Genomic DNA, 267299 nt, shown 5'->3' with positions numbered 1-267299 from the left:
AAAATCTTTGCATATTTGATCTCATCTCAGAGGACACAGGACCGACATACGTAGAAAAAAGTCCCTTGGGAAACACTGCCCTAATGATAAAATTAGCACTGTGGAACCCATCCACTAAACTTGATTTTCTGGAAAGTTCTAGTTGTTACAGTTAGACTAGGCTTAGTGGCAACATAATGTGAAAATAGGTTTTAAAGTCGACTGTTTCGGGCTCCCCCTACCGGGAGCCTGCTTCTCCCTCTGCCTGTGTCTGCCCCTCTCTCTGTGTCTCTCATGAATAAATAAATAAAATATTTTAAAAATAAAGTCGGGGATCCCTGGGTGGCTCAGCGATTTGGCGTCTGCCTTTGGCCCAGGGCGCGATCCTGGAGTCCCGGAATCGAGTCCCACGACGGGCTCCCGGCATTGGGCCTGCTTCTCCCTCTGCCTGTGTCTCTGCCCCCCTCTCTCTCTATGTCTATCATAAATAATTTTTTAAAAGAATCTAAAAATAAATAAATAAAGTCAACTGTTTACAAATGCCAGCTTTAACGTTTACTGCCTGAGTGTCCTTGGGTAAGGTATTTAACCTTTCTAAGCTCTAGTTTCCCCCCTTCCCACTTAGGCTTGTTTTGAGGATTAACTCAGAATGTAAAAGCAGTCAGTACAGTACATGACAATGGTGCTTAATCAGGAATTGTAGTGATTACTAGCTTAGAGACTTCATTCATGTATTTATTCATTTATTTGGCAAACATTGGAGTCCTTGATGTGGGTCAGGCAGAGTGTTTCCTGCTGGCATTGCATCAATGAATGTGACAGTCCCTGCTCTTAAAGCTTATGGACTGATACAGGGAAAGCAGACATGTGAGCAGAAAAATTATATATAGTGTGATAGAGGAAGCTCTGGGCATTGCAGTTATTGAGAACTGTGTAAACGGGGATAAAGAATCATCAATTTCCAGAGTAAAGAGATGTTATGGTCCCTTGTTTCCAACGGTGCCAAACACTGGGCAAGGTGCCGTGGGATGAACACATCAAACAAGACAGGCCTTGTGCTCCCGAAGCTTTCTGTCAGGGGACACACTGCATAGCAATCAGGAAAAGGCTGCTTGCAGAGACAGGGAAATGATATTACACTAATGCCCTAGGGGTTTTTTGGTTTTTGTTTTTTAAAGATTTTATTTTATTTATTTATTCATGAGAGACACACACAGAGAGAGAGAGAGAGAGGCAGAGACACAGGCAGAGAGAGAAGCAGGCTCCATGCAGGGAGCCTGATGTGGGACTCGATCCTGGGTCTCCAGGATCAGACCCTGGGCCAAGGCGGCGCTAAACCACTGGGTCACCTGGGCTGCCCGGTTTTTTGTTTTTTAAGTAGGCTCCACACCCAACATGGCGCTTGAAGTCATAACCCTGAGATCAAGAGTTGCATGCGCTCTACTGAGTGAGCCAATTGGGCGCCCCCTAATGCCCTAGTTTGTTGTATTTGCCACTTCTCAAATTGTGGTTTCCAAATACCATTTCACCGTGTTGTTTATAGCAAATTTGACACCTGACTCAAAGTCTTGCTCTTTAGTTTTGATTTCTGCCATTATCCTGGGTCATTTCAGCGTATAGAACCTATCCCTTTGCTCTCGCCTCACAGTATTTTGACCTCTAGTCAATAGACCTTCACCCCCACTGATTCCAGTAACTCACAAGGCCTTGCCTTAGGTCCTTTCATCGCCCAGAATTACTCTTCCTATGAAACCTTAACCTCTAAAATCTTTCTGTCTTTTGCCACAGCCTTCCTTTCCTTCCTCTCTCATTCCATGACTTTACTTGTGAACTTATCCAGCCCTCCAATCTTCTAGCATCTCTTCATGCAGGTCCCCAGGTTGCCTACTCTCCCTTCCTAGGCTACACTCCGTAGTTACAATGTTGCTCCAACCACTCTCACCAACACTCAAAATCTGCTCACCCTTCTGATCTCCCATCCCACTTTCTCTCCTCTGCCCACATGGGAATCAGCCCAATTATTGGCCTTCTCTGCTCCTACTGATACTGACTACTGATAAAGAAAATCAACTAGCTACAAACTGATACCTCTAAAATGTTGTGATCTCCAACCTCACTGGGGCAAGATACTCTTGGCAAACCTTCAGAGAACCTACCCTCTCTCTTTTTTCCTTTATGACAACTTGTTCCTCACTCTCCTGGAGTACTCTACTGTCTTCTCTTATGTTCTTAGCAGTTGATCTTGCCTTTTCCTTTGAAGACTTAAAGATATGAAGTAGACTCCCAGCATCTTGCCCTCCCCTACTTATTTCTCATCCTCTCTCCTTCATGATTTAGGTATCTGTCCTCCATCTAAACTCTGAATCCTTCTTGTCTAGCGTTTTCAGGATGTCCCTCTACCTCTCTCTCTGATTTTCAACCTCTTTATGAGTACTTTCCCATAGCATTTATACATACTCCAGCTTGTCTCATCTTTAAAATCCTTTCTGCAGCTCTAAGTTCCCTTCTAACTCCACTTTATTTCTTTTTTTTTAAGTCTCTCCTGGGGTACCTGGATGACTCAGTTAGTTAAGCTTCTTGATTTCGATTCAGGTCATGATCTCATGAGTCGTGAGATCAAACCCTGCAGCAGGCTCTGAGCTCAGCATGGAGTCTGCTTGAAAATTCTCTCCCTCTGTCCCTCCCCCAACTTGTGCACATGCTCTCTCTCTCTCTCTCTCAAATAAATAAATCTTTTTAAAAAATCTCTCCTTGGGTGATAATATTCAGGAGGGCACTAGTCATGTTGAGCACTGGGTGTTAACATGTAAGTGATGAATCATTAAATTCTACTCCTGAAAACAGTATTATACTATATGTTAACTAACTCGAATTTATTTTTTTTTAATTTTTTATTTATTTATTTATGATAGTCACACACAGAGAGAGAGAGAGAGGCAGAGACACAGGCAGAGGGAGAAGCAGGCTCCATGCACCGGGAGCCCGATGTGGGATTCGATCCGGGGTCTCCAGGATCGCGCCCTGGGCCAAAGGCAGGCGCCAAACCGCTGCGCCACCCAGGGATCCCCAACTAACTCGAATTTAAATAAAATTTTGAAAATAAAATAAAATAAAACTACTATGCCAAATAAAAATTAAAATAATTTAAAAATAAATAATGATAAATTAAAAATCTCTCCTTTTGGGGTGCCTGATTGGCTCAGTTGGTGGAGCATGGGACTCTTGATCTCATAGTGTGAGTTCGAGTCCCACATTGGGCATAGAGATTACTAAAAAATAATAATAATAATAATGAAATCTCTCTTTTGCCTCTCACTTCTTACTACACTGCAATCTGATGCATACATATCATGACAGAACTCACACTTGCTAAGAGTGCCAATTATATCTTTGTTGCTAAATCAGAAGCCCTTGTTTTATTTAACTCCCTATAAATTTGATGTTCTTAATTACATTTTCTCTATCTTGGCTGTAGTCATACTTTTCCTTTGCTCTTTCATGTTCTCTTCTTCTACCTCTGTCCTAAATCCCCAGTAAGGAGGCTTTCTTCTTACCTTGCAGATAATTATCCTGGGTAATTTATCCACTTCTTTCTTTTTTTCTTTATTTAAATTGAATTTGCCAACATAGAGTATAACACCCAGTGCTCATCATATCACATGCCCTCCTTAATGCCCATCATCCAGTTACCCACCTCCTCCCCCACCTTCTTCAGCAACGCTCAGTTTGTTTCCCAGAGTTAAGAGTCTCTCATGGTTGGTCTTCCTCTCTAATTTTTTCCCACTTAGTTTCCCCTCCTTTCTCTTATGGACCCTTTCACTATTTCTTATATTTCACATATGAGTGAAACCATATGATAATTGTCCTTCTCTGATTGACTTACTTCACTCAGCATAATCCTCTAGTTCCATTCATGTTAATGTAAATGATAGCTATTCATCCTTTCTGATGGCTGAGTACATTCCATTCTATATATACACCACATCTTTATCCATTCATCTGTCAAAGGACATCTCAGCTCCTTCTACAGTTTGATTGTGGACATTGCTGCTATGAACACTGGGGTGCAGGTGTCCCAGCATTTCACTACATCTGTATCTTCGGGGTAAATACCCAGTAGTCCAATTGCTGGGTCATAGGGTAGCTCTACTTTTAACTTTTTTTTTTTTTTTTTTTTTTTTTAGATTTTATTTATTCACGAGAGACACACAGAGACAGAGAGGCAGAGATACAGGCAGAGGGAGAAGCAGGGTCCATGCAGGGAGCCCGACATGGGTCTCCATCCTGGGTCTCCAGGATCAGGCCCTGGGCTGAAGGCGGCACTAAACCGTTTAGTCACCCGGACTGCCCCTACTTTTAACTTCTTGAGGAACCTCTACACTGTTTTCCAGAGTGACTGCACCAGCCTGCTTTCCCACCAACAGTGTAAGGGGTTCCCCTTTCTCCACATCCAGGCTAACATTTGTTGTTTCTGATCTTACTCATTTTAGCCATTCTCACCAGTGTAAAGTGGTATCTCACTTCTATGGCTCCAGTTATAACTGTATTTTATGACTTTTAAATATAAATATTCAGTCAATATACTTGTATCCAAATGTTTTTTTTTAATTTAATATTATTTTAAGTAAGCTCTATGCCCAATATGGGGCTTGAATTCACTACCCCCAAGATCAAGAGTTGCATGCTCCACCAACTGTGCCAAAAAGACACCCCACTTGTATCCAAATGTCTTTTAGAGATTTCTGCCCAAGTGTTTAATATGGGATTACTAGCACCTTAAACTCTAGAATCTCCTTCTCCAAAAATATTCACTTATCTTGCATTCTCTCTTCTGCAGCAAATAGCAACAAAATTGCTTATCAAAGCCAGAAATCTAGGAGTAATTTTTTTTCTATTATTCAATCATGCATTCAAATATTTATTGAGTACCTACCTTGTGCCACGAACTCTTCCACTTTGATATCTAAATATGTCTACCTATCTTTCTCTCCATCCATCCATCTATGTTTCTTTTTTTTTTTTAAGATTTATTTATTTATTTATGATAGACACACAGAGAGAGAGAGAGGCAGAGACACAGGAGGAGGAAGAAGCAGGCTCCATGCCGGGAGCCCGACGCGGGACTCAATTCCGGGACTCCAAGATCGCACCCTGGGCCAAAGGCAGGCGCCAAACCTCCGAGCCACCCAGGGATCCCCTCCATCTATGTTTCTATCCCTCCTCTCAATGTCTTAGTTCAGGCCTTCATCTGACCTCTTGTGGAAGAGACTCCCAAATGGTTTGACTTTAAGATCAAAGTTGGCATATGACTGAAACGAACTATATCTGAATAAGGAATTTGTTGGAAGGCAGCCAAGGGTCAGAGAATTGATGAGGGAGCCAAATATCAGAACTGGAAAACAGACAGAAACTGGGACAGCTCAAAAGAGCCATGAAGCAGGACGTGAAACAGTGATCTTTAAGCAGAAATAATCTGGAGAGAACATGTCTGCCCATCCACCATAACAGCTAACAAATTTATCTTTACCTCACTTACTCCTTGATTGAAATCCCTGTTGGAAACAATCTATTGATTGACACTAGTTCATATAACTAGCTGGCTGCTAAGGCCCAGGGAGAGAGATCTGAATTCTTGTTTGTTTGTTTTTTTTAATTTTTATTTATTTATGATAGTCACAGAGAGAGAGAGAGGCAGAGACACAGGCAGAGGGATAAGCAGGCTCCATGCACCGGGAGCCCGATGTGGGATTCGATCCCGGGTCTCCAGGATCGCGCCCTGGGCCAAAGGCAGGCGCCAAACCGCTGCGCCACCCAGGGATCCCGAGAGATCTGAATTCTTTAGGAAGAGGTAGGCTTTGCTTCTCAACAAAATAAATACAATATGAAATTCCCCAAATCTTGGGTGGCAGTGGGGGTCAGGGGAAGGAGGAGTTTTCATGGGTTTACTCCTCTGTGCCTTGGCTTTCTTCTCCAGGAATTCCTAACCTCCAGCTATCTTTCCCATTCTCTGAAAGAGCTTAGAATTCATTTCCTCAGGGGAACTCCCATGACCACTCTCAGTCTGAGTTAGATGAACTCTTCTGTATCCCCAATACCCCTTTTATATACCTCTGTCATGGTACTTTACTGTTTATTTGACTCTTTACCTCCTTCCCCCAGGTTATGGACTCTTTAAAATCAGGAACCATTTCTTAATTGGTAAGATCCAAGGACTATCTGGAAAGGACCATTTCTTATTTGGTGAGATCCAAGGACTAGCTGGAATAAGATGACTTAGTGGATAGTTTTGGAAAGCCCCAGGTCACTGAAAAGTGAAAAGAGAGAAAAGAGAAGATAGAGTGCTAGGGACAAATGAGCTATTTTGAATTTGCCTAGAACTGAAAAATCTCATCAATATATGTTGTTACATTCCTAATGATTTCCCAGCATCTTACATAACAGTGACTTCCCCTGACCTTATCATTAGGTTTTGGGTTTCTGTCTAAATTTAGGTTTGGAGCAACCCTTTTCTTGCTTCTGAGTCCAACTCCAATGCTGCTTCTTCTATAAAACCTTTCCTGATTTTCCAAATGGATTTCTTCTTTACTCCTTGAGGGCAAGGACCAAGTCTGTCTTGTTAACCTAACTCCATTCCTAGGACCTGACAAAGTGCCTGGCACAGAGTAGGTAATGAATACTTACTTGACTGTGAATCACTATGGGAAGAATAAGGGTTACATTGAAAAACAAAGGAATAGGGAAGTTATAAAACCTCTAAAGTTCTTTAGCAGTCCTTGCTTTGGTTCGCAGCTACTACCTCTCTCTTGTTTGGTTTGGTTTTGGTTGGCTTTTTTTTTTTTTTTTTTGAGACTTTATTTATCTATTTAACAGAGAGAGATAGAGAGCACAAGCAGGGAGAAAGGAGAAGCAGGCTGCCCAATGAGCAGGGAGCCTGAAATGGGGCTCAATCCCAGGATCCTGGGATCATGACCTGAGCTGAAGGCAGATGCTTAATAGACTGAGCTGCCCAGGTGCCCCTGCCCCTCTCTTGTTATGCTACCTGAAAGTGTTAATTGATCGCTACCCAATCTTCTACTCCTGACTTATTCTATTACTGCTAGCCCTACCCACCATGTATAACCATACCTCCACAGCTGCAATAATCCTGTTTTTATCAAAACGTTATAAATTACTCCTAGAAGGGTGATGTGAAGAGTTTTGTGGACCCACACCCCAGCAAAACAAATGTAACTGGTGAAAACGATTTTTTTTTTTTTTTAAAAAGAGCTCCCTTCATGGAGCCTGCTTCTCCCTCTGCCTGTGTCTCTGCCCCTCTCTCTCTCTGTCTCTCATGAATAAATAAAATCTTTTTTAAAAAATATATAATAAATAAATAAATAAATAATTTTAAAAAGGGATGCCTGGTGGCTCAGCAGTTGAACATCTGCCTTCAGCTCAGGGCATGATCCGGGTCTAGGACTGAGTCCCTCATCGGGCTCCCTGCGAGGAGCCAGCTTCTCCCTCAGCCTGTGTCTCTGCCTCTCTCTCTCTCTGTGTCTCTCATGAATAAATAAATAAAATCTTAAAAAAATAAAAAAATTGTGGGGAAGTTCAAACCTAAGAGAAGTCTTGAAAATAATGGTGGCTAAAAACCACGTTTAAAGGCTCTAGAAATTGCCCTAAGGGCATATAGTAAATGAAGAAACACTCATTCAAGAAAATCTACTAAAATTTAGTAAGAACAGAGTCTGTAGCATGTTAAGCCCCTACACATTCTCAACCCCACCTCCCACCTAACTCAGTGTGACAGAAGCTACACTCCTAGCTAGTGTGGTCAAGAAGGTGGGGCTCATGCCAGCTATCAGTCAAGGATATCTTCTTGAGAAGGGCAGGCCACTAGTATTCCTCATCCCCTCATCCCCTCATCTCTGTGTGTCCTAGGCTAACTTCCAGGTGAATATCACTGAGAGGCTAAGGCATCCTTCCTCCAGCCACCCCACTCTTGAATGTTAGAGGTTCCACCCCCAAAGAGCAGACCAGAGGCTACACCCCCCAAGCACTCTGCTTGTAAAGCTGACTTTATTTTAAACAATTGTGGGATAAGTAAATAAAATCTTAAAAAAAAAAAAAAAAAATGACGTGTGGATGACTCAGCAGTTGAGCATCTGCCTTTGGCCCAGGGCATGATCCTAGGATCCGGGGATTGAGTCCCACATTGGGCTCCTTGCAGGGAGCTTCTCCCTCAGCCTGTGTCTCTCCCTCTCTCTCTGTTCTCTCATGAATAAATAAATAAAATATTTTTTTTAAAAATTGTGGGAAAGTTCAAACCTAAGAGAGGTCTTGAAAATAATGGTGGTAAACAGTTAAGGGGAGCCTGGTAGCTCCAAGAGATCAGAGAACATCATAAGCAAGCTAGTTTATCATTGAGAACTAAGGAAAGAAAACAGCGAAGAAGACCCTTCCTAGGATCAGAACAAACCTCAAAGACTGGCCTCAAAAATTAACCCTGCAGGGCCATCTAGCTGGCTAAGTCAGAAGAGCATGTGACTCTTGATTTTGGGGTTGAGTTTGAGCCCCACGTGGGATGTAGAGACTATTAAATAAAACTTTTAAAAAAATTAAATTGAACTTCGTGAAAATTAAAAACTCCTGTGTTCTAAAGGATACCATCAAGAAACAGAAAAGATAATCCACAGAATTGGAGAATATATTTTCAAATCATGTTATCTGATAAGGGACTCATATCTAGAAGATATACTGTACTAGTTTCCTGAGGCTACCATAACAAAGTTCTATGGACTGAGTGGCTTCCACAACAAAAATGTATCATGTCCCAGTTCTGGAGGCTAGAATTCTGAGATCAAATTTTCAAAAGGGTTGTTTCTTCTGAGTGCTGTGAAGGAGAATATGTTCTGTACCTCTCATATAGCTTCTGATGTTTTCTGGCAATTTCTTGTGTTTCTTAGCTTCTGCTATATCACCTTGATCTCTGCCTTTATCTTCATATGATGATTCAACTGTGTGCATGTGTCCAGGTTTTTCCCTTTTCATAAGAATACCAGTCATAGGGCAGCCCAGGTGGCTCAGTGGTTTAGCGCCGCCTTCAACCCAGGGCCTGACCCTGGAGACCCAGGATCGAGTCCCCCAGGCTCCCTGCATGGAGCCTGCTTCTCCCTCTGCCTGTGTCTCTGCCTCTGTGTGTGTGTGTGTGTGTGTCTCATGAATAAATAAATAAAATCTTAAAAAAAAAAAAAAAGAATACCAGTCATATTGGATTAGGGCCCACTCTAAGACCTCATTTTAACTTGGTTATAGCTGTAAAGGCTGTATAAAGTCTTAATTCTGAGGTATTGGGGATTAGGACTTCACATCTTTGGAGGGAAGGTAGAAGGACACAATTCAACTCATAACTTATAGAGAACACTTAGAACTAAAACTAAAGTAGGGGAGGGGCATCTGGCTGGCTCTGTCAGTACAGTGTGTGACTTTGATCTCAGGGCTGTGAATTCAAGCCTCACTTTGGGGTAGAGTTTACTTCTTAAAAATGAAATAAAATTAGGGAGCACTTGGCTGGTTCAGTCAGTCGAGCATGCAACTTTTGATCTTAGGGTCATGAGTTTGAACTCCACATTAGGCATGGAGCCTTCTTATTAAAAAAATTTAAATGAATTTAAGTTCAAAATAAAATAACCTAGTTCAAAAATAGGCAAAAGATCTGAGTAGACATTTCCCCAAGGAAGATTTACAAATAACCAACAAGCACATGAAAAGATGTTCAATATCATTCATTATTAGGGAAACGCACATCAAAACCACAATAGCTTCATACTAGAATAACTGTAATAAAAAGATAAGTTGGGGATCCCTGGGTGGCGCAGCGGTTTGGCGCCTGCCTTTGGCCCGGGGCGCGATCCTGGAGACCCGGGATCGAATCCCACGTCGGGCTCCCGGTGCATGGAGCCTGCTTCTCCCTCCGCCTGTGTCTCTGCCTCTCTCTCTCTCTGTGACTATCATAAATAAATAAAAAATTAAAAAAAAAAAAAAAAGATAAGTTATTGTTAGTTTAAATAAATTGAATTTTTTAAAAAGGCAAATAATGACAAATGTTGGCAAGGATATGGAAAAAATGGAATCCTGCTGCTGAATATTTAAAATAATGTAGCTCCTGTAGAAAACAGTCTGTCAAGTCCTTCCTTAAAAACTTAAACACACGGTAGCCCGGGTGGCTCAATGGTTTAGGGCCACCTTCAGCCCACGGCATGATCCTGCAGACCCAGGATCGAGTCCCACATCAGGCTCCCTGCATGGAGCCTGCTTCTCCCTCTGCCTGTGTCTCTGCCTCTCTCCTCTCTGTGTTTCTCATGAATAAATAAATAAAATCTTAAAAAAAAAAAACTTAAACACAGAATTATGACCCAGCAATTCCACTCCTAGGTATATAAACAGAGAAATGAAAATGTATGTCCACACAAGAACGTATACATCAATGTTGATAACAGTGCTATTTATAGCAGCCAAAAGGTGGAAGCAACTCAAGTGTCTATCAACTGATGAGTGGACAAATAAGTGGTGTATCGGGACGCCTGGGTGGCTCAGCGGTTAAGCATCTGCCTTTGGCTCAGGACCTGATCCCAGGATCCGGATCGAGTCCCACGTCGGGATCCTTGCATGGAGCCTGCTTCTCCCTCTGCCTCTCTCTCTGTCTCTCGTGAATAATAATTAAAAAAATTAAAAAAAAAAAAAAAAGGTGGTGTATCCATATAATGGAATTTTACTCAGCAGTAAAGAGAAAGGAAACACTGATACATGCTACAGCATGGCTGAATTTTTAAAACATCACACTAAATGAAAGAAGCCAGTCACAAAAGGCTACCTATTGTACAATTCCATTTATGTGAAACATATAGAATAAACAAAGCTACAGAGACAGGGGTAGGTTGATGGTTGCCTGGAGTTGGGGTGCTGGGGGAAATCGGAGTCATTGCTGATGGGTATACAGTTTGTTTGGGGGCTGATGAAGTTTTAAAATTGATGGTGGTGATGATTGCACAGTTCTGTAAATATATTTAAAACCACCGAATTGTATACTTTAAATGGGTTAATTATGTGGTGTTTGAATTATATCTCAATAAAGCTGTTTTAAAAAACAGCTTTAAAATTCATGTAAACTCTTTTTAAAATTCATGTAAACTCTTTCCTTCAAGAAGCCCATCCTACCCAAAGTTGCTATCAGAACTGGAGTTGACAATGAGAAAGAACAATGGTTCTTCCTTGTTTTTATCCTTGAAATCTAGAGATGGACAGAGAGCCAGATGTATGGATAGATAATTAACAATACTTTGTGTAAAGACCTGTTAAAAGGAGACAATAGGTATAGTACAGTAAGCATAGGTTTTTTTTTTGTTATTTTTTAAAGATTTTATTTATTTATTCATGACAGACACAGAGAGAGAGAGACAGAGACACAGGCAGAGGGAGGAACAGGCTCCATGCAGGGAGCCTGACGTAGGATTCAGTCCGGGAACTCCAGGATCACACTCTGGGCCGAAGGCAGGTGCTAAACCACTGGGCCACTGGGGCTGCCCATGAGTAAGGTTTTTTTTGTTTTGTTTTTGGGGTTTTTTTTTAATATATATTTTTAAATTTTTATTTATTTGCTCAATGCACCGGGAGCCCGACATGGGATTTGATCACGGGTCTCCAGGATTGCGCCCTGGGCCAAAGGCAGGCGCTAAACCACTGCACCACCCAGGAATCCCAAGAGTAAGTTTTTAAGCCAGATGGTCCTAGGTTTGAAACCCAGCTCTGCTACTACCAACCTCTACTTCCTCTATAAATTGTGGGCAAATAATAAGCCATAAGACTTCTGAAGGAATCAAAGAAAATATTGTCATCAAACCATCTATCACAATGCCTAGCATGAAGCTGTGCCCAGCAGTGCCTCTCACACTTTTTTTTGCAAAGGAATCACCTGGGGATCCTGTTAAATTGCAGATTCTGATTCAGTAGGTCTGGGGTAAGGCCTAAGAGTCTGCATTTCTAACTAGCTTCTAGGTGATGTCCCTAGTGTTAGTTGAGGACCATGGTTTAAGTAGCAAGACTATAAAATAACCTATGTATGAAGTGCCAAGGAGTATAGAGGAGGAAACAGTAAATTAATTCTTTAAGAGAATGGAAGATTGGAGCTGGACTTTCCTTGAATAATTGGTAAAGGAGTTTGCCAGGAATGAGAAGGATGACATGCATTCCAGGCAGGGGGAAGAGAATGAGTCAAGACCTTGAGTTTCCATAGAAGTGAAAGGTAACTTTGAAAATAACTTCGGGGGATCCCTGGGTGGCGCAGCGGTTTGGCGCCTGCCTTTGGCCCAGGGCGCGATCCTGGAGACCCGGGATCGAATCCCACATCGGGCTCCCGGTGCATGGAGCCTGCTTATCCCTCTGCCTGTGTCTCTGCCTCTCTCTCTCTCTCTCTCTGTGACTATCATGAATAAATAAAAATTTAAAAAAAGAAGAAGAAAGAAAATAACTTCGGGAATATGGGGAGCAACAGCCAGAAACTGGGAAGGTAGGTTGTAAATGATCTTAAACCTTGTGTTAATAAGCTTTAATTTTAGCCTAGGCCAGAGGTTCTCAAAGTGTGGTTCCTGATCAGCATCATCCCTAAATTTGTTACAATGCACATTTTAGGGGGCACCTGGCTCAGTTGGTAGAGCATGTGACTCTTGACCTCCAGGTCATGCGTTCAAGGCCTATGTTGGGTGTGGAGCCTACTTTAAAAAATAATAATAATAAATGCACATTTTAGGACTTCAGACCTACTGAATCAAAAACACGGGAGGAGGGCCCAGAAATCTGTGTTTGAACAATTCCTTTAGGTAATGAAAAAATTTGAGAACCACTATCCCTAGGCAATGGGGGTGGAGCACTGGGAGGCATCTTAAATGAGGTGGTCAGATTCGTGTTGTAGGAAGTTGGCTGGGCAGCTGAGATACGTTAGACTGGAAGAACAGGAAGTCAACACAACCATCTGGGAGATGCATGAATCCAGATGTGAGAGTGGGCACCTGGCCCACAGCAATGGCTGAGGGAGGAAAGGAAGGAAGGATGACCTAAGAATTAAGAAGATGGACACAGTAGCATCTGGAGACCAATTAGATGAGAACTGTGAGGGCAAATGAAGATTAGAAGATTCCAAAGTTTCTATCTTAGGTGAAACTGCTAACCAAAATAGGTGAGGAAGGAGGAAAAGTAAGCTCTGGATGGGAAAAAATGAGTTTAACTATGGATAGGCTGAATTTGCTTCATGGCCATGCAAGGGGAAATGTCTTAAAGGTACTTAAAAATAACGGTCCAGGTTCAACATAGAGACCTAAATTCATGGTCTAGATTGGAAACTCATTAGTATGTAAGGGGCAGTTCAAGCTGTATACATGGAGAAAATTATTCAAGAAATGAGAGCAGACCAATGACAGAAGACATAGAAACCTTAGTATTTAGGTACTGGCAGAGAAAGAGGAGGCTGGGAGAGAGAACTATCAGAGAAGTTGAGGAGAATCAGGAAAGAAACACATTGAAGAAATCTCATGTGTCATATAGGAATATCCTTGGCCAGAAACAATAGAAAAACTGACTACAAGTTGTTTAAACAAAGGATATTTTTCTTACATAGCAAATTGGCAGTTTAGACCTGGTACAGAGGCTCAATATCATCATTAAAGACCCGGATTCCTGCTTTCTTTCTGCACCACTATTTTTAAGGTGTTGGTTTATAATCTTATGGTTGAAGGATGGCTGCTGGACATTTAGGAGTCCTATCCAAATTCAAGGGGACAGAGGGACAAAGTCAGGACTAGCTACAACGCTCTTTCTTCTTTGGGAATTCTTTTCATTCATTGAACCAATGGTTTGATCTTCTTAGATACTGAGTCATGTGGTCACTCCTGGCCTCAGGGGAGGGCAGGAAATTGAGCGTTCAACTGTCCAGCTTCTATAGAAGGAGGCAAGGGAGAACAGGTTGGGAATAGATGTGAAGTCTGCCAAGTTGCTGTGTATGCCGCATGTAAAAGGAAAGAGTTCATGAAGGAGAGAGACAAGGTGACCCAAGGGGAAGAGGAGAGGCATAGCTTCTTACACCTTTGTTGTTGTGTAAATAAGTCTTTTTATGCAAAATATAAATGTCAACATGGGGATGTCTGGGTGGCTTGGCTGGTTAAATGTCTGACTCTTGATCTCAGCTTAGGTCTTGATCTCAGGGTTGTGAGTTCAAGCTCCACATTGTGAGTTCAAGCTCCACTGGGTATGGGGCCTACTTAAAATAAAAAAAAAGGGGGAGGGGGCAGCCCCAGTGGCGCAGCGGTTTGGCGCCGCCTGAAGCCTGGGGTGTGATCCTGGAGACCCTGGATCAAGTCCCACATCAGGTTCCCTGCATGGAGCCTGCTTCTCCCTCTGCCTGTGACTCTGCCTCTCTGTGTGTGTCAATAAATAAATAAAATCTAAAAGAAAAAAAATTTTTTTAATATTTTTTTCTTTATTTATTTATGATAGTCACACAGAGAGAGAGAGAGAGAGAGGCAGAGACACAGGCAGAGGGAGAAGCAGGCTCCATGCACCGGGAGCCTGACGTGGGACTCGATCCCGAGTCTCCAGGATCATGCCCTGGGCCAAAGGCAGGCGCCAAACCACTGCACCACCCAGGGATCCCCCCCAAAAATTCTTTTTTAAATGTCAACATTGTACAAACTATATATAGTTAAGGGTCACGGAAAAGTTTTCCCAGCTATTATACCCAATACTACGGGGTTTGGTTTTGAGGCTTTGTTTTTTATTTTAAAACAGACTATCCACATTTGGGGCCCTGAAGACCCAAATTCAATCTGTACACAAACTCTGATGCTCAGGTTTTCCACTTGGTCTTATCTCCAAGAAATACAACACAAAACAGTAGGAGAAAATTCCCTGATGATTTCTCCTCCTTTTGTTTCTTTGATACTGTGAACAATTCTTGAAGCACATTTATGGCTGTTCTGACATTATCTGCTGCTCAGTTAGGGAATAGCAAATCTGGATGACTTTACATATGAACATATGAATGAGGCATTTTATAAGCATAGAAGGAGAAACATAGTGGTCATACAAATAAAAGTTTGGAAAATAAATAAAATAAAAGTTACTGGGCAGCCCCGGTGGCTCAGCAGTTTAGAGCCGCCTGCAGCCCAGGGTGTGATCCTGGAGACCCTGGATTGAGTCCCACGTCAGGCTCCCTGCATGAAGCCTGCTTCTCTCTCTGCCTCTCTCTCTCTCCTCTCTGTGTATTCTCATGAATAAATAAATAAAATATTTTTAAAAAAGTTACTGCCCATGTGTTCATATCAGTGCCAAGGTCAATTTGTAGAAGGTTGCTCTTACCAACTAAAATTCCCTGTTCACTTGTTGGAGGAACTGAGATCTGATTACAGGGGCAACATCTCCAAATCTGCCATTGTGAAGGCAGGTTAAGACTTCCAACATCAGGGATGCTTGAGTGGGTCAGTGGTTGAGCATCTGCCTTTGGCTCAGGTTGTGATCCCAGAGTCCTGGGATCAAGTCCTGCATCGGGCTCCTTATGGGGAGCCTGCTTCTCCCTCTGCTGCTGTCTCTGCCTCTCTCTGTGTGTCTCTCGTGAATAAATAAAATCTTAAAAAATATATATTTCTAACATTAGGGTCAACAGTACAGCATTCTTGGCAGCAATTGACTTTTGAAACCTGATATGTGCAACATTCTTTGTTTTGGCTCAGTTGAGGCCACCAGAGACCTCTTATTATATTTGGGAATGAGGGCTATTTACTGTCAGGATTATACCTCTTGACTAAGGGCATTTGGGGGGTATTTCTAGAACAGATGGATCATAAAATAGGAAGCCATGGAAAACATCATGATAAAAACTAGCAGAGGATCATACAAGTCAATACTATCAAGGAAATTAAAGGATATTAAAAATTCTGTCAACATAAACAAACAAATAATAAATATAAAAATAAAAAAAAAATTCTGTCAACAAATAAGCTTAGCACTTATTTATCTTTGGAAGTTCATTCAAAAACAGTAAGTAAATGAAAAAGCTAATTAAAGATGTAAGGAAATATAACCAGATTAAGACCAGAAGTCTTTAGGCTTTAAAGTTTAAGTAGAACTACTTTGTATGTTCCCCTTTTTACATTGTCTGGGTTCCACCACAACCAACTCATATAGGTGGGTTGGAAATTTTATATTTATTTTACCTTACCTTCCACACTAATTGTCGGACATGTTTAGCCTGTGCTCAGAGATTTCTTTTTTAAAGAAACTTTATTGAGGGGTACCTGGCTGGCTCAGCGAGAAGAGCATGCGACTCTTGAGCTCGGGATTGTGCGTTCGAGCCTTCCATTCAGTGTAGATTATTAGAAAAAAAAATGACAAAAAAAACCCCACAACAACTTAAGATACACATTTTTTGCAATGAACATTCATATACAAATTTTGTGTGGACACATGCTTTCATTTCGTTTTGGGATTCACCTAGGAGTGTGACTGCTGGGTCATTCGGTAACTCTGTTTTTTTTTTTTTTTTTTTAAATTATTTATTTATTTATTTATTTATGATAGTCACAGAGAGAGAGAGAGGGGGGCAGAGACACAGGCAGAGGGAGAAGCAGGCTCCATGCACCGGGAGCCCGACGTGGGATTCGATCCCGGGCCTCCAGGATCGCGCCCTGGGCCAAAGGCAGGCGCCAAACCACTGCGCCACCCAGGGATCCCAAGTAACTCTGTGTTTTACAAATTTTGAGGAACTGCCAAGCTGTTTGCCAAAGTGGCCACACCCTTTTATATTCCTATCAGCAATGTATGAGAATTCCAATTTCTCCACAACTAGAGGCTTTATTTTTCTATGAAGTAAACACAGAGAACCCAACCAGTTCCAGTCAAAGAAAGTTTCCTTTCAGGCCAAACTTCTTCTCCTCCTTCTCCACCGCTCCTCCTCCTCTTCTTCTTCGTGAATGAAAACAGGTATTATATCATCTTCCCCATTCTTAAGGTTTGTATTGTGTAGTGGGTGCCGGCACAATCCACAGTTAGAAGCACAAGTAGAGGGGAGCCTGGATGGTTTAGTGGGTTGAGAGTCTGCTTGGATCATGATCCTGGGGTCCTGGGATTGAGCTCTGCCTCAGGCTTCCTGCTCAGCAGGGAGTCTGCTTCTCCCTCTCCCTTTGAGCCCGCACCCCCCATTCACACTCTGTCTCTCAAATAAATAAATAAAATCTTAAAAACAAAAAAAAGCACAAGTAGGGGTGCCTTGCTAGCTAGCTCACTCAGTGGAACAAGTGACTCTCGATCCCAGGGTTGTGCATTTGAGCTTCACATTGGGTGTAGATATTACTTAAAAATAAAATCCTAAAAAAAAAAAAAAAAAACATTATAACTGACTTCTTTCAGGTAATGATGGAATCCAGTAAAATCTACAACGGTGAGGTATAGTTTTGCCAAAATTCAAATATGCCAGTCAGACATTTTGTTTCTTGTTTGGACCTGGTTGAGAATAATACTTTATTTTTTTTTTTAAAGGTTTTTAAATTCTTTTATTCAAAAGATTTTTTTAAAGATGTTATTTATTTATTCATGAAAGACAATGAGAGAGAGAGAGAAAGAAAGAGAGAGAGGCAGAGACACAGGCAGGGGGAGAAGCAGGCTCCATGCAGGGAGCCTGATGTGGGACCTGATCCCAGGACTCCAGGATCACGCCCTGAGCTGAAGGCAGACGCCCAACTGCTGAGCCACCCAGGTGTCCCTTTTCAAAAGATTTTAAAAATTTACATATTTGAGATAGAACAAGTGTGAGAGGGCACTAGCAGGGGGAAGGGCAGAGGGAGAAGCAGACTCCCCACTAAGCAGGGAGCCAGATGTGGTGCTCCCAGGCCCTGGGATCATGACCTAAGCTGGAGGCAGATACTTAACTGACTGAGCCACCCAAGTGCTCCAAAGGTTTTGTGTTCTTTAAGTAACCTGTATACCCAACATGGGGCTTGAACTCACAGCCTTGAGATCAAGAGTCGCTCACTCCACCAATGGAGCCAGCCAGGTAACGCCAATAATTATTTATTTGTGACTGTCTGAGTGTAACTCCAAGGCACTAATTACAGTTTGCTTGGGGCTGTACATAAGTGAGATTCTCATTTAAGAAGTCTAATTAGTATCTGCAACCTAATAAGGGAACGTCATTACCTTAAGGGCTCTGGGGTCCGACTCATGTACATCTTAGAAGGGTGGATAGTCTTCCCAGGAAATAGGCCAGGACACCTGAATCTCTGGGTCAGAGATTAGCAACAATGTTCCACCTGAGCCAGCTTCTGCCTCAGGTGGTACTTGGAGTTCACCATCCTTCTCAGGCTTTCCTGGTTTCCCTGATGACTGCCTTCAGTTTGCTCTCAGGGGTCTCTCGCCTCTGGAGCTATCTCCCATAGCTAGGCCCCTCCAACTACAGGTTCCTTTTCCTGGGTCAGTGTCACCATTCCGGGAACCTTCTTGACTAACGTTAATAACAGTTGTTTTTTTTTTCCCCACTAATGTTGTACATTTAAATCCATATCCTCTTCTTTCCTCCCACACTTTTACTAAGGAAGACACTGGTAAGCAATGTAAACCACCCATCCTGGGGTGCCTGGGTGACTCAGTCAGCTAAGCGTCCAACTCTTGATTTCGGCTCAGGTCTTGATCTCAGGGTCATGGGATGCAGCCCTGCATTGGGCTCTGTGCTCAGTGGGGAGTCTGCTTGAGATTCTATCTCCCTCTGCCCCTCCCCCTGCTCTCTCTCAAATAAATAAATAAATCTTTAAATCACCCATCCCCCTTCCCACTAGAGAGGCTGTAAGTGACTGAGTTAACTATACTTTTTTCCCAAGACTTGAAACTAAGGTGACACATATTTTCAAAATCTCCCTGATCTCAGTCTAAGGACATCAACCTTATTTAAATAAAACTGTTCCAAATTTAAAGGTTATCTAACATTTTAGTTGCCTTGGTTTTATTTTAATTTTATATACTTGGGAATAAGAGATCACCTCAGAAGCGTGATTGTATCAAAAGCATGGAAACATAGTGAAGAGTTTCTCATACATATTTAATCTGAATATTAATTTTTTAAAGATCTAACTCATTTATTCATAATGCAGAGAGAGGCAGGCTCCCTGCAGGGAGCCCGATGTGGGATTCGATCCCAGGACCCCGGGATCATGCCCTGAGCCAAAGGCAGACACTCAACTACTGAGCCACCCAGGTGTTCTTCTGAATATTAAACTGTTTTTACTGGTTTTGTCTGATAAGAAAATGTACAAACAAATTTCCCAAATAATTTTTAAATTATTATCCATAGAAGTTAGACGTGTCAATTTAATTTTAATTCTTTTTCCTTTGCGGGAGACAGCGAGCACAAGCAGAGTAAGGGTGGGCCCAGAGAAAGAATCTTGAGAATCTTAAGCAGGCTACTATATAGGCCCAGCGTGGATCCCCACACGGGGCTCAATCTCACACCCTGAGATCATGATCTGAGCCGAAATCAAAAGTCAGACCCTTAACCAACTGAGCCACCCAGGTGCCCCTCAATTTAGTATTTATAACTTTAGGGACACCTGGGTGGCATCAGCAGTTGAGCGTCTACCTTTGACCCAGGGCGTGATCCTGGAGTCCCAGGATCCAGTCCCACAATGGGCTCTCTGCCCTGCTTCTCCCTCTGCCTGTCTCTGCCTCTCATGAATAAATAATCTTTTTAAAAAAATGATATCTTTAACTTTCTACTTGGTATAGAGAAATAATTCTCTAACATCAGAAAACAGCAGCACGAGTTAAACAATATTTGGCAACCCAGGGTCCCTATGGAATGGGGGGCTGTGGGGAGACAGCAGGGAGGGGGCCGGGCCATCTGCTGCAGGCAATAGAGCTTCTCTGAACGGGTGCTGCCTTTCAGCAGCCTCCAGGGTGTGGGAGCGAAGACCCTGGCGCCAGACTGCCTGGGTGAGCAACCAGCTCCCCCACTTAGCTGTCTGACAAGTTACTCAACCTTTCTCTGCTTTAGTTTTTGCTTCCTTAAAGTATAAAGAAGATGAAAAAAAGCTGTTAGATTAAATTTGTGAAGTGCTTGGATCACCGCCTGATACATACACAGTGTTAGCCAGTATCTAAGGCAGGTCCAGGTTCCCACAGCTTCTGATTTTTCATAGAAGGAGAAATCCAGGTGATTCTGTGAAATTTCTCAATGTTTGGAGTGTTGGCTTTTTATTTTTTTTTAAGATTTTATTTAATTGAAAGAGAGAGATCATGGGGAGGGGGAGAGGGAGAAGAGAGAGTATATTAAGCAGACTCCTTGCTGAGCCTGGAGCCCAATGCGGGGCTCAGTTTCAGGACTCTGACCTGAGCCGAGCAGAAACCACGAGTTGGACCCTCTGCTGACTTCACCACCCAGGGGCCCCTGGAGTATTGGGTTGTTTAAAGCAAAATGTGCCATTGAGGGCTGTAGCTGTGAACCCCCCTGAACTGTGCTTTTTTTTTTTTTTTTATAATTTTTATTTATTTATGATAGTCACACAGAGAGAGAGAGGCAGAGACACAGGCAGAGGGAGAAGCAGGCTCCATGCACCGGAAGCCCGATGTGGGATTCGATCCCGGGTCTCCAGGATCGTCCCCTGGGCCAAAGGCAGGCGCCAAACCGCTGCGCCACCCAGGGATCCCATCCCCTGAACTGTGCTTTTCACTGCAATCTTGCCAGCTCTCACCAACTGCCTGGGAAAGGCATGTTGGCAGTGCCACCCACCAGTTCCCCCCTGAGCCCCAGGGTCATATGACCCTGTTTGCTCTTCAGTCCTTCTACTTACATGTCCCGAAGGGAATTCTTTTTTTTTTCTCTTTAAGATTTTAGTCTCGAGAGGCAGAGACACAGGCAGAGGAAGAAGCAGGTTCCCAATAGGGAGCCTGATGCAGGACTCGATCCCAGGCCTCTGGCTCAACTACTGAGCCACCAAGTGCCCCTCAAAGGGAATTCTTGTTTCACCCAACCTCCAACATACAAAATCTGCTCTTCCTTTAGACTCCCTCTGCTCAGGAAATGGCACTGCTAAACCCCATTTGCCAATGCCAGAAACCTTGAGGTCAATCTCAATTCTTCTCCCTCCTAATCTCCTCCAGGCCTCCCTCTTTGAGGAGGCCTAACTAAGAGGCCCCTGAAATCCCACCTCCAGCTGTGCAGGACTGTGTCTGCTTGAAGGTTGGGGTGGATTTGTCTACACGCATTTGACTTAGCAGGGTCAGTCTCCATTACCAAATGTATTTTCTCGACAATTCTTGAATCTCTCTACTTCTTCTGACTCCACCGTTCAGTGGAGGCCATCCTCACTTTCCAACCGTTGAGCTGCTTCTTGCTCACACCCCCTTCCAGTCATTCCCCACCCATTCGCAAGGTAAACAATCCTTTTACAAGGGCAAATAAAATACATTACTCCCCTGCTTAAACCCCTTCAATGACTTCCTGTTATTCTTACAGCAAAGATCAAAATCTTAACACCACCTCCTGTGTGATCTTGCTCCCAGCCCCAGCCACTCTGCTCTTATATAAGTTCCCTTTTGCTTCCTTCTTACCTTGCAGTAGGCATGATCATGCCCCAAAGGCTTCTACTGACTTCAGCTTTCTGACTTCAGCTTCTACTGACATTCAGCTTCACTGAATGTTTTTTCAGGGAGGTCTTTTCCACCTCCTAATATTAAATGTACTTCCCCTGTGCTGTGCTATCTTTCTTTACTCTGCCCAATTCAGCTTATCTCTGTTATGGAAATATGCACACTGTAAAAATCTATAGCTATGTTACATCTCATTAAATGAGGCAAACTTCTTCCGAGGCTCTCACTGCTATCAGGGCTGGGCTAAACTGAAATTTGCTAATTAAAGTTATCTAGTCTTAAAGAGTCTCATTAGGGTAAACATTTGGTCAGTTTAAAGTTGCAGTCCTGCCAGAACTTTCCCTCCCCCCACCTTGACTTCCCAAGATGGCCTGTGGGATCAAAGGGAACCTTAGAGGCAGTGGCCAGAGGGTCTCAGATCTGTGTGCACAGCTGTGAGCTGTAGTCTGGGTTCTCACTGGCTTCTCCCTAGTCATATCTGGTCATCACAGCTCTGCTGTCATCAGCTGCTGAGGTTGTTGGCTGGCAAGCTTATGATTTGTTGCTTCCACACCTTGAGATTCAGATACCTGAATGTCTCTCATCCCATCCCCCATCCCTGCTCCTCTCACCAGGTGACTTGGAATCACTTTAGCTCTTCCTGGGGCTTTCAGCTCTGTACATCCTTTGGCTCTTGGTCATATTCTTCAGCCATTCCCTGCCAATTAGTCCACTACTGCCCCTGGTTTAGGCTCATCTTGTCCCTGGCATAATACCCATTGTCCCATCCATGGTTCTCAACCATGTTATTTTGCCTGGCAGGGAGCATACAGAGAAATCTGGGTTTCTGGCACACCATTTGTAAGTTGAGGACAATGAGCAGCAGCATCCCCTCTCTCTCCCATGCTACTCTCTGCTTCTGAGCCCTGCTCAATGTGAGACATCTGCCAGAATTGGGCAGCCAACCAAGCTGGGTTGGGAGAAGTGGACTAGCCCCACCTCTATGCTCAGTTAGCTGGACACTTCTTTTTTTTTTTTTTTTTTTTTAAGATTTTATTTATTTATTCATGAGACACACACACACACAGAGGCAGAGACACAGGCAAAGGGAGAAGCAGGCTCCATGCAGGGAGCCTGATGTGGGACTTGATCCCAGGACTCTAGGATCACGCCCTGGGCTGAAGACAGGCGCTAAACTGCTGAGCCAACCAGGGATCCCCTAGCTGGACACTTCTAAGCAGTGTCTACATGTGGTGTCTGTCCAACTGGATGGGGGCCCCCAATATGGGGTGATGATATGGTGGGATGGGCTGTAAAATGATTTACCTGAGGCAAAACAAAGACATAGAAGTTTATTGAATACACCACAAGGGAGCAGTAGGTGGGACAGCAAAAAGGCTGTTTGCCAGGAAACAGTGGGTAGGGGCTGTTTTTATTTTTATTTATTTATTTATTTATTTATTTATTTATTTATTTATTTATTTATGAGAGACACAGGGAGAGAGAGAGAGGCAGAGACACTGGCAGAGGGAGAAGCAGGCTCCATGCAAGGAGCCCAACGTGGGACTTGATCCCAGGTCTCCAGGACCATGCACTTGGCCAAAGGCAGCCCTAGACTGCTGAGCCACCTGGGCTGCCCTGGTAGGGGCTGTTTTTAAAGAGGGATGGTGAGGAGGTATGGGTCACATACAGAATTTTCCCTTTTTGGTGCTGTGCCTGGTTATAAGTAGCCCATTGGTTAGTTAGGGCCTTTGGATATTTTGAGATGGGTTGCCTGATGGGCCCGTCTATATTCAGCCAGGTGGTTGCTGTGGGCCCTTTCTCCATTTCATTGCTCAAGCCTGTTTGCCCCAAGGCAGTATCTACCTCAGAGTTAGACCTCAAAGGCAGGGGAACACTGACACACTCATGCTGACCTCTTCCCCTACCTCTTTCTCCATGAAATATATTTTTTACCTCCCCAATTCCTATTCTCAATTTGGGTCTTAGCTTCAGGATCAGGGAGGACTTTCCCTGCCTTTCAGATCACATTGTCTACATTTCACAAGGGCAGGTACTGTTTTGTTTCTTCTTGATCCTAGTGCCTAACACAGTGCTTGGCCACACAGTGCCAGAAGATCAAAACACAATAAAAATTTGCTGAACAAATATTATTAATCTGTCTTTACCCTTAATAGACCCTAAGGTCAGGAGGACAGGGGTGATTATATATATATATATATATATATATATATATATATATATATATATAAAGGATTTTATTATTTATTCTTGAGAGACACAGAGAGAGAGGCAGAAATACAGGCAGAGGGAAAAGCAGGCTTCATGCAGGGAGCCTGATTTGGGACTCAATCCTGGGACCCCAGGGTCACTCCCTGGGCTGAAGGTAGGTACTCAACTGTTGAGCCACCCAGGCATCTGGGTTGTGTGTGATATATTAATAACCCTTCAATTCCCTTATTATGCAGAGCTTTGGAGTCAGTTCTTGGCCTTACTAATCATTTATTCAACAAATGTGTATTTTTTAAATATTTATTTATTTGAGAGGGAGCATGCACTGCACACATGTGCTTGTCTGAGGGGGAGGGGCAGAGGAAGATGAGGGTGGAGTGGGGGTGGGGGGGGAAGGAGAGAGAGAGAGAGAATCTCAAGCTGACTCTCTGATGAGCAGAGCCTAAGGGTCTCTATCCCACCACCCTGAGATCAGGACCTTAGTAGAAACCAAATTTGGAGGCTCAACCGGCTGTGCTAGGCAGGTGCCCCTAACAAATACTTTTTCTTTTTCTTTTCTTTTTTTTTTTTTTTAAGATTTTATTTGACAGAGAGAGAGCATAAGCACAGGGAGTGGCAGGCAGAAGGAGGCAGAGGGAGAAGCAGGTTTCCTGCTGAGCAGGGAGTGGACTCCATCCTAGGACTCTGGGATCATGACCTGAGCCTAGGGCAGACGCTCAATCCACTGAGCCACCTAGGCACCCTTCAACAAATACTTTTTGCGTGCATGCTAAATTCTTTAGAACAATTTATTACATTTAAGTACATCCAAAAAATTGATCACATAAATAGTATAAAAAATTATAAGTGAACTCTCTCTAAACCTACTACTCAGCTCCAGGGGTAAATTTTTACACAGTGAGTTGAACAGATTGAAGGAAGACAGAGACAGATCCCTGGAGAGCTGCAGCAGTCTTGGGCAGAGAGATGATGAGGCCTCAGGCAGGATGTTATAGGAAGAAAGAAAGGGAAAGGTGGGCTCAAAAGATACTTAGGATTTGATGGATTGTCACTCACTAGTTGTATAAACTAGTGAAGTCCCAACCTTTCTGAGCCTCAATTTCTGCATCTGCATAATAGGTTAGTGATAACTATTGTTATCCGTATCCCTAGCACCTAACACAAAGCTTGGCACAAGATGATAAACACACACAAATCATTACTACTGTTTTAGACCTGTGGGAGGTTCATCTACGCTGGGAGAATGAATAGTCGGTCTGTCAAACTGGAGGCTGGAACTCGCCATCTTCTAGGGAGGAATATGATAAATGACGGTGCCTCTGCCAGAACGGGCATCCAGACTCCCCAGGCAGTGCGGCAGCAGCACCAGCCCGCATCAGAGTCTGGCCGCCGCCAACCCCAGCTCCAGCCCTGCGCGGGCCCCAGCACCAGCTGGAGCCCCGGCCCCGCCCACATCCCTGCAAGCCCCGCCCCCCGGGCCGCGCGCGCGCCGCCGCCGCCGCCGCCGCCGCCGCCGCGCACGCGCGCCTCGCCCCGCCCCTGCTGCTGACGTGCGAGGCCGAGAGGGACGGGCGGGCTCCGCCGAGCCGCGTGCTTCCGCGGGCTCCGGGGTCGCTGGGGCCTCGTGGCGGGGCGGCTCCGCGGGGCTTCGCCCGCCCCCGCACCTCCCTCGTGCCCTCTCGCGGCGCCCGGCGGGCCCTGCGCTTCGGCCGGAGACCCGGGAGAGGGTGAGTGTTGGCGGGAGCGGGAGCGGGAGCGGGACCGGACCGGCCGGGCGCGCGCTCCGCTCTCCGGGGCATTGTCTGGGCGGGGGCGGCGCGGGCACGTGCGCTCCCCTCCCCCACCCTGCGCGCCGCGCGGCCCCGGCGGCGCGGGGGCAGGGAGCCGGCGACTGCGGGGAGCGGAGCACCGCGAGGAGCAGGCCGGGTGAGTGTGCGGGTCGGGGGAGTCTCGGGAGCGGGAGCCTGCAGCTGGGTGTGGGGTCCTTCCTCGGGGCTCAGCGCTCTCGGAGGGCGGCGGGGTCCCTGGAAGCCCCGGGGCTGGAGCTCTCGGCATGGTGGGCTTGGTGGCCTGTGAGGGGCTTGGAGACGAGATTGGGCTCCGGCTCCGGCTCCGGCAAGTTGTGGGTTTACCGACAGGCACCGCGGAATCTGCTTCCAACCTGTCGCCATCCTTACGGTCCTCCCTCGCGAAGGATGAGTGGGATTTGGAAAGGTTGGAGGATTTTCCGGGCATATGCTCCAGTTAAAAGCACCAGAGGCGTGACACAGTGCGGGGTGACAGCGGAAAGCTTGGGAAAGTGGGACTTGGAAGAAAGGCTGGTTTGGTGGGTTGTGGCCAGATTGCAAAAGACAATGAATGAGGTTTATATCATAACCTTGTATTCTGTCGTGAGTGTAATCAGGGTAAAGAATAGAAAGTAGAGGAGGAAAATATCACCAGTAATCCCACGGCCCTGACACCTCTTTCGTAGTGTTCTGTGTGTGTTTGCTGGTATTTTCATCTAAGCTTGTAACAGTTGCAATTAGGGTTTACTTACAATTTTCCATTCTCTTTTCTCCTTATGGTGTTAAAACGAGATGTAATATACAGTATTCGGCAGCATCCTTTATTCCTAATAAGCAAATAGCAAGTATTCATCATAGAAAAATTAAGAAATATAGACAAGCAAAATGAGGAAGAGTTTTCATAGTTCTGCTGCCTCGAGATATTGTGTATTTTTGGTTCTGTATATTCTTTCAAAGATAGTGGAGCAGATAATGCCCTGGTTAGGAATTTAGTTTTCATACGGATCCTTTGAAGGTTTTAAGAAGGCGGGTAGCATAATCTGACTGCTCTGTAGAGGAAGAGGGTGAAAATGGGAGCGGGGGAGATCAGTTAGGATGCTGTTTGCAGTACCTTGAACTAGGGCCATGGCAGCGAGATGAAGAGTACAGAGATTTTTTTTTTAATATATTTTTTAAGTTTATTTATGATAGTCACACACAGAGAGAGAGAGAGAGAGAGAGAGAGAGGCAGAGACACAGGCAGAGGGAGAAGCAGGCTCCATGCACCGGGAGCCCGACGTGGGATTCGATTCCGGGTCTCCAGGATCGTGCCCTGGGCCAAAGGCAGGCGCCAAACCGCTGCGCCACCCAGGGATCCCGAGTACAGAGATTTAAACGTTATTTTGGTTGTAGAATGAACAAGACTTGTGAGTGGGTTAGTGAGGAAATAGGAGACTTCTTTACTTTTTTTTTTTTTAATTTTTTTTATTTATTTATGATAGTCACAGAGAGAGAGAGAGAGAGAGAGAGAGAGAGGCAGAGACATAGGCAGAGGGAGAAGCAGGCTCCATGCACCGGGAGCCTGATGTGGGATTCGATCCCGGGTCTCTAGGATCGCACCCTGGGCCAAAGGCAAGCGCCAAACCACTGCGCCACCCAGGGATCCCTACTTTTTTTTTTTTTAATGTATTTTTAAGGATTTATTTATTTGAGAGAGAAGGATTGCTTGAGTCCTAGAGAGCAGGAGGAGGGGGAGGGGTGGAGAGGAGAGAGAGAGAGAGAATCTCCAGTAGACACTCTGCTGAGCACGGAGCTGAAGTGGGGCTCTATCTTTTGGCCCTGAGATCATGACTTGAACTGAAATCAAGAGTCGAATGTTTAACCTACTCGGTCACCCAAGCACCCTTTTATATATTTTTTAAAATTAAGTTAAACTCTCTTCCCATCCTGGGGCTTGAACTCAGGTCTCTGAGATCAGGAGTTGCATCCTCTACTGACTTAGCTAATCAGATGCCCCGAGAATTCTCTCTTTTTTTTTTTGGTAGTTGTTTTGAGCAGCTATGGGTAGATAGAGACATTTACTGAGAGGGAGAAGAATGGAAGAGAAACTTGAAGGGGGAAAAATCATGAGTTCTGTTTTGGGTATATTAAATGTGAGATGTATATCAGTTATGAAGTTGGTATATTGAGGAAATTGGATGTGCAGGTTTAGAGCTCATGGAAGAGAGAGCTAGGAGCTGTTAGATAAAACTTTGGAATTCATTACATAGATGATATTGAAAGGTATGGGACTGCATGAGATCACCAAGGGAAAGAATATAGATAGAGAAGTGAAAATTGGCACTTGATCGCTAATACTTTGAGCTGCAGTATGGGAAGAAGATTGAACATAGTATGGAAGAAACAGCCAGTGAGGTAGGGAAAAAAGGCAGAAGACCAAAAGGTGTCATGGAAGCCAGGAAAAATAAGTTCAGAGAGGATAGAGGATGTCCATCCCTGACTTTGAGATGTTTAGTGAGATGCTCAATTGGATTTGGAGGTTGTTGGTTTTGTCATTGGTATTTTTTTAAATTTTTTTTTTATATTTTATTTTTTTATTCATTTATGATAGAGAGAGAGAGAGAGAGAGAGGCAGAGACACAGGCAGAGGGAGAAGCAGGCTCCATGCACCGGGAGCCCGATGTGGGATTTGATCCTGGGTCTCCAGGATCATGCCCTGGGCCAAAGGCAGGCGCCAAACCACTGCGCCACCCAGGGATCCCGTGTCATTGGTATTATTATATTTAAGATTAAAAAATTTTTAGTGATCTCTACACCCATCGTGGGGCTTGAACTTAAAACCTGGAGATCAAGAGTCTCATGTGCCACCAGCTGAACCAGCCAGGCACCTCTGGTCATTGTTGTTATTATCCAGAGTTCTAGAAGTGGGAGATGGAAACGGGATTGGAATAATTAATTGATTGGGGCTTGAGGAAGGGAAGATAATGAGTGTGGATTAGAAAAACCTGGGCCTTTTTCGAGATGCCTCATTTCCATCTGCTCCCAAACTAAATTTGGTAGGTGAAAAATGGTGTCTTGTTTAATTTTTCATTCATTGTTTACTAGAGTGTTTGAACATTTTTTTTTTGTTTGAACATTTATTTTATTTTTATTTTATTTTATTTTATTTATTTTTTTGTTTGAACATTTTTTAACATATATTTGCCATTGGTGATTTTCTGCATCTGTCCTGTATATATTTTTTGTGTTTATCACTTTTGGGAATTGATTATCAAGAGTCCTTTTAGATCTTGAAAACATGTAGTTTGACATAGAGCTTGCAGAACTTCTGCTCTTAAGTATTTTTCCCTTCTGGGAGTAAATGAGTTTATAACATATGCTCCATCAGGAAGGACATGGTTAATGGAAAAGCCATACTTAACATTTAACTCCTACATATGCTTCTTTTTTTTTTTTTTCCAATTATAGTGGAATACACATAAAATTTAGCACCTTAATGATTTTTAAGTGTGCAGTTCAGTGGTATTAGTTACATTTGTAGCATTGTATTTGTAGCATTTGTAGCATACATTTGTACATTTTGCAACCATGACCACCATCCATTTTGGTCACTCTTTTCATCTTATAAAACTGAAAATCTATGCCCATTAAACAACTCCCTACTCCCCCTTTCTCCTAGTCCCCAGCAACCACCGTTCTTTCTGTCTCTGTGATTGATTTTGACTACATTAAGTACCTCATATAAGTAGAATCATACAGTATTTGTCATTTTTTTTTTTTAAGATTTTATTTATTTATTCACGAGAGACACACAGAGAGGCAGAGACACAGGAAGAGGGAGAAGCAGGCTCCATGCAGGGATCCCGACGCGGGACTGGATCCTGGGACCCTGCCTTCTGAGTGGAAGGCAGATGCTCAACCACTGAGCCATCCAGGCATCCCAGTATTTGTCATTTTCTGACGAGTTTATTTCACTTGGTATAAGATCTTCAAAGATCATATCCATGTTGTAGCATGTGTCGGGATTTCCTTTTTAAAATTTTTTTTTAAGTTTTAATTTTATTTCCAGTTAACATACATATTAGTTTCAGGGGTACAATATAGTGATTCAACATTTTCATACATTACCCTGTGCTGATCACAAGTGCACTTACCTATTTCACCCATCCTCCCACCTCTCTTCTGGTACCAGTTTGTTCTCTGTAATTAAGAGTCTGTTTCTTGGTTTGTGTCTCTTCTCCCCTTTGCTCATTTGTTTCCTAAATTCCACATATCAGTGAAATCATACAGTATTTGTCTTTCTCTGACTGACTTCACTTGGTATTATACTCTCTAGCTCCATCCATGTGGTTGCAGATGGCAAGATTTCATTCTTTTAAATGGCTACATAAATTCCATTGTGTATATATGCCACATCTTTATCCATTCATTGATCAGTGAACACTTGGGCTGCTCTGTATTTTGGCTATTATAAATAATGCTGCCCTAAACACAAGGGCACATGTATCCCTTTGAATTAGTGTTTTTGTATTCTTTGAGTAAAGAACTTTCCTTCCTTTTTAAGGCTTAATAATATTCCAGTGTATGTATATATCACATTTTGTTTACCCATTCATCTGTTGATGAATACTTGGGTTGTTCCCATCTTCTGGCTCTTGTATATAATGCTAAGAACGTGGGTGTACAGATACCTCTTCAAGTTCCTGCTTTTAGTTTTTTCAGTATATATGGATTTAGAAGTAGAATTGTTAGATCGTACAGTAAATCTGTTTTTAGTTTTTTGAGGAACTGCCACTGTTTGCCATAGGGGCTTGCACATGTATTCCCTCCAACATTGTACAAAGGTTCCAGTTTCTTCACATCCTCACCAACACTTGTTTTCTGATTCTTTCTTTTTTTGATAGCCATCCTAAAGGGTGTGAGGTTATAATCTCCCTGTGTGGGTTTTTTTTTTTTTTTTGAAAGATTTTATTTATTTGAGAGGGAGAGAGAGAGCACGCATGAGCAGAGGTGGGGGCAGTGGGAGAAGGAGAAGCAGACTCCCTGCTAAGCCGGGAGCTGGACATGGGGCTCATCCTGAGGGTCATGACCTGAGGCAGATGCTTAACCGACTGAGCCACCCAGGCGCCCCTTACTGTGGTTTTGATTTGTACTTCCCTAATATTAGTGATGTTGAGCATCTTTTCAAGTGCTTATTTGGTCATTTATATATCATTGGAGAAATGTTTATTTAAATATTTTGCCTACTTTGAGTCAGATTTTTTGGTTGCTTTGAGTTTTAGGAGTTCTCTATGTTCTGGGTATGAATCCCTTATTGAATATGATTTGCAAATATTTTCTCTTGTGAGTTGCATTTTTACTGTTGATAGTATCTTTTGATGCACAAAATTTTAAAATTGTCATGATGTCCAATTTATTTTTATTACCTATGCATTTGGTGTCATATCTAAGAAATCTTTGTAAATCCAATGTTGTCAAGCTTTTAGGAGTTTTATTATTTTCAGTCTTACATTTAAGTCTTTGGTACATTTTGAGTTAATTTTTGTAAATGTTGTTACGTAAGAATCCAGCTTCATTCTTTTGCATGTAGATATTCAATTTTTCCAACATCATTTGTTGAAAAAACTGTCTTTTTTTTTTTTTTTAAAGATTTTATTTATTTATTCATGAGAGACATAGGCAGAGAAAGAAGCAGGCTCCACGCAGGGAACCTGATTTGAGACTGGATCCCGGGACTCCAGGATCACGCCCGGGGCCGAAGGCAGGAGTTAACTGCTAGGCCACCCAGGCCTCCCCAAAACTGTCCTTTTCTTTTCTTTTCTTTTCTTTTCTTTTCTTTTCTTTTCTTTTCTTTTCTTTTCTTTTCTTTTCTTTTCTTTTCTTTTCTTTTAAGATTTTATTTATTTATTCATGAGAGAGAGAGGAAGGCAGAAACATAGACAGAGGGAGGAGCAGGCTCCATGCAGGAAGCCCGATGTGGGACTTGATCCTGGGACTCCGGGATCACATCCTGAGCCAAAGGCAGATGCTCAACCGCTGAGCCACCCAGGCATCCCTGTCCTTTCTTTTTTTTTTTTTTTAAATTTAATTTTATTTATTTATGATAGGCACACAGTGAGGGAGAGAGAGAGGCAGAGACATAGGCAGAGGGAGAAGCAGGCTCCGTGCACTGGGAGCCTGATGTGGGATTCGATCCCGAGTCTCCAGGATCACGCCCTGGGCCAAAGGCAGGCGCCAAACTGCTGCGCCACCCAGGGATCCCGTTGTCCTTTCTTTTTTTTTTTTTTTTTTTTTTCCGTTGTCCTTTCTTAATTGAATAGTTTTGACACCCTTGTCAAAAATAACTTGGCCATCTGTGCAAAGCTTTATTTCTGGGCTCTGTTCTGTTCCACTGGTCTGTATATTTCTGTTCATGGCAGCAGTACCACGCTGTTTTGATTACTGTAGCGTCTAGTACCTTTTGGAATCAGGGAGTATGAGTCCTTCAGTTTTGTTCTTTTTCAAGATTGTTTTGGTTAGGGTCCTTTGAAATTCTATAAGAATTTTAGGATGAGTTTTTCTATTTCTATGAAAAAATGTCATTGGAATTGTGGTGGGGATTGCATCAAATCTATAGATGGCTTTGGGTAGTACTGACTTTTAAACAGTATTTTCCACTCTGTTAATATGAGATGTGTTTCCATTTAGTTATACTGTTTTTAATTTCTTTCAACAGTGTTTTGTAGTTTTCATTGTATAGGTCTTTGACCTCTTTGGTTAAGTTAATTCCCAAATGCAGTTGACCCTTGAACCACACAGGTTTGAATTGTGTGGAAACATTTAATATGCAGAATTTTTTTTTTAAGATTTTATTTATTTATTCATGAGAGACTGAAAGAGGCAGAGACACAGGCAAAGGCAGAAGCAGGCTCCATGCAGGGTGCCCGATGTGGGACTTGATCCCGGGACCCCAGGATTATGCCTTGGGCCGAAGGCAGGCGCTAAACCACTGAGCCACCCAGGGATCCCAATATGCAGAATTTTTTTTTTTTTTTTTTGTGCAGAATTTTTTGATGCAGTACTGTAAATGTATTTACTCTTCATGATTTTCTTAATATTTTCTCTACCTTATTTTATTGTAAGAATACAATATATAATACATATAATCTACAGAATATTTGTTAATTGTTTCTATTATTGGTAAAGCCTCAACAGAGGCTATTAGTAGTTAAGTTTTGGGGGAGTCAAAAGTTATACATAGATGTTTGACTCTGGGTAGTTGGTGCCCCCAATTCCTGCATTGTTGAAAGGTTAACTGTGGGCAGCCCCAGTGCCTCTGCCTCGCTGTTGGTGCCGCTTTGGCCCAGGGCGTGATCCTGGAGACCTAGGATCGAGTCCTGTGTCGGGTCCGGCTCCCTGCGTGGAGCCTGCTTCTCCTTCTGCCTGTGTCTCTGCCTCTCTCTCTGCGCCTCTCATGAGTGAATAAATAAAATCTTAAAAAAAAAGAAAAGAAAAGAAAGGTCAACTGTATTTTATTCATTGATGCTATTATAAATGGAACTGTTTTTGAATTTTCTTTTCAGATTTTTCACTGTGTATAGAAATGCAACTGATTTTTGTGTGTTGACTATCTTGCTACTTTGCTGAATTCATTTATTTCTACAGATATTTTTTTGTGGGATCTTTAGAGTTTTCCACATATAAAATCATATCCCTCCGTATTAAAATTCATTCATTGGATACACTATAATTTGCTATAGACTGCTTCCAGTCATGTATAAAATATATAGGAAGAGGAAAGCTAATTGTAGATCTGTAAGTGCAGCCCACATATGACAAGTTGAGAGCAATTTCTTAGGATAGATTCTGATAAAGAGGATTTTCTTCTTATTTAACCAGAGATTTGTATTTGAATTTTCACTGCCAATCCTTGAATTCACCCCCATCTCCCTACCTTTAATCCTGCCCCTCTTACCCTATTTTTCACACTGCTACCGAATAGAGGGGGAGAGTGCATTTTTCCCTCATAGAAGACTTATGAATTGTCTCTATAACATCTGTTCTGTCAGTTGGAAAAAGTTTTGAAGAATGGAGAGCACTTCGTGGATGAGTTGGAATTTGATTTGGTTTTTGAAAGATGAATGAATAGCATTTCAGTAAGCAAGAGAGAAGGTAGAGGTGAAATACGAATCTGTTGAAAGGTAATTGTGTTCAGGCATGCGAACTTTGATGACTGTAGACAGAGAGGTAGAAGAACTAGTTCTCCAGCCAGGGATTGTTTATTCTGTTTATCTGAATAATGAGCTATGTGTGTGTGTGTGTGTGGGAGGAGACCTGTTATGTGTTGATAGTGAAGGAGGTGAGGAGAATGCCAAGGGGTGCTTCAGCTTGATTTGTATGTTTATTCATTTAGTTATGTGGCTACATTGGTGATTGTTACCTATTTTGTTTCTTAAAAATTAGTTTGAGGGGCATCTGGGTGGCTCAGAGGGTTAAGCGTCTGACCTTTGGTTTCTGCTCAGGTCATGATCTCAGGGTCGTAGAATCAAGCCCTGGGTCCAGCTCTACATTCATTTAGCATGGAGATTGAGATTCTCTCTCTCCCTCTTCCCCTGCCCCTGTTACTCATGCTGTCTGACTCGCTCTCTCTAAAATAAAGAAATAAAATCTTAAAAAAAAAAAATAGTTTGAGAGTGTGTGTACTATTTTTTTAAGATTTGTGTATTTATATGAGAGAGAATGCGTATGCATGCATAAGCAGTGAGAGGGAGAGGGAGAGAGACAGAAACCCAAGCACACTGACACAGGACCCCATCCCAAGACCCAGAGATCATGGCTCCAGCAGAAACCAAGAGTCAGATGCCCAACTGACTGTGCTTCCCAGGTTCCCCTAGAGTGTGTATGCTTTTTGTTTGTTTGTTTGTTTTTTTAAGATTTATTTATTTAGAGAGAGAGTACGTGAGCACCAGGGCCAGGGGTGAGAGGCAGAGGGAGAGGGAGTCTTTTTTTTTTTTTTTTTTAAGATTTATTTTTATTTATTTATGATAGACATAGAGAGAGAGAGGCAGAGACACAGGCAGAGGGAGAAGCAGGCTCCATGCCAGGAGCCCTATGTGGGACTTGATCCCGGGATTCCAGGATCGCGCCCTGGGCCAAAGGCAGGCACGAAACCGCTGAGCCACCCAGGGATCCCCGAGAGTGAGTCTTAAACAGACTCTCCGTTGATCGCTGACCCACGGTGGGGCTCAGTCTCATGACCCTGAGATCACCACTCCAACCGAAACCGAGAGTCCGACGCTCAACCAGCTATGGCACCTAGGCACTCCAAGAGTGTGTTTACTTTTTAAAATTGAGATTAATTTGCATAATGTAAAATTCATCATTCTAAAGTGTATAATTCTGTGGGTTTTAGTATATTTACAAGGTTATGTAACCATTTCTACCATCTAATTCCAAAATATTTCCATCACCCCAGAAAAAGAAACCAATACCTGTTAACAGTCAGTTCTGGTTCCCCCTGTCCCTCGGCAGCCACTTTTTGTGTCTGTGGATTTGCAAGTACATTTCATATAATTGTGAATCAAATAACATGTGGCCTTTAGTATCTGGTTTCTTTCAGTTAGCATGCTGTGTTCAGTCCACCTGTGGTGTAGCATGTGTCAGTACCTAGTTTTTTTTTTCTTTTTTTAAAATTTATTATTATTTTTAAAGATTTTATTTATTTATTCATGAGAGAAACAGAGAGAGAGAGAGAGAGAGGCAGAGACACAGGCAGAGGGAGAAGCAGGCTCCATGCAGGGAGCCCCACATGGAACTCGATCCTGGGTCTCCAGGATCACACCCCGGGCCGCAGGCGGCGCGAAACCACTGTGCCACTGGGGCTGCCCAGTACCTAGTTTTTATCACTTAATAATAATCTCTTGTATGAATATGTCACATTTTGTCTAGTCATCAGTTGGTAATTGTTTATACTTTTCCGCTATGGTGACTAATACTGTTAAATGAACATTTACATGTAAGTTTTTATGTTGACATATCATTTTAGTTCTCTTGGATATATACCTAGGAGTAGAATGGCTAGGTCATATAGTAAATTGGTTTAACTTTTTTTTTTTTTTTTTTTTTTAAGTTTAGTCTGGGTTTTTTGTTTTGTTTTGTTTGTAATCTCTACACCCAACTCAGGGTTTAGTAAACTCAGAATCCTGATATCAAGAATTTCAAGCTCTTCCCTCAGAGCCAGTCAGGCACCCTGATTCTGTTTAACTTTTTAAGGAATTGCCAAGCTTTTCCGCAGCAGCTGCGCCATTTTACATTTCCACCAACAAGTATGAGAGTTCCTATTGTGTATTCTTTATATGTTTTTTGTGCAGACTATTCAATGGGGGTGTGTGTGTTATTTTTAAAGATTTTTTTTTTTTTTTTTTTTTTTTTTTTTTTTTTTTTTTTTTTTTAAAGATTTTATTTATTAGAGAGGGAGAGAGAGAGAGAGAGAGAGCGAGCCCGAGCATGCAGGGATCAGGGGAGAATGGTAAAGGGGGAGGGAGAATTGCCAGCTGACTCCGTGCTGAGTGCAGAGCCAGTGCGGGACTCGATCTCAGGACCCTTAGATTACAACCTGAACCGAAACCAAGAGTCAAATGCTCAACCAACTGAGCCACCCAGGTGCCCCAGTTGTGTGTGTGTGTGTGTGTGTGTGTGTGTGTGTTATTTATTCTTGAGAGACAGAGCGAAGCAGAGACATAGGCAGAGGGAGAAGCAGGCTCCATGCGGGAAGCCTGACGTGGGACTCCATCCCGAGTCTCCAGGATCACGCCCTGGGCCAAAGGCAGGTGCTAAACTGTTGAGCCACCCGGACTGCCCTTGTGTGTGTTTTTAAACAGTGTCATTGAGGTACAGTTGGCATCTACAAACTGCACAAAGTAGGCAATTTCAGAAGTTTCAACAGATTTATACACCTATGAAACCATCACCACAATCAAAATAGTAAACATCCCACAAATTTTTCTTATGCTCCTTTTACTCCTTCTCCCTCTTCCTGTCATTGTCCTTCCTCTGGCAACCTGTGATGAGCTTTCTGTCAATGTAAACTAGTTCGCATTTTATTATTTTTTTTTTTTTATTTTTTTATTTTTTGGGTAGTTCGCATTTTATATAAATGGAATGATTATAGTATATACGTAAACTGGCTTCTTTCACTCAGCATTGTTTTGAGATTAACTCATGTTGCTCCATGTATCAGTTCATTCCTTTTTATTGATGAATATTGTATGTATGGATATATTACAATTTGTTTATCCATTCACCTGTTAATGGACATTTAGATTATTTCTGGTTTTTGACTACTGCAGATAAAGTTGCTGTGAACATGTGCTTACAAGTTTTTGTAAGGACATATGCTTTTATTTCTTTTGGGTAGATATATAGGAATGGAATGGCTGGGTCATGTTGTAGGGTATCTTTAACTTTTTAAGACACTGCCAAACTGTTTTCCAAAGTAGTACCCAAAGTGGTTGTACCTCTTTATATTCCCAACAGCAATGTATGAGAGTTTGTTGTTCCACACTATGTAGTTGTGTTCTTGTGAACATTTAGTGAAGAAGAAAACAGAGACATAAAGACCCCTATATAGGTATCCCCCGCTTTCTGAAAGTTCATATTATGCCACTTTGGTTTTATAAAGAAAGATGCTCATGGCTTTTGCATAAGAGCAAAAATCCTCTTCTGATTTTGAATTAAGGAAAACAGGTACTGATATAGGTCTTTTGAAAAAGTGAGGTAGTGTAATGTGAAATTTCAGAAAGTAGGGGATACACCATTTCAAGTTAGGAAAGTTTTTGTAGGAATGCTGCACTTTAAGATAGCAGGGTAAAACTATATTCCATCTCACAGATTAGTCCTTTTGACATTTTCCTCCCTAAAGTAATGCATGAACATGTTTTAGAAAGTTCAAATGTTGTAGTCAGGAATAACATAAAAGGCAAAATCACTACCCAGGAGCAACGATTGTTAATCATTTTTTAATCTTTTCTTCCAGGCCTACACGAGCGTATACCAGAATTTTTAATCTTTTTTCCATCTCTAGTTTACACAGAAGGAATCAAAATATACATATTATTCTGCACCTTGCTTTTTTTCATTTCACAGTTTAATTTGGAGGTACTTTCATATCAGCACATTCTTTTTTTTTTTTTTTTAATTTTATTTATTCATGAGAGACAGAGAGAGGCAGAGACACAGGCAGAGGGAGAAGCAGGCTCTATTGCAGGGAACCTGTTGTGCGACTCGATCCCGGGACCCCAGGATCACACCCTGGGCCAAGGGCAGGTGCTAGGGCAGCCCCGGTGGCGCAGTGGTTTAGTGCCGCCTGCAGCCTGGGGTGTGATCCTGAAGACCTGGGATCGAGTCCCATGTCGGGCTCCCTGCATGGAGCCTGCCTCTCTCTCTGCCTGTGTCTCTGCCTCTCTTTTGCTCTCTCTGAATAAATAAATAAATCTTTAAAAAAACAAAACAAACAAAAAAAAAAACAAAGGCAGGTGCTAAACTGCTGAGCCACCTAGGCGTCCCATTTTTTTTTTTTAAGGATTTTATTTATCATATCAGCACATTCCTTATCATGGCTGCATTACAGATTACAGTAGTACAGTCAGTATTGCTTTAAGAAACCATGAATTTGTTCTAGTGCAGTTAATCTATTAGGGAACTATTTGAGTATAATGTGAATTCCACATGTGCTCTTAAGATTTTGTCTGCAAGAAATGTTAGGTGAATGCAGAAAACTGCACTTTGCTGAACTGAGCCACAGAAAGGATTACACAGCTGCACACGCCTGGCAGCTATCATTCTGCTACCTACCTCAGCTTACTTACTTCTCTCTTATGAGCCACATCTGGTGCTACAACTTTTTTTAATAATTTTTAAAAAAGATTTTATTTATTCATGAGAGAGAGAGAGAGAGGCAGAGACATAGGCAGAGGGAGAAGCAGGCGCCATGCAGGGAGCCCGATGTGGGACTCGATCCCAGGACTCCAGGATCACACCCTGGGCTGAAGGCGGCGCTAAACCTCCGAGCCACCCACTAAACCGCTGAGCCACCCAGACTGCCCTGGCACTACAATTTTGATTTCAGATTACCTCCTTTTGTCACTTCATGGTAACATACAAGCTGTAACCTTTTAGTGTCCACATTGCCAGGCAAACTTGAGGTCTTTTTCAAGGTGAACTGCCATATTTATTGTAGCATTTATGTATTTCATTACCATTTAATGTGTAAAATTGTGCTACTATTTTTATTAGGTTACCTTTTTTTTATGTCACATTTTTGAATGTTGTGTCCTTAACCCGATTTTCCTGATGCTTTGTGGTTTTTATTATGCAGTCTTATACAGCATGGTGATTTTTAGGAATGTATATGTTACATTGTAGTGGAACTGATGTATCCATTCCATGAATGTACATAATTTTTTAAAAAAGATTTTATTTATTTATTCATGAGACACACACACAGATAGAGGCAGAGACATAGGAAGGGAGAGAAGCAGGCTCCATGCAGTGAGCCTGATGTGGGACTTGATCCCGGGACTCTGGGATCATGCCCTGAGCCAAAGGCAGACAGATGCCCGACCACTGAGCCACCCAGGTGTCCCCCATAATTTCTTTATTTACATTTTAGTTTTAAAACATCCTATATACTGGGCACCTGGGTGGCTCAGTCAGTTAAGTGTATGCTTTCAGCTCAGGTCATGATCCTGGCCTTGAGCTCCGTGTTGGGCTCCCTGCTTACCAGAGAGTCTGCATCTCTCTCTACCCCATGCTCATGCTGTCTTGTGCTGTATCTTGCTCTCGCTTGCGCTCTCTTAAATAAAAATAATCTTAACATATTTCCTAGTGCATATAAGGAAGTATATATTTTTTTAAAAGATTTTGTTCATTTGAGAGAGAGAGAGTGAGCACACATGGGAGAGAGAGCTTGAGGTGGGGAGAAGCAGAGAGAGAGGGGGGAGAAGCAGACTCCCCACACGATGTGGGGCTCGATCCCAGGACTCTGGAATCATGACCTGAGCCAAAGGCAGATACTTTTAAAAATGTCTTTTAATCCCCTAACTGATCCTTTTTTACTTTTTGAATATCTGAAATATTTTAGGATAAACTAAAATTTAAAAGTATTACTAATCTGTGCCCTCCCCACCCCAAATTAACCTTCCTAATGTTGATTACCCAGTTGACTTCCTGCCACCTTGTAAATGTACATATAGCATGTACTCACATACTTTGGAAGGGATAATCTGTAAATAGACTTAAGGTTAATATATATTGGGTTTATCATTTTTTTAAAGATTTATTTTTTTTAATTTTTATTTATTTATGTATGATAGTCACAGAGGGAGAGAGAGGCAAAGACACAGGCAGAGGGAGAAGCAGGCTCCATGCACCGGGAGCCCGATGTGGGATTCGATCCCGGGTCTCCAGGATTGTGCCCTGGGCCAAAGGCAGGCGCCAAACCGCTGCGCCACCCAGGGATCCCTTAAAGATTTAATCTTAAATAATTTCTATACCCAGTGTGGGACTTGAACCTACACAATGCTGAGATCAAGAGTTGTACCTTCCTCTGACTCTTGGTTTCAGCTCAGGTTGTGATCTCAGGGTTGTGAGGTTGAACCCTGTGTTGAGCTCAATGCTCAGCATGGAGTCTGCTTAAGGGTCTGTCTTCTGTCGCTCTCCCTTTCCCCCTGCATGCTCTTGCTCTCACTGAATAAATACATCTTTAAAAAAAAAAAAGGATTTGCACACTCCATCCACTGAACCAGCCAGGTACCCCGTCACTGTTATTTTATATGATTTAAAAAAAAATTGGGGATCCCTGGGTGGCTCAGTGGTTTAGCGTCTGCCTTTGGCCCAGGGCATGATCCTGGAGACCTAGGATCAAATCCCATGTTGGGCTCCCTGTGTGGAGCCTGCTTCTCTCTCTGCCTGTATCTCTGCCTCTCTGTTTCTCTCTGTGTCTCTCATGAATGAATAAATAAATAAATCTTTAAAAAAGAAAAAAAATTACTGGATGGAAGGGTAGGGTATTATGCAAATAAGTCATTATGCAAATAACTCAATCAGAGAAAGACAGTTATATGATTTCACTCATGTGGAATTTAAGAAACAGCATAGGGGAAGGGAGGGAAAAATAAAACAAAATGTTATCAGAAAGTGAGACAAACCATAAGAGACAATAAATTAAGGATTGCTTGGGGGGGAATAGGGGGATGGGGTAACTGGATAATAGATATTAAGGAGGGCACATGATGTAGTGAGCTCTGGGTGTTAGACTGATGACGTTGACTTCCACCTCTGAAACTAATAATACACTAATGTTAATTAATTGAATTTAAATTAAGAAAAGAAAAGGTTATTATTTTAAAAGATTTTATTTATCTATTCATGAGAGACACACAGAGATAGAGACATAGGAAGAGGGAGAAGGGACACCTGGGAGGCTCAGCGGTTAAGCGCATCTGCCTTCAGCTCAGGGCGTGGTTCTAGAGTACTGGGATTGAGTCCCACATCGGGTTCCCTGCATGGAGCATGCTTCTCCCTCTGCCTGTCTCTCTGCCTCTCTCTTTCTGTGTCTCTCATGAATAAAGAAGTAAAATCTTTAATAAAAAAAAAAAAAAGAAAAGAAAAGAAAAAGGCAAAGGGAGGAAAAGCAGACTCCATGCAGAGAGCCTGGTGAAGGACTTGATCCCAAGACTCAGGGATCATGCCCTGAGCCAAAGGCAGACACTCAACAGCTGAGCCACCCAGGCATCCCATCCGGATCCTGGGATCACACCCTGAACGAAAGGCAGGCGCTAAACCACTGAGCCACGCAGGCATCCCTCTTTTTTTCTGTCTGAAAAGTTTAAAAGTTTATTTATTTGAGCAGTCTATACCCAACATGGGGCTTGAACTCAAGACTCTGAAATCAAGAGTTGCATGCTCCTCTAGCTGAGCTAGGCAGGTGCCTCTTTATTTCCTTTCTTCTGTCAATTTAAGAATTTACCTTAAATGTCTCAAAACCCTTAAACATTTCATATATATAGCTCTCTCTGTCCAGAGAAGGTGTGTTGAAGTGGTGGAGTAAGGGAAGGGTAAAACAACGTAAGGCCATCTCTCCAGTTCTAACACTAACAGCTAGAAGCAGTGGCATGGATGATTTAGAATAGCTGTTTTATTCTGAACTCTTTAACGTGTTACTTTGTAGATAGGAGACAAAGTATTGGCCTGAATGGATCCTAGGGCTGACCTTATATGGCAACTCGTATGGTCTTTAGCAATTTTGTTTATAATAGGAAAGTATGTATTTTTGACCTGGAAATCTATAATACTTAAATAATAATAATTTTTTTTAAGAGAGAGTTTGGGGGGAGGGAGAGAATCTTCAAGCATACTCCGACTGAGTGCAGAGCCTGATATGGGACTCGATCCCACAACCCATGAGATCATGGTCTGAGCCAAAACCAAGAGTTAGATACTAACTGACTAGGCCCCCAGGTACCCAAGTAGCACAATTTTTTTGAGCTCAGATATTTAGCTTTTCTGTTTTGCTCAGCTCTTACATGTTGTACTGTGACTAGCCCATGTCAGATGCTAACTACTGACCTCTGGCCTGCTCCCCACCATTCTGGTCCAGTGTGAAATTCTGACTATTTTTACTTAAAAGACCTATTTTTTTCCCATACCAGATGAGTTGAAGAAACATTGATTATGTTGACCAAAAATGAGAGTATATGCAAATGGTTTTATATATAAAATCTGGCTTAGAATAATTAGGATACAGAGTTTTTGTTAGTACCAGCTTAAAATTAGAACAGAATCTTCTCCTTTTTAGATTTCCTTTGATCTGAATCTTTCATATAATACAATACTTCAGATTGCTTGTATTGTGGAGTCAGACGTGCTACCATTGTGCCACGAGGTCACTAATTTGCTTGTATTGTGATAAAAAGCAAGATTTGGGTGAGAAAATTAGCAGTGTATATTTTCAGTTACCTGTGTCAAGGAGATGACAGTTTAATGACTAATCTTTAAATAGAAGGAAAAATTTAAATCGACATTGAAATATATTTTGATTTTTTAAAAAAGTTTATTTTTTAGTAATCTCTGCACCCAGTGTGGGGCTTGAACTCACAACCCTGAGATCAAGATCATGATTCTTCTCAGCCAGCTGGGGTCTCTTATATTTTGATTTTTTTGATAGGACTTCATGCCAAATGAATTTTCTCAAAATATCTAAATAAAAAAAAAAGAAAAAATGGATATCAAAATGGATATTTTTTTTCTTATAATACACATTGGGCAGTCTTCGGGAAGCCTTGGATGATGTTGGGGTAAAAGCTGCTATTTTAATTTCCAATATGTAATTTATTAAATGGATTCCTAAAGATTCAACATTAGACAAATTTAGTGCAAGTCACCTTGCTTCTAGATCTCTAGTTACTTATTGCTGATAAGAAAAGCTTCTAGTTATTTTTCTGTTTTTCTAATACTCTGCTGTACTGGGGTCCTCTGGGTGGCTTGAACGTCTGACTTCAGCTCAGGTCATGATCTCAGTGTCTTGGGATCTAGCTCTGCACTCAGCAGGGTGTCTGCTTCTCCCTTTCCCTCTCTGCCCCTCCTCCTGCTCCTGCATGCGTGCTAGCTCTCTCACCCAAATAAAGAAAGAAAATCTTATAAATCCCATCCAGCAGGGTATATTTTTTATCTGTATTCACAAAAGAAAACTGGTCTGTTATTTTTCTCTACTGATGATTTTGACCACATCTTCATAGGTTTAGATACAGTGCTCTTTTTGTTGATAATTTTAAAAGTCTTATTTTAAATTTCTCTTTGAGTCATGAGTTATTTAGAAAAGTATTTTGTTTTCCATTTCATAGAACGTTCTTGTTAATGATTTCATATTTAGTTTTATTAGGATCAGAGAATGTTTTGTAATAATTATGACTTTATATTCCATCTCATGACTTAATTTTTTTTAAAGATTTTACCAAATTATATGACAGAGAGTGAGAGAACACAAGCAGGGGGAACAGGAGAGGGAGAAGCAGGCTCCTCATTGAGCAGGGAGCCGGATGCCAGGCTCTGTCCCACGATCGTGACCTGAGCCAAAGCCAGATGCTTAATTGAGCCACCCAGACACCCTGATTTAATTTTAATGACTTTTTATAGATAATCTTAAACAGTATTCTCTGTTGTGTTCAGAATGATGTGTAGCTATAATTTTTAAAAAAATTTTGTTACTTTTTAAAAACAGGCTCCACACCCAGTGTGGGACTTGAAGTCACAATCCTGAGTTCAAGAGACACGCCCTGTACCGACTGAGCCAGCTAGGCCCTTGTATGTAGCTGTTAAATCTGGCTTGTAAATTGCATTATCTATACTACTGGTATTTTTGTCTGTTGTTTTCTTTATCTTTTAAATTTCTGAGACACATGTTCAAATTCCCCTGTAATGATTGTGATTTTCTTAAAATTTTCTTGTATTTCTGATTTATTGTGTACATTTTAACATGTTCGATGTTTATGGCATATCTTTGTGATTGTGTCCTTTATTTATTTATTTATTTTTAAATATTTTATTTATTTATTCATGAGAGACACAGACAGAGAGAGGCAGAGGGAGAAGCAGGCTCCACGCGGGGAGCCGGATGTGGGACTCGATCTCAGGACTCCAGGATCACACCCTGGACTGAAGGCAGGCACCAAACTGCTGAGCCACCCAGGGATCCCCTGATTGTGTCCTTTAATAGTAACATAATCATTATTAAAGTTTATTGGTGTTCAATTATCCTGTTGGTTACTAATCATGCCATGCCAGTTATCTTTTCATTTGCATGTATCTGTGTATAATAACTTTGCACATCCCAGAGCACCTGGGTGGCTCAGTCCGTTAAGCATCCAACTCTTGATTTCAACTCAGGTCTTAGTCTCAGGGTTGTGAGTTCAAACCCCACGTTGGACTCCACTGTGGAACTTACTTTAAAAAAAATTTTTTTTTAACACAAACTTTGGGAGATCCCTGGGTGGCTCAGCGGTTTAGCGCCTGCCTTTGGCCCAGGGCGCGATCCTGGAGTCCCGGGATTGAGTCCCACATAAGGCTTCCTGCATGGAGCCTGCTTCTCCCTCTGCCTGTGTCTCTGCCTTTCTCTCTCTCTCTCTCTCTCTATCATGAACAAATAAATCTTTAAAAAATAAAAAAAATAAACACAAACTTTGCCCATCCCTTTATTTTAAACATTTAGCTATAATACCTTTCAAAATGTAGAAATATCAAATAGATTTGTAAGTATCAGGAGTGATAAAAGTTACCATAAGCTAGTGGTTATGTTCCCTGTGGGTATTTGTATTTTGACATGTATCTGTTATCCCTTCATTTACTTATTCAGCAAATAATGTATTGAGAGTGTCCAGGAACTTTGGAAGGGAAGTTAGGGAAAGCTGTCTTGGATAGTATGATTAAGGAAGGCCTTCTTTGACAACGTAGACATTTGAGCTGGGGTCTAGAAAAGCTAATTTGAGGAAAGTGCATTCCAGGTAGAGGGAACCTTAAGTCCAGAAATCCTAAGGAGAGGCACCTGGCTGGCTCAGTTGATAGAATGTGTGATTCTTGATCTTGGAGTTGTGAGTTCAAGCCCCGTGTTGGGGATATAGCTTACTTAAACAAAACTAAAATCCTAAGGAAAGATTGAGGTGTATTTGAAGAATAGAAAGGACCAATGTGTCTGGATCTTAATGATTAAGGATGATGAGGCAGGCAGGGCTCAATTCACGTAAGATCTCGTGGGTCATGTTAAGGAGTGTGATTTTATTCTTAAGTGTTATGGAAAGTCATTGGCAGATTTTGAACAGGGGATGACATGATTAGATAAATATCTTTATAGTCCTAATGTAAATTGAAGTGTAGTTTACATTCAGTGAAATGCACAGATTTTTGTACAAACATGGATAAGTTTTCACAGTTGCATATGCCCATGCGATCCACACCCTTAAGATAAATTTTCTCATCCCAAAAAGTTCCTTTGTTCTTCCCAGTCTGTCCTCACCATCAGCACCTTTTCTTTCACTATAGATTGTCTGTTCTAAAACTTCATATAAATGGAATCATTTTTAAAAAATGGAATCATTTATGTATGTGCTTATGTGTCTGGCTTCTTTCACTTTCCAAGATGAGTTTTTTTTTTTTTTTTTTTTTTTTTTAAGGTTTATTTGGGAGAGAAAATGTGCATGTCTGTGTGGAGGAGGTGAGGAGCAGAGTCTGTTTTTTGTTTTTGTTTTTTTTAAAGTTTGTTTATTTGTTTATTTATTTATTTGACAGCATGCCCATGTGCCTACTTTCTGGGGGAGAAGCACAGGGAGAGAAGGACAAGCAGGCTCCATGCTGAGTATGGAGCCGGTTGGTCATGGGGGTCAATCTCAGGACCCCAAGATCATGACCTGAGCCAAAATCCAGAGTGGGACTCTTAACTGACTGAGCCACCCAGGTGCCCCTATAATTGTATTTTTAATTATACAATTTCCTTTTAAAATTATTTTTTTCTTGAGGTTTATTCCAAAGTATAGAACACTACAAAGTATAGATAGAACAAGGTTTTGTTTTGCTTTTGATCTTTAACTTTTTTCAAAAACTCTGACTTGTTAATTTGAATGGATATGATTGGGTACTTTTGCTTTCTTACTTGTAGGGGAAAATTTACTTTTTAGGTTTAAATTGACAGTATTTACTTTTTTTTTTTTTTTTTAAATGTGAGTTCTAGGCCCAGTATGGGGCTGAACTCACAACCCCAGTACCATGAGTCACATGCTCTACTGACTGAGCCAGCCAGGTGCTCTGACGTTTCCTCTTTTTTTTTTTAAATCCAAATCTGTTCATTGGGATAGTTTCCCACCCATCTTGATTCAGGATGCTTTAGGTGCTGCTTCTATCTGAAGGAGCATCCTTCGGTAAGCCTTGTTTTCTCCTGTAGACTGGCAAAGGACAGTGGAGCAGCTAACACACAAAACTACCTTTTGTGCATGGCTGAACAGGATGGTGATTTTGTAGCCTCCTGGGCACTTCACACATGTGTGAAGTAAGAGTTGGAGCTCCGCTATAGGCGCTTCTGCCTGTGCTTCCTCTTCTCTCCTGGGGACAGGTGGAAGAGGTCTTCACTAGGAGATGATGTTCCTCATGCAGAGGTCATCGCTGCCAGGAAGTTGTTTACTTTTTATTTTATTTATACATGTATATATATTTTAAATAGGCTCCACACCCAGTATGAGGCTTGAACTCACAGCCCCAAGATCAAGAGTCACACACTGCACTGACTGAGCCAGCCAGGAGCCCCAAGCTGTTTACTTATTATAATGAGTCTGTTTCAGTGACAAAAATTTTAAATTAGAGGAATCAGCATTATACATGTTTCTGAATATGGATTTGGTCCCACAATATGGAAAAAATCGTTTCTCACAGACTAATTATAAACAGTAATGGACTTTTTTTTTTTGGTAGCAGTTCACATTTACCATCTTCATATTAGTTTTATCTGATTCAAAATCTAAAGAGGATTAATAGGACATTTTGTTTCAAAGTTGAATGTAACAATATCTAACAACTGTTCTTATTTCCTTTTCATAAATCTGAAAGTCAGACAAGAATCTGAATCTTAAGATGACCATGGATCATTTGTTACACATTCCATTCACTTATTCATTACATTATGATGAGAGCATGCCCCAGCAGTTGTTCCCAGCTTTCCTAGCATATACTTGAATGTGGCATGTGTATACTTTAGTGTTTTTGCTAGACCGAAGCAGACCTGAGTTATTAAAAAGTCGCAGTATGGACCTAAATCTTCCTACACCTGTTTATCAGAAGCTCAAATCTATGCCCAAAGTTGATATCAAAGCTTTATTACAAGGCTGCATGAATTATGAATGACCTTGACAGCACAAGTTAACTCATTGGTTTCTTCTTTTTCTATCCCAACCCCTCTACACCCAAATTCTTCTTTTTTTCTCTTCTGTTTCCCTAGTTTTAGAGCAAAAGAGAGTTTTATTTTATCTTTTAAATGAGGGTGAAATAAAATACTCTTTTCTTCAAGGATCCCCAGCCTTCTTGTGGAGGAGCTACTGTTACTCTTGGGAGGTAGGAGGAAAATATTCAGATTATGAGGTCCATGGAATGGATGAGTGAAGGTGATGCTGGATTCACTCATCTTTGCAAATAATCCCATAAGACTCTGGCAAACTGTAGAAGACAGGTGATCACTGAGGAAGTGGTGTAGTGCAGAAACAGATTTGGAGATCTGCTAGAATGTGTCTACTTCTGATTCTAGGTTTTTTTTTTTTTTTTTTTTTTATGATAGTCACAGAGAGAGAGAGAGAGAGAGAGAGAGAGAGAGGCAGAGACACAGGCAGAGGGAGAAGCAGGCTCCATGCACCGGGAGCCTGACGTGGGATTCGATCCTGGGTCTCAGGCAGGCGCCAAACCGCTGCGCCACCCAGGGATCCCTGATTCTAGGTTTTATTGGAGAATAGGACGTATGTTTTTTCCCTTCTGCATTAAAGAAGAAGGAATGAGGTTTATTGATTTTTTTTTTTTTTTTTGGAATGTATTCTTTATGTAATGGCCCAAGATTTTTTCAGATTGTCTAAAACTCGTTGCAGACCAATTGGGGAAGGCAAGACCTTACTCCCCATTTTTTTTTTTTTAATATTTTATAAAACATTTTATCCACTTATTTATTTGAGTGAGCATGAGAAAGCACAAGCAGGGGGCGCAACAGAGGGAGAAAGAGAAGCAGTGTCTTTCCAGAGCAGGGAGCCCAAAATAGGGCTTGATCCCAGTACTGCAGGATCAGTCTGAAGCAAAGGCAGACATTTAACCAACTGAGCCACCTGGGCACCCCTTGAAAACTTATTTTATTTTTTATTTTATTAGTATTTTTAGTAAGGTCTATACCAGAGGTGGGACTTGAACTCAAGACCCCGAGATTAAGAGTGACATGTTCTACCAACTGAGCCAGCCAGGTATCCCATTACTCTCATTTTTTATAAGCTTTCTTTAGAAACATAAAATAACAGTTGGATTCAGGGCCTCTACAAAAATGAAGACTCATTTATATTCTAAATTAGAGCAGGTACATAGTGATGGTGAGGATACATTAAATGGCTTGGTTCTGGATGTTTATAAATGCTGGAGTTTTTAGAACATTTGAGCTTATTACACAGCAGTTATAGGAAAAAATGATCTCTGACATCTAGGATTTAAATATGTATCATTATATAATGGGTCTCTCTGCCAGCTGAATCAAGTGAGCCTATCTCAGGGATGGGTAATAGAACTGGACTAAACCAAGAAACTTTTAAATTGTTATTTCTATTTTAATGTTAAATAAAAACGTTTTTGAGTTAACATTTTTATTAATTTTATTTTAGAACTTCTAATTACCTAAGCAAATACATATTGTGTATTTTTGCCTTTGGTTAGGTAAATAACCTTTAGTGGTAGATGGTAGAACAAAGGTTTGGAAATCAAGGAGCTCTTCTTGTCTATTCTGTGTCATAGATTAATGTTCTAAGGAACAACATATAAACTACCCTGAGCCTGTCTTATTATCTGTATATTGTATCAGTAGGCCCTCGCTTCTCGTAAGGGAGTCACTAGCCACAGATGGTTACTGAGCCTTTGAAGTGTGGCTGTTCCAAATTGAGATGTGCTCTAAGCGTAAACTATACACTGGATTTTAAAGACTTAGTACAGAGATAAGAATGTAAAATACCTTTTTTTTGGTAAAATATCTTATTGCTAATTTCATATTGATTACATTGTTGGAATGATAATATTTTGAGTACATTGGTTAAGTAAAAGTGTTATTAAAATTAATTTCACCCATTTCTTTTGCCCCCCCCCTTTTTTTAAAGTAATCTCTACACCCAACGTGGAGTGGAGCTCAAACTCATGATGCTGAGATCAAGAGTCAAAAGCTCTATTGACTGAGCCAGCCAGCTGCCCCCTTTTTTCCTTTTTGAATGTGGCCGCTAGAGAATTTTATTTTATTTTTTAAAAGATTTTATTTAGGGGCACCTGCGCTCAGTCCAGGCTCAGTGGTTGAGCGTCTGCCTTTGGCTCAGGTTGTGATCCCAGGGTCCTGGGACAGAGTCCCACATCAGACTCCCTGCATGGAGCCTGCTTCTACCTCTGCCTAGGTCTCTGCCTCTCTCTCTCTCTCTCTCTCTCTCTCTCTCTCTCTGTCTCTCATGAGTAAATAAATAAAATCTTTAAAAATAAAAAATGTTTTTAAATTAAAATTTTTAATTTAAATTTAGTTAACATAAATGTAATATTGGTTTCAGTGGTAGAGGTCAGTGATTCATCAGTCCTGTATAATACCCAGTGTTCATTACATCGCATGCCCTCCTTAATGTTCATCACCCAGTTACCCCCCATCTCCCTGCCCTCCTCTTTTTCCCCTCCAGTGACCCTCAGTTTGTTTCCTATGATTAGGAGTCTCTTATGGTTTTGTCACCCTCTCTGATTTCATCTTGCTTTATATTTTCCTCTCTTCCCCTATGATCCTGTGTTGTTTCTTAAATTCCACATATGAGTGAGTTCATTTGGTAATTGTCTTTCTCTCATTCTTTCATTTAGCATATCCCCTAGTTCCATCCATATTGTTTCAAATAGCAAGATTTCTTTTTCTTTTTTGATGGCTGAGTAGTAGTCCATTGTATGTATTGTATGCTGATAGTCCACCATATCTTCTTATCCATGCATCTATTGATGGACATCTGGGATCTTTCCATAGTTTGGCTATTGTGGAAATTGCTGCTATGAACATTGGGGTGCAGGTACCCCTTCGGATCACTACATTTGTATCTTGAGGCAAATACCCAGTAGTGCAGTTACTGGGTCGTAGGGTAACTCTATTTTCAACTTTCTGAGGAATTTCCAGATGTTTAGAGTGGCTGCACCAGTTTGCATTCCCATCAACAGTGTAAGAGGGTTCCCCTTTCTCCACATCCTCGCCAACATCTGTTGTTTCCTGACTCGTTCATTTTAGCCATTCTGACTGGTGTGAAGTGATATCTCATGGTGGTTTTGATTTGTATTTCCCTGATGGCAAGTGATGTTGAGCATTTTTTCATGTGTCTATTGGCTATTTATATGTCTTCTTTGGAAAAATGTTTATGTCTTCTGCCCATTTTCTTGATTGATTTTTCCTTTGGGTGTTGAGTTCTATAACTTCTTTATAAGTTTTGGATACTCGCCCTTTATCTGAGGTGTCATTTGCAATTATCTCCTCCCTTTCTGTAGGTTGTCTTTTGGTTTTGCTGACTATTTCCTTTGCTGTGCAAAAGCTTTTTATCATGATGAAGTCCCAGTAGTTAATTTTTGCCTTTGTTTCCCTTGCCTTTGGAGACATGTTGCTAGAGAATTTTAAATTCCATACTTGGCTCACATTATATATCTTTTGGACGGTGCTGGTTTGGGCAGCATTTCCTTTTTTTTTTTTTAATTTTTATTTATTTATGATAGAGAGAGAGAGAGAGGCAGAGACATAGGCAGAGGGAGAAGCAGGCTCCATGCACTGGGAGCCCGACATGGGATTCAATCCGAGGTCTCCAGGATCGTGCCCTGGGCCAAAGGCAGGCACTAAACCGCTGCGCCACCCAGGGATCCCTGGGCAGCATTTCCTAAGCTAACTCATGAAATATTAATAAGTGCTCCATGAAACATAGTTTGGAAGAGCAACAGTGTCCAGTAGAACTCTTTTGCAGTGATATAAATGTTCTGTATCTGCACTGTCCAATATAGTATAGCTACTAGCCACTGATGGCTGTTGAACACTTGAAATGTAGCTAGTTCTGAAATGAGAAAATTGAAATGTACCAGAAAGTAAGTGAATTTTGAATTTATTTATTTATTTTTAAAAAAATTTTAATTAACTTTAAATAGCCACATATGGGTAGTTAATGTATCGGGACAGTGCTGATCTAGAAGATTTAGGGGATTTTTTTTTTTTTTTTTTTTTGCAGACCTGTATACATAGGATTTGTTTACTATATTGCAAACTTGCTTAATATATCTATATGTATGGGTTTTTTATGAGTAATGATAAGTGATCAGTAGCAATAATATTTATTGAGTACCTGTTATATAGTAGGCACTGTGTAAGTACCAGAAAGAAGATTTTATGATACATTTTTTATTAAGAGCTTAACTATATATATTACTCATGTTTTGTAATATGCTGGTTGCATTGTGAATTCCAAAGTGCTATTTGGGCTTTACCATGTTTTCATCAAAGTCTAGTTTCTTTCCTTTCCTTTTGAGTGCCCTTCTGTGAAAGCCTGGCTTCTTTTGAAAAGTTTAAGCAATGTGCTGACTTGTTAAAAGATTTTCTCTTGAAAGGGAAACCTACACTTTATGACAGATGATGATGATTTTGTTTTTAGTAAACTTTTTTTTTTTTTTCAAGATTTGAGAGAGAGCATGCATGCCTGTGTATGCAGGCATGGGGGGAGGGGATTGGAATAACAGTGGGAGAGGGAGAGAGAGAACCTCAAGCTGTCTCTCTCTCTTCTCAGCCCGATGCTGGGCTCAGTCTCATGATCCTGAGATCATGACTGGAGCTGAAATCAAGAGTTGGATGCTTAACCAACTGAGCCACCCAGGCGCTCCTGTTTTTAGTAAACTTTTGAAGTTAGGTTTTTGATTTTAACAAGGGTATGTACATGTTTATACAGAGGCTTAAGAGTATCAGTATTGTGTAATATTTTTCCCTTTGTTTTTGTGTGCACATATATTCATACTAGCATCAAGCAGTGTTGTTTATTATTACTTCACAGTGAAGAACGAATGTCATCATGTCTGGAATCAAGCGAACAATCAAAGAAACTGACCCTGATTATGAGGATGTATCTGTGGCTCTTCCAAATAAGCGGCATAAAGCAATTGAGAATTCAGGTAAAAATTCACCTGCTTTAGGAAATTATTTATTTTTTTGAGGTATGCTTTCCTATAAGATTTACAGGAACTAAAACAAAATGTATTTCTCTGTTTCATATAATTTGAAGAGGGATTAATTAAGTGGTCTGTCAATAGCAATACACCCTGTGTGTTGAAAAAGGCCAGGAAGACAATCATGTAGACAGTGAAAGTGTCAATAATGAGACTGGCTGTAAGTTTTAGCTATCATTGTATGTGAGGCATAACCATAAAATCTTATAATATGTATGCTGCAATGTGGTAGATGATAATGGGTGGTATATGGATTAAGGTTTTTTTTATTGTAATAGTTGTATATTATTTTAATGTCTGTTGGAAAGATGATGATCTTATAAGTTTTGTAGTTGCATGACTTGTTACATAGGATAAGGCTAAAATTATTTTAAAATATTATGTTAATTAGATGTTTCATATGATTCTCAGATGTGGTGTAGGTAACTTAATGATGGCATATGAGTGATACAAATTTGGGAATTACTGATGTAGTTTAACCTCTGCACTTAGCTGCTAGTAGTTTAGGCTCAGAGACATTAAATTACTTGCCCAAGATCATGTAATTAATTAGTTGAAGAGCAAATCATCAACTATGTGTCTGTAGCAACCCAGAATATTTTAAGCTATCTCAAAAAAAGTTGCTAAATTTGAGTTTTTAAAACAAATTATTGCTGAAATTCATTACTATTTATTTAAATAATCTATGTAAATTAATACAACTGGTAAAGAAGGCATCCAAGTCATAAAGTGTTGTAGCTCCACAAAGATTAGTGCCCCTAGAGTTGAGGTGGTGAAACAAAATTCCTTTCTCTAAGTGCAGTCAAGACATACATACCCTCCAAAAGTCTTTGTGGAGCAAAAATTATCAAAGTCTAGTTTCTTTCCTTTCCTTAAATTTCCTTTCCTTTACTTGAATTGAATTTCAAGTAATGAAAACATTTCACTGCAACCTTTCCCCTTATTCAGTTATAATTCTATTTTTTTATATATATATTTTTATTTATGATAGTCACACACACACACACAGAGAGAGAGAGAGAGAGAGAGGCAGAGACACAGGCAGAGGGAGAAGCAGGCTCCATGCACCGGGAGCCCGACGTGGGATTCGATCCCGGGTCTCCAGGATCGCGCCCTGGGCCAAAGGCAGGCGCCAAACTGCTGCGCCACCCAGGGATCCCTATAATTCTATTTTTAAGGACATTATTTATTTTCAATAAGCCAAATAAATATGAGACTTATATCCTTTACTCCTCAAATGCATCATATGCCATAACTTTTTTAATAAAAATAATTGGAGGGTATTATGCTGAGTGAAGTAAGTCAATCGGAGAAGGACAGTGTATGTTCTCATTCATTTGGGGAATATAAATAATAGTGAAAGGGAATATAAGGGAAGGGAGAAGAAATGTGTGGGAAATATCAGAAAGGGAGACAGAACATAAAGACTCCTAACTCTGGGAAATGAACTAGGGGTGGTGGAAGGGGAGGAGGGCGGGGGGTGGGGTTGAGTGGGTGACGGGCACTGAGGGGGACACTTGACGGGATGAGCACTGGGTGTTATTCTGTATGTTGGTAAATTGAACACCAATAAAAATTATTTTATTAAATAAAAATAAAAATAAAAAGAGTAGGGAAAACTGATTGTTTTAGTAAACATCATAATTTCTGTTAAAAATCCCAGATAGTCTGCTTAAGCAGGGACAGTTTTTCCTTGAGGGACAATTTGCTCTTCCTCTTGATGTCCATACAGTGCCTGCCTAATCCCAAACCATATTTTATTTTTCAGAGTTTTGCTCAAAGTAGATTTGGTAGGATGCTTCTTTTTGCTTATTTTGTTTTGTTTGTTGGTTTTGTTTTTATTCATTCCATGAAAGATTTAATTTAGAAAAGTTTCTTTCTGAGGAGCTTATGACAAAACTGCCTTCAATGATCACAGTCTCTGTCTTCATTCTCCCCTAAGAGTATCTGCTGGTCTCTACAGACAAGGATATATATAGTTATAGTAGAAAATACTCTTTTTTTCATAATGACAAAAAGTCAGTCATTTCCATTCATGCAGACATATCCACAAGAATGCTCACTTATATCATTATTGGTTTGAAGTTGCCAGTTTAATGACCTATGTTTTACAGGGAGAGAGTGACATGGGTATCAAGGGGTCCAAATTTTCTCTGCAATTTTTCATATACTCCGAAGCATGAGTGAACATCATTTTTTTCATATTACACAGAATCATTTTTGCAAAATTCCAAGTTTTTCTTTTTTAAAGATTTTATTTTTAAGTAATCTCTACACCCAATGTGGGGCTTGAATTTACAACCCCAGTATCAAGAGTCACATGCTGTACTGACTGAGCCAGCCAGGTGCCCCCAAATCCCAGGTTTTTCAAACAATCATTTGGCTCCCTTGTATCTGATATTTTAAACTCCGAGTTGCATATTACTTTGAGTCATTGTCATCTGAATTCTATCACCTTCAGAGCATTCTTTTCTTTTCTTTTCTTTTCTTTTCTTTTCTTTTCTTTTCTTTTCTTTTCTTTTCTTTTCTTTTCTTCTTTTCTTTTTGTTTCAAGTTTTTTTTTAAAAGCTATATTTGTTTGAGAGAGAAGGGTGAGAGCATGACAGGGGGTAAGGGGAGAAGGAGAGAATCTCAAGCAGACACCATGATACCAGGCTATATCTCATGCACTGTGCCACCTGGGTACCCCCTCTTGAGTTTTTATTTAAATTCCAGTTAATGTATAGTATAATACATTATACTTCAAGAGTAGAGGCTTTTTTTTTTTTTTTTTTGTAAAGAGAGAATGGATGGCAAGGGGCAGAGAGAGAGAGAGAGAGAATCCCAAGCAGGCTCCACACCCAGAGTGGAGCCTGATGCAGAGTCTGATGTGGGGCTTGATCTCATGACCTTGAGATCATGACTTGAATCAAAATCAAGAGTCAGACACATAACCAACTGAGCCATCCAGGTGGCCCAGAAGCATTTTCTTTACTTTTGAATTCTTTTTTTGGTCACTGTTTTATGTAGTTGTGATCAGGAACTGAATTGCTTGCTAGATCCTTTTCTACAGAGGGAAGCTTGTTGCCTTCTTACAAACTGCTCTTATGTCACAGACTACCTCTCCTCTAGCTAAGTCTTTTATTTTCTTTGTCTTTGGGACTATGGTTTTTCAGAGGTCACCAAATACTTCTCTCAGAATCTTAATGGATTTCTTTTTCTTATACAGTAATTTTATTTTGGTGTAATTCCAAACAAAAATTACAAGGATACTTGTATGTCTTTTATCCAGATTAATTTGCCAGTTGTTTATATTTTTGCCTCATTGATTTATCAGTCTTTTTACCCACCCCCAAACACACATACTCTGAGATGCGTCTGTGCATGCAGGTATATATGCATATCATTCTTTTTAAATCATTGGATAATAAATTGGAAACCTGTAAATGTAGGTGTATTTCTTAAGGAGATTCTCTTATGGTAATCACAGTACTATTATCAGAAGCAGGAAATTTTAACATTCATCCATTACATTATGTAACATCCAGTCCATATTCAGGTGTTACCAGTTTCTCAGTATTGTGTAAATATTTTACCTTCTCTAGGATCCAGTCCAGGATCCAAAATGCACACATGGCATTTTGTTGTCATCTCTTTAGTCTCTTTTAATCTCAGCCTTTCTACCTTTCTTGACTCTAATGTGTGAAGCATGTAAGCCAGTTATTTTGCAGAATATCCTTCAGTTTAGGTTTCTTTGATGTTCCCTGTAATTAGATTTAGGATTTTGGCCAGAATGCCTTTGAGTGATGCATGTCAGAAAACACAGGAAGTCAGTTTGCCTCCATATTAATGATGTTAACTTTTCATTATTGGTTGAAGTGACGGCCACTAAGTTTATCCACGTAGAAGTTATCCTGAGTTTCTTCTATTGCATACTGACTGAAGACAATCACTGATTAATTAGACCTTGGATTATTTTATGTTCTTTGTGCAGCTCGAGATGCTGCTGTGCAGAAGATCGAGACTATTATCAAGGAACAATTTGCACTTGAAATGAAGAATAAGGAACATGAAATTGAAGTCATTGACCAGGTATAATGGTGATAAAAAAACAAGGGGTGCCTGGGTGGCTCAGTTGGTTAAGCTTCTGTCTTTGGCTCAGGTCTTGATCCCAGGGTCCTGAGATTGAGCCCCACTTTGGGCTCCCTATTCATCAAAGGGCCTGCCTCTCTCTCCCTCTGCCACTCCCTCTGCTTGTGCTCTCTCCCTCCCTCTCTGTCTCTGTCACATAAATAAAATCTTTAAAACAACAACAACAAACCTGTTGCAAAAAAAAAAATCTGTTGAGGTAGAACATTGATTTTCATCTTTGCTGTTCTTTCTTTCAAGATTTACTTATTAGGGAGAGAGAGTGCATGAGAGTAGTGGGGAGGGGCAGAGGGAGAGGGAGAAGCAGACTCATCACTGAGCAGGGAGCCAGATGCAGACGTGGGGCTCAATTCCAGGACCCTGAGATTATGACCTAAGCCAAAATCAAGAGTCAGATGCTTAACTGGCTGAGCCACCCAGGCACAATCCCCCTTCCTGTTCTTTTAAAAAGAGTGTTCTCATTTTGGAAAAAAGGCATATGCCTTTTTTTTCCTATAAATGAAATTGCAGAAAAATATAATGAAAAAAATTACTTGAAATTCCATCCTATAAGGTAATACCTTTTTGCTCTCTGCTCAGTATTTTTGTGGACATTTCTCAGTGATTATGTGTACATATACATAAATATTACATATTAACTTGTCTATATTTGTAAACATTGGCTTTTGTCATTCTTTTAAAAAGTCTTTTGCCCATTTGATAGGTGGAAATAGTCATTTTTGTTTGCATTTCTTTGATTATTAGAGAATTGAGCTTTCAGTCCTTTGTATTTCTTATTTTATTAACTTTTTTATAGTTTATCTCTTATGTCATTTCTATTTTTTAAAGTAACAGGTTAACATTTGTTTTTAGCGACTGATTGAGGCAAGAAGGATGATGGATAAACTTCGTGCCTGCATTGTTGCAAACTATTATGCTTCTGCAGGACTTCTAAAAGTTTCTGAGGTAAGTTTTCCTCGTATACAGTCATTTCTGGCTATCCATATTTGTTGTGTGAAGGGGAAATTAGTGTTGATGTGAAATTCCAGCTTTTGAAATGTTCTTATATTGACCTTTGGAATTCAAGAAACCTAGCGTACCTTCTTGGAAAATACATAAACTGTCAGTAATCCTAAGTATCATTTTTTCCTTTATTTATTTTTTATTTTTTTACTTAGAGAAAAAGCACATGTGCCCGGGATTGGGGAGGGGGCAGAGGGAGAAAGAGAGCAAGAATCTTACGTAGGCTCCATGTCCAGCTTGGATGCTGATACAGTGCTTGATCTCATGACCCTGAGATCATAACCTGAGCTGAGATCAAGAGTCGTACACTTAACCAACTGAGCTGCCGGGCACCCCTACATTTTTTCCTTGATATTAAATCCTTCTCCAGCTAATGTTTAGCACTGTTGCTAGGCTTTGTAGATACAAAGTTGAGTGAGACCCTATTCTAACATGCCTTATTCTTCATTTGATTATGGTCGGCTTGGAGTAAGTTATAGATAGATTTTCCTAGTGAACAGCAATTTGTAGTTTCAGTAGATACACCCTATTCAGGAAACCCTGATTTTTCCCTTAATTTTTATGAAAAATTTCAAATACACAGAAAAGATGAAATAAGCACCCATTTATGCATCACTTAGATTCACTATTTTAATGTTTTGTCATCTTTGCTTTATCCATCTTATGTTTCTGTAAAATATTTGAAAATAAGTTCCAGGAATCATGACACCTCACCCCTAAGTACACATATCATGTATTTCCTACAGGATATTCTTCTATGACTTTTTTTTTTTTTTTAAGATTTTATTTATTTATTCATGAGAGAGGCAGAGAGAGAGAGAGAGGCAGAGACACAGGCAGAGGGAGAAGCAGGTTCCATGCAGGGAGCCCAATGTGGGACTCGATTCTGGGACCCCAGGATCATGCCCTGGGCTGAAGGGAGGCGCTAAACCGCTGAGCCACCCAGGGATCTCCTTCTGTGACTTCTTGATATTATTTGATAACCATTCCATATTCAGATTTTCCTAGTCATCCTCAAAATATTTTTTAAACCTGATTTTTTGACATAGGATCTAATCAAGGTTCATGGGCTACATTTGGTTGTTTTGTTTCTCTAGACTCATTTTATCTGATCACCTTTTCCCCCCATAATGTGGACTTATTTAAAGAGATCAGGCCATGGGATCCCTGGGTGGCGCAGCAGTTTAGCGCCTGCCTTTGGCCCAGGGCGCGATCCTGGAGACCCAGGATCGAATCCCACATCCGGCTCCCGGTGCATGGAGCCTGCTTCTCCCTCTGCCTGTGTCTCTGCCTCTCTCTCTCTCTGTGTGACTATCATAAATTAAAAAAAAATTAAAAAAAAAAAAGAGATCAGGCCAGACTATCCCACACTTTGGGTTTATTTATTTTTTCCTTGGGTTAGTCCCTCATTCCCTCTATTTTTCTGTAAACTGGTAGTTGGGTGTAAATATTTGGTTAAAATTAGAGGGTTTTGGCAATAATACTTCATAGGTGATGCTGTATATCTTATTGTATCAAATCAGGAGACCTAGTAATCAGGTTGTCCTACTGTTTGGGATATTAAGTGTAATGACTTAATGTGATTGCTACTGGATCGCTCCAATTATAAAGGAATGTCATTAGAGTTGAACTGAAACAGAAGTGTTTCTTCTTGTTTGAGATTTTGATAATTTCACCATATAACTTTTGTTCATTTTTCATTCAGTGAGAATGGTGGCAGGGCTGGGGAAGGTGTGATGCCATACTGGTTTTTCCCACATTGTTCCCTGTGGTTTTTATGGCTCAGAAGTACTGTGTTTTGGCTTTCATGTCATCCTATATTGCTTGAGGGTACCTGGCATTGGAGATACTCCCATGTTGTCTTAGAGAAATCTGGAGCATTATTTGAATTTAATCTTTGAGGATAGATGGTTGTTTCTTCTACCACAGGAGTTTCCATAATACATACTAGAGTCTTGAACTATTGTTTAGAGCTACTGTAACAAATTACCACAAGCTTCATGGCTTAAAACAAGAGGAATTTATTATCTCATGATTCTGGAGGCTAACAGTCCAAAATCAAGGTGTTATGGACGATGTTCTCTCTGAAGGCCCTAGGGAAGGATCCTTCATCACCTTCTCCTACCTTCTGGTAGTTACTGGCAAACCTTGGCATTCCTTGGCTGGTGGCTACATCAATCCAGTTTTTGCCTCTATCTTCATCCAAAAAATGGATGTTTTCCCTCTTAAGTGTCGTCACAGTTTCTCTCTCTCCACATTTCCCTCTTATTAGTAAGCCCTAATCCAGTATGACATCACCTTAACTTGATTGTATCTGCAAAGACTCTATTTCCAGATAAAGTCACATTCACAGGTTCAGGGTGAATATGAATTTTTGGAAGACAACTCTTCACCCAGGGTAGATTTTAGTGTCATCTGTTACGTGGCTTGCTATCAGATTCAACAAGATGGATATTACAGGCTAGCAACTGTATGACGTGGTACTTGTAGCAACTCTGTTTGTAGAGCTGGTTGTCCATTTAATGTTTTGTTGTTGTTGTTTTAAGATTTACTTATTTATTTATTTGAAAATGAGAGCACAGCAGGGATTGGGGAGCAGAAGGAGAGAGGAACTTAAGAGAGAGGAACTTGAGCCGACTCTGCTTTGAGTGGGAGCCCGGCATAGGGCTTGATCTCATGACCTGAGCTGAAGCCAAGAGTTAGATGCTTAAATGATTGTGCCATGAGGCAACACCCTCCCCCCACCTTTTTTTTTTAAGTGATTAGCAGTTCTGAACTGTGTTATTTGGTAGTCTAGAAGTAGACTGATATTTTTTTCCTGTTATATTTTGATTAGTGTTTATTCAAGGATATTGAGGTGTAGTTTTGTCTATTATGGTCTACTATTTAATTGTTTTTAATTTTCTGTAACAAAATACATCACAGCTCTAGAAAATAACCTTTATTATTGAGATTCAATAATTTTGTTACTTTGAAATACTAGTTTCTGGCTCCTTTCTTCTCACTAAATTATGTTAATTGCACAGTTTTTAAAAGCTGGGCTTCCTGGGAACTGTAGAGTGTATCTCATTATAAGAGAATACACTGTATTTTGTATCCAAGTAACAAGATACACAAAAATACTCCAGGCTTCAGTACTGGGCTGATGACAAGCTTTATATGTAAGTATTAATCATTAAAGGATTCTGTACTACATTTTGTGGGAGCCATTTTACCATATACATTTTTAAAAATCTTTGTATCTTTTATAGTAACATTTTATTTAGAGCAATTGATGTGTTAAAGCAGTGTGAGGCTTATTTTTTTAAAAGTCAAATCTTACTTTCCATAATTTACTATATGTTTACCTTTATTTTATATTTCGTTTCAGAGAACTTGCACCTTTTAGTGTTAAGACCTCCACATAATTATCACTTTCTACCTTTTGTTTGGTTTGGCTCAGATTACATTAACAGATTTGGACTTCATTTTGTGGTTGTGGGGAGATTTTGAAGAATTTTAAGCATGATCCCTAAATAGATAAGGGTTTTGGAAAATTAAAATTTTACCTACTTTTAATGGATTTGATTAAAAGTTTGTTTTGCTTGCTTTCATTTTTGCAGGGATCAAAGACTTATGATACAATGGTTTTTAATCATCCTGCTATCAAGAAATTTTTGGAGTCCCCATCTAGGTCATCGTCTCCTGCCAATCAGAGATCAGAGACACCATCAGCCAATCATTCAGAAAGTGATTCTTTATCTCAACATAATGACTTCTTATCTGACAAAGATAATAATAGCAATATGGATATAGAAGAAAGACTCTCAAACAACGTGGACCAGAGACCAAGCCGAAATACTGGAAGGGTATAGTTTGATGGGTGGGAGGGAGTTGAGAAGGGAACTAGTATTTATTAAGTATGTACATGTTCCATTTCACCTTCATAGGAACCCTAAGAAATAAGTTAATTATATCCCTTTTGGAGATGGGCTTTATGTTGCATTTGTCCACAAATATCAGAACTGAGAATTAAACTGAGTCAGAACTGTGCCCTGCACAACTCCTAGAGGCCATCCACACCGATAGGAGAAAAACCTTGAGGAATTGGCAATTCTGTGACCTTATCCAAGGTCTTTCCATTTTGTCATGTTTGTTCTCTCTTCAGCATTTTGCCTTGTGAGACTTTAATGCTTTAATAACTGGGGGAAACTTGACAAGTAATAAAAATGAAAACCATTTATTCCTCTTTGATCCTGCCAGATTCTCATTTGAATTCCCATCTCAAGCTGCTCTGAACTTCTTGGTATAATATTTGGCTGTAGGGCAGCCTGGGTGGCTCAGCGGTTTAGTGCCACCTTTAGCCCAGGGCGTGATCCTGGAGACCCGGGATCGAGTCCCACATCAGGCTCCCTGCATGGAGCCTGCTTCTCCCTCTGCCCCTCTCTCGAATAAATAAATAAAAGATTTAAAAAAAATAATATTTGGTTGTAGAGCCCTTGTTGGATGATTTTTCTCAGCCAGGTGTTCTGTGATAGAGGAAATCTTCAGGTTGTTTTTCACATATTCAGACATCAAGGATTTTATTTATTTTGAGAAAAATCAATTTAAGAAATTTTCTTTTTATAAATTCACATGTATTCATTTTTGAAAAATTTAAACTACAAGAAAGTAAAAAAGAATAGAAAAGTCATAATGTCATCACCCAAAAATGAAAACTCTTATTAATGTTTGGATTTATTTGTTTCTTACCAGTACTATTTCTGGGCAAATACTACATGGTTTTTTGGGGTGGGAGGTTGTGTTTATTTTTTTAAAGGTTTTAGTTTTAAGTAATACCTGCACCCAATGTGGGGCTCAAACTTAACAACCCTGAGATCAGGAGGTCACATGTTCTACTGACTAAGCCAGCCAGGCACCTGTATTTTTTTTTTTTTTTTAATTTTTATTTATGATAGTCACACAGAGAGAGAGAGAGAGAGAGGCAGAGACACAGGCAGAGGGAGAAGCAGGCTCCATGCACCGGGAACCTGATGTGGGATTCGATCCCGGGTCTCTAGGATCGCGCCCTGGGCCAAAGGCAGGCGCCAAACCGCTGCGCCACCCAGGGATCCCCAGGCACCTGTATTTTGATTCTGTTTAATTAAAAAGAATTTAGGTGATACAGGTTATAGGATTTTGAAATTTACCATCATGTATGTAATATACATGTTCATGTTTATGTAACAAATATTTAGTACTTACTATGGTGCACTTCTGAGAACTGTATGAAACAATCATGTGAGACAGGTATTATTATCCTTATTTTATTTTTTATTTTGTTTTTAAGAGAGAATGGTGGGAAGGGGCAGAGGGGGAGAGAGAGAATCTCAAGCAGGCTCCACACTGTAGAACCTGATGTGGGGCTTGATCTCACAACCCTGAGATCATGACCTGAGCTAAAATCAGGAGTGGATGCTTAACTGACTGACCATCCCAGGTGCCCCTAGGGTTTTTAAACATTTTTTAAGTAGTCTCTACACCCAACACCCAACACACAACTCACAATCCCTAGATCAAGAGTCATGTGCTCCACCAACTGAGCCAGCCAAGTGCCCCTGTTATCCTTATTCTATAGGTGAGGAAACTAAGACAGAGAAGTTAAATAATTACACAAACTTAAACATCTAGTAAATGGAAGAGCCAGGATTTAAACCCTGGCAGTCTATCTCCATAGTCAAACTTGAATCATTTATCTGCATTACTTCTCATTGAAAAGTTTTTAATAATACAGAATGTTAAAAAGAAAGTAAATTCCATTGATCCCTTTCCCCATTCCTGTTTCCCAGTGGTAACCATTGTAATAGTTTCTTGTATATCCTTCCATATCCTGTTTGCATATACAGCACAGATGTGTATGACTGTTAAATATATATATATGTAAATATATGTATATGTGTGTGAGTATATATATATACTCATGGAGTTATAATGAACATTTTATGTAAGCTAATGAAAAAAATGGTAAAATTACTCTTTTATGTTCTTAGAGGTACCATAAAGCCAGAGAACTTTGTATTTAAAAAAAAATGAGTTGCTTCATACATACCTTGTATAAATTTTTGTGGTTTCTGTCTATTAGAAATTGTCCAAATTAAAAGTGAAAATTGATTACTCTTTCTTTCAGGACACTGCTAGTATTACTGGCTCTCATAAAACAGAGCAGCGGAATGCTGATCTCACAGGAGATGAAACTTCACGACTTTTTGTAAAGAAAACAATAGTAGTGGGCAATGTGTCCAAGTGAGTATCCAGTATTCTCTCATTTTTGGTTATCCATTTATGTTAATGCTCTGGCATACTTTTATTATCATAGTATTACTGTAGGAAGAAGCCTTAAGGGTTTTTTCCCCAAACTCTTAGTTGTTTTAAAATAAACTAAGGTCCAAAGACTTGAAACTGCCTCAGTGTATCTGCTTGTCTTTGGCATAAAGTAAAATTATACTTGGTAAAAATTTCTAAGACATGAGCTTTTATACAAATGGAGTAATTTCTGTACTCCACATGAGGCTGGAACTCCCAACCCTAAGATCAACAATCAAACACTCCACCACCTGAGCCTCCAGGCACTCCATATACAAATGGTATATTTTATCAGGCATGTTAGTGTGGATAAATTTAGAACTTTTGACTTTTTCTGACCTAGTTCTATCCTTCGGGGCCTTAGCTAGTTGCTAAAAAATGTTTGTTGTCCAAATTGAAATGTTTTAAATTTTTGTTTTTTAAATATTTTATTTATTTATTCATGAGAGACAGAGAGAGACAGAGGCAGACAGGACTCCAGGATCACGCCCTGGGCTGAAGGCAGGCGCTAAACTGCTAAGCCACCCAGGAATCCCCTAAATTTTTTTTTTTTTTAAGATTTTATTTATTTATTTGAGATAGAGTGACTATGAGAGAGAGCATGAGCAGAGGGAGGGGCAGAGGGAGAAGCAGACTCCCCACTGAGCAGGGGGCCCAATGTGGGGCTCGATCCCAGGAACCTGGGATCATGACCTGAGCTAAAGGCAGATGCTTAACTGACTGAGCCACCTAGGTTCCCCAGAATGTTTTAAATTTTTAACAAAAAGTTACAGTTCATGTCTTCAAGATAGAACTTCTCTGGGCAGCCCAGGTGGCTCAGCGTTGCTGCCTTCAGCCCAGGATGTGATCCTGGAAACCTGGGATTGAGTCTCACGTCAGGCTCCGTGCATGGAGCCTGCTTCTCCCTCTGCCTATGTCTCTGCCTCTCTCTCTCTCTCTAGAGAAAAGGGGGAAAAAAAAAAAGAACTTATCCAAGCTGAAGGACTAGCTCCTTAACAATATGATTTCATGGTGTCTTGTGGGAGCACTATCATTTTGCCAAGTATCTAGAAATGGATAAAGGCATAACTCTTAAAAAAAAAAAAAAGACAAAACTCTTCAAATAGCATAAGAATGTTATTTTCTCACAAAGTTTTTATTTGCCTTTCTCCTCCCTCATTAGATGTATTTTCTCTGTGCGCTCTTGTCATCTTTGTCATATAGTCATTTCCTATTGTTATATTTTTTCTCCAAATCAGACTGCAATCTCTCTAGGGTAGAAAGTATGTCTCATTTGTTTTGTACCTTAAGTAGTTGGTATTCACTAAATATTTGATTGTTAAATAAGTTGATGTATTTATGAAAATTGTAATAGATTCAATTATTGAAAATAAAAGGTTCAGACAGACTAATTATTTGGGGGGAAAATATACCAACCCCCATTAATGGACCACAAGTAACAAACAAGAAATACATTTAAAAATCTTAGGATAGGGACGCCTGGATGGCTAAGCGGTTGAGCCGAGCCGCACCTTGGGCTCAGGACATGATCCCGGGATTGAGTCCCACCTTGGGTTCCCTGCAGAGAGCCTGCTCTTTTTTTTTTTTTTTTAATGGCTAAATTTTTTTTTTTTTTGGAGTTCAATTTGCCAACATATAGCATAACACCCAGTGCTCATCCCATCAAGTGCTCCCCTCAGTGCCCGTCACCCAGTCACCCCCACCCCTCACCCACCTCCCTTTCCACCACCCCTTGTTCATTTCCCAGAGTTAGGAGTCTCTCATGTTCTGTCTCTCTGATATTTCCCACTCATTTTTTCTCCTTTCCCCTTTATTCCCTTTCACTATTTTTTATATTCCCCAAATGAATGAGACCATATAATGTTTGTCCTTCTCTGATTGACTTATTTCACTCAGCATAATACCCTCCAGGTCCATCCATGTCGAAGCAAATGGTGGATATTTGTCATTTCTAATAGCTGAGTAATATTTCATTGTATACATATACCACATCTTCTTTATCCATTCATCTTTCGATGGACACCAAGAGGGAGCCTGCTTCTCCCTCTACCTATGTCTCTGCCTCTTTCTCTCTGTCCCTCATGAAAAGTCTTAGGATAATAAGCAAGGTTTCTAATGGTTTATGTGATAGTATTTAAATGGAAGCATAAAATATGATTAAGGCTATGAGATTTCTATTTTATGGATTATTTTAGAGTTAGCATGCATATAGATAAGGGGACTCTTCGACCATGTGAAGTGTAACAGTAGTATAAGACCTGTCACCTCAGAAAATCTAAAACTGCAAATCTAGATGGGCTCGCTAGAAGACTGGGGAGAAACAGTCATTGACATTTTCAAACAATTACGTTTAAATTGTAGGTATTTTGGTTTTTTGAAGACCAGCTAGAACTAAAATAATGGCTAATCATGGATTTTAGGTAGAGAAGGAATGATTGGCATGAGAGTTGTAAAGTCCTTTTTTGTTCTGGAAGAGGGAAAATTATTGATTTACTTTAGACTTGTTAAGAATGTTAGAGTAGCTAAGATAATTACAAAATTAGACATAGAGATTTAAACTTTAAAAGTAGTAAGAGGGGATGCTTGGGTGGTGCAGCGGTTTGGCGCCTGCCTTTGGCCCAGGGCGCGATCCTGGAGACCCGGGATCGAATCCCACGTCGGGCTCCCAGTGCATGGAGCCTGCTTCTCCCTCTGCCTGTGTCTCTCTCTCTCTCTGTGACTATCATAAATAATAAATAAAAATTAAAAAAAAAGTAAGAGGAAGGTGAAATTGAATGAAAAGGAAAAAAATCTTTTGATTCTTAAGATAAGCAGGAGGAAGGGTATGATAAAGAGAAAAAACAAGACAAATAGTATAAAATGATTTAGTAACAACAAATCTAAATATATCAACAATCATAAAAATTGCCTAGGGATTTAGTTATCTAGTTAAAAGATAGAAATTATCTTGAGATAAACAATAGAGAACTAAATTTTATCAGTGACATACCTAAATACATAAAGATTGAAAGCAAGCAAATAGGTAAGATATAGTTGGCAGATACTAACCAATGGAAAACCAGTGTAGCACATTGATATCAGGCAAAATGAAATTTTAGACCAAAAATATTCATAAAGGGAAAGAGTTATTATATAATGTTAAAAAGTTCTTTTCACCAGGGAGAGACAAAAATTCTAAACAATTGTGTACTAGATAAAATTTTTTTTTTTATATATAAAAGTTTTAAAGTATCTAAACCAAAGTTGACAGAACCATGGGAGAAATTCTAAATATACTAGTGTACCGAGAGATTTTATGCACCTCTCTCAGTAATTGATATACTCAGCAAAATACCTGTATAAATGTAAAAGACTCAAACATCATTTAACAAAGCTTGAGCTAATATATACATGTAGACTATTACATGTAATAGTTGGAACATTTTTTTTTTTAAGATTTTATTTTTTTGAAAGAGAACAAGAGCGAGTAGGGGAAGGACCTGAGGAAGTAGGACAAGCAGACTCTGGGCTGAGCACGGATGCTCAACCACTGAGGCACCTGGGTGTCCCTGGGCTGAGCACAGAGCCCAACGCAGGACTCGATCCCATGTCCCAGAGATCATGACCTGAGCTGAAATCAAGAGTAAGACGCTTACCTGACTCTACCTCTGTGCCCCTAGTTAAACATTTTTAAGCACATAAGGAATATTTATGAAAATGGGCTACACAATATGCCATAAAGGAAGCTTCAACAAATATCAAAGGACTTGTATCATGCAGACCAATGTGTTGTTGTTGTTGTTGTTGTTTAAGATTTTTAAGCAATCTCTACACCCGGCTTGGGGCTTGAACCCACAACCCCAAGATCAAGAGTCGCACTGACTGAGTTAGCTAAGTGCCCCCAGACTACTTTTTGTTTTTGTAGATTTTTTTTGAAGATTTATTTATTTGAGAGAGAGTACGCATGAGCACATGGGGGAGGGGCAGAGGAAGAGAGAATCTCAAGCAGACTCTGCACTGAACACAGAGCCAGATGCAGGGCTCAATCTCATGGCCCTGAGACCATGACCTGAAACCAAGAGTGGGATGCCCAACCGACTGTGCGACCTGGTCCCCCAACCCAGACTACTATTTTGACTATTTATTGCAATTAATGATAGTAGGAAAACTAGAAAACTGTTTTTTTTTTTTTTTTTAAGATTGTATTTATTTATTTGACAGAGCACACAAATGAGGGGTGGTACAGAGGGAGAGGGAGAACCAGACTCCCCACTGAGCAGAGGAACCTGATAGGGGGCTCACTCCAAGGACTGAGAGATCATGACCTAAGCCAAAGTCAGAGGCTTAACTGATGGAGCCACCCAGGCACTCCTAGAAAAGTTTTTTTTTTTTTTTTTAAGATTTTATTTATTTATTCACAAGAGACCCAGAGAGGCAGAGACATAGGCAGAGAGAGAAGCAGACTTCCCACAGGGAACCTGATGCAGGACTTGATTCCAGGACCCCTTGATCACGACCTGAGCCGAAGGCAGATGCTCAACCACTGAGCCACCCACGCATCCCTAGAAAACTTATTTATGTCTAAAAATTCAAACTACTGGGACACCTGGCTGGCTCAGTTGGTAGAGCATGGGATTCTTCATCTGGGGTCATGAGTTCAAGTTCTACATTGGATATAGAGATTCCTAAAAAAAAAAATAATAATAAATAAAAATAACCAAAACCCTCCAAAATCTTCTGGGGGAAAGAGGCAGCATTTGTCAGTTTATGTTATGAGAGTAGCCTAACTTTTTAAATAAAGCCAGACAATTCATAAGAAAAGGAAAATTATAGGACATACACGGTTGTAAATATAGGTACAGAAATACTGAACAAAATCATTAGGAAACCGAATTTTGTAAATACAGAAATGATAATACTTTATGACCAAGACATGAAAGTTTGGATTCACAGTAAAAATCAATATAACTTGGCCCATTTTTAAGGATAACCATAGGCATAAATAAACATATAGAAGGCCACGACCATATTTTCCAACAGAATGTTTTAAGGAGGCCTCATGAAATAAAGGGAGAGCTAGAGATACTGGTTTTACCATGGTCAGGACTTAAAGGGAATGATTTGTTTTGGTGTTTACGGGTTAAGAGACCAGTTACAACCTTCCTGGTAGCAAAGAGTAGGAATTAGAAGAGTTCAGAGTTCTGGCACTCTGAAACCTGAATCAACCCAAAGGCTAGAGAGTCCCTAAACCAGTAATAAAATACGCCAATTTATTTCTATCTCATGTATCTGCTTGGAAAAGCAAGGTTGATTTTTTTTTTTTAATTGCATGGTAGTAATCATAAAATAAAACAAACTTCAAGAGAATGCTTCTTAGACCAGGAAAGAAAAAAAAGAAAAATGTTTAAAAGAAAAGGATTAAATGCAAAGACTCAAGTTGCTTGGTTAAGTGGTAAAGCTGTTAAAATCTTGATGGGATTAACATTTTAAAAAATATTTTTTAGGGGAGTGGGAATATGAGCTTCCAGTTATATAATGATTAAGTCATGGATATGAAGTCAGTTGTATTGTAATAGTGTATGAGGAAAGATATGGTGAGCAAAGCATAATGTAGTATTGAATCACTGGTGTACACTTGAAAGTAATGTAACATTGTGTAATCTATACTTCAGTAAAAAAATTTTCAGCCTTGTTGACATATAATTAACAAAATTAAAAGATTTAAAGTGTATATAATGATCTGATGTGTATATACATTTTGAAGGAATTCCTGCCATCAAGTTCTCTCTCTCTCTTTTTTTTTTATTGTTTTATTTTTTTAAGATTTTATTTTTAAGTAATCCCTATGCCCAGTGTGGGGCTTGAACTCCCAACCCTGAGATCAAGAGTCTTAAGCTCCACCAACTGAGCCAGTCAGGAGCCCTGTCACCCATCACCTCACATATTTATCTTTTTTCTTTTGGTGTGAACATTTAAATTCTATTCCCACAGCAAATTTTACAGTGTTATCTACTGTAAGTTACCTTGTTATACATTAAATCCTCAGACCTTATTTATCTCAAAGCTAAAAGTTTGTACACTTTTACCAGCCTCTCTATTTCTCCTACCCTCAGCCTCTGGTTGGTAACTGTTTTTCTGCTCTGTTTCTAGGAGTTTGACTTTTTTTTTTTTTTTTTCATATTTAAGTGATACCCTGTAGTATTTGTCTTTCTCTGTCTGGCTTATGCCACTTAGCATAATGCCTTCCATTTTCATCTGTGTTCTCTCACAAATGTCAGAATTTCTTTCTTTCTCATGGCTGAAGAATAATATTCCATTATATACATACATATATACATACTTACTCAGTTGGCCTTTGAGCAGTCTTGAGCAATGCAAGGATTAGGGACACCAACCTCCCTCACAGTTAAAAATCTACATAAGGGTGCCTGGATAGCTCAGTTGATTAAGCATCCAACTCTTTTTATCTTTTTAGATTTATTTATTTATTTGTGGGGAAGAGGGGTGAAGTGAGAGAGAATACTCAAGCAGACTCCCTGCTGAGCATGAAGTCTAATGTGGGCCTCTATCCCAGGACCCAGAGATCATGACCTGAGCCGAAATCAAGAGTCAGACGCTTAACTGATTGAGTCACCCAGGTGCCCCAGCATCCAACTCTTGATTTTGGTTCAGGTCATGATCTCAGGATTGAGAGATTGAGCCCCCTGTTGGGCTTTGCATTGAGCTTGGAGCCTGCTTGAGATTCTCTCTCTCTCTCTCTCTCGCCCTCTCCTCTACCACTATTCACTTGCATACTCATTCTGTCTCTTAAAAAAATAAAAATCCATGTAAAATCTTGACTCCTTAAAAACTTAACTAATAGTCAACTACTGTTGACTGGAAGCCTTACTGATAACATTAACAATTGATTAATACATATTTTGTATGTTATATGTATTATATAATGTATTGGAAGCCTTACTGATAACATTAAAAATTGATTAATACATATTTTGTATGTTATATGTATTATATAATGTATTCCTATAATTAAGCAAGCTAGAGAAAAGAAAATGTTACTAAGAAAATCATAAGGGGCATGCTTGGCCAGCTTAGTTAAGTAGAACATGGGACTTGATCTCAAGGTTGTGAGTTCAAGCCCCACATTGGGTGTAGAGCTTACTTTAAAAAAAAAAAAAAATCATAAGGAAAAGAAAAGACATTTATAGTATTGTAAAAAAAAAAAAAAAAAAAAATCACACAGAGGTGGACCTGCACAGTTCAAACCTATGTCATGTCATGTAAGCTGTATATATATGTATATATCTTTATCCATTCATGTTGTTATTCATTCATCTGTTAATGGACATACAGGTTTCCATATCTTGGCTATTGTAAAGCTGCTCTGAAAATGGGAGTGCAGATAGCTCTTTGATAACCCATTTCATTATCTTTGCATATATACACAGCAATGGGGTAGTTAGCCATGGCTTGTCATATGTGGCCTTTATTATTATTATTATTTTTTTTTAATATTTTTTTTATTATTATTTATTTATGATAGCCATACAGAGAGAGAGAGAGAGAGGCAGAGACACAGGCAGAGGGAGAAGCAGGCTCCATGCACCGGGAGCCCGACGTGGGATTCGATCCCGGGTCTCCAGGATCGCGCCCTGGGCCAAAGGCAGGCGCCAAACCGCTGCGCCACCCAGGGATCCCTGGCCTTTATTATTTTGAGTATATTCCCTTTATACAGTTTGTTGCCCGGTTGGGCAGCCCGGTTGGTTCAGCTGTTTAGTGCCCCCTTCAGCCCAGGGCCTGATCCTGGAGACCCGGATCGAGTCTCACGTTGGGCCCCCTGCATGGAGCCTGCTTCTCCCTCTGCCTGTGTCTCTGCCTCTCTCTCTCTCTCTCTGTCTCTCGTGAATAAATAAATAAAATATAAAAAAAAGAATAGATGTTGAATTTTGTCAGGTGTTTTTTCTGCATCTGTTGAGGCGATCATATGGTTTTCATCTTTCATTTTTTTAATGTATAGATTGATTTGCAGATGTTGAACCATCCTCACATACCTGGAATAACTACCACTTGATCATCATGTGTAATCTTTTTTATGTACTATTGAATTCTGTTTGCTAATACTTTGTTGAGAATTTTTACATCTATGTTTATCAGGGATATTGGCCTGTGATTTTCTTGTAGTGTTGTCTGCTTTGAAATCAGGGTAATGCTAGTTTTGTGAAATTAATTTATAAGTGTTCCCTCCAATTTTGGGGAAGAGTTTTAGAAAGAATTGTATCAATTCTTCAAATATTTGGCAGAGATCACCCTTTATGCCATCTGATCCTAGAATTTTCTTTGTTGGGATAACTTTTGATTACTGATTAAATCTCCTTACTAGTAATTGTTCTGTTCAGATTTTCTATTTCTTCATGATTCAGTCTCCGTAGCATGTATGTTTCTAGGAATTTATCCATTTCTTCTAGGTTGTCCAGTGTGTTGGCATATAATTGTTGATAGTGGTTTTCTTTTTCTTTTTCCTAACTATTTATTTATTTATTTTTAAGATTCTATTTTTAGGTAATCTCTTCACCTACTGTGGGGCTCAAACCCACGACCCTGAGATCAAGAGTCACATGCTCTATCTACTGAGTCAGCTGGGTGACTGTCATAATTTATGATCCTTTGTATTTGTGGGATATTAGTTGTAATGTGTCCTCTTATCTGTTTATAATTTTATTTATTTGAGTCCTTTCTCTTTTTCCTTGGTAAGTCTAGCCAAAAGTTTGTCTATTTTGTTTACCTTTTCAGCAAAACAGCTCTTTAGTTTCTTTAATCTTTTTTCTTGTCTTTTTGTCTCCATTTGTTTTCACTCTCATCGTTGTTATTTCCTTCTTTCTACTAATTTTGGGCTTAGATTGTTCTTTTTCTAGTTCCTTGTGGTGTAAAGTTAGATTGAGAGCCTTCTTAGGGTAGACATTTATTGCTATAAATTTCCTTCTTAAAACCTCGGGCTGTATCCCTTAAGTTTTAGTATGTCATATTTCCATTTTCACTTGTTTTGTTTTGTTTTGTTTTTAAGATTTTATTTATTTATTCACGAGAGACACAGAGAGAGGGAGGCAGAGAGACAGGCAGAGGGAGAAACAGGCTCCATGCAGGGAGCCCGATGTGGGACTCGATTCTGTGACTCCAGGATCACACCCTGGACCGAAGGCAGGCGCTAAACCACTAAACCACTCAGGGATCCCCATTTTCACTTGTCTTAAGATAGTTTTTGATTTTGTCTTTGACTCATTGGTTGTATAGTAGCATGTTGTTTAATCTCCTATATTTGTGAATTCCCATTTGTTTTCTTGTAATTTATTTTTTTTCTTAAAGATGTTATTTATTTATTCGTGAAAGGCGGTAGGGGGGAGAGGTAGAGACATAGGCAGAGGGAGAAGCAGGCTCCATGCAGGGAGCCTGATGTGGGACTCGATCCCAGGTCTCCAGGATCAGGCCCTGGGCTGAAGGCAGCGCTAAACCACTGAGCCACCCAGGCTGCCCATTTTTCTTGTAATTTATTTTTAATCTTGTTTTAAGTAGGAGTTGTTTTGTTAGGTTTCTAAAGGAAAAAAAAAGAATTCAAGTTTCTTCCTTTTTTCTCCTTTAGGTACATACCTCCTGATAAGAGAGAAGAAAATGACCAATCAACCCACAAGTGGATGGTATATGTCCGAGGGTCTCGTAGAGAACCCAGCATTAATCATTTTGTCAAGAAAGTTTGGTTCTTTCTTCATCCCAGCTATAAACCAAATGACCTTGTGGAAGTTAGGTAAGCACAGTCGAGTTATTTAATTTAAGAAATAAAGATTTATTGAACTAGAAGAGTGATTTAACTTGAGAATGTTCCCTTTAATTATTATATTATTATTTATTTAACTTTGACTTTTAGTCACAATAGACATTTAACTATTGTTCCCTCTTGCAGATTATTGTCTCCCTGGAAAAGCATTATTTCCTCCTGTTGGAATTTTTGGATTTTGCCCCCCTGGAAATAGCTAAACTTTTTTTATATAGAGATAAACATAAAAGTATTCTTGTTTTTATGAATATCAGAATGTAATAGAATTAAACATTGGATTCTGACATTACAAAAATATTTAATGTTGAAAGTTCCCTATAATCTCATACTCTCAGAATTAACCCCAGTGATATTCTTCCTACATATATTAGTCTAGTATAGTAGTTGTTGTTCCACAAAGATGGAATGATTATGTATATGCTATTCTGAAATTTGTTTCATTTAGGTATATTCTTTTTTTAAAAAAATTTTGATTTATTTTAAAGATTTATTTATTTTTATCTTAGAGAGAGAGTGGGAGTGTGTGTGTGGGCGTGGAGGGGGCTAGAGGGAGAGGAGAGAAAGAATCCTTAAGCAGACTCCCTGCTGAGCATGGAGCCCAATGCAGGGCGCTCTCCCAAGATCCTGAGACTGTAACCTGAGGCAAAATCAGGAGTCAGATGCTTAACCAACTTAGCCACCCAGGCACCCCAATTTTTTTTTTTTAATTTATTTGAGAGAGAGAGGGAGAGGGAGGGGGGAGGGGGATATCACATGTGTGTGTGAGTTCGGGAGGGGGGAAGGGCAGAGGGAGAGGATCTCAAGCGGACTCTCTGCTGAGCATGGAGCTCAATGCAGGGCTTGATCTCACGACTCATGAAATAATGACTTAAGCCATCCAGGCTCACCTTATGTGTATTCTTTATATCTTTAAATGATGTTAAATATCACATATACATTCATTGTATGAATGAATTGTACAAGTAGTTTTGGTTTATTATCAGTGAAATTTCCTATATCCTCACCCCTCTTCAGAACATTCCTTCTACTAACTCTTTTAAGATTTTATTTATCTATTAGAGAGAGAGCATGAGCAAGGGGGAGAAGGAGAAGCAGACTTCCCACTGAGCAGGGAGCCCAATGTGGGATTTGGTCCCTGAACCCTGGGAACATGACCTAGGTCAAAGGCAGATGACCTACTGAGCCACTTAGGCATCATCCACTCCTGAGTCTTAAATAAATAAAACATGACTATTTTCCGAGAACACTTTTCTGAGAACAGCTTTCAGGTGGCAGTTGTTTTTTTCCTCTCACACCATGTACCATTGGTCTAGGTGTGGGGTGTGTGTATTCGTTGCATGTATTTGTGGCATCTAGACCATCTTTTCCCTGTTTCTGCCTAAAAACTGTCCACTCCTTTGGAGCATCATGTCCTCCTTGTTGCAGACATCTGCTAATTTCCCAGTTACTCCCCTCTTTCAAAAACATTTTTAGCACCTATTGTCCTAATTTCCTCTTGATGTCATTCCTAAGGACTTTGACATTGATGTAGACAGCTCACCCAGAACTGATTTCTCAGTTCATTGATTTCCTCACTTTTATAATGAGGTTATTGTGGTAGTGATGTGCTGTAGAATCTAAGCTAAGGAGAGAAGGAAATTATATAAAGAGCAGTGAGAGGTAGTGAAAATTGATGTGGGTAAGAAGTAGAATTCCCAGTGAGTCAAAAAATAGTTGGATTAGGAATGGAGCTGGAAAGATAGGAATTGATAGATGGTCAGAAAATGAAATACTTGGAAATGGGACTTTTTTATCTTCATATGGATGATAGTTGTCCCAATATCCGTTTATCAGCTGATCCATCTTTTTCTTATATTTAATACTAAGTCCCATATAAGTATGGATCCAATGCTATACTCTATTAATATTTATTTATGTACCAATATTATACTGTTTAAATTGTTTTGCTTTATAGCATATTCTATTTGGTAGGGTATGTTCCCCTGATTATTATTATTTTAAAAATTTTTTCTTGGCTGTTCTTGAGAATACATGTTATTCCAGATTCAGCTTTCAATGCATTTAAGGCTTTCTTTTACTGTTTAAAAAATTTCCTTCATTTTCTTGACATATTTCACTGGATGGAACCTCAGTAAAGTGTTTGCTATTCTGTTTTATCCCAGAAGTAGAGGTTAATTGGTAAAGAAGTAATTTCATTTTTAGGCTCTCAGTGTTGAAAAAACCACGTCTGTGATTTGGTTTAAATCTATACCTGATTCATGAAACCTTTCACAGATACACTCCGTAGCTCATCTAGTCTCTCCTGGAATTCCACTGGTGACTTAGATTTGTTTTCTTTGCTAGTTTGTCATCTTCACTCACAGGCATGTCTGCACATATGCTTGTGTGTACACACACACACATACAGTGTAGCTATCTTACTAAAGGTCTGTTCTTTATCCTTTAAGACATAACTTAGAGATTACTTCTTCAGGTTACTTCAGAGGTTACTAAAAAAAAATAAATAAATCTTTTAAAAGATGCTGTATCTATAAAAATATAAATAATAAAATGAATATATGTTTTAGTGTCTGGATCAATGAACAATCTCCTTATTTGGTTAAAAAAATAAAGCACATTGTCTTAGGAAAATATTTTATTTATTTATTTTTAAAAATATTTCATTTATTTGAATGAAAGAGCGCACACAAGTTGGTGGGGAGGGGCAGAGGGGGAAGGAGAAGCATACTCCCCGCTGAGCAGGGAGCTTGACGTGGGGCTTGATCCCAGGACCTCACATCATGACCTGAGCTGAAGGTACTTAACTGACTGAGCCACCTGGGTACCCCAAATACTTTATTGATTGATTCTTTTTTTTTTTAAGTTTATTTATTTAAGTAATTTCTACACCCAAGGTGGGACTCAAACATATGACCCAAAGATCGAGTCACATGTTCCACTAACTGAGCCAGTTAGGCTCCCCAAAACATTTTATTTCATATAAATCATGTGAATAAATTAAAATATATTAATCATATTCTTATTGATGATAAACATCTAACTTAACCAAAAAATGGGATTAAAAACTCATTACAGGGATGCCTGGGTAGCTCAGTGGTTGAGTGTCTGCTGTCAGCTCAGGTCGTGATCCTGGGGTCTTGGACTTGAGTCCCACATCAGGGTCCCTGCAGAGAGCCTGCTTCTCCCTCTGCCTATGTCCCTGCTTCTCTGTGGTGTGTCTCATGAATAAATTTAAAAAAAAAATCTTTAAAGAAACAAAAAACTCATTACATAAAATCCTTAATACTTAGTGATTCAAACCAGTGCCTATTTTTTCAGTTATCACTCCGAGAATTGTGATTTATAAAACACTAACTTTCCTTAAGTTGCATGAGAGTACCATGAGCTAATAATTAACTAGGATGTGTTGTAACGGTCTGAGGAAAATCCAAGGAAAAAAGTCATGTTGTTGCTCCTTTTCAAATTTCTCTTTCATTGTATACATTTGGAGTATCTTCTGTTAATAGTAAATGACCTTTGTGAAATTTATGAATTTTCACATCATTAAAATAGCCTTTGATAGTTATTTTCTGTCTGGTTCGTGCCACTCTAACAGTATTGCATAAATTAGCTGTTACGACATATTTGAGCAGTTTTCACAACTTTATCACATCATGACCACTTATCTTTTCCAAGGGCTGATTCTCCCATACGTTATTAACTACAAGGGTATGATTTTTTTTTAAAGATTTTATCTATCTATCTATCTATCTATCTATCTATCTATCTATCTATCTATCAGAGACACAGAGAGAGGCAGAGACACAGGCAGAGGGAGAAGCAGGCTCCATGCAGGGAGCCTGACGTGAGATTTTATTCCGGGTCTCCAGGATCACACCCTGGGCTGAAGGCGGTGCTAAACTGCTGGGCCACTGGGGCTGCCCAAGGTTATGATTTTTAAATAGGATTTTAAAAGACTTCCTTGGTTGTATGCTTCTGGTGTTTAAAACTGGAGAAATAATTTGTTATGATTAACCATATTCTGCTTTTATAGCAAACATAAGGTATTTAAGTCTATTATTATACTTATTAATTTACATATATTTCTCCTTGACTAGTTTCAAAGCTTCTTGATGTTTGGGATCTTTTCTTATTTGTCTTTATATTTCCAAAATCTAGCAGTGCCTAGCATATAGTTAATGCTCATTTCACATTGAGTGAAATGTTCATTTCATGTTGAATTCATGGTGTGGGCCATCCCATTAGTAGAAGGTTGTGTTTGTTTGGAAGTTTTTAATTTTATTGAGCAAAGATGTAACTTTCTTTAACTTCTAAACAATCTTGTATATGCTTTGTGACACCATATAGAGTCATTATAATCTCTTTTCATGTAGCTATTATTCAGATTTTTTTTTTGAAAGCAACTGTTGTGTCTCTTCCAGGCTTTAAGCCAAATACATTTGTTTTAGTTGTCACTCATGTGACTTTGTTTTGTGTTCCTTTGCCACCTAGGTTATAATCTCTGATATGTTCCAGCTTGTCTGTATTCTTCTTAAATTATTCTTCTTAGAAGTGAACTTTAAATTTCAGGTATGGTGAAACCAAGATCAGAACATTAACATGTACCCTACATTTAATTATAACTCTTTAGTTCTTTACAAGGATCTGAAGATGTTTCTTGTGTTAGATATCTAAAGTAGTTTGTGAGTAGGGGAGACCTTTTGTAGGTGCTTTGAAACTTGGGGTTAATCTTATTTCTAGATCAAAGCAAATATGTGTTCCTCATATATTCTGAATTTTCTTATCACAGCACATTATCTGATGAAGAGCATGGGCAGGTTCTGTTCTTATAGAAGCATTTTGTTTTTTTTCACATTTGATTCCGTTGCCATGGCCGCCTTCCTAAAGGCTCTGATTGTAAACTTTGCTTTGAAGTACAAGATAGTCACTAAATGTATTCTAGGCCCAGAACTCAATACAGAGATTGCAAAAATGAAGAACACATGGTTTCTTCCTTTGAGAAATTTGGTAGAATATTCTGGTCCTTGCTCTCTTGGGCTAGGTCCCCAAGAGAATGTTCTCATGAGCTTATTCAAGATGTTTGTTTCATTCAGGTTGAATGTAGGAATTCTCTAGAGCTGTGCTGTCCAATAGAAATATACTGTGACCCTCATAAGTAATTTAAAACTTTGTAATGGTCACTTTAGAAATGTAGTCTTATGCTGCTTTATTACAAGTAGAGTAGACTTGCTCTACCCTACATTCTCACCACATCTAGCCATACTATTGAGCATCTGGGAGGAGAGTCGTCTGGATAGTCTGGAGATCTGACACCACAGGGATGTGGATTGGCTAGAAGTTAAAGCGTGGAGTGTCCTGGATCCTATTGCCTGAGTTTGATCTCAGCCCTACTACTTATTTGCTGTGTGACCTAGGGCAAGTCAGTTAGGGGAATGTTTTCTAGTTTTTTTGAAGGTCATGTGGAGGAAGAATTTGTGATTGCAGAAGGCTTATAGTGGAACTAACATGCAGGAGGAAGATGAAATGTTTTTATAACAGCTGTTCAGAAATATAGTAGAGAGCCTTATTAAGTAGTAAGTTTTTTGGGTCACTGAAGTGATTGAAAGACTGGTTGGCATTTGAATTAGGTGGGTAAGGAGTTGTACCCCTTGCTGTATTTCTAGTAGAGCCATTTTCTTTAGCCCAGTATTCTGTAGTTTTTTCCTTCTTGGTTATTGATACATTTCACCTTCTGTGAATTCACAGAGGAATTCTGTGAGGAATCCAGAAGTAAAAAAAGTCTGGGGAAGGAAGTCCTTTTTTGTGTGAAATACATGTATCTTTTTGAAGTTTAACGTTTCCGTAGGTGATGTCTTTTGGTAAGTTCTAACCTCCTTTTTTGCTTCCAAAAATATAGTTAGGGAGAAATTTCCTGTTAAAAGCATTGTTCCTTTTTCCTGTCCTTTATGTTATCTGTCTGTCTACTCTGGCAGTAGTCCTTCCTGTTCATTCACTAGAGTTTAGCCAATGTACATAAATTGAGGAACATAGCTAATTTGCTATATCCGTTGTAAGAGAAATCCGGCATACAAACAGTATGATTGACGTATGTTCCAAAATGAATTTAGGCTATCTACTTTACTGGAATTTAAATGACATGTTATCAGTAGAACTTTAATTTTTCTTCTAAAGTTCATCATGCCTCTAGGCCCCATTGCATCCTGTTTCAAACTACAGTCTCAAGTCGATCTTCTCATTTGATCCTAAGCCTGTCTTTTAATTTCTGTCTGACCTATGCCAATGTCATGGCTGCCTCTCTTACTAACTCAGTGGGTGGGTGTTCAGCTAGTTTCTCCCATCCAGGGCACTTTAGTTTTCTTTGCTTTCTTTTCTGTCTGGCTACTCTTGTACTCAGGGATTTTTCCTGTTGGAACCCTTCTGGTAGCCTCTGGCTCTTGATAATTTCAGATCTTTTAGACTCCTCTTAGGTTGTCTCCTTGGACTCTGCCCTTACTGAATTCATGTTGTCTTTTAGTTTTGCAAAAGCATATCCTGTTGAATGTTTCTTCCTCCCTACCATCTTGGCATCTTCTTTCATTTCAATAATTCCAAGCCAGTGATTCATAATGAACATTTTCATTTTAAAGCATTCTCTCTCCCCCATTAACTTAAACCATATTGTTTTTTAGTACATGAAGTTCTCAGTTAAATTTAAAAATGTTTTTTTTTAATGGAAAATTCCAGACATACTCAGAAGTAGAGTATCATGAGCTCTTCTATACCCAACATCAATTAACAATTTGCTAGTCTTTTATCAACTTTCCTTTTTCTTCACTTCACAAATTATATTTTGACTGAAAATTCTCTAGTTCAGTTAGCATTCCTGCACATTCCTCCTCTATCCACTAAAATTGTAGTCACTGCTTAGGGAAGAGCATATGGTGAACATATGATCTTTTAAGTCTTATTAGTGGATAATTTCAAATAAATTCTCAGTTTTAGTTTCAGCATTTGTGATTTATTCTGTTTTTGCCAGTGTGGAGGAATAAATATGAGTGTCTAGGGTAGGGAACATATACCTCATAGCTGGTGTCTATCAAGTAGCAGTTAAAGGATTCTGGCTTTTAATATGTGACATCCATCATATCACCTTAGTTCCCTGCCTGTGAAAATAATGACATTGGATTGTATATACTGTAAGTGTCTCAGCTCTAAGTATTTAGTAATTGAAAGTTTAATGTAGGTTTGAGTTCAACATTTCTTTTAGCATTTTAGCAAAATTGAGCATATTGATTAAACTTCAAATGAGGAAATGTAAATGTTAGAGGTGAATTTCTAATTTACCCAGTATGAGAAAACATTCCCTCTCTAGAATGAGAGCGTGACTATAGCTTAATGTGTTAATATGTGCTTTTCTCTAGAGAGCCTCCTTTTCACCTGACCAGAAGAGGCTGGGGTGAGTTTCCTGTCAGAGTTCAAGTTCATTTTAAGGACAGCCAGAACAAGCGGATAGATATCATACATAATCTGAAGGTATTGTAACAAAACATTGCTCCCCCAAAATGAAGCACCTCTTTTCATCTGGTTACTTCAAGGCGTGGGTTAGGCCTTCTGAGAGAAGTGGCCAAGATTAAGAGGATTAATCTTTTTGATTGTGTTATGCAGACTGCTACAGTACTCCTTTGGGGTTCTCTGAAGGTTGGGGAAAAGGTTGTGTTATATTAGAATGTATATTCTTTGAAAAGATGAACTGGTCAGATCAGAAGACTTGAATCTCTTATCAAAGCTCACTGTTAACTGTGTTACCTGAGACTGGGTGACTAAACTCTTTCAAAAAAAGAAATCTGTTTACTTTTCTGTAAAATGAGGCAAATAATAAGCCTCATCTATTTATCTCCTAAGGATATAGATATGTTTATCTTATAAGGATAAAGACAGAAGTGAACATGTTTTAGAAAATTGAAAGTACTATACAAAGTTGTAATTCTTTTGATTTATGTTTTAAGAAATTCATTGGTATATCCATATGATTTATTATGCAGACATTTTAAGTTTTATGAAGTGTTTTCTATACATGGGGAAAACTACCAGTTATAGTAAGTGAAAAGCACAGAGTACAGAACTGTTATGTATAGTATGAAGTCAACTGTGATTTTTAGATAGGTGGAAAAAACAGAAAAGAAATATACCAAAATGTTGGAGGAATTGAAGTAATGATATTGTAGGCAATTTCTTGTGCCCTATTGTCTGTTTTCTTCCTTCTAATTTTCTATAATAAACATGTTTAACTTTTATAATTGAAAGATTATTTTTAAAATGTTTTCCTACTTCCTCTCTATATCGTCTCATAAGATAAATTTCTAATATTAAACTTACCCCAAAGTGCTCTTACGTTGTGATTTACCACATTGTTTCCATTAATGGCTCACAAAATTGAACTAAATGAATCTTAGTACATCTGCAGAATTCCCATTTTGCCCCCTTTGTTCTACAAATACAAGTTTTTCAACCTTAAGGCTGAAATTTGCCCTCCATTGGTGATCGACATCACTGCTTAACTTTGCGTTTAAGTTATTTTTTAGAGATTACTCTAAGACTAGATTGATTTATGACCTCAGAGAAGAACTGGCACAAAATAAAGAATATATACACACATTGTTCAGAGTGGCAGGATATGATCCCACTTAATTAGAGGAAGGTCTAAAATACTTTGCTTTCTTTTTGTTTTCTTTTAAGCGCTGTACATACCATTTTCTATCACACTGGGCCCAGCCCTAATTTCTAAAATAAAAGGAATTGTTTCCATAGTTCTCATACTATTGTCCATATCACTTAAGAGTTCCTGGTAGAAGATTGAGACACAATGATTTGTTTATTTATTTAAGCAATCTCTGCACCCAACATGGAGTTCAAACTCATGATCCTGAGATCAAGAGCAGTAGAGCATGCTCTACTGACTGAGCCAGCCAGGTGCCCCAAGACACACTGTTTTAGAATGACAGTATTTAAACTTTTTTTTTTTTTTTTTTTTTTTTTTTTTATGATAGTCACATACAGAGAGAGAGAGAGGCAGAGACACAGGCAGAGGGAGAAGCAGGCTCCATGCACTGGGAGCCCGACGTGGGATTCGATCCCGGGTCTCCAGGATCGCGTCCTGGGCCAAAGGCAGGCACTAAAACCGCTGCGCCACCCAGGAATCCCGTATTTAAACATTCTTATCAGCTTTTTTGGGAAGCTTAATTTTACTGTTTGTTATATGTTGATTGGCCTTGAGGCTTAAACACCTGTGTTGTAATTATGTGATCTTGTTTGTACCGGAGTATTCTTTGGCCTGTTATTTTTGTGTTAACTTTCAGAGCCATCTTGGATTCTTGTCTCTTTGATCCAAATATTTGTTCAGTTGCTATTATTCTTCATCATTATTCTTACCCTTCCCACTCTTGCTTAGGTCATTATTCCACTGTCTCCTCATTAGCTTATTTCATTCTAATCTATCTGCTTTACCCTCCATCCATTCTGCACACCACCATCTAGTTAGTAAGGAGAACCATTATGCTATTCCTCTCAGAAAAGCTTTCATTGAATTCCCTTTACTCAAGTTCAGACTTCGCTGCCTACTGTTCAGGACTTTTCACATTTTGACTCCAGACATTTTCCCTGAATTATCTCCTGCTAATCCTGTACATGGATACTCCATTCCAGCCAGGTCAGTTATTCGTGTCCCAGAAATGCCACGGGCCTTCTTTTCTTGCGTCTTTCTTTTATGCTTTTGCCCTCCTAGAATGCCTGTTTGAATTCTTTCCATTCTTCAAGTTCAAGTTCCTGTGTACTTTTCCTGACTAAGCACATAGTGACCTCTCTCTAGTCTGAAATGCTGAAATACTTAACAATCTATATTTGATACTTACAATTCCATTAAATACTAAATACTCAAGTGTTAGAAGTATGTACAATTTAAAGTTCCCAGAATGTATGAAATTCCCACATCCTGCATCCTTGATCAGCCATCACCATGGAGCACAGTAATTTCCAAAACAACCCATTTATCCATTTAGAAAATAAACTTTTGAAAGGCTCTTTCATGAAGAAACTGTGCTTTTTTTTTTTTTTTTTTTTAAACCTTGATCTTATTTGTCCTAGTTTGATTTCTGGAATAACACAGGACAGGACTTTGTTTTATTTTATAAGAACCCTAAAAATGTTTAATGACCTTAGGAGAGCCTTTATGTCTCTCCTTAAGTCATCTCTAGGCGGAGCCTGTTCTTAGAAAATTCCTTGTGTGCTGTGCTTTCTATTTCTAGTTCCTCTTGCCATTTTGGTAATAGTTCTATCTTATCAATGTCTCCCTTAAAGTATGGTTCCAAGAATGAAACACGTAGGCCAGTGCACATTATAGAGAGACTATTATTTCCATGCTCTGGAGAATATGAAAATGGATGTAGCCTAAAATTGCCTTTTAACAGTCATACTGTTGGCTGAGGTTTAAGTATTAGAACTCTAGATCTCTTCCATGGAACTAGTATGAATTCACCCTGCATTGTCTTTCTAAAGTTGCGAAACTAGATCCCATGACTGAGTAGTCATGTCTGTGTTGGCTGCTAAGGAATTCAGCCAGACTTGAAATCTACTTTTTCCAAGTCCTAGAGTTTTCTATATACTATTAGTAAATCATCTTTCCTTTTTGCCCAGCTGTATAGTTTTTCCCCTATTAATCTTACTATGTAGTGTTTATATTAATAAGCTCCACAGATCTTTTTTTAATTTTTAATGTTAGAATGCTTTATTGCTTCAAAGCAAAAATACTGCCAAATAACAAATTGTTTATGCTAAACAAGACTTTTTTGATTTTCATTTTTATTGAAATATAGTTGACATATAGTGTTAGTTACAGGTATATAGTATAATTTAATTACACATTATGCAGTGCTCAGCTTGATATGTGTAGTCACCATAACAAAGTTACTGTAGTATTATTGACTATTTCCTATGAGATACTTTTCATCCCTGTGACTTGTACCTCTTAATCACCTTCACTTACTTTGCCCAAGACCCTACCCCTGTCCTCTCTGGCATCTACCAGTTTGTTTTGTGTGTGTATAAGTCTGTTCCTGGTTTTTGTTTGTTGGTTCATTTGTTTTGTTTTTCAGATTCTACATATGAGAATTTGTCTTTCTCTGACTGAATTCACTTAGCACAACAGCCTCTAGGTCCATCCATATTGTTCAGATGGCAAGATTTCATTCTTTTTTATGGCTGAGTAATATTTGTGTGTGTGTGTGTGTGTGTGTATGTATACAGATCTTTTTTAATAAAAATGATAGAATATAAATAAAATATAGGAATAAGAAGTTAGCCTCTTTCTAAGTATAGATTTTATTTATATTATTTTTATTCCTTTAGGTTATACTTTTTTCTTTCCTCTAAAATAAATCATCCATGATGCTAATACATTGGAAGTGATTATTAACATTGCCTATATCACCTAAATTTTTCTTCCTTCTTTTCAGAAATGTTTAGTAAAATGTCTTCTTAAGTATAGAATTGTGTTTTCACACTGTATATTTATTTTTATAGCCCATCTTTTTGTTTTAAAAATGATTTTATTTTATTATTTATTTATTTTTGAGAGGGAGAGAGAAAATCTTAAGCAAGCTACATATTCAGTATGGAGCCCACGTTGGGGCTTGATCTCACAACCCTGAGGTCATGACCTGAGCCAAAATCAAGAATCAGACCCTTAACTGACTGAGCCACCCAGAGGCTCCTAAAAAAAAAAAAAGGTGATTTTATTTTTTAAGTAATCTCTAAACCCAACATGGGGCTCACACGCACAACCCCGAGGTTGAGAGTCACATGCTCTTCCAACTGAGCCAGTCAGATGCCCCCATAGTTTGTCTTTTAAGATATTCTTTACATTATCTTTGTAAACATCTAAGTGGCTACGTAATACTTCACAGTTGATGGTTCAAGATTTACTTAAGCATTCCTCTCTTGATGGACATTTTCAATTTGTGGTTATAGATAGTGCTGTAGTAAACATCTTTTTGTGTAAAATTTATTCCAGTTTTAGATTGCCCTTAGAATGTTTTTAGTAATGTATAGTTTATATTAAAAGTACAATACCTATCTGTTTGATGTTTATTAATTTTACTCATTTCCTTTAATTAAGAGGGTTTTTATTGAAGTGATGAATTGATAGTTTATATTACGAAAAAGTAACTTCTGTGTTATGAAGACTTGTGGTAAAAGGGTACTTAGATGAGATTGTATCCTAAGATTTATAAGTATGCCAAGTGAAACTTTGCACTCTTCTTTTGTCTTTCAATAGCTGGATAGAACTTACACTGGCTTGCAGACTCTTGGAGCAGAGACGGTAGGTTTTTTCCTATAGTACTATTTGGGAATAAGTAGACTGAAAATTGATTTTCATTCTTTCTTAGGAGAAAAAGTGAGTGCTTAATTTTTTTTAAAGTTTGCCTTCCCCTTTTTAATTTGAAAAAATGATAAAATGCACTCCAAATTTAACAATTTTTAATTGTACAGTTAAGTATTGAATATATTCACTTTTTTGTGCAGCTATTGCCACCATCCATCTCCAAAACTCTTTTTCATCTCAGAAAATTGAAGCAGTATCCATTTACAATAACTTCCATTCTCCTCTCCCTCAGCCCCTGGCAGCTACCCTTCTACTTTCTGTCTCAATGACTTTTTGACTACTCCAGGTACCATATAAGTGGAATTATACAGTGTGGGTTTTTTTTGTTGTTGTTTATATTTTACTTAGCATAATGTTCTCAAGATTCATCTATGTTGTAGCATGCATCAGAACTTCCTTCCTAAAAAAGACTGAATAATACTCCATTGTATGTATGTACCACATTTTATTTATTTACCTGTCAGTGAATACTTGAGTTGCTTGCATCTTCTGGCTGTTGTGAATAATCTTGCCAAGAACATTGATGTACAGGTATTTGAGTCTGTGCTTTCAGTTCTTTTGGGTATATACCCAAGAAAGTGGAATTGCTGGATCATATAGTAGTAAATTAGTTAGTTATTTTTATGTAATCTCTGCAACACAGCACAGGGCTCAAACCTACAACCCCAAGACCAAGAGTCACATGCTCCACCAACTAAGCCAGTCTTGTGCCCCATGGTAGCTCTGTTTTTAATTTTTGAGGGGCTGCCACACTGTTTCTATAGCGGCTGCACCATTTTACACTCCTACAAACAGTGCACAAGAGTTCCAGTTTCTCCGTATCTTTGTCAACACTTAATTGTTTTCTACTAGTAGCCAAACTAATGAGCATGAGGTGGTATTTCATTGTGGTTTTGGTTTGCATTTCCCTAATGATAACTGGTGTTTAGTATCTTTTCATGTGTTTATTGGCTATTTGTGATTCATCTTTGGAGAAATGTCTAGTCAGATCCTTTGCCCATTTGTGAATCATGCGTTTGGTTTTTTGTTGTTGAGTTTTAGGAGTTCTCTTTATATTCCTGATATTCATATCTTATCAGATCATTCTGTGGGTTGCCTTTTCACTCTGCTCACTGTGTCCTTTGATGTACAGAAGTTTTTAATTTTGATGTCCCATTTATGTATTTTTTCTTTGGTTGCCTGTGCTTTTTGTGTCACATCCAAAAAATCATTGTCAAATTCATTGCCATGAAGCTTTGCCCTATATTTCCTTCTAAGAGTTTTATTGTGTTAGCTCTTCTGTTTGGGTCTTTGATCCATTTTGAGTTAATTTTTGTAAATGGTGTGGAGGTAAAGGTCCACCTTCATTCTAATGCATATGGATACCCAGTTTTCCCAGTACCAGTTGTTTAAAAGACTTTTTCCCAATGATCTTGGCACTCTTGTCAACAATAATTTGACCATCTGTAACGAGGGGGGCATTTTATTCTAGTGGTCTCTATATTTTCTCGATGCCAGTACCACACTGTTTTGATTACTATAGTTTTGTAAAAAGTTTTGAAGTCAGGAAATGAGACCTTCAGCTTGTTTTCCTTTCCCATATACCTCCTCCCAGCTTTTTTTTTTTTTTTTTTGTATTCATGATATCAGCAGTAGTTCTTATAGTTAGAATTAACTAGTTAAAGCTTATTCTGTTTAGGGAAATATGCTGTGTTGTATCAAAAGATATTTATTGAACATATACCACATATTAGATTCTGGTCCTGGTACTGGGGATACAGAGGTGAATAAGATAACTACTGCTTTTAAGGACTTATATTCTTGGTTGTGTTGAAAATGGGGAGAAGATATATAGTAAATAAAAGCAAATGAGATAGTTTCACTTAAAATAAGTGCTATAAAGAAAAGAGTAGCTAGAGGACAAAAGGGTTGTTGCTTTAGCTAGATTGATTAGAGAAGGTGTCTCTGAGAAGGTGAAATTTGATTGAGACCTAATGATGACAAAGAGGTAGTCATGGAAAGATTTGGGTAAGAGTGGGAAAGAATGTTCTAAGACATAGAAACAGCAAATGGAAAGGCCCCAATTATATGATTGGTTTCACTCAGTTATCTGTGAAACCAAACTAGATTACCTTCTGGGTTAAGTCCTTTAGTTCTTAGATTGAAATTGCTTTTGAAGTATGATTAGACATTATTTGTCACATCTCTTAGAGAACCATGTTCTTGGACAGGTTTGGGGGTTTCTGAGACATTGATGATGGATTCATGAGCCCGATTGTTGCCTGATTGTGTAGGTAGTGGATGTTGAGCTCCACCGACATTCTCTTGGAGAAGATTCCATTTATCCTCAGTCCTCCGAGTCAGACATCTCTGATGCCCCACCATCTTTGCCTTTGACCATTCCAGCCCCAGTGAAAGCTTCCTCACCGATAAAGCAGTCACATGAGCCAGTACCTGATACATGTGTGGAGAAAGGTAATATATTTTTCCTTGTATGGAAATGAATTTTTCCCTGTACAGAGGAGTCACTTTCTGGGGCATTCCTTTCTCTCATTTGCATAAATATCTTGAACTGCTGCCTATAGAGATTTAAGAATGTATGGAAAATAAATTTTCCATAAGTAGACATGCTGCATCTACTATATAGTCCAGATATGAAAATAGCCAAATTTTTTTTCTTCTCAGAAGTTTCTTTCATGAAGTTCTTCTGACATTTTATAGAACATTAAACTCACAAAAAGTCATTAAATGCTTATTTTTTTATGATTTTAATGGTTTCTTCTAATATGTTACAGGAAGACTTTTTGGTTTGGTTCTTAATTGTGTGAACAAGAAACTGAATGCTAAGTATCTAAGCTTATTTAAAATATAACAGGGCGCCTGGGTGACTCAGTTGGTTAAATGTCTGCCTTCGGCTCAGGTAATGATCCCAGAGTCCTGGGATCGAGCCCTGTATCAGGCTCCCTGTTCAGTGGGGAATCTGCTTCTCCCTGTTCCTCTGCTTCTCCACCACTCTCCCAGGCTTGTGCTCCTCTCTCCCTCTCTTGGTCATTCTCTCTCTCAAATAAATGATAAAGTCTTTAAAAATAAAATATAATGGACACCACAGAAATACAAAGGATTATGAGAATACTATGAAAAATTATATGCCAGCATATTGGACAACCTAGACAAAATGGATAAATTCCTAAAAAACATATACCCTCCCAAAACTGAATCAGGAAGAAGTGCCAAATTTGAACAGACCAGTTACCATCAATGAAATTGAATCAGTACAAAAAATTCCTGGGATCCCTGAAAAGCTCAGTTGGTTGAGCATCCGACTTGGTTTCAGCTCAGGTTGTGAGCTCATGGTCGTGACATCAAGCCCGGTATTGGGCTCTGCACTCAGCAGGGAGTCTGCTTGAGATTTTCTCTCCTCCTGTCCTTCCCCCTACTTGCATGCATGTACACACATACTCTCTTTCTTTCTCAAAACAAACAAACAAACAAACAAACAAACAAACAAACCAAACACAACACACCTCTCAACAGAAGTCCAGAACTAGATGGTTTCACAGGTGAATTCTACTAAACATTTAAAGAAGAGTTAATACCTATTCTTTTCAAATTATTCTTAAAAATAGAAGAGAAAGGAAAGCTTCCTAATTCATTCTGTGAGGCCAGCATTACTCTGATACTGAAACCAGATAGACACTACAAAAAAAGAGAACTATAGGCCAATATCTCTGATGAACATAGATGGAAAAATCCTCAACAAAATAGCTAACTGAATCCAATAGCAAATTTAAAAAATCATTGCCATGATCAGATGGGATTTATTCCTGGGATGCAAGCATGGTTCAGTATTCCCAAATCGATCAAGATGATATATCACATTAATAAGAGAAAAGATTGAAAGCTATTTCAATAGATGCAGCATTTCACAAAGTACACCATTCCTGGTAAAAACCTTTAACAAAGTAAGTTTAAAGGAACATACCTTGACCTAATAAAGGCTATATATGAAAACTCACAACTAACATCATACTCAGTTCTCTCAAGGTTAGGAACAAGACAGGGATGTCCATTTTCACTGCTTTTAATTAACGTAGTACTGGAAGCCAGAACTATAGCAATTAGACAAGAAAAAGAAATAGAAGGTATCCACATTGGTAAGGAAGAAGTAAAACTGTCACTATTTGCAGATGACATGATACTCTGTATAGAAAACTCTAAAGACTCCACCAAGAAACTACTAGAATTGATAAATGAATTCAGTAAGGTCACAGGATACAAAATCAATGTACAGAAATCTGTTGCATTTCTGTACAGTAATAAATAAACAGCAGAAAGAGAAATAATCATATTTATTATAATTGTACCAAAAAGAATAAAATACCTGGGAGTAAACTTAATCAAGGAAGTGAAAGATTTATACTCTGAAAACTATAAAACATTGATGAAAGAAATTGAAGGTGACACAAACAAATGGGAAGGTATTCCATACTCAGAGATTGGAAGAACAAATATTGTTAACCTGTCCAGACTACTCATAGCAATCTGTAGATTTAATGTAATCCCTGTCAAGATACCAACAGCATTTTTCATAGAATGAGAACAGACTGTTGTAAAATTTGTATGGAACCACAAAAGATCCTAAGGGGCACCCGAGTGGTGCAGTCGGTTGAGCCTCTGACTCTTGGTTTTGGCTCGGGTCATGGTCTCAGGGTCATGAGATTGAGCCCTGCACTGGGCTCCACACTCAACAGAGTCTGCTTGGGATTCTCTCTTCTTCTCCTTCTGTCCTTCCTTCTTGTGCTTTCTCTCTCTAAAATAAATAAGATCAATCTTGGTTTGTTTGTGTTTTTTTTTAATGATTTTATTTATTTTAGGGAGAGAGACTGTGTGTGAGCAGGGGGCGGGGGAAGAAAGAGAGCAAGAATCTCAAGTAGATTCCTCAGTGAGTGCAGAGTCCAGTGCAGGGCTTGATTCCATGACCTGAGCTGAAATCAAGAGTTTTTTTTTTTTTTTTTTTAATTTTATTTATTTATTCATGAAAGACCTGGAGAGAGAGGCAGAGACACAGGCAGAGGGAGAAGCAGGCTCCATGCAGGGAACCTGATGTGGGACTCAATCCAGGGTCTCCAGGATCAGGCCCTGGGCCAAAGGCAGGCGCCAAACCGCTGAGCCACCCAGGGATCCCTGAGATCAAGAGTTGAACGCTTAACTGGGTGAGCCATCCAGGCACCCAATAAATAAGAAATATCTTAAAGGGGAAAAAAAAACCACCCAACTAAATAGCCAAAGAAGTCTTGAAAAAGAAAAAACTGGAGATATCAAAATTCCAGATTTCAAGATAATACAAAGCTATAGTAATCAAAACAGTATGCTGTGGTATTGACACAGAAAAAGACATGTAGATCAGTGGAATAGATGAATAGAAAACGCAGAAAACCCATGCTTATATGGTCACTTAATCTTCAACAAAGGAGGTGAGAATATGCAATGGGAAAAAGTCTTTTCAACAAATAGTTTTGGGAAAATTGAACAGCAGCATGCAAAAGTATGAAACTGGGCCACTTTGTTATACCATACACAAAAATAAACTCAAGATGGGTTAAAGATCTAAACGTGAAACCTGAAACCATAAAAATTTTAGTAGAGATTCTAGGCAATAATTTCTGTGACATCAACAGTAGTTGAGCTACTAGAAGAGTAACACTTGATCTACTTGAAAACACTTGATCTACTAGAAAAGTAACACTTTTCTAGATACATCTCCCAAGGTAAGGGAAACAAAAATCAACTACTGGGACTACATCAAAATAAAAAGCTTCGGCACAGCAAAAGAAATCAACAAAACTAAAAGAGTCTGTTGGGTGGGGGAAGATATTTACAAATGACATATCTAAAATATATGAAGAACTTTTTTTTTTTTTAAGATTTTATTTATTTACTCATGAGAGACACACAGAGAGAGGCAGCAGAGACACAGGCAGGGAGCCCGATGTGGGACTCGATCCGGGGTCCCCAGATCATGCCCTGGGCCGAAGGCGGCGCTAAACTGCTGAGCCACCTGGGCTGCCCATATGAAGAACTTCTATAACTCAACACCAAAAAACAAATAATCCAATTAAAAATACAGGCAGAAGACATGAACAGACATTTCTCAAGACATACTGATGGTCAACACACATGAAAAGATGCACAACATAACCCATCATCAGGGAAATGCAAATCAAAACCTGCAAATGAGATGCCACCTCACACCTATCAGAATGACTAAAATAAAAAACATAGGAAAGAGCTGGTGTTGATGAGGGTGTGGAGAAAAGGAAACCCTTGTGCACGTGGGTGGAAATGCAAACTGGTGCAGCCACTGTGGAACACAGTGTATGGGTTCCTCAAAAAATTAAAAATAGAAGTACTATATGTATGATACAATAATTCCACTACTGGGTATTTACCCAAAGAATACAGAAACATGAATTCAAAAGGATACATGCACCCTTATGTTTATTGCAGCATTATTTACAATAGCCAGATTATGGAAGCAGCCCAAGTGTCTATTGATAGATGAATGGATAAAGAAGAGGTTATATGTATACACACATATACAATGGAGTATTACTAAGCCACAGGAAGAATGAATCTTGTTTGCAAATCTTATTTGCAGCAACATGGATGGATCTAGAGAGTATAATTCTAAGTGAAATAAGTCAGAAAAAGACATACCATATGATATTACTTATGTAGAGTTTATGAAACAAACTAACAAAAAAAAAAATAGATTACCCAGAAAACAGACTCTTAATTATAGAGAATAAATTGATCATCCCCAAAGTGGAGGTGGGCAAGGGAATGGGTGAAATAGATGAAGGGTATTAAGAATACACTTGTGATGAGCATTGAGTAATGTATAAAGTTGTTAAATCACTATATTATACACCAGAAACTAATATAACTCTATATGTTAACTGTCTTGGAGTTAAAAATACAATATAAGGGGCGCCTGGGTCGTTCAGTCCGTTAAGCATCAGGCTCTTTAACTCAGCTCATGTCTTGATCTCAGGGTCCTGGGATCAAGCCCTTCATTGGGCTCCACATTAAGCATGGAACCTACTTAAAAAAAATAAGATTAATCATTGGGGTGTCTGGGTGGCTCATTTGGTTAGGCATTCCTATCTTGAATTTGACTCAGGTCATGATCTCAAGGTCCTGGGATCAAACCCCTCATCAGGCTCCGTGTTCAGCGGAGAGTCTCTGAGATTCTCTCTCTCCCTCTCCTCCTGCCCCTTTCCCCCATAAATAAATATACTTTTTTTAAAATACACCTTAAAAAAATTAACAAGCTATTTCAACTATGACATTTTTTCATTTAATAAGTATATAATAAGTGTATTGTAATTAGGTCACTTCTGTGACTTATACATTTAAGATAGAAAATGTTCTTTTTTTTTTAAGATTTTATTTATTCATGAGAGACATAGAGAGGCAGAGACATAGGCAGAGGGAGAAGCAGGCTCCCTGCTAGGAGCCTGATGTGGGACTTGATCCCAGAGCCTGGGATCACAACCTGAGCCAAAGGCAGACGTTCAACCACTGAGCCACCCAGGTGCCCCATAAAACTGGTTCTAAATGGTATCAGTTTAATTTCTAAACCTACATTTTATTTTTATTTTTATTTCTATTTTTTTAAGAGAGTGGAGGGAGGGGTACAGGAGGAAAGAGAGAATCTCAAGCAGACTTCATGCTTAGTGTAGAGCCTGACACATGGCTCAGTCTCACAAGCCTGCATGACTTGAGCTGAAGTCAAGAGTCAGACACTTAACCAACTTCACCATCCAGGTGCCTTTCTAACCCTACATTTTAATGTGATGTTAATATTTTGGTCCTTTTATAAATCTCAACTTTTATTTCTCTTTAAATTTCAGTTGCATCTTCATGGGCATTTAATAAAATAGGACAGTATTAGATTAAGTGAATGCTTTTGAGTTTTCTTCTTTTCTAATTTAAACAGTTTTCAATTCAGAACATAATAAACGGGGGCAGCCCAGGTGGCTCAGCAGTTTAGCGCCACCTTCAGCCCAGGATGTGATCCTGGAGCCTCAGTATCGAGTCCCACGTCAGGCTCCCTGCATGGAGCCTGTTTCTGTCCCTCTGCCTGTGTCTCTGCCTCTCTCTCTCTCTCTGTATGTGTCTCTCATGAATAAATAAAATCTTTGAGAAAAAAAAACCAACATAATAAACATGTGCTTTTTATATTGTACGTACTTAATAGTTAATGTTTTCTATTTTTTTCTAACTTTTGAAAAAAATTTTAATAAGATGATTCTGAACATGATAATTTACATTTCACCCAAATATATGTAAAGGGTTTATAAGTATTGTCAGCTGTATGTATTTTACCGGGAAGTGTTTTAAATGGTTGTTGAAGTGGTAAGGGATTTTTATCATTTCATTCTTTTCCCACAGTGGTAAGGTTTTATTATTTCTAAGTGATTCATGACTTATCATTTGCCTGTTTCATTTCAAATAGGCTTCCCAGCCAACACTGAAGCTGAGAGACACACTACATTTTATTCTTTGCCATCTTCATTGGAACGAACACCCACCAAAATGACAGCATCCCAGAAAGTTACCTTTTGTTCTCATGGCAATTCAGCTTTTCAGCCAATTGCATCAAGCTGCAAAATTGTGCCTCAAAGTCAGGTTCCTAATCCTGAGTCACCTGGAAAATCCTTCCAACCCATCACCATGAGCTGCAAGATTGTTTCAGGTATAAGATGATGTGTGTCAAGTTGAAGTGTATAAAAATTGTAATAACCAAGGAAAGTATTATGGCTTTTTTAAAAAGTTCTTTTAAGTAGGGTTTTTGTTTAATAAGTGAGTTAATCAGTACTGATTAGCAAAGTTATCAACAAAGGAAAAACAAAAGTCATATCATATGAAAACAATTTTTGAATAGGAAAGAAGTGAAATTCAAAGCAGTCAGGTTTTCATCTCAAGGATTGGTGGAAGGTAAAATGTTTACCAGGATGTATGGTTGAAGCTAAGGTAGGAATTAAGTTTTTGAGTTATATATGGAAACTAGAATGACTAATAATAAGAACAGTTTAAAGGCCTTTTGGTGTGGAGTTAAAGCTTCAAAGGTGGGAATTGGTTTGGAATTGAATTTTCTTTTATACTAATCACACTAGAAAATTACTCATTCCTGTTACCAGTAGGAAATTCTGAGCCTTCACCTTGACTGAGATTGGATTATCTACTGTCTCATGACAGTTTCACATTTATGTTAGGTAGACTTCTGATGGGATTATGCTTAATGGTTTAGGTTGTACCACTTGAGAAAAGGCAGGAAAGAGTCAGTAGAAATATCTAGGCAGTGGAAATCTTCTATATATGAAGGGGGTAGAAAAGGAGTCCTCCGTGCTAAAAATAGACAAGCAAAAATATAATCCAGGTCTTCAAAATTGATGAAAGGTGAGGAACATGTAATTTTACCTCCCAGTTAGAAGCATTTTGGAACTTATTGCTTCATACGAGAAATAGACTTAAAATAAATATTAAATACAAGTTGATTTGAAGTTTAGAGAAATTTATGGAAGATAGATTTGATTGATAAAAAACCATTGGGATGTTGACTGATACAGGGGTAACATTTGAGAGTGTTCTCGGGAATAGGAATCTCTGGATCGTAGCTGTGATTTAGTATTGACAGACTTGTTTTGGGTGGGTGAAATTCATGTTTTCCTAAAGGAAAGTAATTGTAAATCAAGGCTCCTGGTTTGTAAGCCTTGCTGTTTCACATAACGAATTTCCTGTAATTTTAGTGTCTTTGACTAACCATTATTATAACAGTTTTCCCAAGTTATTAAGAGTTTGGTTAGGGATTCAGGAGTTCCACGCTGTTATGTGAAGCTCTGCTTTTTGAATTTAATGGATGGTTGTGTTGGGGGGAATTTTGTTAAGGTATAGATTTGTATTTAGTAGGTCTGGAGTATGTTTCACAATATGTTTCTCAAAAGCTCCCTATTGATGCTGATGTAAGGTATAGAGAGGGAAACACACTAATCCCCAACTCAGCCAACGGCTACTGTTTGATCAGTACCTGAAACATACTGTCCCATTCTCTTTTCCCAGTTTGTCACCTTTGTTCTCTGTTCACCATTTCCTTAGATGGGTGGAGTATATCTTTTTTGTTTAGTTTATTTTGTTTCTCTTTTTTATTAATAAAGGTTCCCCCATATCAACTCCAAGTCCATCACCGCTGCCTCGAACCCCAACTTCCACTCCAGTCCATGTGAAACAAAGCACTGCCAGCTCTGTCATTAATAATCCTTATGTTATCCTGGATAAACCAGGGCAGGTTATTGGAGCTACCACTCCCACTACAGGTATGCATTTGATCAATATTTCTGCATCCAAAAGATTTGATCTTTTGTGAGATGAAATCTTAGTAGGACTTATGTAGCCATATAATGGGAGAATGAAATCTTCGATTTGATTCAAGAAAGGACATCTAGAACAGTAAATCCAGTGGTATTTCTCTGAGGGAAGATGTACTTTATGTAAAATTTATACTTTTTAGGAATTTACTTCAGTTTTCTTTTTAATTTCTAAAGACTAAAAGTGAACCATAATTAATTTTCTTAAAAAAAAAAAACCCAAAACTTAATTTTGTTTTCATTTGGAAGACATTCTCTTTGGGCTTACAAGCAGTGTGGTTATTTTCCATATTTAAGCTTCAGGAAAGAATACCTTTGTGGGCCACGTATATTTCTTACCAAATAAAAAAATTATCTTTACTTTTCTGTGAATAAGTAAATTTTGTGTGTGGGAGGGAAATTGAACTCTGCAGTTATAAAAAGGGACCTCTGATACGAATAAGAACTAGATTTATTGTGTCTGTTGTCATAATTTCCAATAACTACAGAGTGCTTTTTACAGTTTTTCCAAGACTTTTGCTAACATTATTTTATGTATTCGCTTCAGTTAAACTATGGGAACATGTGCTTCTAAGTGCAAACTTTCTATAGCTTTCACTTTTAATTAAGAGAAATAGTGAAAAGAGAAGTAACTATAAGGTAATGAGACTGATTTAAAATTTTTTAAACATATTGATTTTAACACATGACTGTATGTTGGATCTTTCCAAGTAGTTTTTTTGGAAAAGTTAGGTCCTTTAACAGTGATTAGAATTATGGAAGTCCTTTAAAAAATGTTGCTTTCAGAAATTACTTAATAGCCTTTTGATTATATTTAGGGATATCAAATAGGTATCCTTTGAGGATGTTTAGTTTTAGGAACTAGCCAAATTCTTTGCAGGCAAGTTTGATAAATGGAGCACGTGATCAGATACCATTTTTGGTCTTGCCTTATTTTTGACTATGGATAATGGGACTTTTTTTTTTCTTTTAAGATTTTATTTATTTGAAAGAGAGCACAAGCAGAGGGTGCAACAGAGGGAGAGCAGGCTCCCCACTGAACAGAGAGCCTGACTTGGGGTTCAGTCCAGGATCATGGCCTGAGCCAAAAGCAGACGCTTAACCAACTGCTGCCCAAGTGCCCCATAGATGATGGGACTTGTTTTTATCAGACCCTAAAGGCAGTTGTACAGATGGCCTATAAACTGTTTAATGTCAGCAGCACTATGGAATAGGTATAATCTCCTAGTGAGGAGGCTTTGAAGAAGCTAGCTTTCGTTCAGATTCATACATTTGGTACATTGTTACATAACCAATATCCTTGCATTCTGGTATCTGTCTCTGTATACAGGTAGTAGAGTATGTTATGTCTAATTACTCACTTTTCTACATGTCCTTACTTGTCTACTTTTAAGTTAATGAAGTGGCTAATTTCATGGGAGGAACCCTTAAGTATTTTTTCTGTAATAATTTCATAATTTCATAGTTGTGAGTTTTCAACCCTTACAAGTGAAAAATAGTGGGAGGGGCAGCCCCAGTGGTGCAGCGGTTTAGCGCCGCCTGCAACCCGGAGCGAGATCCTGAAGACCAGGGATCGAGTCCTGCGTCGGGCTCCTGTGTGGAGCCTGCTGCTCCCTCCTCCTGTGTCTCTGCCCCTCTCTCTCTCTCTCTCTCTCTCTCTCTCTCTCTCTCTATGTCTATCATAAATAAATCTTTAAAAAAAAAGAAAAAAAAAAGAAAAATAGTGGGAAAAGGGGGAGGGTAGTGGAAAATGCTTTAAACTTCCATTTTGTACATTTTACTTTGTACTTTATTTTAAAATCTGCCTTGCTTATCAGGAAGTCCTACAAACAAGCTCTCTACTGCCTCCCAGGCCTCCCAAGGAACAGGTTCCCCTATTCCTAAAATTCATGGAAGTAGTTTTGTAACATCTACTGTCAAGGTAACACTCTTACTGCATTATTGCACTTTTCTAGTTTATAAAGACAGTAAGTTCAAGGTCAGCAAGAATTTGTTGGTCGATAATGCAAATTTCATTAAGTAGAATCTTCAAACTAATAAGTATCTTGAAGATCATTTATTCCAGACTCCCCTACCTTCCTCTTGGTCTTTTCCTAGTGTGAAAAATGTTCCTCAACACTTTTATTAGTTGGATGGTCAGTATCTATTTGAAAACTTACTCTGATGAGGAGGCAGCTGTTTTTAGGAGTGGTCAGCTTTGTTACAGATTTTTCCTTATAAAAATATTCATCTGGCAGTATGCTATTTTTCTTCCTATGTTTGTCCAGTAAAGAGTGATTGTGTATTTTTTCTATACGTCAGCCATGTAGTTACCTGAAAATAATTTTTATTCCACAATTTATCTTTTTTTTTCCCCCTCAGGGTAAAGAAGCCTTTAAAATTAGAACTTCAAATATGATCTGACTTGTTCAGCTAATAGATACCTAGATACCTAGAGTGCTGGGTATCTGCTCACTGTTTGGTTCAAGTATATACTGAACCACTCGAACCTGTTTATTTATTTAGTGATTAGGCTCTAGGGATAGAAAAGAAAGAAAATACAGTGCCAGGCCTTAAGTGTCTTACCATCAGGCAGGGGACTAGACATGTAAATCAATGAGTCAACCAAATATTAGAGGCATATCATAGGAGACTTCCCAGCATACACTGGGGCACAGGTGAATAGTGCCAGTTTATAGCCTTTTCTTGCATTTGGTTTCTGAAACAATATTAAAATGCTAGTGTGGGGGCTGACGACCCCAAAGAGTTTTGAGCTTTTGATTTTCTTTTACTTTTTGGTTATGTTGCTAGAGAATGTCACAGGTTTATATTAAATATAAGGGACTGGAATATCTGAAATCACTTATTTTATCCTAATTGTATAATGTGTATTTTTACATACACAGCAGGAGGATTCTTTGTTTGCATCTATGCCACCTCTTTGTCCAATTGGGAGTCACCCTAAGGTTCAAAGTCCCAAACCTGTAACTGGAGGACTTGGAGCTTTCACAAAAGTGAGTATTTATTAGGACATTATCACATAAGACAATATGGTTTTGTTATATAATTATTTTGTGGCATGTTGGGAGTTGGCTACCCTACAACATGTAAATTTTTAATTCTAAGACCACATCCTACTTCTGTGACATGTTTCCATATATTTAGTGGTGTCTACAGGGCAGCCCTTGGTATCTAGCAAGATCTCCTGAGAGCACAAGCTGTGTGTGCCACCAAAATCTAGAACAAATGGACTAGGTTGAGTTGCAGAAACACAGGATCAAATCCAGATCCTCCTTTTCATCCCTCTGATAACTTTCATGGATTGTATTTAAGCAGTATTTTTACCTTCTAGTGGAGTCATTTTTTTTTTTATAGACCAAGCTTCATTAATTCATTAATTTCTGCAAGCAGAATAGATTCAAATATTAGTGGCTTTATTCATAGGATGATCATTCAGTGTCATTATCATGTTTGTTGCCAGGTAATCATCAAACAGGAACCTGGTGAAGCTTCTCATGTGCCTGCAACAGGAGCTGCCAGCCAGTCACCACTCCCTCAGTATGTGACTGTGAAAGGGGGTCACATGATAGCTGTGTCCCCTCAAAAACAGGTCCTAACAGCTGGAGAAGGGACTTCCCAGTCACCAAAGATTCAGCCCTCCAAGGTTTGTGTTGGGTAGGGTTGGGGAGATCAATATGTAAATGAACATTAGGTGCCTTAAATAATAGGTAGGTGCTGACAAAATTCAGATGACAGGGTTGCTGCCCCTAGAAAATCCTGTAGATGGAAGTCCTGTTGGAAAAGCAAGTTAGTGTTAAACCCGTCTGCTCTTGCAGTAATCATTGACAAGAGCAGGGGCACATCTTACAGAGAGGGCTCAGGAATAGTCAAGAGGCAAAGGGATACTTATTATCTCTCTGGCAGTGAAGGTTATAGATTTCATGACACAATTTCCCAATTGATTCAGGTGTAAAATGGGTAGCTAACAGGACCAAGGTCTGCTGTTTTATTTATTTCTAGTAGGTGAGTGCTGTTAGTTTACAACTCTAATGTCCAGGCTCTGTGATCTGTTTACTGATTCTTGACTCTTTAGAGAATTTATTTGCTTTATAATTTGGAAGTGTGGGGAATTAATATAATGATAAAATGGCATGTAGGTCCATGTTTTCCTGCATTGGATGTGCTTATGAATGCCTGTGTGTGTGATGTTCTCATTTACATGCTATCTGTTCTCCTCAGACAACCTTGCAGGGTGGGTACTCTCAACTCCCATTTTCCAAATGAGGAAACTGAGAGGTCAAGCAGCTTCCTTGTGAGCGTTTAGCTAATAAGTGACACAGGAACCTGGGTCTGCTGAGCCCCAAATCTCCCATTGCAGGGCTAATTAAAATTTGTGAGCCATTGTCTGGAACCTAAGCATGATTTTAGAACATAACAGAGTTAAAATATCTCATTTTGGTGGCAGATACATTCTGTAGCTATCAAGAATATTATGTGAAGTGTTTGTTTTTCAACTTGAAAGTCAGCCTATCTAGGGATAGATGAATTGCTCTGAGAGGAATACCTTTTTTTTTTTAATTATTTGAGGGGCGGAGCAGGCCATGAGCAGGGGGGGAGGGCAGAGGCAGAGGGAGAGCGAGAAGCAGGTTCCCCACTGAGCAGGGAGCCTGACACGGGACTCCATCCCAGGACCCTGGGATCATGACCTGAACTGAAGGCAGAGGCCCAATTGACCGAGCCATCCAAGGTGCCTCAAGAGGAACGCTTTAAAATAGAATAGGGCTAGAAAAAGGGCTTTAGATATTTTGGTTTAGGCTAGATAACTGCACATGGATTTTGACAAAAATTTGTATAATTCTAAAATATGTATGGTTTGTTCTCAAATCTGTAAGAGTCCATTAACTACTTTCCCAAACTTAGCTGGTCATGAGTTATCTGATAATTAAAAATGTCTAGATACTAAGGCCCTCATCTCATACTTTCTGAATACCCTCATACCCTCATCTCAAACTCTTCTTGGGAGCCCTGGGAATCTGGATTTTTATCAAGTTCTGCTGACTCACGATTCAACAAATTTAGGAACCACCAAGCTATAACATCAAATTTGACTTTGGGGCTTTCCTAACCTAACTGAGACAGGCACCCCTATCTGCTTCCTAATGCTCTTGCTATTGTTTTGGCCCTAGGAGTAAGCTCTCGTCAAAGTCCTTTCATGAGTCAGTTATTGTTATCTGGACTTGCTACTCGGACACATCGTCATTCTTCAGAATCTATTTTGTTTCACCAAAGATACATGGAATAGCTGAGTTAGGTTTTTGAGTCAATATAGCATTGCTGTTTATGCCCAGAAGCTCTGGACAAGTTAGTTTCATTTTTTTACGCTTTGCTTTTTACAAATCCACCCCTCTGTAATCCTGAACAACTGTATTGGCTTTCTTGTCACATTGCCATCTACTTAGTGACAATGTAGGACTAAAAAAAAGTAGATGGTTTTGTGCTAGAATGCCCTGAATAAAGTTTAAGGGCACCAGAAAAAGCCACAGAAGAGTGTGAAAGAAATGTACAGAAGCAGAAGAGCATGAGGAAAGACATTTCCTGTTTATCCAGGAAATTTAGTACATGCTTTGGACTCCAGATAAGGAACTGTCTGCAAGTACAGACTGTCCCTGGTTATTGGTGTGAAGTGCATTCCCAGAAATTATGCCAGAAAACAGAAGGGTGAACAAAAAGATACTGTTCTACCTTCCATTCAACTTTGGCTTATCTTTTTTCATGAAAATAAAGAGAAGTGCTGCTTTTGCCATAAAATGGGACATCTGAGCACTTAGTGGGTTCTTGTGGGAAGGAAGGAGTGTGGCATAGTAAAAACAATGCGAGCTTTGAAATTAGAGCTTGTTACAAATCTCAGCCACTTACACACTACCTGTGTGACCTGGACAGGTTTGTCTTTCGGAACCTTGTTTTTTTCATCTAGTAAAGGAATAATACCCTCTGTCTTTCAGAGTTGTAGGAGAATTAGTAGAGATAATTGTATAGAAAAGGGGATCTCTGGTGGCTCAGCGGTTTAGTGCCTGCCTTCAGCCCAGGTCGTGATCCTGGAGTCCCGGGATCGAGTCCCACATCAGGCTCCCTGCATGGAGCTTGTTTCTCCCTCTGTCTCTGTCTCTGCCCCCCCCCCCCTCTCTGTGTGTCTCTCATGAATAAATAAATAAAAATCTTAAAAAAAAAAAGAAAGAAAGAAAGAAAGAAATCATTGTATAGAAAGAACTTAGCACAGAGCAAGTACTCAATAAATAATAGTAGCTAATGTTACCTGAGGAAGGACAAGTCCCATGTTAAGTACATGCGTTAAGTACATGGCAGTTCTTATCATTGAGTACTAAATTGTAATTGGCTGTATTTTTCAGTGTCTAGAAGAAAAATTAGATACATAGAATCTTCACTTTCTGGTTCTTAAAGTAAATTCTGACTTGTAGAGGTCTGTACAGGACACAAACAAAAACATTGAGTCAGAGTAAAGTATTTGTAACAATATAGAACAAAGGGTGTCTGCTTTGTGAAACCAGAAGGAAAGTAGGCATGTAAAGAGAAGTGTTGTGGAATGGGAGGAGTTCAGGTTCTAGGCTAAAATGTTGTATTGTTTAAAAAAAAAGCAAAACTAAGTGTCTTAAGAGTCTTCCTTATGATGTCCATAGACAGCTGTGTGTAGGATTTTTCCCCATAGAATGCCAGACTTCCTCATTCTCTTTTTTCAAACAAAAGGGGAGGAGGTTAATCTTGTGAGTGGTATGCTCCTACTGGATAAGCTCACTAATAAAAACTGCCCTCCTGTGGCCAACTTGGGATACCACATTTATTTAGCTTTTGGAGGGATTAAGTATGTCATATTCTGGAAAATTTGAAGCAGTTGAGTAAGGATAGAGGTTGGTACAAGGTGGAAAAAGCAAGTTAAGATGCATGGAATTTTAGAAAAGAAAAAAACTGGTCTAATTAATCCATATATATTTTCCTTTTAAGATTTTTTTGCTTTCTTTGTTGGCTCTTAAGAGCATGAAAATAGATTATGTGTAATTTAGCTTATGCAGTGAATTATTAAGCTTGATATATTTAAGAAATGTGAAGACTCTTAGGAAAAAAGTTTGGCTTCTGTAATAGTAGAGAAATCCAAAAACCAAAAGCTTAAGTGTTTTTCTCACACATAAAAGACCTGTAGGCAGTTCTAATATGTTGGCTCCAAAATCATCAAGAATCTAGACTCCTATTTTGTTGCTCTGCCATTTTCAAAATTTGGTTCTCAGCTTGTGGGCAAAGATGGCCATTTCATTTTATGCTACCATGTTCACATTTCTGGCCAGCAGGAAGAGAAAAGGGGGTGCGGGGAGGCATAACCCAAAAGTTGCTCTCATCACTTCTCTTCCTATCCTTTTAGCCAGAAATGAGATGACCAACACTAGGCTAGATAGAAAAATGTTCTATGTGGCTATGTCCCTAGCTGGAAACTGGGGGCTCTCTTACCATGAGAGAGAAAACAAGAATGGTTATCAGGATTCAGCTGACACTTTCTGCCATTACCCAAAAATGGTTTTCTAAATTAAGAAACTGTTTTCCATAAATACATAGAAAAGTTCTTTTTTTGAGAGTGAGAGTGAGCAATCAACAGTAGTGGGGGAGAGAAAGAGAATCTTAAGTAGGCTCCACACCCAGTAGGGAGCCCAATGTGGGGAAAAGGTTTTGATTAATAAGAAGAGTTTCTGGGCAGCCCCGGTGGCTCCGCGGTTTAGCACCACCTTCAGACCAGGGCGTGATCCTGGAGACCTGGGATCAAGTCCCGCATTGGGCTCCCTGCATGGAGACTGCTTCTCTCTCTGCCTGTGTCTCTGCCTCTCTCTCTGTGTCTCTCATGAATAAATAAATAAAAATCTTAAAAAAGTTTCTACATCCACATCTGTGAGGTAGAGCAGGGTGACTGTGCCCAGCTCTGTGGCTACAGCCACACTCCATGTTGCCTGCAGAATGAGGCTCACAGTCAGAATAAAGAGATTTGGATCATCCTAAGGCATTGTTTTAACCAAGCCAGGATAGTGGGAGGATTTTTTTTTTCTTCGTTCTAAGTTAACTTGTTTTTTTTTCCCCATTGGTTCTTTGAGTCTTTTGTTTCTTTCTTTCCCTCCTTCGTTAAACTTACATAAAAGTGGAGAGACTATTATAATGAATCCTGTATGCCCGCTACCCAGTTTCAATAATTATCAGCATTTTGCTAATCTTCTTTCTCTTCTAGGATATTTTAAAGCAGATACCAGATGTTGCATACTTTAATTTCTATTTGACTAAATCTAGGATTTACAGTGAAGGTTTTCTGCCCTAGCTGAATGTGGATCCATTGATGTTCTCCATCCTTTGAGGCTCTATGTAGCCTCATAGATTACAGTTCTTCAGTTAATAATAAGTGTCATGGGCAGCAGGAGTCATTTACTGTGTACATTATATCTTATGAGATAAATATTATCTATATTTTATAAATGAGATGTCTAAGGCTAAAGCTCAGAAACATTAAATAACTTATCTAGCTACTAACTGATGGAACAAAGCTGGGAAACCAAGTCTGGCTGCTTATAAAATCTTGTACTCTTTCTTCTGTGTTATACTGTGGTTTATAACTGTTGATTAGAGGACCATTTCCTTTATATCAACCATAGTGTCCAAACACATGGCAAATGTGTTTTACTGTATTTACATTCTTTGAAAAGAAACCATGTATGATTTAGTAATTATTTAACGTAAAAGTTCCATTTACCAGTTGTATATGGTTTATCGTTTTCTTCTACTTCTTATGTAATCCTATTATTGGTAATCCTATCATTAATTTAGAAAGATTCTAAAATAAAATACAAAGAATAATATAATCAATGCTCACATATCCTCCAACCAAAATGAGCATGCTCATATTTATTTCATCTCATATATTTTCCCCAAATAAAACAGGACAGAGTTGAAGTCTACTTTGTTCTTACCAAAAGCAACACTGTAATGAATTGGGATGTGTAGCTTTCCAGTTCATACTTTTATTGCATAAATCCATAGCCATAAATAACATGTAATGTGTGTGTTTCGAAGATTTATATTAGAGATATTTACACTTATATTTTTCTGCAGCTCTCCAGTGTTTGTACTGTCAGAGTTTGTTGATGCTGATATCTGTAGTTCTAGTTCATTTTTACTAATGTATGCTATTCCGTTGTCTGACTTGTACCACAGTTTATCCATTCCTCTACCTGTAGACCTAAAGCATGTTGTTACATGTTATAGACATTAAGTTTGTTAACATTTTTTGTAATTATAAACAATACTACCTTGGATGTTATGAATATGTTCCCTTTAACACAGGTCTAAGGTTTCTCTAGGATGTATTTCTAAAAGAGGAATTGTTATAACACGGGATAGGTGAATTTTCAGTTTGAGTAGATATGCCTATAATACCTCTCTGGAGTGGCTGTACAAATTTACTTTTCTTTCAGCAGTGAACAAATGTTCCTGTTTCCCCATACTCTCCAGCCACTTCTTGGTGGAATAAATAAATAAATAATTAATTAATTAATTAATTAATTAATTAAATAATAAGTGGGTAAGTAGAATTTTTTTCTTTACATTTCTGTATTTTCTAAGTTTTTTATTTAAACATATAAAATAAGTTCTAGATAGTAGCTGGGGTTAAGACGAAAACCATAGCCTTTTATTGTAATAACATCCAAAATGTAAAAAATTCTGTCATTCACACATCATAGGTAGCATTTCTAGGCGATGAAATTAGACTCCATGTTTTATATCTAGGACTTTGCCTTGTTCTCTGATAGAGTGACTGTTCTGTTCTAAGAGCCCTTGAAAGGACTGAGAAGAAGCACTGGTGGATTATTCTCTATTTTCAACAGGTTGTTGGGGTGCCAGTTGGGTCTACTTTACCTTCAACAGTGAAACAGGCTGTGGCGATCAGTGGTGGCCAAATCCTTGTAGCCAAGGCCAGCTCTTCTGTTGCCAAAGCAGTTGGTCCAAAGCAAGTTGTGACCCAAGGAGTTGCCAAAGCAATTGTGAGTGGAGGTGGAGGAACCATTGTTGCTCAGCCAGTGCAAGCCTTAACCAAGGCTCAGGTCACTGCTGCTGGCCCTCAGAAGAGTGGATCCCAGGGTTCAGGTAACTGATACTGATTGGGTCCCTTTCAGCAGCAGGCCTTTATATATAAACTGTTCTTTGCTAGTAGTTTTATTTGGTATTTGGTTCTAAGAAAACCTATTAGGTTGATGCATAACGAGTATATAAAAACATGTTAATTTTTTTCAGGTAGCATTTTACATAGAAGTCTATAAAGCAGTTTACTTTAAGGAGCATGTGTGTGTTTTAGCAAGAGTAATAAAAATAGAGCGTATTTCTTTTATTTACTTACTTACTTACTTACTTACTTACTTACTTATTTATTTATTTATTTATTTATTTATTTATTTATTTATTTATTTATTTATGATAGGCACACAGTGAGAGAGAGAGAGAGAGAGAGAGAGAGAGAGAGAGGCAGAGACATAGGCAGAGGGAGAAGCAGGCTCCATGCACCGGGAGCCTGATGTGGGATTCGATCCCGAGTCTCCAGGATCACGCCCTGGGCCAAAGGCAGGCGCCAAACTGCTGCACCACCCAGGGATCCCTAGCGTATTTCTTGATAGTGGTTTCAGGTCTGAAAGATAATTTTCATTTGCCCTTATCTCCACTTTGGATTGTATTCAGACTTAAAATCTTGGGATGGTCATTTGTCAGCAGCATTTTGAGATACTGAACTAATGCTTTCTCTACCAAACAAGTTTAAACACCTTGGATGTGTTTGAAGCCTTGATATGTTGTTTTTATGAGAGCATGAAAAAATATACCTAAGGCATTAGATGCACTAAGTTTTGAAGGTCTCGATGAGGCTAAAGAATTATTGCAGTGAATTAGAAGGATGATGGTAGCGGATGTCTGAATCATATTGTACACCTGCTATTCACACTGTGTTCATTACACTTGAGTTAAAAAATTAAAAAAGAAAACATAAAAGCTAAATAATAAATTGAAAGAATAACCAGAATCAACTTTATATAAAACATAAAAAAGATTTAGAAGAAGGGATCCCTGGGTGGCGCAGCGGTTTGGCGCCTGCCGTTGGCCCAGGGCGCGATCCTGGAGACCTGGAATCAAATCCCACGTCGGGCTCCTGGTGCATGGAGCCTGCTTCTGCCTCTGCCTGTGTCTCTGCATCTCTCTCTCTGTATGTGTGACTATCATAAATAAAAAAAAAAAAAAAAAAAAAAAAAAGATTTAGAAGAAAAAGGGAAAAGAAGGAAGTGGATGTCCAAAATAAAGATTTCAGAGGTGGTGAGTTGTTGGTGATGGCAGAGTCCATTTGTGGCATTAAAAATGAGTGTTTGCAATGTTGGAGGAAGTGATCTTTGGAGTTTAGAAAATGAGGTGCCTGAGAAGCTAGATTATTAAGTCACTGATAGTGCTATCACTGAGGATGACGATCATTGGCTTTAGAGCAAGACTGAGTCAGGAGTCAGTCTTCAGCAAGTGAGGGGAAGTGATTGGGAGTTCAGTAAATGAGCACAGAAAAGAGGGTTAAGGTGGTAGAGCCAAGCAGGAGCCAGTAGGTTTTTCTTCTGGAATGAGGGGTAATAAGGGTCTGAAAGCCAAATGGGAGAGCACAAAGACTCCTCTCCTTGTCCTGGCCATCAGACACTAAGTAAGATTCAAAAAATAGCTTTTAGCTAAGGGTGCTACTGGGGAAGTCCTGTATCTTCAGAGGACTCAGTGTTTAATACCACAAAAAGAAAGACTTCAGAGATGTCAGGGTTCTAGTGGGTGTCATTATCACAGCAGGAATTCCTGGGGGTAAGATGAGAGAGCCAGGGGAGGAGGATGGGCTGAGGAGATGGGTTCAGATGAGGAATGCAGGGCAGTGTGAGGCTGGACTCTGGGTGTGGGTGACTGAGCAGAGAGGCTTGCTGAGCTGCACAGTGATATAAGGTGGGGTGAGTTCTAGCAGCAGTGGAGAGGGCTGGTATTCCAGTCTTCATATCAGTCCCTGCTGTTGGGGGGCAGCTTCCTGGGGTCTTGCTTCCCTGGGCTTGCTCAGTGGAGTAGTAATGAAGAAGAGGACTAGCACAGGCTAGAGGAGGCTCTGAGAGCCCTGTGCCTGTGGTGACTCACTCGGTTCTATGGGCTTCATTATAGGGAGATTTGAATTCAGGTAATTGCAGAAATTTTGATGTGTAAGTCTTCACTGAAGAGTCACATTTAGAGGTTTATAGCCTTGTGCATTGAGAAGTAAATCCTAGGGGATAAGTGAAAGCTCTTTGACATAGGTGAGACTTTCAAAAGGTAAATTCTGGTTTCATACTATATAGCAGAGAAGCCCTTCTCTGCTAGTTGTTGACTGGCTTTTTTGTTTTTTGTTTTTTTTTTTTTTTTAGTTCTTAAAAAGTGAGAGAGGTTAGAAGTCTTGTTTCAAATCTGTAGTTTCATTCATTACTAGAAATTGATAAAAAGGGCTTTAAACAGGTTTTGGGAAGAAATATATATTCATCCAAAAATAAGGTTATTATTTCTTTGATTGTCTAAACCATAGGACTTTTGAGAGTAAAAAGAGTCATGGTTAATAATGATTGGGACATAAGTATAAAAATCAGACCCAGGTGTAAACTGGAACTGTTCTGGGCAAACTGGGACATATATGGTCATCCTATTTATGTACAAATATAAATTCCCCTTTGTAATTTATGGCAAGCTCTTCTAATATGTAAATTAGTTTTTGATTAGCAAGATACTAGCCTTTGAAGCATTACGTATCTAGGAAAACAAACTGTAGAGTTTACTGTTTGTGTTTTTTAATAAGAATTTATTGCTCTGTTTTTAATTTTTAGTGATAGCATTGTCCTCAGTTCTACTTTTTCTCTTTATTTTTTTTTTCTTTTTTTCCTGTACCATTTTAGTGATGGCAACATTGCAGCTACCAGCCACTAACTTGGCCAACTTGGCAAATTTGCCACCTGGCACTAAACTCTACCTTACAACGAACAGCAAGAACCCTTCAGGAAAAGGGAAACTGCTGCTGATTCCTCAAGGAGCCATCCTGCGAGCTACCAACAATGCTAGTCAGTCCGTCATTAAATCATTTGGTTCTTGGGTCTCTGGGTATGTTCATCTCATCCACCCGAGGGGCAGCTCTTACCTGTTTCAGGAAGTGTTTCTGTAGCTCTTTGTGGTGGTATGATGGTAGTATTTGCCCACCTGGATTTAAAACATACACATAACTAGAAGTGGGTTTAAATAATCATAGTCCTAGGCGATGACACTGCTATTTTGGGTTTATCTACTCAGAGTTTGGGGTCAGGAACAAATCACACTGGAGAGAGATGACTATTAAGACAGTGTGGGGAGAAAACTGTTCGTGTGAACTATAAACAAAAAAAGTTCTTCTTTTCAGTGGTATCTAGAAACCAGTGATACCTGGGGAGATAGTAACTGGAGGCCTATGTGCATTTTGGAGGGCATAGGAGTAGGAGTGGAATCAAATGTTCTCTGCCCGCTGTTATTTAAGTTTGTCAGTTTTGGAGATGGAAAGAGAAATATAGAGTCAACCTTAGTGTTAAGCCTTAAAACCCCAAAGAAATTAGGTGGTTTATCTAGACTTAGAAACTTTGGCTTTGACATAGAGAAAAGCAATTTGGATAGTGCTGGAAAGGAAAGGGTAAAAGGAATTATTTCCCTCTGAACCATAAGTATAATTGATAGAGCAATTAGGTTCACTAGAAATGAGCTGCCCTTGCCAAAATCTAGTGTATGAGCTAGTCACCATTTTGTTTCCTGACTGTACTGGATGATTTCTGTTTGCTCATCATGGCATTTTTTCCCTCATACCTAAGTATTGATATATAAAAAGATACGTAAGAAAAGGACAATGTAAGGATTCCATTATTTACTCGGAGAGCCACCTCAGTTTTAGTTTATATACATTATGTCACCAAAAGAGAAGTAAAGGGGATCCAAAGGCTTTAAGATGGAATATAAAAAGGGGGGGGGGGGGAATGGGGCACTGAAGTCATTATAAATATGAGGAAAAATGTTTTTTTCCAGGGCAGAGGGAGACAGAAAAGAGTTCTGTAAAACTACACTTAATTTTATCAGTTTCACTGAAATCGAATGAGATGCCAGAATGTTTAGAAGCCCTTCTCTGAGCATATTTTAGTCAACACTTGGTTAGAAAATGTCAGTATCAGACTGTTGATCTCCCACAACGAAGTCAGAACTCTTGTTAAAGCGAAGTTCTTCTAGTACTGAAAGCTGAACTCATCATTTGTCCTTCAATTGAAAGTAAAAATCAGTTTCAGTCCTTAATTCTAGAACAGTCTCCTCACTGTTGTCACAGAATAGGTATGTTACCAAAAAGGGGGACTAGGAAAGGGAAGGGATGGAAACGTCATCTGTCACTCTGGGTGCATTTTTTTTCCTGGTAAGTCTCTTACTATTTTTTATGATGTTGCTGTCATCTCGTTGTGTTTTCAGATCTCCAGTCTGGCTCAGCTTCAGGTAGTGGTGGTGGCGTCAGCGGAGGCGGCAGCGGCAGTGGAGGTAGCAGTGCGGGTGGCAGTGGTGGAGGAGCCCAGAGCCCTGCAGGCCCTGGAGGGATATCCCAGCACCTGACTTACACATCTTACATCCTGAAGCAGACTCCTCAGGTCTGATCATTCGTGACTGATATCTTTCAAATCCTTTAGTTATTAACAACTGCCTTTAATTATACTGTATTTGTTTTTACATTTCTGGGATTGGGAGTCAATACTAACAATATAGCCACATGGAATCTTTATTATTTTGAGCTTGTTTTGAGAGGACATAAGTTCAGAAAGACTTAAGTACGAGATCTCTCTGCTAAGCCAATGCTAGAATTTGGATTTAAACTCATAGCTTTCTTACTCAATTTTTGCTACACTGTTGCCTCCCAAATCCATGAGTTAATGAATAGTATTAAGAGACAGTTGAAAATTTTCTCTTGCAAGGGAGTAACCAAAGGAATACTATCAAGTTTTGGTATTTGGAGTTGAATTGGATTCATGATTAAGAACAAGTTTCTGCCTTCTTTCCCCTAGTTGCTTTTAAATCTTGACTCCTCTCTTAAGGAAGGTCGTGGAATTTTGGTCTAGATGTTCTTATTGAGAAGGATGGATAGTTACCAGTCTGAATAATTCAGATTTAAAGACTAGGTTATAGAACTTGACTGTCCAGCAGCCTGCTCCATAACTACTGTGCAGAGTTTCAGAAGTGGGGCTAGCTAGCTGTTGGTAGTGGAACTGAGGGCAAAGCTGTTCTTTTTAGTTATTTTGGCTGAGTTGCAGAATTGAAGGTGAGCATCGTAGCTTGTAACATGGGACCTTGTGATTTATAGGGTCAGGGCAAGTCATTTTCACTTAACAAATTACTGAGTAGATCTTTGTTTCTAACTTAGGGTACATTTTTAGTTGGTCAGCCATCACCGCAGACATCTGGAAAACAGCTGACTACTGGATCAGTGGTCCAGGGAACCCTGGGAGTCAGCACATCTTCTGCACAAGGACAACAGACGTTAAAAGTCATCTCTGGACAGAAAACCACTTTGTTTACCCAGGTAAATATGCAAACACACATACATACCCCAAATATAGGATATTATGGCGTTTATTTAAACATTTACAGCTTCTTTCTTTCCACAAAGAAAGATGCATGAGAAAATAAACAATTAAATAGTATTAAAAAATAATAAAATCTTGAGATTTGAGAAAACTATGAGTTAGAAATGAGAAGATATTAGATACGCAGTTATATCTTTTATAATCACTAATACTTGCCAAAGCAAATCAAAAGCATGATCATTTACAAAATTCACACTATTTGTAAGATGAAAAAGAAATACACACATAATACTTCCTTAAAAGAAACAAAATTTTCTTGCTACTTCATTCTAAAACTTCACTGGAGAAACTTCATATAAGAGATTCTGAATAGTATAATAGATAATTATAGCCACAATATCCATATACAGTTGGCCCTTGAACAATGTGGGGTTTAGAGGTGCCAACCTCTCAGGCAGTGGGAAATTCCCATGTAACTCTACTTCCCCCACTAGTAATAGCCTACTGTTGACCAGGAACCCTGCCGATAACACACATAGTCGATTAACACACATTTTGTATGTTATATGTATCATATACTCTATTCTGACAAAAAGTAAGGTAGAGAAAAGAAAATGTTATTAAATAATAAGGAAGAGGAAATATTTACAGAACTATACTGTATTTACTTTTAAAAAGAAACAAAAAACAACCCATAGGGTACCTGACTGGCTCAGTCAGTAGAGTTTGTGACTCTTGATACTAGGGTTGTGAGTTCAAGCCCTACATTGGGCATGGAGTCTACTTAAAATAACAATTAAAAAGAAAAAACCCATGTATAAGTGGACCTGTGTAGTTCAAACCCCATGTTGTTCAAGGTCCAGCTGTAAAAAGTAAATGTTGTAGGGGACTTGGTACATGTTTCTACAGCATTCTTTAGTGTGTAAGCCAAAGAATAGCGACAGGACATTTTAGCTGGTGAGGGATGTCAGAATCACCTGCAGGAGAATCTATAGCTAGATCTCAAAAAGTTGACCAAATGAAGCAAACAAGGTATAGAAGGATAGGGGCAGTGTGATACCATTTATCAAAAAATCATTCATTTTCTCTGTGTGTAGACCAATAGTTCTCAAAGCATGGAATGTGAATATTGGATTTTTGTCAAATATTTTTTCTGTGTTTTATTGAGAAGATCATGTGTTTTTTTTCTTTTTTTGTTATTGTGGTGAATTACATTAATTTTTAAAATGTTAAAACGGGTGCCTGGCTGGCTCAGTTGGTGCAGCATGTGACTTTTGATCTCAGGGTCATGAATTAGAGCCTTACATTGGGTATAGAGATTAATTAAAAAACATTTTTTAAAAAGTGTTAAATTAGCCCTGTACTCCTGGAATAAACCCTACCTCGTTGTGACATGTTCTCCTGTTTTAATGTGTTGTTGGGTTTCATTTGATAAAACTTTGTTTAGAATTTCTGTGAGAGTTATTAGCTAGTGGTTTTCTTCATAATTCTTGTCTGATTTTGATATCAGAGTAATGCTGGCCTCCTAAAATGAGTTAGCAACTTTTCTTTCCTGTTGTTTTTCGTGAGATTTTCGGTAGAATTGGTATTATTTCTTCCGTGACTATTTTAAAAAAGATTTTATTTATTTATTCATGAAAGAGAGAGAGAGAGAGAAAGGCAGAGGGAGAAGCAGGCTCCTTGCAGGGCGTCTGATCTGGGACTCAGTTCTAGAACTCTGGGATCATGCCTTGAGCCAAAGGCAGTGGCTCAACTACTGAGGCACCCAGGTGTCCCCCTTAACTGTTTAGAGTACACCAGTGAAGCCATAATGACCTGGAGTCTTGTTAATTGGTAAGGTTTTTTGACTACAATTTAAATTTATTTAATAGATACAGGACTATTCAGGTTATTTGTTTTGTCTTGAGGGAGGTTTGGTAAGTTTTATCTGTAAAGGAATGTGTCCATTTCATCAAAGTGGTTGAATTTACTAGACTAAAATTGTTCATAATTGTCCTTTATTATCCTTTTAATGTCTGTAAAATCTTTAATGATGGCCCCATTTTCTTTTCTTTTCTTAGAGAAAGAGTGCCCAAGTGGGGATTGGGGTGTTGGGGGGACAGAGAGAGAGAGAGAATCTTAAGCAGGCTCTATACCCAGCATGGGGCCTGTTGCAGGGCTCGATCTCATGATCCTGAGATCATGACCTGAGCTGAAATCAACAGTCAGATGCTTAACCAACTGAGCTACCCAGGCGCACCCCCCTTTCATTCTTGATTATGATAATTAAGCATCTTCTCTTTTCTTTCTTGATCATCAGTCTTTTCATATTAGTAGTATTTGGTTTCTTTGAGTGCTAATTTCCTTTTGGTCAGATGCGCTTAGTACTTAAACAGATATGAGGCCCCAAAATTCTTTAGGCAGTTCTTTTAAATCTTAGCTTATTTCTTCTTACCTGCTTATGGTTGCAGCCAGTGTGGTGATGCTCTCCAGGTTCTGCTACAGTGGAGCAATTACCGTTGTGTTTTAATAAGTATTATTTACATAAAGTAATGCGCAGATTATGAGTGTACTGCTGAATGAGTGTTGACCACTGTATAAACTCATGCAGGCACTGTCCCAATCAAGATACAGAACATTTCTGTCATTCTAAAACATACCCTCATTTCCCTTTCAATCATTTTTCTGTTATTATAAATTAGCTAATTTCTGTCATTGAACAATAAAATTATACAGTATGTAGTCTTTCATGTCTAACTTCGATTGTTCAACATGTTTTTGAGATTTATCCATATTTGTATCAGTAGTTTATTTTTAAGTAATATTTTGTATAACTTTTATTTTTATATTTATTTTATTTTATTAGAAGATTTTATTCATTTACTTATGAGAGACACAGAGAGAGATAGGCAGAGACACGGGCAGAGGGAGAAGCAGGCTCCATGCAGGGAGCCTGACATGGGACTCGATCCCTGGTCTCCAGGATCACACCCTGGGCTGAAGGTGGCGCTAAACCACTGAGCCACCTGGGCTGCCCCTTGTATAACTTTTATTCCCCTGTTTATGGACATTTGGAATATTTCCAGATTTTTTTTTTTTTATGATCCAGATTTTTATTATGAACCATAGTGTTACAAACATTCTTGTATACATCTTTTGTACAGTAGAATAGCTAGGTCCTAGGGTAAATAAATAAGAAAGTTTATAAGAAAGTGACAAATGGATTGCAAAGTGGTCGTACCATTTGATTCTCCCATAAGTAATGTGAGAGAGTTCCAGTTGCCATACATCCTCAACAACACAGAGGACTGTCTGTCCTTTTATTTTTAGCCATTTTTGTGAGTATGAAGTGATATCTCATTGTGGTTTTAATTTGCATCAGACTCCAGCACAAATTATACCATACTAACTGTGATTCTGGTAAAATTACTGAGCTTAATGTCTTCATCTGTAAAATAAGACTAAAATCCACCTTATAAAGTTTATGAAAAGATTGAATGATATATAAGATATGTAAAAGTGCTTTCTGCCATTCCTGACACACAATAGTAAGTCCTCAGAGACTGATAAATGGTATCTGCTTGTGCAGTGTATTAATTTGGGTACTAAGTAATCATTCGGGCCAGGAGTTAAGCACACTATGCCCAAGGCTTCCTGTTTTTATAAGTAATAATTTATTGGAACACAGCCACATCCATTTCATGCTATAACAGTAGGGTTGAGGAGTTGAAACAATGACCATATGGCCTGCATTGCTGTAAATGCTTATGCCATTAACAGGAAAGGTTTGCTGAGCCTTGATTTAACCCACTAAAAGTATAATTTGTTGAATGGTACTAAATTTGTTGAGTGCATAGAGCACTTAACCATTTAAATCTGGCCCATCTTGTTTAGATTTTCATGTTTAATAATTATGTGTACATTTAAGAGCATTTTGGACTCGGTTATTTTGATAACATGTGACCTGGTATCTTTGAATTATTGCTGCCAATTAGTGATTGGCAAATGTATTCACTTAACTTGTTTTACATTAGGGGTAAAGGAACATTTGTACGTAAAAAGTCAGACTTGAGAGCTTATTGGAAGGGTGCACAAACCTCATATGTTTTTGATTAGCAAGACTTTCTTGGATCTGCTCTAATTCTTGGGTCCTATGTTGATAAGGAATAATTTGTGCCTCTGAGCCAGGGCAGCATTATTACTTCAACCCATTTTGTTTCTGCAGGCGGCCCCTGGGGGACAAGCATCGCTAATGAAAATATCTGATAGCACACTGAAGTCTGTGCCGGCCACCTCACAGCTCTCAAAACCTGGAACCACAATGCTGAGAGTGGCAGGAGGGGTTATCACAACTGCCACTTCCCCAGCTGTGGCCCTCTCAGCAAATGGGCCTGCACAGCCGGTGAGGATTAGCATGACAGTAGAAAACAGTAATGAAACATAAAAGTAGTAAAAACAGAAGGTATTTAGCAGGTATACCAGTGGGTCGTATTTCTCTTTTTAAACAATTTGAAATATAACTCGCATGCCATAAAGTTCTCCATTTTCAAGTGTTCAGTTCTGTGGTTTTTATTATATTCTCAAGGTTGTACAGTTACCACCACTATCAATTTCAGAATGTTTATTTAATCACTGCTAAAGGAAACTCCATACCCAATAGCAGTTATTCCCTATCTACCCCTACGCCCCCTCCCCTTCATACTAGGCAATCACTAATCTTTCTTGTGTCTGGCTTCTTTCTGGTATTTTCAGGGTCCTTCCATGTTGTAGCATGTATCGGTACTTTTGTATAGCTCAATAGTCAATACCCAGTTTTATGGCCATAACAAATTTTGTTTGTGCATTTATTAGTTGATGGACATTTGGATGGTTTCTGCCATTTGACTTTAAAGAATAATGCTGCTGTGAACATTTATGTTCAGGTATTTGTATAATCCTGTGGTTTTGGTTGTTTTGGTTATATACGTAGGAAAGGAATTGCTGGATCATATTGTAAACTATGTTTAACATTTTGAGGAACTGCCAAACAGTTTTCCCAGGCAGCTACACCTTTTAGATTCCTACCTGCAATGTATGAGGGCTCCACTTTTCCCACATGGTCTCTAAATGCTTGTTCTTACCCATTTTTTTGTTGTTGTTAGAGCCATTCTAGTGCTTGTGAAATGGTATTGCATTGTGATTTTGATTTGCATTTATTTCCCTGATAGCTAATGAGCATCTTTTCATGTACTTGTCCATTTCTGTATCATCTTTGGAGAAATGTCTCTTCAGATCTTCTGTCCATTTAGTTGGGTTATTCATTGTCTTTATTATTGAGTTTTAAGTATTCTTTAGATGATCTAGATACAAGTCTCTTGTGAGATGTGCAAAAAATTTTCTCCACTCTGTGGACCATCTTTTCACTTCTTAGTGGTACTCTTTGAAAACCACAAAACTTTTTAATTTTGATGAAGTCCAGTTTATTTTTCTTTTATTGCTTATGCTTTTGATATCATAGCTAAGGAACCATTGCCTAATCCAGAATCTCAAAATTTAAGTCAATATTTTCCTTTAAGAGTTTTATAGTTTTGCTTTTTATATGTAGGTCTTTGATTCATTTTGAGTTAGTTTTTATATGGTGTGAGGTTGGGGCCAAACTTCATTCTTTTGTGTGTAGATAGCCAGTTGGCCCAGCAACCTTTGGAGTCTGTTTCCCCCTTGAATTGTCTTGGCACCCCAAGGTCTTTGCTTTTCTTTCTTTCTTTCTTTCTTTCTTTCTTTCTTTCTTTCTTTCTTTCTTTCTTTCTTTCTTTTCTTTTCTTTCTTTTTTTTTTTATGCTTTCTTTGGGCTTTATGGTTCTGTGGATTTTAGTTTAGTTTTGTTTAATAATAAATTTATTTTTTATTGGTGTTCAATTTGCCAACATACAATAACACCCAGTGCTCATCCCCTCAAGTGCCCCCCTCAGTGCCTGTCACCCATTCACCCCCACCGCCTGCCCTCCTCCCCTTCCACCACCCCTAGTTCATTTCCCAAAGTTAGGAGTCTTTATGTTCTGTCTCCCTTTCTGATATTTCCTACCCATTTCTTCTCCCTTCCCTTCTATTCCCTTTCACTATTATTTATATTCCCCGAATGAATGAGACCATATAATGTTTGTCCTTCTCCGATTGACGTATTTCACTCAACATAATACCCTCCAGTTCCATCCACGTTGAAGCAAATGATGGGTATTTGTCATTTCTAATGGCTGACTATTATTCCATTGTATACATACACTATATCTTCTTTATACATTCATCTTACGATGGACACCGAGGCTCCTTCCACAGTTTGGCTATTGTGGACATTGCTGCTATAAACATCGGGGTGTAGGTGTCCCGGCGTTTCATTACATCTGTATCTTTGGGGTAAATCCCCAACAGTGCAATTGCTGGGTCATAGGGCAGGTCTAATTTTTAACTCTTTGAGGAACCTCCACACAGTTTTCCAGAGCGGCTGTACCATTTCACATTCCCACCAATAGTGCAGGAGGGTTCCCCTTTCTTCACATCCTCTCCAACATTTGTGGTTTCCTGCCTTGTTAATTTTCCCCATTCTCACTGGTGTGAGGTGGTATCTCATTGAAGAAAGTCTGGGAAATTTGGACATCGACATGCAGAAGAATGAAACTCAATAAATGGTGCTGGGAAAATTGGACATCCACATGCAGAAGAATGAAACTAGACCACTCTCTTTCACCATACACAAAGATAAACTCAAAATGGATGAAAGATCTAAATGTGAGACAAGATTCCATCAAAATCCTAGAGGAGAACACAGGCAACACCCTTTTTGAACTCGGCCACAGTAACTTCTTACAAGATAGATCCACGAATGCAAAAGAAACAAAAGCAAAAATGAACTATTGGGACTTCATCAAGATAAGAAGCTTTTGCACAGCAAAGGATACAGTCAACAAAACTGAAAGACAACCTACAGAATGGGAGAAGATATTTGCAAATGATGTATCAGATAAAGGGCTAGTTTCCAAGATCTATAAAGAACTTATTAAACTCAACACCAAAGAAACAAACAATCCAATCATGAAACGGGCAAAAGACATGAACAGAAATCTCACAGAGGAAGACATAGACATGGCCAACACGCACATGAGAAAATGCTCTGCATCACTTGCCATCAGGGAAATACAAATCAAAACCCAAGGTCTTTTCTGAGGCTGATTTTGCTTGTTTTTCAGGCTTTATGTCGTCCAGCTACTACTTTTCATATACCTATTCATACCACTCTTCTTTGTAGTTCCTTGAACATATCATGTTCTCTCATGCCTCTCTTTCTGCCTGCTGTCTTCTGCCAAGAAGCGTTCTTTCTTGTCTCCCCCTTTCCCTGTCTTGAATCTGGAATATTCCCCCCAAATGCCATATTTATATATGAAGCTTTTCCTAATACTCTTCCCTCCTATCCGTAGACAGAAATAGTAATTTTCCTTTCAGTTTTATTTATTTATGTATTTTTTAAATTTTATTTATTTATTCATAGAGACAGAGAGAGAGAGGCAGAGACATTGTGTAGGGAGCCCAACGCAGGACTCGATCCCAGTCTCCAGGGTCACACCCTGGACTGAAGGCGGCGCTAAACCGCTGAGCCACCGGGGTGCCCTCCTCTCAGTTTTAATAGTGCTTTGTACCTATGCCTATTACAGCATCCATCACAGTTTGGCAACTCTGTCCTCCTTGAGGGCTTTTACCTCTGGGCCCTAGCATTTAACACTGTGCCTGCCACATAGTAGATGCTGTTTGGATGAATGAGACAAATGTTAAAATATTATAGTGAGTTTTTAATAAAACTTATCACTTTTATGTTCCGAGATTATGTCCTCCTTTTTTTGGTGATGAGATATCCTTTTATAGGGTGATATAATAGGTAGTAAGGGTTTCGGGGAGTTTTTGTTGTTGTGTTTTTAATGTGGTTTACTCTCTGATACCTCCTAGTTTTAAAATTTAAAAACTTTCTGGTCTGTGAATTCCAAAAGTATAGGCAACACTGAACAAGAGAGGCAGTCTTTTTAAATGGCATGGGATTTAATAGGTAAAATAATAGGTAATAGATTATTGAATATACTCCATAGCAGTCACTGTTCTAACTTACACTGCTTTCTTCTTAATTTCTATTATTTTTGGCCCTATGTATGAGCAGGTGGAAGGAACAACTCCCAGTCCATCATCTGCTATCTGTTCTGTAGTGAAAACATCTGGGCAGCAATCAGTGTGTGTGAGCCAGGCCCCCATGGGAACTTGCAAGGCTGCCGCTCCCTCCGTCATCAGTGCCACGTCCTTGGTGTCCACACCAAACCCCATCTCTGGAAAAGCTACCGTATCAGGTGAGTTGTCTCATAATGATATTCTCCCTCCCTCCTTAGGCCAAGAATATTTTTGGAAGGTCTTAAACAATATTATATATAATAAGTAGTTAAAAGTAATTCACATTTTCCATAAAACTGCCTTTTCTATAATTTATTCTTAAAATCTACACATAAATTCTTTTTGTAAAAAAGATTTTATTTATTTATAATTGAGAGAAAGAGAGAGAGAGAGGCAGAGACACAGGCAGAGGGAGGAGCAGGCTCCATGCAGGGAGCCTGACATGGGACTCAGTCCCTGGTCTCCAGGATCACACCCTGGGTTGAAGGCAGGCGCTAAACCGATGAGCCACCGGAGCTGCCCTACACATAAATTCTTAAGTCAGAAATGGTTTATGGATTTAATAGTAATTTTAATTTTTTAATTTTATAATAAAACTTCAGCCATCTGGAGCTCTGGAGTATTTTGACTGCTTTTTACAACGTAACTTTGTGGAGAACTAAGAGTCTACTTTCCTTACATTGCCATTTGCTTTCTTTTTATCATCCAGTTTTGAATAGAACACATTATAAAACATATTTTCATAAACAAAGTATATAAAATATAAATTGGGGCAGCCTGGGTGACTCAGCAGTTTAGCACCGCCTTCAGTCCAGGGCCTGATCCTGGAGACTCAGGATCAAGTCCCACATCAGGTTCCCATCTTAAAAATAAATAAATTAGCCCTGATGACTCCAAGTTGTGATTTTTAACCTTAATTATTATGTTGGGTAGTGTTAGAATAACATGCATGTGATCTGTAAAATGTGTGATATCTTTGTGTGCACACCAAATGGCCCCAGAAGAGTGTGCCCTTTACATTGGTTAACATAACAGCACAAATCATGGAGCCAGATAACCTTAGTTCAAATAATTTGCTTCAGTTTCCTTGGCTGTAAAATAAGGTTGATAATAATACCGACTGAGGATTAAATGATTCAGTGTGTCAATGCTTTGACTGCTATACAACATGTAGTAGCCATTATATAAATAAATAATGCGGGGCAGCCCCAGTGGCTCAGCGGTTTAATGCCGCCTTCAGCCCAGGGTGGGATCCTGGAGACCCCAGATCAAGTCCCCACATCGGGCTTTCTGCATGGAGCCTGCTTCTCCCTCTGCCTGTGTCTCTCTCTTTCTCTCTCTCTCTCATATATATATATATATAAACAAACAAAATCTTTTTTTTTTTCAAAATCTTTAAAAAAAGAAAATAGCTGCTATTTTAGTATCCTTATCCATGTTCCCTTGAATTCTTTTTTTTTTTTTTTTTTTTAAATTTAGAATTCCCTTGAATTCTAAAATATAAAGAGCTATGAAAAACCAAAGGTGTTTTTTTTGTTTCTTTGTTTGGGTAACTAATTTTAGTGTGAAATCTGACCTCCATTGACAGTCTGTTTATATGACATAATATGAATATTCGTGTTTCACCACAAAAATACTAATGTGCTTGATTACATTGTGCTGCCCACATGCCAGTGGGCTGATACAATGTATAGCATTGCTTCTCAAACTTGAAAGATCAGTTTTGTTTTTCTACTGTTCACTGCAGATACTTCTGTGAAATGCAGTAAAAATACCACAGCAGTGTCACACTGTTACAAAAGTTTCTGAACATTCTTTGCTTCTGTATTACCTTGTTGCAGAATGATAAGAGCTTGCCAGCTGGCACTAACACACAAAAGAAGCTGAGCATTACTGAGATACATGTGCATACACACGGTACCTTAGTACCTTTGGATGAAAGGTTGTGGATACTGTTATTTTTAATTATTTATTTGCGAGGGCATGCACTAATGGGGGTAGGAGCAGAGGGAGAGGGAGAAGCAGACTCCTGGCTAAGCAGGGAGCCCAATCCCAGGCTCTATCCCAGGACCCTGGGATCATGACCCGAGCAGAAGGCAGACACTTAGCTAACTGAGCCACCCAGATGCCCCAGTTGTGAATATTGATATTCTTATTGCATCGTTATTTCATTTTGTGTGTGACAAGCCCCTGTGCCTTATTTTTGGGGTAGTTCAAGACCAAAAGATGAAGACTGGTAGTTTTTCCTGTGACTTCTACCTACCAGTTAACCATTGATCAAGTTCTAGTATAGGGAGTACTGTTCTCTGCTAACAGAATGTTCACAGGCACTGTTAGGAATGGAGTAGAAATTGTGGAAACAGAAGGATTACTTTATGAGGAATAAATGCCCTCCTCTTGTCTTTTCTTTCTTTTTTTAAGAGAGAGCATGAGCCGGGGTTGGGGGGAGAGGGAGAGAGAATCTCCAGCAGACTCCTCTGAGCATGGAGCCAGTCCTGAGGCTCCATCCCAGGCCCCTGAGATCATGACCTGAACCGAAAACAAGACTCGAACACTTAACTGACTGAGCCACCCAGGCACCCCTGCCTTCCCCTCTTCTTCTTCTTCTTTTTTTTTTTTACCTTCCCCTTTTCTAATGAAGTTTTAACATGAAGTAAATGAAGTGTCCTGGCTTTAGGTCTTACCTCATATGTTGCTGCTGCTGAAACTTTTTGTATCTAATCTTTTCACAGAAGAACCAAACTATTTTCTGCTGCCCATTAATTTTTTGTGTGTATGTAGACTTTATTTTTAGCTAAGGTATAACCATTAATTTTTTAAATAAAATTTTTGCGTGCATTTTATGAATTGTTTTGAACAAGGTTACTGTTGTGACTGGAGCAGAGTGAGCAAGGGAAAGAAAGAGTACTGAGGCATATAGTCAGAGTGGTGGGGGCCAAATCACATAGGGCCTTTGTAGGTCATGTTAAGAACTTTGACTCCAAAGGAAACCATTGGAGGATTTTAAACTAAGGAGTAACTTAATCTGCTCTACCTTACAACAGGGTCACTGGCTGCAGCATTTAGACCAAACTATGAAGCACAAGGTAGAAGCAGAGAGCAGACCAAGAATTAGACACTAAGAAAGAAAATTGTGGGGGCGCCTTGGTGGCTCAGATGGTTGGGCGTCTGCCTTCGGCCCAGGTCATGATTTCCAAGTCCTGGGATCGAGCCTCACATTGGTCTTCCCGCTCAGCAGAGGATCTACTTCTCCCTCTGCTGCTGCCCCTGCCCCCAACGCATGTATGTGTGCTCTGTCTCTCTCTCTCTGTCTCTCTTTGTCTCAAATAAATAAAATCTTTGGGGGTAAAAAAAGGAAAGAAATTCGGTGGTGTTTTGGGGAGTCTTGTCAGACTAAAAGAAGTACTGGAAAGCAAACAGAAGGTGGTAGGAAGGAAATGATCCAAGAAGCCAAACAATTTATCTGAGAGTTGAAGGGACAAACTTCCAAGTTTAAAAGGCACAAATGTCTAGCACAGTGAATGGAATATAGCTCACAGGGAAGTACAATTTATTCATGATTCAGAACACCGGGGACAAGGAGAAGATCTTACAAGCCTTCAGAAAAAGAAATAGAAAAGTTCAGAAGTTATGTGATCATTGGGCTTCTCAGCAGTGCTAGAAGCCATGATACTGTTCTTCAGAACTCTAGGGGAAGATGACCTTCATTCGAGAATTCTGTCTTCAGCCAGATGAGTGAGAGTAGAAATATTTTCTGGCAAAGTTCTGTTTCCTATGCTCCCTGTCTCAAGGCATTAGTAAAAAATACATATTTTTTACTAGAGTGAAGAGGTATAGACCAAGAAAGTGGAAGAAACAGGATCCAATATAGAAGGAAGGCAAAGGGAATCCCCAGGGTAATGATAAAGAATGTCCCAGGGTGGCAGCTGTGCAGCAGCCTAGAAAATAAGGTGGAACAGATTAGACAGCTCCAGAAAAGTTCTCTCTCAGACAATGTGGAAACTAGAAGTTATTTAGGAGATCTGACTATAGGGAGAATTATAAAGGAGGGGTTTATGGCATTTTTGAAGGAAGTAAGAAGACGTAGATGTAAGAGAACTAAGCAACTGAAAAAAAGGAAATATCTCAAGAGAACAGATTGGAATCTCAGTGTTATGGTGCTCTTTGGATCAATAGAGAACAGTATAGGGAGGAAAGAGGGTATAAGTGCCTTTTTTTTTAAAATTTAAATTCATTTAATTAACATATAGTACATCATTAGTTTCAGAGGTAGATGTCAGGGATTCCTCGGTCTTAGATAACACCCAGTGCTCATCACATCACCCAGTTACCCCAACCCCCCACCGCCTTTCCTCCAGGGAACTATGACTAAGGAATGGTTTGTCTTATGTCTTATGGTTTGTCTCCCTCTCTGATTTCATCTTGTTTTATTTTTCCCTCCCTTCCCTTATGATCCTCTGTTTTGTTTCTTAAATTCCACATGAGTGAAATCATAGGACAGTTGTCTTTCTCTGATTGACTTATTTTGCTTAACATTATGTTCTCTAGTTCCATCAGGTATAAGTGCTTTAAAATGCCTGTATCTACCCTAATAGCACATCAGTATGTACCATCAAAATGTTACATCAAAATTAATACATACAATGTACACATTCTTTAAAAATTAATTACTAAGATAAATATTAAAGGAGTCAAAAGGGTTCAAAGTGGATGCTGCTGGGGAGTTAGTTACATGAGGACAGGGAAGTGGAGGAAAGGATGGCTATATTTAATTTAGAGCCTCTTTAGCACTTTTTACTTTTCAACTGATAAGCATATAATATCTTGATAAAAATAAGAATTTTCAAAAGGAAAAACCAGGTCATTGTTCTGAGGACACATCTCACTAAGAACTTACTACCTGACTGATTTGACACTCCTCTATTCCAAAGAAAGATTTTTAAGGCTTTATTTCAGAAAGTATTTAAGAGAATTCCTTTCTTTTTACTCTTACCTGCTGCTTTCCAGTGCTTTAAGGTATCTTTAGCCTCAAATACTGTTGTTTTTGCTTTTGTTTTTTAGAGAGATGGCGAGAGAGCATGTGTGCTCAAGAGAGTGCAGGAGGTGGGGGTGCAGAGAGGGAAGGAGAGAGAATCTCAGGCTGACTCATGCTGAGTTCAGAGCCTGGTGCAGGGCTCGCTGAGATCACAGTCTGAGCCAAAATCAAGAGTTGGATGGATGCTTAACTGACTGAACTACCCAGGCACTTCTCAAATGCTGTTTTTAAGTAGTTGTTATATGACAGCATGTGTTTGTGTTGTGTTTTCTGTGTGTCTTGTAATAAAAGCCCTTTGTTGATTTTTCTCTGAATGCCTCCCATAGTTGTGTAAGGGAAATAGGAGTATGGAAGTTATCCCTAAAGGAAAGTAGAAGAGGATGACCCTTTCTAAAATGATAGGTGGAGAAGCATCTAGGTGACTCAGTGGTTGAGCCTCTGCCTTTGGCTCAGGGTGTGATCCTGGGGTCCCAGGATCGAGTCCCACGTCAGGCTCCCTGCAGGGAGTCTGCTTTCTCCCTCTGCCTATGTCTCTGCTTCTCTCTTATGTCTCTCATGAATAAATAAATAAAATCTTAAAAAAAAAAAAAAAAAGATGATAGGTGGAGGGGCACCTGACTGGCCCAGTCAGTAGAGCCTGGCACTCTTGATCTTTGGGTCATGAATTTGAGCCCCACATTGTGGGTAGAGTTTTACTTTAAAAAAAAAAATCATAAGTGGAGAATGATGTTTGGAAAATAAGAGCTGCACAGAGGTAGGAAATTAGAAGGCATGGCAAGTACACACATTTCAAAGTATTTGATCTATAGGGATGATGTGAAGAAGACACAGATAAACTGGGACTGGATTATAAAATGGACTCTGAATACTTTGAAACTAATTTTGGAAATGTTCTATAGGCAGCCAGGAGCCAGAGAAGGTTTTTAGCTAGGAAAAAGACTGTTCTCCAAATCAGAATATAAAATTTTATATCGGGGATCCGTGGGTGGCTCAGCGGTTTAGCACCTGCCTTTGGCCCAGGGTGTGATCCTGGGGTCCCAGGATCAAGTCCCACATCGGGCTCCCTGCATAGAGCCTGCTTCTCCCCCTGCCTGTGTCTCTGCCTCTTCATGTCTCTCATGAATAAAAATATTTAAAAAAAGATCATCTGAAAAAAAAAATTTTATATCCAGTTTGTACCTATCACAGCTATATACAAAGCAAAGAAACTGTTATAGGGAACAAACATGAAAAAGAACTATCATAAAATGTTATTACTGTCATCTCCACAGTTGGACTTTGGATGACCTTTTCTCTCTTTTTCTTTTTCTTTTTCTTTATTCTCCTTTTCCAAAAATTTCTGTATTACTTTATAATTGCGGGCAAAAATAAATCCTCACTGTCACATCATTGTTTCATTGTGAAGTCAGCCACATCCCTTGCCTCATGCTTCTAGCTCTTTGTTTATTGAAGGGGTAAATGTCCTAAGAACTTCTACCTGTGAGACAGTGTGACTGCTGAAGAGGGCAGGACTTTCAGGAAGCATCTGATCTTCAGCTTGGCCTTATCTTTCAACTTATTTTAGGATTGCTAAAGATTCACTCCAGTCAATCCAATCCCCAGCAGGCTGTCCTGACGATTCCCAGCCAGCTCAAGCCTCTCAGTGTAAATACATCCGGAGGTGTACAGACTATACTGATGCCTGTGAATAAAGGTAAGTCCCCACCATGGGTTGTGGCAGCCTCCAGGTCTCTGTGGGTGGCCACCCCTCCCGTGTAACCTGCCGAGTAGCCATCAGTTCTCCTTGGCATTTTGAACTCTGGAGCACCAACTCTCACACTGAAAGTGAACCCCAGATGATCCATTGGTTTCCAAATAGCTCCCCATTTCTTGAGTAGAGGGGAGAACATTTTTAAGCATCTATGAGACTTCCAGGCTAATTGGATTTTTATTTTCATAGTGACAAGCCCCCATTTCATAGTTGAAGATAATAGCTCAGTTACCCTGGTACTGTCAGTAAATCAGCCTACCTTGTCAGATCACTATATTAAATACGGACCTTTTATTTTAAAGAATTTATTTATTTATGTATTTGAGAGAGAACACAAAGTGGGGTGAGGGACAGAGAGAGAAGCAGACTCTCCACTGTGCAGGGAGTCTAATGTGGGGCTGGATCCCAGGACCCTGATATCATGACCTGAGTCGAAGGCAGATGCCTCACCGACTAAGCCACTCAGGCTCCCAAATAAGGACCTTTTTAATGTTGTATTGAAATTGTTTTAGCGCTGTTTGTCTAAAATGAGGCCGTTTCCTGGGAGTTAGATATCGTCATTAAAATAATTTCTATATTTCTTACATTCTTTCCCTCTTTTTTATTCTTTTTGGCGTTTGTTTGTTTGTTTGTTTGTTTTTGCCTATTAGTGGTTCAGTCATTTTCTGCCAACAAATCACCTGCCATTCTGCCTGTAGCTGCCCCAACTCCAGTTATCCCCAGCTCTGCTCCTGCAGCTGTTACAAAAGGTGGGTAGTTTCTTATGGTATTTTTGCTTGGAAGTTTTATATAAGATATTACTGTAATCTGGGTGCCCTGAATTTCAGCCTCTGTGAATCAGTCACTTCAGAAATCCTTACCAAGTGTTCATAAAGTAGACCTGACACTGAGGGAACACAGATGTATAAAGCATTGTTTCTGTCTTCTGAGAACTTATAATCAGGTTGAAGAGAGTTGTAGTAGACAGCAAGCAGTGATTGATAAATGCAGGATAAGTGATCTGAAAAATGAATGTTGAAATATTTCAGTCTAGGGTATCTGGTCAGGGTTGGTGAGGGCATAGTGGGGTGAAGGACTTTATGGAATGTGGATTATAACCTGGACTTGAGGAGAGTGAAGCATTTTGAGGGAACAGTAGAGACAGAGACTCAGAGGGCTTGTTTGGGGAAGTAAACCAATTAGGGGGACTCATCCAGGCTGTATAGTTGTGGTAAAGGAGCTTTAGGTAGGGCCAGGTTTTGGCAGGCTGGCAAGGGGGATATTTCTGACTACTGTGAAGATTGAAATGGTGTTGTGGGTTAGAGCAGCACTTTTGATACCTGTAACATCTTATAATAGTGATAGCTACCATGTGGTAAGAGCTTCAAGTGTACCAGGCACCAAGCTAGCTGCTTTATATATAGCTTTATATATATCACTAATTACCATAGTACTTCAGGATAGCTATTATGCCCATTTTGCAGATGAGGAAACTGAAGTTTGGAGATATTAAAGTATCTACTTCCCAAGTCAAAAAGCACAGTCAGAATTTGAAGTACGTTTGCTTTTTAGGCATGCCAGATCTTTCACATTAATCTTGAGAAGAGGTGGATTTGTAACTTACAGTGTGACCAACTAAAATGGGGTTTTCAGATTACAGTCCCCTGCCTGTCTTTACATAAAATTTATTGGTACTCAGCCATTCCCATTTATTTACATATTATTTGTGGATGCTTTACCACATAAGACTGCAACTGATAAGTTGCAGTCGAGATCATATGACCCACAGAGCCTAAAATATTTACTGATTGGTCTCTTGTAGGAAAAGTTTGCCAACCTCTGATCAAAAGATAGCTGATAAAAGAATTGGTATTAGTCTGGACCAGCATTTCTCCTCAATAGTAGTTAATGTTTTATAGGCCTTCCTCATGCAGATTCTGATGCTGTTAATTTTAGGCTGGGGTCAGAGCATCTCTATTTTTATTTTCATTGTGATAAAATTTTGTGTATTGAAATGCAAAGATACTAAGCATACTGTTTGATGAGTTTTGTTATGAACCCATGTAACCCATTTTCCATTGAAGATACAGAAATTTTCATCACCTTTTGCCCCTTCCAGTCAGTTCCCAGCCCCCATAGGCAGCCACTGTTCTGATTTCCCTTATGATAGATCAGTTGTGTCTACTTTTTGACTTCATATGAGTGGAAGCACATGCATTCTTTTATGTCTGGCTTTATTCACCATAATGTTTTTGATATTTCTACATATTGTACCTAAATAGTATTCCACATTGTAGGAATATACCATAATTTATCATTTCTCCTGTTGGGGGACATTAGGGTTGTTTCCAGTTTCTCCAAACTGGAAACATATGTACAAGTCTTTGAGAGCATGTGTTTTCATTTCTCTAGTAGAATAGCTGTGTCAACCTGGAAAGGCTAATTATATAATTCTGTAGTTTTTTGAGGGCCAGATTAATGTGAGTATACTTGTGCCTATAGAATTGAAGTATATGAACTTTTTCTGATGCCTTCCTTCTGTTTCTTGAAGTCTTGGTATCACTAGGGGTTGGGGGAATATGTATTTACTAACAGTGAAATTAGCAAGGTTATTCAATACAAATCAATTTATACATAAAAATTTAATTTTTATATAGAAATTAAGTGCTAACCTACTAAACAGTTCTGAAAGAAATTGAAAAGACCTAAATAAATGGAAGGATGTACTATTATAAATATAGTAAGTTATAAGTACAGTGACCCTTGAACAACACAGGTTTGAACTGTGCAGGACCACTTACAGATTTTTTTCAATACAGTACTGTAATTGCAATCACTCTTCTTTATGATTCTCTTAATATTTTCTTTTCTCTAACTTATTGTTTCAATATGGAATATAATACATATAACATAGAAAGTATATGTTAACCATTTATTTTATCAGTAAAGCTTCTTTCTAGTCAGTAATATGTTATTAATAGTTAAGTTTTTGGGGAATCAAAAGTTTTGCATGGGTTTTTTTTGACTGCACAGCGATTTGGTGCCTCTAACCCTCAGAGTTGTTCAAGGCCCAACTGTAATTTACTATAAATATGGTAAAAATTATATTAATTTACTGAAAGACCTGATGTGTTATGTATGAGCTCTTCCTCTCAGAAAATTACATACAAAATGAATATAGTGCCAGCCAAAATGCCTACAGTGTTGTGTGTATGTGTGGAAATGGACAAGCTGAGTCTAAAATGTGTGTGGAAATGCAAAGGCCCAGAAGAGCTGAGGCAGTTTTAAAGAACAAAAAGGTAGGGGATTTGGACCACAGATACACATACTATTAAAGCTACAGTGTTGAGATAGTGGTGTGTTCAAGAACAGACACAATAATGGAATAGAAGAGAGAGCCTCAAAATAGACTCATATGTTTATGGTCACTCGATTTATGACATTCAGTAGGGAAGGGATGTCCATTTCCATAAGTAGTGCTGGGTTAATTAGATACATCCATTTGGGAAAACAATGAACCTTACATCATAAACAAAAATTAGAGTTGGATTATGTCTATAATGTCTAAATGTGAAAGGTAAAACAGTGCAACTTTCTAGAAAAGAAGATGAGAATATCTTCATGACTTTGGGCAAAGGTATTTTAATAGCAAAAAATGTGAACAGACACTGCCCAGAAGAGGGTATCCTAATAGCTCACAAAGATAGGAAAAGTTGTGAAAACTCATTAGTCATCAAGGAAATGCAGATTAAAGCCATAGTAGGATGCCATTAGATTCACCAAAATTTAAAACACCGACTGTTATCAGGTTCTGGCAAGGATGTGAAGCAGCTGGAACTCGCACTGCAGATGGAACTATAAATTGATACAATCACTTTGGAGAGCAGTTTGGCATTTTCCGATAAACATACATCTGCCCTATGTTCCAGCAAATATACTTCCAGGAAATGCACACATAGGTTCATTCACCAAAAGACATACACAAGAATATCCATTGCATTATTTTTAATAGCTAAAAAGATGCTGGTGCAAAGGTTTTTATACAGTACAGTGAAATTCAGATGGCCTATATCTTATTGGAGTGGTGTACATGAGTGTATATATGGGGAGTGGAACCATACACTTAATATTTGTGCATTTTATGCAAGTTATGCATCAGTGAAAAGGGGGAGGGATAGAGGAGTAGATCTCATTTATAGACCCTTGTTATATAAGAAAGTACTGAAGGATGTTAAGTATGGAAATGACACTAAAAAGATTTAGGAAAATTTTCTGGTGCTGATGTGCAAGGTGAGTTATAAGGGAAGCTGATGCAGAAGCAGAGAGTGTGTGGTCTTGGCTTTTTGATCAAAGAAAACTGGAAGTACATGCACCTGAGACATTGCTATCTTCCATCAGTAGATCTGGGGAGATTAATGCCTAATGGGTGTGGCTTGGCTGTTTCCAGGCACAGCAGATCTGATTTTTGCTTTCTGCCTTACATCTCAGAATAGTAAGATAATGCTGAAAGTTGATAAACTTAGCTGGAGAGATGATATCCAAAAGGATACTAGAACTTAGAACAGGCCACTATTGTATTTTAATGTGGCAGTTTGCACACACACACACACACACACACACACGAGTGTGTGTGAGTGAGGGGGCCCTCACCAAGCAGTGTGGCTGGCCCTTTAAGAAATATATACAAAAACAAAGAAATATATACAAAGCCACTGTATTGCCTGGCCTTGTCCTGAGCCTAGAGGCGCTCTCCCTGAGTGCCAGGGTAACAGTTCTTCCCTTGTCTGCTGGTCCTGTGATGATGGGCGCCATCTCAGTCCCCCACCCCTGCTGCAGCTGGGTTGGCATGCCCTCACTGAGTTTCAGTGGAAGAGCTTTTGTTTCTGCCTTCGCGTGTCCTTCCGTCATTGAAGGCTGACAGCTCTCTTCTTGTTGCTCTTCCCTTGTAGTAAAGACTGAACCAGAGACGCCTGGGCCAGGCTGCCCCTCTCAGGAGGCTCAGACAGCAGTGAAAACAGAAGAAAGTTCTGAGCTGGGAAACTATGTCATTAAGTAATTATTTCGATCCTTTCTAAGGGGGTTATGCTTTTGCTGTTTTACATGGTACTTTTTTAAAACCCATACCTGTGATGGCTGAGTAGAGTGTGTGTATGGAAGCAAGCCCCTTGGTTGGTGGAAACCCTCCGCTCGTGTTCAGTGAGCAGGTGTTAACGCTGGATGCACAGCCCAGGGGTCTTCATGTAACACCTGAATATCACCAGTGGGCAGCATGACTTGGCACTTCCAATGCCTCACATGGTACAGATCTCCCTCCAGTGGAGCTTAAAAACATGTACTTTCTTTGCTGAATCTTTGGGCATCAAATTTCTCATGGTGTAATTCTCAGATATGTCTACAGTTTACATCTGAGTATCCACACAACCGCCTAATCACAATTGCCTTTTCATGGGCCATACATACTCACTGCTTCTATAAATACTTCATGAGGTTTTCTAACTTCCAAGTTGGGAACCCACCTCTGACCCACTCCATGTATTTTGAAGTATGTCAGATTATTGGGGATAATGGAAATTCAGCCACTTTGACACAATAGGTAACAACATGAACTGTAATAAACCTAAGAATAGGAATTTGCATATAGAAGTGTTCTGTTCTAGTGGCAATCAACTGCAAAAAGATATGTGACTATTTAATTTTAAACTATAGATAAAATGATATTTGCATAATTTGCCATTCCTGGAGTCTCATCTGGGTTATGTTTAGAAGGCAGTGGAAAAAAAGACATGCCCAATATAATTGGTTAAATTTTAATTCCCTTGGAAAGAGGGACTATATACATGAATTTGTGTGTGTGTGTGTGTGTGTGTGTGTGTGTGTGGCTAGAAACTGCTGTAATTATTACCTTAATATTCTTTTCATTTATCCTTCTCAGGATAGACCATTTAGAGACTATCCAGCAACTCTTAACAGCGGTGGTAAAGAAGATCCCCTTAATCACTGCAAAAAGTAAGACAATTACACTGAATATATGGATGCATTTTTTTAAAAAACTTTTTATTCATTTGAGAGGGAGGGGCAGACTCCCACTGAGCACAGAGCCCAATGCAGGGCTTGATCTCAGGACCCAGAAATCAAGACCTGAGCTGAAGGCAGACACTTAACCATCTGAGTCACCCAGGCACCCCTATATGGATGCATTTTTAAAGCTGTGAACTACTTGGGATATTGAGTCAACTTTAAGCCGTTGTGTTATAAATTAATACTAATGTGGTAGTTACCTTTGGAGGTTTTAGTTAGAACTATAGTTCATTTGCAAGATTTTCAAATTCACAATATCTTGGTCAACCAGTTGGTCTTTTACTGTTTTCATTGCATTTGATCTGTGAAAGGAATTTTTTACATTTATTGGTGTATGTAAATTGTAAACCTATTGCATATATAATTAAAACTGCATTAGTCTTTAATGTAAATTAATAAGGAAGGAAATTAGAATTTGCCTACAATGTGCCAGACTCTGCAGGCTGAGTATTTTTATAGTCTTTTGTGGGATAGGTAGTACCATCTCCCATTTTACAGATGACAAAAATGAGAATAAGCAAGATTAAGTAACTTGCTCAAGATCACTAGCTATGATGAGGAAGGTTACTCACCTAGGTCTGTTTGAGTCCAAAACCATTAATGTTCTATCGTTCACTATCTCTCACTTGAAAGTTGAAATGCAGGATTATCAAGACTTCCTGCAGTGACGTCAGCTCTGTCATTATCCACTGTCAGCAAGACTGAAACACTTGCTTCTCAGCCTCCGTTGTTTTGACAGAACCAAACTGCCTTAGGGTGCAGATAGCCTGTTGATACTTAGGTGTATGCTCTTGAGCGACGACTACAAACATTTACCGGGAAGGGATGACGCACATTATCATATTCCATTCATGGGAGTGTGAGAACGATAAGCCAAGTATAGACTACCCTGCTTGTTTCTTTCTGACAACAGAGAAATGATCTCTTTTTTCCTTGGTTGAAGTAGGGTCATTCTGAGGTAGTTCAAAGTAAACTTTCGGGGATGTTTTCCTAGCCCAGCAGAAAGAAATTTTAAAATCTCTATATTGTATTGTTTAGATACAAATACAGAATATTAGAGCTGGAAGGCGAATCAGAAAACCATCTTCCCAACAGTCTAGTTTTATAGATCAGAGAACTGAAGCCCAAACAGGTGCTTTAGGTCACGCGGCACCACTTAGCAAGCTAATGGCAAGGCCAGGCCTAGGTCTCAGAGCTGCTGCCTCTAGCGGGTGCCATTTGCACTACTTTTTTTAATAGGTAGGTGGTCTACTGCCACGAAACTTGCTCTGCCAAATAAGCTGATTTCCCAGAGGGGGTGTTATTTTGAATACACACTTCCCTTTTAAGGAGAAGCCCTCTGTGTGAAACCTCAAGTGAGCTTGTCCGGTAAGGAACATATGTCCAATAAACAGGTCTAAAGAAACTTTCAGACATACTTCGAGCAAATAAGATTTGATTTCAGGGACACCTGGGTGGCTCAGTGGTTGAGCGCCTGTCTTTGGCTCAGGGTGTGATCCCAGGGTCCTGGGATCGTGTCCCATATCGGGCTCCCTGCATGGAGCCTGCTTTTCCCTCTGCCTGTGTCTCTGCCTCTCTCTCTCTGTCTCATGAATAAATAAATAAAATCTTATTTTAAAAAAAGATTTGATTTCAGTCATAACAACTTTGTTCAGAGTTTGCTGGGTATGTTCATTCTAGATGAAGATGCCAGCTGTTTTTCTGCAAAGTCTGTGGAGCAGTATTATGGCTGGAACATTGGGAAAAGGAGAGCTGCCGAGGTAATCTCGTTTGTTCACGAGGCTGCCACTGAGCTTGAAAGACGGTAACCAGAACACACATGCATTCTGGCTACTTCCATAAACCTCATCTTACAGAGCAGTGATAAAATTTACAGCATATTTTATTAAATATTTAATGGTGGAATTTATTCCTCCCATTTAAAATCTCATTCTTCAGACACAGGTAGCTAGCCTTTGAAAAGTCTGCTATTACATCCTGCACTGATAAAAAATTTCTAAACATCTTTTATGATTTTCATTCAATATATTAAAACGGAACGAAGTAGTTGTTGAGTACTCACAGTGTGGCAGCTACTGTGTCCGATGGTGGGGTTTTAGGAGAAAGTGGCAGGTCTGAAGGCATGCTGAGGAAGCTGTGAGAAGGTCAGTGTGATGGGTTTGCTGGGGAAAGGGATACTGGAGACCACAGGTTGAGACCAGCTGGAAAACCTTCTAGGCCAGACCTAGGAGTGTCAGTGTTACTTCATAAATACCAGGTAGAAGTTCCTTTACTTCTTTTTTACAGCTTTTTAAAAACACAGTGAGGTTTTTAATAAAAAAAATTCTGACAAGTTAGCATGGTAATTTACAGTTGGGTGATTTATTTGAACACACTGCTAAGTTGAAATTGATGATTTCAAAAAATTTTGTTTTAAGTGGCAAAGAGCAATGACAATGCGAAAAGTCTTACAAGAAATCCTGGAGAAGAATCCAAGATTCCACCACCTGACTCCTCTTAAAACCAAGCACATCGCTCACTGGTGTCGCTGCCACGGCTACACCCCACCCGACCCCGAGACTCTGAGGAGCGACAGCGACTCTATTGAGGATGTGTTGACGCAGATCGACAGTGAGCCAGGTACCCCCTCAGTGGGCGCCCTGAGCACCGTCGGCAGCCTGGGAGGGGTTTGTGTGGCGCACGCTCCCATCTCTTCAGCTTCCACGGTTCTGGGACCACGTATGCCCCACAGGACTGGGAGACCAGGAGCCTTTGCTCACCTGTAGATGCATGTCTGCACTCCCCACCCCCACGGCCCGAGTACAGCCCTGCACAACTCTTTGTGCCTGGGTGTCTCCAGCATTGTGTTCCAACCTGTGGCATATAACAGGCGCACACTGTTTTTCAGTGGTCCCCCTCCTTGACATCATTTCTTCTTTCAAGGCTTTCCTAGTCCCCTCCTTTCCTCTAGGCAGAACTGACTTCTCCTTCCTTTGCGACTTTATAACCCCTCATAGACACGTCTACCCAATCTCCTTAAAGATGGAGGCATGGTCTCATCTTTACTTTATCCCCAGACCTAGCTAGGCAGTATGCAACCCAGCGTTGGAGACACAAATGAAAACTAATAATGTTGCCAATAAGATGAATTGCTTGATGGTGAAGAAACACAGTTGGGCTATATGGGGTAGGAGCAGGGCATGAAGTAGAGTATTTTGCATTTCACCTTAAAAAATAAGAAGGGTCATTTCCTCCTCCCAACCCTATGTTTGTAGAAAAGCAGAAGCCCCACCTCTCAGTGTGAGGGAGCCTGTAGCACAGGGAGAGTGTGTGGCAGTGGGGGGTCCTTAACGATAAGCACAAGTCCCATTTTCTCCATGAAGCTTTCTTGAGAGCCCTCGTGCAGGATGACCACTCTTTTCTCTGAAATCCAGCAGCACCCAATATTAGAACCTTGACAGTTTGTCAGAAATAAATACCTAAGTTCTTTGGGGGACAGAGGCCATGTCGGTTACCTCCGTGCCTCCTCGGTAGCCCGTGTGAAGCACAGTACCTCACACACCCTAGCTTTCCATTACTCTGACTGACTGGTTTGTAAGTGCCCAGTCAGTGTCACAGAAGCCGGGAGCTTCTGTCACCAGCCTGCCTGCGTACCCTGGAGCCCATCTTGCACCTCGGGTGGACTTTGCTTCCTCGTCCGTAAACTGAAAAGGATGCACAGCATGATTCCCAGGTCCCCTACTGGTTCCGAAGGTCTAGTCTTCTGCTAGACTTTGTACAAATCAGCTTATTGAAGACCAGATGCACAGTTTGTTAACGGTGTTGATGTTACCAGTACTTGCCTCTGTATGACAGCTTCAAGCATGGCCGAGTTTTTGGTGGCAAAGTCAGAATTACATACTGTCTGTTTTGTCTTTTTTTTTTTTTTTTTTTTTTTTTTAATGATAGTCACAGAGAGAGAGAGAGGCAGAGACACAGGCGGAGGGAGAAGCAGGCTCCATGCCCCGGGAGCCTGATGTGGGATTCGATCCCGGGTCTCCAGGATCGCGCCCTGGGCCAAAGGCAGGCGCCAAACCGCTGCGCCACCCAGGGATCCCCTCTGTTTTGTCTTAGATTGCATCACATATATATTAGTTACATCACATATATATTAACATAAGATGCCTGTCTCCTGAATTACTAGTTCTCACAGTTACAGAGCCATAGAATTCTAGAGCTGGTAAGAGAGTTAGCTCCCTTGATACTTGTCCCTTCTCCTCTGGGTCTCAGACTGTTGGTCTTACGGAGATAGGCAGGCCTTTCCTTTGGCCAGCAAGCTGTCATAAGACCGATCGCCTCTCATTTAGAGTGCCCGTCGTCGTTCTCCTCTGCCGACAACCTCTGCCGGAAACTGGAGGACCTGCAGCAGTTTCAGAAAAGAGAGCCAGAGAATGAAGAGGAGGTGGACATCCTCAACCTGCCAGAGCCGTTAAAGATCAACATCAAAAAGGAACAGGAAGAGAAACAGGAAGAAATGAAGTTCTACCTGCCACCAACCCTGGGGTCTGAATTCATTGGTGATATCACACAGAAGGTAGGGGGATGGCCTCTGGTGTTTCTTGGTCACAAGCCAGGTTTGAGATGCTGGTGCGTGGAGCGTCAGCCTTAGAGACAAACCTCAGTCCTTCCTGGTGAAGTAACGGTGTGAGTTTCTTCTGCCTCATGAGCTTGGGGTGTGCTCCCCGGGCATCTCCTTAGAACTGTTAATGTGAGAAGGTGCCTTGGTGGCCATGGAACTGAAGCAGGCAGCTAGAGAGAGACCATTTCCACTTTTCATCTTTGTTCTCGTTGGCCTCCGTGGAAGCGGCTCTCCTTTCCCATGAGGCGCATGTTCTGATATTGCCAAGTCACACCTGAGAGGGTGAGGTTCCCCTGACGTGATTAGAGCTCCCGGGTGCCCTGCCTGTGCTGGAGCTTGGACAGCTGCTTGGGACAGAAAGGCGGAAGGTGGTGTTCTTTCATTTACAGGAGAAAATGCAGAATGGGGCGAGTCACAGTTTCCAAGTGTATCTTCACCACCTTTTACAAACAGGGCCTGAAGTTAGATTCCATGCTTTCCGGCGTGTTGATCCCACTATCAGAATTCCTGCAAATCCTGACCATGTTCTTCATGAAGGAGATTTGGGGGTGAAAGCAGGATTGTAATAGCATATTTAACAGCCACTCAGAAACAAAGAAAGGATGATGTGTTCTTCCAGTTGTTATATTTTTTGTTACTTCCCCTGAGTTTTGTCCAGAATGCTTACAGAGTTATTCTTTCAATTGGACATCTCTTTGGGCATCTGAGAAGTGTGCTTGTTTGGAGAGAGGTGGTTTTTAGTGTAGAAATAGGAACAAATGGCTTTCTTCTTTTCCAGATTGGGATCACCCTGCAGCCTGTGGCACTTTACAAGAACGTGTATGCATCGGTGGTGGAGGACATGATTTTAAAGGTGGGTGCTGTTGGCAGCAAAGGGCCAAGCTCTGTCTCCATGGGCTGAAGCACTGAGGTGCCAGCTGGGCAGGATGGTCTGGGTCCCAGGCAATTTTGGGTAAGGGACAAGGGCAATGAAATGGAACAGAGATAATAAGTGTTAAGATTTTTTCATCTTATTCAGGCTTACTGTGTTTTTCCTTCTGATTTTTGAATGAACTAAATCGTGGGTCATCTGAATGTTAAAGCATTCACAAGAGTTTCTGTGCTGTTGGCACTCTAACAATACTTTCTAGTGCCTTTTAAAGCAGACTGAGATGAGAGTGCTCTCATTGCTTTAGATGACATAAGCAAGGCCTTGGGTTTTCTCCACTTGTCATAACAACAGAGAAACAGCCACAGCTGTCCCACCCCTGGGCGAGAGGCTCATAGACTAGCTTCCTTAGCCTGTCTGATCCTAGCTCCACAAGCTCCTTTCCTGGTGGGACTTCTCCCACAGCACAGATAACTCACAAATAGCCCTCAACCTGTTTTCCTTAAAAACGCCATCTGAATAATGAATGTTACCCCCGTTCATAATTTCTCAGAATTATGGCCACCATTTTTCTGACCTGATATTTTTTGTCTATAATTTGGACCTTTATTTTTTCCTTAAGGACTTATGATCTTTAGATACAGTTGTTTCCAAAGTTTTATGTATGGGATGGGGTCAGATGTATCTCTTCTCATAGCAGGCCCGTGGCCATCTTCGAGAGTAACCCCATCTTCTCTCATAGGCCACGGAGCAGCTGGTGAATGACATCCTGAGGCAGGCTTTGGCAGTTGGATACCAGACAGCATCTCACAACAGGTACTAATACCTCCCTAGTCAGGGGTAGTAGGCTTAAAGATACTTCCTGACAGGTTAGACGCCCATGAAGGGGTCTTCCAGTTGGAGATGGAGGGGTCAGTGCTTGGGACATGGGGTCAGCTTGGTCATTTTGAGACTCATGGTTGTAAAAGCTCAGCTCTGCCCAGAGGTCTGTATGTTCCTAGTCACCCCTCCAGACACAGCATTCATTAGGACTGTTACGCTACAGGGTTGAACAAATACCAGCTCTTTGCATTAAAGATAATATTGTCCCTGATGTATCAGATGTTGGGGTCAAACATTGCATATATTACTTGATTTGTTTTTCCTTGGAGAACTCTAAACCGCTTTGTAGAAGTCAGGAAACCAGGCTCTGAAAGTTCTGTTGCCTGGCTTTCCCAGCCTTTGTGTGATAGAACCTAGACACCCACTCCGACCTCATTAGCTCTAAAGCCCACCGGCTCACCTCTGCTTTGCTGCCTTCCCAATTATCACTGGTCGGGACACTGAGTTTTGCCTTTTTCCTAGGCCCCAAGGAATGGCAGACAGGTTATTTCTTTGTTCTGCATCCTGGCATTCTTTTCAGAGGAAACAAGTACTTTATCCACTTTATCCCAGTATGCTTAAAGCCTATCATAAGTTTGCAAAATTGTATCAAAAGTGTCTGAGGACATAAAAAGGCTTAAATCAGAGGACTACGAGGTCAGACTTCACGGGATTAGAAGATATCAACAGGGGGATCCCTGGGTGGCTCAGCGGTTTAGCGCCTGCCTTCAGCCCAGGGCGTGATCCTGGAGTCCCGGGATCGAGTCCCGCGTCAGGCTCCCTGCATGGAGCCTGCTTCTCCCTCTGCCTGTGTCTCTGCCTCTCTCTTTCTGTGCCTCTCATGATTGAATAAATAAATAGAATCCTTTTAAACTAGAAGACATCTTTAAGAAAGAAGGAAAGGGAAACAGGAATTCTAAGAATGCTCTTGTCCTGCGTGAAATGTGAGAGTGGGCTGAGCGCCTTCTGTGGCCCCTGCTCACCACTGTCCTGGCTGTAGAGAAGGAGAGTAGCTGGGGTGCTCTTGATAAGAACACTTAACCTCACTGGCCAGACAGACGGAATCGTGGTCCTGCAGTTCTGTAGCCCTTGAACTCAGTCCGGTAAGACTGAATTATGAAAACATTGTGCTGTTTTGCTGTCCAGTTTACTTCCTTTCTCTTTTCTCAATCCTGAGAGTCTTTTTCTTTGTTGTTCAACTAAGTTCTTGAAATCCATCTCATGCCTGTGACTGGGAAGTCAGATCTAAGCCCTAAGAGGCCAGGCCAGTTGTCCTCAAAACAAAATAAATTAATGAGGAAGGAGAGCAAGTGAGAGAATGTACCTGGCCACCCCCATGCGAGGTGGCCGAAAATGTGCCTCAGTATTGTCCCCATCCAGTAGGCCTGCTTCCAGTAGGCCTGCAGTGGGGGAATGGTCCTTTTGATAAATGGATTGATTAAATTATTACATGCTTGAGAAAACTGCACCTAATATGCTTTGTTTTTGGACAGGATTCCCAAAGAAATTACAGTGAGTAATATTCACCAGGCCATTTGCAACATTCCTTTTCTGGACTTTCTCACAAATAAACACATGGGGATATTGAATGAAGATCAGTGAATGGAATGAAGATGCTCCTAGAAAAGCAGGATTTGAAAATGTATCTGAAGCTTTGAACTGTGACGACTCTTCTCTTTGGGGAAGGAGGTTATTTTCTGTGTGCCTCAGAATATTATGGCTACCAAACCATTGCCTCCACCTAATTCACTGTAACACCGGGGTGTTCAGTCTCAAATCAGATCCCTTCAGGACAGAAGTTTGTTTCCTGATTCTAGAGTGAAGCTGTGAGTGGATGTGTGCTCTGTTCGCTTGCATCTGCTCGCTCTCTGCAAAGGCTCCAGGAGAGTCTCAGAGCTGGGACCAGCCATGTGTAGTGAGCAGGTCCTTCTCTGGGTGTCAAGGGGCACCTTGGGCTTGAGTCTCCCTCCAGGAGGCAGAAAATAAGTCTGGCACACTAGCAGTCCACCCATTCTGGGGTTACAGGCAGCTCCAGCAGTTACCCTGCTAACACCTGGAGACAGGCTGGGCTTCCGCACTTGGGGTGGCCGTGGCGTGGGGGACCCAGTTAGCTATAGGAAGCGGTGACTCCTTGCCGAAAATAAGCCTGGGAGCCAGCACACTGCACAGAATTTTTTTTTTTTCTTTCACAGAGCACATAAATGTTACTACAGCCATGGTCAGAGTATTGTCAAGGGGTAGGCGCATCCCAGCATAGGTCCAGGTTAAGGTTTGACTATAACCAAGAAGCTCTTAAAATGTTAGTAAGAGAACACCCGCAAGTCCCAGGCACCTGGCAGGCTTGTACCAGCTTTGCATGTGTGCCAGGCAGAGAGCCAGTTCCATGGCATTTGCTGCCGACCCCTTGTTGAGTGGCCAGTGGGGAGCAGTGCCTGGGACAGGCCTGCTGGGGTGGTAAGTCCTGTCCGTGGATTTAGTGTCCTGTTCTTTTCCACTCAGCTTTTCCAAAGAAAAGCGTTTCAAGGAAACACTGTGAGTGCCTTAAAGATAGAGAGATGACTGCTGAAGCCACGAGACAGGAAGGTCAGTGCTCAGAAGCAGTGGGAAGAGATTGTGCCCAGACGCAGAGCCCTCTCAGTGGAGTAGGGAACCGAAGGTAGGTTAGCAGTGCCCTGTGCGATGCCCAGTTCCATTACAGACACTCTGTCCTAATCATCCTAACACAGTCTCTGTCAAAGGAAAGCAAAGAATTTATTCTGTTAGGAATCTTCTCGAAGGAAATTTGAAGCCTGTGAATCACACGTACCGAGTCAGCATAATTCAAGTTTTCCTGAGTTCTGTAGACATTTGGGCCAGGAGCAGAAGAGGACAGGGAGGTGACTGAGAAATCTACCCTTTTTTATTCAGCATCTGAAGATTGCAGATGCACAAGGAAATCTGTTCGGTAAGGCACTGGGCATGCCCAGGCTTAGTTAAAAAAAAAAAAAAAAAAAAAAGTACATAAAGGCTCAGAATACTCTATACATTAACTACTGCAAACGAGGTTAGTGGGCAAGTGCATAGATTTATTCAGCGTGGACTGTGACAGATATACAGGATGGAGGATTTGATCCAAATGAGAACAGAGTGATTTATTACAGGTATGAAAGCCTAAAGTAATTATCTTTTTGCAAAAGAAATATTAAATCATTTAACAGTTCCCATATGTGTTAATGTTTCAGATGTATTTGTATCATAATGTGTAACAAAAATCTACAATAAATCTTTTAGTATTTGTGATGGGTTTTTCTGAGTTAGATGCATTATACTTCGGTAGGTTCTTCCTACGGGAGGCCCGGAGGCGCCGGGGTGGGGCAGAGGGATGGGTACTTGCGTGTTTACACTAAGTCTGCTGCTGCTTTCCATAAAGGGTTTGCGGCTATGCAGGATAAAGGATCACTGTTACATAAGAGTCTGAAAAGAAATTTGGAAGATGCACATTAACCCTGGAAATAGCGGTTTCTGACAGCTTGGGGCAGAGAAGCACCTTGGAGCCTCCTCAGAGCCCTGGCAAGGAGGGGACCACGCCTGTCATCTGACAGCAGCATCCTGGTCTATGCTGAGGTCTGGGAAGAGGGGACTCCTGTGACACAGTTCTGCTGGGACCACCTATCAGAATGGCTAAAAAAATGAGAGATGCAGAAACAGTTCAGAAATGACCACTTTTTACATCTGTCCTTAACAAGAACTAGGGGCTTTGAAAGCTTTGGTTCTTCGGAGGCAAGAAGTTCCACAGGGAAGAGGCATCATGATAGTGTCCAGGTCCGTAGCTTTCTTGGGACCAGACTCCCGTGTCAGCCTTTAAGGAACTAAGGTGTCTGGAGGATGGAGAATAGGGGCGTTACTGAGGCTTCTTTCCCTAATGACTGATGTCACCTCGGGTGGGGACTCCTTCTTAGGACCGAAGCTTGTGTGAACGGGGCGGGCAGAGCTGACCCCACTAATGGGGTGTCTGCAGGGTCAAGGTTCTTTCAAAGGGTGCTTTTTGGAGTTGGACCTGAAATCCTGGTGGTCGTACGGGTGTGAAAGAGTTCCCATTTGCAGTGGGTTTTTCTGACTTTTGAAGCACCATGGAACACAGAGGCAGGACCCTGGTCTAAATGACTGCGGGTGAGGACTTTCGGGGCTCCCCTCTCTGTGGGCCTCACAGTGCATCCTCAAGGTGGGTCGAGGCGGCCACTGGCAGTGCTGACACAGGTTATAAAATCATTGATACTGAACACTTGCTTTTGGCTGAAATTAGCTAACAGATTGAACTTTTTATTTTTAAAAACATTACTATGTAGAATTAATACAAAAATGCTTATCATATAGAAACGTTAGCAAATACAGTAAGGTGTAAAAAATTTAAAGTTACCCATAGTTCCCCTTCCCAAAGAGAACTACCTTAGTATTCCAATGCATTTTCCCATCTTTGTCTATTTTATATACATGTATTGTGTGTGATGTGGGTTCATACCGCACTTGAGACTGTTGTCTCAGTCGCTTTGGAAGGTCACTCCAGTAACATGATGGGCCTTACTAGTGGGAGGAAGTCCCTTCTTCAGAACCCCAGTCTCCTAACAATGAAGCCTGGCAAAGATTATTGAGTTGGGGGTTTTGTGGAAAGCTATCTGTTCCAGTGCATTCCAGAAAGGTTCTTAGGCATGCAGTATGCCTTGAGAGGCAGGCCCGCTGAGGCACAGGGTGCTCCTGCTGCTATGGTGCTGACACGGCCAGGAAGGGCAGACCTGTGGTGTCCAGCTGAGGTACAGCCTTTCTGGTCTGCAAGCTCGGGGGAGGGAAGGGTGACAGGGGCAGGGTCTAGGGAGGACTGTGTGTGTGGCATCAGGGGGACCCAAGCTGCAAAGGAGAATAGAGCCGGCTCCATGGGGAAGGACGAAGGGGGGGCCTGGGCAGGAAAGGACAATTGCCATGTCTGTGCTCTGTTGTCCATTCACTGTACTGAGCAGCACCCTGCCCATAAACATAAACCGGCTCGGCGAGGGAGGGGGTGGTCTCCTTACTCTGCACATAAGGAAATGGAAGCTGAAACTGCTCACAGGTAGTGAGGAGAGAAGTCAGGATTTGAGCCCAGGATTAGCTTCAAGGATGGACTTTTCAACCTAGGCTCCGGGAGATGCAGAAGGGCAGTGCGGTGCAAGGGGAGGATGGTACGTCCTGTGAATACCGCGCACGCCACCGGTGTGGATGGCGGTCCAAAGGGAGAGACCCTGGGATCTGCAAGCCTCCAAGGGACAACCAGGACTAGCCATGACCTGCCAAAGTCCATATTATTACCAAGAGGGGATAAAGACATGCGAGAAGGTGCTCTGGGTTCACAAAGAAATAAGCTAACAAGAAATTGTAACCGTGCATTTTTGCGTTTTAGTAAAATCTGAGATTGTATGGTTACTCTGTTCATTCCCCACAGAATGCACAGCGGCAGGCAGTCTCTTCTCTTAGAAACCACTAGCATGCAAACCAGTGAAGTCGGAAATAATAGAACCCTTTGTGTAAGCATATGGTTTGGGTTCTGCCTTTAAAATGATTCAGAGCGTTTCCTCTGCTGCGCGGAGGGGCAGGCTGTGCCAGCCCGAGGCAGCCCTTTGAGGGACCAGCCCGGCTCCTGGTCTCGGGCTGTGAGCCGGGAGGGTGGGCGCCGCTGGCTTAAGTAAATGCCCACCAGCCAGCGCGTGAGGGCGGAGAAGGATAAACATCCAGAGGGAAATCCTTGCGTTTCCTTACGGAAGACTTCTTAGCTTGAGCCTCTGATAACCTGAGAGAGGCCCGATCTCCGAGTGTTTGACCACCTGCTGTGCAAACGGGGCCAGGCTTGTTCCAGGGCCACATAGGCTGGGACTTACCAGGAAAGGAGGCAGCTTTCCAAAGCCCACAGCTGCCTCCTCACAGTGAGCTCCCCGACTGTAAGGGAGAGAGCAGGGTGGGAGTCATCTAGGTGTAGATAACATTTTAAAGTCTTTCAGGGAATGAGGCTAATGCCACTTCGTCCCAAGGAAGCTCCCAATTCTTTGCCAGTGTGTATGGTGTTCCCTTTTAGTTGTCAACTGTAAGGGAAAAAACTGGAATTAGTAATAAAATGTGGGGCTCAGAAACCTACAAGGTAAATGCCATTCATTCACTACTTGAAGCACTCCTCACAAGAAGCCTTTTGTTAAAACATAACGGTTGTCTGGGCCCTAAATTATGTCGTTAAAACGGAAATCCTGTGATTGATACTCTTCCTTTTGGAAATGGCATCCTACTCAGCAGCATCATGGGTCTCATGCAGGTGATAACCCAAGAGTTTTTCAACCTGAATGCGTGGGGCCATTTGTAGGAACACCCAGGGACAGGCCCTTGGGTTGCCATAGGTTACAAAGTTCTTGTGCAGCCTGGGAAAACAACAAGGTGGACATTAACTGGTTCTTTCAAGCACCTGTTATGTCCATATTCCTCAGCTCACACAGACCAATTCAGTTTACCACAGAATTGGTCCTTAGGTTCTTCAGATTTAAAAACTGAAGGGTGGCCAAAAGAGGCAATTAAAAAAAGATCCGAAGCCTTCTGTACACTTCTCAAGGAACAAGAGGCTGGTGGGGGCCCAGAGCTGAGCAGGGTGATGCTGTGTCCATCTGCGCCCCTGCTCTGCGCCAGGCCCACAGCCCAGGTGGCAGCCGGGGGGGAGCGGTGCCCACGGTAAGCAAGACGGGCCCTCCCCCTCGGACGGAGAGGGCCAGTCCCAGGATCTCACCCCAGTCCCCAAGTGGCTGAGCACTGCTCCATCTTGGCAGCAGTGGGTTCGGTCTCCGCTGTGGCCCTCTCCGTGGTGGGAGTCACACATTGAGGATCCGGGGAGCTGACGTCTGAAAGATGGCTGAGGGGTTAGGGGTAAACTTCCTCCTCCCCTCAGGAGCCTGGAAAATGAAATATGGCGCCATATCAGTGTGCCTTTCCCACGACTTACCCTCCCCACCACCTCCCACCTCAGCTCCTGGAGGAAAACTCCTGCCTCCTGACCTCTTTGTCCTCTAAGAGTTGAGACCACCTGCCTGGGGGATCTGTGGGGGGGCAGGGTCACTGCATTAGTAGGACAAATATGGCACCTGGACCTTCCATTCTGCTTCCTGAAGCCTCCTTTGGGTGGAATCAGGTGGCTGAAGAGTCCCCACCTCCCATCTTTCCTCCCTTACACAAATGCCAAGGATGTGGAAGGCTCATTGCTAGTGCTCAGTGGCCAAGGGTAAGATGGGGATTTAGGACGGAAAGGGACATCCTGCTTGCCAGAGGCGCCAGCACTGGGGAGATGGCCACCCCGCCAGCAGTAGGGGACCATCTGGAAAAAGACTGTTCTCACACCGTCTGCAGCCTGGAGCCCAGCCCCGTGCCTGCAGCACCAGTTTCAGGCTGACCTGGAAGCTGTCCCGGGGGCTGCTGTCCCATCCAGAGCTGTGCGTTGTTATGACTGTGGCGGGTCTTGCCTTTGTGGATCTCGACGGCTTCACTCCGGTCCAGGCCTGGAATTCCTGTCTGGAATAGAGAACAGTCACCACCCTGCTCAGAGTCCGTCATCCCTCCCAACTCTACAGGGGCCACCGCCATTGCCCCGTGCTTCCAAGACGTCCTGGCCAGTCTTCACTGCTCACATCCTGCTCTGGATCCAGAGCAAGCACCTGGTACGTGCTGCGCAACAGAAACCAAGTCCCAGCCCTTCCTTAGTGCTCCCACTTTCGTCTCTGGGCCACTTTAAGGGGCCCTAGTCACCCAGAACCAGTGAAGGTTGGTCACCTCCAGCCCAGGTCACTTACATCCACAGAAGGTGCTGGCCAGGACAGTGCCCAGCACAGCAAAGTTCTTCTCTACCTGGTTACAACTGAGAAGGAAAAAATAAGGTTCAGTATTGTTTACTTTTTAATAATTTCTTATTAACTCCTACAAAACAGAACAGATTGTAGTGACTGTCTCAACTACAAGCTGGAATGGCTTTAAACGGCTCCGTGCACACACGTTCCAGCCTGGACGCAGGAGGGAAGGTGGTTGGCTCCCTGGGCAGAAGTGACAAGGCTGGCACAAACTAGCTTCATGTTCTTGAAGTATTTTTTTTTTTTTAAGATTCGTGTATTTATTTTTAGAGAGAGGGGAGACAGAGGGGGAGAGAATCTCAAGCAGACTCCAGGCTGAACTCTGCTGAGTGGGAGTTCCACCTCACGACCCTGAGATCATGATCTGAGCTGAAACCGAGAATTGGACATTTAACCGACTATGCCACCCAGGTGCCCCCTTGGAGTACACTTTTTGACAAAGACTTATTTCCTCAATTCTTCTGCATAAAAGACCTATTTCTTTTAATTCTTTCAACGCCCCTGCTAGACGGCTCAGGAAGGCAGAGACCTGCTGTGTCCAGGAGCACCTGCCAAGGCAATGTTCTGTAGAAAAGTGTCCAGCTGGCCAAGGGAGCACCCACATGTGGGCTGGATCCATTCTTGTCTCATCCCACCCACAGCCCTGGCTGGGTTTCAGGCCCAGAAGTCAACAAAGCTGCCTTTCTCCTTGGCAGCAGCACAGCTGGGCACCACTGGGCAGGCCTTGTGTGTAGGGAGCAGCTGTGTCTGTCCGTGGTCAGCACTCAGGGGTGCCAGGAGGCGAGCTGGGCCAGGGCCCTACGGATCACTTATGCTTCTGAAGCTGCAAGTTTCCAAAGACCAGCTGCCCGAGCCATCTGCCATTCTGTTTCTCCTGGGGAAGCAGGTCCTCCCCTGGGCGTGCCCTTCTGTCCCCAAACTGAGCTGAGCCTTGGACCTGGCAGCCCAAGCCTGCCGCCCCAGGGTGGCTGCAGGGGTCACGGCATAAAGCAACCAGAGCCAGGAGCTAGAACAATGCCCATAGCTGCTCCTGGAGACCAGTGAGAGGAGACTGCAGTGGGGATGGAGACGAGGCCTCAGAACTAGAATCAGCAGGACCCCCCGTGACTGCCCAGAAGAGAAGGAGGACAGATTTATGGCTCTGGCAAAGAGGATAATAAAAACACAGGGCAAGCCAATACACAGGGTGCCTCCCCTGACCAAGCAGGCTCTCCTGTCCACCTTGTCTGGGCCTCAGCTGGACCCTCAGGGCTGCAGTCCCATGGAGGGCCGGGGGCCACCTGTGGCAAGGCCGAGCACCCTCCATCTTCATGGCTTCAAACCCCTTCATTTCTCTGAGCCTCAGCTTCCTCATGAAAAGGGCTACTGATGCATATGCAGGAGGTTATGATGAACCTTGGGGGTTGGGCACAATGGTTTGCCCTGTAACCCACCCAGGAAGGAAAGGGGATGACGACTGGGGAAGGAGGTCTAGAACCTGTGTCAAAGGTGCTAAATAGCACCTAGAAAAATACCAGAGGGGAGGCTCTGGGCGCTGCCCAGGAGAGACCCAGGCTGGCGGCAAGAGCAGGATCTGCACCCATCTGGCCAAGCAAGTGAGGCAGGTCAGTTTTCACACGAGGAGCGGGGCTAGCAAGTGGCCACGAGGACACCGGTATCTCGGCTCCCTGGATCTACTCATTTTGTTTTGTGAATTTCTTTCAACAGTTCGCTCAGATAACATGGATCTTACAAGAAGGAGCCAGAATGGAGTTTTCCTGCATCAAGTGCTAGAGCCGGGAAGTGAGGCATCCTGGAGGTCGGCTGGCATGGATTGGAGAGCCAAGTTCAGTAGTGGTCCTGGGTTTGGGCCAGAGTTAGGGGTATGGGGACCCAGGGAGTCAAGCTCTGGCTATTTGTTTTACAGATGAGGAAAGGGTCACAGAGGCCAAGTGACCCACCAAGTTTAGACCCCAGGACACAAGAGCACCAGTGAATCCCAACTCCTGGCAGTACACTTCCCCCACTGCAGGACACAGCTCAAGAAACGAAGGGATTCGGGGCAGCAACATCTTAGGAGGTGAGGTCTTGGGGAGATAATCTGCAAAATCCTGAGCCTGGTTTCTGATACTTGCTAAGCAGAGAATAACAACTTGTACCTTCAGCATCATTGGAGATGGGAGACCCAGTGAGACATTCAAACCCATCATCTGCTCAACACAAGTGAGGGGCTCCTTCTAAATGGGCCCCACCTTTGCTTGAACATTTCCAGTGAGGAGGAGCTTAGCACTCTGGAGGCCGCTCACCTCGTCATCAATCTGTTGGAATTACTAGAAAGCTCTTCCTTCCTGAGCTGAAGCCATGGGTCCTCCTCCTGGCTTGAAACACTGGTCATGTGAAGGTGCTGCACCCCCAGGCCCTTGGGCCCTACAGGCTTCTCTGGAGGGGATTCAGGCCCCTGCAGCTGGCTCCCCGCCAGCGCACAGGAGTCAGAACCGCCCACAGCCCGGCTGGGGCCTGAGCTGGGCTCAGTGTGGGCCCTACCCCTGACCTTGCCTGTGCCTTTTAGCAGCTCAGCTGAGCACCCATCAGCGAACTGGAGACCCAGCCTGCAGCACCCATTCTCCACCAAGGTTCCTGAAAAACTGTGTGCCTGTGAAAGAACCTCTGGGGAGATGGAATGTTCTATGTGTCCTGATGATTATGGGAATCTTACCTTAACAGTGCTTCTAAAAATAATAAATCTGATGGAGAAAGAAAGTTCATACCTTTTTGCCCCTTTAATTCCACAGGTAGGAACTTATAAAGAAACTGATAAGAGCAAAGACAGCTATAAGGATGCTTATCACAGAAATTATTTTCTCTAAAAAATGGTTTAAAGGTAACACCTGTAAACGCTTAAAAAAAACCAGTTAAGAGGCTGAAAGTCACTCAGTGCCCTTCCACCCTGGCATCCCCTCCTCCTCCCCACTCTTCCTCCCCCCCAAGGGTTCCTATTTGAGCAGATACAGGTACATCAGTACTCCTTTTAAAAACATAAATAGTGGACACACTGTTCTGCATTTTGTTTTCCTTTTTGAGGCTGGTACCCACTCAAGATCTTCCAGATCTTCCACTATCCGTACATCCCAGGCCTCCTAGAATTAACCAGCTGCACTGGGGGGGGGGGGGGAGGTGGGATTGTTTCCATCTCCACAGTACAAGGTTGCAACATAGCTTCTTTTCCTCTGCTCTCGCCCCACATTGAATACTTAGAAGGAAACTCCTGGAAATGGAGTAGTGGATTGAAAGAAGCTTTTTTAATGGTTCCAAATTAGAAACATCCTAAATGTTCAATGACAGATTAATAATTGAACATACATATCCATATATGGACGAATGTATATCCATCCCTAGGATGAAACACTGCACATCTACTAAGATTCATGTTGTAAAAAAATATCCAGTAACATGCAGACAACTGAAATTGATGGAAAAATGTGTATGGAATCTAAACGTACAAGAATTACAAGTGGGTATGAACTCAAATATGGATTAGAAAGAACTACCAGTTTGGGTGAGTTAAAGGAATTAACTTGTTGTAATTTCTATTTTTTTCTATGGTGAGTTTATATTACTTTTGTACTAAGAAAGAAGCGAGCCCCGGGCGGAGCTGAGGTGGGGGCAGGGTGGGCCCACAGGTCCGCCCACTCAGGGCGATCCCCAGGGGGCCACCTACTGGGAGCCCTGATGGTCACAAACGCCTCCACCGCGGGCACCGCGGGCACCAGGGCACCGAGGGCACCGCGGGCACCAGGGCAAGGGCAGGAGGTCCGACAGCTTCCGGCGCCCTCCGCGCGGCTAGGCCCACCTGGGGAAGTCCCCGGAAGCGGGTCGCGGCTCGGTGGAGGCCGTGGGCTCCGGCCGGCAGAGGTGCCCGCTTCCACCCGGAGGCCCGGAGGGAGCCCGGGACCAACCGGGGCGACCTCCGAGGCGCCCGCAGCAGGGCGACGGGCGAGGGAGGGGGCTCGGGGCGCACGGCCTCAGTTTCCCCCACCGCGGGGTGCGCCCTCCCCACGCGCCCCGAAGCCGCCTACCTGTACGACGTGGTCACCGCTGCGGCCGCGTCTGCGTCGCCGATGGGGAGCACGTACACGCCCCGGCCCGGGGCCGCGGCCGCCTTGCCCCTGCGGCCGCCCGCCCCCGCCGCCGCCGCCGCCGCCCCGCGCCCCGGCGGAGCATCCCGGGGCCCCGCGGGCGCCGTCCACACCCCGAAGTCCCGCTGGTACTGAGTGAGCGGCACGTCCCGGCCGGGCTCCCGGGCGCCCGCGGGGGACGGGCCCCTGCGCGAGGCGGCGCCGCCCGGGGCCGGCTCCTCGCTCTCGAGGTCCGAGTGGCCGTGGAGGGTCAGCGGCACCGCCACGTCGGAGCGGTCCAGCTGGTTCCAGCGCCGCGCCAGGCAGCAGAGGCGGCTGATGCAGGGCCACGCCATGCCGGCCCCGGCCCGCCGCTCGGCTCCCCGCGCTCCGGGCCGCGCCGCCCCCGCCCGGCGTCCCCGTCCCGGTCCCTGCCCCCGCCCCCGCGGCCCTCCCCGCGCCGCCGCAGCGCCGCCCCCTGGCCTGGGGGAGGCCTCCGGGGCGGGGGCGGGGGCGGGGGCGCGGGCGGGGGCGCGGGCGGGCTCCGACACAGCCCGGCTCGGCCCGGCAGCGGGGGCGCGGGGCTGGGGGGGCGGGAGGCGCACGAAGGCGCCTGGAGGCATTTGCCAGCGTCCCCCTCGAGGGTTTCATGATTTAACCCGAAGTTCCCTTTGATGCTGGCTTCTAACTCGGACCTGGTTTGGCGGAGGGCGAGAGCCCGGGGGCCAGCGCGGGCGCAGTACCCGCCCGCCCCCCCCCCCCAGGCGCTTGGGCCTCGCAGGGCGCCCGGGGCTGCCGCATTGGCGCTGCGCTGCCCGCGGGCCCCGCAGGCGGGAGCGCGGGGCTGGCCGCCTGGGCCCTGCTGCCAGGGAACACGTGTCCAATCAGCCAGTGAGTCACTACTTGCCTTCGCGATGCTAAATTTGTAACAACCAATCCAGTTTTCATTGAGAACTGGCATTAGCCCTCAACTGACCTTTCCCTGGGTTCTAAAATCCCTAATTTTAATGCATGGCAACAGAGGAGTTACATTATAAAGCTGCCGATAAATCTCTGGCCGCTGTGTTATAATAAAAATTCCCTTTCCCCCTGTACCTTTTTTATTTTTTTATTTTTTATTTTTTTTGCAGTTTGGGTAATCCGCCACTAAAGGTCAGTTTGTTTAATGCACGACAGGGTTCCCTGGCCACACTCAAGAGACTTCCTGAGTATTTGACACATGCCCTCAATGTGCACTGCAGACCAATGACTAATTAATTAATCACACTACCGAAACGGCATTAATTACCCAGAGCTCCATCTCCAACATACACTTGGATGGTCTCCAGTCTGCATCTTGGAGGAGAAATCTGCAGTGCAGCCCTGACCAGTCAGGATACTGATTCCTCTCCCAGAGCATCCTCTCTCTTAGCTTCCAGTCATAGCAGAGTGACAGCTGCCCTGGCCAGGCCATGGCCCAGGAGGCAGAAGAGGAGCATGCCGTGAAGACACTAGGAGGTTGCACACCTGCTCTCTCCCTGGGCAGAGCAAGCTGTCATTGTGTGACCTCCGTGCTCCAGGGTCCTGGGTTAGCCATTGAGACATTTGGGACTACAGTACTCCATCCTGCAGGAAAAAGGAAGAAAAAAAAAAGGTAGCTTTTCTTTTTTATTTCATTCATTAAACAACAAAGAGCACTTACTAGGTGCCTGGAATAATGCTGGGGGACTCAAGAGGTTCAGTGTAGTAAGGCAACAACAGAATTGGATAAAGTAGGGGGTGGTGAGGCTGGCCCAGTCACCTGTAATGAGGGAAGGTGGTTGGGTAGGGGTGGGAATGCAGGGTGGGAGGTTGGGAGGTCCAGTCAAAGGCATCAGAGGCCAGACCATGGAGAGCCTCAGGGAACCACACTGAATTTAAAAGTTTTTTTCACGGGGGACAATGGGGAATGACCAAAGTGTTTCCAGCACCATGTAGCCATATGAAGACATATAAGGAAATTTTAGAGACCAGCTGGAGAAGTCTCAACAGTCTAGGTTAGAGACAAGGGGCTGAACTAAGGCACAAGCACTGGGGATGGAAGGGGCACTGGATTCTAGAAATGATTGCTGAGAGAAGGAAATCTAGAATGGCTCCCAAGTTTCCGGCTTCCGATCAGTGAGACCACTCAGTAAGCCAGGAGTGGTATCTGAAGGGCTTATGGAGTCCTAGCACCTGAAACCATACCTGGCATGCGGTAGATCCATGTACTGGGTACAGAGGTAGTCTGTGGGCCCAGAGCTCAGAGGATGTCCTCATGAAGATAACTAAAGCCAGGGAAAGCAGAGAGACGAGGCAGTTGTGTTCCTGGGGGCAACGCACTTGACAGGCCAGTAGAGGAGGCATAGCCCGAGAGGCGCACTAGCCAGGCAGAACAGAGACTTGGGGCGCTCACGTGTCAGTAGAGAAGCCATGAGGAGAAAACACCCTAGTGGGCAAAGAGTAGTAGGGACGACTGCCAAAGCTACAGACAGTAAGACTCGTGCTTCCGGAGCCGGGCTCGGACTCTTCATGAGGCCTCTCATGGGGAGAATGGCAACTTGGCTGTTCAAAGGCATCAGCATGGAAGGATGTTATGGACAGAGAAGTGATTTAGGGACTTGACCTTCTAAATGCTCCTTCACTAACCATCACAAAGCAGGAAAATACATGTCCTCATGGCCTATGTCCCTAGTCGGCCCACAGCAAGACATAAATTTCATTTTGGACCCCATACAGAATGTCCGTGTGATCTCAGCCTCCCATCCTATCTCTGAGAAATGCTTCCTGCCTCATCTGTGTATTGCAGGGCTGGTGGCATAACATATTCAGAAATGTCAAAGCACAGCAGTGTGACCCTGAGCAGTTCCCATACATGACCATCCTGCTTCCTTACCAGCAAAGAGAGGGCTAGGTTAAAAAACAAAACAAAACGAGTGACATTATAGTTTAGGATAGAATCCTTTCTGCCTAGTAAAAATAAAGTATTTCACACTAGAGAAGAATCTGGGGGGAAAAGTACAAAGAATTGTCAAATTCTAGACAATTCCAATGTGCGGGGACATGCTGCCATTCAGCTCTCACCACTGTGAGGTGGGCACAGCTCACTCCTTTCCATAAAGCTTGACACCTAGCAGGAAAGATGGCTGCACTCCTCTCCAGGGCAGGGTGCAAGAACCGGGATTACCTACTGAGGCCACCAAAAGACTAACAAGTCTCCTATAAATCATCTCAACAAACACTACTTTTAAATTCTCAAAATGCATTTCCTAGAAATAATTTTCAATCATGAGGGCAAGCAAGAATTCTACTAGAGTGAAGCTGTTCTGATGACCACTGTCTGCTATTTCAGTATGATGCTTCAATTCAAAGAATGCACATTTTCAAATGTAAGATGCAATTAGGCTCAGATTCAAGTCTGAATTTCTCCAAGATATTTCCTTCTAACTCTTAATTTAGCTACAATTTTAATCTAGAAAGCAAGCCTAAAAATAGCTTTTTGTATATGCCAGAAAACATTACCTTTCTTAGGAAAATTTAGAAAATACTACAGCTGTTATTTCAGTCCACTCCAGCCAGATCTTTTTTTTTTTTTAACCTGCCAACCAACCAAAGGAAAGGGTAAGTGAGGAAGCAGAGATGCAAGAAGGCCAAAGTACAAAAACAAGCATCTCTGAGTTTCAATTAGGCCTTTCCCTGTGCACTCCTGCCAAGTTCACTGCTCAAACTATGTCAGATATAACACTAATAGCAAGATTCCAGGGCAGCATTAGTGCTTTTCAAAAGGGACACACACCCTCTGTTTACAAACTAGAGATATAAACCTTTATTTCACAACTTTGTCATAATTCACTTTCTGGTAAGACATGTACTGGAGACAGAGTTTAAAATACTGGGAAAGCTAGATGCTGGGTGTCTTCCAAGCAGGAGCAAAGATGTGGTCACTCCAGGGCTGATGAGTTCCTGGGACTCTCCAGGCAGCACGGGGCACATGCACCAGTATCATCTGATCCCAGTTCTACTTAGAGCCGCCTCCTTTTTTGGGGCTGTTAGTCCTCATTTCATGCCAAATTTTCACTAGAGGCTCCCTGTTCTTCCAAATGAGTTCATGACCATAAGTAATATACCATCTGGGGAGGAGAAAAACAAACCAGGCTCAACATTCAAACAGTATGACATACAAATGTTAAGTACCATGATGATATCAAATTGACATTTAAAAACTGAATGCTATGGTTATTTACTATCTTGTTTATTAAAATAGCTGATTGATTTATTTGATGTAGATCAATGACTCACTGTTTGTTTTTTTTTTTATTTATGATAGTCACAGAGAGAGAGAGGCAGAGACATAGGTGGAGGGAGAAGCAGGCTCCATGCACCGGGAGCCCGATGTGGGATTCGATCCCGGGTCTCCAGGATCGCGCCCTGGGCCAAAGGCAGGCGCCAAACCGCTGCGCCACCCAGGGATCCCTGACTCACTGTTAATATAGAGTGTATGACAGATCAAGAGGAAAAAAAAATATAAGAGGGATGGGACTGTGTGTGACACATACTACTTTTGATTCACCACTGCAACTGAGCATCACCTTCCCATTACAGACATGAGGAAACCAAGCCTCAGAGAAAGCAATCTTCTCAGGAGCTAACAGCTTCTAAGGACTCACCTGAAGGTCTAGACTGCTCCTAAGCCTGGTCCCTCTTCACTACATTAAATGTAAGAAATGTCAGCATTCAAATTCACTAATGATGGCTTCAATAGTTTAAATGCTTCTCGTCATCTTCCATCAGGCTACACAAAGCTATCTGCTGATCCAAATTCTGCCCACCTTTAAAAATATAGTTCCAATCCCTATTCCGCTCTTAAAATACTGCCAAAAAGCAGCCTAAAGCAATGAGCTGAGGAAAATGAAGCACCGAGATGTTCAGAAACTTACCTTGCCCAGGCTGCACAACTAGCGATCACCAGAACAGACACTAGAACCTAAATCTGATTCTGAAAGTGGTGCCATAATCACTACTGCTGCCTCTAGGGAGAATCTACTATAAGCTGAGGAACACAAAGTTGAGAGACCACTGAGCAATGCCTGCCTTTAGAAGCCCACAGGCCTAGGTACTGCAAGACCAGGAGCTCTACCTGAGGGAGGCACAGGCTGTAAGTATAACTCGGAGGCACCTACCTCCTCCTCTCTTGGGCTAGGGGAAGGCTGTGAGGGCTTCCTGGAGGAGATGAGGTTGTCTGGAATGGCTGTCATTGACAGCTATGACTGAAACTTTTATTTTTGCCCTCCTTGCCCAAATAGATTTTATGTTCCCTGAGGCAGAGACCAGACTGTGTTAATCTTTGCATCTCTTCAAACACCTGACTGAAAACATGCTCTATTTAAATGGCTTAGATTAGTATCAGAATAGCAATTTAATGTTTCAATTTTTTTTTTTAAGATTTATTTATTTATTCATAGAGAGAGAGAGGCAGAGACCCAGGCAGAGGGAGAAGCAGGCTCCATGCAGGAAGCCCATTGTGGGACTCGATCCCAGGTCTCCAGGATCACACCCCGGGCTGCAGGCAGCACTAAACGCTGCGCCACCCAGGCTGCCCTGTTTCAATTTTTTTAATGTTCTGTGTATGTTTATTATAAAGTACTTGTATCTTTTTTCTCCCAAGTACCTGAATCTTAACATTCACTAAATATATTTTTAAAAAGATCATGAAAATAGTCACCATTAAAATGTTAAAAAAAAATCAGTAAATATAGAGAAAGAAAAAAGACACTTAAAGAACATGCAAATTAATAGGCATGTTACAAAATTCTTTTGGGCCTAAATCAAATTTTGTGGTGAACTTAGAACAACAGAAAAAGGATCACCTAAGATTCAAACGCAATTGTAAAACTCTTGCAAGAAATGAGTCACTTGTCAGGAACTCTCCATTAATGAAGTGTCTTCCCGGATCTTTGTAATACACTTATTTCAAGCAGAGAGTCAACCAGTTTAATATTACAGGTAAACTGTTCTGATCATACTTGGAAGTTCAAATATAATTGGTCATTTGGCTAAATTAAAATTAGGAAAACGCTTTAAAATGACCAATTTCTAAGTTTCAGTTTGGTTTTTTTTGGTTTGTTTTGCAGCAGCTGTATAGCCTAGTGCTCACTCTGAAACTCAGCTCTGCAAGGACTAGCTGTGTGACTTTGAACAGTTCCCTTCTTTAAAGCAGTTTCTAACCTCACAAGATTTAAGAATATTAAATCAGTCCTTAGCTTGGGCACACAGCAAATATTCAAAATATGTTAGCTAGTATTACTGCAAAAGTAAAGAGCAAAGACCATAACATCTGATGAGAGAACAGAGTCAAGGCAATGCGCAGGAGGATACTAATATGGTTTTTACCATTAGTAAGGATTTCTAAATCTTTAGCTTTATTAATTGAATTAAAGATGTTATAAAAGATGAATTCTGGATATGACTGAGATCTAGTAAATGAAAGGGGTTGAAATTAGAAAGAGCAAAGAAAAAGGATTCCTCTGCCTTTCAGATCCTGTACTTTAAAATACATTTGATCTAATTATTTTCAGAATGGAAAAGGTCATCTAATTATAGTTCAGAAGAATAAAAACCTGCTGAAGAGAAGATCCTTTAAGTATACATGGGAGGATCCAGAGAGATAAATTTAGAGTTCATAAAACAGAATCCTGTTTCTTAAGTCTAGGTTTCTCCTACTGTAATATCAGGTCAGTTTCTACTATTTATAATGTGCTGCTGTTAAAGTCAGAACTCACATATGCAATTCTTTAATCATCACTGAAAATTATAAATGGCATAATGGCATTTAGTTCCACCGCCTACTGGGCAAAACTGCTCCACTTAGAATAGACTTTTCTTCTTTTTTTTTAAATTTAAAAAACTTCAGTTTTGCATTGTCATGAAACAAAGTAAAAACCAAGTGAGGGCAAAAAGCAACATTTATGTAGGATAAGTAAGATAGTCCATCAGGGGACCCAGTACATGAGATAGAAATTACTCTGCTGAAGGGACTCTCATGGTCAGATAGGCTCCAGGAGTCCTGAGGAAGTTCTATGATCAAGTCACTCCAATGCTACTACATTTTAGGCAAAAGTCCACTGTCTGACACACAAATGGGAGATCTTGTGAACACTATACTACTATATTCAATATGGTGTGACAGAGGTAGAAAGGACTCTGGATCTGGTTTTAAATCTTTGCTTTGCTCCTAGCTGTCTGACCTGGGAAAGATCACTTTTGAGCCTGTTTCCCATCAGTAAAATGGAAGTAATAATAGTAGAATGGAAACTACTAGCTCAGAGCCTGCCACATAACTGATGCCCAGTTAAGTGGTCAACACTGGTTTTATGATCCCCATCCTCTACTTGTTCAGGTAGCACACACCTGGACACTTGTCACAGGCAGAGTGTCACTCTGACTGCCCAGCGCTGGTGATAGGGAGGTGAGCAGCAGCAGGACAGAGGAGGCCTAAGCATGAGGAAAGGAGAGGACAACGCACATGGAAGGCTGGGAAACAGTAGCCCAAGAGGGGCTAGGAGTTCTGACAGCTCTGGACTTGGGGTGAGTGGAAGTTAAGAGTAGGGTAACGGCATAGTCTCTCTAAAATTACTGAGGCTGGGGCAGGACCTGCTCTTCTCCCTTCCAAGCTCACATGGTGGAACTGGGCAAAGCTGAAAACAACTATGTGGCAGGTTTCTCAACCTCCCACCCCCACTTGCCCCTGCTTTCGTCCCAGAGTTAACTGCCTTGTTCTGCCTTCTTAAAAGGGTGGGCAGGAAGAGAGGACCAAGGAAGCAGCTTAGCAATTGGTTATACTCAAACTTACATTCCAAAGAGAGCTCCCCCGAGATGTGCTGCATGATCAAAAAATTTCCAGCCCAGGATCATTCCTGCTGTATCCATGGCAATAATGGCTTTTAGGGCCTGAAAGCCAGCAAAAGAGAATAAAACTGGTACAACTTTGATTCCTCCAGCATTGACATTTCTAATTTAAGGGCAAGAATTCAGTCAATGTAAAAATATCACCACTGTCCCCAGCACTTCACTTCATAAAAATACTCACATTCCCTGCCGTGAATGTGAACATTGGAAGGAAGATAATGGCAAGCCTCCCTTCTGGGATCTTTGTGCAGACAGCAGCAAGGACGGTCATGATTGCACCTGACTGCAAACAAACACATGTGAAAATGTGAAACTCTTCAATATGCAACTGTTTCATGACTACAATGTCTAATGTAGCAATACTTTTTCCACAAAGTTTATAAGCCATACATTTCTAGGATGAGTACATATCTTAAAAGCCTTTAGTTATTAACGTAGAAAATATCAGGCAAAGGGGCTTCAAGCCCACTGCAGAGTAACCACCTGGAAAGAACGAGGAGATGTGTAACCACTAGCCTGTGAGTACTTCATGAACTTCAGGGACAGTGTTAAGCATGATACATGCATCATTTCATTTAATGACTAAAAAGAAATTCTCAAATTTCCACAAAGCCACTTCACCTAGACTGTGACGTGAATTTGCCCAAAGAAACTCACATGCATGAATTTCTTCCAAGTATAATGCTTTATCTTAAAACAAAAAACACCCTGTGAAATTTATACCCTACTTCATAGTAAAACTAAACTTTTTTTTTTTTTTTAAGTAGATTTTTATTTATTCATGAGACACAGTGAGAGAGAGGCAGCAGAGGGAGAAGCAGGCTCCATGCCAGGAGCCTAATGCGGAACTCAATCCCAGGACCCCAGGGTCATGACCTGAGCCAAAGGCAGACACTTAACCATGGGCCACCCAGATGCCCCAAACATTTTCTTTAAAACCTTTGAGTAAGGGAGACCTGGGTGGCTCAGTGGTTGAGCATCTGCCTTAGGCTCAGGGCATGATCCTGGTCTGGGGATCAAGTCCCACATCGGGCTCCCTATGAAGAGCCTGCTTCTCCCTCTGCCCATGTCTCTGCCTCGCTGGGTCTTTCATGAATAAATGAATAAAATCTTAAAACAAACAAACAAACAAACAAACAAACAACTTTTGAGTAAATGCTCTGCTCTAGAAGAGCACGTCATGTCTGTCCCATGTCTCTACATGACCTACCCGTCACAGCATCCTCCCAGGGATACACATGCATCTGCCTGCCTGAGAAGCACTTCCCCCCAACAACCTCCTACTATTTTAGAGAATAAAAATCTAAATCTCAGGGCACCTGGTTAGCTCAGTTGGTAAATCATGCAAGTCTTGATCTCAGAGTCATGAGTTAAAATCCCACACTGGACCTAGGGCTTACTTAAAAAAGAAAATCTAAATGTCACAACCTTATGATCAAGAAGCCAAACATTTCTTATTATAGTTGAAATTACAATGGCTATATTTTTTTGAATCACGTTTTTCCAGGTTGCTACATAACCTTCATAACTTAAATGTATAATGGCTATGAAGTATCTCCTGGATAAATAATGCTAATTTAAGTCTTAATGTCAGACATGTTCCCACTTCCTCTAAACGGTAGAATACTTGAGAAATTAGATCATAATTGCTAGTTCACATTAAATCTCATGATAATCATTCAACCAAATACTTGAGGCCTACTTCGTACCAGGCACAATGCAAGATGCTGTGGGTATAGAGGAGCACAAAATTAGCAGTCCCTTCCTGAATGGAGTTTACAGAAGCACAGACATAAAAACAAAATGTGATGAGGTAGGATAGTGAAGTAGGGCATGCTATGGTGGCATGTGAAAGGGAGAGCTCATTTAAGCTCAGGCTGACGTGACATCAAATTTTGCACGGAAGGGTCACCAGGCATTGGGCAAGTAGAAGGGGAGGGGATGGGAAGAGTGTTCCAGGCAGAAAATCAGCTTAAACCAAGCCTGGATATCAGAGAGGACAGTGAGTGGGAGAAATACAAAGAAGCTGAGTACAGCTGGAGGCCAGGGGGGAGAGCAAAGGGAGGTCAGCAATTTAACTTCATTTGTCTTCTGCCAAAGTTCTCAGTTCTAGTCACTTATTAAAAATAATAAAGCTCCGGGGCACCTGGCTGGCTCAGTTGGTAGAGCATGTGACTCAGTCTCAGGGTGTAGGGTGTAGAGATTACCCAAAAATCTAAATAAATAATAAAACTTCCATGGTAGACATTCTACAAAACATGTATCTACTATTCTTCAGAAGTATCAAGGTCACGAAAGACAAGATCAAGAAAGCACAACAGACTGGAGGATACTAAAAAGATATGATAATTAAATGCAATATAGTATCCTAGAACAATAAAAGAACGTCGTGGGAAAATGGGGAATCCAAATATAGTTTGCAGGTTAACAGTGCTCTACCAATGTTAATTTTTTAGTTTGGTTAAGTCATGGTTATAACAGTTGTTACCTAATGTACCCCTAATGAGATGTATCCTTCACCCTTATAATAATCACCAGAGCAAAAACTTCGAGCCAGAATAATCAATGGGGTGAGGAGGTTGACAAACAAGAGATCCCGATACTTACATAAATCCCAAAGCATCTTCTCACAAATTATACACTGATTTTAAACAGTAAAAGAAAATAGTAACTTTACAGTAGAGAAACTGGATAACAACCAGTCAATAAATGGACAATTAGGAGCAAATGAGCATTATGTGCTTCCAGTTGTGTTACCCAAGGACAGACCACCATTCATGTAGCATTTCAACCAAAAACACACAATCAGCATCTCATCATGAGGAAATAGACAAACGCAACTGATGGATATTCTATTAAATAACTGGTCCGCATGGTTCAAAACTGTTAATGACATGAGGGGAAAAAAAGGCTGATCAAAAGCAACAAGCATAACTACATCAAACCCAAAAGCTTCTGCACAGCAAAGAAAACCATCAAAATGAAAAGGTAACCTTCCAAATGGGAGAAAATATTTGCAAATCATATCTAATAAAATATTTGCAAATCATATCTAATATTAGATAATATCTAATATTTGCAAATCAAATCTAATTTGCATATCTGCAAATATATACAGAACTATACTTCAAAAGCAAAAAAACACAATCCAATTTAAAATGGGCATAAGATCTGCATAGACATTTTTCCAGACTTTTAGATGGCCAGCAGTCACAAACCACAAGGAAATATCACCTCACACCTGTTTGAATGGCTATTGTTAAAACAGCATGGAAGTTCCTCAAAAAATTAAAAACAGAGGGGCATCTGGTAGTGGCTCAAGTAAGCTGGGTGTCTGACTCTTGAATTCAGCCCAGGTCATTATCTCTGGGTTGTGAGATACAGCCCCCTCAGGCTCTATACTCAGCACACAGTCTACTTGAGATGCTCTCCCTCTCACTCCTTTTGCCCCTCCCTCTGCTCATGTATTCTCTCAATAAATTAAATCTTTAAAAAAAAAAAAAAAAAGAATGTTTTTTAAAAATTAAAACCAGACTTATCATATGATCCAGTAATTCCACTCCTGGGTATTCATCTAAAGACACTAACTCAAAAAGGTGTATGCACTCCCATGTTCACAGCATATTTACAATAGCTAAGATCGGGAAACAATCTAAGTGTCCACCAATGGATGGGCGGATAAAGAAAATGTGGTATGTACATATGTGTGTGTACACACACACACACAAAGAGGAATATTATTCAGCCATTAAAAAGAAGGAAATCTTAGGGCATCTGGGTGTTTCAATCAATTGGGCATCGGACTCTTGATTTCAGCTTGGGTCATGATCTCAGGGTCATGAGATTAAGCCTGGTGTTGCACTCTGGACTCAGCATGGTATCTGCTTGGGATTCTCTCACTCTGCCTCTGCCTCTGTGCTTCTCCCTGCTTGTGCATGCTCTCTCTAAATAATCATTTAGATTATTATAATTTATATATTTATATAATTTATATATTTATATAATTTAGAGATTATAATCTCTAAACAATCATTTTTTTAAATATTATATTTATTTATTCATAAGAGACAGAGAGAGAGAGGCAGAGACTTAGGCAGAGGGAGAAGCAGGCTCCCCACAGGGAGCCCAATACAGGACTCGATCCCCGGACTCCAGGATCACCCACTGAGCCAGAGGCAGACACTCAATCACTGACCTACCCAAGCATCCCTAAATATATACAATCTTAAAATTAAAAAATTTAAAAAGAAGGAAATCTTGCCATTTGTGACACACGAATTGATTTTAAGGGCATTATGGTAAGTGAGATAAGCCAGGGAAAGACAAATACTGTATGATCTCACTTGCATATGAAATCTAAAAAAAAAAAAACAAAACAAAAAGCAAGCTCTTGTATGTAAAGAAGATTGGTGGTTACCAGAGTCAGGGATAGGGAGGGCCAAAATGGGTGAAGAGGGTCAAAAGGTACAAACTTCCAATTACAAAATAAGTAAGTCATAGGGAAGCAATGTACAGCATGGCAATCATAGTTAATACTACTGTGTTACATATCTGTAAGTTGCTGAGAGAATGTAACTTAAAGGTTCTCATGACAAGGAAAAAATATTTTAACTGTACCCTGTATATGGTAACAGACTGTTAACCATGTTTAACCAGACTCATTGTGATCACTTTGCAATTTATACAAATATAAAATCATTATGTTGTATGCCCAAAGCTATAATATTATGTCAATTATACCTCAACTTAAAAATTTTTTAAAAGCTGTGGAAGGAAATGTTCCAGCTTTTGGGATACCAGAGAGACATAACCACTAAATGCAATATATGACATTAGAGGGAGAAACATAGCTACAAAAGACATTACTGGGACAATTTACAAAACTGTAATATGTTCTATAAGTGAAACTAAAGTATTATATCACTTTTAAATTTCCTGAATTTGGGGACGTCTGTGTAGCTCAGCAGTTAAGCGTCTGCCTTTGGCTCAGGGTGTGATCGTGGAGTCCCGGGATAGAATCCCACATTGAGCTTCCTGAGTGAAGCCTGCCTCTCCCTCTACCTATGTCTCTGCCTCTCTATCTCTCTGTGTCTCTCATGAATAAATAAATAAAACCTTTAAAAAAAAAATAAGCAAATTCCCTGAATTTGATAACTGAACTGTAGAAAGAATCAGAATATTCATATTCTTAGAAATATACACTGAAGTACTTAAGGATAAAAGGGCATGATATATGCAACCTACTTGCAAATAGTTCAGAAAAAATAGTATGTATATATAAAGAAAATGACAAATGAAATGTGGCCAACTGTTAAAAACTGGTGAATACAGTTCAAGAATATTTTGCAGTTCTTTCAAAGTGAAACACAGACTAAATGTAAAACATAAAATAAAAACCTTTAAAGAAAGCATAGGAGAAAACTCCTTGTGACCTTATGTTGGGCAAACATTTCATAGCTATGAGACCAAAAAGCATGATCCTTCAGAAAAAATAACTTAGTAAATCAGACTTTATATAAACCAAACAGTCTTCCAATGGACACTGTTGAGAGAAGACAAGATATAGGTAAAAGAGAATACTGGCTCACTACAGATAATCTAATATGAAAGAAAATTCTCATTACTATGCATTTAATTAACCAAATGAACTGAAGGTAGACGCTATTAACCAACTGTGCCCCTTAAAAAATTGTTTTAACTGGGCAAAATATTTGAACACTTCAGAAAGACATATGGATAGCAAATAAGGACATGAAAAGATGATCAACATCATTAATCATTAAGGAAATAAAAAATTTAAACCACACAGATATCATTATATATTGGTTACAAATTAAAAAGATTGACCAGGGATCCCTGGGTGGCGCAGCAGTTTGGCGCCTGCCTTTGGCCTAGGGCGCGATCCTGGAGACCCGGGATCGAATCCCATGTCAGGCTCCCGGTGCATGGAGCCTGCTTCTCCCTCTGCCTGTGTCTCTGCCTCTCTCTCTCTCTGTGTGTGTGACTATCATAAATAAATAAAAATTTAAAAAAATAAAAAAATAAATAAAAAAATAAAAAGATTGACCACACTAAGTGCTGGTGAGGACGCTGCTGGTGGGAAAGTAAAATACTATAACTACTTCGGAAGACTGTTTGGAAGTTCCTTAAAAGTTAAATACTTATTTGCCATACTATCTGGCCATTCCACTCCTAGGTGTTAACCCAAGAGAAATGAAAGCACACATGCATACAAAGAGTTTTACACAAATGTTCATAGCAGCTTTTCTATAATAGCTAAAACTAGAAACAACCCAAATGTCCATCAGGTGAATGCATATACACATTCTAGCATATTCATACAATGAAACATGAGTCATCCATACAAAGGAATAAATTGATATATACAACTTTATGGATGAATTTCAAAATAACTACAAAGTAATGAAAGCCAGAACAATAATAAAAAGGACTATATGCTAGGTGATTCCATTATTAAACTGTAGACAGTAAATACAAATGAAACTATCATGACAGAAAGTAGAGAGGTTGCTGCCCAAGAATGAAGGGAGAAGCAGTAAGGGGGGGCTACAGAGGAACACAATGACACTTTTAAGATGACAAATATGTTCATTTATTTTGATTCTAGCAATGGCTCCATGGGTATCCTCATGTCTGAGCTTGCCAAATTATAAACTTTATTATTTTTTTCAAATATTTTTATTTATTTATTCATGAGAGATGCAGAGAGAGAGAGAGACAGACAGAAACATAGGCAGAGGGAGAAGCAGGCTCCACGCAGGGAGCCTGACATAGGACTCAATCCCAGGTCTCCAGGATCAGGCCCTGGGCTGAAGGTGGCGCTAAACCACTGAGCCACCCAGGCTGCTCTTCCTAGATTTATTTTTAAACAAACCTAAAAAGGTCAACTCAACAAAACCCAAAATCAAGCTGAGACCTTATTTTCTGAAAAGGAAAAAAAACAATAAAATTAAATTTCCCTCCAAATGAGGCCACCAGAATTTGATTACTTGATGTAAAAGAACAACACTAAAATTAAAATGGTTAGGTAGCTATAGATTACTTCTCCATAGATGATTGTTCTTCATCTAAAGTGCTCACTATAGATATTAATATGAAAATTATTTTTTTTAATTTTACTTATTTATTCATGAGACACAGAGAAAGAGGCAGAGACACAGGCAGAGGGAGAAGCAGGCTCCTCACAGAGAGCCCGATGTGGGACTTGATCCCGGGTCTCCAGGATCACGCCCCTGGCCGAAGGCGGCACTAAACTGCTGAGCCACCTGGGCTGCCTATCAACTTTTAGATAATAACCACTCTACTCCAGCCAAACAACAGAAAAGGCTGTGGCCCAATCCCCATCAACAAAGACTGAATGGAGAGTCTGACTTCTACTCTTGCAGACTGCAACCAGGCATCCCAATACTGTTGACAGGGTAGGGTCAGTGGAGGTCATGTAGGCAGCAGTAACAAGGCACCCTGTTCTTCCTAGCCAAGAGAGGTCTACATAGGCGACTCAATTTCCAGAACTCCCAGTCCTGCCCTCTAGTAACAAGAGCCTTTATCCCTTAGGTGTCAAAGGAGGCTAAGTAGGGAACCTGGACTTTAACCTTATCAGACACTAATGATCAACATACCCCTTTTCCCCCCTCATCAGAGCACCTTCGGGGCAGCCTAATAAACAGTAGACTCAAAGTCTCATAATAGCCAATATGTCCAGGTTTTTTTTTTTTTTTAAGATTTTATTTATTTACTCATGAGAGACACAAAGAGAGAGAGGCAGAGACACAGGCAGAGGGAGAAGCAGGCTCCATGCAGGGAGCCCCACGTGGGACTCAATCCCGGGTCTCCAGGATCAGGCCCTGGACTGAAGGTGGCGCTAAACCGCTGAGCCACCTGAGCTGCCCTGTCCAGATTTCATTTAAAAATCATTCACCAGGGATCCCTGGGTGGTGCAGCGGTTTGGCGCCTGCCTTTGGCCCAGGGTGCAATCCTGGAGACCAGGGATCGAGTCCCACATCGGGCTCCCGGTGCATGGAGCCTGCTTCTCCCTCTGCCTATGTCTCTGCCTTTCTCTCTCTCTCTCTGTGTGACTATCATAAATTAAAAAGAAAAAAAAAATCATTCACCAGGGATCCCTGGGTGGCTCAGCGGTTTAGCACCTGCCTTTGGCCCAGGGCGCAATCCTGGAGTCCCAGGATCGAGTCCCGCATCCAGCTTCCAGCATGGAGCCTGCTTCTCCCTCTGCCTGTGTCTCTGCCTCTCTCTCTCCCTCTCTCTATGTCTATCATGAACAAATTAATTAATTAATTAATTAAATAAAATAAAAATCAGTCACTATACCAAGAACCAGGAAAAACCTCAAGTTGAATGAAAAAAAGACAACACCAACAAGATGACACAGGTATTAAAATAGTCTGACAAGTATATATTTTTTTAATTTATTTATTGGGACACCTGGGTGGCTCAGTGGTTGGGTGTCTGCCTTTGGCTCAGGGTGTGATCCCGGGGTCCTAGGAGAGAGTCCAGCTTCAGGCTCCCTGCAGGGAGCCTGCCTGCCTCCCTCTGCCTATGTTTCTGCCTTTGTGTCTCTCATGAATAAATAAAATCTTTAAAAGAAGATTTATTTATGAGAGAGAGCATGCAAGCACAAGCAGGGAGTAGGGGCCAAGAGAGAGGATCCGAAGCAGACTCTCCACTGAGTGTAGAGCCCAAAGCAGGACTGATCCCATGACCCATGAGATCATCACCTGAGCTGAAATCAAGCGTCAGATGCCCAACCAACCGAACCACTCAGACGTCCTGTCTGACAAGCATTTTAGAGCAGCAATTATAAAAATGCTTTAATGAGCAATTACAAACATGCTTGGAACAAGTGAAAAATAGCACAAAAATAGAAAAGCTCTCAAAGAAACAGAAGACACTACTAACAATGTAAACTTTAGAACTAAATAATACAGTACCCTAAAATAGAAACACTCAATAAATCGGCCCAAGTAGAATGGAAAGGACAAAATAGTCAGTGAACTTGAAACAGAGTGTCAATTACCCAGTCTGGACAACCGAAAGACAAGACTGAAAAAATTAACTAAATTTCAGGGACCCATGAGATTATAAGTGATCTAACATTATGTCATCAGAGTTATAAAGGAGGGAGGAAGGGTGAGGCTGAAAAAGTATTTGACGTAGTAATGGCTAAAAACGTCCCAAAAGACAAACTCTAGATTCATGAAGCTAAGCAAATCCTAAACAAGATCAACACAAAGATATCCATGACAAGACAGAGTCAAACTTCTGAAAACTAAAGACAAAGAAAAAAATTTTTCAAAGAGATCAACACCTTACCTATAGGCAAAAAGCTATTTGAACAACAAAGAATTTCTCTTCAGAGACTATCGTGGCCAAAAAGAAGTAGCACAACATTTTTTCAAGTGCCCAACGAAATGTCAGCCTGGAATTTCTTATCCAGTGAAAATATCCAGAAATGAAGAGGCAGACATGTTCTAAGAAAAACCTAAGTATCACCAGCAGACCTACCTAAACGAATGGCTAATTCTCCAAATAAAATGAAAACGATGGAAGAATCTTGAAACATGAGGACAGAAGAACAATGGAAAAAGTAAAAATTATGCATAAATATAATTGGTTTCTCCTCCCTTGGACTTTTCTAAATGATGCTTAATTATTGAAGCACTTATAATAATAGTGGCCAATATTCTAAATATATGTGGAGCAAGTATTTAAGACAAGTATAATTTGGAGAAGACATAGGAATGAAAAGGGAGGTAAGGTTCACTTCACTCAACCACCACCAGCAGACTGTAATAAGTGATGTGTGTATATATATTGGAATACCTAGAGCAGACACTAAAAAAGTTATACAAAGAGATATACTCCAGACACTATAGGTAAATCAAAATAGAACTCCATATGAATCTGTTCTAGTGACCATTTCATTTTACTTGCAACCCTGTAGGAAGAGACTAAAGATACTTCCCCCCTCCAAAAAAAAGATACTTCCTTAACTTAGCAGAGAATTTTTATATACAGATTAAATGTGATACTTACATCAATGAAGTTATAGTAAGCAAGTTATCATAATGCTACTGAGCAAATCCACCCTACGATAAACTACATCATTAAGTGAAAAAAATTTCTCTAACATTTTAACAAATGCTGTTTCCTACAACAAACATTTTATTGATCTTTGCCATCTCAAGATTAAGGGTTATATTTCACAGACAATAAACTTTTGAAAAGTAGACTAGGGAAAGCTTCCTACCAATAACTACTAAGAAACAATTTTTAAGTGAGATTCTGAAAACACAGAGGTCTAACAAAACCGTTATCAAAATCCCATCAGTATTCTTGCTCTCTAGTGCCAATATGTTAATTGACAAATATTCTTTAATGGTCCCCTTTATCCTTTAACAAAGGATTATGATGAAGCCCATCATCTAACACAACTTTGTCGACAGTATTTTTTTCTAGCTTTCTCATTAAAAATGCCATTATTTCTGATGATTTCATTTTCTTTATTATTGGGGACGATTTTATCCTGACATGGCTATACAGAATTTTGATTTCTGAGCAGGAACTACCACTACCACATTTCTTAGTACATGCTCCTTATTATGCTAAGCATTCTAAACACACTTGCATTGCAGATCAGAAGAGATGTGCTATCCCCATTTTACATAGAGAAATTAAAGCTCAGAAAGGTTCAGGAATATGTTCTAGAAATCACAGATAAGTGGCAGAGCTGGAACGCAAACCCAGTCTAATTCCAAATATCTGCCACACTCTTTTCATCTTGGACTTCAGTTTCTTATCTGTAAAATGAGAATACTTGTCCGGAGGCACATCAAAATGCCCTCCCAGGGGCGCCTGGGTGGCTCAGTTGGTTGGGCACCCAGCTCTTTATTTTGGCTCAGGTGATGATCTTGGGGTCTTGGAATTGAACCCTGTGTTGGGCTCTGAACTCAATGCAAAGTCTGCTTGAGGAGTGTCTCTCTCTGACCGTCCCCCACTCTCTTCCCAGAATGAATAAATCTTAAAAAAAAAAAAAAAAAAAAAGCCCTTCCAGATCCTCTCAGTTAATGAAAAAACTCTCCCCACATTCAGAACACCTGAAGACTTCTAGAGAACACTAAGCCCTTTCAGTGTGTATTACATATAGTGTATAATGTTTTTTCCCCAACTAAAGTCAGAATCTATTTCTGACTCATACCAGTGGTCTCTGTTGCCTTCACATAACAGGTGCTTAGTTGGTTAATGACGTAAAGGATAGGATTTGAAATACGTAAATTATATCAGCACAAAATTTTATATATAAAACATTCCATTAAGGGAAAAGCAGGGCTTAAGAAATCCAGTAGGTTATAGGAAAAAGTATATGTCTCATTAGGAAATTAAGAACACACAAATTATGGGCTGATTACATAAGAATTCTTCTAAAACTGAATCTTTTTAGAGTTTCTTTTAAGATTTATTCATCCATCCATCCATTCATTCATGAAAGACACAGAGAGAGAGAGAGAGAAAGGCAGAGACACAGGCAGAGGGAGAAGCAGGCTCCATGCAGGGAGTCCGACGTGGGACTCAATCCCAGGTCTCCAGGATCACATGATGGGCTGAAGGCAGCACTGAGCCACCTGGGCTGCCTTTCTTAGTTTCTTTAAATATGAAACCCCCTATTTCAATGCATTTAAGTGATCTGCATTTATATACGTAGAAAATAGGGTGTCTGGGTGGCTCAGTTGGTTAAACCACCGCCTTTGGCTAGGGTCTGAGGTTGTGATCTCCAGTTCTTGGGACAGAGCCCCGCATCCAGCTTCCTGCTTGATGGGGAGTCTGCTTCTCTCTCTCCCTCCCACTGCCACTCCCACCACTCTCTCTCAAATAAATAAGTGAATCTTTTAAAAATAATAAATATGTATAAAATGAAGTCTTTAGAGAAATGTTATGCCAAGATTTCCATGTGCCTACAAATCTGCCACTAAACTCAAAAGAAAATGTATTTTTGTCTTTATGTTTTTAAAGCATCCAGAACTTAGCTCCTAAAGACAGGTACTATGATCATCTTGCTCACTGGCTGTAATCCCCAGTCTTTTTTTTTTTTTTGGTAATCCCCAGTCTTGAGTAGAGTGCCTACTAGTCTAATCTGCCTAGCAGACACTCAAGTAGTGACTAAACATCATAATCAAATCTGTAATTATTTTGAATTTTCCAATGCTAGATTAGGCTACCTGGTTTTAGAGACCAGACCGAACACTCATTGTTTTCACTACTCCTCTTGATTTGTACTGTTACATCAAGTATATATAAATGACCAATGGTTAAAAGCTATAGCCTGAGGCTTAAAGGGTCTACAAACATATAAATTCTAAGTTAGATACAGATTAGTTAGTAGCATTGTCTCAAATGTTAATTTCCTGGCTTTGATAATTGTACTGTGGTTCTGTACTTAACAGTAGGGTAATGGGTATATAGGAAGTCATCGTAATAATTATGCAACTTTTCTGTAAGCCTCAAATTATGTCAAAATGAAGCTAAAAACTAAATTTAGAAAATCTACATTAGAAACACTTACTGCACCGAGTGATGGTCCATATCTTCCTGTGGCAACTTTACACACGTAACTGACAAAATTGGAAATCACGCCTGGGAAAAAAGTCACATTTCGATCATTATAGTGAAGTATAAAAATGGTTTCCATTTCTGATCTCCACCTCATAGAGACTAACAGTGTCGGATCTCTACCTAGGTCAGTACAAGGTGCAGGCACAAACAACTTACCCTATCATTCTAGATATTTTAAAGAGTCTGACCAACTGCACAACTTACTGAGTGACACAGGATCATTCACTTTACTTCTCAGTCCTCACTTTTCTCATCTGTAACATGAAAAAGACTATTTCCAAACTCACCAACTGTCTGGGAATCCTCTAGGCCATACTCCAAACACTAAATCAGATTCTGTGGAATAGGACCAGAGAATCTATATTTTACTCAGCTTGCCAAATGACTCTGCCACAGATCTAGACTAGATGATCTTTTTCAAGTCCCTCTGGCTCCGATGTCATCTAAGCTGAACATGGCTCATTTTAAACAACTTCCTACAGAGCAGGAATTAATGGCAGCTGACAGACTCATCTTACCTACTATACAACTAGTGCCTGAGAAAAGAACTACACACTTCTGTTACAGGCCAAAGATATTGCTCAGTTTCTAGTTTGAAGGGACCAGATGCATGGATATTTAATTAATACTAAGCACTCATTCTGCGCCTTGCGGTAAATGCTTCTATTTAATCCTTTCTACACCACCTTGTCAGGAGAGACTAAGTATCATTACCTCAGAGAAGTATATGGTCTTTTCCACAATATCACACAGCAAGTAGCAGAAATAGGATCTAATAAAACTAGGACTTCTGTCTTCAAGCTCTCAAGTGCTTTCTTTCACACTACAGTATGATTCCCAGATATACTGCTTTTAAATGAAGGGAGTTCAGGAGCGCCTAGCTGGCTCAGTCAGAAAAACATGTGACTCTTGATCTCAGGGTTCTGAGTTCAAGCCCCATGCTGGGTACAGAGATTATTTTTAAAAAATAAACTTAATTTTTTTAATTAAAAAAAATGAAGAGAGGGCAGCCCCGGTGGCGCAGCGGTTTAGCGCCGCCTGCAGCCCAGGGTTTGATCCTGGGGACCCTGGATCAAGTCCCGCATCGGGCTCCCTGCGTGGAGCCTGCTTCTCCCTCTGCCTGTGCCTCTGCCCACCGCCCCCCCCCGTGTCTCTATGAATAAATAAATAAAATCTAAAAAAAAAAAGAGAGAGATTTCAGAAATGAATTTTTATGCTTTGTGGTTTTTAATTAAGTACATTTTACAAAGAGAGGGGTAAAATTTAATTGACCAATTGCCAGTTTAGTAGCATCTAGAACCTGAAATCTACTACCACCATTTCTTAGTTGAAATAAGGAAATGGTGTTATCTCCAGGACCATGACTGGAACTGTTCCAGACTAAGATATATGCTTGCAGCAAAGTTAGAATAAACTCATTCTTGACAATTTATTACAAAGCTCTGATCCAAAGCTTTCTGGAAACTGAACACACCATGGGAAATGAGTTTTATGGTTATTTAACAAAGATCCAGATGACTGAGACAGCCAGGAAGTCTTGGAAACACTGATTTATAAAATGGTAGGCCTGATCTAAAGAAACCAAGCCTAATGAGATAAAAATGACATTTATAAAATCTATATTAAACCTTAACTCCTGTCTATCCTGATTTAAAACTAAACATACCTATAATCTTAAGAAGAAACCAGCATGATGAGAAGCAGAAAAGAAAATAAGCCACCAGTCTGTGGCATCCTTCTCTATATACAATTTATACAATTCTCTACATACAGTCTTCATATGTAGACTATGACTATAATCATTCCCTTAATTTCTCCTCCAGGTAGGTGGGAATGCTTATACTCTGAAAGATCCCCATATTAAAGTTTATTACCTGCAGATAGGTATACCGCCATGAACTGCTCTTGACCCAGAATGTTCACTATGCTGGAGGAGAAGCTCCACAAAACATACATATTTGCAGCCATGTGAAACAATGAGAAATGACTGAATGTTGACAGCAACATTGGAGAACAAAGGACCTCTACAAGAGAATGAAAAACAGTCTGGTAATCATAGGACACACGACCATGATCTAAAAATGATCTGTTTTAGATTTTTTTCATTACTATTATAAAAAATTCAAACATAGTAAATAAAAATAGAGCCAGTTAAATAAGACGGTTTACCACAGTATTTTTCAAAGTGGCAAAAAGTTATCCTAAATTTCTCTCTTCTACTTTAGCAAGCAACCAATAAAAATTCTCAGTTCAACGAAAGCAACTTATCCTTATAGCAAAAATCACTTAGAAAAAGGATTTCATAAATTATTTCAATTACAGATATGCAGTTGTACATAATAGTATCCTCCTCCAAGAGTAAACTTGTAGTGATCATGCATCTTATGTCACTAAAAAATACTTATCTACTAGGTGCAAGGCACATTTTAGGTACCTGAGACATAACACTAAGAGAAATGAGGTCAAGGAGCTTACTTATAGTCTATCTTCTAGATTCTGCTTATAATATTGACAAGTAACTCATCCTTTTTATAGCATTTCAATTAACATAAAGCATATTTCTTTCATATTACATCTACTTCAAAATAAAGTCATTAAGTAGACTTACTTGAAGCTGGGTTTGATGTGAAATATCTGATCATTGTCCGCTGTAGAGAAGGTACTCTCCATAAACAGAATACAAAAACATTTGCTGCTATGATACCTACAAAATAAAGATTTATAATTTAGGGAGGTTAAAAATAGGAACAAAGAAAGTCTGACAAAGTCCACCTGAATAAGATTTTCTACCACAATTATTTAAGATTACTATATACTTATGGGTTGGGTGGGGGCAGGGCAAGCTAAGGAAAGTTGAGTGAAATCAATGTTTTTAAGTATCAAACTATATGCACTGGTACAGTCAGAAAATTCCTGGGAAACTGCAAATGCTCTAGAAGCTAACTTCCTTCACTCAGATCCACTTTCTTCAGAACAGTTTACTCTTCTCAATAAGCAATAATCAGATCTATAATTACTGTTTGAAAATGGCAAGCCAGAGATAAGTAATGTACAGATTTGGGTTCTTTGGCCAAGATCAGAAAAGCTATATTGTATAACACGCTTCTTTTTCCACAGGGAATAATATACTTCTTAAACTTACAGAAATATCTATGTGTCATTGGGTAGATGAAGATCCACTTGTCTGAGAAAAATACTTCTTAGATAAGAATTGAGGAATGACCTGGAAGAATTTTCCAACTGCTTTTGAAACTGTTTATATGTGGGAGTTGAGTAACTTTCACTTTTAAGAAATTGATGTTGCTAGAACTATCACTAAATTGAGGTTTATTATTTAATGATAGAATTAACTATTCAGTAACATTTTAGTGAAAAATTGTTATTCTTGGGGTGCCTGGGTGGTTTAGTCAGTTAAGCATCTGCCTTTGGCTCAGCTCATGATCCCAGAGTCTCAGGATTGAGCACTGAACTGGACTCCCTTGCTCGGCAGAGAGCCTGCTTCTCCCTCTCCCTTTGCCCTTTCCCCTGCTCCCACTCTCTCACTCTCACTCACCCTCTCTCTCAAATAAATAAAATTATAAAATTTATTCTTAAAAGCTACAAACATTAAAAAACACATTAATTTTAAGGTACCACAACTCCTTGCCCATATAGCAGGCACTCATCTATTTGAATTAAAGGAATTTATTTTTTTGTTGTTTTTTTTAAAATTTTTTTTTGAATTAAAGGAATTTAAACATTTATTCATTCTTCCAGTTTCTTTCATCAATAAGCAACTAAGGCCTTTCAGCTTCTTCAATCATAGTAAACACTGATTCCAGCAACATTCTGGTAAGAGGATTTATTTTAGAAGATATTCATTGTATAATCCCCACTGGCTGCTGTATCTTGGAGTTTCCTTTGGCTTCTATATTTACTCACTAAGGCTCTCAGCTATACCCTGGTATTACTAGTCTCCAGTTTTCACTCTCCCATTTGAGAGTCAGGCAGGAAATGAAGCTACCATTTTTCATAGATTCTAAGACATTTCCTCCATTTTAATATCTGTAATCAGGATGCATCTTACAACTGGTGGTGTGTCATAGATGAACTGGAAACATTTTTTTCTTCGTGGCACATGAAACGGTGTTTTGCTGCATTAACTGAATGATTCCATCAATTTTATCATGTCTTACTAGTGGGAACTGACAGCTGTTATGCACCTTCAGTAAATAACTAATTAGAAGTCTTTCAAAGATGGTGAGAAGGACAATATTCGTGAAAGGATGGAGAAAAGAGGTCACAAGCAGGGCAAGTGAGAGTACAATGTATACCTCCCAACAAGGAGCCTGAAACCCTGGGCAGGAAAGGTGGGCAAAGGAAGGGTAGAGCCTCCTCAGGTGAAGGAACAGACCTCAAAGGGTTTATCCTAAGGAAGTGAGCAGTGATTAGTGTTGCTTGGGTTTCCTTAGTTTCTTTTATAAGAAATATCTTTATTACCCAGAAAATTCTCTGAGGCCTAGGCTGTACATAGTGATTGGTACCTTGGGATAAAGAAGATCTGAGAATAGTTTGGCTCCAGGACTCCATGATCGCAAAGACAATCAGGCTTAAACAAAATTACTGCATGCACTCAAATGCAGTATTCAGAAACTCAAATAATGGTTCCCTCCTCCTCCTTTTCCTTTGAGAAGTAGCACTGCTTAAGGTCTTTGCTTTTATCTCCATTTAAAAGGAGTATTACTTGCCTCCTCCTGACTCAGTAAACTCTTAGACAAACTTGACACTGTTGATTTGGTAAGTGTGCTGCTGCCTCAACACCTACCTTTACCAAAAGGGATGCAGTGGATTACGTTAGAGAGAGTGATGAAGTAATAAGGACTTTGAAAAATTCTTTCCTTCACAAAGCAATGAAAAAATTGGCAAAAAAAAAAAAAAAAAAAACCCTGTCAGAATCAACTTATTCAGAACTCTTGGAAACTAGCTAAAGGCCTGTAGCAAGTCAGTATTTAAGAAAAATGGCAAATCTCAATAGGAATAGAAAATTTTGGGCATTTTAACTTGCCCTGGTCCCATTCCTTTTCCAGCTACAAGTTGAAGCAATAAGTTATAAAAACAATCCACATTTCCCATGCAGTCTCACAACCACGAGAGGTAGCACAATGGAGCTGGAACTCTTTTAAAGCCTCCTTCCCAAAGAATTGTTATCATCTGACCTGATAATAGTTCCCTGCAAGACTCCACTTGCAAGGATGTCTATATTGGACTTGACTGAAACCTCAAATGCAAAATTCCTTTTCACAGAGGGCATTTGTCAGAAACAATATCAGGCAAGTGTTTTTACGTTCATGGCTGCCTAAGATGGTGGATAATTTTTGGAGTAAACAAAAGACCAAACAAAAATCTTAAAAGGAAAAGCTAAGGAATGAGATGTCCACAGGAGCTTATAAAGCCTCAATATAGTCCTAGGTTCTTGTATACCACAAACCTAACAAAAAAAAAAAAAAAATAGGCTTTAAGATAATATTTATTATTAGACACAAAGAAGGACATTATAGAATGATAAAAGGACCAAGAAGACACAACATCTTCTTGATATATCAATATAGCAATTACAAACATACATGCTCCTATAGAATCCCAAAATATATAAAGCAAAAATTGAACTTAAAAGGAGAAAGAAACAGTTCAATAGTAATAGTTGGAGACTTCAATACCTTATTTGTAGTAACAGATAAAATGATCAGCAAGGAAATAAGACTTGAACAACACTATAAACCAAGTAGGCCCGACAGACATCTATATAACACTCAACAGGGGCACCTAGGTGGCTCAGTTGATTAAGTATCTGATCTTAACATGGTGAGTTCAAGCCCTATGTTGGGCTCCACACTGGATGTGACGCCTACTTAATAAAACAAAATACCCAACAACAAGGCAATACATTCTTGGGACACCCCACTGGCTCAGTTGGTAAAGCACGTGACTCTTGATCTTGGGGTTGTAGGTTAGAGCCCCATACTGGGTTGTAGAGATTGCTCAAAAATAAAATCTTAAGGGGTCCCTGTATAGCTCAGCCAGTTAAGCTATCTGCTTTCAGCTCAGGTCGTGATCTCCAGATCCTGGGATCAAGCCCTGCGTTGGGTGGGGAGTCTGCTTCTCCCACTCATGCTTCCTTTCTCTCTCAATCAAGTGAATAAATAAAATCTTAAAAAATAAGTAAAATCTTAAGGAAGAAAAAACACAAACAACACATTCTTTACAAGCACACATGTAACATTATCAAGGATAGACCAGACAATATGTTCGGCCAAAAACCAAGTCTCAATGAATTTTAAACACTGAAATTATATAAAGTATGCTCTCTGACCACAATGGAATAAAATTACAAATCGATAATACATTGGGTGAAGTCATAAATTTGTGGAAATTAATATATTCCTAAATAACCACTGGGCCAAAGAAGAAATCATGAAGTAAATTAGAAAGTACTTTGAGATGATTGAAAACATAAATGTAACTTAGCTGCTATGGACTGAATTATGTTCCACTAAGATTCATTACACAGCCCTAATGTGATGGTATTTGGGGACGAAGTCTTTAGGAGGTAATTAGACTTAGATGAGGGCATGAGGGTGGGTCCCCCTTGAGGGGATCAGTTTCCGTATAAGAGAGATAAGATACTGAAGAGCTTGCTCTTGCTCTCTCTCTGAAATATGACACAGCAAGAAGGTGGCAGAAGAGAGAAGAGACTTCTTACCAGAATCCAACCATGATGGCACCTTGATCTTGGACTTCTACCCTCCTGAATTTTGAGAAAATAATTTTCTGTTGTTTAAGCCACTCAGTCTATGGTATTTTGTTTTGACAACCCACGCTGCTAAAACAATACTAAAACTTACAGGGTACAGCAAAAGTAGTGCTGTAAATGCCTACATTAAAAAAGAATAAAGATTTCAAATCAATAACCTACCTTCTACTTTAAAAAACTAGAGAAATAAAAAGAGCCAACCCAAAGCAAGCAAAAAGAAGGAAATAATAGTTTGGATGAAGGAACAGAAAAATAGAGAAATAAAAAAAAATCAATGAAACCAAAAGTTGGTTATTTGAAGTGACCAATAAAATTGGTAAACCATTAGGGAGATTGACAAAGAAAAAAACAAAAAAAAACAAAAAAAAACACCACCTCAAGTTCCTAAAATGAGGAATGAAAGAATGTTACTACTGACCTTACAGAAATAAAAAGGATTATAAGAGAATACTATGAACAATTGTATACCAACAAATGAGAAATCAGATGAAACTGACAAATTCCTGGAAAGATACAAACTACCGAAACTGACTCAAGAAAAAGAAAGTCATGGGCACCTGGATGGCTCAGTGGTCCAGTGTCTGCCTGTGGCTCACACTGTGATCCTGGGGATCACCCTACAGGGAGCCTGCTTCTCCCTCTGCCTATGTCTCTGCCTCTCTGTCTCTCCTATGAATAAAGAAATAAAATATTTTTTAAAAAAAAGAAAAAAAAGAAAGTCTAAATAGGCCTATAAGAAAGTGAATTTATAATTAAAAAAAAAAAACAAAAAAAACCCAAAAACTTCTCACAAAGAAAAGCCCAGAACCAGATGGCTTCACCAGTTTATTACTTTCCTAGGGCCGCTATAATAAATTACCACAGCCTTGGTGACTTAAAACCACAGAAACGTATTATCTTAAAGTTCTGGAGGCTGGAAGTCTGAAATCAAGTTGTTGCTAGGTCATGCTTCTTTCTGAAGACTCTTGGGAAGAGTCTTTCCTTCCCTCTTTCTAGCTTGTGGCAAATCATGTATCTAATAAGGATCTAGAATCCAGAATATATAAAGAATTCTTAAAAATAAAAAGACTACTCTAAAACAGGCAAAGAATTTAAACAGACATTTCTCCATATAAGCATGAAGGGACAGGGGTACTTGGGTGGCTTTGTCAGTTTCAAATGTTTGATTCTTGACTTTGGCTCAGGTCATGATCTTAGCAGTTCCTCAAAAATTAAACAGAATTATTACATGATCCAACAATTCCACCTCTGACTATATATATACCCCAAAGAACTGAAAGAAGGGACACAAAGTAGAAACTTGTACACGAATGTTTGTAGGAACAGAATTCGTAACAGCCAAAGACTGAAACCCAAATACCCATTGACAGATGAACAAAATGTGGTGTACACATAAAATGGAAAAATGACTAAGCCTTAAAAAAATAAAAAAAGAAATTCTGATACATGCTACAATATGGATGAACTGCAAAAACAGTATGCTAAGCAAAAGAAGCTGGACACAAAAAATGTATTTTACAATTCCACTTATATGAGGTATAGGCAAATTCAGAGACATAGAAATCGTAGTCACCAGGGGTTAAGAGGAAGGGGAAATGGGAAATTAATACGTACAGTGTCACTGATATACTAGAAAACAAAGACAATAAATGGAATCCTCATACAGTTCTTGAGGGAATGTAAAATGGTGCAGCCACTTTAAAAAACAATTTGGCAATTCTTCTAAAAGAAAATATGGAGAAAAGTAGATATCCACATGCAAACAAATGAACTTAGACTCTTAACACCACATACAAAAATTAACTAAAAATGGATTAAAGACTGAAATGTGAAAACAAAAACCATAAAATTCCTAGAAGAAAACACAGGGGAAAAGCCTTGTAACATTGAACTTGGCAATGATTTCTTCGACAGGACACCAAAAGCACAAGGAATACAATCAAAAATAGACAAATGGGACATCAAACCCAAAAACTTTTGTCCAGGGACACCTCGGGGGCTCAGTTGGTTGGGCATCTGACTTTTGATCTCAGCTCAGGTCATGATCTCAGGATACTGAGACTGAACCCCATGTGGTGTTTTTCACTGACAGTGGAGTCTGCTTGGGATTCTCTCTCTCCCTCTACCTGTCCCTCCATTCCCCACCCCTTGCTCAGTTTCTCGCTCTTAAAAGCCCATGCATGGGGCAGCCCCTGTGGTGCAGCAGTTTGGCGCTGACTGCAGCCTGGGGTGTGATCCTGGAGACCCAGGATCCAGTCCCACATTGGGCTCCCTGCATGGAGCCTGCTTCTCCCTCTGCCTGTGTCTCTGCCTCTCTGTGTCTCTCATGAATAAATAAAAAACAAAACCAAAGAAAACACAGAAGGAAGTAAGTCCTGGCAAGGATGTGGAGAAATCAGAACTCTTGTGCACTGCTGGTGGGGTTGTAAACTGTGCAACCACAGGGCACCTGGATGACTCAGTCAGCAGAACATGTGACTCTTGATGTCAGGGTTGTAAGACTGAGCCCCATATTTGATGTGGAGATTACTTAAAAATAAAATACACAGTACAACCACTGTGGAAAACAGTATGGAAATTCCTCAAATTCAGAATAAAACTACCATATAATCCAGAAATCCAACTTTTGAGATATACCCAGGTATATATCCAAAAGAACTGAAAGCAGGATCTCAGAGATATTTGCATATTAATGTTTACAGCAGCACTATTCACAGTAGCCAAGAGGTAGAAGCAATCCAAAAGTCTATCAATGAATAAATGCATGAACAAAATGTGGTATGTACATACAATGGAATAAACTACTTAGCCTTAAGAAGGAAGGAAATCTTATCACATGCTACAACATGGATGAATCTTGAGGATATTATGCTAAGTGAAATAAATGAGCCAAAAAACAGAAGTACTGTTTGATTCCACTTAAATGAGGTAGATAGTCAAATTTATAGAAACAAAGTGGCATGGTGGTTACTAGCGGCTGAAGGGGAGAGGGAAAAGTTGAAATTGTCCATAGAGTTTCAGTTTTATAAGACAAAAGAGTTCTATAGATGTTTTATAACAAAGTAAACATACTTAACACTACTGAACTGTAAACTTAAAAATGGCTAACATGGTACATTTTTTGTTTCTACCACAATTTTAAAAAGTTAAACAAGGGCAACCCTGGTGGCTCAGCAGTTTAGCGTCTGCCTTCAGCCCGGGGTGTGATCCTGGAGACCCGGGATTGAGTCCCACGTCGGGCTCCCTGCATGGAGCCTGCTTCTCCCTCTGCCTGTGTTTCTGCCTCTCTCTCTGTGTCTCAAATAAATAAATAAGTAAGTAAGTAAGTAAGTAAGTAAAATCTTCAAAAAAAAAAAAAAAGTTAAATAAGAGTACCATACAACCCAATGATTCCACTCGAGGTATATATTAGCAAAAGAAATGAAGGTATATCTACATGAAAATGTATACAAAAGGGTGCCTGGGTGGCTCAATCAGTTAAGCTGCTGCTTTCAGCTCAGGTCATATGATCCCAGGGTCCTGGGATCGAGTCCAACACCAGGCTCCCAGCCTGCTTCTCCGTCTCCCTCTGTCTGCTACTCCCCCTGCTTGTGGTCTGTCAAATTAATAAAATAGAAAAGAAAGAGACGGAGGGAGGAGTGAGGAAGAAAATGTATACCAAAAAAGTCCACTGCATTATCATAATAGCCAAAAGTGGAAAAAACTCAAATATCCATCAACATATGAGTAAACAAAATGTGATACATCCTTATAACGGAATATTATTTAACCATAAAAAGAAATGAAGTACTGACATATGCCACAACTTAGGTGAACCTTGAAAACATCACACGAAGTGAATGAAGCAGACATAAAAGGGTATGTATGTGATTCCATTTATATGAAACATCCAGAACAGGCAAATCTATAGAGAGAAAATAGATAAGGGGATGCTTACGGCTGAGGGGAAGAAGAGGATGGGGAGTGATTGTTAACAGGTATGGAGTTTCGTTTTGAGATAATGAAAATGTTCTGGGATTAGAGTATGATAGTTGCACAACCTTGTGAATACAATAAAAACCACTGAACTGCATACTTTTAAAAGACAAATTTTAAGATATATGAATAATATCTTGAGTAAAAGAAATATACACTAATTTGGGAATCACTCCTTGGTTCAGTAATCTCAGTCTATTTTTCTCCTTTTCTGAAAAAGGACCTACTATCCCACCTGGAGGCTAGTAGCTAAGAACAAGATCCCCTCTGCTGATGCAGTAGGCCAGCTCACCTCTCCACAGCTTCCCTACCTGAGGGAGGCTAGACCTAGCCAGTCCAGACACTATCAAATATATACATCCACGACAACCAAAGAACTGAGCTCAAGTGATTCCTACCTCAGGTTCCCTGGGAAGCACAATTATAGGCATAGGGATCATCCTGTTGGCTTCACGCAGTGACTATAATTTCTCTTCCTGGGCAGTATCAACAAAACTAGCTGAGGACTGGTCCTACAGCTTCCTGGAATCAAGAGGAAATTCAGAAAGACCATCTATCTTAAATCTTCCAACTGGGATACAGATAGTTAGAACTGACAAAGGCAGATGGAAAGAATGGAGCAAATTCACAGTAAGGTAGACAAAGACATTTACAAACTAACCACAGAAGGGGTTCTCTGCACCTTCCCTATAAATGAGAATACGTAACCTCCCCTGTGAGCAACTTTTAGAAATAAATGACTTAGATTCTGTAGGTTGTTGGAGGATGTTTAAATTTAAATAGATATTTAAATAAATATTTAAAACTTATTTTAAGACAATCTGACAATAAACTTTTAAGAGTACATACTCTTTGACCTACGAAGTCTATTTCTACTAACTCATCCTAAAAATACGTTTGCAAAAGGGTGCAAATATCTCTATATAAGGATATTCACTGCAATATTATTTATTGAAGACTACAACTAACCTAAATATCCATTAATAGAAGACTTGGTACATAGTAATCATTTGCATGAACTACTACAAGGCTATTAAAAAGAATACTCTGAGCCCAGGGTGCTGGTAATTTCCAGTTTTGAACTTGAACTAGGTGCTATATTATAATTACACGGATGGGCTCATGTGAAAACTGTACATCTGACATGTGCATATTCTTCTATGTACATTATACTTCTATAAAACAAAGAATGTAATAGACTTATTTGTACTGATACAGTGTCCTTTAAGATATCAAGAGAATAATAAAATCAAGGCGCAAAGGAGTATAAATGCCTATATATAAACACTTTGGAAGAATATACAAATATAACTAAAAAGGCAGTAGTTAATATGGGAACAGAAACTGCAGAACTAGGGTAGCCCCAGTGGCTCAGCGCAGCCTTCGGCCTAGGGTGGGATCCTGGAGTCCTGGGATCGAGTCCCACGTCAGGCTCCCTACATGGAGCCTGCTTCTCCCTCTGCCTGTGTCTCTGCCTCTCCCTCTCTCTCATGAATAAATTTTTTTTTTTTAAAAACTGCAGAACTAGAAATCTATAGAGATTTTTCACTTTATATATTCTTTAACACTATTTTATCCTGTTACCATGCACATTTATTCATTTTACAACGACAAAGACTAACCTAAGTAGACAAAAAGGGCTCCCATTCATCCCTGAGTGCCAGCCTGCTGTCTTAGGACAAGCCACTGCAGTTTGGGCTGTCAATAAACACCCAGATACCTTGGTTTGGGAGGTGGCAGTGTGGTTAACAGAAAGATAAGTTAGTGGTGAGGTGATCTGCTATAGTAGAAAGTGAAAAGATATAATAAATAAAATGTATATTAAACTAGGAAGTGCACTTGAGAGGGGAAAAAAAAAGTTTATTCCCCCCATCCCTACCCTTTCTAGCTGTGTGAGCTCAGACAAGTTATTTAACTTCTCTGAGCCTCAGTTACTTAATGTGAACAATCAGAATACCACCAAAAGGGCTCTTACAATTAAGATTAATAATAAGGGGGATGCCTGGGTGGCTCAGTGGTTGAGCATCTTGTCGTCAGCTCATGGTGTGATCCCACGGTCCCGGGATTGGGTCTGGCATCGGGCTCCTTGTGGGGAGCCTGCTACTCCCTCTGCCTGTGTCTCTGCCTCTCTCTGTCTCTCTCGTGAATAAATAAAATCTTAAATAAAAAGATTAATAATAGGATAACAGCACATATGTAAAGTACCTACCCTAGTACTTGAAGCCTAATTGGCACTCAAACATTAGTTTTGTTTTTCTTTACCCAGAAATAACTTGTCAGAAGACTGAGAAGCTAAGAATTTCAGGAAAAAGTGACAAAAGTTTAAGATTAGTTAGATCCAGTTAACACTGCCTTACCAGCAACTTCAGGAGCAGGGAAGCAGACCTTAGCCTAGGAGGTATAGATCAAAATCTTTGAAAGGTATAAAGGGAAAGAAAATTGAAACTAGGGGCACCTGGCAGGCTCAGTTGGTAGAACATGTGACTCTTTTTATTTTTTTAAAGATTTATCTATTTGAGAGACAAAGAGAGGAAAACAAGAGTGGGAGGGGCAGGAGAGGGAGAAGCAGACTCCCCACTGAGCAGGGAGCCCAACATGGGGCTTAATCCAAGACCCAGGAATCTTGACCTGAGACGAAGGCAGACATTTAACTGACTGAGCCAGTGAGGTGCCCTGAGCATGCAACTCTTATCTCAGGGTTGTGAGTTCAAGCCCCAAATTGAGTGTAGAGCCTACTTAAAAATGGAAAGAAGGAAGGAAATAAAAACTAAAAATAAACTATTCCTGGTAGAAGGAAAATAGCAAAAAAATGAAATTTAAAAAAATACACTTTTAGAGGTTGGGGCAGAAGGCATAAGGCCCTAGGGTGCGATAGTGACTAACTTTGGAGCTGACGATACACATGGACTAGCAGAGAAAATAGGGCACTGTTTTCTGAGGTTTCTCTTCCCCTCCTCCTCTGCATCTCCTCCTCCATCAGATACAACAATTTGGCAGGTTTCTCTCTCTCTGCTTTACCTAAATCCCAAAATAGTAAAGTCAGCATTCTGCTGAGCTACTAGAAAACCTGGCAGGTATCTCACAGACATACCTGAAAGCTAGAAAGGTAGGGGAAATACTCTCCTTATCTATTTGAGAGAAATTGCGGGTTGCCTAGGGACCTCCAGTACAGGCTTAAAACCCCTGCAGAACAAGGCAATACAATAGGAAACTAATTGAAGTGTAAAAGCACCAGGGACAAGTCTAACTTGAAGAATGCTACTCGATGCTCCCACAAATACCAAGTGAACTTTTTTTTCAAAGCAAGGTGAAGTTTGGGAAGATACTTCTGTGTAGTAATTAAGATTAACACCAGAAAAAAAAAAATCCCCAACCAACCAAAGGGAGAGCAGGGAGGATGAAGATCAGTTCTCTAGGGGCACTTTGGTGGCTCAGTTGGTTAAGCATCTGCTTCTGCTCAAGTCATAATCCCAGGGTCCTGGGGTCAAGCCCTGCATCAGGCTCCCTGCTCAGTGGGGAGTCTGCTGCTCCCTCTGACCCTCCCCTTGGCTTGTTCTCTTTCTCTCTCTCTCTCTCTCTCTCTCTCTAATAAATAAATAAAATCTTTAAAAAAAGAAAAAAAAGACTAGTTCTCTAGTTCCTTTGAAAAAGTTACTCCCAGGGACAGCATCTCCTCAGCACTTAAAAGTCACTTAGATAACCTCATAATAAGGAGTTAGCATGACTGTTCATGTTTCTGTGATTCAAAGCACTTTACACTCAAGCTGCCAGTTAGATCAAAATGTCTCTCTCTCTCTCTACTGCTATATCCTATGTGTCAAATAACGGATTTGACTAAGATAAAAAGGCTGGGGAAAGAATTCTGATTTTCAGTGGTCTCCAAATACCAACTTCTTTGTATAAGGTATTTACTGGCATGAGAAATGTTTTACATTTTAATCCCAAGGTTTCTTCAAATATTTAATGACATAAAATCTTTACTATCTTCAAAAAACACTAGGTGTTAACTAACTATGAGATACTCTGAAAATATCAAAGGAAATAAAAACTTTACTACCCTAAGGAAATAATGTTAACTTTAGTTACTTTCAGAAAACAAGCAAACAAACGAAAAACCCTGTTAATCCCAATGAAAACAGATGAGCTATTATGGAGCTGTCTTTGAAGGTATTCTATTTATTAAGACCTTACTGACTAAGCAATTCTACAGTATAGCAATATACCTTTGAAAAATCTCAATCTTTTGATTCAAGAGCCCATTCAATATTCATTCACTCAGCAGATTTTTAGTCAAGTGCCATTACTGTGTGGAAGACATGTGCTAATTGCTCTAAAAAATGAAAAATCTCACTGTTGTCCTTAAGGATGTTGTATGTACAATTACATAAGGCAAGCTGTGCTATAAATGATTAAAAAGTATAGGGCGCCTGGACAGTTTAGTGGGTTAAACATCAGACTCTTGATTTCAGCTCAGGTCATGATCTTGGGGTCCTGGGATCCAGCCCCACCTCAGGCTCTATACTCAGCAGGGACTCTGCTTAAGGATTCTCTGCCTCTCCCTCTGCTCCTCCCTCTACTTGTACATGCGTGCACTCTCTAAAATAAATAAAATCTTAAAAAATAAATAAATGATTAAAAAGTGCAATGAGAGGTGCATGCCTGGGTGGCTCAGTCAGTTAACTGCCTGCCTTCAGCTCAGGTCATGATCCCGGGATCCTGGGATGGAGCCCAGCATCAGGCTCCCTGCTCAGAGGGGAGTCTGCTTCTCCCTCTGCCCTTCTCCCATGATCTCTTTCCCTCTCAAATAAAATCTTTTTAAAAAAAAAAAAGTGCAATGAGTTCAGAAATATTAAAGCACCTGTTACTGACAAGATCTCATGACCCACTAAATCTAGGACACTCCCAGAAGCTTCGGCTTGTCACTTTCATCTTTTAGAAACTAATGAACTGCTATAACAGGATAAGAAATATTTGAGGAGGAAGCCTGTGTAGGTGAGTCAGAAAGTGCCTGCTACCTCAGCTTCATTATATTAAAATCTTTTACCCTTCTGAATATTCACCCCAAGCCCTGATGAAAGGAGTCATGGCTTTGGAAATTATTTCCCATGGTCTCATTTGTACAAATAAAGATAACTCTGAGCAACTCCAACCTGATATAGTCTCTGTCTATAATTCACCAAGGAGCAGATTCACTTTGGTCTGGTAACAGTTACTGCAGGAAACAATGTCTAAACCATAAGCTTGAAGACCAGTTCAGGTTCTAACAAGGAGAGAGAAAAAGTAAATCTTCTAAACAAAGAGCCCAAAGGAAGAAAGATGAGCATTTTTTCTCCTCTTAGGTAGGTAAAGAAAATTAAGAGTACCATTAAGTCTAACCATATTTAAGAAAAAGCAGTATTTTGCTATTTCTCTAGAAGACATTTTCCCTATCTGCACAATTGTTAAACTTTCAAATCCATTTCCCCAAATTCTCAAATAACTAAGTCCATAAAATCCTGTACAAGTATTACATTGAAGAGCTGGATTTATCTTTCCATGAAAATTGACAACAGACAAAAATTATCATGGTGACATGCATGGCATGCTTACATTTATTTAATAAATAAAAACTTTAAAAACAGCATGGTGCAGTAAAGAGAAAATTAGCTTTAGAATGAGACAGACCTGGGTTTCAAAACTTAGCTCTACTACTTACTAGCAGTGTGACCTTTGAAAAGTTCCTTCTCTGAAAGCCAGTTTCCTTATTGGTAAAAAGGGAGAGAACTACCCGGTAAGCAACCCTGTGAGGTAGGGAGAGAATGTGTATAAAGCATTCTGCATAAAGAAGGTACTTAATCAATGTCCCCTTTAATTTCTTTAACAGGGGAAGTAATAATTACTCAGAACCTATTTCACAAGCTAGGATTCTACAACAAAGATTATTTGATCAGTATCATACTAGGTCAAATTAGAAAATAAGTGATCCAGAACATCATGCACACCTTTATGTCACACTACTTTTTATAAAATATTACATTAGCCTGAAGGTACAGACTCTGTCTTCTAAACCACTGTTGAGCAGGGTACACAAAAGCCATTGACTGTGACATACTGTACCTTTTGGTTTGATTTCTCTTCCCTTGAATGGCTAAAACGTGTAAGCTAACACAAACCTGTCACAGTCCGCTGGCCATCACTTAGGTTATTCCACCACTTGTTAATCTAAAACAGAAGGAAAATTGCCTATCACCATATGGTAAATACTTTCAGGCTAGGAAAATGAAAATGCTTTGTGCATAAAAATATTCCTGTGTAAATATTACCAATAAACAGACAATAGATATGTGGCAAAATAGAAACAGGTGATTTAGTGAGGCTACAATCTCCATGCAGAGCCGCTGTTTAGCTCTGTGACCTCAGACAAATAATTTCTAAAAATGGAGACATAGGTACCTAGCAATATTGTGAGGAATATTAATAACATAAAACACCTAGCACACTATCAGATTATATACAGGTATCAAGGTTAAGTGATTTATTCACCAAGGTCCAATCGAGTTTTAAATTCTAGGCGCCCAAAGGGGCACCTGGGTGGCTCAGTTGGTTGGGCATCTGCCTTCGGCTCACACAGTGATCCCAGGGTCCTGGGATTGGCTCTGCATTGGGCTCCCTGCTCAGCGGAGAGCATGCTTGTCCCTCTCCCTATGCTGTTACCCATGCTTATGTGCTCATGTATATACTGCTTGTGTCACTTTTCACCATTCTAAAGAACCAACTTGGGCCATCAAAACTTTACAATATAGAGGCAACTGTGTGGCTCAGTTGATTAAGCGTCTGACTCTTGGTTTCAGCTCAGGTCATGGTCTTAGGGTGTTGAGATCAAAACCCGCGTTGGGCTCCACCTTCAGGGCAGAGTCCACCTGAGATTCTCTGCTTCTCCCTCTCCATCTACCCCTCCCTGCTCAAGTGCAAGAACACAAGCTCACATGCTCACACGCTCTCCTCCCCACCAAGCTCATGATCTAAAATAAATAAAATCTTTAGGGATCCCTGGGTGGCGCAGCGGTTTAGCGCCTGCCTTTGGCCCAGGGCACGATCCTGGAGACCCGGGATCGAATCCCACGTCGGGCTCCCGGTGCATGCAGCCTGCTTCTCCCTCTGCCTGTGTCTCTGCCTCTCTCTCTCTTTCTGTGACTATCATAAATAAAAATTAAAAATAAATAAATAAATAAATAAAATCTTTAAAAATACTTTATAATATAGACATGCTGGAAACCTGTAGCTTTCTAAGGAATCCAGCATTATGAAACAGGTGTTACTAACTTCTTAAACATACTGTTCTGAATTAATCACTGTTAGCTACTGTGGCTTTCACATGCAAATAATCACACCCATTGTCCTCTTGACACAAAACCTCTCTAAACCAGGTAAGGCTCAGGCTTCTTGCATTTGTCTATGGGGAAGTGAAGAAGTGAAGTCTATGGGGAAGTGAAGAAGTGAAGAATGAATACTTCTTTGTACTTCAAAGGACCCTGAATTATCATTAGGAGAAAACTAATAGGAGAAACTCTCTCACACACACATATCAAAACAAATAAAAACAAACACAAAACAAATCAACAAAAAACAAAGGTGCTTGAAAACCAAATGAACCTGGATCCACACATTAACTTAGGGCCTCCCTGCTCACTTAAGTACTGTCAGGTGAAAGAAGTATGTTTTATCTTATAGGCAGTATTTGTAAAAAAATAAAAAATCAATTAAATTGAAAGAGGGTCACCAACTTGCATACGAAATAATGAAAAGCTCTAAAAGCTCTATATTTTGTGCCCTTTTCAACTTTATCCCGAGGGAGAAATATTCTACAGTGCGTAGTTAACAGAGGTGTGTAAACATCATGTCACCGAGTAGCTTTTTTTTTTTTTAAGATTTTATTTACTCATTCATGAGAGACACAGAAAGGCAGAGACACAGGCAGAGGGAGAAGCAGGCTCCTCGCAGGGAGCCTGATGTGGGACTCGATCCCAGGACCACACCCTAAGCTGAAGGCAGACACTCAACTGCTGAGCCACCCAGGCGTCCCACACTGAGCAGCCTTTTAAAATCCACATAACAGGGGATCCCTGAGTGGCTCAGTGGTTTAGCGCCTGCCTTTGGCCCAGGGTGTGATCCTGGAGTCTCAGGATCGAGTCCTGCGTCGGGCTCCCGGCATGGAGCCTGCTTCTCCCTCCTCCTGTGTGTGTCTCTGCCTCTCTCTCTCTCTATCATAAATAAATGAATCTTAAAAAAAATAAATAAATAAAATAAAATCCACATAATATCTCTACACCTAAGGCATAGATGCTTTGAAAAAAATGCCTGCGATTCTACTACATACTCTAAAACAATTCAGCAGGTAATGCAAAACAGTAGCCCTTAAACTTTGGTAGAGCTGAAACCCCAGCCCATTAATTTTTAGCAACTATCCAGTGATTTTTGATACATGTGGGTAGAGGGACAAACCTAGAATACCGTCAAGTACATTACTGCCAGACGTATAAAAAAGCACTGATATTGCAATGAAATGACCCTAAAGAATACTAAGTTCAATAACTTTGTATCCCCTGATGTAAATGTTATCATCATTAAAAACACTTAACAAATAACCAGATTTCTAAACTTGTGATCAAGTAGAACAAAGAAAGCCATGTTTACCTCCTTTCTGAAGTCTCCTTCCTTTTGTGGTCTTATGCTATCCAACCAATCAGCTTTTATACCATCAAAATAACTCTGGACTCTGGATTTCAGTGATTCATACTGCCAAATAGCAGCTGATCCAAATGCACAGCCTGTAAACTATATAAAACATATCACAAAATAAATTCAAAAGAAAAAGAGATCAAAACAAAGATCTAAGAACAATATTTCATTTTCATTGCTTCTTGCAAAATCAACAGAAGGAACAGAAACATCTGGCATAGTGAAACTTAATTAGGTGAAAAGAATATTTAACTGTTCTCCCCATTTTATTAACTTTACCCTGGGGCCTGTTTATAGTTAGAAATTTTCAAATAAAATTCAAAATACCACATAAAATGTTATCCCAAATAAGAGAGCCATAAGTTTCTTCTGCAGGGCATACAGAAGTGAATCAGATTCTAATAGCAATTATTAGGAGCACCTGGCTTGCTCAGTTGGGTAAGTATCTTTGATTTCAAGCTCAGGTCACGATTTCAGGGTCATGAGACAGAGCCTCCGTGAGCCCCCAATGGGCATGGAGGCTGCTTAAGATTCTTTCTCTCTTCCTCTGCCCCTTCCCCCCACGCATGCATATAAGCTCCCTAAAAAATAGTAACAATAGCAATTGTTAAATTCTTGCTTTCCCAAAATCATTCATGACTCCCCAGATACCCAGATGCTTTCAATCCCCTTCTACTTGTCTTTAAGGGAGCCCAAATAAGACAAATATACTTCCTTACTACAGCAGCAGCAAGATAAATAACTCCTGGTGACATGAGCACTTACCCCAACAGTAAAAAACAAGGGCTTCACAAGGGTCCTTATAGGATAGGGAGAAGGATAAAAGACTGTTTCTTCTACAGGAGGAATCAAAGCACTTCTTTTGTATGCTTCACCACTTGTTCCTGTGTCTGATCTTCGGGGTTCAACCTTCCTGGGTGCTTTTCTGAATCCACATTTTTGCTGAATAAAAAAGTTAAACCTTTAAGGGGAAAATGAGAGATTAGCAACAGCTGCATTTTGCAAACATCAACCTCCATGACCCTCACCCTCGGCCTGCATCTGCTCTCCTTCCATAGCCCCCAAAGAAGCCAATATTCCTACTTCCAGCTAGGGTTCTAAGTCAAAATACTGAACTGTGCCCTTCTAGAAAAGGGGACAGAGACACACAAACCACAGCAACTTTAAAGTGAATTTGTCTGGATTGTTAACTTGTGTTATCAATCAGCAAAATTATTTGTCTCCCTCCTCTACACACAGTTCGGAGTCTGGGAAAAAGCTGGAGAACTCGGGATCCCTGGGTGGCGCAGCAGTTTGGCGCCTGCCTTTGGCCCAGGGCGCGATCCTGGAGACCTGGGATCGAATCCCACGTCGGGCTCCCGGTGCATGGAGCCTGCTTCTCCCTCTGCCTGTGTCTCTGCCTCTCTCTCTCTCTCTGTGACTATCATAAATAAATAAATTGAAAAAAAAATTAAAAAAAAAAAAAAAGCTGGAGAACTCCATCCAACTTGTCAGTGTGAATTTGCACAGAATGGCTTTGTTATTTTGTTTGAAGTTTGTTCAATTTCTAGGACAAACATTTAAATATAAGGATTATCCTCAAAGTCACTCCAAATTCAAATAATTGCTTTCTTTTATAGAAAGACTGATCATTCTAAGTTGATGGATTTTCCCTACTTCTCCCCCTATTTATATCACTCAGCTCTGGGGACACCTGCCAAATGTTTTATAAAGGGTTTTGTTGTTTTGAGTCCTCATAGCTTGACCTCAAAACATTGACACTACTGACCACACTTACCAGCCCTACCCAGTTCCTGTAAGATCTCATTCCTTTTCTTCAAATTCACTTTCTTGATGGCTTCTCCCCATTCTTCCTATCCCTTAGTGATAGATACGTTCAAAGTCTCCAATAGTTCCTTTACATGCTCTTCTTTCAAACTCAACCCATATAAATTCATGAAGAATTTTTTCTTTTGTAAAATTTCCTTAAGTAGACAAAGTAGAGGCCTTTTCCTGTTTGTTCTCATTGTACTCTAAATATACCATCCTCCTAGACTCAAAGCTCCTTGAAAGCAGAAATCAGACAGGCCTTCCAACATTTTAGCTGAATAAATGTATTTCTGTGGCCAGTGATGACTTCTAAATATATTTTCTTAGTCCTAATTTCAATCTTGTGGTCTTGTATTTCCATCTGTATACTGAATTTGATTTGGATATGCTCTTATTTTAAAACCAATATATTCAATAAGAAACTCCTCCTCTACAAACAGTTCCATTTTCTGACTTCCTCAGTCTTTCCGAGAAAGACTTTCAGAGAAACCACAGCTCTCTCAATCGCTGAAGTTAAAAATCTAAATGTCATTTTGGTGTTTTCTCCTTTATTTTTACCATCCAATTAAAAACCAACTCTGTCAAATAAAAAAAAAAATTTCACTCTTAATCCCTCACTTCATGCCTGTAGTACAGCAACAATTTACTTAACTTCAAACATTTTAACTTGTATGTTGTTCTTAAATCACTTTTCCTCATTCAATAGTCCCCAGATGCCTCCTCAGAGGACCAAAAATCTCTCGAGTTCCAATACAACTCCTAGCTCATCTCTTCTGACCTAGAATGCCCTATTTCCTCATTACTTGAGGAATGCCCATACCTCATTACTTCCAATATTGCCCCACTCCAATTCATCTTCATTTTATTAAACACAAATGTAGTATCATTCCCCTGCTTTAAATTCCACAATAATTTTTCATCCTCCCATCAAACTCAGCAATGCTACTCCCTTGTTCTGATACATCTCTTTGTTAAAACACTCTTGTGCCCCTCAAAATTCAGTTCATCTATCTCATCCTCCAGGAATCATTCATTAACCAGGGTGGGTGTCTCCTTTGTACTCCTAGAGTCCTAAAGCATCCTGTATAGACTCTTTTGCTTATGTGAGAGTTATGGCCTGTACCACAACTAGACAATTACTTTTGTATTCACTGTATCTCTATCACCAAGATCAGCCCCTAATAAAGAAAAGATCAATAATTATTAGAAGAAAGAAGGGGGTCAAGAATGATCGTTCTATTTTGAATAACTGAAAGGAAGATGATACTATTCACCAGGACAAGGGAAATCAGGGGGACCAAAATAGGAACTTGGAAGATAAGACATGAAGAATTCCATCTTGGGCAGTCTTTCAAATGCTTGTCGTCACAGCAGCTCTATTCTAACAGCTAAAAAACCAGAACTTCAATTCCTATCAAAAAGGGAAAGGACAAACTGTTGTATATTCATACAATGGAGCACTACTTAGCAAAAAACAAACTACTGATTACACACCATGGATAAAACTCAAAAACATTGTTGAGCAAAACAATGTTTATCTTTAGGTGATGGTTCCACAGGTATATACATTTGTCAGAATCCATGGGCTATACACTTAATACTTACACAAAATATTGTTAGCAACTGTAGGATAGCCAGGTAGTGTCTAGTAGATATCTGGAAAAAATTGAAACTCAGAAAAATGGCATAGCAACTATTATTACTATTACTTGCCTAGTATGCTCTTTCTTCAACACTGAGTCCACTCCACAGTTCAACTTCTCAGAAGTCACATGGTGAGGATGGGTGATGGTGATAAAGGAATTTGCCTTGAAACCTTTAATAATTCATAATTTATACTTCCAAATAAGTGCTATTCCTTTTGAGGAAATCTATTTGGAAAAGCAATGCACTTATTCAAAACAAAGCAATGCTGCTTTGAATGGCTCTGAACTTCCTTCATAGCCCTGTTACCAGTATCATGAATATCCTTTAGCAAATACCATTAAACAGCTAATCCCAAATCTATTTCTTTTTCTATTGCCTTTTTCTGCAGAGGCTAGAAAAGATAAGTACCTTTACTTTTCCAGCCTCCGTTATGGCACAGGGTAGCCATATTAGAGTTCTCGAAAAATGAGAGACTTAAGAATTTTTATGTGCCTCTTGGGAACATTTGTTTCTCTATAACAATGGACATATCATTAGTGTCATTACCATAATCCTCCCCCCTTCATTTTTGCCTTGAATAAGGCTGTAATGCCTAGATTTGGGGCAGTCATCTTGAATGCCAAGAGAAAGGCCAAGGGATTAAAATACTAACCTTGGGATTTTTGAGCTACTGAGCAGAGAGCAGCCACTGGCCTCCATCATCTTATGCTAACTACCCATCCCCTCATTTATTTAAACAGCAAATTTACTTACAGCCAAATGCATTCCTAACTGATAACACCTTTAAAGTGGCAAATGTTAATCCCTTGCGTTTGGATTTTTTATTTATTTTGGGGGAGGGGATATAATTTTTATTAAATAATTAAAAGTAACATAGAGCATGGCTGGTAAATAAAGTACCACCACTTCGGGTCAAAAGACAAAGGTGTGACATAAAGTAACAAGAGTATGTTCCCTTTAAAGACCACAAGTTAAATAAAAGTTAAAAAAATAAAAGTTAAAAAAATAAAATAAAGACCACAAGTTGTAACCAAGTGTTGTTTTCTAGCATTTTTTTCTTATTAGACCAAGAAATGTGAAGGATGAGACCCATTTACGTTTCCAATAGTGTCATACTAGAAGACACAAACTCAATAGATTCTAATAAAAGATTACTTCTATAGCTTATCAACTCATTTAAAATTCTGAAGTGCAGGGCACCTGGGTGGCTCAGTGGTTGAGCATCTGCCTTTGGCTCAGGTTGTGATCCCTGAGGTCCTTGGATCAGAGTCCTGCATCATGCTCCCACAGGAAGCCTGCTTCTCCCTCTAGGTTTCTGCCTCTCTCTGTGTCTCTTATGAATAAACAGAATCGTAAAAAAAACAAAAACAAAAATTCTGAAGTGCACGTTTGAAAAGAAACACAAATACACCAGTTTCGGAACCTAACTTTAAGCAAAGCCAGACCTTTTGCCTTGAATAATATTTACCTTAGAAATAAGCGTGGGATGGTGGAAGGGAATAAAGGGGAAAGGAGAAAAAATGAGTGGGAAGTATCAGAAAGGGAGACAGAACATGAGAGACTCCTAACTCTGGGAAACGAACTAGGGGTGATGGAAGGGGAGGTGGGTGGGGGGTGGGGGTGACTGGGTGACGGGCACTGAGAGGGGCACTTGATGGGATGAGCACTGGGTGTTATTCTATATGTTGGCAAATTGAACACCAATAAAAAACAAATTTATTAAAAAAAAAATAAGCATGGGGCCAAGGACACTGAGAATATGTTACACAAGTTGGCCCCAGGGTTAAGGTCAGATGCAGAATATATATATTAAGAATATATACATATGAAAAAAGTATATACAGGGACATCTGGGTGGCTCTGTGGTTTAGCTCCTGCCTTCGGCTCAGGGTGTGGTCCCGGGGTCCTGGGACTGACTCCGGCATTGGGCTCCCTGCAAGGAGCCTGCTTCTCCCTCTGCCTGGGTCTCTCATGAATAAATAAAATCTTTTAAGTATATACATATTGGGAATTATAATTAGACATACAGAACTTGTTCAACAGGGGTGCCTGGGTGGCACAGTTGGTTAAGCATCTGCCTTTAGCTCTGGTCATGATCCCGAGATCCCGAGATTCAGACCGCAGGTAGCTCCCTGCTCAGCAGGGGAGTCTGCTTCTTCCTCTACATCTCCCTCTCCTCCTGGCTTGTGTGCATGCTCTATAATAATAAAATCTTAAAAAAAAAAAAAAAAAGACTTGTTCAATAGAACTAAAACTGGTTCACTGAACACCTATTCCTATTATCTGGCACATATTTATATGCCGCAGGAGCTGGAAAGCTAAAAACTTTATTTCCCAGGGTTGATCTACCACAGATTTGGGGAAAACTTTAGTATCCATACAAATCACCTGGGTGTCTTGTTAATATCAGATTCCAAATTAGTTAAGTGTAAGGCGGAAAAAATAGGAGATTCTACATTTCTCAACAAGCTCACAAACTGACAAACTTCAGCCTGGAGGATGGATTTGGCCCTTCAGCTAAGAGTGTTTTTAAATTTTTAAAAGAGTTATTTAAAGGAAAAGAAAGAGTATGTGACAGAAACCATATGCGAGCCTGTCATTTTCTACCTGGCCTTTCACAAAATAAGTTTGCCACCCCTATCCTAGACGAGGCCTAAAATGCTAGTTCATGAACCACTTACAATGGAGCTAGAACCTAATTCCTGGGCAGCCCCGGTGGCTCAGCGGTTTAGCGCCGCCTTCAGTCCAGGGCGTGATCCTGAAGACCTGGGATCGAGTCCCATGTCAGGCTCCCTGCATGGAGCCTGCTTCTCCCTCTGCCTATGTCTCTGCCTCTCTCCCTCTCTCTGTGTCTCTCATGAAAAAATAAATAAAATCTTAAAAAAAAAAAAAAAAAAAAAGAACCTAATTCCTAACAAAACTTCCACTTCAACTAGAATGGTTATATACAGGGTAATCCTATCTGACTAGGACTAACAAAAATTTGGACTTATAACAAAGAATTTAAACACAAAAGTTTCACTAGATCTGACAGTAGGGAACGTTTCTCGCTGACTCCCAGCATCTAAGTCCTTTCCCCCTGTTCTAACAGTACACTGGAATTTCCAGCCATTTGGTTGGGAGAGGCACACCAGCTCCTGACTGGCTTAAACCAACCTAGAAAGCCCCTACTCCTGCCAATTTCGAAGGATTCAAAAATGGACACGTATCCCAAATCAGGCAAATCTAGTCCAGTGAATTTCAAGATTTTGTTTGTAATACTGGAAAACTTTTTTTTTCTTTTTTTTTTTTTTTTTTTAAGATTTTGTTTATTCATGAGAGAAAGAGAGAGAGAGCGAGAGACAGAGACACAACACAGGCAGAGGGAGAAGCAGGCCCCATGCAGGGAGCCCAATGCAGGACTCAACACCAGAACCCCAGGATCATGTCCTGAGCCAAAGGCAGACGCTCAGCTGCTGAGCGACCCAGGCATCCCTGGAGAACTTTTTCTGCTGGATGTGAACCTAAGAGTATACAGCCCCAAGAGCTACTACTGACAGCCATCTTACAACAAGGAGAGCATGCCAAGAGCAAGGCCAACGTTTAGGAAGCAGAGCCAACCCATGGAGAAAAATGGAATCCTGGTGACAATCTGAAATACTGAATCTTGCCTCATTAGAAGCCAGTCCTACTTCTAGACTTAACCGCATAAGCCAATAAATTCCCCTAATTACTTAGGTTGGTTAGAGTTGGGTTTCCTCTGTTAGTACAAAAATATTTTTAGATCAAGTACTTCATCACACATTGTAGGAAAGGTACATTATGTTCGTAAGGAGCTTTTGTTTTAAATTTCTTAAAATGCAAAAACAAGGAAAAAGCATCATAAACGTTTCTAACTGCAAAATGTTTGAGATCATATTTACAAGCTTAGGTTCTTTAGCTCTACTCATTCATATCAGTACAAAAAGGAGAAAAATAAATGAATAAATCACTTACCTGAAAAAGGTTCAGAAAACAAAGAGAAACAACATGATAAAATGGATGGTGTGAGCAGAGAGTAGAAAGGGAGAGGACCACTAGAGGCATATACATATAACCCAGGGAACCCCCTATAGTTCTGTTTAACATGATCCCATAACTTTTAAATAGGAAAAGTCGGGATGCCTGGGTGGCTCAGCGGTTGAGCGCCTGCCTTTGGCCCAGGGCATGGTCCTGGAATCCCGGGATCGAGTCCCACATCGGGCTCCCTGCCTGGAGCCTGCTTCTCTCTCTGCTTATGTCTCTGCCTCTCTCTCGCTCTGTCTCACATGAATAAATAAAATCTTTAAAAAAATACATAAACAAATAAATAGGAAAAGTCGTATCTATGAATTAGTTGGCTTAATGAGTGAAAACAGTCTTGTGAACTGTTTTTAACAATGCAACTTAGATATATGTACGAGTCAGCACTAATGTCTGTTACTACAGATTTTAATGAATACATTGAGTAGAAATGGCCTAATGTTCAAATGAAGACAACATGTGTCTAAGCATACAAGCAATAGATTCATTACACTTAAAAAGAAATTAAACGTATTTAGGGGAGGAGGAATTCTACATAAACACTTTCATGACAAAATTATTCTCTTAAAGCCCATCTTGAGTCAATAGATGATAAATTAAATAGAGAAAGTAGCTGAACAACCAACTACTCTCTTGGATAGTTCCATACAACTGAAATTGTGCAGGCTTCTTTCAAGCCTAAACCATTTCTTAGAAGTGCTGCCAGAAATTTGATAATGGTAAAGCTTCTGAAGACCCTAAGATTTTCTTTTTTCTGTAAAGGGACAGATAGCAAATATTTTAGTTTTTATGAAGAACACATTTGTCACGTATTGTTTTGCTTTGCAACCCTTTGAAAACATAAAAATCATTTTTACCAGATGGGCTGCATTGGGCCTTCCATAGTTTACAGAACTCTTCTATCATTACTTGTACTGCAAATTTCCAGCCATGCTTCAGGTCTATCACATCAGAATGACAAGGATTGGGCCCAGAACTCTGCTTTTTAACCTTACCTCTAACTATAGTCTATATACTAATCTTAGAACCACAGGAAGTCAAAGCAGAGCAAATAAAGTTACATAGAAGGTAACTCCTTCTTCCTATTTAAGTGCTTATTTCCAGAGTTGAGCCGCCATATCTATTTCAGGCTTACCTACATTCTCTTGTAATGCACATTTTTCTATGCAACCATAAAAAATGTCATTTTCAAACTTTGCAAATAAAAGGCAAACTTAAAAAAAATAGATGCTAACCTTCCACATCACACTTTCATTTGTTTTTTTCAAATGGTTTCCAATTTTTACCAGAAGCTCTTCATTAATCAAGGTATTTTTCCTTTGCTTTCCCTTAATACTTATTTTTAATATTAACACACCTGTTGCTTCCTAATAGTGATATTCATTTTTGCTCCCCCCACCCCCAAACCATGCAATTTTCACAGGATTTGGAAGAAATTATGGAATCTGGACCACTGAAATCTGTCACCATCTCCACCTAACCTCCAGATGGGATTCTCCATCTCCCCAGGAGTTTAAGGTTAGCGCCTGAAGTTCCAATGTTAAGATGTGTCACGAGGTTAAGCTACAATGTATGCAAGTTTTCACAAATCCCTAATTCATTTGGGAGTGCTTGCCAAGAATTACAGGTTTTTCCACTCCCTCAACCCCACAATTTCTGAGTTGATAGAACTGGGATGGGGCCTGGGAAAAATCTACAAAAAATTCCAGGTGATTCTTAAAATCAGGCAAAAACTCCACCACGTATGAGCCTCCACTTGCCACTGGCTGACCACTCTGTTCAACACTCTACCTAAACTTGCTCTACCATCAATCAGATGGGATTCCAGGCATCTGGAACCAACTCAGGGACTGGGAAGGTTCGAACTTGAGATTAAACAACTGGAACAAATTTCGAATCAAACCACATCAAAATCTCGGACAGCCGATTTCTTTTTTTCTTCTCTTAATTCAGAATTGAATCAACAACAACAACAAAAAAAAGCAGCAAATATTGAGTATACTCTTCATGCAGCTTCTACTTGGGAAAACCAATATTGTAGTTTTCTTTCCAAGTCATCTGGAAACCAAATATTCCATGGTCCCCATTCTCCAACAGAGAAGCCTCTCCTAAGACTTAGCAGAAGGCAAAGCAAATGCCCATGGACTCCGTCTTCCCTTAGTTCTCTAAACGGTAAAGTTAGCTTGTAGGGCAGCCCGGGTGGCCCAGGGCGTGACCCTGGAGACCCTGGATGAGTCCCGCGTCGGGCTCCCTGCATGGAGCCTGCTTCCTCTGCCTCTGCCTCTGCCTCTGCGTGTGTGTGTGTCTCATGAATAAACAAGTAAAATATTTTTTTAAAAAAAGTAACTTGTAGAACACAGGCTTATAAAGACGGATAGAGTCAGTTCTGCTATTCTCCCATCTGTGTAACGGCTTTACTTAAAAAAAAAAAAAAGTGGGTCTAATACCTTCTTCGCGGGATTATGAGGCGTGGCACGCAATTAGCCCTCAGAGACTAAGCTCCCTTCTCCTCACGTCCTTCCCGTTGGGAGAGGGGCAGACGGCGCGGGCTCACGGGAAGCTGCGCCGCGGTCGGTCACGGGCACCCCGGCTCGGCGCACGCTGGCACGGCGAGAAGCGAGGGCTGGCGAGAGGGCAAAGCGGGATGCATGGAGAGAGGAAGGGAGGGGTGACGACGGGGGTGAGCGAAGGCAGCCCCGCAGGCCCGCGCGGCCTGCGCCCCCGAGGATGCTCGGCCGGAGCTGAGGGTCTTAGGGGAAAGAAGCCGGGTCATTACCTGCGTCCGAGCAGTCGCGGCGGGGCCAGGGCCGCAGTGAGCTCCTCGCAGCCGCGACCGCCCGCCGGCTGAGCCCACGCCGGGCCGCAGCCCCAGCCTCTCTGCGCCCAGCCAGCAGGGAGCCCGACACAGGACCCGATCCCAGACTTTGGGATCACGCCCTGAGCCAAAGGCAGATGCTCAACCACTGAGCCACCTAGGCGTCCCAGATAGGGGATCCTAAGTGACTTGTTCAGAGCCAGAGACTACCACCATGCTGTGTTCCTTTCTTGTCCTACTCTAAACCTTTTTTTTTTTTTTCTCTTTCTCTCGTGCAGGGTTTGGGGGTAGTGGCTCTCAAGTGGACTCTGCCCGCATGAACCTGGCCTCTTCTTTTGTGAATGGTTTTGTGAACGCAGCTTTTGGCCAGGACAAGTTGCTGACTGATGATGGCAACAAATGGCTTTACAAGAACAAAGACCATGGTATAACTTTATGGCTACTTTATGTTGCTTTGGTCATTTCTGTTATTCTCCTAGGTTCAGGTGTTAATGTGACTGGGATCCCCAGGACCATTTTTTTTACAGAGCTCTTTGTAACAGTTTTCTTAGGATTAGAACCATTTTAAGTCTGATAGATTTTTCCTTGGTGTAGGAATGTTGAGCGCAGCTGCATCCCTTGGCATGATTCTGTTGTGGGATGTGGATGGTGGCCTCACCCAGATTGACAAGTACTTGTACTCCTCTGAGGACTACATCAAGGTTGGTTCTGGGCATAGCCCACTAATGGGGACATTCTCCTACCACGTTCTAGAGCCCTAAGGGCCTCCCTATCATGGGTAAGGTCTACCTGGTTTTTCATTCCAGTTAAGGTGGAAACTGCAATGAAGTCCATGTTGTATACTTTATGGCAGAATAGATTGAGTGAAGGATCTGTTTGCATTTTGCAGTCAGGAGCCCTTCTGGCCTGTGGCATAGTGAACTCTGGGGTCCGGAATGAGTGTGACCCCGCTCTGGCACTGCTCTCAGACTATGTTCTTCACAACAGCAACACTATGAGACTTGGTTCCATCTTTGGGTAAGGCTTCTTGCTTCTTCTTGTGCTAGTATTCAACCTGTAAGCTTTGTGAAAACAGGAACTGGGTCCTTTTCACCTTTGTATTGCCAAGGACTACCATCATGTCTGTTGAGTATTTGGTTCTTAGTGACTTGATTGAAATGATGAATAAATGACCAATCCTCTTTTTGTTCCTTCCTTGTCCTGTCCTTGATTGTGTGTCTGGGACTGCCTCTCCCTGGCTTTTGCAGGCTAGGCTTGGCTTATGCTGGCTCCAATCGTGAAGATGTTCTAACACTGCTGCTCCCTGTGATGGGAGATTCCAAGTCTAGTATGGAGGTGAGGAGAGGCTGTTGGACATTTAGGGGAGGTAGGGAAAGTGCTCTGAGTCTTATCACTCTCTGTGATAAGTAGTGAAAAAAAAGTGTATATTTCTGTTTATAGGGGTGTGTGTATCACTTCAGTGAAATCTCTTAGAACTGGAATTTTAAGCCTCAGGTGGTATTGAGGCTAAAAAGTTAACATTTTGGTATTGAGTTCTAACCCTTGGGGTCCATGAAGAAGTACTCAGACTAGAGAGGGGAGTAACTTAATCCAGCTTGAGGTGGCTGATTCTCACTCCTTGTTTTAGTCATTGGCCAACCTTAAATCATTAAAAAAAAAATTAAAATATATTTATTTTTTTTAGAGAGAGCTTGCTTGCGTGTGCGAGTGGGGGGACGGGCAGAGGGAGAGAATCTTCAGACAGACTCCCCAGTGAGCATGGAGCCCATTGCAGGGCACAATTTCACAACTCATAAGATCATGACCTGAACCCAAACCAAGTGGGACACTTAACCGACTGAGCTATCCAGGTGTCCCCAACCTTCAATTTTCTTACGCAGAGTCATTCTAGTGATAGATAAACATAGTATGGGGGCTAAAAGTATAGCTTGGGTCAGGAAGACCTCAGTTCAGGGTGCCTGGGTGGCTTGGTCGGTTAAGCATCTGCCTTTGGGTCAGGTGGTCCTGGGATCGAGTCCTGCATTGAGCAGAAAGCCTGCTTCTCCCTTTCCCTCTGCCTGCCACTCCCCCTGCTTGTGCTCTCTCTTTTTCTCTGTCAAATAAATGAAATCTTGAAGAAGAAAAAAAGACAGACTTCGATTCAAATTGTGCCACCTCTGCTTATAAGCAGTGTGATCTTGGACATGTAACTCAATCCCTTCAGGTTTCATTTTCGTCATCAGTAAAAAAATAACAACAGCAGGACCTGTTTCATGGGGTTGTTGTGAGGATTAAATGTTAATAGTACACAAAAGAGTTGGCATACTGGCTGATACCTAGTAAATACTCAGTGAATGGTTGCTCTTATTATTTTGACCTATCATCCGAAAGAGATTATTACTTAGTGTGGTTACAGTGGTCTGTAGGAATTGTCTGTCTGGAATCAAGATAGATAAACAGTTATTTTAATAACTTACTGTATATGATACTGACATTCCTATTTGTAGGTGGCAGGTGTGACAGCTTTAGCCTGTGGAATGATAGCAGTGGGATCCTGCAATGGAGATGTCACTTCCACTATCCTTCAGACCATCATGGAAAAGTCAGAGACTGAGCTCAAGGACACCTATGCCCGTTGGCTTCCTCTTGGACTGGGCCTCAACCACCTGGGTGAGGGGATGTCTCTCTGAGCAAAGGCTGACAGTAACTGGGTACAACAGAGGAGGGGGGCTTATGTGTCAAACTGCTGGTTGGAAACAAGTGTCCTCTTGATACCTTGAATTTTTCCTGTAGGCAAGGGTGAGGCCATCGAAGCAATCCTGGCAGCGCTAGAAGTTGTGTCCGAGCCATTCCGCAGTTTTGCCAACACATTAGTAGATGTGTGTGCCTATGCAGGTCTGTGTCTTTGTGTTTCTCCTGTGACTCCTTACTTCTCTCTGGGATATCTCTTTTCAAATTTATTCTCCTTTCTCGGTTGTTCTAATCTTTAGATTCTTTAGCTTCTATTCCTGGAGTGTGTGTGTGTGTGTGTGTGTGGTTTTTTTTTTTTTTTCCTGTCTTTTCTCATCCTTACCACCATGGGAATGTACCCTGCAGGCTCTGGGAATGTACTGAAGGTACAGCAGCTGCTCCATATTTGTAGTGAACACTTTGACTCCAAGGAAAAAGAGGAAGACAAGGACAAGAAGGAAAAGAAGGATAAGGACAAGAAGGAAGCCCCTGCGGACATGGGAGCACATCAGGTTCTGTGGGTGGCTGGGCACTCTGAGTCAGGCTCTGAGAAAAGATAAGTGTGTAGAGGAGTAGGGGTGCAGGATTTGGGTTTGTTTTAGAGCACTTCCGGGTGGTGCTGTGTATCGAGATGATGTGAGGTTGGGTTCTATATGTGAAGGGCAAGATGTGCCACCATGGGACAGCTTTTTCTTACATGGGAATTGAGTCAAGGGTGAATTTTTTGTTCCCTGCGCTTATTGGGTTCTGCTGCCTTTTCAATTGCAGGGAGTGGCTGTGCTGGGGATTGCCCTTATTGCTATGGGGGAGGAAATTGGTGCAGAGATGGCTCTACGAACCTTTGGCCATTTGGTGAGTATTGCATGGAGATGGGAATATACTGGTTTAGGTGCTTGGAGATCCCTGGAGGAGACTTTCTTGATAGGTTTTCTTAGTGGAGAAATAGTCTCTTTACTATGCCCTTTCTGCAAAATTGGATTAAGCCCCCTTTTACCCATTAGTCTGTTCCTATAACTGAGTTTGTCGTACTGCTTTCTGTGATGCTCTGGTTATTCTCTGTTATTACCAGCTGAGATATGGGGAGCCTACCCTCCGAAGGGCTGTGCCTTTAGCACTGGCCCTAATCTCTGTTTCAAATCCACGACTCAACATCCTGGATACCCTAAGCAAATTCTCTCATGATGCTGATCCAGAAGTTTCCTACAACTCCATCTTTGCCATGGGGATGGTGGGTAGTGGTGAGTATCTGTTAGAAAAAGATCAGAAATAGCTTGAAAGAATGTTTGAGGCCCTTTTTTCAACACTGTAATGGTTAACATCTCCAGGTACCAATAACGCCCGTCTGGCTGCAATGCTGCGCCAGTTAGCCCAGTATCATGCCAAGGACCCCAACAACCTCTTCATGGTGCGCTTGGCACAGGTAAAGAATAGAACTCTTTTCCTTCAGGTGTGCCAAGGGAAATATCTGTGGTCATGGAAAGGGGACATGTAATGACATGAAGGGGACCTTGAGTTTTGCTGGGAGAGAGGATATGAATCAGTTGGATTTCTATATGGCCAGGTTAGGTGACATCTCCTCAGATATGATCTTTACTTCTCTCTCTCTCTCTCTCTCTCTCTCTCTCTCTCTCTCTTTTTTTTTTTCCCCAGGGCTTGACACATTTAGGGAAGGGCACACTCACCCTGTGTCCCTACCACAGTGACCGGCAGCTAATGAGTCAAGTGGCCGTGGCTGGGCTACTCACTGTGCTTGTCTCTTTCCTGGATGTCCGTAACAGTGAGTTCCTGTCAAGAATCCTATAGTGGAAAAAAAAAAAAAAAGAATCCTATAGTGGCACATGGCCCTGTGTCTACCCTTATTTACTAGGGCCACCTTGTAATTTAGGAGCCAACTCCCAAGTTAGTTCTGCATCACTCTGGGTTCCTGATGTTCTTTGGGCCTGTATAGGGCCTTGTGAAGCTCGTCTCCCACATTTTTGATCTGGCCCACAGAGATTTCTTTTTTTGAAGATTAAGTGCTGAGCCCACTGTCTGTTCCTAAGTGACTGAGAGAAATTAATGATTAAGTCTCAAATCTATGGGCAGAGTAAGGTGGGGGGATCTCTGGTTTGTGGTAGGGTATATGAGGGAAGGAGTGTGGGTTCAGCTGAAACACTGAAGGGTTCAAGAGTCAGGGCTAGGGTGGGGTCCCACGGTTAGGTCAGGTCTGCCTTGATGCATCTAACTGTCCTCTGTTCTTCCCTCAGTCATCCTCGGCAAATCGCACTATGTATTGTATGGGCTGGTGGCTGCCATGCAGCCCCGGATGCTGGTTACATTCGATGAGGAGTTGCGGCCATTACCAGTGTCTGTCCGTGTGGGCCAGGTGAGGGTTTGAACAGCGGGAGGGCTGTAGACCTTGGAGAATGCACACATACCTGCTTCTCTGAAACTGGTATGGGCACTGGTTTGTTGCTGCATTTCCATCTGCTACACCTCTATTTTTATTTCTTCACCCTACAGGCAGTGGATGTGGTGGGCCAGGCCGGCAAGCCTAAGACTATCACGGGGTTCCAGACACACACAACCCCAGTATTGTTGGCCCATGGGGAGAGGGCAGAACTGGCCACTGAGGAGTTTCTTCCTGTCACCCCCATTCTGGAAGGTTTTGTTATCCTTCGGAAGAACCCCAACTATGACCTCTAAGTGGCTACCAGGGGCGCTGAGCTGCCACTGATAATGTCAGCAGGCCGTGTTTCCTGCTGCCAGACGTGGACACTGCTCCTGTTAACCTCCTGTTATTTTGTTACTAAGTGAGATAACTTTGTTGAATAAAGACCTTTATCCCCAAGGTCCCTCTATGTCTGTTTTCTGGGGTATTGTGGCTGGAGGCCAGACCAGGGTGGGGAGTCGATGTGAGGAGCCATTGTTATAGCAACTCTGAGCCTAGGCTAGCAGGGAGGTTGTCCTGAATGGAACAAATTAAACTCCTTGCCCTTCTTCCCTCCTTCCTAATCATCTTAAAATAGTGGTTCATCTTTAGGGGCATGGACCCTTGAGAAGCTCATCAGTATAATGGATTTTCTTTCTAGGAGATGCATATGCACACATTTTAATACAAACTTATAAATAACTTTTTTTTTTAAGATTTTATTTATTCATGAGAGACAGAGAGGCAGAGACGCAGGCCGAGGGAGAGGGAGAAACAGGCTCCATGCAGGGAGTCCGATGCAGGACTCGATCCCGGATCTCCAGGATCATGCCCTGGGCTGAAGGTGGTGCTAAACTGCTGAGCCACCTGGGCTGCCCTATAAATAACTTTAAGGGGCTGTGGATCCCATTCCCATCCCCACCCCACCAGTGCACTCCCACTTCAAGCCCATCATGTCCTGACTTTGGGCTAAGGATCCCAGCAGTCAGTCTTTCTAACTTCTGTGCTACTGAATGAAGGGGACATCTTTATCTCATGTGATCCTCTGTCCTTCTTGGAAGTTTGCTGTTGGAGAGATTTGGTCTACTTCTGTGCTGTCTTTGTAGACAAAAACTGAGTGCAAGAAAGCTTGACCCTGACCTTCCTCTTAGTGTAGCAATGGGAAAAAAGGAGTGGCCTCCTTCCTGGAATGTAATCATTTTTGATCTTCAGTGCTGCTTCCTGGTGGGGTTGGTATGAGTCTAGTTATGCTGCCAGTTGGGGCCTGGACCCCTGTGGATGCAGTGCAGAAGAACATATGGCTCTGCCAGATAATCATAGCTAGCTAACCAACACGTTCTGTGGGTTTAGCTTCCGAGCAGTGCCTGGCACATGATAGGTCTTCTATAAATGTTGAAAGAATAATTTTTCTGCATACTTCAGAGATCTCAAAACAGCTTTGAAAGGTAGGTTATTATCCCAGTGTTTTGATGGGGAATATAAAGTTTGGAGAGAGGTTCAGTAACTTAATTCCAGGTCACATAGTAAGTGGTGGAGCCAGGATTGGAATCTTAAGTTTGACTCCAAAACCTACACCCTTATTACATTAATCTGTCTTTGTAGCCTTGGAGACTTGTGGACCCCATTGTAATCCAAGGTTTTGGCTAGCTGGAGAATGGCAACTTCGGATTAGTGTCTCTTGTCTTCTCTCTGTTCTTATTTGGCGGCCTGTATAAAAACCTGTGTAAAAAGTTGAAGTACTGGACTTCAGAGTCAGTAGACCTGTCAAACCTTGTTAATGGGATCCTGTGTGGTCTTGAGCAAATCAGCATGTTTGGTGAGCCTCTGTTACCTGTAAAAAGGGATATGATAATTGCTTTCCCTGATACCCAGCGGTGGTGAAGTAAAGATAAATTAGAGGGGCACATGTCTGGCTCCGTTGGTGAAACATATGACGTGATCTTGGGGCTGTAGGTTTGAGCCTCATGTTGGGTATTGAGATTACTTAAAATGTTTTCAGGCAGGCCGGGTGGCTCAGCGGTTTAGCGCTGCCTTCAGTCCAGGGCCTGATGCTGGAAACCCGGGATCAAGTCCCATGTTGGGCTCCCCGCATGGAGCCTGCTTCTCCCTCTGCCTGTGTCTCTGCCTCTCTCTCTCTCTCTGTCTCTTGTGAATAAATAAAATCTTTTTTTTTTTTTAATATTTTTACGTACACAACTGGTTTTTTTTTTTTAATTTTTTAAATTATTATTTATTTACGATAGTCACAGAGAGAGAGAGAGAGGCAGAGACACAGGCAGAGGGAGAAGCAGGCTCCATGCACCCGGAGCCCGACGTGGGACTCGATCCCGGGTCCCCAGAATCGCGCCCTGAGCCAAAGACAGGCGCCAAACCGCTGCACCACCCAGGGATCCCCAATAAAATCTTTAAAAAATAAAATATTTTCCTTTTTTTAAAAGACTTATTTATTTTAGAGAGAGAGTGGGTCATGGAAAGGGAAAGAGGGAGAGGAGAGAGAAACATAAGCAGACTCTGCACTGGACACGGAACCCAACACAGGGCTTGATCTCACAACCCTGAGATCACAACCTGAGTCGGATGCTTTCTGACTGCTCCACCCAGGCGCCCCCAAAATAAAATCTTAAAAAAAGATGTTAGGGACACCTGGGTGGCTCAGATGGTTAAGCATCTGCTTTAGCTCAGGTCATGATCCCAAGCCCCATATTGGGATCCCTGCTCAGCAGGAAGTCTGCTTGTCACTTTACCCCACTCCCCTGCTCATAATCTCTCTCTCTCTTTTTCTCTCTCCCTCTCTGCTCTCTCTCAAATTAATGCATCTTTAAAAAAAAAAAAAAAGATAAATTAGAAAGTGATTTGCAAGGATCCCTGGCTGGCTTGGTGGAGCATGTGACTCTTGATCTCATTTGTGAGTTTGAGCCCCATGTTGGGTGTGGAGCCTACTTAAAACTTAAAAAAATTAAAAAACGGATTTGTAAGCTGCAAAATAGTCTAAAAAAAGAACAGTTCTTTCTCAAATCAGTGATTGTGTTTTAGAATAAAATTTTCATAATGAGTCAACCTTTCACCATTCATTCATCAACAAATAATAGTTTTACTCTGTGCTGGACATTATTTTGGTTTATGGAGATGTAAAGATAGCGGAAAAAAATAAAACCCTATCAAAAAAAAAAAAAAAAAAACCCTATCCTCAAGAAGTGTACTTAATGGAAAAGAAAACAATTGTGATACATTGTTATAGATACTGTACTGGGGTGTGAAGAAGGTACCCTGGAATCTTTGAAATAGAGCCTAAATGCCCAGGTAGGTCAGGGGAGAATTTCGAGGGCAATGAGACTTGGAGGAATATGAGTCTGCCCAGAGGAAAAGGATAGAATATCGCTAAGGGCGTACCAAAAGAAGGCAGGCGGTAAGGCTATTTATTTTCAGAAATCATGGATAGTTTGCTAAGTGTGCAAGGCCCGAAAAAAGTGTGGTAGGAGATATAGTAAAAGAGACACAGCCTCAGATCAGGTTTAGAAGAGCTTTGTTGGGAGGACTGGGTGGCTCAGTGGTTGAGTGTCTGCCTTTGGCTCAGCGTGTGATCCTGAGGTCCCAGGATTGAGTCCCACATCGGGCTCCCCGCATGGAGCCTGCTTTTCCCTCTGCCTGTGTCTCTGCCTCCCCCCCACCCCGTGTCTCTCATGAATAAATAAATAAGATCTTTAAAAAAAATAGAAGAGGTTTGTTCTAAGAAATTGACAGTATCAATGGAGATTACTGAATCAGGGAAGTGATTCAGTTATCTGGGTAGGGAAGCAGGGAAGTCACATCAGTTATCTGGGTAAGGAAGCTCACCAGGGAGGCTGGGAGACCAGGCAAAGGAAACAGATACCTGAACTAGGGCATTAGAAATGGGGAAGGGCAGAAGAAAGATTTTTTTAAAGATAAAAAAAAAAAAAAAGTAAAATCAATAGGACTTGAATTTGATGCAAATACCAAGAGGACCTAGTGACTGATTAGAGGTAGTACATGGATGGGAAGGAATGTAGGATGAATCCTAGGTTTTCAGGTTGGGCACTACTCATTAAAAAAGAATACAGGGGGATGCCTGGGGAGCTCAGTGGTTGAGCATCTGCCTTCAGCTCAGGGTGTGATCCTGGGGTCCTGGGATTGAGTCCCACATTGGGCCCCCTACAAGGAGCTTGATTCTCCCTCTATGTCTCTGCCTCTCTCTGTGAATCTCTGATAAATAAATAAATAAATAAAATCTTAAAAAAGAATACATGGGCACTAACATGTACAAAGTTGCAGTGAAGGACCCTTGAGTAGGGAGAGATGACAGGTTCCTGTGTGGGCATACACAACTTGAGATGCCTGTGGGATGATCCGGTGGAGTGGTACCTTGTAACTGGAGTTTGAGAGATAGGTTTCAGGTTAGGAACAGATTGGCAGGTGGGCAGTAATTGATTTTTATATATTAGCTTGCTTAGGGAGAAAGAAATGAGAAGAGTAGTCACAGAATGAAGAGTCAGAGAACGCTAGATCTGCATTTTCACTCACTATGGTTCCTCCTGCATGAATTTATTTTGCTCTCCTTTGGAGCTCCAGGTCCTCATATACAGCGGTAAGAACAACACAATTTTTAAAAGATTTTATTTATTCACTCATGAGAGATACACAGAGAGAGGCAGAGACACAGGCAGACGGAGAAGCAGGCTCCCTGCAAGGAACCCGATGCGGGATTCGATCCCAGGACAAGAGGATCACTGCCTGAGCCAAAGGCAGACACTCAACCACTGAGCCACTCAGGTGCCCCAATGCAATCTGTTTTTATAGAAAATTGTGAAGATTGAGATCACGTAGGTCATATATATTAATTGACCACATTATCATTGGTACAGAGAAAATGTTTCCTTCTGAGATTGTATGTACACACATGCACACATGCACACCCACAGATCGTGCACAAGAGTGTCTTTGCCACGTATGTAAGCACATAGGCACCGTTTCGAGCCCTTTTCACATAAATTAACTCTAATCTTCACAATCCAATAGTGTGGATGTTATTGTGAGAGAAAGCACGGTGGTTGAAAGCTCGGACTTGAGCCAGGCTGCCTGGTTTCCAGCCTTCCCATTTTACAATAATAGGTAATAGTAGGTGGTAAGTGACCTGGCCAGGAAGTAGAGTTTGGATTAAAACCTCAGATATCTGAGTACCTGGATTTGGCTCTAGGGCGATTCCTCCTGGTGCCAAAAGTCTTTTGGCTGCAGGGCAGGGATTTTGGGATTACTTCTTCCTTCGTTATTCTGAACTCTCCGCGACTGACTTTTGTCCCTCCCTGGGAGTGCCTGATCTTTGTAAAGCAAAAGATCTACTCTTCACGAATTCCTTAAAATGTTTCAATCCTTTTTAGCCTAGCATTCAACTTAATAAGTATTTCAATCGCTTTATTTTCAAAGGCTGCACAATTCGTACTTCTTTGCGCACTTGTATCATGATTTATTTAGGCAGGACCGAGTAACAAATCTCGGCATTCTCAGCACGCCCTCCCTCCCCCGCCGGCACCTCGCCCGGTACTTAGTATGCGCTCAATAAATGCCTGTTCAAAGAATGAATGAACTAAAAGAACCGCGGAATAGAGACGCCGAGGGGGGTCGGTCTGGAAGTTCCGAAGTTCGGGAGGGGACAAGGGGGCGGGCAGCGGCCGTCACGTGACGGGGCGGGGCGAGCGGCCTGTACTCCGCGGCGCCGGGCGCGGCCCCGCCCCCTGCGCCGGTCACGTGGGGGCGCCGGCTGCGCCTGCGGAGAAGCGGTGGCCGCCGAGCGGGATCTGTGCGGGGAGCCGGAAATGGTTGTGGACTACGTCTGTGCGGCTGCGTGGGGCTCGGCCGCGCGGACTGAAGGAGACTGAAGGTAAAGCCGCCATGTCCGGGCCCGACCCGGCCCCCCCACCCCCTCCCCCCGCATCCGCCGCCATCCGGGCCGGGACCGGCCACCCTGCGCCGCCGCCCCGGCGCCCTGGCCCCGCGGCCCAAGCCCGGGCCCCGGCCCGCCAGGGCCCGATCCCTGGCCCACGTGTGCCCGGCCTGGCCCGGCCTGGCTGCTGGGTGGGGGTGGGGGAGCGCGGGGCCGGAATATGCGGTCCCCGCGGGCTGCTAGGGCGCCGGGTTCGCCGGCCGCGAAGTGCCACCCCGGCCTGACCCGAGGGGGCCCCGCGGGCGCAGGCACCGCGGCTCCCGGCCCACCGCCCCCTCCCCCCTTTGCGGCCCGGCCGCCGGGAAGTGACACGTTGTTCTTTGGCACTGGCCGGCGCTGCGCAGGGAGGGCGCAGGGGAGGGAGGCGGCAGCGGCGGGCAGGGAGGAGCCCCCGGCCCCGCCCGCCCTCCGGGCCGACCCTCGCTTGCTAGGAACCGGCTTCTCTTCGGCCGCCGCCCGCCTGGCCTTTTAGGGCCCGACTCCCGCCCTTCCTGGCCTCCAGTCCTGGGCGGCGGCAGGCCTCGCGACTGGCCCCGTGCGGGCGCCCCCGCGGCCACCCGCAGCAGGCGTGCCTTGTGTGCCCCTGGGCCTGGCCCCGAACCCGGTGTCCCCAGGTGGGGGGTGGGGACACCACGGCCGAAGCTGCTAGCTCCGTTTGTGATCCGGGAGCCTGGTGCCAGCGAGACCTGGAATTTCCGGTCTGGTTGGTCTTGGGCCCCGCGGAGCCAGGTTGATACCCCTCACCTCCCAACCCCAGGCCCTCGGATGCCCAGAACCTGTAGGCCGCACCGTGGACTTATTCTTAACCGAGGGGGTGAGTGAGGGGGCTGTTTGAGCAGACCAGGGGGGTGGTTGGAGGTGATGCGGGTTTGACAACGTGTTGGTGGGGACGTTAGCTGGATCTTTTCTGCTCCTTCACCCCGGTCGCGCCTCCGGGACTCGGTGTGGGACCCAGCCCTTGGTTCAACCCTTCCCCCACTCCGCTTGCCTTCAGCTTGGGTCCCTTCCCCTTTCCGAGCTCCACTCTTTCCCAACAGGTGCTGGGGGGACCCTGATGTGGCACCAAATGAAATGAACAAAGCTCCACAGCCCACAGGCCCCCCACCTGCCCCATCCCCTGGACTCCCACAGGTAATTAGGGAGGAATTAGCAGAGACTGGGGTGGGGGTGGGGGAGATCAGGCAGCTGGTCAGGAACAGGTTCCAACCTCTGGATTTTCCCACCCCCATCTGTGTCAGGGCAAAGTGCAGCTTCCTGCTGCCAAATTGAGACAGGGCCCCTGGGCTGTTCCCAGGGGCTGTCATGGGGAAGAGGGGGCATGTGGACTGCTGAAGCTCTTGCCACAGGTCTGCTCCCCTTACTTTACCAGCTTAGGTTTCTGCCCCACCCGGGTTTCCCCTCTTGCTGAACTCTGGTCTCCCCCCTTCAGCCTGCGTTTCCCCCGGGGCAGACAGCACCGGTGGTGTTCAGTACGCCACAAGCGACACAAATGAACACGCCTTCTCAGCCCCGCCAGGTGAGGGGCTCTGGGGAGGGGAGTAGGGGGCCTGGGTGGGAGCCATGGAAAGCTTAGGCCAGTTCGGGCCGAGGATGGAAACTGTGGAGGCCCTGTACCTGCCCCAATTTCCTGACAGTTGCTCTGTGTTCTTTCATGCGGCTCTGCACTTTGTGCTGTTGATTACTTACGGTGGCTGGCCCCTTGGGGAGTATGTAGTCGGTGGGGGTGGCATTACTAGGGGTCCTGGTGCCTTGAGAATTGGAAGCAGCGCTTCGGGCCCTGCTGCCAACTCCTGTTCCTATTTCCTCCTTTTCCTGGGAGGTTGTGATTGCTCCGCTCCCCTTCCCTTCTTTCTCTTTGGACTGTGGCGAGATAAACACTCCATCTGGTTCTTGCCTTTCTCTGTTCCCTAAATTCTTCCTCACTAAGTGGGAGCATTCTTGTCCTACTTCCTTCATTGTTTTCTCCCTCATCACCTTGGGGATAATTCTCTTCTCTCCTGTCCCCATGTGCTCTCAGGGAGGATTCAGGTCTCTGCAGGTAATACCCCTTTGCTAATTCTGGACCCTCTCATGGTCTCACCCTTCACCTCTACCCTAGTCAAGGGCTAGACACAGGGACTGGGGGTCTTCAGGGTGGGGACATGTTTGCTGTTAAGGTTCTCAGTCTGACACTGATTGATGCATGCTAGAGGCTAGATCTTGCAGATTGCAAATCTGGGAACTGGGAGACTGTTGCATGTTAGTGGTTAGCTCCTCTGTACCTTAGGGTGGAGCAATGCATGCTGGGGAGTATGTTGCTCAAAAGGGCTTTACTTAGGCATGATGCATCTGGGTGTTAGGAAGCCTTTGCAGAGGGGTAGCCTGGTAGAGGTGACATGAGTATGCACGGTAGTGAGGGAGTAAATATTCGTGGAGTGCAAAGCGCATACCTCAGTGTGGAGGGTATGTGTGAGTACAAGAGGCCACCTAACCATCAGTTTGGTTAAGTGGGTGAGGATTGGCCCCCGTGCTCCAAAGCCCCCAGTATTTTTCTCCAGACTAGAGACATGGCGGAGTGGCCATTTTGGATGTCCACTTCCTCCCTTTCCCAACGCCAACTGCCTTCCTCCCTCTTGACAGCACTTCTACCCTAGCCGGGCCCAGCCCCCGAGCAGTGCAGCCACCCGAGTGCAGAGTGCAGCCCCCGCCCGCCCTGGCCCAGCTGCCCATGTCTACCCTGCTGGATCCCAAGTAATGATGATCCCTTCCCAGATCTCCTACTCAGCCTCCCAAGGGGCCTACTACATCCCTGGACAGGTGAGGTTGGAGGCTTGGGGGCTGGAAGCCATGGAACCTTTAAACCTCAATCCTCCTCTCCCTTTACCCTGATCCTCCAGTCCCATCTCTTCTCCAGAGGTGGGACTTCTGGTCATTTCCCACAGTTGGCTTGTCCTGTCTTGCCCTGCATTCTCTTTGTAGTCTGATATGGTACTCATAGCTCCCTCAACTCCTCTCCCCTCCTCTTCCCCCTTCCCCACCAGGGGCGTTCCACATATGTTGTCCCGACACAGCAGTATCCTGTACAGCCAGGAGCCCCAGGCTTCTATCCGAGTGCGAGCCCTACAGAGTTTGGGACTTACGGTAAGCAGGGGAAGGAGTCAGGTGAGAGTGAGTCCCAGGGAGCACCTAAACTCACCCAAAAATTCCTAGGTCCTTCCTAGCCTTATTTCTTGATCTAAAAACGATAGGGTTAGTAGGTAGTAGAGATTGGTGCTTAATATATAACTGGTGTTGGGTGCGCAAGGGGGGGGGTGGGGCAGGGAGCATTTTATCCTATTGATGAGAGTTGGAATTCCTTGCCATGCCAAAGAATATAGGATCAGATACAAGTTTGAGGGGCCTGTTAATAAACATTCCCAGTGACACTTGTTCCGTGGTTGGTGGGAGCCCATGTAACGTGAATTTGGGAAGTTTTTGTAGCTGTTTTTCATTTATATTCTAGGAAAGGATTAGTCTGTTCTTTATGGCAGTGGTTTCCAAAATTTTTTGATCATCAGGAAAAATTTTGAGTATGTACCTCTAATACATGTATGTTTTTGTTTGTTTATACATATGCATCATTTAAACAACACGCTTAATGTTCCTTGTCAAAAACAAGTGGAGATTATGGATGAGATTAAAGAACACATCCCATTTTGGAGACCATTGCTTTAAGGAATTAATTTTTCCACATCCTGGGCCTGGTTCATAATGTTACTCTTTGTTTCCTTGCCCCTTAGCAAAGGGCTGGAGACTGGAACTGGACTCAGGTTGAGTGGAACAGGGTTGGCAAATCTGTTTTTCTCATTCCCAGCCAAAGACCTGATTCTGTTTCAGGTTAAGTAGTTACTGCTCCCTCAGAATACATGTGTGTGTGTTGCTGGGGGTGGGGTGGGGGGCATACATAATACCTTATAGGGTAGAAGAGAAACAGAAGTCCTGCTAGTGGTAGCTGGTATGTGGTGGAGAAGGAGTGCCTGCCTACAAGGTGTGTGTATGGCAGTGTCAGGAATTCTTGTAAACGCAGTTCAGACTGGTTCCCCAGCTTTGATAGACACCTAAATCCCTTGGGGAGGCGGGTGGGGCAGGGCAAGGGGCCGACTGTGGGTGATGAGAGGTTCTGAGATGGGAGGTGTGAGGTATTCAAGCAGGCATTTGTATATGGTTGGGCCCTGACGCTGCCACCATTCTTCATTTCTGTGTCTGTCCCCCTGCCCCCCAAGCTGGCGCCTACTACCCAGCCCAGGGTGTGCAGCAGTTTCCCACTGGTGTGGCCCCCGCCCCAGTTTTGATGAACCAGCCACCCCAGATTGCTCCCAAGAGGGAGCGGAAGACCGTGAGTAACAGCAAGGGGCTCTGGGACATCTGGGAAAGGGAGAATCAAGGTCAAGCGCATTGTGGGTCAGGGAGCAGAAAGTTGAGGAAGGAGAGCTTCAGCTGGGAGTGGTTAGAGAATGGAGATTTGTGAAGCGCTCAGATTCTTTGTAAGGTACTAAGACTTAAGTGTAGAAGTAGCTCATGGGAAGACTGAGAAGGCTAGTGCTGCAGGAGTTCCTGAGAGACCCAGGTTCTGGGGGTCCATAAGATCTGTGCTTGGTTTTGGGTTTCTGGTGGCTTGTCTTGGAAATGGTTTGTTTTCTGTGGCCCCACCCCCCACCTCCCAGTCCTGGAAGCTCTTGAGGCCTCCGCCTCTGCTCAATCCTCAAGCCCTGGGCGTGGTGCCCAGAATAGGGTGCCAGGGCTGGGGAAGCCGCTGAGTCACCCTGGCTCCACCCACTGGATCTGGGCCCTGCCCCCAGAGATCAGGCCGACTAGCCACAAGTGAGCTGCATGGGTGCTAGATGGGGGTCCTGGGCCCCATGGTGTGCAGCCAGTGACTTGGGGACTGCTGGTGGCGCAGGGCTGAGGGAGGGAGGGGCATTGTGATGTACGGGACTGCTCTGTGAGGTCAAGAGTCTCTTAGGGGTGGGGGCCAAGGTAGGGAGTACAAGATTAGCTAGATGGGTTGACAGTAGAACTCATGGGGTTTCTGGCACCCACTCACCTGCTACCCAGTGGGGGGTGGGGGGTTGGCCTAGAGTCTTAGGAGTGGGGCAGGGTGGAGAGGTGGGCTCCTCCTGGTTTTCCACTCATCCCGGAGCTTTCTTTCCTCAGATCCGAATTCGAGATCCAAACCAAGGAGGGAAGGATATCACGGAGGAGATCATGTCTGGGGCCCGCACCGCCTCCACACCCACCCCTCCCCAGGTATTGTCTGATCTTTGAGCGAGGCTCTTGCCTAGGATGGCTGTTCTGACCTGAGTTCCCACGTTCTTTGATCTTCTCTTTCAATGAAAGGATTTATTTCCCTGCTTTCGTGGATTTTTAGGCAGAGTGAAAGTAGAAATGGCTCTAATAGAGAAGGGTTGTGGGCCTCTTCAGGGCAAACTTTGGTAACCCTTTGTGTCCTGCAGACGGGAGGCGGTCTGGAGCCTCAAGCTAATGGGGAGACACCCCAGGTTGCTGTTGTTGTCCGGCCAGGTAGGTAAGCAGGTGGGGCAGAGCTTTTATGGGGAAAAGGAGTGTGACTATTTCAAATGCTAAGGAGGTAGAGTAACTTGACCTGGGTGCCAGAGAAGAATGACTTGGGTTTTAGGTAGTGGGATTTTGCAAGTGGGCCAGATTTGGGGTGAGAAGGGGAGAAAGCCTTAGGTAAGAGAATGTTGCAGGGGTGAGTATTAGGCTGGGAATGTCTTGGCTGGCAGGAGGAGGAAAAAAGTAGTGACCTGCCTTTAATGATTTGTCTTTCCTGTGGTGTAGATGACCGGTCCCAGGGAGCAATCATTGGGAGCCGGCCGGGGTTGCCTGGCCCAGAACACAGCCCTTCAGAATCCCAGCCTTCATCACCTTGTCCGACCCCATCACCACCCCCAATCTTGGAACCGGGGTCTGAGCCTAATCTCGCAGTCCTCTCCATTCCTGGGGACACTGTGACAACGGGGATGATCCAAATGTCTGTAGAAGAATCCACCCCCATGCCCCGTGAAACTGGGGAGCCATATTGCCTCTCTCCAGAACCCACTCCCCTCGCTGAACCCATACTGGAAGTAGAAGTGACACTTAGCAAACCGATTCCAGAATCTGAGTTCTCTTCCAGTCCTCTCCAGGTTCCCACCCCCTCTGCATCTCACAAAGAGGAAATTCTTCCTGAACCTAATGGCATGGTCCCATCTGAGGATCTGGAACCAGAGGTGGAGTCGAGCCCAGAGCTTGCTCCTCTCCCTCCCCCAGCTTGTCCTTCCGAATCCCCCACGCCCATTGCTCCAACTGCCCAACCTGAGGAACTGCTCAACGGAGCCCCCTCGCCACCAGCTGTGGACTTAAGCCCAGTCAGTGAGCCAAAGGAGCAGGCCAAGGAGGTTACAGCATCAGTGGCTCCCCCCACCGTCCTCTCTGCCACTCCAGCTATGGCTCCTCCAGCTACTTCCCCAGCTCAGGAGGAGGAAATGGAGGAAGAGGAAGAAGAGGAGGAAGAAGGAGATGCTGGAGATGCTGAGGCTCAGAAGGGAGGAGAGGAACTTCTCCCCCCAGAAAGCACCCCTGTTGCAGCCCACCTGTCTCAGAATTTAGAGGCAGCAGCTACCACCCAAGGTAAGGTGTGGCTGGATGGTGCAAGTGGGTTGGGCTGGAAGGTGTTTTTTGTTTTTTGTGTTTTTTTTTTTTTTTTTTCTTTTCATTGATGATCTCTCAATTGTGTGGCACTGTGTCTGGGTCATAGAAACCCTTTGATGAATCTAAGAGATAAAATTCCAAGATTAAGGCATTTTAATAGTCTGGAGTGGGTGTGGTGGAAAGATGAAATACTGTGGAGTAGCTGCTGCTTTTTATTTCCCCAGGGAGTAGGGGTACTCCATAAATTATTCCCACTTTTTTTTTTTTAACCTCCCAAATAGTGGCGGTGTCTGTGCCAAAGAAGAGACGGAAAATTAAGGAGCTCAATAAGAAGGAGGCTGTGGGAGACCTTCTAGATGCTTTCAAGGAGGTAAAGGATCAGAAAGTAATGGAGGGGAGAGGACAGAGTTTGGGTATGAACACTAGTCATACTGCAACCAAAATGGAATGTCCTACGTGTCCTATGTGTGACCTACAGGTGAGCCCAGGAGTACCAGAAGTGGAAAATCAGCCTGCTGTTGGCACCAGTCCTGGCCCGGAGCCTGAGGGCAGCAGTGGACCCCCGAGGCCTGAGGAAGCAGACGAGACCTGGGATTCAAAGGAAGACAAAATTCACAATGCTGAGAACATCCAGCCCGGGGAACAGAAGTACGAGTATAAGTCAGGTATGCTGAAGAAAGGGCTGAGCAGGGTTGGGTATTCTTGCCAGGACCCCGGGAGACAAAGGTATGATTCGCTCATCTCATCTTCCTCGTAGATCAGTGGAAGCCTCTAAACCTTGAGGAGAAAAAGCGTTATGACCGTGAGTTCCTGCTTGGCTTTCAGTTCATCTTTGCCAGTATGCAGAAGCCGGAGGGATTGCCCCACATCAGTGATGTGGTGTTGGATAAGGTTGGTAGGCTTGAGGGGGAGGAGTCATTTGGGGCTGGCTGGCTAGGGGAGGAGCCTGAGGTCCTGAAAGAGTAGTCAAGAGCCCTAGCCTGTTTCTCATGCCTTCCCTGTCTTCTTTGCAGGCCAATAAAACACCACTGCGGCCACTGGACCCCACGAGACTTCAAGGCATAAATTGTGGTCCAGACTTCATCCCTTCCTTTGCCAACGTTGGCCGACCAGCCCTTAGCAACCGTGGGCCCCCAAGGGGTGGGCCAGGTGGGGAGCTGCCCCGAGGGCCGGTGAGTGGGACTGGCGAGACGGGTGGACAGTCAAGGGTAGTTGGGGGATGGCTCCTTTGTCTTTTGGGGAGAAGGAGGATGTTTGCCTTAGTGATGTGTGGTGGCGGTGTCACAGATTGTGCTGACTAGCTCTGTGCTTACTCGTCCTCACCTCTTGCTTAGCAGGCTGGTCTGGGACCCCGGCGCTCTCAGCAAGGCCCCCGAAAGGAACCCCGCAAGATCATTGCCACAGTGTTAATGACTGAAGATATAAAGTTGAACAAAGCAGAGAAAGCCTGGAAGCCCAGCAGCAAGCGGACAGCCGCTGATAAGGATCGAGGGGAAGAGGATGCTGATGGCAGCAAAACCCAGGTAATGATCAGTGCTGTTTTTGCTCTCCATGTATTCTCTTCAAAGTCTGTCCTCTGAGCCAACTTTGTCCTCTTCATTTCTGTCCTCCTTATCACCAGTATCTGAGTCCTTACCATTCTCTCATCCCTCCCAGCGACCTCTTCTGAGAACCTCACTGGATTGTGTCTTCTCTGTTCCCTCTATCAGGACCTGTTCCGCAGGGTGCGCTCCATCCTGAATAAGCTGACACCCCAGATGTTCCAGCAGCTGATGAAGCAGGTGACGCAGCTGGCCATTGACACCGAGGAACGCCTCAAAGGGGTCATAGACCTCATCTTCGAGAAGGCCATTTCAGAGCCCAACTTCTCTGTGGCCTATGCCAACATGTGCCGCTGCCTCATGGCGGTTAGTTTCCATTGTTACTAAACATTGTGGTCTAGTTTCCTACTTCTCTTCCTAAGACTCCTTGAGTCCAGCTTCTTGGTTCTCTTCCAGCCTGCGCTGTTAACGGCAGCCAGGCAGTGGCAGAGTGGGAGCTGAGGATCTTCCTGGGTTAGATAGCTAAAGACTTGGAGGGCCTACCTGCTCAGGACTAATGTGATACTCTCTTTGACATACAGCTGAAAGTGCCCACTACAGAAAAGCCAACGGTGACTGTGAACTTCCGAAAACTGTTGTTGAATCGATGTCAGAAAGAGTTTGAAAAAGACAAAGATGATGATGAGGTTTTTGAGAAGAAGCAAAAAGAGATGGATGAAGCTGCCACGGTGAGAGAAAACCCACCAACCCCACAGTCCACCCAGATGCTACTTTGCTATAGAATAGGGGGTGGGGAAGTAAATGGAAGTTGGGGGTGATGGTGTTTTGGGGATTTTCTCTGCCTTAAGACAGGAATACTTGCTGCTAGGGTTAGGAATCTAGATAGTGGAGAGAAGGATTTTAGCCCAGTGGCTAGGTACCTTTTTGATGGATTTTTGTCCTATAACTGTCAGGCAGAGGAACGAGGACGCTTGAAGGAAGAGTTGGAAGAGGCTCGAGACATAGCCCGGCGGCGCTCTTTAGGGAATATCAAGTTTATTGGGGAGTTGTTTAAGTTGAAGATGTTAACAGAGGCTATAATGCATGACTGTGTGGTTAAACTACTTAAGAATCATGATGAAGAGTCCCTTGAATGCCTTTGTCGTCTGCTCACTACCATTGGCAAAGATCTGGACTTTGAAAAAGCCAAGGTGAGGGTCCTGGGTTGGGGAATGGGACAGGCTGAAGTGCCTGGGGCTTGCTGTCCACTGACAGACTCCTTGTTGGGCTGCCGGGTGTGAGTCATCGAGCTACAGTGATGGACCCGAGGGTCTGAAGAGGGGCCGGGCCTACAGTTGGAGGTAAGGTGTCACAAGCTCCTGACCTGATCCTTTTGCTTCTTCCTAGCCCCGAATGGATCAGTATTTCAACCAGATGGAAAAAATCATTAAGGAAAAGAAGACTTCATCCCGAATCCGCTTTATGCTGCAAGACGTGCTGGATCTGCGACGGGTGTGTGTCCTCTCCTTCTCACTGTTGGTCTGCTGCCTGTATGCGTATCCAACATTGCTTGGTCGGGCCCTCTGATATGATTACCTTGTGACTGGCATTCTGTCCCCACAGAGCAATTGGGTGCCACGCCGTGGGGACCAGGGTCCCAAGACCATTGACCAGATCCACAAGGAGGCTGAGATGGAGGAGCACTGGGAGCACGTAAAAGTGCAGCAGCTAATGGCCAAGGGCAGTGACAAGCGTCGGGGTGGCCCTCCAGGCCCACCCATTAGTGAGTTTGGGACTCCGGTTACAGAGGGGGCAGAGTGAGGGGTTAAACTTTCCACTGATGACTTCTTGTTAGTGCCACGTGTCTGGGCCACTGAGACCACATGATGGAACTGAGGATCTGAGGAAGTGGGTCTGGGGGTAGCCCCAGGTGATCGGGGGACTAGGAGTTACTCATTATTGTAATATACTCTTTGTCCCAGGTCGTGGCCTCCCACTTGTGGATGATGGTGGCTGGAACACAGTCCCCATCAGCAAGGGCAGCCGCCCTATCGACACCTCACGACTCACCAAGATCACGAAGGTAGTGGGGCATATTGGAGGGCGTTACTCCCTAGTGGTAGTGGTCATGGGAGGGAAAAGAGGGATCAGTTGGCATTGAGCATAGATTTGGATCTTCATCTCCTTACTTCTGAGGTTGAAAAGGTGATGGCTTTCCTCTTGGACTAACTGGTTAGACTCCTAGAGACAGGACTGCCAGCTCAAGAAGATGTATTCACATCTGTCTGGGCCAACAAACTCGCACAGCAGATCTGTCCCATTCCTTCCCTACATTCCACAGCCAAGAAGCGGCTTTTACAGTTTTAACGGTTGAAAAAAATAAAATGGATGATTTGAGTAGTGAAATTACTCAAAATGTAAATTTCAGCATGCATAATTTTATTAGAAAACATGACCAAATTCATTCCCCTTAAGTATTGCGAGTGACTGTTTCTGTGCTACAGTGGCCATGTGGAATGGTTGAAATAGAAACTATATGATTTGCAAAGCCTAAAGTATTTACTATTTGGCCTTTTAGAGGAAAAGTTTGCCTGGCTCCTGGTCTACGCCATTTGCTACTGTGTAGCTATGGGCTTTGGCCAGATCAGACTCATGATGCTCCACTCTGTTTCCTTCCACAGCCCGGCTCCATTGATTCTAACAACCAGCTCTTTGCACCCGGAGGGCGATTGAGCTGGGGCAAGGGCAGCAGTGGAGGCTCAGGAGCCAAGCCCTCTGATGCAGGTACTTGAGGCCATCGTAAGGAGCTGGGGGCCTAGGAATCCTCTTATTTGAGGGCAGAGCCTTATTTGTAGGAGAGGCTTTTGTACAAAGTGGTTGGGTAATAGGAGCTTATGCTTGGGACGAGGGGGACTGAATGAACTGTGTTCATGTTGGGAGTAGGACCAAGTGTCCTAAACTGGCGAGTAGGAGATGGAATGGAAGAAAGTAGGAAGAGATTTTGATGTGGGCTTTCTGCCTCCCCAGCATCAGAAGCTGCTCGTCCAGCTACTAGTACCTTGAACCGCTTCTCAGCCCTTCAACAAGCAGTACCTACAGAAAGCACAGACAGCAGACGTGTGGTACAGAGGTGAGGGTTCCCCCGCGAGTGTCTTTGTTTTTCACGTGGGGAGTACTGGGATTGGGCTTTGGTGGTTGCCATAGGAATCCTCACATCTGTAATGCTCGTAGTCCGTGGCTAGATGGGGGCACATTCCAGATTCCAGGAACTATGCCTGATGATTGCTGAGCTTGTTGGAAAGTTCTACAGGAGAGTGCCTAGGCAGTACAGGTGAGAGGTGACATGCCTGTTTTTTCTCCAGGAGTAGTTTGAGTCGGGAAAGAAGTGAGAAAGCTGGGGACCGGGGAGACCGCCTAGAGCGGAGTGAACGGGGAGGTGACCGTGGGGACCGCCTCGATCGCTCTCGGACACCTGCCACCAAGCGGAGCTTCAGCAAGGAAGTGGAGGAGCGAAGTAGAGAGCGGCCCTCCCAGCCTGAGGGACTGCGCAAGGCAGCTAGCCTCACAGAGGATCGGGACCGTGGGCGGGATGCCGGTAAGGGACTGGGAGAGGAAGGGAAAGGTAAGGTGTGGGTTAGGGACTAGCCAGCCTCCAGTCTTCAGAGCTCCAGGTCCTTCTTGCTAGGAAAATTGGAACTGAAGAGTCTCCGATCTGTTTCTCCCCCCTTCAGTGAAGCGAGAAGCCACCCTGCCCCCAGTGAGTCCCCCGAAAGCTGCGCTTTCTGAGGAAGAGCTGGAGAAGAAATCCAAGGCCATCATTGAGGAATATCTCCATCTCAATGATATGAAGGTAGGCAGTGGGAGGTGTCTCAGTGACAGCAGGGTGGCCAGGGAGGGACATGTGCTGACATGCATGGAGTGTGGGGTCAGGACCAGACAGTGACTGCCCTCTCCTTCCTGCCCACGCTCCTGCAGGAGGCAGTGCAGTGTGTACAGGAGCTGGCCTCACCCTCCCTGCTCTTCATCTTTGTGCGACATGGCATTGAGTCAACACTGGAGCGCAGCACCATTGCTCGAGAGCATATGGGGCGGCTGCTGCACCAGCTGCTCTCTGCTGGGCACCTCTCCACTGCTCAGTACTACCAAGGGTATGTCTTCTGAGGGCCTTCTACTTTTACATCCCACAGACTTCCTTTCTTTGTGTAGGACCTGTGGAACCTTGGATGAGAGTATAGCCATCCCGGTTAGCATTACTTTTGGCAGGGTAGAGTGTACCATGTAAGGACAAAAGTGTGGCCTTTGCTTGAGATAATTGCCCCATGTCTAGGAAGTGTTCTCGAGGGTCTCCACAGTGGATCCTTTAACAACGTCATCTTGCCCCAGAGGGATGGTGGGGGTCCAGCTTACCTTTCCTAGAATGCATGATTTCTTTCTTCTGAAAAGATTTATTTTTATTTGAGAGTGAGGGAGGGCGGGCAGGCAAGCGGAAGGAGGGGTAGAAAGAGAGAGAAACCTCAAGCAGACTCCCCACTGAGCATGGAGCTAGACAGGGCTCAATCCCAGGACCCCAAGATCATGACCTGAGCTGATTATTGAAAATCAGATATTCTGCTGATTGAGCACCCAGGTGCCCCTAGAATGCCCTGACTTTGAATTCCATTTGCAGGCTGTATGAAATCTTAGAATTGGCTGAAGACATGGAAATTGACATTCCCCACGTGTGGCTCTACCTAGCAGAACTCATAACGCCCATTCTGCAGGAAGGTGGGGTACCTATGGGGGAGCTGTTCAGGTAAGCCCCCTTTGGGGATTCAGGGGAGGTAAAGACAAGAAGAAAGCTGGGGAGGGAGAGTATATATGGCAAGTTCAATGCCTGGATTTGGAGAGGCATGGGGCAGTGTACTGACTGAGTGGGCCATTAACACTGTAATTTCCTTTTTTTTCTCTATAGGGAGATTACAAAACCTCTGAGACCCCTGGGCAAAGCTGCTTCTCTGTTGCTGGAGATCCTGGGGCTCCTATGCAAAAGTATGGTAAGTAAGAGCCTTTTGGGGGTGATGTGTTGAGACTTCTCTTCCGACCATGCTCTTTTGGCCAGTTGCTGTGACCCTGATGGCTCGTGGTCCTTTGGTGGGATGGGGTTAATGGCGAGGGTGGTGCTGTGTTGGTACCTGAGAGAGGAAATGTCGAGGCTGGCACTGGCACTCTCAGACTAGTTCCTGTCATGCATGTGTTCTGGCTAAGACTGGAGGACAATGACAGTCTGAGACCCTAAGCCCTTGATTGATTCTTTGATTCTATCAATCATTCATTCAACTAACATTTTTTTAAATATGTACCAACCACATAGTAGGCACTGGGGATAGCACATTGAATAAAACACAGGAAACTGGCTGGAAGAGAAAAGTAAGAAATGACAGCTTAATAAAAACAGTGTGAAGCAAAGCGTGAAATAAAATAGTAGAAATGGAGTGTCTTGAGTACTGTGAGGTTGCAAAGGAGTTTCTCTTTGGTAATGTTCATGACAGAAAGCTTCCCAGAACGTTGCTGAAATTGCTTTGTAAAAGTTAAGTGGTATCTAGCAAATGTCATAGCAGAGAGACCGGAAAGGCCAGTGGGCGGGGCACTCTGTGGCAGTGAGAGCTGGGAAGAGCACTTTATAGAGTATAGTAGCTGCCCCCAGGATCTGGGCCCTGGACAATGAGTGGAAAAGAATTGCTATTTCAGTGTCCTGTTAATCCTTTTAGGTAGAAACCTGTGTTAGGATAGTCTGTATTTGAAAAAAGAGGCATATTGAACTAGTGTGTATTTCATTGAATCTGTGGTACAGCAGGTTGTGGGATATGTTATTGCTACCCTGTTAGTAAAGAAAAGACATGATCATTCGCTTAAATGTAGTATATCAACTGTGAGAGGACTCTGTTTTAGTGGCATCAGAATGAGAATTTTTAAGATTTGTGAAGTATGGTAATCTTATTAAGGATTAATGTCATTCTGAATATCTGTTATTATACACATAGAACTTTAAGATTTTGTTTATTTGGTAGATCAAGAGAGGCAGAGGCAGAAGTTGCTGAGCAGGGAGCCCGATGGCAGGACTTGTTCCTAAGATCCTGAGATCATGATGAGCTGAGCCTAGGGCAGACACTTAACTGACTGAGCCACCCAGGCACCCCTGAATATCTGTTATTATAGAGTAATGCCTCTGGAATCTCTTGTCCCTTCACAGAAAATGGGCTCAGACTGTTTGTGAGGATTTCTGGTTTGCCTTGGGGTTGTGTGTGGGGATTTATCTGCTTCTTAAATTTTTTGGACTTGGTAACCAAAAAGGCTTATTTGTGAGATGTCCTGTCTCATGAACATTTGTTATAGCTTGGAATAATGAAAAACTAAGCTATTTTAGAAAAAGAAGTGTAGAGGAGTGTGGAAGGCTTAAGTTGAGGTATTTGGATTTGGTGTTTTACCTTTCTCAGTAAAGGTAATCCTGTGAAAGCTAATTGACCTCTTCTCTAGAGGCTCTTAGGCTATTCCTCCTTGCCCTTGCCATTTCCTAGCACTGTGGTAGGTGATTTCTTGTGTCTTTGAGTGATTATTGGCTGATAATCTGTATCTGGTACTAGCCTGTAGGCATGGATAGATGGTGTCTTTTTGGTACTAATGTAACATCCTGAAGCCCCTAGTGGGCACATAGTGACCTTGTAGTAAATATTTGTTGGGTGACATTTGCAGAGCTAGGTCTTGGAGGGAGAGAAGGTTGCTAAATTGTTCTTGTATTTTCTAGGGTCCCAAAAAGGTGGGGATGATGTGGCGAGAGGCTGGACTCAGCTGGAAGGAATTCCTACCTGAAGGCCAGGATGTCAGTGCATTCGTCGCTGATCAGGTTTGCGGCTAGAGTTAGATTAATTCTAGCATTTGGGACTGGCCATTCTTCTTCCTCTTGCTTCAGCACACTTACGTGGTGCGCTTAACCTTCTGACTTTGGGTCTTTTTTTGTTTGTTTGTTTGTTTGTTTGTTTTTTCTGACTGTGGGTCTTATTTAGAAGGTGGAGTATACCTTGGGTGAGGAGTCAGAAGCCCCTGGCCAAAGGATGCTCTCCTCCGAGGAGCTGAACAGACAGTTGGAGAAGCTGCTGAAGGAGGGCAGCAGTAACCAGCGGGTGTTTGACTGGATAGAGGTATGTTTCTCCTGGGTATTGGGAGAGAAGAATAAAGGAGAGGCAGTTCTTGGTGTGCGGGTAGGGGCATAGTTCTGAACTCTAGGGCCATTTGTTTCTCTTCTGCACAGGCCAACCTGAGTGAGCAGCAGGTAGCATCCAACACACTAGTTCGAGCCCTCATGACAACTGTCTGCTATTCTGCAATTATCTGTAAGAGGAGCCAGGGAGATGGTGGGGCAAGGGTGGGCCCAGTGGACAAATGGAGGGAGGGAAGTTTTAGTCTTTGCCTCCTAGTTATGGACCAGGGTGAGGGTGCATTAGTCCACTTAACTCTGTCTTCCTCCCTGTAGTTGAGACGCCCCTCCGAGTGGATGTTGCGGTGCTGAAAGCTCGAGCGAAACTGCTACAGAAATACCTGTGTGATGAGCAGAAGGAGCTGCAGGCACTCTATGCCCTCCAGGCCCTTGTAGTGACCTTAGAACAGCCTGCCAGTAAGAATCAGGCTGCAGGGCGTGTGGGTGGGTGCACAGCCTGAGAGCAGGGAGCAGTTGTGGAAAAGGTCTCAACCCAAGAAAGGGGGGTGGTCCCTGGAGAGCAAAACATCCTGGTGGTTTATTTCCCCTGCACTGTTTCCTTGCTTACAAGTGAAAGGAGTTAAGACTCAGCTTTGAAGGTTAATTGACTGCCCTTTTTGTGCCTAGCCAGCTATTAGATGCCTTGAGCATGGAGGTGAAAAGTGATACAGTTTTTTTTTTTTTTTAATTTCTGAGAGCGAGCGAGCCAGGGGAAGGGACAGAGGGAGAGGGAGAGGCAAGCTCCCTGCTGAGCAGGGAGGCTGGCACGGGGCTCGATCCCAGGACCCTGGGATATGACTGAACTGAGGGCAGATGCTTAACTGACTGAGCCACCCAGGTGCCCTGCAATAATAATTTCTTTCTTTTTTTTTTTAAGTTATTTTTTGAATTCTCTTTTTATTTTTAAGATTTTGTTCGTTTATGAGAGAGAGAGAGGCAGAGACACAGGTAGAGGGAGAAGCAGCCTCCATGCAGGGAGCCTGACGTGGGAATCAATCCCGGGTCCCCAGGATCAGGCCCTGGGCTGAAGTGGCGCTAAACTGCTGAGCTACCCGGGCTGCCCGCAATAATGATTTCTAAGTACCGAATGCTCTTGCAGTCTGGCAGGGGGCTGAGAAGCTTTTCTTTCCTTCATTTAATTCTCACAACTGTTGTTTAAGGTAGATGCTGTTACCCCTTTTCCATATTGTGAGACTGAGGCTTAGTTAACATGCCTGAGATTATGCATTCGGCAAATAGGTATGTGCTAAGGCACTGGGACATTGGCAGTCATTAAGTTGAACACAGGTCTTTTGTTGGCATGGAGTCTAACAACACAGTGGTGATGAGTGTTAGAACATGGGTCCTGTGGGGTGCTCTCTGGGGACACCTAGTGTAAGGGATAATGAGTGGAATTGAAAATGGCAGCCAAATGACAAATGGGAGGGGGATACTTGAAGAAACTGTGTGTAAAGGAAGGCCCTGAGGCAGAAAGGACTTGACACAAGGTAAAAGAATTGCTCAGGGAGGCCAGTGTGGGTGAGCATAGCAGCCAGTTGTGTGTGAGGAAAGATGGGACTGGAGAGTTGGACATGGGGCCAGGTCATGCAGGGCTGTCTGAGCTGTGGGATGAGTTTTAACCTTCAGCTTAAGGACAGGAGAAAGCTTTGTGGGATTTTAGTTTTTAGCTCATTCTGGCCATTTAGTAGGACGAGTGGTTTGAAATGGGATGAATGTGAACATGGTAAGAGCAGCAAATTAGAAGTGGGTTGTGTTGCTGGTGGCTCAAACTTGCTGGTAGCAGTGGAGCTAGGAAGGGTGTACTTAACAGTTAAAATGTAACACTGGGGTCAGAGGAAGAGGTGATGAGAGAGGGATGACTTCCAGGATGCTTTTAGCAGGTGAGGTGATAGTGTGGTACCATTCACCTATGGGGTTAGGAACACTGGATCAAGTCCAGTTTGGTCATACTGAGGTTTGTGGTCCCTGGTCCAGGTAATCAGAGATGTCAGGTGACAGCTGGGTATTGGAATTCATTTGGAAAGGAAGAGGTCAGGGTTGGCAGCTGATCTGTGAGAAGCTGGCACAGGGTAACACATGTGCAAGTCAGAGGATATAGATTGCCTGAGAAAAAGTGATGAGATCCTAGGATAGAACATTGAGGGAAGTGGAGGACCCACAGGTAGGGATCAGAGGAAGACGGTGCTTTGAACAAAGGACAGTAATTTTAGGAGCGGGAAGTGGTCAATGATGGTAGATGCTGCTTGAGAGTTGATAGGAACAGACCTGAACATTTTAGGGCCTTTGGAGTGTGAAAACACGGAGGCTACTCTGGTATAAATAGTATTTGGAAGAGCAGAGGGTAATCTGGATTGGAAAGGACTGAGTAATACTTGACTGAGACAGGAAGAAAGGAAAATAAAATAGCTAAGTGTAGACAGGGTCTTTGGATTTAGATAATCTTTTGTCCAAAGACAAAAATCTTTTGTTCGAGTGTAAGAGATAGTGGTTGTAAAGGAGGCCCATTTGTGTTTAGATGGGATAAACTTGGGCTTGAAAATACAGGGCAGAGTGGATAATTGATTATGTAGGATCCCCAGGGTAGGTGTGCATGGGATTTGGAACACAAGTTTGGGATAAATGCTCCACTGCTGTAGGGTGGGTCTGGAGAGCAGTGGTTGTGAATTTGAATGTGTGTACCCTGAGAAACATCCTGGCTTGCACCTTCTCATAGATGGCTGTCAGTGTTTCATCTAGGCCTAGACTCCAGAAATTGTATTCACAACTTGGCCTCCCTTTGCTTTTGGAAAGATTATAAAAGTGTGGGCTTTGGAATAGGTTGTGTTCAGGGCTTATAGGACAAGTGCTTGGGAAGACTTAATTAGTAGCCAGGTTGGGGAGAAAGAGGGTCAGAGCAAGGGGTGCTGGAGTTGAGCCTAAAGAAATGCACTGGGAAGGTGACAAGAGAAAGGATGTTCCTGGGAAAGAATGCCGCACATTTAAGTGTCAAGGCCAGAGAGGGTATGTATGTTCAGGAGATGTGTAGAAAGTGAGAAGAAATTGGGATCCATAGTTTTCCAGGGTCTTTGATGGGGGCTGTTGAATGTTCCAGGATACAAACCCTTGACTTTGGTGAGTGATAGATCTGGGACTTAACATCATTCCCAAAATGAGGAGTACCAATTCTTTGTATAGTTTTTCTCATTAAATATATTGTGAGTGAAGCTGCTGAGGTGAAGCTTGGACAGGTTTTAAGGTTTTGCTGTCACTTGTTACTATGCACTAGTCTCTTAGATCATGAGATTAACATCTTGTTCTAGAGACCCACCTAGTCACTCTAGAATGGTCAGACACAAATATCAGGATGGTGGGTCAGGCCCTTGTTCGAACAGTGGAGCCCAGGAGTGGAATGGGGTGGCTGTGGGCAGCACTCCTCTTAACTGCTGTTTTCCTGCCTGCTTGCAGACCTGCTTCGGATGTTCTTTGACGCGCTGTATGACGAGGATGTGGTGAAAGAGGATGCCTTCTACAGCTGGGAGAGTAGCAAGGACCCTGCTGAGCAACAGGGCAAGGGCGTGGCCCTTAAATCTGTCACAGCCTTCTTCAAGTGGCTTCGTGAGGCGGAGGAGGAGGAGTCTGACCACAACTGAGGGCGGGTGGGGCCGGGGACTTGGAGCCCCATGGACACTCGGATGGCCCGGCCAGCCGCCCGGACTGCAGGGGGGGCGGCAGCAGCGGCGGTGGCAGTGGGTGCCTGTAGTGCGATGTGTCTGAGCTAATAAAATGGCTGAAGAGGCAGGATGGCGTGGGGCTGCCTGGGGCCCCCCCTCCAGGATGCTGCCAGGTGTCCCTCTCCTCCCCCTGGGGCACAGAGATATATTATATATAAAGTCTTGAAATTTGGTGTGTCTTTGGGGGGGGGGCACCACCGCCTGCCCCTGGGGTCCTTTTTTATTTTCTGAAAATCACTCATGGGACTGCCGTCCTCGCTGCTGGGGGCATATGCCCCAGCCCCTGCACCACCCCTGCTGCTGCCTGGGCAGGGGGAAGGGGGGGGCACGGTGCCTGTAATTATTAAACATGAATTCAATTAAGCTCACTGCCTCTCTGCTTTATGGCCTGCTCCCTCTGGAGAAGGGGTATGGATAGGTGGGCAGCCTCCTTTCCAGAGCTGGCACTGTAGCACTGTTCCTGTAACCTGGCACCCCTCTTGCCTCTTCCCCTGTCCATGATTGTGGGGATTGGAGGGTCCACTTTCCTGGAGGGTTGGACCCTTGAAACCGACATGGTGGGGTTCCCTGTTAGCTGGTAGGGAAGAAGAAAAATAGCTGTGGGAGTACTTCCAGAACACACTTGCTGGGCTTACTCTCCTAGAAGAATGTGATGCAGACGGACCTGTGCGTGGAGGAGGCCCTGGGTTTCACGCTGTTGTGGCCAAGAAGGCCTTTATGGCTTCAAGGTCCCCTCTGTAAGAAGGGCTGAATGCGAGGAGTCTGACCCCAAGGCGGTGTGCCGGGCAGCCCGCGCCCATGAGCTCCCGCGCACCCTTTTCCTTCAGGGTCGCTCCGCAGTCGGGCCTGGGAGGAGAGGACGGGGTGTTTCCGGACTCGGCCCCAGGCCGCCCCTGCGTGGCCGTGACGCGTTCGCCCCGCCTGCCTTGGGTGGTGACGCGGGTGGCCACGCCCCCGCGCTGACGTCACCGGCCCGGTTCCCTCTCCGGGGAGCGGCGGCGGACGCGGCTCCCACCCCCTCCCCTCTCGCGGGCTCTCCCCTCCCCGGCGGCGGCCGCGGCCCGACCCTCTGCAAGGCGATGGCCCGGGCCCCGAGCGCGGGCTAGCGTGCTTGGGTGCCCGGCCATGGGCTGTATCGGCTCTCGGAGTCCGGCGGGTCAGGGTAAGAGGCGGAGGCCAGGCACCGGTGGGGAATCGGGCTGCGGCTGCCCGGTGCGCGGGCCGCCGGTGGGTGGGGGCCTTGAGGAGGGGGCCGGTGTCGGGGAGAGGGAGGAGCCTGCACCGGGGAGGCGGGCCCGGCCGGAGGAGGGAGCGAGCCGAGCGGGGAGGGGGCTGAATCGACTCGGCCTCGCTCCCACGGCCTGCCTGCTTCTGGGCTTTGCGGTGCAGACCCGTAGTCTTTACGCCCGGATTCACACCGCTGACGGGGGCAGGAGGCGCGCACAGCCTTGGGAGGGGCAAGTTGTCTACGGCCACTGGCCTTCCACGCCCACACACCCGCCGCCCCCGCGGCCCACACCTTTCCTCTCCCGTGCCCTGGGAGTGGCCCTTGCTGGGAACCTGCCTCTCCTAAGCTGTGCCCCAACCCCCTTAAGAAGGTAGCCTGCAAGGCCTGTCAGGCACCCCACTATGGAGTTTTTTGGCTAAAACTTAACTGCTTCCTTCAGAATCAGATGAGTGATGAAGGGGACTGAGGCCCCCTTTGGGGCACCTGTGAGCACATGATCACCATAATAACTTTTTGTTCCTTTCCCCCACTCCCAACAAAATCATCCTACCTTGTGGTGGGAGAGAGGAGCCCACAGAGAGGCCATTAGGGCTTCCTACAACTGGTGATCCCTGCTGCTTGGATCTTGGTTCCTATGGATGGTGGTGCACGTTGGGGCCTGGCCTCAGCGCTATGCATCTGAGGTCCGCCAGTTTACCTAAGGGTCATGGATTTCTCCAAGCCTAAGGCCAGGCGGGGACTCACTTGTGAGGTTGAGGGCTGGGTTTGGTATGGGTCCTGGGCTTTCAGAGCAGGTGGTTAGTCATACAGGTCTTAGTGTGGTTTGTACTTAAGATTCTTTGGAGCTAAGACTCTGGCTGAGGTTTGTACTTTCTTTGGGTTCCCATGAAGAATTCTGGGATTTGTAGTCCTAAATTAACCTCATGACTTTTGAAGCTGAGAAGCAGCAGACTGCTCTGATCCCTCTGGCCCTGCTAAGGCTTGGAGTTCAGGAAGTCATTCTCTCCTGTAGTCAGGGGAGGGTTTGGCTGACCTCAGGACTGGCTTTGAGAGCCCTGATTAGGTACCAGCTGGGGGCCAGGGATGGCCTGTAACCTTGTGTCTTCCTTCTGGTTGGTAGCATTTCTGGGGACCACCAGCTGGCTGAGGCTCAGGGACAGAGACGGCTGCTCCAGCTAAAGGTCAGTTGTGATGTACATTGCCTGTTGGCACTGTCTAGGGGAAGGGCCTCAGCTCCCTGAGCTCTAGAGAGCTCTGCTGGGCCCCTTGCACTCCCACCTCCTCAAAGCCAAGAGGAAGGAGTGTTCTCCTTATGTGACTAGGCACAGGTTCCAAGTGGGGAGGGGACTGGCTCAGCATCCGGAGCCAAAATAAGAATAGAACTGGGAGCTGAGCCTGGAGCGGTTCTGGGCTTTTGGTTCTCTGCATCAACACAGCCAGCATGCCTATGATTTCTGTGCTGGGCAAAATGTTTCTGTGGCAGCGTGAAGGGCCTGGAGGACGATGGACTTGTCAGACAAGTCGCAGAGGTGAGACCAGGGAATGTAGATGAGATCTGGGAGGTGAGGGGAAGCTGAGAAGTAGGATGCTCAGGTGGCAAAAGGACAATTACTCTGGCTTAGATCTTGGGAACCAGGATGAAACAGGAACAACCAGGCCGGGGACAGACAGGGCATCAGGAAAAAAGCCTTGGGGGACAAGGGGGTGAAAGTAAGAAAAAATCATAGGTTTGTCAGAAGAGAAAAAAGCTGCATACCAGCGGATGCTGGCGAGAGGAAAGACCAAGAGAAAGAAGGTACCAAACCTGTAAAAGATCCAAGGTGGTGGTGGGGAGAAGGATGGCGGTGGTGATGGTGGTGGTGGTGGAAGAACGTGGTGTGCTTTCCAAGATGAATGAATGGGTTGGCCGAAAAACCCAAGATTTTCAGAATTTATGAAAGTTTAGGTTTCATCCCTAGAGTTCTGATGGCAAAATACATCCCGAGGAAGGGGCCCAGTGGGCTGCCACACAGTGGCCCCAGGGGCCTGAAGGTCAGGAATGTAGGATAGGGGTCTTCAGAATTGTGGAGAGCACCAGGTGGTTGCTGGTATCCTGGGAGGTGGGGGAGGGGTGAGGAGAATGATACGGCGCCGGATGAAAATGGGGATTTTGACAGAAGTGGGAGCCCAGGTGAACAGCCTTTCCCCCACCCCTCAGTGGCCTCGGACCCTGCTTGGGCTGTGGAGTGGATCGAACTTCCTCGGGGCCTCTCTCTATCTTCCTTGGGATCTGCTCGGACCCTCCGAGGCTGGAGCCGGTCCTCCCGCCCTTCCTCCGTGGACAGCCAGGACTTGCCAGAGGTGCTGGGCCCCTGGTATTGGTAGGGGGAAGGGGGGCCGCATTCACATGAAGGGGATCTGTATCCCCCACCCCCGCCTCGCCAGCCTGCTTCTGGCTCCCTTTTCCTGCGAGCGGAGGCGCTATCCGGCCGGCCGGGCCCCAAGGCCGCCCCCGCGCCGGTCTGCTCGGCTCGGCGTGGAGCCAGCGGGCGGGCTTTGCTCGCGCCTTGGGCGCTGACGTCAGCGCATCCCAGGCCGTATCCCGGGAGACCCTGTTGCATGGTGATGGGTTGCCAGGGAGACACACACCTTTTCTTTGGGCCTGGGCCGCAGCTGCGCGGAGCGCCGGCACGGATGGCGGTGGCTGGGGGCAGTGAGGGGAGGGAGGGAGAGCGAGCCAGGAAACACCCAGCAGGTGCTCCTCCCCCCAGGCCTGGCCGGAAGCTAACGGCGCCACCCTGGGGCCCCTGTAAGCCAGGTACTGAGACGGGGGAGGGAGGGGGAGGGGAGCAGAGGGTGGGCCCGAGGTCAAGGGAGCAGGTGTGGCCCTTCTTGTGAAGGGTGGGAACCTGATCTGGAGAGCTAGACAGTTCTGGGGAGGGGGCATGTTATCTCCGATTTCATTCATTCATTGAGGCAAACGTTTGCGGGGCTTGCCAGGGAACACTGAACCAGGTGCCAAGTGGAGGAAGGAGCCCAGGTAAATCAGAGTCAGGCCCTGCCATCCCCAGATCCCTCAGGAGAGATGCGAGGGCAATGCTGGGGTGGGGGTGGGGTGGGGGTATTGAAGAGACAGAGAAAACTGTACTGAAAACATAATAAGAGGCGACACTTGAGTCAGGCCTTAGATGGTAGGGAGCATTTTGTCAGGCAAGGATGGCGTTCTTAGCCCAGGGGAGAGCTGGGTTCTTTTGGCTGGAGGCAGGAGGGCTGTTTGCTGACAGGGAAGGTGGAAGTGGGGTTTTCTTGGGCAGAGAAGATCAGATGGTGGATTCCAAGGCCTGGAAAGGGGCAGGCCCTCACAGAGTGGGCTCCTTCAGTGCCTGGCTGTGAAGCTAGCACTTCACTGGGCAGTGGAGGAGCCCAGAAAAGGTTTTAAATAGGGACATGTGACCAGTTGCACTCTGGAGAAAATTGTTTACATTTATACTTTGCCTCATTCATTCAGCCTATGTATTTAGAAAGGTTACTCTGTACTGGGCACTGTGCTAAACGCTGGAGTGCAGCAGTGACCAAAAGAGACCAAATTCCTCCAAGGGCTAGAGACCAGTAAGGGAGACCAACGAGAGATAGGGAAACACATGGAGTAGACCCATGATTATACACACAGGGTATGGGTATGTTCATAGAGGTTGGTGACTTGCTACAGAGGGAGGATGGACACCTGGTAGGATGGCCAGGAAGACCTTTCTGAGGGAGTGTTGTTTTCAGCCAAGACCTGAAAGATGAGAGCCAGCCAGCTCTAGGGAGGAGTGAGAGGAACACTTACACAACGTTCTAGGCTGAGAGAAGCGCCTGGAATTGTAAGAGCTTGAGGGGGCACAATGGTGCTCATCTGGACCTGGGATATTGAGGGCTCAAGGAAGGGAGCAGTGGCAGTGGGAACAGCAGGGAGGAGAAAAGCTTAGGGAGAGTTCATGGTAATGCTGAGGTTGGGAACTAGCCTGAATGGGCAGAGTGGTTGGGTGTTGCAGTGCAAGGAAGTCAGGAAGCAGGGCCAGATGTGGGAAAAGGGGTTGGGTTTGGTTTGGGTCATGCTGAGTTTGTGGTAGGCTGTAGAAACAGCTAGGAGACTGGGATGTCTGAAGATTGAGAGGAGGAGAGGGGCAAAGAGGAGAGAACCTGGGGGAAGTCCTTGATGACATAGGACTCCCTATGGCATCCCTTCCTTTTTTCTTCTCAAAGCCCCCCTTCCATGGTTCTTGACTTCCCAACCGCCCACCCTCCCTCCTTCCCTCCCTCCCTCCCTCTGGGAGCTGGGAGGGTGGGGATGGTAGCTACAGTTTTGTTCCTTTGGGTCAGCCTGAATCTCTGTTGCTCCTTTAGAGGACATAGCTTGCTGATCCTGGCTTCTTACTCTCCCTCTTACGTATCTCAGTGGCCACTGGGACCTAAGTACTGCCCTGACATTCCCTTCCCAGCTCCCATATCCCCTTGACGCTTTGGGTGGGCCATGGGCATGTAGGGGGATGCTGCTGTCAGAGGAGCACTGACCTTTTGATGCTGTCACCCAAGGTGAATGTTGGAGACACAGTCGCGATGCTGCCCAAGTCCCGGAGAGCCCTAACTATCCAGGAGATTGCTGCACTGGCCAGATCCTCCCTGCATGGTACGCACCCCCCCCACCACCACCCCGCCCCACCATACCTCTGGCCCACTTTGTCCTTCCTTCTTCCTTTTGCACATACCCTCGGGGACTGTATCCTGTGCATTCTTGCTGGGATCTCCCTCTTCCTCCCCTTCTCAGAGGAATCTCAGCTCCCTCCTCCCATTCAAAGGCACGAGTGGACCCTAGCTACCACCACCCTGCACTGCCCTCCCTGGCCTGTGCCCTAACCAGGCTTCTTCCTTCTGCCCCACCTGCAGGTATTTCTCAGGTGGTGAAGGACCACGTGACCAAGCCCACGGCCATGGCCCAGGGCCGAGTGGCTCACCTCATTGAGTGGAAGGGCTGGAGCAAGCCAAGTGATTCACCTGCTGCCCTGGAATCAGCCTTTTCCTCCTATTCGGACCTCAGTGAGGGTGAACAAGAGGCTCGCTTTGCAGCAGGTGGGAAAGGGTCAGCTACACATTTGTCATTGGGATGCTCTTTCCACATGCCCATCTCTTCTCTTTCCTGTCTCCAACCTGAGCCCTCGTCTTAGCTCTTTAGCTAACGAATTCTGCTGGTGAATCTTCTCTGCTAATAAATTCTTTGTCCTCCCTGACAGGAGTGGCTGAGCAATTTGCCATTGCAGAAGCCAAGCTTCGGGCGTGGTCTTCAGTGGATGGTGAGGACTCCACTGATGAATCCTATGATGAGGACTTTACTGGAGGAACTGACTCAGGTAAGGGGTAGGCAATGCTAGGACCCCTAGCTGGGGTGAGACTGCCTGAGAGGCCTTGTGATTCAGAGCTCAGCCTTTGGAAGGGGAGGGTGGGAACAGACCCTGGCCACGCAGTCGCTGACAGTCTGGGGGCAAGAGGGCTTTCCACGTTCCTGGGTGGGCAGTCAGCAGCTGGAAATGGAACAGTTCCTTTCATGTACATGCTGAGCCTTCTGTCTGTCTGGGCCATTGGGCTGTGTAGTCCAGAGACCTCACGGACACCTTCTATGCAGCTGCATCTCTGGGAGAGTCTGCTGTGCCTTGCCTTTCCCTTCCTGGGCGGCCTTTTGGCCAGCTGCAGCAGCACAGATGAGCTGCGGCAGCATAGTGCCTCACAGGGCCATGGCCCTAGGCAAACAGGAAGGCGTGCTGGGCCTGGACTGCCCACAGGGCCATGCTGGCTCAGGCTCAGCATCCTCTCGAATTCCATCCGAGACCTGCCTCTGGGCCTTTCTCTGGGCCGATGCTCGCAGAGGGGACGCCGCGGGGCTGTGCAGCTGTGCACGGCCCTCCTTTCATCTTCCCATTCCCAGAACACACGGCTGACTTTCTCTGTAGCTTCTGGGCTCATGCCTCACAACACCCCACCCCCGATACTTCTTTGCCTTTGAAGATTGCCTCCACCAGCCCCTACCTCTCCTGCTAATTAACAGATTCTCCAAGGGCAGTACAGCAGAGCAGATTGGCAATACATTAGACTTCTGCTGTGGTCCAGAGGTGACTGATTGGGATGCCTGAGGCCAAGAAAGAGCCCTGAACCACAAATGTTCTTGTTGATTGAGTTCCAGGCCTGCTTTGACTCCTGGTATAACAACTAACATTTATCCAAGGCCACTACTACCCCACGTAGAACCTTTGTGCAAATTTGAAAAAAAGCACCTCTTTCTCTGGCGGGCACAGCCCCAAGCTAGGCCATGCTGCTTGGTGAGCAGAAGGGTGGGCTGAACTCTAGTCTTCACTCACTGCCTTGGATGGGCTCCCCTTGCGCGTGAACCACCAGCACACGGCCATGCGGGGCATCCCCACATTTATTGCTTTCTTACTGTGTGCTGTATTCTTTTGTTCTCTCAACAACCCCATAAGTAGGTATAGTAGATTCCCCGATTTACCATAAAGGAGATGGATGCACTGAGATGTTGTGACGTGCCCAAAGTTACTCAGCTCCTCCCAGAGCTAGGGGTGCCAGGGGTGGCGTGGGGAGAACGTGGCTTCCAGGTTGGCCAGTTGAAATGGGGCTAATAGGGGCTCTCTTCTTGTCTCTCCCTCTGCAGATATGGCTGGGCAGCTGCCCCTGGGGCCCCACCTCCAGGACCTCTTCACGGGCCACCGATTCTCCAGGCCTATGCGCCAGGGCTCTGTGGAGCCTGAGAGCGACTGCTCGCAGACCGTGTCCCCAGAGACCCTGTGCTCCAGTCTGTGCAGCCTAGAGGACGGGTTGCTGGGCTCCCCAGCCCGCCTGGCCTCCCAGCTGCTGGGCGACGAGCTGCTCCTCGCCAAACTGCCCCCCAGCCGGGAAAGTGCCTTCCGTAGCCTGGGCCCATTGGAGGCCCAGGACTCGCTGTACAACTCGCCCCTCATGGAGTCCTGCCTTTCCCCCGCCGAGGAGGAGCCAGCCCCCTGCAAGGACTGCCAGCCTCTCTGTCCGCCGCCAGTGGGCAGCTGGGAACGGCAGCGGCAAGCCTCTGATGTAGCTTCTTCTGGGGTGGTGTCCTTAGACGAGGATGAGGCACAGCCGGAGGAACAGTGACCCACATCATGCCTGGTGGCGGCATGTGTCTCCCGGCTGCTGCTGGGGGCAGAGCCTCTGTGCCCAGGTGCGGGCTAGAGGCTTCCGGCAGAGCTCCAAAGCCTAGAGGGCTCCTGGGAGCACTCACTCCTCCGTTGTGTGTTTTGCATGAAAGTGTTTGGAGAGGAGGCAGGGGCCAGGCTGGGGGCGCATGTCCTGCCCCCACTCCTGGGGTTTGCCGGGGGTTGCCCGGGGCCCCTGGGGCATGGCTACAGCTGTGGCAGACAGTGATGTTCATGTTCTTAAATCAAAAACGCCACATACACATTTCCTCCTTGGATGATGTGAACCCCGAAGGGGGTGGTTGTGACTGGGCTGTGTGGGGTGGAATGGGAGGGAGCCCGGCCCCTCCTCCCCCTCCCCCATGCCTCTCTCTTCTCTGCTTCTCTCCACCTCTGAGTTCATGTGCAGTGCTTGATAGAATCACCCCTACCCCAGGGCGGGCTGGCTCTTACCCTCCTGGAGCCTAGGATTGAGCCGTCCCCCAAGGGCCCCTCGCCCAGCTGGGCTCGTGCTGTGCTTCGCCTCTCCATCATCTCTAAATCTTCTTCTTTTTCCTAAAGAAAGAGGGGTTTTGGTCTGTTCTTTCAGTCGGATATTCTCTGGGAGGCACTGGATTGATGAAATCATGTACCCTCCACCCTTTTACTGGCCCTTTGTAGGGTGTGGAGGCAGAGTCCAAGCGGCTCACAGCCTGCCTGCCTGCCCCATTCACAGAGCTCTCAGAGTGGAGCTGGGAGAAGGAAGGGGGAGGCTCTGGGTTGCTACAGAGCTGTGACTTTGATGTTCTTCCAGAAAGGGCCACAAGGGGGCCACATGGGTGGTTGGGCAGTTGTCTGCTGATGCCTGAGCCGGGCTGGGGCAGGAGCAGGAATCGTGCCAACAAGTGACAGTCATGTGGGAGTGTCTGTCCCTGGGGAGGGAAGAGTGTAGTGTCTTTCTTGGCTGAATGAAAGGCCAAAGCTACAATACCGGGGGCCTCTGCCCCAGCTAGCGTGTTGATAACTAAGCAGTGGAGGCCTCTGTAGATCCTGTGTTCTACACAGTGAGCTCTGGAGTTTGATGGGCTGTAGGGGGGTGTGGGTAGCTGCAGAATTTGGAGCCTTGTAGGCTTTGGCAGATAAGAGGGCCCAAGGTAAGAACAAGAGCTGATGGGCACAGGCATTCTATATATAAGTGGCTCATTAGGTGTTTATTTTGTTCTATTTAAGAATTTGTTTTATTAAATTAATATAAAAATCTTTGTAAATCTCTATATACATCTGGTCATTGGAGGAGGTTCCAGTATAAACCCATCTTAGTTCTACCCCTTTCCCCCTCAGAGGGACTCAGGGGTCAAGTAACTCCTATCCTGCCAGGGGGGATGCTGATCTTCCTGCCCATGGAATACTTGCTGCAGGTGGGCACTGGGTCAGATTCCAGGTAGGATGAACCAGGAGGAGGAACTTAGCACCCCAGGCCTGGAAGGGGGTGCTATGGCTCCAGCCTTTAGTGTAGCTGCCTCCTTTCCCAAGGCAGAAGGAATAGGAGAGCTTCAGGATGGGCCAACAGCCATGGCCACTGTCATCTCAGGCCGCACATTGAGGGGTTCATTGGCACTTGTCATCGCTGTCAGAAGGGCTCCCCTCCCGGGGGAGGCCATGATGGGAGCGGGGCCCCCAGAGTGCATGCACCTCCGTGGTTTCTGTGTCGCTGCTGCTGGTGGCACTGTCGCGGAAGCTGGCGAGGGGTGGCCGGACTTTGACGCCCTGTGCTGTGACAGAGCCCTCTATGGCCTTCCGGAGCTGGAAAGGGGAGAGGGTCAGGTGCATGGACTCCGAGCTCCTTGCTCAGACTCCACCCCCAGGTGGGCTGGACACAAGCCTACATGACTTTTTCGAAGCAGAAATGGTCTGATGGCTATTATCATCTCACCTCCTTTAGCGTGACAATCCCAATGAGTCTGCCAATACTGGTGACATAAGCATGGTCCACTCCCAGTAGTGAGAAGATGGTGTGAGTCTGCGGGGTTGGGAGAAAACATACTGGATGTCATATGCCAGGGGACAGTTTTAAATTACTGGCCAGAGGGGCCCAGGACAGGTGGGAGGGGTGCCATAGATGGTGGGTGGAAGGGATGACCACTGGAAGGAAAAGAATCATGGGAATGTTTCTGCAGCCAGGCCTCAGAAACTTGGTGGTGGGAATCTTTATGTTGCTTACGTTGATGGAAAAACAGAGAAAGGAAAGGATTCTTTGTCCCGTGTTAGGAGGATGATGGAGGAGAGAGCAACTGTTCAAATGTGACATCTAATGATTGGCCAGGCACTGGGCTAGGTCATTCTGAAGTCAGCCATTGATTTCAGTCCTGTTGGAAGTATGATACCCATTCTATGGGAGAGGCAGCATGAGGCTCAGGGTGAAGGGACTTCGCAGCTCCAGAAGGAGCTTTTTTAACACACCACAGGAGGAGGAAGTATAGCCCCAGTCCTGTGCAGATGTCCAATCAGTCACACAGGTACCTAGGAGGGAGGTTCCATATCCTTTAAGGGTACTGGCCTTGGACTCTGTGGCTGACACATGCTTCCCGTTTGCCTCCAGTTGTCTGGCAGTTAAAGTGTCCCTTCACCCTGGCTCTGACACTTCAGTCATGGCCTGAAGCACTGTCTTGCATACAGTTTGCCTTTTCTGGGGCCCAAGCAGCATCCCAAGTGCTGTTGAGACGTAGCTTGAAGTCCAGGGAAGTAACAGCTATCCACATCCTCCCATGTTTTTGTTTTGGACTCTTGCCTCAATTTTCAAATGTAATAATCCCCAGGGCTCAGAAATTGTCAACTAGTTCCCCTTGTGGTCTAAGTAGATTTTCTTGGGCCAGATGTCTTGAAAAACGCCCTACTGACACAGCAGTTCCTGGAGTTGGGGCCTATCACTTATTGCAGTGTTGTGAGTTTGTAAGCCTCTTGGCTTAGTGTTTGAATCAAAATGGGCATTGATAACCCAGCTTTTTGAGTACCAGTTACTCAGCACTCATTATAACCATCTTAAAGCTTTAAAAATATTTTCTTAAACAGTTGCTAAATTTTTTATTAGAGGACTTCCAGAACTTTCCTAAGTCTCCAGCTAAGGCATGACAATACTTCTAAAGGCAGAAGTTCAGTTGTAGACTAAGTTTTTCTGTGCTCCTTCAATACCTTTATCGTAACTTTCATGTGGTTAGCAAGTACTTCCTCATATCCAACTTGAATCCTATGTGCTACACGTTTCCTTTAATTTCCTCATCTGACTTCAGAGGGAAACAGATCTTTATTAGGAGATTTCTTGTCTCAGTAATTCTGTAGCTTTGTCTCCTTATGATTTAATAATCCCTCTATCTTCTTCCAAGTATCTTATTAAATCATTCCTTGGATTTTTCTTTTTCTCCACAATCCTGATGAGAATGAGCCTCTGGCAGGCTTATATGCCTTTTAGGTTTGCAAACCACCAGTCCTGGGCAGTCACCAAGTGCTGCCGATCTGCCGATCATCCTCAACATCTTGGCTGTTCTCTCGGACTCCCTCACCATCCTTACCAGGACCAGGCCACAGCACCCTCACTGGTTCTGTTTTTGGTCTCCCCTCCAACTTGGCTCTGCCAAGCTTTCTCAAACTTGAGTTAGAGCCCAGACTCCCCAGAATGGCCACAAGTCCCTTCCCAAGGCCATCCCAGCTGGTCCTTCCAGCCTCAGATTCAGCCAGGCACTCCAGCTTCCAGCCTCCCATAATCACTCTTTTCCTGAAGACCTCAATTTCTTACACACTTCAACCCTTCCCTGGCTACACTGCCTTCTCAAGTCACCCTGCTGTCCAGCAGTAAGTAGGAGTGTAAGCAGTAAGTAGGAGTCCTTTACATATATTGAACTCCTACTATGGCCAGCACTGTTGTAAATCTCCTGTATCAAGTCCTTCATCCAAAGAAAAATCTATGATGTAGGCACTCTGATCCGCATCCTGCAGATAAGGAAAGTGAAACATAGGCTAAGAAATTCACCAAGGCTACAAAGCTAGCTAATGCACGGCAGACGGAGGATCTGGGTAAAGCCCAGCTGGCCTAGCTTTGGCACCCTAGCCTCCCCCACTGCTTGTCTGTAGGTGGCCTCAGGATGAATGTGGCATCTAGCTGCCATGGCTGGCCAGCTCTAGTCTCCCAGGTTCCTAAATAGTTTCCAGTGGATTCCCTCTCAGCCTGAATGTTCTCCTCCTGAACTTGACTGGGCTACTACTAATTGATTCTTCAGGCCTGCAAGGACATTTTGAATTCTAATCTTTTATGTTCTTATCACTTCCAGTTCTTTGTACTTTTGTTAGCCAGTTCCTCAAAGGCTTCTTCTCTTCCTCTAATTTTTAAGTTTGTAACAAACACCTACTTTGTTCTTTTTCACTTTAATTAGACACCAGGGAGCCTGTTGGGAGGGCCTGCACATCTTGGGCTTGGGAACAGTGAATTGACGGGAGAGGGACAACAACACGGCCTTCTGAAAGAATCCTGGGATTGGGGCCAGGAAATCTGGGCTCTGGGCTTCATTCTGCTGTACTGACTTGGGCAAGTGATCTCCTCACTGCCTCAGTCTCTCAGGGTATTAAAGAGGTTAAGTTCCTAGGCTTTTGGGTCAGACTGTCTTAGATTCCAGTCTGATAGTGCTGCTTACTAGCTGTGTGACCTTGGGCAACTTGCTTAACTTTTCTGAGTTTCAGGGTATTAAAGTGGTTAAATTCCTAGGCTTTGGGTCAGACTGTCTTAGATTCCAGTCTGATAGTGCTGCATAGTAGCTGTGTGACCTTGGGCAACTTGCTTAACTTCTCTGAGTTTCAGTGTTATCTATAACAACTGGACTATCGCAGTATCTATTTTACAGTCCAGTTGTGAGGATTAAACATGTGAAGAGCTTAGCAAGTCCCTGGCGCACAGCAGGCACTAAAAAAAAAAAAAAAAAATGGCGTTATTATCCCTATCATTATGGGATATGTGAGGACTAAGTAAGATGATAGAAAAACTGCAGTGGTCTTAGGGAGAAAGGCTTTAAATAAAAACTTAGTGTATTCTCAGGCCTATATATTTTTTTCTTGCAATTGTATTGTTCCCTACTTTCATCTGAGGTCTTTACCCAAAGGTTTATAAGTTCCTTTATTGCCCTTTGCTTTTTTTTTTTTTTTTTTTTTAAATTACCTTTTGCTTTTCTGTATCTTTGTGCCCTGTTCTTTCTGGCCTAGCTCCTTCTTGTCCGAGATAGGCTGGCTCTTAGGCACAGCTTGCACCTCCAGAGCTGCAGACCTTGGGAGTGTTCCTCCACTGCTGGCAGCCCCCATGTCTTGGAGGCTCACACGTCCAATCTGTCAACAATTTAGCTACAACGCTTGGTTTCTACCCCAGCATCCTGCCGGGTTTGCCTGCATTCCCTGCCTTCGCATGGAAGTTTGAAAATGCCTGGATGATGCCCCTCCTCTATGCTGGAGAGTCCCCTCTGCTCTCCAGTGTCAGCCCCACCCTCCAAACTGTCTGCACTCAAGTTTTCTCCCCACTTCTGCAGGCCGGTTTGCCCTTCTACTGAGCGATTTTCCTGTGTCCCTACCAGTTTTCTTCTGGCCTACATTAAGTCAGACTTTCTGGGGTCTGACATTCCAAGCCCCCCACTGGGTGTTTCACATCTCTGTTTATCTCTTCTCTGCAGTGTCCCCACCCCTACTTGGATGTTTGTTAGCTTGTTTATTAGATTTTCTTATCCTGCCTGTTTCTCACCCATTTTTTTCAGCGTGAGTGTATCAGCCTTGTTGGGTGCTGGCAGCCTCCCGCCTGGCTCTGACCCTCGCCTGGCCTTCTGGCTTCCACCCAGCTCAAACCCTGTCTTTGTTGCTGTTTTGGTCCAGAGTTCCCCGGGGGCAAGGCTGAGCAGAGGAAAAATGAGGCCTGGCTCCATGGTAGGCAGGAAGAGGCTAAGGGGCCCTGGATCCTGGCTTCCCATCCTTTGAGGTGATGTGTCTGAAAAACATCTCAGCAAAGAGCCCACCCTCTGCTGTTCTGTTCCCCTACCACACACACACTGGCCTGAGCCCAAGCTGTGGGAAGACCTAGATCCCCACCCTGTGCTCCTGAGAGCCCAGGCCAGCCCCTGGCCATTGACCCTACCTTGTGCAAAGAGGTCCGCTCCACCAGCTGGAACGGGGCAGGGTCAATCTTGCAGTCACTGAAGTTGACAGGTTCGTCTAGCTGTTGTTCCTCCCACTCCAGAATCTGAGAGGATGAGACTGAGAGGATTAGAGGGATGGGGCCAATAGCTCCTCTCACCTCCCTGAAAACTGGCCTGCCCCCTTTCACCCCACGGTCCCTCCCATGGGGACAGCAGCCAAGATGATGACTGAACACTGCCAGGAAAAATGAGGGGCCAGAGTCCAGTCACACCTTACCTCCTCAGGAGTCATCTCGCTTTCCAGGTCTGAGTCACTCTAGAAGAGAGGGAGGGAGGTTGGCAGCTAGTGGCTGAGGAGAGGTTGAGGTGGGTGTATCTGCTCCCCAGCGTGGGGAGGGTTATGCTGCTAGCCCCCAGCCCTACCCGGCTAGGGCTCCTAAACTGCAGGAAGAGAGGGAGCACTTACCGCCAGGGAGATTCGGACCCGCTTCAGCTTGCGCTTTTCACAGGATTCCGACTTCTCCAACTTGTTTAGAGCCAGAGAAAAGAGGAGTTGATGTTACAGGGAGGGTGGTGAGGGTAAGCAGTGGGGTTGAGAGGAAGGGCATGCAGCAGGGACATAGCTGACATCTAGGGCAGAGGGCAGGGAGAATGGAGGCAGGCTTTGCAGGGTAAATGGAGAGGTGGTCTCAGCATCAGGGAGACAGAGAGCTGGAAAGAAAGAGACAGATTTCAACTACTCACCTCTGAAGCAGCCTCGGGGGGTGGACTGCCACAGAAGAGGCTCCTGAGGGCAATGCCTGCCTGTTCCATGCTGCCTGCGGTCCCAAACACAAGGCAGGAAGCGGGGGGGGGGGGGGGGGGGGGGAAGGAGATGTCATCTTCGAGGGAGGGGACCAGCGGGTGAGGAGGGCAAGAGGAGAGGTGTCCTGGTGTTACCCCTCGCCCCTCTGGGCAGCCTTTTACCTGGGATACGCTCAAGCAAAATCTTAGGGGCCGTGTTCTAGCTCTGTTAGTGGGGGACAGGCTCACCTGTGGGACTCTCCCCAAATTTCATGGCATTGCTGGGCCCCCTCTTGAGAGCAGGCTTCAGGGGCTTGTGAGTCTCTCCCCGGGCTGCAGGGAAACCGGGGTCCTCTGTGTTCACCTGCATGGGCGGGAAGGGGCCGGTGAGGCTAGAGCCCAGATCACCTCTGTGTCGCCCTCCCAATTAGTCTACATGACATTCAGGAAGTGTGTGTGATTGTGGGGTTTTCCTCCTCACTTGGAAGCGGACGGAGGTCTCAGGGCTAGGGGGACTCTCCTGATCAGATGGTGGAGAGGTCTGGGCAGCTCGACGCTCTTGCATGTACTGCCTTCGGCGGGCTGGGCTCAGCTGGGCCCCCAGCAATGCCACCACCTGCGAGCGCTCAATGGAGCCCAGGAGGATCATGGACTCTGGATAGAGCAGGTGGGAGGACTCAGGAGCTGGGGATGAGGTCCTCCTACCCACCCCCACTGGCCTTCTTTCACACCCAGAGTGTGGCCTTGGACATAGGCCACACACCAGAGGGAACTCCTGGCTGGCAAATGCTGGCCTGCTCCCTCTAGAACCAAGGACACTGGTTCTGAGCTTCCTGCTCCCTCCCCCTTCCTGAGAAGCAACCCTGGGAGATGCCCCTAGCGCTGGGATCCCCTCCTGGTCTCACCAGGGGACTCTACAAGGGCCAACATGCGGCCCTTGGTTCTGTGCAGTGCCAACCGAAGGTCCCGGAAGGTGCAGCTGAGGGCCACATGGGGAACATCCCGCACCATGATGTCCTCCACTCGCATCCGGTACTGCCTGAAGGCACAGAGAGGAAGCATTTGGCTTGTGGTCAGGATGGGGAGGGTAGCCCAGAGCACCACCATGCCAGGGCCATAAGGAAGGCCCCAGAGGTCATGGGGACCAGGGCTAAGAGCCAAGGAGTATTTCTGCTTTCAGTGTGATCAGGTGTGGGTGGGGCAGCTCTGACTAGGAGGGAGCAAGGTGGCTGGTCGTCGAGCTTCACTGTCTGAGGACCTTGCTGGAGGTGGGTCTGAGAGGGGTCTTTCTGACCCTCACCCACACCCCCCTTGTCGCCCAGCCCTCCATACTGGTGGCGGCCCCAGCCCAGCTCAGGCAGATAGGGCAGTTTCTTGATCCGGATGATGCTGTCATAGAGTGAGGGCTGTAGGCTCTGGGCAACGGCGTTGGCCAGGATGACGGCGATCATGACAGGTAGGATGTGGGCAATCTGGCCCGTGAGCTCGAACACGATCACGGCTGTGGACACTGTGTGTGTCACTGCTCCTGCCAGTGCAGCTGCCCCTGGAGATAGCCACCCTCAGTCTCCTCAGGCTGCCCAAGTCTCAGATGACCCTCCCCACCCAGAGATGGTCCTCTAGGGACCCTCAGGTTCACCCAGTGTAGACAGAGCAAGGGACTGGCTTCTGCAGCTGAGGGAAGCCTGGTTCCTGCCAGCAGGGGGCACCAGAACCTCAGATACGGTGGCGTCCCAAGGGGACCTGGAGCACTCACCCACCACTGCATAGCCCCCAGGAACGATCCGGTAAGTGCTGCTGTCAGTGTGAATCCCGTCTGGGAACCAAGCAGCCATACTTTCGCCCACCAGACGCCCAAATGCTGCTCCTTCAGGGAGGGGGGGTGGGAAGAGAAACAGGTAGTGGAGGGGGAGGGCAGGGGCACTAGGAAGAGAGAGGGTCAGAAGGTGGGGGAGGGGCCAGTGGGTCACTCAGTACAGGGGACAGGCAGGGGGTAGGGGTTGAGGCTGGACCAAAACCCGTTCCCAGGCAGAGAGGGGCTGGCCAGGGGGTGGGGAGGGTGCAGGCTTGGAGAGGAGGTGGCTGTGGACTCACCGATAACAAAGACCGGCATGAAGGCCCCGCAGGGCACCGGGATGGTGGTGGCCAGTGCAGACATCCAGAACTGCAGGCAGGAGGCGGTTCAAACAGGCAGAGGCACCCCCAACCCTCAGGCAGTCCCCCGCTCCACCTGGAGGAGCCTAACTTGCTTCTCATCAGCCACAAACTCCCAGCTCTCCCAGAATTCCCCAGAGGTGAAGGAAGGGTGAGGACTCCAGAACTAGATGGCTTAGCTTCAAATCTCACTCTGTCATCTCGCTCTGGGCCAATTATATAACCTCTCTGTGCCTGGACTTCCCATCTTTAGGACGGGGCTACCGGCAATACCTTTCTCGTAGCACTGCTGTGAGACTTAAAAGGAATGACTCTGTGGAAAGTGCTTAGAACAGTGTCTGGCACCTAGTAAGCCCAGGTCAGCAGCTGCTATATATACAAGGAAGGAGCCCTACCTTCATGAGAATGAAGATGACCAAGGTGAGGAAGACGTTGGCACGTGGTGGGCTCCAGGCCTGTGAGGTTCCTGGTGGCTCTAGCTCCTCCATCAGGCCCTGGCGGACCCATGTCCGGTTGTCAAACAGGGTGACCAGAGTTTCTTTCTGTGAGAGCTATAGGTGAACAGGTGTGCCTCAGGCCGGGGAACAGCCAGGATGAAGGGAAGGGGCCCACAGGAGAACAGAGGCCGTTGGCTTTAGAAGCGATGTACCCCAAGGGAAAGCACAAGTGTCCATTCTGCCTGGGTTTACCTGTCCGGCCATGAACTGTCCAAAGCCAGGGGGGAAAGTCAGAGTGGAGATGAGCAGGGTCACCAGAGCCGGGAAGAGCAGGCGTCTAGGGATGTAGGTTTCATAGCATCAAACATGGGTGGTGTACCTACTACAGACTGGTGATAGGCTGGGTGCCCTCACGTACCTCAGGGCTGAGATCACAGCGGAGTCTCAGCTCTTACATAAAAGCACCCAGTTGGGAGAGAAGATCCCCTTTGGTGTTCATGACATGATGGCCTCAAGGGTGGTGGCCATCTGGGGTTATTATAAACCCAAATGCCTTTCTGTTGGCTCGAAACTCCCTATGTAGGTAGCAGAAAGTCCAAACCCCCCACCCCCAGCCCTCTCTTGGACACCTCCTAGCTGTGACTCCTCCCCATGCTCCCAGAAGCCCCGGCTGAAGGGCGCATTGTGTGAGTGTGGAAAAGCTTTTGCCTCTGTGTTTCTCTGTGGTGACTTAGAGTGAAGGTCGGTGTTGGGAAAAGCTGGGGTCACTCGTGAAGTTGACCAAAGGTGCCACAGGGAGCAGGTTCAGTGGGCTGCCCTTTCTCTGAAGGACGTCAGTCCCAACAGAAGTCACATCCCAGGCCTCCCCACTCCTAACCCTCAAGGTCACAAATGAGAGAGCTATGCTCTAGAGAGAAAAAAAAATCTCACCCATCTCCGTGCTTCAACAGGAGGAAAACTAACACTCTCTAGGGAGTGCTGCCATCTGGCCAAGCCCAGGGCCTAAGGAAGGCTTAGTCTTCTTTTATAATATATATATTTTTAAATTTTATTTTTAAGTAATTTCTACACCCAATATAAGCCTCAAATTCATAACCCTCAGATCAAAAGTTGTGTGCTCTTCTGACTGAACTAGGCAGGTGCCCCGTGGAAGTCTTACTCTTTAATCTAAACTGCCTTGACTAAAAATTTAGAAGTGCCAATTTTTGGGGCACCTGGGTGGCTCAGTGGTTGAGTGTGTGCCTTTGCCTCGGTGTGTGATCCCAGGGTCCTGGGATTGAGTCCCTCATTGGGCTCCCCACAGGGAACCTGCTTCTCCCTCTGCCTGTATCTCTGCCTCTGTCTCTCATGAATAAATAAATAAAATCTTAAAAAAAAAATACCCACCCAAAGTGCCAATTTTGAGATAATCCATATAAAACCCTAAATGTTCAATTATCCTGGGAAACACCACTGGCTGATTTTCTCAATGAAGCACCGTCTTTAACTGGCACTTTTAACTACTAGTTGTCATCCCACCTGTCATTGGCCCTCCTGCCCCACTGTGACCCTTGCACAACCCAAAGGGGACTAGAGAGGAGCCCAGGTCCAACTCACTTCTTCATAAGGAAGCGGTTGATGGTTTTCTGCTTCCGCATCACCTGGACAATCTTCCTGTTCAAGTAGACAAAGAGCGCTCCCCCAAAGCCACTGGCAATACTGGAGAGGGAAGAAGGATCGAGGTAAAAGGGGTTTTTCCCTTCCTTACCTCCTCCTCTCTGATGCACCCCGGCTCCCTGAGCTCCTCACCCAATGACAGCAAAGGCTGGCAGCTCCTGGAGGTCGAAGGGGAAGTCAAGCCGGAATCGGGTTTTGAAGAGAGCCGTAATGGTCTCTGAAAGGAAAGAAGAGTAGCAGAGGGAGACCGGCATTGTGTTTGGGCCCCCACCTGAACCATCTCAGGGGCTCTCCTCATTCCCCAGGTCCCCCCACCCCATACCACCCCAACCTTCATCACGGTTCCAGACTGCCAAGACCCGGAAGATGAAGGCACTGAAGGTGGCAGCAAAGAAGCCCCGCCAGTAGTTCCGCACGGCGAAGAAGGTGGAGGTGACCTCGATGCTGAATAGGACGCCTGGGTGGGGGCGAGGCAGAGTGCCACTTGAGGCCTGGGCCCGGCCTAAGGACTCAGGGCCAGATGAGAGGGGCACAGGAGGGGTTTCCAAGGGCAGAGCTGGGGGGCTCCACTGACTGCCTACCTCCAATAGGTGCCGCAAAGCAGCAGCCTACTCCCACGGCACAGGCAGCGGCCAGCATCTCTGTGTTCCGGGACTCATTCTGGCAAGAGTGGTAGTAGTGGTTGGAGACGGGCATCAGCACAGCCTTGGCAGCCCACCCCTCCCCTCTACCCTACCCCGGGCTCCCCTTTACCTCATAGATGCCCCCAAAGAGGGAGAGAAACTTGCTGAGCAGAGCAGCACACATGCTGGCGATATGCACAAAAGGGCCCTGGGGGGTGGGGACAGGTTGTAAGTGGGTAAGGGACACACCCTGACCTTGGTCTGTGTTCTTCCTCCACTGGGAGGGACTCCTTTATGCCCCAACCCGAGGTTACCTCTTTGCCAAGGGGCATCCCACTGCCGAGGGCACAGGTCAGCCCGATGACCTTAGCTACAAAGGTCTTCAGGGTGAGGTATTCCTTCAGCACTACTCCCCGCAAGATGGTCTTCATCTCAGGGATGCCGGACCCTGGAGAAGGTATAATTCCAGGAGAATCATCTGCTGTGCCCATTTCAAGGGGTCCCATCTCCACCCTCCCCTTCTCTTTTATTGTACCGACAGCCTGAGGAGCCAGGATCTGTGTGAATCCAGCTGAGAAGGTGATGAGGACAATGGGGTAGGTGACCCAGGCCAGGTACTGGAGAAAGAGGCTGGTGTTCAAGCCCCGGGACATCCACTGTTGGGCTGTGGGGAGAAGATGAGCTGCTAGGCCCCGAGTGCACACACCCAGTCCCCACCTAGCCACTGGGGCATACTGATATGACAAGCTGTCCCAGGGAATACCAATCGCAGAGAACTGGGCAGGAGGGGTTGAGGGGGGCCCTGGAGGGCATTCGTTGGGACAAAAATCACACTAGGTAAGAGGGGCGGCAGGAAAATTGTGGCCTGTGGGTGTGGCGGTGATTATGCCTGAGGAGGGGGCAGTCAGGCTGGCTGGGGAACACGGTCAGTGACCAAGTAGCCAAGATACTTGGACAAGCGTGGCATGGAGGGAACAGGTTGGTTCCTCCCAGCCTTCCCCTTGCCAGTCCTTGTCCTTACCCTGTAGACAGGCAGCGATGGCATAGTCCATGGCCCAGCTAACCAGAGCCATGAGAAGCCCCAGCAAGACCAGGAAGATCCAGTCTTCACCAACCCTGGACACTAGGAACTTATGGCAGCGTACGGAACAGACTGTGAGCAGGGAAGGGAAGAATGGGCAGGCTAGCACCAAAGTGCTCCTACCTCTGCGCACCCCCTCCCCCCAAAACCTCCAACTTCCCAGTGAGCAGCTCTATGGCCCCTGTCAACGCAGCACAGCACAGCCAGGTCTCCTGCCCCAACCCAGGTCTCACTGCGGCATCGGGCACAACGGCTTTGTCCATATTCCAGGAGCTCCGGGGGAGCCCGAGAAGAAGGTGGACCCCTCCAGGTCTCAGGCCCTCCCAGGCGAATCCGAGCAGCTTCCTCTTTGGCGAAGGCCCCAAGGTCCTGAGTATAGCGGCCATACATCTGAGCAATAGAGATGATGGGGGCATTAGTAGATGTGGGCGGAGTGGGGGCCACTGCACTAACTCCCCTTCTCCCAGCCTCCACATTCTATGCCTCCTCTTGAATCCACAGTCCCCACTTGGGCTTGGGGTGTGGAAACAATGCACACTGCAGACTGTGGGGGCTGTCCTGGCTGGAGGGGACAGGGACAGCTGAGGTACAGGGCACAGTGCTGAGGGTAGCAGAATAATCAGTCCTCTTCTCCCAGGCCTGCTGGGGAGCATGGAGGAGGAGTGGGAGGGAAGGCCCCAGAGGAGGAAAAGATGGAAAAACCTAGGCAGTCCAAAAGTGGGAGGAGGGAAGGTCAGAGAATAAGGATGTTCAAGGACAGAAGGGTAACAATGAGGGCCTCAGGGAACTGGGGGTAGCTGAGTTGGGCCTAGGAACAGGCGGGGCCTCAATCCTTATCACGTTCCTGCTGGGCCTCTAGCCTGTGACCAACTCAGCTGCACCCTTCCCACCCACCCTAATCCCCTTGTCCCTATTCTCCAGTGCCTGCCCCCGCCCCACCAGCCTGCCAGCCCAGCTGGGAGTGGACAAGTCTCTGGGTGGGTGGAGAGCGCTTGGTGGCCTCAGCCCCACTCTGCAGCTGCCCCAAGCCCAGTGGTGGGTTGGGGGCCAGCAGAGGCTGATGGCCAGGCTGTGACTTGTTGGGGTGAGAGTCGGGAGAGTCGCTGCCGAGACCTGCCAAGCTGGGCGTGTGTTGGGGGGTGGGGAGGAGTAGATTCCGGCTGCCACCCGCAGAGCTTCGGGACACAAAGGGCTCCTGTTGGGGCTGGGGTTGGTGTGTGTGGGGGGGCAGTAGGGAGGGGAAGATAGAGACAGAGAGAGAGAGAGAGAGAGAGAGAGAGAGCACCAGAGAGAGGAGAAAGGGGGAAAAGTGAGGCCAGAGGAAGGGGCAGAGAAGAGAAAGGAGGAGAGGAGAGGGCAAGAAGGAAGGAGGAAAAGAGAGAAAGAAAGTAGAATACAAAGAGGCGGACACGGTGCAGGAGGGGGAGGTGAGTGTGCGGGAGAAAGACAAAGGGATTAGAAGGAGAAGGGGGAGAGGCTGGAGCAGAGCGTGTTCAAGAGAGAGCGTGACCCTGAGGATCCGTTCCAGAGATAGAGACCAGGCGAAGGAGGTGGAGATGTGGCTGGTGCAACAGATACACACCATTTCAGAGGTCAGGTGCCTGGCTTCTTTGACTAAAGCCCCATTCCCAGCCAGTGCAGATTGATAGACACCTCCCCCCTACCCAAAGACTTGTCCCCCACTTCTTGCCCCACCCCCACCCTTACCACCTGTCTCTCATCCTTTCATCCTGTCCCTCTCTTATAATGGGGCACCTCCCAGCCCCAGCCACAGCCCAGGACCCCTCCTTTTGGAGATGTTCCCTCCCTGCCTCCTTCCTGGACAAATTCCAACCCAAGCTGGTAAAAAGGAGCCACAGGGCCCATTCCCTTTCCTAGAGTTTGGGTCCTCTGCCCAGTGACACAAGAAGGGGCAAAATGTTTCTCGAACACTAAGTTACAGTGGTGGCCATGAGTCAGCTCAAAACCCCAGGACCCCTGCTTCTAGTGAGGTCAAGGGGCACCCCTGAGGTGGGTGGGGGCTGGATACCCAGAGTCAGCATGGACAAAGGTCCCAATTTCCACACCCATTCCTTGCTTGACACATCCTCCAGAAAGCTCCTGTATCCTAGGGTGGCAGGCTGCCTTTCCCCCCCAGAGAATCCCTAAGGGTCCCTACCAAGGCGGGGTTGCCAGCTCCCCAGGGGTCAGGGCTGGGGGTGAATTTGGGTCTGAACATCTTTCCACACACTCTTGTTTCTACCTACAGCGTAGTGCCACGCACTTAGTGGGGGCAGAGGGAATGTCTAGGGTGGTGGAGATGGGAGGGAAGAGAGAAGTTCAAGGGTGCGAGTGGCGCTGGGGAGGGGTAGTGGGGTGCTAAGACCTCAACCCAGGTGCGAATGGGGAGAGCAAAGAAAATGTGTTTCTGTGGGGGTGGTGAAGGGAAGGACACCTGGGATAAGCACCTCATGTCCTCGTTCCGTAGGCCCCCCCGCCCCAGCTGGATGCAGCTTTCCACCCTTTAGCCCTCCAGCCTCTCAGGCCCCCGAGCCTCGGTTTCCCCAGCTCAGAGGCCGCGGCGGGCTGAGGGCAGGCCCCCGGCGCCGGGCTTCCCAGGTAACCCGGAGCAGCGGTCCCGGAGCGTCGTGCGAGGGCTCGCCCGGGCTTACCAGGGTCTGCTCGTACTGCAGCGCCCGCGGCTCCATCCCTTCCGCCGCCGCCGCCGCGGCCCCAGCGGCCGCCATCTCCGCCTACAGCCCTCCGGCCTCCCGCAGCGACTCGGGCTCGGGCTCGGGCTCGGGCTCGTCCCCGGCCCGCTGAGCCCGCGCCGGCACCGTCCCGTCCCTGCCGCCCGGGCGGCCGAGTGCAGAGTGCGGCGGGCCCCGGGCGGGCGCTGCTGGCTCAGCCTCCCGCTCGCGTTCCCTCCTCGGCGGGCGGGCCGGGGGCGGTGCCCTCCGTGCCGCTCCGCCCGCCCGCCCATCCGCAGGGGCCGGCCCAGCCGGGCGGGGGTCTGCGTTGGAGCGGCCTCCTGGGCACCCGGGAGGCGGCAGGGGGCGCTTGGAACGTGCTAGGCTGCGCCCCCTCGGCGCAGAGGCCCGGGACGGAGAGGGGCGCCGGGGGCGAGGGGGCGGGCCCGCTGGCACGTGGATGGGCCGGGCCCGGCCGGTGGCGCCCAGTGCCGGGGCGGAGGAGGGGCAGGAGGGGCAGGAGGGGCAGGAGGGGCAGGAGGGGCAGGAGGGGCTGGGGCTCGGGAGGGCCTGGGGCCCGGGGCGGCAAAGCCGTCTAAATCACACCCTTTGGGCTCAATCTCTCAGGAGTGACGCCTTCTCTTGCCTCGGGGTGGGGGGTGGGGCGGGCAGCGGCTCAGACGGGCCTCGCAAGGCCCCTCTCTGCTCCGTCGAGGGTGAGAAGCAAAGCTGGAGGGACTCGGAGGGGGACGCTAGGCCCAGAAGGCGGGGGTGAGGAGGTGATGCTCGGAACTGAGACCCTCCGTGTCTCAACCTCTTCCCTCCTCCTCCTCTCCAGGGTTCCTCTTCTAGGAAGTCACACCTGGAGCAACCTGGCCTGCGGGGTGTACAGGGGTGGAGACAGGGAGGGAAGGTGAAGGGGTGAGGCCCGAGGGGAGAGATGTCTAGGTGCTGGCGAGGAGGCTCCTGGAAGGCGGGCGTGGGGGTACAGAGGTCGTTTTTCCCGGGCTGGGCCCAAGGAGAAACTCGAGTAGCTGCTGACGTCTCGCCACCTGGGGATCTGTGTTCTCTATCAGGGTCTGGAGAAGGATGGAGCAGAGGGTGGGGTGGGCACAGGGTGGATGGGCAATGTATGAGAGAGCGTGTCCGGGGAGAGGCCGGCGCCCAGGAAACCGGCAGTGTGCGGGAGGACGCAGTACCAGGATGGAGGGGCCTGCGGGAGGCAGAGGCGGTGCCCAGGAGCGGGGCAGTGTGAGAGGAGCAGCGCCCAGGAGGGGGGAGCTCGTATCTGTGGGAGCGGACGGTGCCAGCCTGAAGGGGCACGTAGATCAGCGTCCAGAGGGAGAAGGCGGGGGTGGGGGAACAGGTGGCACCAAGCTGCAGGGGCAGCGCTGTGTGATGGGGTTAAACGTCAGCCGGGCTGAAGAGGCGGAGGGGAAGAGAGTGGGGCCCCGGGGAAGAGGGCAGTGCTAGGGAGGGTGCTGTGCCAGGGGAAGGGACGCGCGCAGGCTTTCCTCTTCCCCATAGTGACATCATGGCAAATTCCCAAACGGGACGGAGCCGGCTCGGGTGACATCCAGCAGGGCCAAGCCGGTCCAGCCCGGTCCAGCCCGGTCCAGCCCGGGCCCGGCTGGGAAGCCTCGGTGCCAGCTGTGCGGACTGGGCTCCGCGCCCTGCAGGGTCAGCGCGCTGGGGGCGGAGTTCCGCCCCGTCCGCCCTCCGCGTGGACTGTGCCCTCGGCGGGCACGCAGACCAGCGGGGAAGGCTTGCGCCGGGCTTCTCCGGGCCAAGGATCAAGGTCCCGGGCTGGGGTAGGCCCGCCTGCATTCCAGGCGTCCCGACCCGGCCTCTCAAGAGGGCGCAGTGGAGCCTCCGCGTCCTGCGAGACGCCGCGCCGCCTCGGCTGGGGGTGGGACTAACAGGGTCCCCGCCCCGGGGCGGAGCCACCCGGCCCCGAGTCCCGCCCCCAACTCCCGAGGCCTCTCGGAAGGAGTCTTTCGGGGCGGAAGTTCGGGAGCCCCGAGGGCCGGCGGCGGAAGTGGCGGCGGCGCTGCCTGCCCGCGCGCATGCGTGTTTCTAGGGCTCTGCGGCCGCTCTCTGGGCGCGCTCTCTCCTTCTCTCCTTGCCTCCACGCGAGGGGGAGCGCGTACCCCTAGGCGTGGTCGCGCTCCCGGCCCCTCTCGTACTCTCGTGGCCTCCTCACCATGGCGGGCATCCTGTTTGAGGATATTTTCGATGTGAAAGACATTGACCCGGAGGGCAAGAAGTTTGACCGAGGTAAGGTGGAGGTAGACGTAGGGGCGGCCGAGTCAGGGGCTAACCTCCTCGGGGACACGCCTGTGGGCCCCTGGTCCTCCCACGCCGCGTGGCCCGCCCCTGCCGGCAGTTCCTGACTCAGGAATCCCCATCAGGAGGCCTTGGATCGATGGGAACACGGCGTCTCCCGCTCTCCGCCTGGCTCCACACAGGCTGCGCCCGGTGCCCGGGTGGCCCGTTCTCATGGTGCTGGTGCCCTCCTGTGCATCTTCCGGTCGCTCCCCACTCTGCTGGGCGCTGTCGCGTGCACCTTACACACACTTCGTCCTGCCCAGTTCTCTCAGGAGCCTCCATGAAGTAGTTGGTGTCTTACCCATTTTGCCCCGAGAAGTTAAGTAAGCTACCCAGGGCTGCACAGTGACTAATCCGACTTCAGAGCCTGTATTCTTGTATTGTCCGGAGAACCTCTAGCCCTTTGTGACATCCGCTCTGAATTAGGATTGCTGCTTGCCATACAGCTCTTTATTCTGCCATTGATCAGACTGGGCCTCCTCGGGGGTCTCTTCTTTTGTCCAGAGACTGAGATGTTCTTCAAGACAAACACCAGGTCTTAACAGTCCTGATAGTCCACTCAGCACAGCAGCTGGCACAGAAAGACAAAACTTTTTTTTTTTTTTTAAGATTTATTTATTTGATAGAGAAAGCAGAGTGAGAGAGAGCATATGAGTGAGGAGGAGGGGCAGAGAGAGAGAGAGAAGCAGACTCCCTGCTTGAGCAAGGAGCCAGATGCGGGGCTGTATCCCAGGACCCCGGATCACGACCTGGACTGAAGGCAGATAACCAACTGAGGCACCCACGCGCCCCAAGACAAAACCTTTGGGGGGATCCCTAGGTGGCTCAGCGGTTGAGCACCTGCCTTTGGCCCAGGGTGTGATCCTGGAGTCCCAAGTCGGGCTCCCTGCAGGGAGCCTGCTTCTCCCTCTGCCTGTGTCTCTGTCTCTCTCTCTGTGTCTCTCATGAATAAACAAATAAAATCTTTATTAAAAAAAAAAGACAAAACCTTTGGATGAATGAATAACTTGTCTAAAGTCAGGTTGTTTCTTAATCACCTAGGCAGGCCTAGAACCTGGATATTATTTATTGCCAGAGGGACCTTTGGTTGTTTTCTGGGATTCTGTCCACTTGCCATAGTTTTCACTCCTTTCCTTCTGGCATATCTGGTTCTCATTGAGTCTGCACTTCTTTGAGAGCAGATGAGAGGCTAGTGGATGCAGATGGGGTTCGAATGAGTGCTCAATTGCATGTAATCCCTCAAAGTGGGGTCTGCGGGGTCTGCAGAGCCTGGCAATTACCTATGCCACTCTTTCTCTACCTCCCTCCAGTGTCTCGGCTACATTGTGAGAGTGAATCTTTCAAAATGGACCTGATCTTAGATGTAAACATTCAGATTTACCCTGTAGACTTGGGTAAGTATTGAACACAGACAATAGCAGAAGGCTTTTTGACATTTCAGCTGTTCTTTAGCCTCTGGTATTGCCATGATTTTCAGGTGACAAGTTCCGGTTGGTCATAGCCAGTACATTATATGAAGATGGTACCCTGGATGACGGTGAATACAACCCCACAGATGATAGGCCTTCCAGGTGAGGAAGTGAAGTACTTCCCTCCCAGGAAAGGAGTACTTGAAATATGCTTGAGGACTAAGTAGATAAGTGGTATAGGAAAAAACCCTTATTTAATTTGTGGAATAAATGATTATCAGTAGTATCTGAGCAACCTTAAGGAAATTGCTGCACTTAAGAATTTAGTGGGGATCCCCGGGTGGCTCAGCGGTTTAAGCACCTGCCTTCGGCCCAGGGCATGATCCTGGAGTCCTGGGAATGAGTCCCGTGTCGGGCTCCCTGCATGGAGCCTGCTTCTCCCTCTGCCTGTGTCTCTGCCTCTCTCTCTCTCTCTCTCTCTTTCTCTCTCTCTCTCTCATGAATAAATAAATAAAATCTTAAAAAAAAAAATTCAAACAACCAGGTGTTTTTCCAGGGCAGCGATTACATGCTTGTGGGTTGTGCCTTATCGATGGCTAAGGAGATGACCATTGAGTGACTCAGGCTATGTGAGCCTTGCGTCTTGGGAGAGAGTTTGGTGTGATGGAAGGGCTTTGGAGCTCTACTGAGTTCAAATCTCAGCCCTACCAGTTCTTTGTTGAATGGCTTTAACCTCTTGCAGCCTCAGTTTCCCCATCAGTAAAGTGCAGATGATCACACCTTGCTCATATGGTTGCTGGGAGGACTAAATGGCATTGTGTTTGGAAAACGTCTGTTAGAATGGTGATACTTAGTTACCAGTTAACCATTTTTAAAGAGCTTCTTACTTTTGTTTACTACTTTGAAGAATAACCTTGCTCCTACTGTTCCACAGGGCTGACCAGTTTGAGTATGTAATGTATGGGAAAGTATACAGAATTGAGGGCGACGAAACTTCTACTGAAGCAGCAACGCGTCTGTAAGTTCCATAGTCTTGTGAGAACCCTTGTCCCCCAGCCCTATTCTGATAATCTGAGCTCCGCTCTGAAAATTTGGGCCATGCTTCATTTTTCCTGGGTTGGGTCTCTCCCCAAGCACCTCAGACCTAGGTAGGACTTAGAAGGAAACTGTCTGTTCTGGAACAGTTTCCAAGCCGAAATGTAGGCTGCTCGCTTGGCCCTTTGTCAGGCCCTCAGGGCTCAGGGGTCCAAATGAGAAACTGATGATCTTGATATGGGAAGTGCAAAGGAAGGTTGCTTCCCCAGGAACTAAATGCAGCATTAAGTGATTAAACTGCAAGGTTTTTTGGTATTTGTTTATTTGTGTGTGTGTTTCGCTACTCTGTAATCCAATCCCTAGTTCTTTGGTTTCCTTGCCCAACTATTCTTTTCTCTTCTTTAAAATTTTATCAAAACAGTATGTGCCCTTTGTAAGAAATTGGAAAAGCAGAGAAGTAATCTGAAGAAGCAAGAAAAGTCACCTATAATTCTATACCCATTGGGAACCTTTTACACAAACATTTTTGAATACTCTAGGTTTTTTCCTGTGTACTTTTTTCCTTGAGATCACGTTGTTTGTTACAATGTTTTCTTCTGCTCATTTGCCTTCAAGTTATATAAAACAGGTTTCCATGTGTCAGTTTAAAGCTTTTCTTAAACAATTTAATAGCTGCATAACATTCCAGTAAATGGATATACCTTAATTCGTTTGACCATTTCTGTTATTTTGGGCATGTAGCATTTTCCACTTTTGTTGATAAAAAGAACACTACTTTGCACATATCTGTGCATTCATCTTTGTCTGAATGTTGGTTCCTAATGACAAAACGCTAGAAGGGTGCCTCTTTTTCTTAAGCTGGGATGGAGAGCGACTGGGTTGCTGCTGCTCCAGAGCTTAAACTCATGGGCCTTCCATTTCAGCTCTGCCTATGTGTCCTATGGTGGCCTGCTCATGAGGCTGCAGGGTGATGCCAACAACCTGCATGGATTTGAAGTGGATTCCAGAGTTTATCTGCTGATGAAGAAACTGGCATTCTGAAGCACCCAGGAAGCCAACCTTGCTGTTCAGTCACTCAGGCCTTGGACATCCTTTAGAGCCTGAGGAGCAGTTACTGTTGACCACCTGGTCAGAAAGGGCTGGCTGACTGTTACATCTTTAGGTGATCTGGACTCAATGGGAAACTTGCCTGTGAAAGACCCAGTGGGAGAGCTTAAAACGAATCAGAAGTTGTTTTGTGTATATGATTTTTAAATTAAACTTTGCTTTTTCAGACTCTTTTCTCCACCTTTAAAAAAAAATCTTTTCCATTACCCTAAAATCATTTTTTTCCAATTTGCCTGTGGTATATTCTGTTTCTGGCCCACAGCCAGGTGATCACATGTCAATGTAGAATCTATTCTGGCTTCCTGGTATCTGGGTTTAGGGTTGTCTCAGCCTCCTGGTTTACTATCCCCAATATTTATCCTCCAATGTGATTTTCTATCTGGGAGAGAGAGTACTGTGCTTTTGGCTCTTGAGGGCACCCCAGCCCCGGAAGATACCACCCATTTGGCATAGAATTTTGAATTGGCAAGGAGCCCCGCTTGTGTCCTTGCAACACTTCCAGTCTCTTAGGAAGTCAGATCACGTTGATTTGAATGAGTCACTTGCATAGCCTGGAAATGTTCATCATTTTTGTGCAAGCTTTAGATGGAGGCTTTTAGATCCTGGCTTGGGATGCTACTACGAAGAGAATAGGAAGAGCAGATTTGGTGGGTATAGGAACAGGTGGAGGAGCTAGGTGTCTGTTCTACATTTCATAGGTGACCTGGAGGGAGGGTAAGTGGTGGGGGTTCTTACCAGTGATGCTGAACAGGCGGCTGCTGCACAGACCAGTGAAGTGGACAGGGCAGCAATACCAATGAGGTTGGCAGTCCGATGCCAGTACCCAGGACAATGGAGCAGCCTGATTACAGTCACTAACTTATAACTGGGCAAGAACAAAATTGCGGAAGTGGTGATGCCTACTAGCACTCCAGCATATGAACTGGCTCTCCAGCCTGGCTTTTGAGGTCTCTGAGAAAGTATACTGGACTCTGAGTTCCCCTGGGAAATTCAGGGTGGCAATCCAGAAAGACTTTGAATGTGTATTAAGCAGTTTTCTCTTTGAGAATGTGTATTAAGCAGTTTTCTCTTTTGATCTCCTGACTTTGCCTTGGGGGCCTGTCCCCCTGCTGGGATGCCCGGGGATATTTCCTTCCCCATCATTTTCAGGTCTTTACATGAGGTGTTAGAAACAGTATTTAGGGAAATGGGTTGAAAATGAATGATCTCTACAGGGGGGAGGAAAAGGTGTTTCTTTGGTTTACTATGTGGGAGGGGAATAGAAGAAGCAGTGGGGGTTGGGATGAATTTTTATGGAATCCTAGGACTTTTACATGGAGTCAGATTTTTGGGGTGTTGGAGAAAGATGGATTTAGGTTAGAGTCAGAGAACCTAATTACCAGTGGTAGTTTGTGGGGTAGCATAGGACGCCATCCTGGCTGCCCCGAGGTAGCACAAGAGAGACCTGGCATGCAGTTGAGTAGAGAGACGAGTGTTCTGGTTTTAACAGTCTTGCTTTTTGTGTGAAGGGAAGAAGGGATAGAATCAGCCTGAGGAAGTTTTGGGAAGGGTTAAATTCTCAACAGGGACAGATTAGTTCTCATTGGAGAAGCCCATGAGTTAACTTGCATTTGCCCTAAAGTGAGTCAAGTGCTAATACAGGATGTCTGGAACTTACTGGCCATATACTTATTACAGTTTTGCTGTCCTTGTCTCTCATCTGACTGCTGAGAACCCTGAAAGCCTTTCCTTTTGGTCCCTTTGGCATATCTTGTTCTGGGTGCTGACTCTTTCATGTGCCATAAAAGTTCTTCATTTGATCATTACGTTTAGCTTAGTTTAGTATTTCAGTAAATTAAAATTTCCACTTACAGTTCCCTTGACCGGGTGCTGGAATTTATAGTGTGGAAGAACTATACTCTCATGCAAAAACTGACATCCTCTGAGATTTGAACTTTTGAGCTTTGTGCATTTGTCAATTCCTTCTCCATGGCAACTGTTCTGCCATGATGGGAGAGAAGGATACCTGGAGATGTCTAAATTGGTCACCCTCATCCACGAGCTTTGGTTTTCTTTTCTTTTCTTTTTTTTTTTTTTTTAGCTTTGGTTTTCTACTCAGAACTCTTAATTGTTGGTGTATTTCCTCCCTCAGGACTTGGACATCTTTTCTAATAAGTAGAATTACTGAGTGATCTATTGCACAGTGCACCACACTGGGGACAGTACAGGCTCTAGTCAGCCCAGGCTGTTTCTTTTCTTGCTCACTGGCTGTGAGCATTGAGAACGTGTCTGGCTTCTCTCAGACTGGTATCATCCCAACCTGGTAGAGGTGTGTGAGTGCTCTAAAAGGTAACCTGCAGGAGGTTCCTGGCACACTGGCTTTCATTCTTCTATTTTGGGATACCTTTAGTGATCCTGGGGTATTTGTGGCAGTGTTTGAAACTCTGGGATCCCAGCTTTTTTACGCACGTGGTAGTTTTTCTCTCCTTTGGGAAGGTGGGGGGAGGGAAGAGGAAAAAACCTTCTGTTAGTTTTCCTACAGGAGCATCTGGAGGTAGGGTTGACTTTTGCAATGGAGTTTTTGCTTGGGGGCAATTTAAAACTATCCCTAAGCACCATGGGGGCATTTATTTGCAGAGACCCAAGACCTGTAAGGCTGGCTTCTTCTCTAGAGAATCCTTAGCAGAGTTCATGGTGGTCACAAAGGGCTACATCTTAGATACTGTGGACTTCTGGGAATTGGGAAATGAGCCTTCAACTTGTACTTGTCCCTCCCGCTGTGTGAGCCCTAGGAGACTGGCTCTTGCCGCTTCCTGCACTTCCCCCTGACCTCCACAGGAGGGAGGCAGGAACCCGTGCCTGGTGAAGCTTCCTGCTGAGCTGCTGAAGCTCTCGCTGTTTGCTCAGCTGTCACATCCAGGTTTTGTCTTGACTGAACTGTCTGCACAGCCTTACCTGGGGTGTGAGGCTCTCTGAGGCTTCCTGTTAACTTTTTTGGAGGGGAGGGAAGGGGGAGATCTATTGCCCCCTGAAGAACATCTTTCCCTTGCTTTTCAGTTAGCTTCCGGGTGTTCTTATTTATTCTTTATTTATACAGGTTCAGTTTTGTTGATTGTGTAGAGACAGCTTTTCTGAGAAACAACTTTTCATTCATTTTTCAAGAGTAAAATTCTCCTAAGGAAAGGAAATCAGAGTCCCACTGACTGAGAATGATAGTAAAGGGAATAAAGAGACTAACCTTAGTTCTGAGTAGAAAACCAAAGCTCTTTTTTCCCTGTTTTCTGCCATAAGGTTAGTCTCTGCCTCTGTTCAGAAGCTAGGCTGGTCTAGCCCTTTGCAGAATTATCATAGGAAAAAGAGCATGTAGAGAATTAGTAAGCTGTAAATTTGTGCATAAAATAGACCAAAGCTAACTAGCTGCTCTGCTGAATATTATTGATAGCTTAAAAAAAAATAGCTTCTGAAGTTTTACAATATACAGTGAAAAATCCCCTTTTCTGTCCCGTGTATCCCCCTTTAGCAGGGCTTTGGGTTTCAGGTAAAAGCAGGAAATCTGGTAAAACTTGACTCCCAGGGCCTCCCCTCCTGGAAAGGGAACTTTACAATGGAGACAGTGCTGATGGTGGCAGGGCTAGAGTACCTTACTCCTCCTGAGACAGATTCTGGAAGTGAGGGTGGGCTGCAATTTGAAGAGGACTGGTAGAGTTGGCTGTGGCGGAGGGGTCAGGAGGTGGAGGTTGGAGCGGGTTCTGGGGGATGGGCGAGGTGGGTAAAGGGGAGAAGAGTGTGTATTGCCCAGGAGGAGGATGGACTGGGGAAGGAGAGTATCTGGGCCAGAGGTTGGGTGGCAGGGCGTCCATATCTGAAGTTCCTAGAGGGATGTCTGGGGCTCCTAGGGCCGTGAGTGAGAGTCCAGGAAGGAGTCCATGAGTTCCATTCAAGGGTCCATGTGTCCTGCTCAGGTGTCCAGGGGTTTGTTTTAGGGACCTGGAGGTTTGGTTCAGCAGACCAGGAATCTTGGCTCTGAATCCCTGCAGCCTCTTCAGAAGTCCAGAGCCAGTAGTTCTGGCTGAGATGCTGGAGTTTGTCTCCAACAATCCAGAAGTCCTGTTTGGGAGCTTGCGCAGTGTGAGGAATAGGGAGGTATTGCTTGGGACAGCTGTAGTGGGTTGGCTCTGCTTGGCACAGAGGGTGGGCCCTGCTACAAGCAGCAGGAAGCGCACCTTTCCTCGGAGCAGTTGTTGGAAGCTCAGGAATATGGCATTGGGATCCTTGTGAGTTGTGGTCCTGCCCTGTGGAGGAAGCTGAGGGCAGAGGATGGGCCTGAGGCCAGAGACCTGGGCCAGATATCATGCTCCCACATCTCCAGGGAAAGATAAGTCACCGGCACCCATGGCTGGGAGAGAGCACTCCTTAGTTGGTCAGCTGTGCTACTACCCTTATGATTCCCATAATTCTCCTGTCTTCCCTCAGGTCTTCTAAAGGGACTGAGTCAGCAAAGGACAGTTTCTGTATAGTCCTGTTGACTCAGGACTTACCTGGGTTCCAAGGAGGCCCTGCAGGGCCCCAAGGAGGAGGCGGACCTGTCCAGAAAGCTGTCCCAGAAGGGAAGAGAGGCAGGAGGGTCCCAGTTGTCCCCGCGCTGCCAGGACGCCATCCAGGAGAAGGGCTACAGCTCCCAAAACGTCCTGTGCCTTGGTCTGCTCCTGTAAAAGAGATGGAAGGGAGAAGCGGCTTGCTTCAAAGGGCATGCTAATAACGGGTGGGGAGCCCAGAGGAGTAGCCAGTGGAATGAATCATAGGAGCTGAGAATTGGACAGGACCAAGGTCCCACCCAGCACAGGAATTCCTTCACAGTCTCCCGACAATTGGTCATCGGCCTCTGCTTGAACAACTCCAGTGTCCGGTAACCCAGCCTGGTCTTACACTTAATTTCAGTCAGAAGAGTTCTTTCTCCTCCTTACCCTATGCTGAAATCTGTGCTACCTCTCATTTCCTGTGCTGCCAGTCTACCTTTCTGGAACAAAATCTTAGGATCGTAGGATTTTAAAAAATTTAACGTAGAGATGAGACCATCAGAGAGATCATAAAGATGATGAAGAGAGGCTTCCTGATAAATGGCAGAGTTGGCACTGCAAGGGATCCCTAGGAACTGCCCTTTGTCCCTGGCCCAGTTTTCCTAGAAGACCTGAGGGGAAAAAGGGGGATTCTAGGGATCTTGAGGGGAGAAGAGCTGACCTCCCAGGAGGTTTCCTGAGCCTCAGACTAAA

General features: G+C 43.2%; 9 protein-coding genes and 2 non-coding genes across 47 annotated transcripts in view; 7 read left to right on the top strand and 4 right to left on the bottom strand.

The window, feature by feature from the left end:
• The first annotated feature begins 25353 nt into the window (after window positions 1-25353).
• Window positions 25354-142968, top strand: YEATS2 (YEATS domain containing 2). Of its 3 annotated transcripts, none has more exons than XM_072752570.1 (31): window positions 25354-25574; window positions 52445-52562; window positions 56590-56687; window positions 57597-57689; window positions 61349-61594; window positions 63892-64007; window positions 73681-73842; window positions 81273-81384; window positions 86180-86224; window positions 88561-88741; window positions 94788-95027; window positions 96487-96645; window positions 98514-98617; window positions 99582-99689; window positions 100157-100339; window positions 106602-106860; window positions 109686-109847; window positions 111259-111431; window positions 112199-112357; window positions 116566-116742; window positions 120517-120700; window positions 127121-127249; window positions 127957-128055; window positions 132235-132337; window positions 133218-133291; window positions 135044-135123; window positions 135781-135982; window positions 137689-137915; window positions 138739-138813; window positions 139571-139644; window positions 141183-142968. In XM_072752570.1, exons 2-31 carry the CDS (start codon window positions 52463-52465, stop codon window positions 141289-141291), a joined length of 4233 nt encoding a protein of 1410 aa, XP_072608671.1. In that variant the 5' UTR covers window positions 25354-25574; window positions 52445-52462; the 3' UTR covers window positions 141292-142968. The 3 variants fall into 3 exon arrangements, with proteins under 3 accessions (XP_072608671.1, XP_072608672.1, XP_025863028.1); XM_072752571.1 differs by having other exon boundaries at window positions 25383-25574; window positions 86180-86228; window positions 88565-88741; XM_026007243.2 differs by lacking the exon at window positions 25354-25574 and adding an exon at window positions 25684-25773.
• On the bottom strand, window positions 142734-152096 carry MAP6D1 (MAP6 domain containing 1). The gene is made up of 4 exons (XM_072752573.1): window positions 151625-152096; window positions 147120-147237; window positions 146462-146624; window positions 142734-145775 (listed from the first exon to the last, which is right to left on the bottom strand). Exons 1-3 carry the CDS (start codon window positions 152017-152019, stop codon window positions 146544-146546), a joined length of 594 nt encoding a protein of 197 aa, XP_072608674.1. The 5' UTR covers window positions 152020-152096; the 3' UTR covers window positions 142734-145775; window positions 146462-146543.
• Window positions 152097-155462: 3366 nt separating this feature from the next.
• On the bottom strand, window positions 155463-202074 carry PARL (presenilin associated rhomboid like). The gene is made up of 10 exons (XM_026007244.2): window positions 201967-202074; window positions 192459-192654; window positions 191649-191789; window positions 189128-189176; window positions 174819-174914; window positions 174085-174234; window positions 172161-172231; window positions 159747-159848; window positions 159510-159607; window positions 155463-155790 (listed from the first exon to the last, which is right to left on the bottom strand). The coding sequence occupies exons 5-10, from the start codon at window positions 174850-174852 to the stop codon at window positions 155679-155681; spliced, it is 567 nt and encodes a 188-aa protein (XP_025863029.2). The 5' UTR covers window positions 174853-174914; window positions 189128-189176; window positions 191649-191789; window positions 192459-192654; window positions 201967-202074; the 3' UTR covers window positions 155463-155678.
• Window positions 202075-202079: 5 nt separating this feature from the next.
• Window positions 202080-207544, top strand: PSMD2 (proteasome 26S subunit ubiquitin receptor, non-ATPase 2). Its single transcript, XM_072752572.1, has 13 exons — window positions 202080-202430; window positions 202600-202706; window positions 202895-203022; window positions 203253-203340; window positions 204492-204654; window positions 204778-204879; window positions 205081-205226; window positions 205483-205566; window positions 205784-205952; window positions 206040-206134; window positions 206365-206491; window positions 206961-207079; window positions 207217-207544. The coding sequence occupies exons 1-13, from the start codon at window positions 202322-202324 to the stop codon at window positions 207397-207399; spliced, it is 1620 nt and encodes a 539-aa protein (XP_072608673.1). The 5' UTR covers window positions 202080-202321; the 3' UTR covers window positions 207400-207544.
• A 5295-nt stretch (window positions 207545-212839) lies between these two features.
• Window positions 212840-232573, top strand: EIF4G1 (eukaryotic translation initiation factor 4 gamma 1). Of its 24 annotated transcripts, none has more exons than XM_026007278.2 (34): window positions 212880-213017; window positions 213838-213894; window positions 214118-214211; window positions 214510-214596; window positions 215098-215118; window positions 215700-215876; window positions 216101-216200; window positions 217322-217434; window positions 218253-218345; window positions 218552-218618; window positions 218898-219728; window positions 220031-220119; window positions 220228-220414; window positions 220507-220640; window positions 220763-220921; window positions 221087-221272; window positions 221459-221656; window positions 221872-222018; window positions 222244-222480; window positions 222677-222781; window positions 222893-223052; window positions 223252-223352; window positions 223951-224053; window positions 224297-224399; window positions 224632-224864; window positions 225001-225119; window positions 225245-225417; window positions 225936-226061; window positions 226221-226302; window positions 228051-228149; window positions 228310-228444; window positions 228555-228636; window positions 228777-228917; window positions 231945-232573. In XM_026007278.2, the coding sequence occupies exons 3-34, from the start codon at window positions 214152-214154 to the stop codon at window positions 232127-232129; spliced, it is 4833 nt and encodes a 1610-aa protein (XP_025863063.1). In that variant the 5' UTR covers window positions 212880-213017; window positions 213838-213894; window positions 214118-214151; the 3' UTR covers window positions 232130-232573. The 24 variants fall into 24 exon arrangements, with proteins under 24 accessions (XP_072608667.1, XP_025863065.1, XP_072608652.1 ...); XM_026007276.2 differs by having other exon boundaries at window positions 221084-221272; XM_072752556.1 differs by having other exon boundaries at window positions 214450-214596; window positions 221084-221272.
• Window positions 219809-219879, top strand: LOC112926321 (small nucleolar RNA SNORD66). The gene has a single exon (XR_003236310.1). It is a non-coding gene; the product is annotated as a small nucleolar RNA SNORD66 (small nucleolar RNA).
• LOC112926320 (small nucleolar RNA SNORD66) lies at window positions 223102-223177 on the top strand. Its single transcript, XR_003236309.1, has one exon. It is a non-coding gene; the product is annotated as a small nucleolar RNA SNORD66 (small nucleolar RNA).
• A 325-nt stretch (window positions 232574-232898) lies between the features above and the next one.
• On the top strand, window positions 232899-241884 carry FAM131A (family with sequence similarity 131 member A). 6 transcript variants are annotated; one of them, XM_026007290.2, is made up of 7 exons: window positions 233139-233372; window positions 234559-234619; window positions 235636-235778; window positions 237993-238086; window positions 238344-238526; window positions 238688-238804; window positions 240115-241884. In XM_026007290.2, exons 4-7 carry the CDS (start codon window positions 238017-238019, stop codon window positions 240588-240590), a joined length of 846 nt encoding a protein of 281 aa, XP_025863075.1. In that variant the 5' UTR covers window positions 233139-233372; window positions 234559-234619; window positions 235636-235778; window positions 237993-238016; the 3' UTR covers window positions 240591-241884. The 6 variants fall into 6 exon arrangements, with proteins under 6 accessions (XP_072608669.1, XP_025863075.1, XP_025863073.1 ...); XM_072752569.1 differs by having other exon boundaries at window positions 233198-233372; window positions 235636-236235; XM_072752568.1 differs by lacking the exon at window positions 234559-234619 and having other exon boundaries at window positions 232899-233372.
• CLCN2 (chloride voltage-gated channel 2) lies at window positions 241803-256416 on the bottom strand. 3 transcript variants are annotated; one of them, XM_026007285.2, is made up of 24 exons: window positions 256154-256416; window positions 253736-253892; window positions 253443-253574; window positions 252957-253085; window positions 252736-252869; window positions 252552-252629; window positions 252380-252458; window positions 252130-252255; window positions 251931-252015; window positions 251739-251840; window positions 250395-250479; window positions 250101-250256; window positions 249646-249715; window positions 249308-249418; window positions 248884-249097; window positions 248457-248590; window positions 248033-248205; window positions 247801-247915; window positions 247513-247586; window positions 247235-247294; window positions 247046-247084; window positions 246768-246872; window positions 242544-242630; window positions 241803-242413 (listed from the first exon to the last, which is right to left on the bottom strand). In XM_026007285.2, the coding sequence occupies exons 1-24, from the start codon at window positions 256226-256228 to the stop codon at window positions 242219-242221; spliced, it is 2715 nt and encodes a 904-aa protein (XP_025863070.1). In that variant the 5' UTR covers window positions 256229-256416; the 3' UTR covers window positions 241803-242218. The 3 variants fall into 3 exon arrangements, 2 of the variants coding, with proteins under 2 accessions (XP_025863070.1, XP_025863071.1); XR_012000438.1 differs by lacking the exon at window positions 247513-247586 and having other exon boundaries at window positions 247235-247479; XM_026007286.2 differs by lacking the exons at window positions 241803-242413; window positions 242544-242630 and adding an exon at window positions 243667-244594.
• A 1819-nt stretch (window positions 256417-258235) lies between these two features.
• POLR2H (RNA polymerase II, I and III subunit H) lies at window positions 258236-262218 on the top strand. Its single transcript, XM_026007294.2, has 5 exons — window positions 258236-258448; window positions 259810-259893; window positions 259977-260070; window positions 260843-260926; window positions 261867-262218. The coding sequence occupies exons 1-5, from the start codon at window positions 258376-258378 to the stop codon at window positions 261982-261984; spliced, it is 453 nt and encodes a 150-aa protein (XP_025863079.1). The 5' UTR covers window positions 258236-258375; the 3' UTR covers window positions 261985-262218.
• Window positions 262219-265443: 3225 nt separating this feature from the next.
• The window catches only part of THPO (thrombopoietin), a 6240-nt gene continuing 4384 nt past the window's right edge, over window positions 265444-267299 (bottom strand). For 3 of the 5 annotated variants that reach the window (XM_072752545.1, XM_072752544.1, XM_072752546.1), the window contains exons 6-7: window positions 266568-266735; window positions 265444-266333 (exon numbers count right to left, since the gene is read on the bottom strand). In XM_072752545.1, the coding sequence (XP_072608646.1) occupies window positions 265671-266333; window positions 266568-266735 (831 nt within the window). In that variant the 3' untranslated portion in view covers window positions 265444-265670. The remainder of the gene's footprint in view (window positions 266334-266567; window positions 266736-267299) is intronic. The other 2 variants (XM_072752547.1, XM_072752548.1) reach the window with 2 other exon arrangements.

The sequence above is a fragment of the Vulpes vulpes genome, chromosome 3 (genome assembly GCF_048418805.1).
Source record: "Vulpes vulpes isolate BD-2025 chromosome 3, VulVul3, whole genome shotgun sequence".
Taxonomy (NCBI): Eukaryota; Metazoa; Chordata; class Mammalia; order Carnivora; family Canidae; genus Vulpes; species Vulpes vulpes.
The sequence above is the reverse complement of the archived record's forward strand: the minus strand, read 5'-3'. Positions and strand labels throughout refer to the sequence as shown.

Coding starts and splice junctions, on each gene's coding strand:
- YEATS2 (XM_072752570.1), top strand. CDS start 52,463: ATGTCTGGAATCAAGCGAACAATCAAAGAAACTGACCCTGATTATGAG. Junction 100,340..106,601: donor CAAAGATTCAGCCCTCCAAG/GTTTGTGTTGGG, acceptor TATTTTCAACAG/GTTGTTGGGGTGCCAGTTGG. Junction 132,338..133,217: donor CTGGGAAACTATGTCATTAA/GTAATTATTTCG, acceptor TATCCTTCTCAG/GATAGACCATTTAGAGACTA.
- MAP6D1 (XM_072752573.1), bottom strand. CDS start 152,019: ATGGCGTGGCCCTGCATCAGCCGCCTCTGCTGCCTGGCGCGGCGCTGG. Junction 147,238..151,624: donor GCGGTGACCACGTCGTACAG/GTAGGCGGCTTC, acceptor TCTCTATTCCAG/ACAGGAATTCCAGGCCTGGA. Junction 146,625..147,119: donor GCCCCCGGGACAGCTTCCAG/GTCAGCCTGAAA, acceptor TTCATTTTCCAG/GCTCCTGAGGGGAGGAGGAA.
- PARL (XM_026007244.2), bottom strand. CDS start 174,852: ATGATCAGATATTTCACATCAAACCCAGCTTCAA. Junction 174,235..174,818: donor CACATCAAACCCAGCTTCAA/GTAAGTCTACTT, acceptor ATTCTCTTGTAG/AGGTCCTTTGTTCTCCAATG. Junction 172,232..174,084: donor GGCGGTATACCTATCTGCAG/GTAATAAACTTT, acceptor CTTTTTTCCCAG/GCGTGATTTCCAATTTTGTC.
- PSMD2 (XM_072752572.1), top strand. CDS start 202,322: ATGAACCTGGCCTCTTCTTTTGTGAATGGTTTTGTGAACGCAGCTTTT. Junction 206,135..206,364: donor TCATGGTGCGCTTGGCACAG/GTAAAGAATAGA, acceptor TTTTTTCCCCAG/GGCTTGACACATTTAGGGAA. Junction 206,492..206,960: donor TTTCCTGGATGTCCGTAACA/GTGAGTTCCTGT, acceptor TTCTTCCCTCAG/TCATCCTCGGCAAATCGCAC.
- EIF4G1 (XM_026007276.2), top strand. CDS start 214,152: ATGAACAAAGCTCCACAGCCCACAGGCCCCCCACCTGCCCCATCCCCT. Junction 219,729..220,030: donor GGCAGCAGCTACCACCCAAG/GTAAGGTGTGGC, acceptor CCTCCCAAATAG/TGGCGGTGTCTGTGCCAAAG. Junction 226,062..226,220: donor CCTATGGGGGAGCTGTTCAG/GTAAGCCCCCTT, acceptor TTTTCTCTATAG/GGAGATTACAAAACCTCTGA.
- FAM131A (XM_026007289.2), top strand. CDS start 234,880: ATGCCTATGATTTCTGTGCTGGGCAAAATGTTTCTGTGGCAGCGTGAA. Junction 235,779..237,992: donor ACAGCCAGGACTTGCCAGAG/GTGCTGGGCCCC, acceptor CTGTCACCCAAG/GTGAATGTTGGAGACACAGT. Junction 238,087..238,343: donor GGCCAGATCCTCCCTGCATG/GTACGCACCCCC, acceptor CCCCACCTGCAG/GTATTTCTCAGGTGGTGAAG.
- CLCN2 (XM_026007285.2), bottom strand. CDS start 256,228: ATGGCGGCCGCTGGGGCCGCGGCGGCGGCGGCGGAAGGGATGGAGCCG. Junction 250,480..251,738: donor AACCGCTTCCTTATGAAGAA/GTGAGTTGGACC, acceptor CTACATCCCTAG/ACGCCTGCTCTTCCCGGCTC. Junction 248,206..248,456: donor GGCCCTTGTAGAGTCCCCTG/GTGAGACCAGGA, acceptor TGCTCTATCCAG/AGTCCATGATCCTCCTGGGC.
- POLR2H (XM_026007294.2), top strand. CDS start 258,376: ATGGCGGGCATCCTGTTTGAGGATATTTTCGATGTGAAAGACATTGAC. Junction 259,894..259,976: donor GATTTACCCTGTAGACTTGG/GTAAGTATTGAA, acceptor CATGATTTTCAG/GTGACAAGTTCCGGTTGGTC. Junction 260,071..260,842: donor ACAGATGATAGGCCTTCCAG/GTGAGGAAGTGA, acceptor ACTGTTCCACAG/GGCTGACCAGTTTGAGTATG.